Source organism: Choloepus didactylus, chromosome 10 (assembly GCF_015220235.1).
Source record: "Choloepus didactylus isolate mChoDid1 chromosome 10, mChoDid1.pri, whole genome shotgun sequence".
In the NCBI taxonomy this organism is placed as follows: Eukaryota; Metazoa; Chordata; class Mammalia; order Pilosa; family Megalonychidae; genus Choloepus; species Choloepus didactylus.
In genome coordinates this window covers 26,034,806-26,323,163 of record NC_051316.1, presented here as the reverse complement: position 1 = coordinate 26,323,163, position 288,358 = coordinate 26,034,806, and the positions used below count along the sequence as shown (strand labels likewise).

Here is a 288,358-nt window from a genome sequence, read left to right as displayed (position 1 = left end):
TCTAATTCCATTTGATTCCAAAACTCCTACTCTTTTTATTTCCCATACCATATGGTGTGCCCATAGCAATCTCAACTGCTCGTGTTTCTTCATGAGTTTTGTGTTTCTTTCCAGAATGAAAAGTCCATGGGTCTCTCCAACTTGGGATCCAAGAAAGCTACTGAAATTGTCTAGTTCTCCCCACATGCACTTTTTTTAGTTTGTTAACATATATATATAACACAAAAATTCCACATTTTAACCACTTTCAATTGTACAATTTAGTGGGTTAATTACATTCACAATGTTGTGCTACCATCCCCACCACCCATTACCAAAACTTTTTCATCACCCCAAACAGAATATTCCATCATTTTGACGACTGTCGTAGAACACCTGGTTCTTTTATTTTTTTTTTTTACCCCACACGCCCCCTCCCCCCTCCCCTTTTATGGCAGGGAAGAACAAATGGGGTGGGAAGGGAATAAAAGGGGAATTTTATTTTCTAATCCGAGTAATCACTGTATATTACAAAAATAAGTACTCAATTCACTTATCGTTCTCCAACTTTCCTTTGGCTTTCAGTTTTGTGACAGCTCGCTTACCACGGTTCCCAGACACCTCTGAGAGTCAGGGCCCAGCAACAGAATATGGGAGACCCTGGTCCAAGCTGTATTTTCATGTTTCCACTTGAGAATGTTTGAAGGAGGGAAATCATGTGTTTCTTCTCCAACAAGATTCTTCCCAGCTTGGGGACAGACTTGGCCTTCAGGATTTAGCCATCCCTCTGAAGGCAACCCTTTGTGGTTATTTTTGTTCAGCCTTCACATGGCCCTTAGAATTAAAGTCACTGTCATTGCATGACCCAATTATTCAAACTGAAAATAGGCTGTCTCTCCTGCTCCAGGATTCCCAAGCTTCCAGGGACAAAGTGAGCAGTTCTTGTCCAATGTCCACTGAGAACCAACAAGAAATGAGGAGTTTGAGTTGCAGGACTAAAGAGGACAAAACACGAAGCATCTCATGTCTTGGATTCTATTTCCACAAAAGTCACTTTTAATCATGTCACCCTGGGAAGTTTCCTTAAAATTCCAGGCCATATACTCCTGTAAGGATCACATAGAATATATATATGCTGACCCCATGAAAATGATGAAGCCTCATTCAAATGTAAGTTGCATGTTAGTATTGCTCAGAATGGAAATTTTCACTATCTAATGTCCTGTGTATTTGACCTATCTATTTTGTTTCTTTTCTGACCCTGCCTTTTTCCCTGTCACCTCCTATTAGAACGTTAAGTCCCATGAGGGCAGGAATTTGGGCACTTTTGTAATTACTGTATCCCCATAGCTCAATACTAGGCCTGGTGCAGATTTGGCACTCAATAAATATTTGTTGAATGAATGAACAAGTGAGTGGACCATAAGCCCCTAGAGGGATTACCAATGTAGCCTGTAAAATTTTATTCCCTGGAGAACTTTAAGAGACGGCCCAGCAGAACCCTATCAAAAGGACTTACGTGATAATACCACCTGGAGGAAAAGAGCAGAACTGAGGGGCCCCAGTGATTATTTTGTACCCTAATTCTGTGATTATGTCACACTCTGTACAGTATTGGCTCCACTGGGCCAGGCCACTCGCCATGTTCAGGTCAGGTTTCAAAGGTTCATAACCTTTCTTTTCTGGCTCAGAAAATCTGAGGTTAAAAACTTGAGACTGATTCCTTCCTCACTGGTCCTAGGGAAAATTTTGCACTTGTTGGTCATAAATTAAGCCACTGGCCACTCCAATATACATAAGGTCCCAAGTCTGCCCAGGACTTTCCTAAACAGCCTTCAGCTTAAGGCTGGCCAAGACCTTCCCGAGACCGGAGACCCGGTTAATTAGCCACCAATGGAATCCAGTGCTGCGTAGTCAGCATTCAGCGCCTACCTGCTATCTGTCCCAGCCTCCCTGCCTTCCTCCCTCCAGGAAAACATATGGTGAGAGCTGCTTGTGGGGGAGCAAACCCTTAAGGGAAAACAAACTTTTCATCTTTAAAAGAAAAAAAAAAAATCCAGTAAACCCTGGCTTACTGATTGCAAAGGAAACCACTTCAGAGCTGAATTTTGCATTTCCCACCCAAGTCATCACTTCTGTTACTGGAGAAAGTGTGACTGATGAGGAGTTTTGAGACAGCAGAGAGTGTGGGCTTGAGTACCCAAGTGTGTGTGTGTGTATGTGTGTGTGTTTGTGTGTGTGTGTGTGTATACACACGTGTGTGCATACAAACCAAATGTATTGTTAAATAAGAAACAAATCTGGACTTAGTAAGGAGAGAAGAGAGTCCTCTCAAGGAGTAGACAGAAAGTGTTTTTCTTTTATAGAGCAGAAAGAATTGAATGTAAAGAAGTGGGGTGAAAGATAATAGATTACATAATAGTGTGATCAGATAATAGATTAGAGAATATCTTCTACTGAAGCTGCCTATTTTCTCGGAGGCACCCTTAAAATTCTGGGCCCTCCAGGAAGAAGAGAAGCTTAACCAAAGTTTAATAAGCATTTTATTCCGATTGATCAGTGGGGACAAACAGATGAGCTAATCATTTATGAGGCAAAGACTGGGAACTTGGTAAACAAGGCGGCATCTGTAAACCTTTCCTAAGTCGTACGGGGAAAGGTGGTTCTTTGCAGGAAGCTGTTTTCTGAAACAAAGTGCAGAATTTCTTAACCTTCACTGACTTCCAGGAACACAGGGCTTGGGTAAAATTTAACATGGTAGTACATAGTAAACTTAATAGTCACTGAAAGCATTGCTCAAGAATAGTTCATTTGCTTCTCCAAAAATGGCAGAATCATGGACAAGCCAGCTAGGCAGCGCCGGATGAAATTTTTGGCCCTGGAAACGACAGGTGTTGATGGTTCCAGCCTTCTTTGGCTCCTCTGAATGCTAAAAGGGCTCTGTGTGTGTCTGGGAGTGGGGGGCAGAGAGTGTGCACGCAGGAGAGGAGGGGAAAGAAAGGGTTGGTTCTATGGGTCTCTGCTTCCTTTGCTTCTCCTAACAAAGGCAGGAGTCAAACGCCAAGTCACGGAGCTGGGAGCAGCCAAGCGTCAGCCCTGAAGACAGGAAAGCATTTGCAATTAGTGCAAATGTTAATTGTGCTGAAACAGAGTCGCAGGCCTCCCTTTTGTCCTGGGGTATGTGGGTCATGTCACATATGACAGCCCCGTTTTCTCTTTTCATGTGCAGCGCCAGATTTTCTTTTTCTCAAGAAATGGATGGAAGCTTAAATAACACTCTTCTCTTGTTCTCCCCCTTTCCCCGGATACCTGTGATCTCAGTCTCATTAATAGAGCTACCGCTTCAATTTTTCTAAAAGCAAAGACTTTTCTTCTTGGATCCAGGTGTGTCCAACCCTGAGAAACAGCCTGCGGTTGTCATCCCTCAGGAACTCCCTGATGGGGAGCTCAGCCCTAGTTCTCTCCCAAACTCCCGTCTATTTAGAAATGTGGCTGCTTTCTAAGTAAGGGAGAAGAACAGAGAGCTGAGCAGGTAGAATTTCTAAGGCCGTGTTTGGGGAAGTGCTATCTTTTACTGCAAAACACCAGGACTAGAGAATAAATGTCCGTGAGAAGTATCAGACAGCATGGCGCACATATGCAAACTTAATCAATAGCTACCACTTTTATTATAAGATATGAAACTTTTGGGCCTTTAGCATATTTCCCCCCATAATAAAAACGCTGCTGCTTTTCCAAATAAAAAATAGAACCAAAAAGACAGAGAGAAAGTGTGTATTGATGTGTGTGTGAGTGTGTATGTGTGGTTGTGCATTTGTGTGTGTGTATTCTCAACGTGGCTTTTGAGAAAGCCCCAAAATTCCTTCAATCGCCACTTGGTCTTTTCATCTCAGGTAACACGAGGATATAACATTTCCTCCCGTATCTCCTTATTCGGGGGTTTTTTAGGTAGTTGTCCTGGCAGGGAACTTGGGTGGATCAAATTCACAGGCATCACTACCCTGTGTAGGAACTCTCTGAGAATTAGAAAATGGGGCTCTTCGTGGGCTGACACAGCCCCTCACCAGAACCACAGCCTGGTAAGCAGAGTGCAGCTGACTCTTAGCTTCCCCTTTAGTGGGGGGCTTATGCTGTGCTTCAACTGAAAAACTGGGTACAGCAGAGTGACCGATTTTGAAGTTGAGGCTAAGGAGGGGAGAAGATAGGGCCTTTACGTCAGTTCCAGATGCTACCAGCAGGAGGTGGCCCCATTGCTGCATTTCAAAGAATTCCAGAGAACGTCTAAGGATTTCAAAGAATTCCAAAGAAATTCAAAGAATTTCAAAGCAATTCAAAGCCTTCCAATTAAACTAGTCTTTAGTTAGCACCATAGCTGTGGTCTTCTTCAGACTTTCCTGGCTCAGGAATCAGAGTCTACCTGGCTTTCTCTTTGCCTTCTACCCAAAGCTTGTAGCCAGCCCAACGGTTAAGTGGTATACAGAAAGTGCTCAATAAATGTTTGGAGTCTGCTGAATGCCTTGGCTAACCTACCTCTCAAAGGTGTGCTTTTTCCTGCAGCAAGTTCTCCCACTGTTGAGTTCACTGACCCATTTGTTTCGAAGTGTTGCAGATAGGGATGGCTCTCCAAGATGCAGCCTGGTTTTATGAATACCCTCAAATATCAATAGAAGAGGTCTTCTCTCTACCCGTTTAGCACAACCCAGACCCTCCGCATTCTCAAACAGCAGGAAAAAAATTAAAACAATTCAAGGATCAAGTCAAGCACATTTCACCCTGGCAAGTCTTCTTATGGCAGAGTTAGAAGAGAAATAAATGTCTCCTCCACCACCCGTAGCATCTGACTCAAGAGCCTTCAACACAATTATAGTAGGTTGTTTTCTGTGTGTGTGTGTGGTTAACTCTACGAAAAAAATTAAGCTCAGGTAGGAAGCTACCAAATGACAAAGATGTTTATTGGCTGCAGGGAAGTAGTTCCTTTTCTGCTTAGAGCAACTTCTCAAATCATTGGTAGAACTCACTCTAATAAAGATGACTTTTTAGACAACTAACTCTGGGGAGACAAACACTGATATTGGTACATGAGGTATATTAACCCCCAAACCTACTGCTTGTTACAGCTTTAAAGTTTAAGCCATATTGAAATCTGACTCACTGCCACACAATGTTGACATAAGAAAGTTGGGGCCACCCTAACATCATTACAAATAGAAAAGCAACAACTCTTTTCTTCCCTTGGGAAATAAAACTTATTTTCACAGCATGTTTAAGGCATTAAGTGCCAAATATGGTGATATACTTTTTTGGAAAAAAAAGTACCCATCAAGGGATGAGTACCACTTATTCCAGTACCAGTTATTCCAGTGCTCATTCCTTGATGGGTTGTGAAATGCCTCTCCATCCCTTTTCTCTCCCTCACCTCACTTTCCTTCCCTTGTAAGCATTGGCAGGTGAGGTTGTTCCCACCTATGAAGTCACCTGAGGGGTGAAGGGTGATTCCCATGGCTCTGAATAAAAGGTTCCCATAGCTCTTTTGGAATAGAACTTCTCTAGAAAAACACCACTTGGCTGATGACAGGATTATAAAGACCACGGGAAAGGGGATGAGCAGGTGCATCTGGATGTGAGAAAAGATCCAATCACAGAGCCTAGGAGAAGGGGGCAGGGCCAGGAATGATTTACATCCATGTCACTCAAGGCACGTCTCCAGGCAGAGAGGAACTTGCTGAGATGTCCAAGAGGAAGGGGAGATAGGAAAAAGCAAGAAGTAAGAAGACAAACTATCTTGAATGGGAATGTTCCACCCTCCTACCACTAGTGAGACCTTATCCAGATATTACCTTAGGAAAGCTTGAGAGAGGGAGGGAGAGAGGAAGGAGAAAGTGGTTCACCAAAGGGTAGAATCAGCCTTGACAAGTGTCTAGTGAGGGAATAAGATGGAAAGGCATAGATGAGGGGGAAAGGGGACTTCATGCCTAGGAGATGTCTAAAAGGGGCCAAGGAAACAACTGGAAGGTCAGCGTGGGATAACTTGAAGCCATGAATTCATTCCTGAGAACCTACTGGGTGCCAGATCCCGTTCTAGGTGCTGAGGATATGGTGATGAACAAAACACAAAAAGTCCCTCCCTCATTGAGCTTACATGCTAGTGGAGGGTTCAGATGACAACAAAGAAACATAAAAATATAATATAGTTTCAGGTGGTGTAAGTGCTATGAAGAAACTAAAGGAAGGTAGGGATGGAGAGGGGCAGGGATGGGGTGGTGTGAAGATCATCAAAAACCTCTACATTTTCCATAACAGCTTCTGACACTGACTGCAAAGACTGCAGTGACTCAATCAATCCACTTCTAACTCCAACTACCCAGAGTCAGGCTAGTCCCCACAGATGAAGGGTAAGTCCCCACAGGAGTCTCCTTCAGGCCTCAGTAATTGAGGGCGGGGGGCAGGCCATCCACACTTCTGACCATCTGGCTACAAATTCAGAAGTTCCCACCATCATCCCCTTGGGCTCAATAATTAACTAGAATGACTCACAGAACTCACTAATAATGCTCTACTTACAATTATAATTTTATTATAGTAAAAGGATACAAATAAGAAGCCCAAGTGCATAGGGCCAGGTCTGGGAGGGTCTCAAATGCCAGCTTCCGTGTCTTCTCCACGTGGAGTCAGAACACATCACCTTCCCAGTAAAGAGATGGATCCTATGGCCCTTGAGGGCTCCAATGTCCTGAGTTTATATGGGGGTCTCATTACGTGGGCATGATTGATAGAATCATTCTGAACTCAATCTGCAGATCCCTACCCTCCTAGAGGTTGGGAAGGTGGACTGACATGGGCTGATAAGATGAACATGGGCTCAAAGCCCCACCTGCCCTAACCACATGGTTGGTCTCTCTGCTGTGGCTGCCCGCACCTAAGACGGCAGGTGTGGCTGCCCCGCCCTGTAACTATCAGGTGTGATCCTGGGCCCACCAAGAGAAACAAAAGACACTCCTATCACAGGAACTTCCAAAGATTCAGAGGTTGCTTCCCCAAGAACTGGGGACAAAGACCAGCCAAATTTTTCATTACACTGCAGGTGGGGCTGTTGCTATTTTACCTGGGTGATCAGAGACAGCCTCTCCAACGAAGTGGCACTTAAGCAGATTCCGATGGAAGAAACTTCTCTTGACAGAGGGAAAAACGGCCAGGAGGAAGATGCATCGGAACCAGATGGAGAGGTGCATTCTCCAGCCAATGGGCCAGGGTTAAGGAGAAGAATTCAAGGGGTGAAATGTGGCTCTTTCAGGAAGGGTGAAGGGTGCCATAACAAGCTCAGGGCTGGGGAGTCTTCGGCAATCAAAAAGGTCTGGGGACACTTAGCCTTCCTTGGTCCTGAAGCCACACTCCTAAACTGTATAGGGACTGCCATTTGAAATAGGAGACCCACCTCATCCCACCCAAAACCCATATTCAGACCATTCTCATTTCTAGCAGCTCCAATAGGAGCAATTTTTTCCCCTTAATAGAACAGAAATCTACCTTCCTTCAACTCTACCCTTTCTTGCCAGATTTGTCCAATGGAACCCCAAGAATAGGTGACACCCCTCTTCCACATGAATGTCCTTTAAATATTTGAATACAGCTACTATTACCTCCAAGAGACAGAATGACTGTAAAGGTAACGTTTGCTTTGGGTTTATATCCCAGCATCACCACTTCTGAACCATATGACCAGCACTAGAATTCTTAACCTCTCTGACTCCACTATATAGGCTTGCTGTGAAAATTAAATGCAATAACTTATACTAAGTGCTTGGCCCAGTGACTGGCACACAGGAGGGGCAAATAGATGAAAGTTCCTTTCTCCTTGAGACCTCTATTCTCAAAGAGAAGTGTCACTTGCTTCTTTATTCCCCTTGTGACTTGGTTTCAAGAGCCATCATGGTCAACTGCCTTTGGATGCTCCGTTTTGACTCAGATGGACTTAACCCAAGGGCACCCTGGAGAAGGAAGTCACGAGCCAGGAGCAGGTGCATGCCCACCATGGGGCTGAGTCTGATAGGGTAAGGGCAAGCATATCAGCCAAGACAGACTAGGTTATGCTGCAGGAATATGCAACATCCTTGCAAATCTTGGTGCTTAGAACAACAAAGGTTCATTTATTACTCACACCACATATCCTTCCCAGATGGGTTCAGGGCTCTGTTTTGCATCATCATCACTCTGAGACCCAGGATGAAGGAGCAGCCGTTGTCTGGAATGTCACTGATTGCCATTGCAGAAGTAAAAGAACTCTGGAGTATCTTGCACCGGCAAGGCAAGACACTCATCACTTCCATTCACAAGTCATTGTCAACCACACAGCCTCACTCAACCACAAGGGGGCAGGAAATGGGACACTACCTTATGCTTGGAAGAGAGGAAGCCAGAAATAGTTGTCAAATAGCACTGATGACAACCGTAGTAGCCAAGCTGTCTAAGCAAATGTGTCCAAGGATAAATCAAGGCTTTCAGTCCGTCGTCCATTCCAAGTAGTCCAATGCAGGGGATAGGGCTCAACCATGACTTCCAGATGGGTGAGGATCAGTCCCAACAGAATTGTCAATACTCAATAGACCTCTTCCCCAGATGTGGGGTGGATGGCTGGAGCTATGCAGAGACCTGGGTACTGGTCAGAGGGTCTGGGGTTCTGGACAGAAAATATGGCATAGACAGAAAAACAGATGTGTGCAGAATGAAGGCAGAAGCTCACTTATTCAGCTATCAAGTAAACATTTATTGAGAGCCAATGGTGTGTTTGTAAATGGAGTCAAGATGGAAGAGATTAGGAGGTTCTTCGATCCAAAGACCATGAGCCCGCCAAAGAAACAGCAAGCATTAAATCTGGTCACAGAGAAGGCAATTTGGGGAGGGTGAAGGGTGGACAGGACCCCAGTGGGAGGCAGAATCTCTGCACCTAGGATTCTTGCAATCATACATCTTGGGGTGGCTCAGAAATGCAGACAGGACAAGTCTGCAAGTGAGAGCAAAACCATGAGGTAGACTCATCCATGAGGACCAGGGCTGACAAAGGCCAAAAAACCAAGGTTGCTAAAAACCCTGTGTCACTCTAAACATGCAGTGTTCAAAGCTGAACACATGCTCTAGGTATGGCTCGATGGTGCAGAAAAAAAGAACACTATTCTTTGGTTCTGGATCTTGTACTACACCTCACTCCAGAATATCTTCCCAGCACTCTAAACAATTTTGCTCTGATCAATCCTCTATTATACTGGGCTTAACAGTAATCTAGTCACCCTATCATACTTACTGGGTCTTTTGGACAACTGATTACAGGTCCATGGAATCATGACCTACAAAAATACTTCTAAACCATCCATTCAGTATCTGATTTAGAACTTTGCCCTGGGCTATTGGTTAGTGATTTGAAAATTTTCTTGCTCTCTCTGCCCTCCCTCTTCTCCTTCCCTCTCATCTTCCCTCCCTCCCTCCATTCCACCCCCCACCCCACCGCCTACACCACATGCACACATCAGGGCATTTGCTGAGTTCTAGCGTCTTGTCACCTATTTCCTATGATCTCACAATTATAAGTAGTCATTAAATCAACCTCATCTGAAGGTAACAAGCAAGACCCCAAACTGTGATCATCTCTTATCATCACCTCACCTACTTTGGGTTTCTATTTCCCCTCACCATGTTTTTTCTGCTCTTCCAGTATCAGACCAGGTCTAAGAAGACAAACCTGACACAGGAAATGAGTAATTCTACTTGCTCTTTCTCATGTTATCCTTATATAATCTGCTCCCAAAGTCTGATTTCTTCCTTTTCTCAACTTCTTGTTCCTAATGGAATTTTAAAAATATACCTTATTGGTGAATCTCAAATTTAAGTCCACATTGATTGATCTAAGTTCCCACCTACAAAGAGCTGGGCAAGTCCATTTCCAGGAGAAGAAGAGAAGATATCCAGCGGTACATCAAAGAAGGAAGTCAGAAAAGAGTATATACAAGAATAAGAATAATATTAATAATAAATCATTTTTGCACATGCATGGAGGCCAGAAATGCTGAGCAGAATTTTTATAGATTTCTTAGGATTTTGTAACGATCTCATTGTTTATTATTTTTGTTAATCCTTGTCCATTCCCTATAGTGGCAAGCAAGAACAAATCTTAAAACAAAGCAAAAATGGCAAAAGCTTTATGGGACTTATTTTGGAGGGAAGAAAAAATATTCCTTACCCCTCTGCTCTCCTGTAAAACTAGGAGACAGAATCCTGGGAGAAAAGCAGATGAAGACACTTCGGAAAAAGAGGCAACTCTCTAAGGCTTCTGGCAGAAAAATGAAAGAAGAAATGTGGGTTCAGCTTGGGAAGAACTGTCTCTAGGGAATTAACCTCCATAAAAGTCTCTTTCTTCCTGATATCAAGTCATAGAAACTTCCTGACACATTTTGTTAAATGCTAAGCATGCTTTGGGTTATGCAGAGCTGTGCTAAAAAATACTGTATTTTTTCCATCATATTTCAGTCCCTAAAGACACTAAAGGGTTCACTGAAGTGTCATCAATGATGACCTCATTGCACAGAACCAGAGTTAATTTCCAATGGAAAATTCTCAATGAGTTACAAATTTCTCTCACCCTCAACCAGTTGTCTATCTTTCATTTTCCACCTGTCAACATTGGCTTAATTATTCACTGTGTTTCATCCTTATTGGATAATAATAATGAGAGGAGGAGGAGAAGGAAGATGATAACAGTAGCAAAAATAATATTAGCTAACATTTATTGAGCAAATAATATATGCCAGGCATTGTTTTCTGTGCTCTAGTGTATTCTATTCATTGTATCTTGTTATATCTCCGGGAAGAAGGGGGCTACTCTTAGCCTCATTTTACAGATGAGGAAACTGAGGCTTAAAAAATCATGATAGCTGGTTAGCAGGGAACCTGGGATGTGCTTCAGGCAGTCTGGCTCCAGAGCTCCTCACGTTGTAAACTGAGAAGCACATAAGCAGTGTTCCGGTTTGCTAATGCTGCTGTTATGCAAAATACTAGAAATGGATTGGTTTTTATAAAGGAGGTTTATTTGGTTACAAATTTACAGTTTAAATGTCCATGGAAATGTCCAAATGAAGGCATCAACATGAATATATCTTCACTGAAGGAAGGCCAATGGCATCCGGAAAACCTGTTAGCTGGGAAGGCACGTGGCTAGCGTCTGTGTTCCAGCTCCTCTCTCAGCTCCTGTGCATTCTTCAAAATGTCTCTCTAGGCTGCAGCAGCACCGAGCTCCTTCTGTCTGAGCATTTATAAGGCTCCAGTAAACTAATCAAAACCCACGCTGAATGGGCGGGGCCACACCTTCATGGAAATAATCTAATTAAAGGTTTTATCCACAGTTGGGTGGGTCACATCTCCATGGAAACAACCTAATCCAAGGATTCCAACCTAGTCAACACTAATACATCTGTCTCCACACGATCGCACTAAAGAACATGGCATTTTGGGGGACATAATATCTCCAAACCAGCACAAGAAGTAAACACCCGCTATTGAATTCAGAATTCATTCTGGGTTTGCTGTTTTCCAGACCCATCCACATTTCAAAATGTTTAATCCCATGGGTTCTTTTCTTCAAATGAAACCTTGCATAGAATCCCAAAATCTACATTTAACAGAGAAGAGTAGAGGCTCCCTGCTTGAATTCGGTATTGGAGGTGCAAGGAGGGACCGTACTCCCATCAGTCCCTCCCTTATGTCTTAGAAGTTTCTGCAGAGACTTGGGGCTACCATGGAGCACAATTTGAAAACCCCTGGACCAACTTCTAGTTTCCCTCCACCAGCAAAATTGCCAGCTCCAGAATTTCTCTCCAACTTGCTTCCAAAACCGAGTTTTCCTCATGCTTCAAGGAGTATGTTTGAAATTCTGCACTGGGAATTCCAGGTTCTCCAACTTCTGTCCCTATCCCTCTGCTCAGGTTTTCCTACTCTTACTCTCATTCCCTCTAGCTGGCCTGACTTCCTTGCCATCCCCAAACTGACATCATCCTCTGGACAATGAAATGTCCTCTCCTTTCTCCTCTTCCTCTGTACCTTCTAACAGCCTTAGGAGTTTGAGTCAAATGCTGTTTCTCTGTACAGTTTTCTCTGCCTGCTCAAGACCTACTTATCTCGAGAGTTTTGGTGAATGTATTTTAATACTCATTCCTGTCTTGCCACTTTATGCATTAACTAGCATACAGAGACCAAAATAACAATGGCTTGAATAAGACCCAAATATTCTTCTCTTACGAGAATTTTTTGAGTTGTGCAGACCTGAGCTGATAGGTAACTCCATAACTTGGGGGCCCAGGGTGTCTCTAGAAGGAAACATATAGACCACCAGTTCTGAGAGCTGGAATACATGATTTTTTTAATAATAATTTTGGATTTATAGGTAAGTTGTAAAGATAATACAGAGTTTTCTCCTACCCCTCACCCAGTTTCCTCTGAAATTAGCATCTTATGTAACCATGGTACATTTGTCAAAACTAAGAAACAGACATTAGTACATCACTATTGACTCAAATGAAGACTTTATTCAGAATTCCCCAGTTTTTCCACCAATGTCCTTTCTCTAATCTGGGATGCAACCCAAGGTAGCATATTGCATTGAGCTGCCCATCATTTTTGATGGCTTCTTTATCTTCTGTCTTTACATAGTCACCAATTTCTGGTATTTCTGCTTCCTAAATCCCTTTTTTTTTTCTATTGTTGCTTTTAAAAAAATTTTTATTGTGATAACACACACACACACACACATATAACATAAAATTTGCCAGTTTAACCACTTTTAGGTGTACAATTCAGTGGCATTAATGCATTCTTTTCTTTTAAAAGCATGACTCTCCACTTCCAATCATATCTCACTGGCAAGGAGAGAATGGATGTTTGGGGAATAACTAGCAACGTCTTCCACATTTAACTATTTCAAAGAGAAAAGGCGGGGTGCATTTTCACTTGTCTATCTTGCAAACATCTGTACAAAAGTGACTCCTTTTCACACATTTGTATCCCCTTCAATATCTGACTAACCTCAACGTCTTTCTATACATATTGAATGTCCTTGATAAATAGTAAAGAATGAATATGTGAGTATAAGAATCAAATGAACAGGAAAACAGATGTATGGGCATTTTTGGAAATTGAGGGTAATGCTGGATTTCTTTATATCAGGGCTGAATTTAAAGTTTCCAATAGCTGGGCCCTAAATCTAAATGGTTTTATATACTTACTTTTAGGCAAGTTACTCCAAGAGAATATTTGAATGGATGAGACTTTCCAAACTGCCTGCCCCCTGCCTGCCCCAGAACACATACCGAGACACTCGAATACACACACAAACACACAAACACATACATGAACACACACATGAAAGCATACACAAACACACACATGCAAGTGCACACACACACATCTCCAACCTATTCGACACAGAATCTGGGAAACTGCCTCCTTTACACTCATATATCTTTCCTGAGACCACAAATACTAAGTCAATAAAAGGTTGGAAAGCTGAAACTTGTAGCAGAAAAATATAATGATAAATTTATCTTTCGGATACTGATGCATGGCGACAATATCTTAGATAATTCACTAGCTGCTTTACCAAATGATGAAAATTTTGGCAATGTTTTGGTCCAGATGGTATTACTATACTAGGGAGAATGAGCTTCTGTCTACTTTCTTTTCAAAGAGAATTTACTTTCAAATATTTATTTAAAGAACATATTTATCTTACATTTTTCAGCAATAGCTGTAAGAATGTTTTGATTGATTTATCTACATGTATTAGAGATTATAAATACTACCAAAGTTTTAGGAAGATTCTATGGTGGTTCTAATTAAGGAATGGCAACTACATGCACCCTGTACACCAGTTCCAAACTATTTTATTTCCCTGCTGTGAATAAAGCCTGAAAAATAACAATAACTATAATAATAAATAATATAATGAATTATAATAAAAGCAGCGTCTCTCTCAACATCTAGGACAGGCTGGGACCAGCCTTTTAAAGGAGCTGGACCCAGATGAGATGTAGAAAGAGGGACCTTGCTCAGAAGAGGCCCCCCACTTCCAATATGGGGGTCTCACACCATCTAAATGGTCCAGCCCTCATGAGGTTTTCTCCCATCTGCCCATCCCCTCTCCCCGTAAACATGGTTTTTGCTGCTGGAATCTGGGCCACCGGCACAAGCCTTTTTCATGAAAGCCAATCCATTTTCTCTCCAGTTATCTCTGTTGCATTCTTCCCACTGGAAGACTTGACAAAGCTAGTTTGTAATTTAAATTCAGTGCTTCTGGCAAAGCAAGGAGACCTCAGAGCCAGCCATTCACAGCTGGGGTCTGAGAGCATTCTAGATCACTTCCAATCCTTAAGTAAGGAGTGGAGATTTTTACTTTGCCCCACTGCAGAAAATAGTCTAATTCCCCTTCAAAGGACCTGGCTGGGAGAGAACTGGCTCAGAATCACACATGCATGAAAATATTCTAGGATTTTGCTCTCCCCTGATGCTAAACTTGCAGAGTAGGACCCAAGCCAGTACATCCCAAGTAGATCGAGGTGGCTTGTGTCTGCAAGGCTTTCCTTGGGAGATTGGAATCTCACACAGACCACCTTCAAAACACTGCTGTCCCACGGTGAGCACTGTTAGTAAATCTTTCTCAAGTAGCTCCCCTCCTCTCCTTCTCTCTCTCTCTCTCTCTCTCTCTCTCTCTCTCTCTCTCTCGCTTCTAGCCCTGGGTTTCTCAACCAAGGCACCAATGACATTTAGGTCAGATGATCCTTTGCTGTAGGGTCCATCCTGTGACTTGTGGGATATCTAGCAACATCCCTGGCTTCTACCCACAAGGTGCCACCCTTACCCAGAGCTGAGAAACCAAGAATGTCTCAAGACACTGCGGGGCAAAATCTCCCATTTGAGAGCACTTGCTCCAGCCCGTTGAAGCTCAATCACTTCCCAGGGGAGTTAGATGCACCTTCCCATCCCACCAGGGTCTCTAAACACATTCTGTAGATGCTAAAAAAATCTTGCATGTTTGAAAACACCTGTAACACGAGTGTCCCCAAGTTTTCTAGCTAGTCAGCATTACCCTTCCCCACTAATATTCACATTGCTATAGTCCAAACCCCATTCCTGGGGAACCACAAGAATGTCCCTTCCTTGGTATTTCTTGAGACAGCAGGGTGGGAGGAGCTTCTTTTTCACTGCCCCCAGCCCACCCCCAGCCCTCTCATACTTTGCCATGTTGTTCCAGATCTTCATCCAGTCCAACCGCAACGCCATGGGGTCTTCCCTAAGCCACAATGATGTAGAGGGTCATGTTTAACAATCTTTACTAGGGATCAAGCATGAAATCACCTGAGTGTTCCCTCCCTGCCCTGCCATTCCTCATCCCAGGATGGCTAGTAACCTCTGCAGAGACTCCCCCAGGAAAAGCCAGCATCTTCCCTTCATTAAACAGCATTCTGAACTCTCAAGTCTGGTCCCATCCGAAGCAACTACATTTGGACCCCTCCTTTGGCGGGACCCCCATAAGGATAATGAGAAGGCATGTGAAGTGCAGCTTCCTGATCAAAGAGTTTCTCTGCCCCAAAGATCAATTCTTATGAGCCTCATGAAGCAATTGTTTATTTTTAAATTTTTAAAAAAATTGCTTTACTTACCAAATAAAAAAACATTTCCAAACAAAACAAAGCAAAGCAACAGGAAAAACAAATATCCTGAAGTAACTTCATTCCTTCCAACTGTTTAAAAAAAAAAGCCACCCAAAGACTTCAGAGCTCTCTTCCTTTGTAGCACCACACCAGTTGCCGGAATCAAAGTTGACACCATCTTAAAACATGACTTCCAGTTTTCATTCTTCCAATTCTGTGCTGCTAAGAAGTCAAGAATTTTCCAGTTTTGATCTTTGGTCCCTTAGACTCATCTATGGAGTCCACTAATCATATAAGTAACAATTACTCATTACTGTTCCAGCAACATGCCTACTCTATCACTTTCAAAAAATAAAGTTAGAACGGGAGAACTGAGAGTGGTGGTTTTCAAACTTCTCTCAGCAATGGAACCCTTTCTTCCTTCGAGGCCTTCAAGGGGTGCCATGATAGTGGAAGCAGTGGGCCAGGAGCCTGTGTACCAGCCCTGGAACCCCTGGACACACCTTAAGGACTAAGGACCTTGAAGTGGGATCAGAATGAATGATGACCTCAGAGCGTGGTGCCCAGAAGTCTGGTTTCAAAGGCTAAAGCAAAATGAGTGTGTGAGCCCTTTCCTCTCCCTGCATAACTCAAGTCAGATCTTACTAACACAAATGAGGAAACTGAACGAAGTGTCTGACAGGGTAGGGGAGGAGATCTGTTAACTGGTGGAAGAGGAGGGGAGTGAGGGAGAGCCAAGGAAGAGCCTCAGCAGTTGTAGATGGTCATTGGAGCAACTCTTGAGTTATCAGGCACTGATTTTTTAGAACTAGGAGGCAGCAGGGAGTAACCCAAAGGGTTTCCCTAGAACAGGGTGTTCTAGTTTGCTAATGCTGCTGGAATGCAAAACACCAGAGACGGATTGGCTTTTATAAAAGGCGGTTTATTTGGTTACACAGTTACAGTCTTAAGGCCATGAAGCGTCCAAAGTAACACATCAGCAGTCAGATACCTTCACTGGAGGATGGCCAGTGGTGTCCGGAAAACCTCTGTTAGCTGGGAAGGCACATGGCTGGCGTCTGCTCCAAAGTTCTGGTTTCAAAATGGCTTTCTCCCAGGATGTTCCTCTCTAGCCTGCAGTTCCTCAAAAATGTCACCTTAGTTGCACTTGGGGTATTTGTCCTCTTAGCTTTTCCAGAGCAAGAATCTGCTCTCAACAGCTGTCTTCAAACTGTCTCTCATCTGCGGCTCCTCTCTTCTCAGCTCCTGTGCATTCTTCAAAGTGTCCTTCTTTGCTGTAGCAAGCTTGCTCCTTCTGTCTGATCTTATACAGTGCTCCAGTGATTTAATTCAGACCCACCCTGAATGGGTGGGCCAACACCTCCATGGAAATTATCCAACCAGAGTCATCACCGCAGTTGGGTGGGTCACATCTCCATGGAAACACTCAAAGGATTACAATCTAATCAACACTGATAGGTCTGCCCACACAAGACTACATCAAAGATAATGGTGTTTTGGGGTAGCAGCCTCTGAACCCCTGCAACAACCAAAAATGTCTCCAGACACTGCCAAATGCCCCCTGAAGAGAGAAGGAGGAGAAAGCAAAATCTCTAGGCTCAAAACCACTAGTGTATACCTACAAAGTACACTGGGCAAAAAACCATGAAAAATATAAAGAAATGTAAGACGATGGTTCCCAGCCTCCAGAAACTTCATGTTCCACCAGAGCAATGAGAGGCAAGCATGTTCAACCATGCAGTAAAGTACTTAAATGATAATCGGTCAAAATAAGAAGACATGTCACAAGACGGTATGTAATTAGCTCTGTCCTAACACTCGTTACATTTTATTTAAATTATTTATGTAATTATCTGTCTTCCTGAATTTGAAATGGAAGCACCACAAGCATAGAGACTGAATCTGTTTGGTTGACCACTGTGGACCCCCAGTGCTTAGCACCGTGTCTGACACATAGTAGGTGCTTAATCCAGGCCAGGGGGTGGCTTTGTGTTGTAATAGATGCTTCATCCAGGAGAAGGGGGCATTGAGGAAGGGCCACCCTGGGGCTTTGGGTGTTAATTGTTGGGAACCAGGTTGGCTGTGGAACCAGGGCAGTAGCCTTGTAAAAATCTGAAGGCTTCAGTGTACCTAGTCAGGGACTTTCAAAGTGTTTTGTTTGTTTCTTTTTTTTCTTTCTTTCTTTTAATTGGCAGTTGTAGTTTGTAGAAAATCGTGCAGGAAGTACAGAGTTCCCATGAACTCCCCAACAACCTACAAATACAGTCTTTCTTATTACTAACATTTTGCATTAGCATGGTACCTTGGTTATAGTCAAAGAAACTGTATTATTATAATTATATTATTACCTATAGTCCATAGTTGACATTGAGGTCACTTTTTGTATTGTACAGTTCTTTGGTGTTGTTTTAAAAATTTTTATTCTGATAGCATATGTAAAACCTAAAATTTCCCTTTTTGTCTATTTTTAAGTACTATACACGATTCAATGTGAAATGTTTTTAAATTGTTTTTTAAGTATCTCTTAACTTAGAGGCAACTTGTGTGTGTGTGTGTGTGTGTGTGTGTGTGTGTAAGTTCAGCAATAGGAAGGCAATTTGTGGTGAGGGAAAAATTTGGAGGCAATCTAGGAAGTGATATTTTCTATATCCCGCAACATTCTTTCTACATCCCTGACCTGGCCAGTCTAAGGCTCTGACTTTATTTCCCCACAAAAAAGGCAAGAGGACAGCAAAACCCAGCAGAAACCCCAGTGCTTTTTGCTGGGATGAATGGACTGCACGGGGCAGGGGCAGAGATGAGTTTGCAGGAAGGAACAAGAAGAAAATTCAAGTCTGCATTCATTCAACCTCTCACAATCATTGTTTGCACATTCCCAAAACACGTTCCACACCAGTCTTCCACATGCTGGGAACACAACAGTGAGTAGAACAGACAAAAGCCCCACTCTTGGGAGCCAAGCTCAGTGCTCCACAGACTTTGGCCTTATCAAAGAAAAAATCTGCATCTGACAATGAGAAGCAGGCAAGATGACTTTATTCAAAGTCATACGCAATAGAGAAAAGAGAGAGAGAAACCAAAAGGCTATCACAGTAGGAGAGAGGGAGTGAGGGCTCAACTCTGCTAAGGCAGAGGGCAGGAGAGTTTTTAAGGACTGGTGTGAGTTAGTGGGAATGTACCAGTAGGGAAGGTCAAGCAATAGGGTATGCTGATTATATGGTGCTGTCTCCCAAGTTCACTGATGAGGCCAGGTGGAACTTGCCCAATCTGGATTCTGTAAGGGCTGAGGTGAGGTGGGTCAGGGGCCCAGAGGAAGAAACCTGTCTAAAGTTGAGTTAAGCTAAGAAGTTCCAGGATCACAGGGTTCAGATAAAATTCAACATTGTCAACGTGCATCACAATCACCTGGTGCGCCAGTTTGGATATATTATGTCCCCCAAAATGCCATGTTCTTTAATACAATCTTGTGGGGGGCAGATGTATTAGTGTTGATTAGGTTGGAATCTTCAGATTAGGTTGTTTCCATGGAGATATGACTCACCCAGCAGTGGGTAATACTTTTGATTAGATTATTTCCATGGAAGTGTGACCCCGCCCATTCAGCATGGGTCTTGATTAATCTACCTGCGTTCTATAAGACCTCAGACAGAAGGAAGCTCGGTGCTGCAGCAAAGCCCAGAGACATTTTGGAAAGTGCCATTTTGAAATGCAACCTGGGAGCAAGGAGATGCCAGCCACGTGCCTTCCCAGCTAACAGAGGTTTACTGGATGCCAATGGCCTTTCTCCAGTGAAGATATACTTACGTTTATGCCTTAATTTGGACACTTTTATGGCTGCAGAAGTATAAATTTGTAACTTAATAAACCCCCTTTATAAAAGCCCATCCATTTCTGGTATTTTGCATAATGGCAGCATTAGCAAACCAGAACACCTGGAAAATCTATAAGAGCATGGGTTGCTGGGTCCCCTTCTCCAGAGTTGCTGAATCAGCAGGTCTGGGGAAGGGTCTCAGAATTTGCATTTCTAACAAGCATCCAGATGAGGCTGAAACTGCTGGGCCCAGGACCACGCTTTGAGCAGCACCCGTCTCAAGCTCACACGCCAAAGACACAAATTAGCCCTTGGGAGGAGGTTTGGATCAGTACGTGGGCCAAGTAGAGAACCCAGCTGAACATCTGAATAAACACGAGCACCAGGTCCAAGGAGCAAGAAACACCAGGCCTGACTTCCTCACTAGGAAAGGGGACAGAGGAGCCTGGGGAGGACAGAGAGAGAGATAATGGGGTCCAGATAAAGCTTCTCTTTTCTCCTCTGTTTACCCGGAATTTCTAGGGAAGGCCTGTGGTCAGGGCCTTTGCAGTGACGCAGACGACTGCCCAGGACAGCCAAGGGCCTGGGCAGGTTGAGGCCACGAAAAGCAGGTCGTGGTGGGTGGCAGGGCTGGCTCGGTGGCCCTCTCTGGGCTGTTTCTGTCAGTGGGCCTCTTTTCCTGATTTGGGCCAGGGTTGAGGGAGGGGAGGGGGTGAGAGGGCACCAGCATTCACAGCCAGCCCCAGCCTCCGACCAGTTTATTTATTTAAACCACAAACATCCCGCCCGCCCTCTACGGGGGTAGAAGCCGAGGGCAGTTCCTCAATGGGATGAGACTCTATGTCTTCGGCAGAAGCCCACCCACGTTGCCGGGAGGGTTTTGCAGCCCTGCCTCCAGCCGAGGAAATGACAGGCTGTGTGTTCAGAAGTGGCCCGGGCCCGTGCAAGATGCCAAGAACCAGCCTCCTTAGCAATGGCCGGAGGCACTGCTCACCTCCTCCTTGGCTCCCCTTTCTCTTTGCATTTTTAAGTCTCTTTTTATTTTGCCTTCAGAGTTTTTATTCCTCCTCTCTGCAGCTGGTGATAAAGAAAAGCAGATAAGAAAAAAAAAAAGGAAAAAAAATTTAAGCTTTCTGCCTCAGAAGGAGGAAAAAAGATTTGGATAAACAAAATGTCACTGAAAAGACAAATAAACAAGACTGTTTCTGGAAGAAACAGATGGACTTCAAAATAGCCTTTCCGATTGCAGGCTGAAAGGGCTGTGTTAGAAGCGGTGTGTGGTAAAGGGGGTGGTTTCTCCTACCCGGAAAGGAGGGGGATCTCCGACTGGGCCTGGGGTGTTTGAGTGTGTTTGACCCGTCAGTAATTTAGATCAGGATTCCAACGTCTGAAGGTTGGTCTGTGAAAATGTAGGCAATTTTGGAAACCTCAAACCTCACTGAAATGACATGAAACAAGCCCTTTATTACCTTCCTCGTTTCTTTTTATGCATGTCCTATATCATTATTTTCTTTCTGACACATTACCAATGTCTTGAATAAGGAACTGCTGACCAGGTTTTTTTTGTCGTTGTTGTTATTGCAAAGTTGATGGAGGGTTGGGTGTTTGTTTTTGTTTATCATTTTTCTGAAGCTTTCCCACATGAAAGGCCACGTGGATAGTTAAATAGGTCAGTTTGGCCTTTTTGCCTTATCTATTTTATCTGTTCTTTATCTATTAAATCAACTATGTTTTTTAGAAATGATATGTGACTTTTGTCCAAATTCCTCTAATAATTTCTCAACAGTGGGGTGATGTGTGGCACACTGATTGAAAGGGAAGACATTTCTCTTTAAACACTAGTTTGTCATTTTCTAAGGATAAATTCTATTTTTCAGAGACATTCAAGCTCAATGTATGAAGCATCTCCTATTTGACGTATATATGCCACTCATATATCAGAAGAGAAATTTCTTTCCTGTCGAGCCTTTAACTTCGAAAGGCATAAAGAAGAGCAGTACCTGCCCCAATTACTAGAAATAAGTGCTGTTGAAATTTCCCAGTAGGAAAGTCTGAAACACAAGCTGCCAACATCACTTTGGCTGGAAATACTCAAATCCAGTTCTAAATCCACGTCCCAGTCATCAGTGAAGTCCAGGCACTAAAGCCTGTTGGTTGACCAGATGTACCTGACTAAGAAGTTGGGCCTGGAACCTTTGGTGTTTCTGTTTAATGACTGACGTTTGAAATTTTACCCTTAGAACTTTATTGCATGCTGTGGACACCTTGGGATCCACCTTCCAGAGACTCCTCTGGCAGCATATTTTGACGGTGACCCCAAATGGATGAAGTAGTACCCAAGAGATCAAAGCAATGGGAGGCAGAGATGAGCCTGGCTTACCTTAGTGTAGTCTCCAGATGCAGTTCTGTTTGGACACAGATGAAAAACGGTCAAGCAAAAGATGTAACAAGGACAGATGACATAGTGTAACCTAGTGGGCACACATGGATTTGGAAGTCAAGAATTCTGTGTTCATTTCTTGGCTCCAATACCACTGCCATTTAGCAAGTGGATCTTGGGCAAGTCACTCTGTCTGTCCAAGCTTTGGTGTCCTACCTGCAAAGGGGAATTATCATGACATTGCTTGTTGAGATTTAGAAAGCTAGTGTCTATAAAGTTTCCTTTACCATAGTGTATGTTTTCTTGTAATGAATGTTTATAAAACAATCCAATCCTTTATTGTTTCTGTCCTATAAAAGAAACCAGATATGTGAGATGAATTTAAATGAATACTTGAGTTATAGAGGCATCTTACCAGATTAAAAATTTTAGATATAAAAAAAAAAAGACAGGAAGGAAGGAAGGGAAAAAAGAGAGAGAGAGATTGAGAGAGAGAGAGAAAAGAAGACAGGCAGGCAAGCCCCTCCAAAATTGGTCGCACTTTTCTGATAGCATTGAAAGAAGAATTTTTCAAGCTATGCCCTCAGGTTTTAGATGGAAGCCATACCACGAAGCATTATTTTCTAGCATCAAAACTCCTTTGTGGGCTGTAGTTAAGGAACAAAGGGAAAAGGGGAAGATTCTTCATTGAGGATCTTAAACTTGTTCACAGCATAATTATAACATTACATCACAGTTAAACAATTCCAGGATTTCCTAATATGTGGCCTAGCTTCAGAGGACATGGTGACATTTCATCAAAACATAAATTCATCATTTCCTTAATGTGGTCTCCTTTTTATTGGTTGGCAAAATTAAAGATTTTTTTTTTTTTTCCTTTTTAAGCAACAGTTTGTCAGGCATATTTCATGATCTTTACTGCACAGGGACAGAGCAACAGAAACCACACCCAGCAGTTTTGTACATTGTTCATATCCCATGCCTGGAACAGTCCTTCTCAATCTTTAGGGTTACATCAGAGTCACCTGGAGGGCTTGTTACAGCATATATGTCTGGGCGCCACTGTCAGGGTTTCTGATTCAGTCGGTCTGGGATGGAGTCCCAAGAATTTTCATTTTAACAAATGTCTGGGTGATGCTGAGCTGTTGGTCCCAAGACCACATTTGAAATCCATGAGTCTAGTATAAGCCTTGGTGCATACCAGATACTTAATAAATAAGTGTAGGTGTATGAAAAGGCAGTATCTGGGGTTGTGGTTCTGCCAGTAAAAGATGGAGAAAAGCATGTACTTTGATTGGCATTGCAGGGCTTCTGGATCTCTGAATCTTAAAGGTCATTGGTCCAAGGTAGAGTTTTGCTTAAGGCCAGTCTTTGTTAATCAAATCTACTTGATGTCTGAAAGAACAACAAAAGCATCCAAGAACTTTTCAAGTCATCCTGCCTTGCCTTTCCCCACTGCTAGTTGATCCTGAGTACTTTTCCAGAACTGTCCTAATGTGCTATTTCTACAAACGAGAACTAGTTCCATAACAAGTTCCATATGGGTCTTGGTGACCAACTTTGCCCTCCTTTCTGTTGTTGGGCAAGTTTCCTTGCCCCCTCTGTTCTAAAGATGAAGGGACTGGAGCAGTCACCTGAGGTTTTGAGATTTAACGCAAAAGCTATCCTAATGGGAGAAAAGTTCTCCCTTAGAGATACCCAGAAGCTCTAGGACCACCTACCTGCAAGATGACTCCTGCCTAGGGACTGTGTGTGTTAGGGAGGATGGGGGCCGAGTACTGAATAGTCTGGATCCAAACTCGGGTTGATCGTCCAAATCACCAGGGTTGCATCTGTTTAAAAATACGTATATATATTCCTCGCTGACATCAGATCTACTGAAGCAAAATCTCCAAGGCTGGGGATGGAGAATCTGTACTTTTTTTTAAGCTTACCAGGTAGATAGCTCTAGATGAAAGAAGACTAGACCCAAAAACGAAATGCAATGTATGAACCTTGTCAGAAATCTGGATTTTAAAAAAGTATAAAAGACATTTTAGAAACAATGAGGTAAATTTTAATATGAACTGTTCTATCAGATGATATCAAATTCTTCATTTTTTAGATATGATGATTTGAGAGATGTAGAGGAATGTCCTTATTCTTAGGTGATGCAAGCTAAAGTATTAAGAAGTAAAATGTCATGTCTACCATTTAGTTTTGTTTTTTTTTAATAGCTACATTTAAATGGTTCAAGAAAAAAGGTAAAGCAAATGAGACAAAATGTTGGGGAAGAGGGTATTCATTTTGCTTATTTCAACACTTAAGTAGGCTTGGTATTTTTTTCAAAATAAAGTCATGGAAAAAATTTAAAAAGAAAAAAAAAAGTTATCCTAAACTCTGGTGGCCCATAAGGCTGCAGAAGGATTGTCCACTCTCCATGGCCAAACGCTCTCCTAGTGGTGCTGCCCATCCAGAATACACGGGTTTGGTTCCCAGTGAATATAGTAGGCAGTTTGTTTTACTGTTGAAATGCAGGGCACCCCATTCAGGGCTGAGTGGTAGGGATCCAACCATAATCATCCTTTGGATATTAAGATAGAGGAGCCATATCTCAACCTGCTCAGGCAGGAGAAGAGATAGATTATCTAGCAGGACATGTTAATATTAAGCAGGTTGACCTCAATCACTGGGCCTGACCACTTCCAGCAAGGAAAGAATGGCAGTGATTTTCCAAGCCCTTAGAGCATCAAAGGGCACCAACAAGGGCTGAATAAAGGAGGTTTTTTTGTTGATATCTGTTGGAGTGCCCCCTTTGAACCTAAGTAGAATCAGGTCGTGCCTTTCAAGGAGCAAATCTTTGAAATGCTAAAAAGAGCCTGAGAGCCTTTCATGATAAGGAAAGGAGAGTAAGTGCAGATTCGATAGTAAGTGAAAGAAGTGATCCCACCACCAGGCCAAGGAGAAATATTTGCAAAGGCTTGGGAGGATAAGAGGAGAGGAAGGAGGTTAAAAAAAGAAAATTGTGTTAGATTAAGTCATATAAAGTTACCATATTTGTAGGTCAAAAGTGATTCAGTATTGGCAATTTTGTATGGCTCAATCTAATAGACAGAAGAAATGTTCACTTAATACACCTCAAGCTTATGCAGCCTCCCTTTTCCCCAAGAGTCTGGGTAATTTTACTTCTCATCATTTCCTGACAGCCACGTGACTGCTGTTTCCACAGTGGAATAAGAACACGAGTTATAAGGCCCAAGAAAATGAACTCACCTGAGACAGGGCATAAGTAAGAAGCAACATGTGCTAAGTCCAAGCACCTTTTGGTTTTTCTTTTCCTTTGGCCTCCTAAAAACCAACTGCTGTAAACCGAATACCTCTTTGGCTAAGCTCAAGCAACATATATTTAGCTTTCTCTCTGAAGGTAAGCCAACTCAAAACCAGTCAAGGGCTCAAATAGATCATCAAAGACTTTCATTTTTTATCACTTTGTTGCTGAGTGGGCAAATAATAAAATCAATGATTAACATGAGAAGCAAACCTTTTGTATCTGTATTTAATATCCTTTTACTGTTGGTTTATATCTGTTTTTAACATAGAATACTGATAAGGTTGGGATTTTTCTAATTCTAAGCTCTTTAACAGAAAACAGAAACCAGCTGAGAGCAGAGGGCTCTAATCTTGTCCTGGCAAAGACTGTGAAGCAAGACAGAAACAATTCCATCTCTAAATGTCAAAGGGAAGGCTGGAGACAAGAGAAGTTGTTGGATAGAGCTACACTTTCGCCTGCTTAAAAAAAATACCAAGGAGACAGAGGGATGCAGCTAATCCTGTCCATGAAAGAAAAGGAACCCTGAAAATTATTGGAATTTAGAAATTACTAATTAATTCTTTTATAGGATTAACAGAAATTAATTACAGAAAGAATATCCAAGGACATTAGAGTATCTCAAGGGAACTTGGAGAACCAAAGACCTGTGGGCTTTACAAATCCTTAGCCTTGAAAGTGAGAGAAAGAATGAAAGAGTCTTTATTTGAAATAATATAGGAAAATAAGGAAAAAGAGCAGTAACTGTCAAATTTTAATTTGAGATTTGCACCAGAGTGTTTGTATTCCTTTAAATCTTGCTTTAAAATTAAAAGGCATTTAAGCAGTCTTTTACATTCTAATATTAGTAAATGTTATGCTTTAGTTTTAATAAGAAGTTTCATTTTAAGGAAAGGAAAAGCTTAGCTAAGTAGGAAAAGGTTTGGTTTTCTATTCCCTTCAGGCAACCAGGAATATGGGAAGCCCCCTCTTCAAATTATGGAGCTTAACAGAGGAATCCCCAATATATGCATCCAGGCACACAGGAAAATAAAAGAGTTTCCCTGGAACATATCCCACCAATCTATAATGATGAGAAATGTTCCCAAAGCTGTCAAGGTGGCTTTGAAATTTCTCGTCTAAACTCTTAGTCCTCCTGGTTGAGTATGAGAGGCAATTTCTCAAGGCAGGTATAAAATTGGATTCAAATTCACATCCTCTGAGTTTCCACTTTAATAATTTACCTCATTTTTTTGGAATGCATATGCCATAAGGGGACTGGGCTGAACATGGCCGGGGACAGAAAGATGGCCCAAGCCCTAGACCTCCATCTTTAGGGAGCTTACAAGCTACCAGAGATGAAAAGTTGTGTGCACAAGTGATATCTTACATGTGAGTATGTTTCTGGAGACACAGTTCAGAAGATTGCTTGTAGATGGGAGCCTCAGACATGATACATGACCAAGCTGTCATTTAAGCTGGCTCTTGAGAAGTGGGAGGGCATTTAGGGTAAAGAGCAAGGACAGGAAACAACAGAATTTATTGCTTAAAACAGGAAATCGCAAACTGGCAACCAATGGCCAAACCCAGCCAACAGTTACATTTTGTTTTGCCTGAGCGATGTCTTTCCAAAAAATGGAATGAGTTGCCAGGATGATAAAACTGAGAGATTTCACATAAAATTCTGGATTTTGTGCCTTCTCTTGAAAAAAATCAGAAGATACTAACCCAGGTCTACGTTCCTAGATAGTAACAGTCAGCTCAGACTCTGTCTGCTTGCTTTGGAAAGGGAATGCAGTTCACCACTTGACTTGTCTCATGCTTTTGTGTGCCCTGAGTCTCCTGCAAGGGTCTGTGTTGTGACTCCTGATTTAAAATATGGGTGTGGGACAGACCAGTGGTATGCTGGCACATGTTTAACAAGTCTCTCCAAGGGAGGGGTGGGGGGAGGAGAAGCCCTGATTGTAGCATTTGCCAATCTCTGTGGTGTAAATACTCTCACCATGGCCAACTTCAAGCTCCCAAGATGGCGCCCTTGACAGAGGAGGCGGAAAGAGATGCCCACAATCAGCTCTCACAGGCCACTAAAAGCCAGCTCCTCCACACCCCTGCTGGCTCTCCTGAGGAAGTTTCTTAACTCGCCAACCTTCACGTTCTTCCTTGAGTTAACAAGGAGGAATAATTGCTTACCTCACAGTGTTATTCAAAGGTTTTAATGATTTCCCCAGGACTGTCTTCCAATTCATCTGTTCACAATGGTGAGTAGCCTCCCGCTTCGTCCTTATCCCCAGCTTCTGATGTCAATAACTGCATTTTTTTATTTATAAAATTTTTATTTTTATTTTATTTTATTTTTTTTTCTCTTTTCAGTATCCTGTTTTTGCCTAATATGGGGTCATTTCTTCTCTCAGTCTCTTTAAACTTGTTAAACACGATGCTTGGGTGTCCTGTTGTCTGTGTTCTTAGGGTATGAAATCTCTAAAATTGCACGGGCTATTTCATAGAATGTTTATTTCTACCACAAGTCTTGTTTTTTTTTTAATAGGGGATCATCTTCAGGAGGAGTTTTTCAGTAGGAGAGTTACCTCTGCTACGACATGATGAAGTTATGCAAGTCTACCCTGCTTTTTACACTAATGATTGTTGGCACAGGATTCCCACAGTGCTGGAGGAATATAGACCCCCAATTGCACAAGGGCAGTCCCAGGTTAAAGTTTTGGGGGGAGTCTCTCTGCCCACCCCAGCCCTGGATGGGGATCCTTTGTTTTTTGCTGCAGCCCTGAGCCGGGGAGCAGAGTTATTCTCCAGTGGTGGATGGGCAATCCCTAGAGACCCTGGCTTTGCACAGGGGTTCGCTTCCTGCTCCCCACTTTGCCTGGACTTAAGGCCTCACCTCCCAGGAGAGCTGTAAAGCCCTAACCCCTCCAGTACTTTCTTCGTTCCAATCTTCTCATTAGCTCTTTGGATTTAGCTCCTGCTCTCCATGCTGGCTTTGCATCAAAAACTTGAAGACTTCCCTTTTTGGCCTTTGAGTTCACTGTGAATTTTTGTGTTAACATTGTTATATTTGGGTAACACGAGGACACTGTTCACTGGAAATATGTGAGAATGAGATGAGCTAATGTAGGTTGAAGTACCATGCAGCACCTGGCCACAGCAGGTGCTCTATAAATGGGGCTTATCTGCACAGAGACAGGAAAGTGTACGGCACACTCTGGTTTGCAGGAACATGGGATCATGAAAGGAGTTATAAACGAGAGTTATAAAAGCTGGGCTTCAGCTGGATCATGGGAAATGCAGGTCACGCTCAGGAGTTCAGACGCTAGCCTTCAGATAAGAAGGCACATGGAAAACTTCTGAATAGGAGAATGGTTAGAGTTTTTGTGCCAGTTTGGATATATTTTGTCCCCCAAGAAGAAGCCATGATCTTTTAATCCAATCTCGTGGGATACTGGGATTAGGTTGTTTCCATGGAGATGTGACCCACCCAACTGTGAGTGACACCTTTGGTTAGGGTGTGACCTCTGATTGATGTTTCCATGGAGGTGTGGCCCTGCCCATTCAGCTTGGGTCTTAATTAGTTCACTAAAGTCTCATAAAAGAGCTCACAAATAGAAGGACCTCTAAGAGCTGCAGCTGAGACAGACATTTTGGACAGCGCCATTTTAAAACGCAACCTGGGAGCAAACAGATACCAGCCGTGTGCCTTCCCAGCTAATAGAGGTTTCTCAGATGCCATTGGCCTTCCTTCAGTGAAGGTATACTTGTGTTGATAACTTTATTTGGACACTTTTGTGGTCTTCAGACTGTAACTTTGTCACCAAATAAACCCCCTTTATAAAAGCCAATTCCTTTCTAGTATTTTGCATAACAGGAACATTAGCAAACCGGAACAGTTTTGATTTTAGAATTTGATTCAGACAGCAGAATCAAGAAGGCTGATAGGGAGCCTCTTGCCACAGTAAAAGGAAGACACAATGGGAATCTGATTTGAGGACTTGAAATGGAGATGAAAATAAGAGATGAAATGCAAGAAACATCTCTGGGATAAAATCAATACGTTCTGAAACTTGATTAGCTGTGGTGCGAAGAAGAAGAAATCAAAGATGACAACTTTAGACTACTAATAGGAGCACTCTAAGGTAGGAACATGCAAAAGTGCAGGAAGTAGAGGATTTATTTAATCGTATTTTGGCTGAAGTCAAGTCAATAGAAGAAAATGGCAGTCGAGACTGCTCAAGAGGCTAATACCATATTGAGCTCATTGTAGACTTATGCCAAGTAACTGGCAGGTCAGTGGGCAAGATGCTTTCCATTTGCCTCTCTAGATCTACTCTCCATCCTTCCCCACCATGTTCTGTGCCCCCTGGAGGCTGGCCTGTGATGGCACCATCAGATTTTCTCACCCTTATCATTCTTGTTGGGTTTGGGCAATGGGGAGCCCCAGCAGGAACTAGAGAGGGGGAGGAGAGTTTGGTATTTGTTCACCTCTCCTCCCTTCCCCCTGTGAGGCTACTTCAGGCTGTCTGTACCCCTCAGCAGTAGGCCCCTGTCAAGAAGGCCCCCTCCTCACCACTCTCTCTCAGTTCCTGGTACCTGATCCCCTCTTATCTAGTCCAGTTCTCTGTTACTAGGCTCAGGTACTATATTATTCCTTTTGGTTCCCCTACCATGTACCCATGTCTTGTAAATCGTCCCCTTTAGGTCTTTCAACTGGAAAGAATGACAGAAATAATTTTGACCAGCTTCTGAATTTCACTGATGAGGAAAATGGAGCCAATACGGTAACTCGCACAAAGTAGGTTGGTGGCAAAAGAGGAACTACATAAGAGTCCAGTTGTCCTGAATCTCCACCCAGTGGCCTCAGTCTTGCCCCAAAGTGCCCATATGGTCTCCATTATGGTGGCATCGTCCTTCCAAAGTTGTGGATGAGCCACTATGTGTGTACACAGACACACACACGGAGACACAGAGACACACACACACATAAATACAGAGACACACACAGATACACACAGGCACACACAGACACAAACACAACCACATAAACACAAAGACACAAACAAACATACAAAGACACAGAAACACACACATAGACACAAACACACAGACATAGAAACACATACACACACAGATACATACATACACACTATGGTATGCAGGTACAACCGGGTTAAAGAGATTATAAAAAAAGTCCTTTCTGGGAATGTAAGACCATAAGACTTAGGCACATCATGAGGAGTGACTTAGTTTCCTAGCTCTGCTGTAACAAAATACCATAAACTTGGTGGCTTGAAACAGCAGAAATTTATTGTCTCCTGGTTCAGGAGTCTAGAAGTCCAAAATCGAGATGTCGTGAGGACCCTGCTCCCTCTGAAGTCTGCAGGGGATAATCCTTCCGTGCCTCTCCATGGCTTCTGGAGGTTTCCGGCCATCCTTGGTGCTCCTTGTCTTGCAGCTGCAACACATCAGACTCCACTTCTGTGATCACCTGTCTCTCTCCCCTCTTGCATCTTTGTGCCTCTTCTCCTCTTCTAATAAGGACACCAGTCGTCTTGGATTATGGCCCGCCCTACTCCAGGGGGGGCCTCATTTTATCTAATTCCATCTGCAGAGAGCTCATTTCCAAATACAGTCACATTAGGAGGAATTAGGGGTTAGAATTTCAATATGCTTTTTTTGGGAGGCACAAATCAACCCATAGCAAGGAGTGGGTTGAAAAGCAAGTGAAAGTAATACTGGCTGCTGGCTGGGATTGGAGAGGCGTGTGGATGGGCTGCAGCCCAGCCTCAGGCCCTCACTTACACCAGCTAATCCCATCACCTCTTCCCCATCACTGCTTTCCAGTCACTGACCCTGGGAGCGCAGGGCCCAGGGGTATGGCAACCATGCTTTCCAAATCCAAAATTGGAATGCTTCAACAAGGACCTCTGGGGTGAACTCCAGACACGAAAAGTAGTATGGGTTATATGGTTGAAACACGAATATTTTGGGGTCTCTGGACATCTCAATGGTTTACAGAGAGAAGGGGATAAACATTGGCTACTGGGATCATACCCAAAAGCTCAGGACCTGTGGTTGCTAGAGGCAGAGGGTGGTTGGGAGACAGAAAGGAGGCAAGAAGGGTCATTAAGACAAGGATAGGATAGTCCTGTGTTTTTTTAATCTCGGAGATAAGTCTGTAGATAATCATGCTTTTATTAAATACCTTTCCCAGGGCTGACACTGTCCAATAAATTTTATCCTCAGAATTTCCAGCCCACCCACAGACTTTCAGGCATTCTGAAAATCCAGTGATCTCCCAGCGGCACGTGGGAAATCCTAACAGAATAAAAAGCATCCCACAGATTTTAGAGAAAATTTACTGTTGTATGTTACGAAGCATAAAAAGCGAGATTTTACACTCAATATTCACTTCTACAACCTCCTTCGCTGATACAGAATATCACTCACTTTTGTGACCTGCTCCAAGGTTTATTCACGTGACTTCTTGTTCTCCCAGAGGCAGATCTGGAGACAAGGATTCGAGTGAAGGCGGCCTATTTAGGAGGTGCAGGGGACACTGGTGGTGGAATGCAGAAGGGCTACAGGGAAGGGAAGGCAGCCAAGACAGGGTGTTGTATCAGGCCAGCTACCACCACGGGTGGACTGAAGCTTACTCCTGTGGGGCAACGCTAAAATCAGGGCAACACATACCTGAGAAGCATCCACCCAAGGACAAGGGAACCAGGGTGTTTATATGCCCATTTCCTTGAGTCATTGGCAGAGGGCTGCAAACAAGGTGCATGAGTTCCCCAGCACTTCTTGTGGGCTGCAGGTGAGCTGCATGGTTATAGTGGATTGGATTATGGACCTCAACAAACACAGGTTCTTAATTTTACACCACATCCCTGTGGCTGTGGACCCTTGTAAAAAGGACCTTTTGAAAATGTCATTTTTAGTTGAGGTTGGTGTTCCAGTTTGGTAATGTTGCCAGAATGCAAAACACCAGAAACAGATTGACTTTTATAAAAGAGGGTTTATTTGGTTACACAGTTACAGTCTAAGGCCATAAAGTGTCCAAGGTAACACATCAACAATTGGGTACCTTCACTGGAGGATGGCCAATGGTGTCCAGAAAACCTCTGTTAGCTGGGAAGGCACGGGCTTGTGTCTGCTTCGGAGTTCTGGTTTCAAAATGGCTTTCTCCCAGGACGTTCCTCTCTAGGCTTCAGCTTCTCTCCAAAATGTCACTCTCAGTTGCTCTTGGGGTGTTTGTCCTCTCTTAGCTTCTCCAGAGCAAAAGTCTGCTCTCAACGGCCATCTTCAAACTGTCTCTCATCTGAAGCTCCTCTCTCAGTTCCTGTGCTTCTTCAAAGTGTCCCTCTTGGCTGTAGCAAGCTTGTCCTTCTGTCTGAGCTTATAAAGTGCTCTAGTAAACTAATCAAGGCCCATGATGAATGGGCAGGGCCACACCTCCATGGAACTTATCCAATGGAAGATCTCGCCCACAGTTGAGTTGATCACATCTCCAAGGAAACATCCAATCAAAAATCTCCAACCCAATCAACACCAATACGTTTCCTGCCCACAAAAGACTGCATCAAAGATAATGGCATTTGGGGGACATAATACATCCAAACCAGCACAGTTGGTCCAAGTGAATCAGGGTGGGTGTTAATCCACATTACTGGAGGCCTCATAAAGAGAAGAAGCCAGAAGTCATGGAGAGCCACAAAGAGAAGTCAGTGGAAGAGGAGACCCAAGGAAAGAGAGAGTGTGCCATGAGACAGGAGGCAGAGATGACAGCCAAGGAACCCCAAGGGTTGCAGCGCCTGAGCACTACAGACTTGCCTTGCCAACACCTTGATTTTTGATTTCCAGTCTCCAAAACTGAGCCAAAATATTCTTGTTTAAGCCAACCCGTATTTGTCACAGCAGCATGGCAAACTAAGACAATGGTTTTCTATAGCTGGGAAATGGGGCTGGTGAGGAATTAGGCACGGATGCAGATCCTGGCAGTTGGAGAACAGCAAGAATATCCTAAATGTTTCTAGAGAAAAGCACTCCACACAGAGAGCATTTAGTACACAGGATACTATCAATTCCATACAACTTGCACCCAGCTTGCAAAAATGACCACTGAAAGCTGCTTTCAGACAAGTCTGAATCTTTTTCAACTTTGATCCCGAAGCTGAGTGTGGGCCACTGTACCTGGGGCTGTCAAAAGATCCTCACAGATATGTTTTCACCCTGCTGGGGACCACGAGTCTCTAAAGGGAGGAAGGAACGATGACACGAACCAAAGACACTAGACACTTCCCACCAACAGGAACCTATTGCTTTCAAGTCCTCGCTATTGAAAATGTTTCATTTCCTCTCAGGAAGTCATAGCAGAGTTCTGAAAAGAAGTCAAACAACAGAAAGCCAAACCGTTTGATTGGGTTGCAAATCACTTGAACACACACATTTCTGGTATAGATCTCAGACAATATTCCCAAGTAAAGGGTCTGACTTCAGGCAAAATTTAGACAAAATTCGAATTACAGCACTGACAAACATTTGGCTCAAAAGAGATGTCTTAACTGAGTTTTTTAAAAAATCACTTTTCTGTAGCCATCCTTATGGACAGCGAAATGAAAGCACAAATGGGGAGAAAGGAGCCTTGAGACCAAATGGGAAGAGAACTGGAGAGTGACAGAGAGACCCAGGAAAACCCACACGGAGCCCTGGGCTTACTTCCTGCCCTGATTATTTCTGGAGGGAGAGCATTGAAACACACGGGTGTTTGCAACAGCTTACAGGGAAACTATTGACTGAAGAGCTCTTTTGTGTGAAAAGCTATTGTTCAATAACATTTTATGACTTCACAGCTTTTTAACAAGAGGAATTTTAACAAGGAAAGTTTCCTTCAAGCTTTCTTTATGAAGTGGGCGAGCTGAGTTCCCTGGTTCTCCCCCAGATTAAGCTCTCTTCTAAGATGCTTTCAGATCCTTTAAAAAAAGAGAAAAGAAAAAAAAAAATAGCGTGAGGTACTTTTTTTATTCTTTGAGGACAATTTTAAAACAAGTGAGAGAGAAAAAGAGATTGTGTTTAAGGATGGGAATCTTCTCTGAGGATGTTCTTTCCCAAGGCTGATGCCGAGATAATTCTCAGTAACTCACAGTATGTTACAGGCCACTTAGCTTTTCCACAAAAATTCATCTCTTGTTGTGGGAAATAACTCTTGTTTTCTGTCAATTGGATTCTTTTTTGGGAAATGAGTCGAAAATTCTAGTTGTATTATTGTTAGAATGAAAGGGACTCAATCCCTTAAATCAGGAAATTGACGTCGCTTCTGTAGTGCCAAACAAAAAACCAGTGTCAATGAAGCGTTGCCATTTCAGGGGGACACCATTTTGGAAACGACCCATCCATCCAACATGGCCCATCCCCCAAATTCTGAATAAGAGATGATCTATTATGCTCACCTCCAGTGTAAGAAACTGGTGGCCCATCCTCTGGGTGGTTCAAAGATGCAAGTCACATATTTTAGTCAAGGATGTATGGTTTCTATGTAATCACTCTTCTCTGAGGTTCTTCAGTCGTAAAAAAGTCATGGTTCTTGGACCCTGTCACAATATGCTACAAAAATAGATAAGGAGGAAAAGCTATGAGTCAAATGCCTTACCAGATAAAGAACCATCCAGTGATACACTGCAGGCTCAAGACCGGGTCAACCGAGAAATTGTCCTGTAGAGTCAAGTCCTTTTTGCAAATCTTATTTTCGGTCACCAAGTCCATACCTTTATTGCTAGCTCCCCTATGACTTGCAGTCAAATGGTGGCAATACTATAAAACATATAAAAGGAATGAAGACATACAACTGAGACGGCAATATCTGTGGGCCAGTTTCAACATCTCCCTCAGCACCACAGTCACCCACTTGGGTGCTGAGCCTTTTTGCACTCTGAGAATCCTGACCCCTTTCTGCTTCCCTCCAACCCAAAGTCTTCATATCAAAATCTTCTTTCCACCAAAACAAACAAACAAACAAACCAAAAACAAAACCTGGTGCTCATTTGTACTAGGGTGTGAATGACTGATAGCATTCTAAAATCTGCCAAGGAGATGTAAAATTTCCCAGAGTTCAAAGCCTTTAAGGAACGAGGGTTCTAGTGTGGGATTTCAGCCATCATAATCTAATGCCGGAGAAATTTTCCAGGCCGGAGGCCTCTAATCAATACTCCACAAGTCAGGTAACATACGGCGCTCTCTAGATCAGCACCATCCAGCAGAAATGTAATGGGAGCCACAGATGTGATTTTAAATGCTCCAGTGGCCACAACAAAAAAAATTTAAAAGGTGCAAGTGACATTGATTTTAATAATATCTTTTATTAAACCCAATATATCTAACATATCATCCTTTCAACATGCAATCAGTATTAAAAGAAATATGACTGAGATGTTGCATATTCCTTTTTTCAGTCTAAGTCTTTGAAACCCAGTATGTCTGCGCTTGCAGCAAAACTCAGTCTGTGCTAGTCACATTTCAAGTCCTCATCAACCACATGTGCCACACTGGACAGCAGAGGTCTAAATTTCAGGATATTTGTTTTTCCCGTTGCTTTGCCTTGCTTTGTTTGGAAAGTTTTTTTTGTTTTTTTTTTCAGTTTTATTAAGTATAATCACATAACATACAATCATTCAAAGTGTACAATCAGTGTTTCACAGTATTGTCATATCGTTGTGCTTTCATCACCACAATCAAACTTTGAACATTTTTATTACTCCAAAAAATAAAATAAAAATTCAAATAAAAAAGAACACCCAAAACATCCCATTCCCTTCCTTGTGCCATTATTAATTTTTTAAAAAATACAGTTTAACTGAGATATATTCACACACCCTACAGTCATCCACAATGTACAATCAATTATTCACAGCACCATCATACAGTTGTACGTTCATCACCAAAATTAATTTTTGAAACTTTTCCTCACTCCAAAATAAAAATGAAAGCAAAAAACAACCCCTAACTCTTTTTATCCCCTCCATCCCGCCCTGTTCTTCATCTCATAGAAATGTTTTTTTATTTGATAAATAAAGTTTAAAAAAATAAAATGAAATATAAATAAATAAATAAATAAAAAATAAATGCACCAATACAGCACTGATAAACTGCAGAAGGAGTAGCCAATAAAATTGCTGTTTGCTTCCCCTTCTTTCTCCACATCACCCACCCTCTTGCCATTCATAGCAGTTAACATTTAATGAGTACCCACAGCACATGAACTATGTCATTTAAGCCTCATGATAACCCTACCTATCAGTGTTTTAACTTTCCCCTATTCGCTGCTGAGGGCAGGATCCTCTGTCCTAGAGCTATGGGGATGGCTGAACTCGTGGCGCACTGGACAGGTGAGGTTGCAGCAGTTTATTAGTCACCTATACTCCCAGCCCCAGGGAAGGAGGACTCGGCACACCATATAGGGTCACTTGGGGCTGCACTCAGGACTGCAGTGAACAGCCAGGGGCTGTGGGAGGCAGGCTTTGTAGTAACGAGAGGATGAGGTGACATCTGGTTCCCACAGTAGGACTGTGATTGACTTGTTCAAATAATTCTGCGGGCTGGCAGGGGACTGAAACCTGCTACTCAGGCATAAGCAAGGGTTGTGCCTGTTCCCCGGGATAAGAGGGTTGTTTGGCTAGGAGACCTTCTCTGAGGAAACAGATTGAGAGAGAAGACTTGCAGTTAGGCCATTCCGGGCCTTCCAGTTTTCACCAGATGTCAAGGCGAGACCTTACACCAAAGGTAGTACAGGTTTACAAGGAAGTTAAGAACTTGTCCATGGGTCTATAGCTTTACAGGGGTGGAGCTGGAATGAAATGCTAAGAATTGACCACAAAAGGAATAGCAGAAAACAAGTGGAGGTGACAGGCTAGCCATAGCTAGCACCATTTGAGAACGTGAAGAGAATACAAACATGTGTGTCACTTGATTGGAAGAGAGGGACCTGGACATGAAGGGTCACAAAACCGGTCTCCTCCAACCATCTGTCTGTCCTTTTATCCCAAACGAAGCCACGCAAAGTGGGAATCCCCATCACATAGCTTATGTGGCTCTGTGCAGGGAGCCCACTGGCCCTTCCAAGACAACAAATTTATATAAACTACCAAGTTTATATAAAGAGGTATAGGACAAAAAGGTATAGGACACAAGCCTGCCCTCCAGAAGCTTATAACCTTAATACATAATGAAAACATACCATATCACTCAGCCCTTGTGATTCCTATAGTTGATCAACTAAGGATGCAGAATAATCAAGGAAGTCTTCATGGAGGAGAGGGGATTGGAGCTGAGGCTTGGAAGAAGGGTGGGAAGTCAACCCTGGAGGCTGTTCCAGACAGAGGGAACTGCTTAAGCTAGAGCTTGGAGGTGGAAAAGAAGAAGGAGTGCTGAAGCCACGAGAAGCTCCCCATCAGGGTTTTGTGCAAGACGAGTTTGGAAGGACAGATATTCATGATTTCCACAGGGCCCGAGCAGCATGCAGAGTTCTGTGACAGATGTTGAGGCTCAGTGCCTCATGCTGCCTGATAGGCTCTGGTTGGTTCATCAACCACCTTCCAAACCTACCGAGTCAACACATGTCAACTCCACTCATTGATAACTCATCAAGGTTTATCTGGAAGCCAAGTTAGAGAACACGGCTTTGAAAGGGAGATTCTCAAAGAAGAAGAATTAGAATACAGACCAAGTTGGTTTCCTTAGGAACATATACCCACATGAACCCCAGGCCTCCAAACTTCGACACTTGGGTCCATATTTTAGTCCCAGTTTGCTGAGTGGTAGATATTTGGCCTCCAAGTTATTTGGCTTGTGTTTGTTGTTAAACAATGGAGAAGGTGGATTAATTGGCATCTGATTAACTGGCATTGGGAGCTGTTTGAAGAAGGACTTCTCCATAGCTTTACCACCATGTTTTTCTTTTTCCCCCATCTGCTCGGCTCTGTTCCCTCCTGGGTGTCACTTCCCCTCATGGTAGAAAAATGGCCAAAGCTGGTGACCCCCAGTCACCCTCCTGCGGAGAGGCTCTGTCCAGCATTCCTAGGTAACATCCTGAGGTTGGCCCCACTTACGTCGCTTGCCCTTTCTCCCCCACCCCACTCCCATCCCCCTGGCCAGTGGACTTCCTGCCCCAATTGTTTGGCCACATGCCCCAACCCAGGGTCAGGTGTGGTGTTGGCTTACCCAGAATCTCTTGGAGATTCAGGTGCAGATATAGCTAGAGGAGAGAATGGATAAAATGAATCAGGGGCGGCAACCATCCATGTCCACGACACCGAGCCTCTATAGGTGCACGGTTTGCCCAGATTTTAAGGAGAAAGTCTTGTGGGATTTGGTTTGGTTCCCAAAGCCGTCTGTGAGTAAGAGACTAGCACTGCCTGGATTCCTACTTCCAGGGGCAGTGCCTTGTTCACCCTCCAGTTTTCTCTTTCTAACTATTCACAACCTAGTAAACTTAACAACTAAACTTAAATGCTGCAAAATAGAAGCCTCCAGCAGGGTTTCTCAGCCTGTGCACTCTTTGCATTTGGAGAATTCTTTCTTGTGGGAAGCTGTCCGGTAAACCATGGGATGTTGACCAGCATCTCTGGCCTTATCTACTAGATGCCAGTACAAACTCCCACCCTTCCGTAGTTGTGATAACCAAAAACAACTCCAGACATTGCCAAATGAGCTTGAGGTTCAGCCAGACCTGTGCTGAAATTAGCAGCTGCTGTCACCCAGGGCACGTGGGTTCATCTGTCTCTTGTGGCACTAGAATATCACATACCTACAGGGCTTGTTGCAACCATCACATGAAATCATGTAGGTTGCTGTATTAACTATTTTCCTGGCATTGCAATAAAAACAGATACTTTTTTTAGATTGTGTGCTTAGGGAGAATTTTGCTTGCAGGCGTAGGGTAGGGAGGACGGAGAAGTGTTTGCTCCTTGCTTTTCTTTTTAAATCGAAGCCCTGCTTGGGAAGGACAACAAAGAAAACTTCTCCGCTGCTTTTCTGCGGTTAGACCTCCTTGAGCTTCCTCGCTTCAAAGACAGCCACTCCTTGTCATTTCGAAAGCAGTGGCAAGTAGAGACAGAAGTCAGACAACCTGCTGGCGAGCTGAAGGCTTCCGCGAGGCCGCCCGGCGACAGAGGAGGGCGGCGGCGGCAGATGAAGGCGGCGGCCCGGGAGCGCCCGCCCTGCTCAGGCTCCGGCGCCCACTCGGCCGGCAGCTGCCCGAGCAGGCCCCGCGCTCTCATCCTGCTGGTGATAAACACCACTTTGCTTGGCGGGCTCTCCCTGTGTGGTCCCGAGCCTGCAGGGTTCCTGGGGCTGCCCGGCCTGCAGGTTTCTCATGCAAGAGCAGGGCGTTCAAGATTGCAAGTTTGCCCGCAGTAATTAACCCTTCTTCCACGTAACGCATATGTTTGCTCCAAAATGTCAAACTTTGCCTTGCTTCCCTGCCCCCACTCCCTGTTTTTTTTTTTTTTTTTTTGGTCTGGGTTTTTTTTTTTTTTTTGTAAAATTAGGTTCTGTCAATCTTTGCAAGCCTTAACTGGGATGGTTGAAAATACCCAGTGGCCGCTGATCAGGAACTTTTGAGCTTCCCAACATGACATGGAAATCTGGGAAACTGTACTGGGGCAACCGCATTCTAATTTTATGACCCTGATTTTATTGCCAGCACAGAGGCAATAAAGAGAAATAATAAATGAAACAGCAGGCCCGAGCCCAGGAGACAGCAGGCCGGATTCAATCTGCACAGGGCGCTTAACCTTTCTGTGAAGCAGTTTCCACTTTGCGGAGAAGAGAATGCTAATGTTCCTGCAAACACAGATTCCAGGTGGATCCATAAAAAGATATATCAAATGCTCAGTTTGTGGTGAAACTGTGCCTAAGTTAACGGCACCATTCTCGAGCATCATAAATAGGAAAGCAAGTGAAAAAGGCACGGATTCTCAGAATTGTGACCTGGTACACCAAAATAGTAAAGCTGTTGAAAATGTATGCAAATTATTTGGGGTATGTGTTAACTCCCAGTACAAATGTTCTAAGTAAATTGATTGTCCGATTCATGTTTATTAGTATTTTTTAATTTGACAAGTGTATTTCACTATGATTTTACTTGAAAGAGAAAGATGTTTTATCCTCATTCAAAATCCTTCGAGAAGAATGTTTTGTGAATTAGATTCCTGTCCCTGGGTTTTCTTGAAAGTGTATGAATCGCAATAACATTAGTAGCAGTTTAAGGTCTTAGTACATAAGAACAATTAGCAATCAGCTGATACTTCTGTGTTTCAGGTCCCAGAATTATTCCTTTATTTTAATTAAGATGCCATGCCTGATTAAAACTATTTACATCTATATATCAATAGTAATAGTGTGTAATTCCATTAGGGCATGTGACAAGGAAGGAGCCAAGAAATGGAAAACCCCCATGCTATTGATTTCCAATTTTTTAAGTTCAATAAAATCCTCAAAGTACCCACACTTGTTAGTAACTATTGAATAAATAATTCCTACTTGGAATCAGTGAACAAGAGAAAATAGAGATAGATAATAATAGAAATGAAAAATTAATTTGAGACATAATCTGAAATATGGCCCCAAACAAGAAGAAATAAAGTATAACAGAGATTAAAAGCAAAAGGACCAAAGTACAGCCAATTAATTCCAGAAAGTGGAAATTCTTCATCCCCATTACTGGTTTCCCCCTGTTGGCACTGACTTTTTTTTTGTCATAGATGCTATTGAGGGTACGCAGTGACTGCAAGACTCAGAGGTCTGAGAAAGGGTGAATATCTCCCGCTGTTCCTAACCCTAGGAAGGGTAAGAACTGTGTTGACATTCCTTTCAAAACCTCTGACTTTGTCCTCAGGCTACCTTTGGAAATGAGGATGAGGTTCTGTGACCAATTTAAGAACCAATTAATGATTAAACAAATGAAATCAAAGGAACCCAGTTCACATATCCACTAGGAACATCCACATGGAATCCTCATAAGAAATTGTCCCGGAGCAAGATAGCTCTATTCTCATTACCATCTTGCCAAAAAAAAGCTTTTTTCTTTTGTTCTGGGGTTTTCTTAAGCACTTATTTGTAAACGCATTTTTGTGACACTTATTAAAGAGGCCAAACCAGCGGGTCACTATGCCAAATCAGAGGCTTGGTACCAACAAACACAGCTTTTTCTGTTCACTAAATTTCATTCTGAAAGAAAACTATGCATTTTGATTGCTTTTATTTGGAAGTACTACTCATATTTTTTTTTCTTGTCTCAGAATGGAGTCAGTTCTCCAAACCAAGACGACACAGAAGCCACAACAAATTGGGGTTTTGCAGCAGCTCTGGACTTAGCGTTCTGACCTAAATCCTCAGCCTCCAAAGATAGCTGAAGATCTTTTAAATATATTGAGCTGTGTTTTCCTAGAAAGTCCCTGAGGAAATGATCCTTAAGAAAAAAATGCATAAGGGCTTTCTTGACTAGCCATTGGCCATAGAGGATGTGGCTTCCATCCTCTGGGTCAGTGTTCATTAACCCCCATATCAGCCACAGCTAAAGAACTGGGGCTTCTGCAGACAGAATGCCTGGGACCCCAAGCTTTGAGGTATGCGGGTGCACAGTAAGGTTACTGTGTAGCCATGCTTTCTATTCCTCTGGCATCCCGAGAGGAAATACAAGCCACACGAGTCTCCTTACCTCTTAATTTGCCACTCATTCCCTACTCCTACATGTGTATTTAGGATACTTACGGGATCCAAAGATAGGTCCTACCTGGGCTTATCTAAAATATTTGCCCTCAACCCTGGATTTATCCCCAAGTTGAGATCTTCTATTTGAGGTCTCATTAGTTAACCAAACCCCACCCCCACTGCACCCTGGGTTTCCAGTTAACAGGCAGAAGATCTTGTTTCCTTGGTGTTGAGTCTAACAAAGCATCACATTTTTAAAGAACATTCTCCAGCCTCACTCCAGGAGATCTTCTCCCTCGAGGATGAGTTGATAGAAAGAAGCAAGAATCAGTAGTGATGGGACCTTGTTCCAGTTATCCATTGTTCCTTAACAAACTATCCCAAAATTTGGTGGCTTAAAGCAACAACCATTTTCATGTCTCTCATGATTTTCTGGGCCAGGAATTTGGGCAGGGCTCAGCTGGGTGATTCTGTTTCATGGGGCATCCAGAAAGGTCAATCAGTGGTGCTCAATTGGCAGACTGCTTCACTCATGTCTGGAATCTTGGTGGGCATGGTTGGAAGGGTGGGCTCAGCTGGAGTCACTGTTGACTTCAGTGCCCCCCATGGCCTCTCCAGCATGGTTGACTCAGGAAAGCTGGACTCCCTGCCTGGTGGTTCAGGTCTCCCAGAGTGCATGTTCCAGTTGTATTGCCTTTTTTTGGTTTAGATTCAGTTTTATTGAGATATATTCACATATCATACAGTCATCCATGGTGTACAATCAACTGTTCATAGTACCATCATATAGTTGTGCATTCATCACCCCAATCTATTTTTTGAACCTTTTCATTATACCAGAAAAAGTACAAATAAGAATAAAAAATAAAAGTAAAAAGAAACACCCAAATCATCCCCCCTCCCATCCTATTTTTCATTTTGTTTTTGTCCCCATTTTTCTGCTCATCCATTCATCCAGTTATATTCCTTTTGATGACCCAGCCTCAGAACTGATGTATTCTCACCCTATAAAAAACTGATGAAAGATACTTGAAAGTGGTTAAAATGGGAAATATTATGTTGTATATATGTCACCAGAATAAAAATTTTGGTGCAACACAGAAAGTGAACCCTAATGCAAGCTATGGACTGTAGTTAATAATATAATTTAAAAATATTCACTCATCAATTATAACAGAGGTACCATACTAATGCAAAAGGTTAATAACAGGGAAAGCTGGTGTGGGTGAGGTGGGGCAGGTATATGGGAACTTCCTGTACTCTCTCTATGATTTTTCTGTAAGTCCACCAAAACAACAACCAAAGTCGTCATCTGCTATTCCCAAAAGCTGCTCCCTTCGAATTCTGGTGTTTTTGGTCTCCTCAGTGACTGAAGAGTCTAGGGCTCCCTACCCTCTGGACTATCTTAGAGGGTTCCACATGGAGGTGTCCCCACCAACCCCTCCACTGTTAGCTGTATCAGCAGATATTTGCTTCCAGAGACTTGCACTGGCTCTTCTACAGAAGTAATCCATGGGAAGACAGGAAAAAGAAAAGAAACAAAAAAGAGTGAACAAATAGAAAACAAAAACTAAAATGTCAGAATTAAGCCTTAATATATTAATAATTACATTAAATATAAATCATCTAAATACACCAATTAAAAGACAGAGAGATGGGCAGAGTGGATTAAAAAAAGACCCAACTATACCTTTCTATAAAAAATTCACTTCAAATGTAATGATAAACATAGGTTAAAAGTAAAAGGATGGGGGAGGCGGGGCAAGATGGCAGACTGGTGAGCTGTAAGTTTTAGTTACTCCTCCAGGAAAGTAGGTAAAAAGCCAGGAACTACGTGGACTGGACACCACAGAGCAATCTGTCTTTGGGCATACTTCATACAACACTCATGAAAACGTGGAACTGCTGAGATCAGCGAAATCTGTAAGTTTTTGCAGCCAGGGGACCCGCGCCCCTCCCTGCCAGGCTCAGTCCCATGGGAGGAGGGGCTGCCAGCTCCGGGAAGGAGAAGGGAGAACTGCAGTGGTAGCCAATCTCGGAAACTCATTCTACTGATCCATACTGCAACCATAGATAGACTGAGACCAGACACCAGAGACTCTGAGAGCAGTCAGCCCAGCAGAGAGGAGACAGGCATAGAAAAAAAACAACACGAAAAACTCCAAAATAAAAGCAGAGGATTTTTGGAGTTCTGGTGAACACAGAAAGGGGAAGGGCGGAGCTCAGGCCTTGAGACGCATATGCAAATCCCGAAGCAAAGCTGATCTCTCTGCCCTGTGGACCTTTCCTTAATGGCCCTGGTTGCTTTGTCTATTAGCATTTCAATAACCCATTAGATCTCTGAGGAGGGCCCTTTTTTTTTTTTTTTTTTTTTAAATCCTTTTTTCTTTTTCTAAAACAATTACTCTAAGAAGCCCAATACAGAAAGCTTCAAAGAATTGCAATTTGGGCACGTCAAGTCAAGAGCAGAACTAAGAGAGCTCTGAGACAAAAGGCAATAATCCAGTGGCTGAGAAAATTCACTAAACAACACAACTTCCCAAGAAAGGGGGGGTGTCCGCTCACAGCCACCATCCGGGTGGACAGGAAACACTCCTGCCCATCGCCAGCCCCATAGCCCAGAGCTGCCCCAGACAATCCAGTGTGACGGAAGGGCTTCAAATAACAGGCACACACCACAAAACTGGGCGTGGACATTAGCCTTCCCTGCAACCTCAGCTGAATGTCCCAGAGCTGGGAAGGGGGAGCAGTGTGAATTAACAAAGCCCCATTCAGCCATCATTTGAGCAAACTGGGAGCCTCCCTACACAGCCCAGCAGCCCAGAACTGCCCTGGGGGGACGGCACTCACCTGTGACATAGCACAGTCATCCCTCAACAGAGGACCTGGGGTGCACAGCCTGGAAGAGGGGCCCACTTGCAAGTCTCAGGAGCCATACGCCAATACCAAAGACTTGTGGTTCAGTGGCAGAGACAAACTGTGGCAGGACTGAACTGAAGGATTAGACTATTGCAGCAGCTTTAAAACTCTAGGATCATCAGGGAGATTTGATTGTTAGGGCCACCCCCTCTCCCCGACTGCCCAGAAACACGCCCCACATACAGGGCAGGCAACACCAACTACACACGCAAGCTTGGTACACCAATTGGGCCCCACAAGACTCACTCCCCCACTCACCAAAAAGGCTAAGCAGGGGAGAACTGGCTTGTGGAGAACAGGTGGCTCGTGGACGCCACCTGCTGGTTAGTTAGAGAAAGTGTACTCCACGAAGCTGTAGATCTGATAAATTAGAGATAAGGACTTCAATAGGTCTACAAACCCTAAAAGAACCCTATCAAGTTCAGCAAATGCCACGAGGCCAAAAACAACAGAAAATTATAAAGCATATGAAAAAACCAGACGATATGGATAACCCAAGCCCAAGCACCCAAATCAAAAGACCAGAAGAGACACAGCACCTAGAGCAGCTACTCAAAGAACTAAAGATGAACAATGAGACCATAGTACGGGATATGAAGGAAATCAAGAAGACCCTAGAAGAGCATAAAGAAGACATTGCAAGACTAAATAAAAAAATGGATGATCTTATGGAAATTAAAGAAACTGTTGACCAAATTAAAAAGATTCTGGACACTCATAGTACAAGACTAGAGGAAGTTGAACAATGAATCAGTGACCTGGAAGATGACAGAATGGAAAATGAAAGCATAAAAGAAAGAATGGGGAAAAAAATTGAAAAACTCGAAATGGACCTCAGGGATATGATAGATAATATGAAACGTCCGAATATAAGACTCATTGGTGTCCCAGAAGGGGAAGAAAAGGGTAAAGGTCTAGGAAGAGTATTCAAAGAAATTGTTGGGGAAAACTTCCCAAATCTTCTAAACAACATAAATACACAAATCATAAATGCTCAGCGAACTCCAAATAGAATAAATCCAAAAAAACCCACTCCGAGACATATACTGATCACACTGTCAAACACAGAAGAGAAGGAGCAAGTTCTGAAAGCAGCAAGAGAAAAGCAATTCACCACATACAAAGGAAACAGCATAAGACTAAGTAGTGACTACTCAGCAGCCACCATGGAGGCAAGAAGGCAGTGGCACGATATATTTAAAATTCTGAGCGAGAGGAATTTCCAGCCAAGAATACTTTATCCAGCAAAGCTCTCCTTCAAATTTGAGGGAGAGCTTAAATTTTTCACAGACAAACAAATGCTGAGAGAATTTGCTAACAAGAGACCTGCCCTACTGGAGATACTAAAGGGAGCCCTACAGACAGAGAAACAAAGAAAGGACAGAGAGACTTGGAGAAAGGTTCAGTACTAAAGAGATTCGGTATGGGTACAATAAAGGATATTAATAGAGAGAGGGAAAAATATGGCAAACATAAACCAAAGGATAAGATGGCCGATTCAAGAAATGCCTTCACGGTTTTAACGTTGAATGTAAATGGATTAAACTCCCCAATTAAAAGATATAGATTCGCAGAATGGATCAAAAAAAATGAACCATCAATATGTTGCATACAAGAGACTCATCTTAGACACAGGGACACAAAGAAACTGAAAGTGAAAGGATGGAAAAAAATATTTCATGCAAGCTATAGCCAAAAGAAAGCAGGTGTAGCAATATTAATCTCAGATAAAATAGACTTCAAATGCAGGGATGTTTTGAGAGACAAAGAAGGCCACTACATACTAATAAAAGGGGCAATTCAGCAAGAAGAAATAACAATCGTAAATGTCTATGCACCCAATCAAGGTGCCACAAAATACATGAGAGAAACACTGGCAAAACTAAAGGAAGCAATTGATGTTTCCACAATAATTGTGGGAGACTTCAACACATCACTCTCTCCTATAGATAGATCAACCAGACAGAAGACCAATAAGGAAATTGAAAACCTAAACAATCTGATAAATGAATTAGATTTAACAGACATATACAGGACATTACATCCCAAATCACCAGGATACACATACTTTTCTAGTGCTCATGGAACTTTCTCCAGAATAGATCATATGCTGGGACATAAAACAAGCCTCAATAAATTTAAAAAGATTGAAATTATTCAAAGCACATTCTCTGACCACAATGGAATACAATTAGAAGTCAATAACCATCAGAGACTTAGAAAATTCACAAATACCTGGAGGTTAAACAACACACTCCTAAACAATCAGTGGGTTAAAGAAGAAGTAGCAAGAGAAATTGCTAAATATATAGAGACGAATGAAAATGAGAACACAACATACCAAAACCTATGGGATGCAGCAAAAGCAGTGCTAAGGGGGAAATTTATAGCACTAAACGCATATATTAAAAAGGAAGAAAGAGCCAAAATCAAAGAACTAATGGATTAACTGAAGAAGCTAGAAAATGAACAGCAAACCAATCCTAAACCAAGTACAAGAAAAGAAATAACAAGGATTAAAGCAGAAATAAATGACATAGAAAACAAAAAAACTAGAGAGAGGATAAATATCACCAAAAGTTGGTTCTTTGAGAAGATCAACAAGATTGACAAGCCCCTAGCTAGACTGACAAAATCAAAAAGAGAAAAGACCCATATAAACAAAATAATGAATGAAAAAGGTGGCATAACTGCAGATCCTGAAGAAATTAAAAAAATTATAAGAGGATATTATGAACAACTGTATGGCAACAAACTGGATAATGTAGAAGAAATGGACAATTTCCTGGAAACATATGAACAACCTAGACTGACCAGAGAAGAAATAGAAGACCTCAACCAACCCATCACAAGCAAAGAGATCCAATCAGTCATCAAAAATCTTCCCACAAATAAATGCCCAGGGCCAGATGGCTTCACAGGGGAATTCTACCAAACTTTCCAGAAAGAACTGACACCAATCTTACTCAAACTCTTTCAAAACATTGAAAAAAATGGAACACTACCTAACTCATTTTATGAAGCTAACATCAATCTAATACCAAAACCAGGCAAAGATGCTACAAAAAAGGAAAACTACCGGCCAATCTCCCTAATGAATATAGATGCAAAAATCCTCAACAAAATACTTGCAAATCGAATCCAAAGACACATTAAAAAAATCATACACCATGACCAAGTGGGGTTCATTCCAGGCATGCAAGGATGGTTCAACATAAGAAAAACTATCAATGTATTACAACACATTAAAAACTCGAAAGGGAAAAATCAATTGATCATCTCAATAGATGCTGAAAAAGCATTTGACAAAATCCAACATCCCTTTTTGATAAAAACACTTCAAAAGGTAGGAATTGAAGGAAACTTCCTCAACATGATAAAGAGCATATATGAAAAACCCACAGCCAGCATAGTCCTCAATGGTGAGAGACTGAAAGCCTTCCCTCTAAGATCAGGAACAAGACAAGGATGCCCGCTGTCACCACTGTTATTTAACATTGTGCTGGAAGTGCTAGCCAGGGCAATCCGGCAAGACAAAGAAATAAAAGGCATCCAAATTGGAAAAGAAGAAGTAAAACTGTCATTGTTTGCAGATGATATGATCTTATATCTAGAAAACCCTGAGAAATCAACGATACACCTACTAGAGCTAATAAACAAATTTAGCAAAGTAGCGGGATACAAGATTAATTCACATAAGTCAGTAATGTTTCTATATGCTAGAAATGAACAAACTGAAGAGACACTCAAGAAAAAGATACCATTTTCAATAGCAACTAAAAAAATCAAGTACCTAGTAATAAACTTAACCAAAGATGTAAAAGACCTATACAAAGAAAACTACATAACTCTACTAAAAGAAATAGAAGGGGACCTTAAAAGATGGAAAAATATTCCATGTTCATGGATAGGAAGGCTAAATGTCATTAAGATGTCAATTCTACCCAAACTCATCTACAGATTCAATGCAATCCCAATCAAAATTCCAACAACCTACTTTGCAGATTTGGAAAAGCTAGTTATCAAATTTATTTGGAAAGGGAAGATGCCTCGAATTGCTAAAGACACTCTAAAAAAGAAAAACGAAGTGGGAGGACTTACACTCCCTGACCTTGAAGCTTATTATAAAGCCACAGTTGCCAAAACAGCATGGTACTGGCACAAAGATAGACATATAGATCAATGGAATCGAATTGAGAATTCAGAGATAGACCCTCAGATCTATGGCCGACTGATCTTTGATAAGGCCCCCAAAGTCACCGAACTGAGCCATAATGGTCTTTTCAACAAATGGGGCTGGGAGAGTTGGATATCCATATCCAAAAGAATGAAAGAGGACCCCTACCTCACCCCCTACACAAAAATTAACTCAAAATGGACCAAAGATCTCAATATAAAAGAAAGTACCATAAAACTCCTAGAAGATAATGTAGGAAAACATCTTCAAGACCTTGTATTAGGAGGCCACTTCCTAGACTTTACACCCAAAGCACAAGCAACAAAAGAGAAAATAGATAAATGGGAACTCCTCAAGCTTAGAAGTTTCTGCACCTCAAAGGAATTTCTCAAAAAGGTAAAGAGGCAGCCAACTCAATGGGAAAAAATTTTTGGAAACCATGTATCTGACAAAAGACTGATATCTTGCATATACAATGAAATCCTACAACTCAATGACAATAGTACAGACAGCCCAATTATAAAATGGGCAAAAGATATGAAAAGACAGTTCTCTGAAGAGGAAATACAAATGGCCAAGAAACACATGAAAAAATGTTCAGCTTCACTAGCTATTAGAGAGATGCAAATTAAGACCACAATGAGATACCATCTAACACCGGTTAGAATGGCTGCCATTAAAGAAACAGGAAACTACAAATGCTGGAGGGCATGTGGAGAAATTGGAACTCTTATTCATTGTTGGTGGAACTGTATAATGGTTCAGCCACTCTGGAAGTCAGTCTGGCGGTTCCTTAGAAAACTAGATATAGAGCTACTATTCGATCCAGCGATTGCACTTCTCGGTATATACCCGGAAGATCGGAAAGCAGTGACACGAATAGATATCTGCACGCCAATGTTCATAGCAGCATTATTCACAATTGCCAAGAGATGGAAACAACCCAAATGTCCTTCAACAGATGAGTGGATAAATAAAATGTGGTATATACACACGATGGAATACTACGCGGCAGTAAGAAGGAACGATCTGGTGAAACATATGACAACATGGATGAACCTTGAAGACATAATGCTGAGCGAAATAAGCCAGGCACAAAAAGAGAAATATTATATGCTACCACTAATGTGAACTTTGAAAAATGTAAAACAAATGGTTTATAATGTAGAATGTAGGGGAACTAGCAGTAGAGAGCAATTAAGGAAGGGGGAACAATAATCCAAGAAGAACAGATAAGCTATTTAATGTTCTGGGGATGCCCAGAAATGACTATGGTCTGTTAATTTCTGATGGATGTAGTAGGAACAAGTTCACTGAAATGTTGCTATATTAGGTAACTTTCTTGGGGTATAGTAGGAACATGTTGGAAGTTAAGCAGTTGTCTTAGGTTAGTTGTCTTTTTCTTACTCCCTTGTTATGGTCTCTTTGAAATGTTCTTTTATTGTATGTTTGTTTTCTTTTTAACTTTTTTTTTCATACAGTTGATTTAAAAAAGAAGGGAAAGTTAAAAAAAAAAAAAGAAGAAAGAAAAAAGACAAACAAGGAAAAAAAAAAAAAAAGATGTAGTGCCCCCTTGAGGAGCCTGTGGAGAATGCAGGGTTATTCGCCTACCCCACCTCCATGGTTGCTAACATGACCACAGACATAGGGGACTGGTGGTTTGATGGGTTGAGCCCTCTACCATAAGTTTTACCCTTGGGAAGATGGTTGCTGCAAAGGGGAGGCTAGGCCTCCCTGTATTTGTGCCTAAGAGTCTCCTCCTGAATGCCTCTTTGTTGCTCAGATGTGGCCCTCTCTCTCTGGCTAAGCCAACTTGAAAGGTGAAATCACTGTCCTCCCCCCTACGTGGGATCAGACTCCCAGGGAAGTGAATCTCCCTGGCAACGTGGAATATGACTCCCGGGGAGGAATGTAGACCCGGCATCGTGGGATGGAGAACATCTTCTTGACCAAAAGGGGGATGTGAAAGGAAATGAAATAAGCTTCAGTGGCAGAGAGATTCCAAAACGAGCCGAGAGATCACTCTGGTGGGCACTCTTACGCACACTTTAGACAACCTTTTTTAGGTTCTAAAGAATTGGGGTAGCTGGTGGTGGATATCTGAAACTATCAAACTACAACCCAGAACCCATGAATCTCGAAGACAGTTGTATAAAAATGTAGCTTATGAGGGGTGACAATGGGATTGGGAATGCCATAAGGACGAAACTCCACTTTGTCTAGTTTATGGATGGATGTGTAGAAAAGTAGGGGAAGGAAGCAAACAGACAAAGGTACCCAGTGTTCTTTTTTACTTCAATTGCTCTTTTTCACTCTAATTATTATTCTTGTTATTTTTGTGTGTGTGCTAATGAAGGTGTCAGGGATTGATTTAGGTGATGAATGTACAACTATGTAATGGTACTGTAAACAATCGAAAGTACAATTTGTTTTGTATGACTGCGTGGTATGTGAATATATCTCAATAAAATGATGATTAAAAAAAAAAAAAAAAAGTAAAAGGATGGGGAGAAACTAAGATGGCGGCTAGGTGAGACAAGGCAAAAAAACATCTCCATGAAAAACACTAGATAAAAACCAGAAAGTGACCCAGAATACCAGTTACAGCAATGCGCCAGGTGGATGAGGTCTGCTAGTATCACAGGGGCTGTATACTTGGTGAAACCGGGAGTCTGCATTCTGAAACGAGTGAGTGAGCTGGCTGGAAGACCCACAGCCACGCGGCGTTCTGGGAAAGCCAGGGTTCAGCGTTTGGAGACCAATGGGCTCTTTTAAAAAAAAAAAAAAGGGAAAAACCCACGAGCAGCTGCAGTTGCGGGATTGGGAACCACACAGTAAAACACAGCAAGAGGGGGCTGGGCCAGCCTCTCGGTGTCTGGCCTGGAGGATAGTTCGCTGAAGAGACCCTCAGGGCTGGGGGAGCGGAGGGGAGAGCCAGAAGCTGAAAGAAACCCCGCAGCTCACAGCTGGTTCCCTGGAGGGATGGATAAACTCCTGCCTGGGGCCATGCCCACAGCCCAGAGTCCCGCCAGTTGTCCCGGAGCTGGGAAGGAGGAAGTGTGCAAGGAGGGCGGGGTTGAGATGCCCTGTTCGGCCATCTTTGCATCAGGCTGAGAGCGCCGCTGCACGGCCCGGTGGTCCAGGGCTTCCCTTGAGGGACGGCATGCACTGGTGACATAGCACGGCATTCCCTCGGCAGAGCTCCTGGAGGATCACGGCTGGGCGGGGGGACCCGCTCGGAGAACCCAGGGACACTACGCCAATTCCAGTGGTTTGTGGGACAGCGAGAGAGAGGGTCTGGGGCTGAAATGAAATGAAGGCTTAGACTCTTGCGGTGGCCTTGAATCTCCAGGAACCTGGGGGATTTGAATATTAAAGCTGCCCTTCCACCCTGGCCACCCATACACACCCCCCACATTCAGGGCAGACAGCTCCAGCAACACACCCAATCTGAGTTCTCCAACTGAACCCCACAAGAATCATTTCCCCACACACTGTGGGAACAAGGTTGAGAACTGACTTGAGGGGTATAGGCAACTCACAGACACCATCTGCTGGTTAGAGAAAGTGTACGTCACCAAGCTGTGTTTCTGAAAAATTAGATTGGTATCTTCTTTTTTACAACTTGAAAGAACTCTATCAAGCAAAGCAAATGCCAAGAGGCCAAAAACAACATAAAATCTTAATGCATATGATAAAACCAGACGATATGGAGAATCAACTCCAAACACCCAAATCAAAATATCAGAAGAGACACAGTACTTGGCAGAATTAATCAAAGAACTACAATAGAGGAATGAAAACATGGCAAAGGATTTAAAGGACATCAAGAAGACCATGGCCCAGGATATAAGTGACATAAAGAAGACCCTAGAAGAGCACAAAGAAGACATTGCAAGAGTAAATAAAAAAAATAGAAGATCTTATGGAAATAAAAGAAACTGTTGGCCAAATTAAAAAGACTCTGGATAGTCACAGTACAAGACTAGAGGAAGCTGAACAACGTCTCAGTGTCCTAGAAGTCCACAGAACAGAAAATGAAAGAACAAAAGAAAGAATGGAGAAAAAAATCGAAAAAATCAAAATGGATCTCAGGGATACAACAGATAAAATAAACCATCCAAACTTAAGACTCATTGGTGTCCCAAAAGGGGAAGAGAAGCGTAAAGGTCTAGAAAGAGTATTCAAAGAAATTGTTGGGGAAAACTTCCCCAACCTTCTACACAATATAAATACACAAAGCATAAAGCCCCAGCAAACTCCAAATAGAATAAATCCAAATAAAGCCACTCCAAGACATACTCTGATCAGACTCTCAAATATTGAAGAGAAGGAGCAAGTTCTGAAAGCATCAAGAGAAAAGCAATTCACCACATACAAAGGAAACAACATAAGACTAAGTTGTGACTACTCAGCAGCCACCATGGAGGTGAGAAGGCAGTGGCATGACATATTTAAAATTCTGAGAGAGAAAAATTTCCAACCAAGAATACTTTATCCAGCAAAACTCTCCTTCAAATTTGAGGAAGAGCTTAAATTTTTCACAAACAAATGCTGAGAGATTTTGCTAATAAAAGACCTGCCCTACTTCAGATTCTAAAGGGAGCCCTACCAACAGAGAAACAAAGAAAGGAGAAAGAGATACAGAGAATTTTAAGAGACATATATAGTATCTTACATCCCAAATCACCAGGACACTCATTTTTCTCTAGTGATCATGGATCTTTCTCCAGAAGGGACCATAAGCTGGGACATAAAACAAGCCTCAAGAAATTTAAAAAAAAATTGAATATACTCAAAGCACATTCTCCAACCACAATGGAATACAAATAGAAGTCATTAATTTTTTAACTGTAACTCCACTATTTACTTCCTACATGATATAAAATACACAAACTCTAATGACAAATCAGTGGTTTTGAACTCAACATAAAATATGTAATTTTAGACAACTATATAAAGGTAGGGGAATGGAGGAGTATAGGAACATAGTTTATGTGTCCTATTGAAATGAAGGTGGTATCAAAGAAAAACAAGACTGTTATGGATTTAAGAGGTTAATTTTAAGCCCCACAGTAAACACAAAGAAATTATCAGAGAATATAACCTTAGAGATGAAAAGTGGAGTATGGGTTAAGAGAAATGGGGGAAGGGGAAATGGGGAGTTAAAAAATGAGTGTAGGGTTGCTGTTTGAGATGAAGGGAAATTTCTAGTAATGGATAGTGGGAAAGAGCATTACAACATTCTAAAGGTGATTAATCCCACTAATGGAAGGCTAGGGAGGGGGTGGATAGGAAGATTTAGGCTGTATATATGTTTCCACAACTGAAAAAAAAAAAGACAGTCTAAATAGATGACAATTGAATGCCAAGGATGAGCCTGGATGGGATTGGAGGATGGAGGACAGGAGGCTCAAAGGGACACAGTTGAGACGTAAGGAAAAGGAAATATAGAATGGAAGCTTTGTATAATTGTTGAATCTCTTGTACTTCTTAGCTGCGCTTAATGGGATTGCATAAAAGACTGTTCTTATTCATGGGAAGTGTATATGTGAATTATAGTGTTTATTCAAGGGTGCGTGCAGCCAGCTCTCATATGTTCAGAAGACAGAGCAATAGATGATGGATGATAGATAAGGAGAGAGGGAGGGAGGGAGGGAGGGAAAGAGAAATGGCGGTGTGACAGCATGTTAAAGTTGGTGGATTGGGCTATCGGGGGAGGGGGGTCAGGGTATGATGGAATTCTGTGTATGGGGTTAATATTGTGTTTGCAACTGTTCCTATGATTTTGAATTTATTTCAAAATAAAAAACAAAAACAAAAACAAAGTAAAAGGATGGAAAAATATACACAAAGGAAAGCAAGATTGGCTATATTAATATCAGGTAAAGTAGACACCAAAAACCTATCCAAATCCAAAATATGCTTGCCCCAGACAACAGAGTTGCAAAATATGTGAAGCACAAACTGATAGAAGTGAAAGGAGAATTTGACAAATCCACCTTTATAGTTAGAGACTTCAACAACCTTCTGTCAACAATTAATAGAACTATTGGACAGAACATCAGTAAAAATATAGAATAACTCAGCAACCCCATCAAGCATCAGGATGTAATCAACATTTATACAATACTATACCCAACAATAGTAGAACACACATTCTTTTCTTAGTACCCTTAGAACCAAGATAGACCATACCCTGGGCCACAGAACAAACTTCAATACATTTAAAAGATTTGAAACTGTACAAAATATTTGTTTTCCCCTTCTACAGTATCACTATTCTGACTCCATTGTCTTCTCTTGGTATCTGACCTTTAAATAATCTCTTTTGCTTCCCATACTACTGTGATTTAACAAGTATTTCCACACCATTCTATTGCTTTTGTTATTGTTGGAGCAAGACTTAAATGATGCCTTTCACTTTATGCCCATTTGAATTTGAATTTTCTTCCCTGGAAAGAGCACCCTTCTTTAGCTGTGAAAGAATTGCCAACCTGAAACAGCTATTTTGTTAATTAAATGTTTGTCCTCCCTGCAAGTATTTCCTACTCCCAGTTAGATTTAGTCTTAAGGCTTGCTCATCTCTGCTCTTTCCTTCTCAGACTTCATTGTTAAATCTTTTGATGTTATTTAGGCCAGGGTGATCACCTAAGCAATACATCTCCCTCAAATCGCAGACTTTTTTTCTATGCATTCTTAATTCTTGAAATTTAAATATGATTTTATATGGCCAGAGACTCAGTGGCTCAAGCTGGTGTGCACACAGGCCTGATGATGATAAGAGGGCAAGTGATAGCCATATTAGGCAAGTAGTGATATTTTCTCAATGTAAGCCAGTCCCACAGTCTTATAAGACCCCATTCACGTAGTTGAAAGGAACAGCCTTAAACAATAGACACAACTGCAAAAACATTTATAATTGCAACCTGGGTTTTAGGATCTGTCCTGTCCACTTTGGGGAGATAAATGCCAGGTCTCACCTTCCGATTTCTCTGGCTGAGTCATCTATTTTACCAAATCTGAAATTTATGCCCATTGATGTTTGTGGAGTTTGGATGTTATTTTAAGCATGATTGGAACCATTGGAGGGTTTTATTAAATCTGATTTATGTTTCTAAAATATTCTCCTTTTAGAGTATAGTGGATAATGGGAAAGGGAGCAAGAGTAGAAGCCAGAAGGATTGGCAGTAAACCAGGTAAGAGACAAGGGTGGCTTGGATAAGGATGATTGTGGTATAAACAGTGAGAGAGTATCAGATTAGAAATGCATTTTTATCATAGAGCCAGAAGGACTTGCAATTGGATTGGACGTGGGGTATAAGAGAAAATGAGAAATCAAGTGTGACTCCACGGTTTCTAGTCAGAACAGCTGGGTGAATCATGAGACTGCTAACCAAGATAGCAAAGGCCAAGGAAGGAGTAAGTTTGGAGGTGAGGAAGTTGTGTTTTAGACATGTTAACTCTGAGATGCTTAGCAGACATCCATACTTCACAGAGAAAGTAAATACCATCAATTGGGGTTCCCTCATCTTCCCACCACCTAATCAAGAATCCAGAAGCATCTGTGCTGTACCTTCTCCCTGTTCCTTCTTAATGACATGGAGAAAATTCCAGATGTCAAAGGCCAATTCCTCCATGTCCAGTCTCTACCTCATCTCCTTTCATCTTCTCAAGAACATGACTTCTTGAAGTCTTCTGCTCTCTCAGCTTTTGGAATACTACAGTCTGGTTTTTTTTTTTTTTTTTACTCTTATCTCCCTAGCCCTCCTTCTCAGCCCATCTTGTTGAGTTTTCCTTATCTACCAGATCTCTAATCCTTGGAGAGCTCCACAGCTAGTCCTTGGCTCTTTTCTCTTCCTCCATTCACACTCCAGCCTGGTGATATCATCCAGTTTCTTGATTTTGAATATCATGTAAACCCTGGTAACTCACAACATTTTATCTCTATCCCCAATCTTTCCCTGAACGACAGACTTATATACCCAGCTGCCTATTTCACATCTCTCCTCAGAGGACCTGGGGAAGAAGGAGGGAGTGGAGGAGATTTGAGACAAGAGGAAAATGAAATAGTCAGATGATGATGGAAGGAGCAAGCTCAGCTTGGGAAGCATATTAGGCTTGTCAGGCATGGTGTCCCTTTAATGTTTAAAGTGAAGCCAGTTATCTCCATTTCACAATTATCCTCAACAATATCCAACTGCTCAGGGATAGAAACACAGAAGGCAGATGATTGGATTCAACCATGATTGGAGTTTTCAAGTGTATATTCCTGTTACAATTGCTGCCTGACAAACCTCCCCCAAACCTAGTGGCTTAAAAGAACGAGGGCTTTAATATACCTGAAAGGTCTGAAATTCAGACAGGGCTCAGTTGGGTGATTCTTCTGCTCCTCATGGCATTGACTAAAGTCACTTAGTAAGACTCAGCAGGCAAATAGGCTGGTCTGGGGCATCTAAGACAGCTTCCCTCACAGGTCAGGCACCTTGGCAGGGATGGCTGGAGGGCTTGGTCAACTGGTCCTGCTGAGCAAGAGCTTACACGTAGTCTTTCCAGCATGGAAGTTACAGTGTAGTGGGACTTTTTACTTGGTTAGCTGGCTTCCCTAGAGTGAGTATCCCAAAAGAAACAAGTAGAAGCTGCATGGACACTGCTAACCTAATTATTGGAATTCCCTCAGTGTTTCTTCCACTACCTTCTTTTAGTCACAATCAAGTCATAAGACCAGTCCAGATTCAAGCAGAGGAAAACAGATCCTATTTCTTGATGGGGAAAAACAAGATCACATGATGGAAAAGTATGTAGAAGGGGAGATACTGCTGTGGACATCTTTGGAAAATACAATCTGCCACACAGAATATTATGGAGGGAGAGCAAGGACAGGCATTGAGATTATTTGCAGGGGAATGATTACATGCATGACCAAAATCTAATTGGGTAAGGAGTTCAGTGAAGTCTATGAGGGAGCTTACTGATAGGCAGAAAGTGCAGGCTTGTTGAATTAGAGGTCTTAATGAGTCTAGAACAACAGGAAATGCTTGTCAGAGAAAATGAGATTTGGTTAAAATAAATTCCATGAACGACAAGATCCAGGGGGTGTGACCACAAGACTGGGTGGTTGAAGTGGAGTGGGGAAAAGGGTCATTAGCAGTGAAATGTCAAGAACAAGTAGGCCAAGGCATTAGGTGGGTCGTTTACTTGGAAATTGGAATGCTTGCGTTTAAGGGCATGAGCTGAAGCAGAGAGGAAGATCATACGTGCTAACGTTTGCATGCAGGACGTCTTAACATCACTGTGAGGAGGAGTGGGGAATGGGGCATAGCAGGAAAAGGTATAGAAATAGCCTAGATGAGGAAATGGGGAAGAAGGAGGCCATGAACTTTACCTCCCAGACCTGAGGGACTGAGTTATGTAAGAGAATAAGCCTCCCCCACGACAGCAAAGCAGAGGAGTCTGTATCAGTGGCAAATCAGGCCCCCATAAAGACCAGAAGGGACAAGAATGCTCTGAGGGGACCAAGGATACAGGGAGATTGGCGCCGCCCAGCCCATGAGCTTCCCCAGGCTTGGTGGTTGGAAAGCTGAGGCGAGAAGGCAGGGGAGCCATGGGGGCTTGAGTGAGATGAGGAGGCCAATGCTCCTGAAGTAAACAAGGACACGAGGTGTGACAGGATTTGCACTGCCAGGGTCTGGGAAGAAAATGAGAAAATCCAACCTTTAGCTTGTGGCTCTGAAGACTTTCCTCTGAGGACTTCTGCTCGGGGGGAAGGCTTTTCCCAAGGTGACACCGGGAGTGGTGAGTACAATGAGGCAGAGTCACCCCCTCAGGCCCCACTCCAGGAAAGAGGCAGTGGTGTCAGCCTGCTCCCTTCCCCATTTCTCTCCTCTTCCCCAAGAAGAACCCCTCTTGCCCCCTCCTTCATATGAGGGAGGCCTGTCCTTTGGGCTCTGCGGCCTCTGCTGGGTCTCAGGGGCTTTCCTCTCCATCCCTTTCGAAGGATTCTGTAGAGGCCAGCAGGGGGGCTCTGGGCTTGTCTGCTCCACAGCTCAGCTGCAGAGTGAGGGAAGGGGAGGGAGCTTAGTGGAGTGGCAAGCGGCTTCCATTCAGCTGTGTCTGCCTTTTCCTGAGAACATTCCAGAACAAGCATAACAGGCCAAAGCGAGGATTAATTTCATGCCGAAGATGCTCCTTTCTTGTCCATATGAAAAATAAGGATCACCCATGCCCTTCCTGTGCTGGATTATATCACAAACTGCCCTCATAGTAACTGTCATTCATTCATTCACTCATTCACTCACTCATTCATTTATTCATTCATTCAACAGGTACTTTGTGAGCACCTACTATGTGCCAGCCCCTGTTCTAAGCACTGAGAATAACACTGCAGTGAACAAAATGAAGGTAAAAAAGACAGACTAAAATCTCTACCTTGGTAGAGTTTATATTCTAATGAGGGAAGATAGTGCTAAAATAATAATAATAATGATGATGAAAATATCATGCTAGTAGATGGTAAGTGCTGAGGAGAAAACCAGTGCAGGGCAGGTTCCAGTAATGGTGGGAGTAGGGCAGTCGGTGGCGCCTTCTCTAGGAGGAAACTTTGAGCAAAGTCGGGAAGGACATGCTCCATAAAGCCCAAGCAGTCTCTGTTGGGCACCTCAGCTTGTCTCCTGGACACAGGCTGGGAGAGGAAGAAGTTTCCATCTTTGCAGCACCTTTGCCTTCTGGATCAGGACCTGGATGTAGCAGCCGTGCAGCTGCCCTGTTTTGTATATTGAAGATTCTCCATCTCAGGCATCTCCCCCTGCTCAAGGGCCCTGCCCCCTTTCTAAGGACCAGCCCTGCTCCAACGGGCCACACTGCTCCCAAGCCCTGAGTCCAGGAAGGCAGCACTGGGCACTGACTCCAGGTCCGAACCAGAGTCTAAAGCAAGGACAGAAAGAGGAAGGAAATCCTTCCTTCTTAAAGCTTTAATGGTGCACCGAGTTGTCTCCATCTGCAGTCATCTCCCTCTGGCTGCCAGACCTTCCTGAAGAAGGTTCTTTCTGTTATTAACGTCCATTTTCATATTCTCATCTTCACTTAGCATCTTGTCTTCCCTCCTTTTTTCTCCCATGACTATTTTGCTTCTCTCTTCTCCCAGTCTCTCTCGCTCTCTACCCCTTCTTGTAGGCAACTGATCATCATTGGCATAAGGGGAACAGGATCATTTCAAGTTCTGCTTTTGCTAATTGCTGCCTCCCTTTTTGCCATGCTGGGTAAGTCCCCCAGACCTCCTCCTGTTTCCCTCAGCTGGAAAGCTGGTGGGTGGGCAGCGCTTCCCTACAAACCGGAAATAGGGTCTCCAGGCAGAACCCTCCTGGATTAACGTCTCTTGCCAAAGAGAAAGCCCTTCAATTGCCCAAAAACAACTCCACATCTTGTGTCAATCATGGCCTTGAAGGGGCTGCCTCATGCAAAGCCTGACTCATTCTTCAGGGAGAAGAAAAAAACTCCAGAAAGAAATGAGAATGTGTCAGAGGGAGAGCGAATGGTTTTTAGGAGGCCAAATTGAAAGAGCAAGCCAGAGAGAAAGAAGAGGAAGAAGCAAAATAAGTCATGAGAGGGAAAAAGAAAGGAAGATAAGAGACACTGAATAAACATGAGAAAATGGGCATTAATAACAGAAGGAAGCTGAAGAGAAAAGCTAAAGGAGAATTGGGGAATAAATGCAAAACAGTTCTTCTGCTTCTGCCATTGTAATATGTAACATATGACACAAACCAGGCTCCTATTAATGCTACTAGCGGTGGAGTTTACAGAAGAGAATTGCCTAATTGGGCTAATTTGTTTAATAGCTCAGTTTGGATCACAAGGAAATGTGTTGAGGTAAACAATGAAAGGTGCAGAGCAGCAGATGCAGAATGCATCCATTTATGTTCTTTAACATATGTATTGACAAGCGTATTAATACACAGATACACACACACACACCACACACATACTCACCCCTTATAGGAGAGAAAAGCAACTGATAGCAGAGGGTGCTAAAGGGACAGAAGCAGGTTAACTTACTGTTCATTGTGTGCCCTTTTAAATATTGTACATAATTTTTGAATATTGTTCATATTCTTTTAAAATAGAGATAGAAGAAAAATAGATTAAATGTTTAAGCCCTTGAAAAAAAACCCACAGGTATTTTATGAATTTCATAAAAGGTTAAACATCGGAGGAAAAATCTGCAAAGCAAATCTCATTCAAAACCCTACGTACCCCATATATTACCTCCAAACCTCAACAGAACAAGCCACAAGATGAGAAAATGAGATACCACAGATGGTTCAATTCCAGCTTCCTTCCCTTTCATCCTCTTGGGGGCAAAGTTTGGTGCGTAAACATACTGTATCAAATAAAATGATTCACTCAAAATGTGAATTTGCTCAGGGGCTGTACGTGTGTGTCATATGGAATAATAAATCACTCGCTGTCAACAAGAAGTGTCTGTACAGCAAAGTACAACTGGGCCTCTTTTTCTCAAAGTATCTAATTGTGGTTTTTTTCATGTCTTGAGCATCATAAAAGTTAAAATGTCCTAAACCCCACATATCTATAACCATTTTAAGTGGATTGTGACTCAAATGGAAGCAAGGACTCTTTGCTTCCCTTAGTCCATCCCTACATCTTTATTTCATGCTAGAGAGCTCAGCTATATTTCTCAAATCTAGCATTCTCTTTTAATTCTCCACCAAATGTGGCTTTCCATGTCTAATAGGAATGGAAGAATTATAAAGTAGTTGAACCTTGCCCACAGTAGATAAACTCAAGTTAGGACAGAAAATAGACAAAGACTTTTGCCTCTGCACAGATCTGAAGTTGTTTGTTACTAACCAAGAACAAACTAAAAACACAAAAGACAGGAAATGCACTGAGTTGAGAAGACAAGCCATTAAGATGAGGTAAATCACTAAATGCAAAATGGTGTAAGTAGACGATGTAAAAACAGACTTTATATTTCAGAAGAAAGTATGTGGAGGGCTGGTTTTTGCCTTGGGTTTTCTTCCCACCGTTACCATTTTTTGTAAGCAATAATTCACACCGTTTTCTGGAAGGCTTTTCACTTGGCTGCAGTGTCTGACAGATGGCCCCAGGATGTTCCCGCCAAAAGTACCCCCCGGGAGCTCAGGATCCCTGAGTGGGGTGCCCCAAACAATGTTCCTGGGAATCTTGCAGCTCTTCCTGGGGGAACTTGGCCATTTTCCACCCTTGAAGATCCTTTTTTTTTTTTTTCCAAGCACATTTGCAAGACACCCGAGTTGCTTAACTTAAGCAATGGCAATTTTCCTCAAAGCCCAGGCAAGGAAAGCCACGCAGCCAGCAAGAACCACAGATGTAAAGTGTTCCCTTGCAGTCTTCTAGACTAGATATGCCAGCCCCTGGGAAAGAGCATCCAAAGCAAGTGAGGAGTTCAGAAAAGAAAAGTAATATTGCACTAGTTTTCCTTCAGCTTCACGTGAAGGTTCTTGGTTGATAATATCACAATTACTGATGGACTAGTTTCTGTCACCTACCTAATATTGGTTTCTTGTTACTTTGTTCTATTTAGGCCACCTCCCCTGTTTGGGCCTCTCACTTGGCTTCTTCTGTCACCTTTCTGCCTAGTCCAATTGCCTGAAGCATCTCTGCATTCTAACAAGCCCCACTAATGTCTTATGGTACAGTTTCAACCAGTACTCACAGTTTTTACAGTCCCGCTATAATTTCCCATTGCCAACTCCCCTGCCTGGCATTTAGCCTCCAATCAACCCTTCCAGAGTCACCTCCACTTCTTCCTCAAGCTCCAAACTTTGGAACTGAGACCTAAATGACTAAAGGAATCAAATGCACAGCTGAGCCAGAGCAGCCTGGCAGTGGGGAAAGCCCATGCAAAGTCCCTGAGGCAAGCAAGAGTTTGGTCAAGATCATGGAACTTAAAGAGGCCAATGTTGGTGGGAGTAAGTGGCCAATGTGGGGTAGGAAGGAGAGCTGAAGACCAGCTCGTGCATGCCAAAGAGAAGAGTTTGACTCTTTCATCATTGAAGGGCTTCAAGCCTAATACTGAAATGATCTAGTTAATGTTGGAAGACCACCACGTCTGCTGCATGGGGAATGGATTAGGAAAGGATGGGGGAGTGGAAGTGGGGACTATTATAATGGTCCAGGAGTGAAATGATGGAGGCTTGTGTAGGACTGGTGACCAGGAAGGCAAAGAAAAGCAAACAGAGCCAAGATATACGTTGGAGGCACATTAGAAAGAATGTGCCCATGGATCTGATGGGTGATTGAAAAGAGAAAGAGGAAACAAAGGCCCCTGATGTGAACAACTGGGAGATAGTGACAACTTTTATTGAGACTGTGGAAACTAGTGGAGAAACAAGCTTCCTAGTAAAAATCAGGAGTTCAGTTTTATATGTAGGAAGTTTGAAGTGCTCATGAGATATCCACTTGGAGACGTCCAAAGCAGTTGGCCATCTGAGAATGGTGGCAGAGCTCTAGGGAAAGGTCTGAGCTGGAAGGAAATCTGGAAGTTCTCAGCATATAGGTGGTCTCTCAAGCCATGGCAATGAATGAGAACAGTTTTGGCTTGGATACCCAGATCCTAACCAGATGCCCTGCCTGTAACTGAGCTTGCCGCTTAAATGCCCTGCGTGCCTGTGCCTCCACTTACCAAATGTGTGCACGAAAACTCCTCTCTCTTACCGATCATTGAGAAATTTCCAAAATGCTCTAAGCTTCTTGATGGGATATGAGAAAAGATTGATTTTGAAAACCAAAGTATAAGAAAAACCTCATTCTTATGGGAGAGGTCCAATCTTACAGACCCAAAATGGTTCCCAGTTGCTGGAGCGATTTCCAGGCCCTTCTGCCCACACAGGAGATGCTCTACTAGCCAATCAGCAGAGGGCCAGCCAGTCTGGTCAAGGGGGAAAACAGCTCGTCCACCCAACAGCATCTGATATCTGCACCTGAACTCTCTGCCCCCTCCTCCGGAAAATCTCTCCACACACCCCCCAGCCCTCAGAAAGAGACTCTGTATTACAATCACGAGCTGACGCAAGGAAGGGGCCTTGGCTGAAAGGATGTGCTGAAAGCCTGCGGAGAGAGATTGATGTGTGGAGCTGGGCTGCCCCAGGCATGTGCTCGCCATCTGTCAGGCGGAGGGAGCTCTGCCAGCCCTACATGGTTATTCAGTATTAAAAGAATATTATTTTGTTTGACTGACATCCTGGGAAGCCTCGGCCAAGACAGTTGGGCTCTGGGATCCATATGGGATGGAGGGGCCTCTGCTTTCCTGAGGGAGCTGCCTCCGGAGGCCTGGGCCACCCAGGGAAGGCAGGGGGGGTCTCCCAGGGCCTGGGAGGAGAGTGTGGCTTAGCTCAGGGTGGGCAGGCCTAGGCCTGAGCTGGGACTATTTTTGTGTGTGGCTGTGCTTCAAAGAGAAGGGCGGGACTGAAAGAAAATGTTCTTCACACATTATCCCTGCTCTATACAATCCTTGAGAGACCAGTAATACCAGGCTTGCAAATTGTCGTCCCTCAATGGAATGATCAACTTTAGGGCTTTCCTGAAAACTTGTAAATGTAGATAAGTCTCATTCATTAATTTCAGACCAGAGACAAAGAATAGACAGGAAGGCCCCTATCCAGTGCTAGCCCTGCTGATTCCGCCAAATTAGCTGATCTCCTTTCCTAGGAAGCAATGCTCCCTCCCTTGGAAAGACTTCCATTGAACTCAAGAATGGCCAAGTGACTTGCGTGGTCAATGAAATGCAGGCAGAAGTGAAATGTGTCCTTTCCAGGCACAAGCATTCAAAGCCAGTATGTACTTTGCCATGTCGTTTTTGCCTCTGTCATACCAGCAAGCTCTAGAGAAAGCATGCTTGGATGCCAGAACTGTAGCCAACTTGTAATGAACCTATGATGTGAGTGAGAAATAACCCTTTCTTTTTAAAACACTGAGATTTGGGGTTTGATTGTCACTGCAGCAAAACCTAGTTTATCCTGACCAATACACTTACCAACTTACAACACTGTATGCAGTCTTCCCAGACTCTGAGCAGTTTCAGAAGTTTCAATTGGCAGTTGGGCAAATTCCTTTGCAGCAACAAAATTTAAAAGGAAAACCAGAGAAGGGGATTTGATTAAAGTCAATTGCCACAGTGCGTTTTCACAACTAAGAAAAGCACTAGGCTGGAACAACAAGAAGGAAGCATAAGAAGCACTGTGTGTGTGTGTAACAACAAATAAAGAAAAGCGGGAGATCCAGAAAAGAGTCTCAAAACCTGTCCCACTAGGTTCTATGATTCTATGGTGTAAGGGTGTAAGAGTTGGTGATTCAAACATTAGGACTGGTGTTGATTTGATGGCTCTCTATCATGGGACTTGCCCTTATGAAGCTGGTTACTGCAAAGGAGAGGCTAAAACTTGCATATAATTGTGCCTAAGAGTCTCCCTGAATACTTCTTGTTGCTCAGATGTGGCCCTCTCTCTCTCTCTAACTGAGCCACCTCGGCAGGTGAACTCACTGCCCCCACCCCCCATGTGGGACCCAACTCCCAGGAGTGTAAATCTCCCTGGCAACACAGGATATGACCTGGGGATGAATCTGGACCCAGCATCATGGGATTGAGAATATCTTCTTGACCAAAAGGGGGATGCAAAATGAGACGAAATAGTTTCAGTGGCTGAGAGATTTCAAGAGGAGTCAAGAGGTCACTCTGGTGGACATTCTTATGCACTACATAGATAACACCTCTTAGGTTTAATGTATTAGAATAGCTAAAGTAAATGCCTGAAACTACCAAACTCCAACCCAGTAGTCTGGACTCCTGAAGACAAACATATAACAATGTAGATTACAAGGGGGTGACAGTGTGATTGTGAAAACTTGTGGATCACACTCCTTTATCCAGTGTATGGATGGATGAGTATAAAAATGGGGAAAAAACTAAATGAAAATAGGGTGGGATTGGGGAGGGGATGATTTGGGTGTTCTTTTTTACTTTTATTTTTATTCTTATTCTGATTCTTTCTGATGTAAGGGAAATGTTCAGAAATAGATTGTGGTGATGAATGCATAACTGTATGACGGTACTGTGAGCAGTTCATTGTATACCATGGTTGATTGTACGGTATGTGAATATATTTCAGTAAAACCAAATTTAATTTTTAAAAGAAAGAGTTGGTGATTTAGGGCAAGATGAGATAGTTGGGGGAATATATTTGGTGTTATTTAAACATCTCCTGACTCTGTACACAAGTGGGCTCTTTTTGTTATCAGACTATATCTTTAACTCTGTCATAGTGGTATTGATCTTATCTCTCTGGAGGTGGATTTGCAGAAATCAACTGTTAACAGCAGTGCCAATTTCTGGTTAATGAAGAAAAAAACCAATTCAGCTCCTTTGAATCCATTCCAAACTTACCTTGAGAGCTTTCAGGTGTGAGAACTCAGAGCCTTGCTGAGAACACTGGGGTGCGCAATGAGATTGCCTGGGGCAGGAGTGTCCCATGGGGCTAAAAGGACACTCCCAGTTCAGCTGCCTAAAAGCCAAACATCTTTCTTGTGAGTTGCTCCCCTGAGACACCCAAGTTGGCTCTCAGGACTAAATTTCACATTTTCCATTCTGTTGTCAGTTACCCGAAGAGTGGCCGTACCCCCATCTGAAAGAGGCTTTGAGAGATCTGCATCTGATTTAGTGTTCAGCTAACAACTCGGCACCCCTGACAGGTTGAAGTAATATGAATTGGGGGCACACATGCTGTTTACATGCACACACATGGCCACGTGTGTCGAATGGCAAGCGTTGATTCTGCCACAAGCAGAGAGAGGTTCCAGTGTTTTCTCAGGTGCCAGCCTAAGACCCACCAACCCACCTCACGATGAGAACATTCTGTGGCTGCAGAGGGGACAGCCTGTAGGAAAGACAAGTGGCTCTGGGATAAGGCAATGTTTGTTTCACCCCGAAACTATCGTCAAGCAGCATAACTTTTAAAAATTATTTCATTGTTGTTATTCCAGTCCTCTCCTCTCTCCATCTCCCCATTCTTTTGAGTTTCCCCCGAGGTTTCCCATAACTTGCCACCATGTGCCTTTGAGGAAATTTTAATGTGCTGTATTCCGTAGATGTTATTTACAAAGCATTTTGTGCTTTTTCAAAGGAAGATGCTATATTTTGTGAAACGGTTCTTAATTCTGATTTCAAAACCTTAACTGGCTTCTCCCATCTCCCACTTTGCCTGTGAAGGCCAGTGACAGATGGACCTTGCTTTTAGTCAAGCCTAGCAGTCACCATGAAATGTGGAAAAGCTGTTACGTAAGGCAGGATTTTCATCCTGATTTGTGCACCCCTTGGCAACTCATCTCCACTGTCTAACTTCGACTTCCCATCTGTAAAAGGTGGGGGGTTCCTTCCTTCTTGGAAAAGCATAACTTTTTTTTATTTTTTGCTTTCTTTCACCTCCCTTCTCAGTATTCGGGTCTGAGGCCATTTGTGTCCTCTCCACTCCCACCTTCACACTGGACACACACTCACGCACATACCTCCTGTCCCCTCAGCTTGGAACCGCTCCTCATGTTCTGGCCTTTTTTCTCATGAATAAAGCAAAATTTCTTGGCAACAATGACCAAAAAGAAAAGGAGCTGGTATCGAAGTCTAGTGCTGTCTTTGAAATTAGCAATAGCAATATAATAAGGAGCATATTGTAGAGAGAACATGTTTGTTGTCACCGTCCTTAAAATATCATAGACTGAGGCATAAATAAACGAAAAGATAGAAAAAGAAGTCACTTAGGAAATATTGTGGCCATGCGCGGTAACAGCCTACAGACAGCTTCTGAAAACTTAAAGTCTCCTGCAGGGCTCTCTGTATCTCAAATTAGGATGCCTTTATTATAGTTTTTATCGAAAAGGGGTCTTGGGCCATAATTCTTCCCTCTATATCCTTGGTAGTTAACGTAGTGAGGCTTCGTGAGTTTAAGGGAGGGGGTCATTCATTTCTACTCCTAAACCCCTTCCTTTCGAGCCCTCAGTTGCTTTGCTGAGGCGAGGGCCACCATATGTGAGAGCCAGCGGAAGGTACCCCTGTGAATGGACTTGGTGTGGGGGGCTGGGCAGTCACCTGTGGGTTGTACCTTGAAGCAATGTAAAGAAATCTTCTCTTAAAAATCTGCTAGACCTACTGGTCTCATGTTTCATCATGAAGTAGAATCATTCCTTTGGGGCTTCTGGTTTTTATTATGCACTTAGCTCTGGAAACAGGAAAACTTGCTATGGATCAAAGACAAAAATCAAAAACCACTGGATCACACAGCCTAGGCGTGGTTGTAGAGCCCCATGGTTAGAACAGAGATCCTGAAAACACTGGATCTGACTGTGTGAGCTCAGGGAAGTTACTTAGCTTTTCCTTTTTCTCTTCTGTTAGAGGGAAACCCACCTCTTAGACTTGGCAGACTAAGAAATAAAATAATGTATGTTGCATGCTTATCACAAACACCTGGCCCCTAGTGAAGGTTTCAGTAAGTTTGCTCTTTTTATTCTTAGAGGTGGAGTCTTTAGTGGGAGAATGCAAATTAACCCATGGAGGAAACTTCCACACTTTCTTCTCCTGTGGCTGGTGGTGTCCAGTGGGGCCTGGTCAGACCAGCTGCCCAAAGCACCCTCACTGACAGAAGGAGGGAAAGAAGGAGGGAAGGAAGGAAGGAAGGAAGAAGGAAGGAAGGAGGGAGAGAAGAGGGAGGGAGGAAGGAAGGAAGGAAGGAAAGAAGAAAGGAAGAAAGGAGAAAGAGGGAGGGAGGGAGGAAGGAAGGAACGAACGAAGAGGGGAGAGAAGGGGAGGGAGGGAGAGAAGGAAGGAAAGAAGGAAGGAAGGAGACAGAAAGAGGGAAGAAGGAGGGGAGGGGGGGAGGAAGGAAGGAAGGGGGGAGGGAGGGAGGGAGGGAGGAGGGAATTAAGGGTGGATTGAGCTATGTCCCCCCAAAAGACATGATAAATCTTAACCCCTATCCCTTGAATGTGATCCTATTTGGAAATAGGATCATTGAAGAAGTTATTATTTAAGATGAGGCCAAACAGATCTAGGCAGGGCCCTCATCCAACATACTGGTGTCCTTATAAAGAAAGGAAATTTGGGTACAGACAGACAGAGTGAGAAGACTTTCATGTGACAGAGACAGAGACTGATTTAAGCACAAATCAAAGAACTCCATGGATGGTCAGCAAGCCACCACCAGAACCCTACAGACTGCAGAGTCTTCAGCATGGCCCTGCCAACACCTTGATTCAGACCTCTAGCTTCCGGAACTGCGAGACAATAAATTTTTGTTACTTTAAGCCACCCGGTGTGTGATCCTTTGTTACAGCAGCCCTGGGAAACTTAGACAGAAGGACTAGCTGTGTAGGGCAAGTCAACTCCAGGCAGCAGGGAAGGAATAAGGGGAAAGAGCCTTGACACAGGTTATGATTCTGGCTCTCTGTTTCCTTGCTTATCTTGGAACATTATTTTAACCTTCTGCACCTCAGTTTCCTCCCTCTGGAAATGCTCATCAGGGTTGATGTGAGAATTAAATGAGATAATGGGGAGAAAGCAGTTAAAACCATGCTGGGCAACTGTAAAGGCGCAACTATGGTTATCTATTAATATTTTTGTAAGGTAATAAGCTCCTCAGGGACTGAGTCAGTCTACATTTGAAGTTCATGACCCAGAAGCTTCACACAAACCCTGTGTTGGTTTGAATCTGTTATGTATCCCAGGAAAGCCAAGTTCTTTTGATCCAATCTTGTGGGGGCAGAACTATTGAGGGTGGGACCTTCTGAGTGGGTTGTTTCCATGGAGGTATGACTCCACCCATTCAAGGTGGGTCTTGGTTCCCTTGCTGGAGTTCTTTATGAGAGGATAAAAGGCAAAGAAGTTTTGGAGAGAGCTCAGAGAAGTTAAGATATGTAATCCAGAGTTTGCCTGGAGAAACTGGAGAAACAAAGAGAGTAGCTAAGACAGAGAACTAAGACAAAAGCCCAGACACATTTTGGAGAAAGCCACAGAAATGAGAAGATAACCCCAGGAGAGGCCCAGCAGATGCCAGCCGTGTGCCTTCCCATGTGACAGAGCAACCCCAGATTCCATCAGCCTTTCTTCAGAGAAGGTATCATCCTGTTGATGAAAATGGGACATTTTCATAGCCTTGCAGCTATAAATTTGCGAACTAACAAACCCCCATTGTAAAAGCCAATCCATTTCTGGTATATTGCATTCTGGCAGCTTTAGCAAACAGGAACATTCCCCATCAGCCAAGACCCATGGTTTTTGCTTTTCTCTACCTTGGGGTCTACTCTGGAGCTCCCTACCCACAGAGCAGTGTTGCTTCTCCTTCACCCTTCTATATCATTATCTCTGGCAACCCAGAATTGGAATACTCAGTCTCAACATTATAGTCTCCATTTTCTTTAGGAGACAGGATCCTTTTGCAAAAGGGCCTTGGGAGGTCTTGCCCAATATCCCTGCAGCTAGGTGGTGGACATGCTACTTTGGTTCTCTATCAGATATTGCCTTAGCCTGGACCAAGCTTTAGGCATGACTTGGTAGTGGGATAAAGGGCTGAAGTAGGAGCCAGAGGGTGGCGAAAGACTCAGGGTCACTGCATTATTGTGAGACCCAGGCTTGCCTGTGAGGTTCCCCCAAGAGAAGAGAAGGGCATTGTCCTAGTTTGCTAATGCTGCAGAATGCAAAACACCAGAGATGGATTGGCTTTTGTAAAAAGGGGGTTTATTTGGCCACACAGTTACAGTCTTAAGGCCATAAAGTGTCCAAGGTAACACATCAGTAATCGGGTACCTTCACTGGAGGATGGCCAGTGGTGTCCGGAAAACCTCTGTTAGCTGGGAAGGCATGTGGCTGGCGTCTGCTCCAAAGTTCTGGTTTCAAAATGGCTTTCTCCCAGGATGTTCCTCTCTAGCAAGCTTGCTCCTCTTCAAAACGTCACTCACAGCTGCACCCCGTTTCCTCTCCTTGAGCCAGCTCATTTATATGGCTCCACTGATCAAGGCCCACCCCAAATGGGTGGGGCCATGCCTCCAGGGAAATATCCCATCAGTTATTGTCCACAGTTGGGTGGGACACATCTCCATGCAAACAACCTAATTCAAACATTCCAACTTAATCTCCACTATTATGTCTGCCCCACAAGATTGCACCAAAGAATATGGCTTTTTCTGGGGGACATAATATATTCAAACAGGCACAGACATGATCCTTGTTGAGATCTTCCATCCACACAACCAGGCCAAACTGATGGAGAGCCTCACCATGGGGATGGACCAGGGAACAGAGATGCAGAGTCAGGCAAGGACCAGGGAAATTAAGAAGGGTGTTACCAAGGGTATGTGAGGAGCCAAGGATGGTTTTCAGGTTAGCTTTCAAAGTTCTTCCTTTACAGCAAGGACATAGTTAAAAAAATAGAGTCAGGAATGGAGAGACAAGAAAGAAAATAACCCATGACCCACCATTGAATCATGGATAGTTCACCTAATACTGAAAGTCTGTAAAATTGGGATCACCTTTCCTTCCACCAAGACCTATTGGTCAAAGGTATCCTCCCAGTCATCAAGTCACAAAAACAGAGAGCTCACGTTGTAGAACCAAGGTTGACCAGATATCCCATCCTTTCATATTTTTTTTTTTTACAGTAGTTCTGAGATTCATCCCTTTTTTGCAGTCCTACTGCCTACCCATTCCAGAGCCTTGTCCTCTTCACATATGAGCTACCTGCTCTGTCCTAGTGAATATAGCTCTCTAGTGTGTCTTGAAATCTGGTCATGTAAGACCTCCAACTTTGTTCTCCGTCAAAATTGTCTGTTCTATCTAGGTCTTCTGTATTTCCATATAAATTACAGACTCACTTGTCAGATTGCACCCAAATAAGCTGCTGCATTTTTATTTTGTTGCATTGAATCTAAAGATCAGTTTGAGAGGTAATGGCTTCTTGAAAATATTGAATCTTCCTTTCCAGAAACATAGACTATTTCTCCATTTGTTTAGAAGTTCTTTAATTTCTCTCATAATATTTTGTAGTTTTTAGCAGAGTGGTCTCATACATCTTTTGATAGTTTTATTCCTAGGATTTGATATATTGTGTTGTAAATGATGTTTTACAATTTCATTTTCTAAATATTTGTTGCCAGTATATAGAAAGTCAATTGATTTTCATATATAGAACTTGTCGCCAGTAACCTTGATAAATTCAAATATTAATTCTAGTATGTGTGTATTTGAGGGGATTCTCTTTTTATGCAATCATATCACCTGCAAATAAAGAAAATTTTACTTCTTCCTTTCCAAAGTTTACATCTTTACTTCTTTTTTCTTGCATTCTTGCTCTGGCTAGGACCTCCAGGCAATGTTGATTAGAATTGGTGATAGTGGACATCTTTGACCTGTTTGTAACTTCAGGAGGAACGTGTCCAATATTTCATCATTGTGTAAGCTCTTACATGAAGATCTTTCATAGATTATTAACAGATTATAGAGTTTTCTTTCTATTCCTAATTAGCTGGGAGTTTTGTTTTGTTTTGTTTTTATCATAAACAGATAATGAATTTTATCTAATGTTTTTTCAGGATCTATTTTAATGATCAGAGCATATGTTTTTTCCTTCCTTTATTTTGTTAATGGAATGACTGCATTGCATGTTAAACCAGCCTTATATTCCTACAAAGAAATCTCACTTATTCATGACATATTATCCTTTTTACATATTGTTGGATTTGATTTGCTGCATCCGTGTGAAAGAGAGATATAGACCTGTGATTTTCCCTTCTTGTAATGTCCTTGTCAGGTTTTCGTATCAATGCTATACCGGACTCATAAAATGAACTGGGAAGTGTTCCTTCTTTTTCTTTTCTCTGAAGAGTTTGTATAATATTATATGCTTCTTCCTCAAATATTTAAACTACTTGTTGACAGTGGTGGTAGTTTTCAAAGTATGTTCACAAACTCTTTTATACTCTCCCCTTCAAAAGACAGAGTTTAATTCGCCTTTCCTTGAGTGTGGGCTGGACTTAGTAACTTTCTTCTAAGGATGGAATACAGGAGGAGTGATGGCATATCACTTCCAAGATTTGGTTATAAAAAGACTGCGGCTCTCTGTCTCTCTGTCTCTCTCTCACTCTTCTCCACCCCCGTCCCCAAAACTGGTAGCAGCCCTATGGAGAAGCTCACATGACAAGGAACTGATATCTCACACCACAGCCAGTGAGGAACTGAGGCCTGCCAACAACTGTGTGACTGAGCATGGAAGCAATTTCTCCAGCCCCAATCAATCCTTGAGCTGGCTACAATCTAAACCAACATCTTGACTGCAACCTCACGAGAGACCCTGAGCCAGAACCACCCAGCAAGGCCACTTTCAGATTTCTGACCCTCAGAAACTGGGTGAGACAATGAATGTTGGCTGCTTTAAGCTACTTAGTTTTGGGGCAATTTGTGAAGCAACAATAGATAATTGATACTGTAGATAAGAAGTTAGCTTTCCCTCAGAAGCATTAAAGCTTTATATGACTGCCTCCCAGCTTCCATGATGCCACAGGGAAATTCAATGTCACAATGGTTCTCATTTATTTGTATATCGCTGCTTTTTCTTCTCTTTCTAGAAGCTTCTGGGATATTATCTTTATCCCCAGAGTTATGATATTTTACAATAAAATGTTTTAGAATGAGTGTTTTTTTTTCATTCATTGTGCTGGGTTCTTGGTAGGTGCTTTCTATATAGAGCAGCAGTTTCCAATAAAACTTTCTGATGAAAATGTTCTTTATCTGTTCTGTCCAAGATGGTAGCCGCTAGCCGCTTCTGGCGATTGAGCACCTGAAATGTGGCTACTGTGACTGAGGAATTGAAATTTTAATTTCAATTATTTTTAATTAACTTCAATTTTAATATATTAGTCACTCTGGCTAGCAGCTACCATATTGGAGATTTATCTTTAAGTTCTGATAAAATGTCCTTTTAAAAAACGTCCTCTTCTCTTTCTGGAACTCCTATTTCTCCATTTTTGGGCACTCTTTCTCTATTCTCTTAAGTTTCTTATATTTTATGTTCTACTTTCCACCACTGGCTTTTTGTTCTTCCTTCTGGTAAATTTTCTTTATTTTCCATTTCAAATTTTCTATTGCTTTTCTTATTTTTTCTATATATTTTCCTTTGTTATCATTTCTTTTTTCTTTAAGTTCTAAGAGCTCTTTTTATTGTCCGTTCATTTTTTAAAGGGTCCTATATTTGATTATGGATGTGTTTTTTCTTTATCTTTTAGAGGTTTTGTGTCTTAAGTTTTCTTGTTTTCTATGCCTTTTCTCTCTTCCTCTAAGTCCCTTTTATTCTGTCTCTATCATGTTAGGTATGTTTCTTAAATGCCTTATAATCTTTGGCCATCTCTTTATATTTAAGACCGAGGTCCTAAAAATCCAATCAAAAGCTTTGTATGGGTAGCCAGAGCTCTTCAACTGGTGGTACTCCCTTTGGAATCATCAGGTGAAAAGCCAACCTTTTTGATGGAGGTTCCTCAAATATCAGTGTTGGGAACCATTTAGTCTCTTAAGAGAAGAATCCTTCAATTTCTTGCACGTATGAGGGCAGGGCAGGGCCCATGGTGTGTGTCTGCCTTCTGCTTTTCTGACAGTAAAGTTAAGAAGAATTTCACTGTAGCCTCCTATTTTAAACTCTGTATCTGACCCCTATTTTCTGCTGTACCTGCTGTCCCCAAGCCCAGAGCTGGTCTGATTCAATTTCTCTACAAGATACACCTCCAGTAAGCTTGGGAGGGAAGATGGTAGTTGCCTGGATGAATGGGCAATTTCATCCAGAACTTTATTAGCCCCTTGGTTTTTGGTTCCACCCTCCATGATACCTTGTGCCTCTAACACCTGACAGGTTCTAGGGGACAGGTAAGCTCACTCTTTACCTGTCTCCTCCTCTGCCATCACTTAGCATATACATTTCTGGACCTGTTATGTCAGTTACTACTTCTCTGACAGTTCTCTGTCTTTCAAAATCTTCCTGAAATCTCTCCTCTACTCATGTGACCCTCATGTGAAGATTGACTGTACAAGTTTAAAAATACTATACAAAGGCAGTGTATTATTATCATTTTGGTGTCTGTGATTTCTGGAGTCTAAATTACCATTCTGAGAAGCTCTGTTGTCAAACCTCATATGGTTTGAGGATGCTAAAGGAAACATAAAGGGGCACACCCTAAGGACTTACAACATATCCAGATGAACTATGTCCTGAAATATAAGGCTGTCTCTTCTGGGAAAGGGTTAGGCATGTTTTCAGTTATAGACAGGACAGTTGTATTATATCAGGCAAAAGTATGACTATGTTATCCTTATTTGGAGATTAAGTATGGTTTAAGGAGATGTATATGAGTGTTAAGTTGATAAGGGGTGGAATGTGATGGTTAAGTTCACACACAACATGGCTAGGTGGTGGTGTCCAGTTGCTTGGTCAAGTAACTGTGGGCCTGATTTAAATGATTTAATGATTTAAATCATTAATCAGTTGATTGCTTCAATAATCAACAAAGGAGATTGTCCTCATCAATGAGGGGGTCTCCTCAATCCAATCAGTTGGAGGTCTTAAAGCCAGAACTGAGGACTCAGAACTCAGAATGAAGAATTTCTATCTCCGCTTCATCCAGCCAGCTTCTCCTGGGGCATTCAACATCAATTTGTTGGATTTTCCAACTTGCCACCTGCCCTATGGAATTCATACTTGCCAGTCCCCATTCCAATAATAAATCTCTTTGTATATATTTAATCCTGTTGGCTTTGTTTCTCTGAAGAACTCTGAGTAATACACCATCTCTCCTCATCTTTGAAGGCCATAAGCTGAAAGCAGCTGCTAACACAGGAGATGCTCAATATATGCAGATATGACATCAGTCAAGTGACAGCTACTTAGGGCTGTATAGTTTCAGCATCCTCCCTCATGCACTATCTCATTAGGTGCATACAACAACCCAGTGGGCATGTGTTATTACAGAGAATTAAAATGACTTGCTCAAGGAGAGGATAAACCTGCATATAATTTTGCCTAAGAGTCTCCCCCTGAGTACCTCTTTGTTGCTCAGATGTGGCCCTCTCTCTCTCTAACTGAGCCACCTCAGCAGGTGATCTCACTGCCCTCCCCGCTATGTGGGACCTGACTCCAAGGGATGTAAATCTCCCTGGCAACACAGGTTATGACTCCCAGGGATTGAGAACATCTTCTTGACCAAACAGGGGATGCAAAATGAAACATAATAAAGTTTTATTGGCTGAGCAATTCTAAATGGAGTCAAGAGGTCACTCTGGTGGGCATTCTTATGCACTATATAGATAACACTCTTTAGGTTTTAATTTATTGAGTAGCTAGAAGTAAACACCTGAAACTATCAAACTCCAACCCAGTAGTCTGAACTCCTGAAGACAAACATATAACAATGTAGATTACAAGGGATGACAGTGTGATTGTGAAAACCTTGTGGATCACACTCCTTTTATCTAGTGTATGGATGGATGAGTAGTAAAACGGAGACAAAAACTAAATGAAAAATATTGTGGAATGGGGGGAATGATTTGGGTGTTCTTTTTTACTTTTATTTTTCAGTCTTATTTTGATTTTTTCTGATATAAGGAAAATGTTCAGAAATAGATTGTGGTGATGAATGCATAACTATATGATGGCATTGTGAACAGTTGATTGTACACCATGGATGACTGTATGGTATATTAATATATTTCAATAAAACTGAATTTAATTAAAAAAATTTACTTGCTCAAAAATCTTGTTCAGTAAGGGGTGCTTCTGAGTCCTAGATCTTGCTCAGTGTCCACCATACTATAAAGAATTTGTCTAACAAGGGACTATGGTGATGAGCTGAATGGACAGGGAAATTCTGAGCCCCCTTTATCTGTAACACACACACACACACTATAAAGTTCCCATCATAGTCAAATAGCTCTAGGAATAATTGTGACCAGCACATAACAGTAACAAAAAGATGAAATCCTTCTTTCTGGGGATGGATCCTGTAAATTCTTTAAAGCAGGGAAATTTGGTATAAAGCCAGATTGAGAGTAAGATGTTTTATACAATCTTTGTTGAAAACCTTACAGTTCAAAATCCTTTGTTTAGAATCTGTTTAATGCCCCAAGAAAAGAACATCCTCTCTCTTGAGCTTTGTCTAAAATCCCCAGAGTGGAAGCCCCTATGCTCTTAAACAAGCAACTTGAAACTTCTCAGTGTAGGAGGTGGAAGCTAAAAGAAAGCTCTATTTTCCCACAACAACACCAACCCAAACGTCAATGTTTCATTGCTTGTCCCAACAGCTGGGCTCCCAGGAATTGCCCAGGTCATCGGTCAACCTGAGAGGCAGCAGGAGATGGAGGTGAGAAGGCTAAGTCTACGTGCACTTGACTGATAGGGTGCAGAAGCCCAGCTTATGAAAGAACCTGGGGTAAAAGGTGACCAGCCTGAAGATCTTACCACAGAGTGGCAGGTCCCATGGCAGGTGGGTGTTTAAATCAACCCTCTCCCTCAAAACAACCAAAAATGCTGATCAAAAGTTTTGATTTTTACCATTTAAAAGCATCAAAGAACTGATAATTATCAGGCCAAATATGCATGAAGTCAGAGACTCTAAAAGATAGCTGTGATGTGAAGCTCTTTTACCCCGAGGGCATTTGTTGAATTTGGCACACTTGAGCTTCAATTTTTACAGACTCCTGGAGCAATGGGGAAGGAGATGACACTGAGGGACCACCCAAGGTGGCAATTTTAATATGAAAGTGAGAACTAAGCTTGCCCCACCCCTATATCAGGGGATTGCACAGGAAAAAAAATTTGCCATGGTGCTAAGAAAGCAAGCAAAGGAAAGTCATCCCTGAAAAGTTGTATCCACAAGCCAGCCTCACAGGTGTTTGCAGCCAAATATGCAAAGCCTCAAGCTGTGAATTCAGTTAAAAGTGTTTCATATGGATAGTAGCCTCAGGTTGCAGAGTTTAAATAAAGATCCTCTCTGAAGAAGACTCTTTCATTTCCAGCCTGAAAAGAATTCCCACAACAAATTTCTAAGGAAAATTAGTGACACAGTCAAAAATAATCAAGCACAGAAGGGAAAGGTATCATGAGTGAGAACCAGTGGAAACAAAGCCAGGGTACCAGGCTTTAGTTTAAAGAATATGGGGTCTACTCTTAGAGAAGAGCCATCACTGATGGTGTCTAACTAGCCCAAGCCAAGAGAACATTTTAGCCAAAAAGAGAACAGAGCATTAGAATAAGGGATTGCCTCCAACCCCAAACATGCAGGTTCTCACTTGGCTGACCGATAGTTCAGTTCCCTGGAATTTAAAGTTCCTGGAAAATTAGAGAATGCACTTTGGTCTCTCTTCCCCTTCCCTTATTCCCTAGCTTTTTTTTATTCTCACCTAAATCAGGAGAGGGGTGAAGCTGACATCACTTCTTATAGTTCCAACTGTCAGGGCCCTTCTTCTGCTCTGTGAGTAGAAGCCCACCAAACCACATTAGGGGACCATTTAGGCCTGCTCTTCAGGGGCCCAAGATCTGCAGCGTTCCCATAACTCATCATCTCCTGAAAATTAAGAAGTCCAAAGGTCAGTCTGATACCGGACAAAAATGGGTTCTCTGCCTGTTATGCATAATAGCCAATCAATGACACTGGGTTTCAAAGACAGAAAGAGTTTATTGCTAGGTGCAAAGCAGGATGGCCTGGCCTATTGTCGTAAAGATCTGTCCAAGGAGTTCAAGGTTTTTATGGATTCAAACAAGGGGAGATGGAGTTGTTACCATTTCAATAACAAGTAAAAGCAGAAACAATTTATAAATGTAAAGGAGTGGTGCTATGCTAGAACCAAGCTAACCATTACAAGAACAAGTCAGTGGTTAGTTCTGTGCTGATTCAAGTTCCTCCATTAACATTAGGGAGGTGCCTTTGTGAGTATAAGACTCTAATGTTTAAAAAAAGTGGATAAAGGGAATACAAATGACAAGGTTTTTACAATTACAAGGGCACAAGATAGAGGCTATACAATCATTATCAGAGATAAAGGCAGCTGGATTACAGTTCAGAGATTTCAGATATTTCCATCTGTCTTCTCTAATATACCAGAGTGTAAAAAAGGAATGTCTATAGAATGATTCTGTTATCATAATCATCCCCTAAATCCTAACTTCTTGGCTACAACCCCATCGAAATTAATGAGTTTTCTGCTAATCTGATCAGCTTTGCTAAATGATCATGAACCATTTTCATCTTCTTCAAGACTTTTACACACTTTTCTGAAATAAGCATTTTCCACTTCAACCACAGTGCTCATGACCCTATGTGATCCAGTTGTTCTATGAATGGAATAACAAAGCAGGGATGACAGCATATTGCTTACAACAAAGTATACTGAATATTTTAAGCCCACTGTTGAGAACTACTGAGAAAAAAAGATTCCTTACTGCTCATTAACAATGATCCTGGTCACCCAAGAGCTCTGATGGAGATGAACAATGAGATAAATGTTGTTTTCATGCCTGCTAACACAGTATCCATTCTGCAGCTCATGGATCAAGAAATAATTTTGACTTTCAAGCCTTATTATGTAAGAAATACATCTCATAAGGCTATACCTGCCGTAGATAGTGATTTCTCTGATGGAGGATGTCATTAAGAACATTGATTCATGGGAGGAAGTCAAAATATCAACATTAACAGGAGTTTGCTTTTTGCAATTCTTTTTTTCTTACTGCTCCTCAGCCTGAATAATTTCATTGTGTTGCCTTCGAGTTCAATGATTCTTTCTTCTGCCAGTTCCAACCTGTTGTTGAACCCTCTGAGGAATTATTAATTTCAGTTATTGTGGTCTTCAACCCCAGTATTCATTTGATTCCTTTTTAAAATTCCTATCTCTTTATTGAGTTTCTCATATTCATTCCTTATTTTCCTGATATCCTTTAGCTTTTTTCTCTGTGTTTTCCATTATCTCATTGAGCATACCAAGGATCATTTTTTCTTTTAAGTCTTTGTCCAGTACGCCCAAAGTCTGCTCTTCTTTGTGATGGTTTCTGGATTTTTATCTTGTTCCTTTGGATAAGCCACCGTTTCCTTTGCTTTTATTTGTTTTGTAATCATTTGTTGTACATGGTACATTTAATATTTTAAAGTTTTAATTTGGAATTTAGTCACTGGGCTGTCTGTTCCTTTAGTTCATTAGCTGTAGTGAAATAACAGAGATTTCTCTGAGTGCCAGGAGCTAACAAAAACAAACAATCAAATGCAAAAGGAACACCTTTCACTATCTTTGCAAATTCGTTCTATGCTGGCTGATGCTCTTCTTCAGAGGTTAGCCTTCCTGTCAAGAAGTTCAGCCCAAGGTGAAAGTGAAGTGTCAGGTCCTGTCTGTCTTTTCTGAGCCTGGGCTTGTGCTTGTTCATGGCCTTAGGAATTTCCCCTTTCCAGAATATCAAATGCCCTCTGTACTCTCTAAGAAATAGACTTTCTCCCCCTCCTGAGTGCTCTATTGTAGGATTTAAAATAGATAATCTTTACCCCAGGCTGTTTTGACTTAATTGTTTCTTACACTGCTTTAGTTGTCCCCATGCTGCTTCTGCCTACAGGGCAAGTTCAGGGAGGGCGAGTCAGAGACAAGTTTCCTGGTTCATTCCTTTAGGTGCCATCTGGTTGGCAGTGATATAGAGGCACTGCAGTATGCACATAGGGGTTACTCTACTCCCGCTGGGACTCCCAGCAGGGAGGGCAGGCTGTCTTCATACCACACTAGGGAGGGGGTGGGGAAAGGACCAGCAAGGGTACCAAGAGTTTTTATGATAGCTGCATTTTCTTGATTTAGCCTGTGCTCAGTTATAGCAACCCTTTAACTATTTTCCAGAGTTCTGAGGAAGATGGCTCTTCAGTTTTTACTATTGTTCAAAGATTCCATGGGGAAATAGCATCTTGGCATGCCTTACACCTCCATCTTGGTTGACCAGAAGTCTTTACAGTTTCCTCAGTTTTAATTTGAGGAACCACTCTCCCATTGTCAATCACTGTGGTTGAGGTGGTCCTGACCCCCCTCCCCTCACCCCTGCCTCTACTGTACAGCTGGGAACATGAGTCAATTTTTCCAGAAAGAGTATAGCATTTCCTGGTTGCAGTGATTGGCTCAGGAGTGGTGGTGAGGTCCAAGACCAGCCAATAAAAGCCAAGGAGCTTCAGCCCTAGCACAATTGTTCCACTATTGGAAAGACCTAAATCAGAAACAACTGGGGAGAAATTTCTTGACAATGAAGCCTATTTGGATAAAGCTAGAATCAAGAATGGGAGAGATGAAGAGAGGATACCTGATGATATCATTGGATCTCTTGGATAGAGTTTTGACTAGACAATACCCTAGACATCTCCATTGCAAATGCAAATTAAGTCCTTGCTTTTTTCTGCTTAGGCGGGGTTGACTTGGATGTTGATTTGCAACCTGATTGATATACTCAACAATGCTGACCCTGACCGCTTCATCTTTCTCAGTTTCCCTAACATTGCACCTGCCAGCCCTGAATCACCTTTACTGTCAGTGCCTTCCCCTAGGCAAGTGAGGATGCCTAGAAAATGATGTTGACAACACCAGTAAAGCCCACTTCCTTCAGGCCAACATCAACCATGGTTTGTTCCACCATCCACTTGTTTATTATCAATCAGGTTATGAGTACAATGATCTGCTCAGTCAAACTTGTCTTTATTGAGCATCTATTATGCACCAGGTTTGGGGGTAAGCACTGGGGAATCAGGTAAATGAAGGAGTTAAGATTTCTGCTTTCATGGGGTTCTATTCCAGTGAGGGGATGGAATGGATCTGGGATGGATTAGGAATAAATAAATTAGCAAGTCAATAAGTCAATAAATAAACAAGAGTTTTTTAGAAATGTGTGTTGTGAAGAAATAAAACTCTAATGTGAGAGAGAATCCAACATTACACAGGGTAGTCAAGGAAGATCACTTTGCTAGGTTAGCTTACCTTTGAACTGAGTTAACAAGTAGCAGCCAGCCATGCTAAATAGGAGGCTGGAAGCATTTCAGGCAGAGGGATAAGCAAGTACAAAGGCCCTGAGGTGGAGACAAGCTTAGCATGTGCAGGAAACATAAGGGAGGTCAATGGCTGGCCCATGACTCAATATTGCCAGTAAGAGCATAGCATTTCCTGGCTATAGTGATTGGTTCAGGAGTGGAGGTGGCCTTGGAGGATGGTGAAGGAGGGGGGTGTTTGAGGAGATGGGGTTGTACAGGTGGGCAGAGTCTGCATCAGGCTCGAAGGCCAGGGTAAAGCATTGGGATTCCATAGAAAGCTGGTGGAGAGTTCTGAGCAAGGGAATGGCCACTCTGTAGAGAATGGATCGTAGGGGGATGAGAGTGGAAACAGAAAGGCCCATTGTGAGGTTGCTGCAGTAGGACAGTGGGACATAACAGTGACTTGGGTTAGGATAGTGGTAATGGTAGAAGTTGAACTAGAGAGAAATGAATGAATGTGGGATGTATTTTGGATGTGGAGCTCCACCAATATACACGTTATGGGAGTCCCAGAAGGAGAAGAAAGAGAGGAAGGGGCAGAAGGAAAAGAAATAATAACTGGATTTCCCAAATTTAGCAAAAGGAGTGAATATGCCCATCCAAGAAGCTCAGAGAACACTAAACAGGATAATCATGAAAAAAAATATACCCCATTATACACTGATTACACTATCAAATGCAAAAGACAAGGAGACAGTTCTGAAAGCTGCCAGAGAAAAGCAATGTATTATATACAAGGGAGTCCCGATAAGACTGAGTGCTGATTTCTCATCAGAAATCATGGAGGCAAGAATGCAGTGGATTGAAATATTTAAAATACTGAAGGAAAACAACTGTCAGTCAAGAATTTTATATCCAGTGAGACGCTTTCAAAAATGAAGGCAAGAGTAAGCCATTCTCAGATAAACCAAAGCTGAGGGAGTTCATCACCACTAGACCTGACCTACAAGCAGTGCTAAAGGGAGAAAGGACACTAGACAGTGGCTCAAAGCAGCATAAAGAAATAAAGACCTGAGGGGTAAAAGTAATTATAAATGTCAGTATTACTGTATTATATCGTACGGTATATAACTCCACTTCTTACTTCTTACAGGTGCTAAAACAAAAATACATAAAAAATAATGACAAATCTAGGTTTTTGGACATACAATGTACATTGTGGTGTACATCATAAGTGGCAACAAATACAAAAAAAGTAGTGGGGGAACAGAGGGACATAGGAAAAATATAGGTACATGCTACTGAAGCTAGTTTGGCATCAAACCTGATATGATTGTTATATATTTAGGATGTCAAATTTTTACCGCATGGTAACCGCAAGAAAAACAGATGAAAAATATATGCAGATAGAAATGAGAAGGCACTCAATATGTTAAGACATATTTGCTGTCAACAAAGTCCTAGACGCCCGTGGGAGAACAAGGAACAAAAGCAGAAAACAGCCCTCCCCTCCTGAGCTGTCAGAGTCTGGGACACAAAACTTGGCCTCTGAAGGGGCTTTACTGAAAGATAAGTGCTGATAAGGACTGCAGGTCATCTTTGTCAGCCGTGGTGGCCCCCCAGCTCGCTGACAGGCTGGACCAGAGCTCCGTCAGAGACATAAGGCAGAGCAGAGCATGCCCCTTTTAAGTCAATCCTCTGCAGCTGGTACACCTGCTCTGCGTCTGAGCAGCCTCTCAGCGGGGTGCCCGCCAAAGTGAGGGCACTGCCCCAAACCCTTGCCAGAGAGGCGGGGGAATCACAGCCACGTCTCCTTCAGATTTACAGGGATGGAAATGGAACCTTGGCATTCTGTTCAGGGAGCCAAAATAAAATCCCAGCATCATTCTTAGGAAAAAGATAAGCTGAGAAAACAAACCATTTGCCTAAGCCTGCATCTTATCCAGTCCAATGCAGAGTGGATTTGGGGGAAAAGGCCCATTTATCAGCCTTGGGGCAATGCTCTCTGGGCCTGGGTAAACTCCACAGCCAGCTAAGTAGCTTCTTAATAGTGCAAAGGACCCAAACAAAACAAAACAAAACCCTGGGAGCAAACTTTTTTTTTCCTGACCACGTTGATCATACTGACCAGTTATTCCCAGGAAATATTACTTTGGAATGCTTTCCAGTCATAGTTTGTGCCCGGCCCCCCTTTAAGCAGTGGCTGCAGCTAGGCTGCTCTGTGGGACCCTGGACAGCGTGAACTGAGCTGGTTTGATAAGAGCCAGAAAAACCATAATCACAATAGTTTCAAGAAGCTGCTTGCCCATCACTCTGCCCACTTCAATTTTTTGCCCTCATTATCCACTCACCTCCATCTTTTTGAACTACTTGAGGATGTGCCAACGAATGAAACCTATTCCAATACCACACAAGCATACTGAGAAGAGGAACTGGGTGAACTCCCAAGGCTGAGGACGTCTTTATTGCTGGAGAGAAAGTTTGCCGAGGGGAGCGCAGCTGGAAAGCCTTAGCGCGGAGGCACACTGCCCTCAGGCGGCGGTTCTGAAAAGCAAACCTCTTCTCGGAGAGGAGTTCCATTCCAGCTTGCTAAGGACCCTCATTCCCACCAGGCTGCTTGCTTAACCACCTCTGCCTCCTACAAGATGTGGAAAGTAAACTATTATTATTGCTTCCCTGTTTTGCAACTAGAGATTCGGTGTGCTGGCATCTGGTCGACCCGAGGCTGGGTAGGAGACCATTCTGAATGCGGAGTTTAAAATCTTGAGTTGAAGTTCGGGCTCTGGAACTATGGGCAGGTTGCTGAAATTCTCTGTTCTCAACTGCAAAAGGAGGAAAATAATTGGAACCTGTGTTGTTTACACCATAGGACTGATGGGAAGATGACGTGAGATAATGTACGTGGTATAGGCTCTTCCTACCCCTCCACCCCACCCTACCCCTGCACAAAAAGCAAGATAGTAACTGTCCAGTTTCAAAGGGGTTTTCATGAAAAACTGTCCTTTATAGACTAATGCTTTCCAACGCAGCCCAGTCCGGCTCCTGGGTTTCACATTTTTTTTTTTTTATCGCAAGGAACAGTGAACCACCCACACCCACCTCCCTACACATTCCCACATAGCTCAAGGATAGGGAAGGACATACTGTAATGCGACAATGGGGACCTTGCATATATTTATTGAGCATGAGCTGTGAGAACACAGAGTCCTGTTTAGGTTATAACATTGATTGGGCTCAGCTCCTGTCCATGTGGGGGACTAAGCCAAGTGCCTAAATGTGTATATTATAGAGCAGAGTGATTAGGAAAGACAGATGACATGTGTTGGGCAGCTGTCATGTGTACTAGATGCTTTACCAGCCTGCATTATCACTCAGCAACCCTGTGTGCTACATCCTCTCATCCTTATTTTGCAGATAAGAAACTAAACATCAGAAATTTAATATTAAAAAGCCTCATGTCACTAACTCTAAAACCTATATTATTTCACTGAATCATATAAAGAAAGAGGCCATCATGTAAAAAAAGAGGAGACATGGGGACAAGAACTGGATGGGGGGTGGGGTGGGATGGGGGGATAATTTGGATGTTCTTTTTTGCTTTTATTTTTTGTTCTGGTTCTGGTTCTTTCTGGTGTGGGGAGGGTGTTCCAGGGTGGAATGGTTGGGGTGATGAATGCATGGCTGTGTGGTAATGCTGTGAGCAGCTGGTTATGCATCATAGATGGATATGTGGTACACAAATGTGTTTCAATAAAACTGAATTAAAAAAACAGAGGTCAAATGAAAGAAGCTTCAGAGGGAGATGGGAGATTGAATTTGAGACAGGCCTTGATGTCAGGATTTCAATTGGCAAAGAAGTAAGGGACTTTCTAGGAGGAGAAAATAGTCGGACCTGCTTCCAAGGATCTTGGGGTAGTGCACAGCTCATGTGTGACATTTTGTCATGTTTCAGTATGAGCCAGTTCATTCCATGCCCAAGCCCTCCCCAGCCCCTGCCCAGCTGACCAGAATCCCTGAAACCATTGCCCGGATCAGTGACTGCCAAATAACAGTCTTCCGACTAGTGCAGGACTTATTGCTTCAAAATCAATGACAAAACTAGTAAAAAAAAACTTGGATCCTATAAGAATGTGAAGCAACTGGAACACTCATTCTCTGCTGGTGGAAATGTGTAACCATTTTGGATAGCAGTTTAATTTCTTAAAAATGTTAAACATACACTATCATATTACCCAGCCGTTCTTCTCCTAGATTTGTATCCAAGACATCTGAAAGTGTACGTCTACACAAAGACTTGAACATGAATGTTCATAACTGTTTCATTTGTAATAGCCAAAAAACTGAAAACAACTCAAATGTCCATCAATAGGTGACTAGATAAACAAATTGTGGTATATCCATACACTGGAATAATACTCAGCAGTAAAAAGGAATGGACTATTGTTATACGCAATAACACGGATGAATCTCAAAATAATTATGTTGAGTGAAAGAGGCAGACCAAAAAAACTGCACTCTGCATGATTCCATTTATATAAATTTATAGGAAAGGCAAATTAATCTATAATGACAGAAGGCAGACCAGTGGTTGCTGTGGTTGGGATGGGGTAGGAGAGAGGTATTACAAAGGGATACAAAGAAATTTGGGGGGTTGTGGTGGGTTGGAGCTACATACCCCAGAAAACAATGTTCTTAAACTTAATCCAGTTCTGTGGGTATGAACCCACTGTAAATAGGACTTTTCAATGAGGTTACTTCAGTTAAGGTATGGCCCAACTCAGTCGGGATGGGTCTGAATCCTATTATTGGAGTCCTTTATAAGCAGAATGAAACCCAGACACATGGAGAGAAAGCCACAGAGAGCAGCCAGAATTTGGAAGTCAACAGAACCTGGAAGAGAAAGGAGAAGCCAGGCAAGGCTGCCGTTGCATTGCCATGTGACAAAAAAGCCAAGGACAAAAAATAGCCAACAGTGGCCAGCCCCAGAATGCCACAGACTTCTGGGAGGAAGGATTGCATTGATGACACCTAAATTTTTGACTTCTCCAGGCCTCAAAACCATTAGCTGATAAATTCTCATTGTTTAAGCCAACCCATTGCATGTCATTTGCTTTAGCAGCCAGGAAACTAAAACAAGAGTAATCAATATGTGCATTACCTTGATTGCATGATGGTTTCAAAAATTATCAAATTATATACTTTTAATATATAGAAGTTTATTGTATGTCAATTTTACTTCAATAAAACCAAACACACCAAACCAATGTAAAGCATCTAGTACACATGACAGGTGCCCAACACATGTCATCTGTCTTTCCTAATCACTCTGCTCTATAATATACACATTTAGGCACTTGGCTTAGTCCCCCACATGGACAGGAGCTGAGCCCAATCAATGTTGTAACCTAAACAGGACTCTGTGTTCTCACAGCTCATGCTCAATAAATATATGCAAGGTCCCCATTGTCGCATTACAGTATGTCCTTCCCTATCCTTGAGCTATGTGGGAATGTATAGGGAGGTGGGTGTGGGTGGTTCACTGTCCCCTGCGATAAAAAAAAAATGTGAAACCCAGGAGCCGGACTGGGCTGCGTTGGAAAGCATTAGTCTATAAAGGACAGTTGTTCCATCTTGCCTGGAACTTTGTTAAATTCAGTCACTCATGGTTTGGATCATGAATTGGGCGTGCATGAGTGTTTGTGTCTGTGCCTGTGTATATTCTCAAAAGAAGAGAAGTTCAATTACACATTGCTTGTCTAAACAGGTTTGCAGTTTCAATATTTCTAAAACTGGGTCTTGGTCTTGGGATTGATATTCTCTGGTGATTGAGGAAGTTTCTATTGTTAAAAAACTGGGTTGCTTTCAGAAATTCCATGATGGGTGTTCCAGTTTGCTAATGCTGCCAGAATGCAAAACGCCATTAATGGATTGGCTGTTATAAAGAGGGTGTATTTGGTTACAAAGTTACAGTCTTAAAGCCATAAAGTGTCCAAGGTAAGGCATCAACCATCAGGTACTTTCACTGGAGGATGGCCAATGGTGTCTGGAAAACCTCAGTTAGCTGGAAGGCACGTGGCTGGCATCTGTTTGCTCCCAGGTTGTGTTTCAAAATGGTGTTCTCCAAAATGTCTGCATCAGCCTCCAACGGCTGTCTTCACAGTGTCTGTCTCAGCTCAGCTCGCTGTGAGCTCCTTCTGTCTGAGCTTATATAAAGCTCTAGTAAACCAATCAAGGCACACACTGAATGGGCAGAGCCACACCTTCATGGAAATACTGAACCAGTAGGTTCCAACTTAATTCACACTAATCCTTCTGCCCCCACAAGATTGCATCAAAGAACATGGCATTTTGGGGGACATAATACATCCAAACCAGCACAATGGGGAACAGAAAGAGGAGGCCGAGCTGGAGATTGACAAGGAGAGGAATATTTTGTTAATGCCACCTACTAGAGCATGTTTGTCTACTGATAGGAATGATCCAGGCATGAGAGAGAAACTGATGAGGAATAAAGGAGAGGAGATGATTACAGGCAAGAGGAGTGGAAACCAGAGGACCAGTGGTCTTGGATGAGAGCAGAGACACTTCATCCATATTAAAAGATGGAAAGCAGAGATTGTGGACACGGGTGTGTGTATGATCATGACATGCAGGAAGATTTTGCTGCAATGACTTGTCAATAAAAAAACAAACTATTCAATTAAAAAAATGGACAAAAGACTTGACCAGACACTTCACCAAAGAAGATGTATAGATGACCAAAAAGCCCCTAAAAATGTTTAATATTGTCTATTTGTAACTCTACACTAAGTAAAAAGTAAAAGTAATGTAGTTTCTACTAAGTTCACTGAGACACTCACGTTGGAACCTGAGATGCCGTATAAGAAGATCCCTATGCTGTGGGGAAGCCCAAGCCGCATGGAGAGGCTACATCTAAGTGCTTCAATTGACTGCTCCAACTGAGATCCTAGCCAACAGCCCACATCAACTGCCGGACGAGTGAATAAGGAGACCTCCAGATTCCTGTCCCCAGCCATTGAGTCACCCCATCCATCGAGGCTTCCCTGCTGAGGCTCTACATATCTTGGAGCAGAGACAAGTCTTTCCCACTGTACCCTTTCTGAACTCCTAACCCACAGAATCCATAAGCATAATAAAAAAGTTGCTTTCAGCTGCTAAGCTTTGGGATAATTTATTACCCAGCCATAGTAACCAGAACAAATTGGCACCCTTTCTCCCCTCTTAAAAACATACTGACTGATTTGCCCTTGCTTACTAAATATCTGCTACCAACTACAAAGCTACTTGTACTCATGTACACTTTCAGTTCCCTTCCTACCAGTTGAGTTGTGTGCTAAGAGTCACTGTGTTGTTCCCAAACCTGTTTGTGTCAGTTGTACTTCTTACTGTAGTCATACAATTGAATTTAAAACTATATAAACCAATGAAGTGCTGGCATGAAAAGAAGAGAATTGTTATTATTATTAATTATTATGAAAACTAAGTTCTAGAAAGACTTGACAAGGGCAAGTCCATGAAAATAATTCCTGCAATTATATATGGACAAAATAACTGTAAAACATTCTTGGGGAGAGGCTTTGAGTGTTTCCGCTTCCCCTTTTGTGCCTTTGTTTTCACCATGAGTTCTGACAAGCCGGCTGGCCATAGGAGGCGGATGAAAGAAATGTGGAGGGGAGCTGACCCAAATCAGCTTGAGAAACAAAACAAAGATTGTACAGAATACAACCATATCCTATCGCTTAACAATAAACATGCTTAGATTTACTTTATTTTGAAACAAAGTCTCCTCTCTAATGTGAAACTCCTTATTTAAAAAAAAAAAAGAGATTATTGGGGATATTTTGAAAATCTAAAAGGAGTCTGCATTCGGATTGCTTTGAAAATGTCTTTAAGTCCTCATTCCACTTTAAAGAAACCCAAACTACATGTTGTAGCTGATGCCTTATACGGGTGTGATTTATGTGAGAAAGACAAGCTGCAACTCCAATCAGCGGACTTATACTTAAAGGAAAGGACTTGGCCCCACATCAAAAGATTGGCAAAGGAATATACTTTTATATGTTTTAAGTTAAAAGAAAATGTTTAATACACCAAACCTTTGACCCAGTAAATCCACTCCTGGGAATAAACCTCAGAGAAATGAAAACATATGTCCACAAAAATGCTTACGCCAGGATGTTCATAGCAGCATTATTCATAGTAGCCCAAAGCAGAAAACCGAGTGATTATCGAGCAGAGAATGAATGAACAAATTGTGATATATTCCTACATGGAATAATACTCAGCAATAAAAAGGAATGGACATGAATGAACGTCACAGACAGGATGCTGAGGAACAGAAGTCAAACACGAAGCAGCACATACTGCATAATTTCATTTATATAAAATTCTAACACAGGGTAAATTAGTCTGTAGTGATGGAGCTAAGGGCAATGCTTGTCTCTAGACAGGGGGATGTGACTGGGAAGAGCTACAAGGAAACTTTCTGAGGTGATAGGAATGTTCTATATCTTGATAGAATTGTGGATCTCATGGCTGTATCCATTTGTCACAACTGTACAATTAAGACCTGAGTATTTTAATATATGGAAATTTTACCTTAAGAAAAAGAGGTGCATTTGGGATTGATGAAAAAGTTCTAAAATTGATTGTGGTGATGGTTGCACAACTCTGTATATTGAATTGGATGCTTTAAATGGGGAAATTGTATAGTATGTGAACTAATAAAGTTTATAAAATAGTGAAAACATCGACAACAGCAAGAAAAAGATGCAAGCAAAAGGATGGTCACTATGGTTATAAGTTATTTATATGATTTTAAAATTCAGAAAGCAAAGGGACAGTAAAATAAATTATATTCAGTTATATGAACAAGTATTAAACAACCATTGCAAATTATCATTTGAATACTTATAACACAAGAAAACTCATGCTGAAATTTTAAGTGAAAAGACAGAATATGAAGTCTTCATTTAGACTCACGTGCACACACATGTAGAAAAATTATTTGCTGCTTCTCTTTTTTTCTATCGTTTCTATATTTCCTACTCTAAATATATGTTTAAAATCTGGAAAAAAATTTTTTTAAAGATTGAGAAAAAACAGCTTATTTCCAAAAGTTACTTGAGATTCATAGATGAAAAGAGCAGGTTGTCAAACCTTCTAGTTCTACTGTTGAGGTAATCAGAGCCCAGAGAGATGGCCCTTCATCAGCCATCTTGTCAGAGTGAGTGAAACTGAAACATAGCTCATTTCCTCTTCTCTCCTTCTTTTCTTTTCAATTCTTTTAACACACGCGCACACACACACACAGGCAGCTCAAAAACAACTGAGGCATTTCTTTCCCGGAATTGGATTCTGTTCTAAAATTCCTAAAGGTAGAAAAGACCAACAGCCTCTCTCCCAGACCGCTAGAGGGCAGTAGCGAGTCAAGCCGGGCTGAGCCTTCAATGCAGTAGACAAGCTACAGTGAGGATACTCGTCTTTTTGGGCATCACAAGTAGACAAACATGATTAAAATCATGCTGGCCTTGGCTGACCATCTGCAGCTTTCTCTGGCCAGCATGGCTGGCTAAATGAGTCTTTTTTGGTTCCCATCCCATAAGAGCAAGAAAAAAGATGAAACCTTGGGGAACCACCCCAGCAACTCTTTTCCAAGCAACAGCCCATGATCTCCTAATTTTCCCACTCTGAGGGTCATCAGAGGGGACTCAGCCTTTGGCACCCTGGGAGGTAGCACTGATGGAAGGCCAAGTGAGTGCTTCTACCAAAATGTTCTGCTTCTGAGGCTAGTCTTTGAGATCTTGTCACCCTCCCAACAAAGATAAGTGAATCAGGTGAGAAATCAAGAGCCCAGTGCTCTTCTCCCCCTGGTATGTGAAAAATACAGAGTTAAGGGATGTAATGTTCACCCCTTGCCCTTAAGTCCAATTAAATAACCTTACCCAGACAAGTAGGGCTCTAGAGATGCTGGAAGGAGATAACTCAGCTTCAATCCCCAGCTCTGAGACTCACTGGGCAGGTGGACCTGTGCAAGTCACTTACCTTTTCTTTGCCTCTGTTTCTTCATCTATAAACAAAAGTGATAACAACAGTCTCTACTTTCTAAATTTTTAAGAAGAGTTATGTGGTCCCTGCATATCATCGTTACTCCACAAATGTTAGCTGTTGTCCAGTACTAGCGGTGGCAGGAAATAAAGATCATACTTTTATTTTCTGTCCTCCTTTCCTAGGCCAGTCCAATATCTTGGGGACTTTTTAATAATATATTTTTTAATCTATTTTTTTAGAGCAGTTGGAGGTTTACAGGGGAACTGTACTCTAAGGAACTTCTCCCTTACTTCAAAGACTCTCAAGAAGCTTATTTGGCAATCAGTCATTCAAATGAATCTAGGGTTACTATATTGGGAAAAATCCTTAAACCATACAACTAAAAATCATATCTCAATATCTGCCCCAGGTTGTGTAACTTGCAGTGCATTCCTTCTCTCACTTTTGCTCTTGGCTGGGGGAGTTCTTCCCCAAAGGCAAATTTACCGAGGTTTGATGTTTCCCAATGCCAACAATTTTGTGTGTTGGCCCACACAAACGCCAAGTTGAAATGCCAAGCAATTTATCATAATTGCAATATATGCTAGGACAAACACTTATATCAAGATTAATTAGTGTGGCACATTGTATTTTCCAAAGTTGGCCATAAAAGTATGTCCCATTATGTTTGAGACCCCTCCCATTGAGCAGTGGGGTTTGTGTTCCTCCCCATTGAATCTGGGAGGGCTTGCAAATGACTCTATGTGATGTTGGAGGCTAAGTCACAGGAGACAATACAGCTTCCTCCAGGTTTCATTTGGGATGCTCGCTCTTGGAACCCAGAAGCCATGCTGTAAGGTAGACCAAGCAGCCGCTTAGAAAGCCCATGTGGAGGTGATCCAGCCAACAGCACCCTCCTCTGGGGTCTTGGCCAACAACCAGCATCAATCACCAGATGTGTAAGTGAGTAAGCCCTCAGATGATGCTAGCTCCAGAAACTAAATCACTTCCAGTCTTTGAGTATCTTCCCAGCTGAGCCCCCAGACATCATGGAGCAAGACAAACCCTCCTCATTGTGCTCTTTCCAAACTCCTGACCCACAGAATCTGAGAACATAATAAAATGGTTATCATTCTCTGCTACTAAGTTTGGGATATTATATAGCAATAGTAACTGGAACAGCTAGCAAGCAGGGTTGTCTCACATTTAAGCAGATTAGACTTGAATGTCTTTAGTGTCTTTACAACCCCCCCCCCCTTTACTGAACCTTGCATTCTACAATGAGACTCTTACTTTCTTGACTTAAAGTTTTGTTCCTTTCAGAAGATAGAGTGGAATATAGGGAAGAATATAGGCAGAAGCCTAATGTCCCAATTCAGGAGATACCAGTGATTAGCTGTATGGCTTTGGGGAAATCATCTAGTATGTGGGTTTTATGCTGGATCTCTTCCAGATTAACTCCCCATCCCTCCCCACTCTGTACCCCAGGCCACTGGCCCTTATGAATTACATCACTGAGTTTCCAATTAGATTAGGTGTGACCAGTGGGAGCCACCAGCAGGAAAGTCAGAGAACAGCTGGAGAATGAAGTTTGGGAATTTATTCCCCTCTTCCCCTCTGTGGGGTGAACACAGCTTGGATGCTTCTTTCAACCTAGTCACAGGTTCTCTGGTTAGCCTTCTTCTCTACACATTTCTCTCTGTCTCTCTCTCTCTCTCACTCTCTCCCTCCCTCCCTTCCTCTCCCTCTCCGTCTCTTTCCTCTCTCCTCTCTCTCTCTCGCCCTTTCTCTCACAGCATTCTAGAAATTGCTCCCTTCCCAGTCTCTTTAGGCTTTAGGGTGACATCTTAATTTCCTGGCTGTAATCACAAATACCACAAAATGGGTTGGCTTTAGCAATGGGAATTTATTGGTTACAGTTTTGAGACCAGGAGGAGACCAAAATTGAGGTTTCAGCAAGGCAAGGTTTTCTCCCCAAAGACTGTTTTCTAGGGCTTGCCGCTGGTGATTCTTGGGTCTTTGGCTTTTCTGACAAGCAGTGCACATGACGGCGTCTTCTTTCTCTTCAAGGCTCTGCTGACTTCCAACTTCTCCTTCCTCCCTGTGGCTTCTTCCCTGTGGCCTTCTCTGTAAGGCCTCCAGTAATAAGATTAAGATACATCCTGATTCAGTTGGCCACACTTTAACTAAAAATAGCATCTTCAGAATTCCTATTTACCATAGGTTCACACTCACAGGAATGGGTTAAGATTGAGAACATATTTTTCTGGTGTACATGAGTCAACCTACCACCCCTCTATTGCGTGTTCTTATTATTTCCCTACATCCTTCCCACACATTTGTAAGTAATCCCTTTACTAAACACTCCTCAAATTACTCAACTTAAGTGTGCCTTCTGTTTTTGATAAGGGGATTTTGCCCCTTCATACGTAAAAATGAGCTTCCACCCATGCAACCCGCTTCCTAGATCAAGCAAGATGATAGACGTGACAGCGTAACAATCGGGTCCAGTCACCAAAAGAAAAAGTACATTGAGTATTTCAAACAAAGGGGATTTAATAGAGGGAATTGGTACCATCAAAGTGGGAAGGCTGAAAGAGCAAAAAGGGGATGCTAAGAGACCTCAGACATTAGTAACTGCAGAGCTGGGGGAACATCAGGGAATAGGTGGGACTTCCAGGAACTAGATGTTCTGAGGAGAGACCCCTCCATGGTTAATCCTCAGATCTGTAGACGGAGAATTGTGGTTGATGCTCAGACCTCTTGGTTGGTGCCAAGGCTGTCAAGAGAGCCCGAGAGTCAGGATGAAGCTGTCCTTTCTGCTGAGGGATGCTAACAAGACTGAAAACAGAAAAGAGACTCCCTAGTTCCCTCCTACCTGCTTCATTTTACTCTTCCAAACTGGCTTCCCATTGGCAGAACTTAACACAGAGTCAGCCAACCAGAGCACCTTAGGGACATGCAGTTTGAAGCCCCAGCATCCTAGATCAGAGTCTGAAAGGAGGGATTTGGGCCTGAAAGACAATAAACAGCCAAATAACCAACACCTACGGGCACCATAGAAGTATTTTTTTTTTTTTAATTATAATTGTTGTTACCCATAACTGAGAAAATATAGATGTTTATACCTTAGAATGAATAACTTTATCCAACCTTGTCTTCAGAGCAGGTTTTTTGATAAGAGCTATGATGTTGCAGTCCACACTTTCCAAGCTTACCACGGTTTTAAATATTCTGCCCTGATGTTCCCATAAAAACATCAAAATATTCCATAAAATCCAACCAAATCTCCCAGATTCCTTTTATCACTGGGGGTAGTGCACATAAATTCTTTGTTCACACCATAACAACCAAAGATGGTCTCAGAGAAGATAAGCATTACCATAAGTTGGTTACAAGCAGTAATGTCGCTGGAGAAGACAACTACTTGGCCACTGCCAGCCAAACAGGGTTGGCAGTTGGTGTGCTCCTCCTTCAACACCCTCAAGAGTTGAAGGTTAATAGTTTCCCCTCCCAAAACACCATCCCAGAGGGGCTGACAGTTAAATCTCTCAGTCCAGCACCCCAAGTTGGAGATCTGCAAAAAACTCATTTCTGCAGTTATCAGCTCCTTCATTCAGGTAATGGTTTTAAAGCTACTTTAAACAACATATCCTTTTATGTTTTTATTTTTACAAATGCAGCCTTACACAGTACCCCACATATAAATAAAATAGATAAAGCTGGTACTTTTTCAGCTGAAAAGGGGAGTCTCCCAGAAACTGGTCTGACGTAGCTATTGCCCCTAAACCTTCTCACATCTTTCCCGGGTCTCTGAGGAACCCAGTTTGAGAACCACTGAGTGCTCGAGGATAACAAGTCTTGATAAAGTTTAGAAACCTCAGACATCCTTTTTATTTTCAACTTGTGTACTTTACCATGAGAGTAGCTTGCTAGGTATAAATTGTTCTCAGTATTTAAGGAATCAGAGGCTTTCTTCTCACTACATTTATTAAGGCATTCCAGAAATTCTTCAAGTTTTACCCTTAGAGGCTATTGGGGACTGAATTGTATACCCCACAAAGGACATGTTCAAATATTAATCCACCTTCCTGTGGATGTGAACCCATTTGCAAACAGGACTTCTGAGGACGTTATTATTAGTTAAGGTGTGTGGCCAAATTGAATTAGCGTGGGTCTTAATCCATGTGACTGGTGGCCATGTAAAGAGAAGAAATTTAGATACGGTCAATGAGAGAGCACCAAAGGAAGACGCCAGGAGTCAGAAGACGCCAAAGAAGAGAGAGAAAGAGAAGGTCAAATGACGGAGGACAACGGTCACCAGAACCTGAGAGAAAGCATAGCCTTGCCAACATATTCATTTTGGACTTCTTAGCCTTCAAAATCGTGAGGCAATAAATGCTTATTGTTTAAGCCAAATCCCCATTGCGTGATATTTGACACTGCAGCCCTGGCAGACAGATCCCCACATCCGTTCACACCCACATCCCTGAAATCCCATTGCACAACGGTTTACATACCACAGCTTTCCCTAAGAATCTTCAGACTCAAGTAAAGTAGCAAAAACATTTTTATTCTAAGTATCCATGACACCGGCTTCCTGCAGTTTCAGAGGGGCGAGGAGCGCTGCCCTGGTCATCTCGTCCTCTTCAGTCAACACGGAGCTTGGTGCAGAGAGGAAAGGCTGACTTGCAGCCCTCAGCCCTCCTTGGATCACTTGTTATTCATGTTCTGCTTTAGATATCCCACGTAGTGTGTCAGGAATAACTTTTGAAACGTGCTGCTGTAGAAGGCCCACGACGGGATTAGGGTCAGGAAGATTGCCTTCACACATTAAAGGCAAAAATGTGAGTGGGAGAAAAAAAAGAGCACAGAAATCCCAACCAGAACACCCCAGTGTCTATTCATAATCTTTAAAAAATACTTTTTTTCCTGACTACTGAAGGAGACTCCTAACATCTTTCTTTTAAATAGTTGCTAAAGTCTAAAGGTCTTGGGGTACTTTATCAGCAAACAATATATTCTCAGGCACCAAACTGGTCACCTTAAACTCTTATGACATGAGGAACTGCGTGGACTGGACACCACAGAGCAATCTGTCTTTGGGCATACTTCATACAACACTCATGAAAACGTGGAACTGCTGAGATCAGCGAAATCTGTAAGTTTTTGCGGCCAGGGGACCCGCACCCCTCCCTGCCAGGCTCAGTCCCGGGGGAGGAGGGGCTGTCAGCTCCGGGAAGGAGAAGGGAGAACTGCAGTGGCTGCTCTTATCGGAAACTCATTCTACTGATTCAAACTCCAACCATAGATAGACTGAGACCAGACACCAGAGACTCTGAGAGCAGCCAGCCCAGCAGAGAGGAGACAGGCATAGAAAAAAAACAACACGAAAAACTCCAAAATAAAAGCAGAGGATTTTTGGAGTTCTGGTGAACACAGAAAGGGGAAGGGCGGAGCTCAGGCCTTGAGGCGCATATGCAAATCCCGAAGCAAAGCTGATCTCTCTGCCCTGTGGACCTTTCCTTAATGGCCCTGGTTGCTTTGTCTCTTAGCATTTCAATAACCCATTAGATCTCTGAGGAGGGCCCTTTTTTTTTTTTAAATTCTTTTTTCTTTTTCTAAAACAATTACTCTAAGAAGCCCAATACAGAAAGCTTCAAAGAATTGCAATTTGGGCACGTCAAGTCAAGAGCAGAACTAAGAGAGCTCTGAGACAAAAGGCAATAATCCAGTGGCTGAGAAAATTCACTAAACAACACAACTTCCCAAGAAAAGGGGGGTGTCCGCTCACAGCCACCATCCTGGTGGACAGGAAACACTCCTGCCCATCACCAGCCCCATAGCCCAGAGCTGCCCCAGACAACCCAGTGTGACGGAAGTGCTTCAGATAACAGGCACACACCACAAAACTGGGCGTGGACATTAGCCTTCCCTGCAACCTCAGCTGAATGTCCCAGAACTGGGAAGGTGGAGCAGTGTGAATTAACAAAGCCCCATTCAGCCATCATTTGAGCAGACTGGGAGCCTCCCTACACAGCCCAGCAGCCCAGAACTGCCCTGGGGGGACGGCACTCACCTGTGACATAGCACAGTCATCCCTCAACAGAGGACCCGGGGTGCACAGCCTGGAAGAGGGGCCCACTTGCAAGTCTCAGGAGCCATACGCCAATACCAAAGACTTGTGGGTCAGTGGCAGAGACAAACTGTGGCAGGACTGAACTGAAGGATTAGACTATTGCAGCAGCTTTAAAACTCTAGGATCATCAGGGAGATTTGATTGTTAGGGCCACCCCCCCTCCCCGACTGCCCAGAAACACGCCCCACATACAGGGCAGGCAACACCAACTACACACGCAAGCTTGGTACACAAATTGGGCCCCACAAGACTCACTCCCCCACTCACCAAAAAGGCTAAGCAGGGGAGAACTGGCTTGTGGAGAACAGGTGGCTCGTGGACGCCACCTGCTGGTTAGTTAGAGAAAGTGTACTCCACGAAGCTGTAGATCTGATAAATTAGAGATAAGGACTTCAATAGGTCTACAAACCCTAAAAGAACCCTATCAAGTTCAGCAAATGCCACGAAGCCAGAAACAACAGAAAATTATAAAGCATATGAAAAAACCAGACGATATGGATAACCCAAGCCCAAGCACCCAAATCAAAATACCAGAAGAAACACAGCACCTAGAGCAGCTACTCAAAGAACTAAAGATGAACAATGAGACCATAGTACGGGATATGAAGGAAATCAAGAAGACCCTAGAAGAGCATAAAGAAGACATTGCAAGACTAAATAAAAAAATGGATGATCTTATGGAAATTAAAGAAACTGTTGACCAAATTAAAAAGATTCTGGACACTCATAGTACAAGACTAGAGGAAGTTGAACAACGAATCAGTGACCTGGAAGATGACAGAATGGAAAATGAAAGCATAAAAGAAAGAATGGGGAAAAAAATTGAAAAACTCGAAATGGACCTCACGGATATGATAGATAATATGAAACGTCCGAATATAAGACTCATTGGTGTCCCAGAAGGGGAAGAAAAGGGTAAAGGTCTAGGAAGAGTATTCAAAGAAATTGTTGGGGAAAACTTCCCAAATCTTCTAAACAACATAAATACACAAATCATAAATGCTCAGCGAACTCCAAATAGAATAAATCCAAAAAAACCCACTCCGAGACATATACTGATCACACTGTCAAACATAGAAGAGAAGGAGCAAGTTCTGAAAGCAGCAAGAGAAAAACAATTCACCACATACAAAGGAAACAGCATAAGACTAAGTAGTGACTACTCAGCAGCCACCATGGAGGCAAGAAGGCAGTGGCACGATATATTTAAAATTCTGAGCGAGAGGAATTTCCAGCCAAGAATACTTTATCCAGCAAAGCTCTCCTTCAAATTTGAGGGAGAGCTTAAATTTTTCACAGACAAAGAAATGCTGAGAGAATTTGCTAACAAGAGACCTGCCCTGCTAGAGATACTAAAGGGAGCCCTACAGACAGAGAAACAAAGACAGGACAGAGAGACTTGGAGAAAGGTTCAGTACTAAAGAGATTCGGTATGGGTACAATAAAGGATATTAATAGAGAGAGGGAAAAATATGGCAAACATAAACCAAAGGATAAGATGGCCGATTCAAGAAATGCCTTCACAGTTTTAACGTTGAATGTAAATGGATTAAACTCCCCAATTAAAAGATATAGATTCGCAGAATGGATCAAAAAAAATGAACCATCAATATGTTGCATACAAGAGACTCATCTTAGACACAGGGACACAAAGAAACTGAAAGTGAAAGGATGGAAAAAAATATTTCATGCAAGCTACAGCCAAAAGAAAGCAGGTGTAGCAATATTAATCTCAGATAAAATAGACTTCAAATGCAGGGATGTTTTGAGAGACAAAGAAGGCCACTACATACTAATAAAAGGGGCAATTCAGCAAGAAGAAATAACAATCATAAATGTCTATGCACCCAATCAAGGTGCCACAAAATACATGAGAGAAACACTGGCAAAACTAAAGGAAGCAATTGATGTTTCCACAATAATTGTGGGAGACTTCAACACATCACTCTCTCCTATAGATAGATCAACCAGACAGAAGACCAATAAGGAAATTGAAAACCTAAACAATCTGATAAATGAATTAGATTTAACAGACATATACAGGACATTACATCCCAAATCACCAGGATACACATACTTTTCTAGTGCTCACGGAACTTTCTCCAGAATAGATCATATGCTGGGACATAAAACAAGCCTCAATAAATTTAAAAAGACTGAAACTATTCAAAACACATTCTCTGACCACAATGGAATACAATTAGAAGTCAATAACCATCAGAGACTTAGAAAATTCACAAATACCTGGAGGTTAAACAACACACTCCTAAACAATCAGTGGGTTAACGAAGAAATAGCAAGAGAAATTGCTAAATATATAGAGACGAATGAAAATGAGAACACAACATACCAAAACCTATGGGATGCAGCAAAAGCAGTGCTAAGGGGGAAATTTATAGCACTAAACGCATATATTAAAAAGGAAGAAAGAGCCAAAATCAAAGAACTAATGGATCAACTGAAGAAGCTAGAAAATGAACAGCAAACCAATCCTAAACCAAGTACAAGAAAAGAAATAACAAGGATTAAAGCAGAAATAAATGACATAGAGAACAAAAGAACAATAGAGAGGATAAATATCACCAAAAGTTGGTTCTTTGAGAAGATCAACAAGATTGACAAGCCCCTAGCTAGACTGACCAAATCAAAAAGAGAGAAGACCCATATAAACAAAATAATGAATGAAAAAGGTGACATAACTGCAGATCCTGAAGAAATTAAAAAAATTATAAGAGGATATTATGAACAACTGTATGGCAACAAACTGGATAATGTAGAAGAAATGGACAATTTCCTGGAAACATATGAACAACCTAGAGTGACCAGAGAAGAAATAGAAGACCTCAACCAACCCATCACAAGCAAAGAGATCCAATCAGTCATCAAAAATCTTCCCACAAATAAATGCCCAGGGCCAGATGGCTTCACAGGGGAATTCTACCAAACTTTCCAGAAAGAACTGACACCAATCTTACTCAAACTCTTTCAAAACATTGAAAAAAATGGAACACTACCTAACTCATTTTATGAAGCTAAAATCAATCTAATACCAAAACCAGGCAAAGATGCTACAAAAAAGGAAAACTACAGGCCAATCTCCCTAATGAATATAGATGCAAAAATCCTCAACAAAATACTTGCAAATCGAATCCAAAGACACATTAAAAAAATCATACACCATGACCAAGTGGGGTTCATTCCAGGCATGCAAGGATGGTTCAACATAAGAAAAACAATCAATGTATTGCAACACATTAAAAACTCGAAAGGGAAAAATCAATTGATCATCTCAATAGATGCTGAAAAAGCATTTGACAAAATCCAACATCCCTTTTTGATAAAAACACTTCAAAAGGTAGGAATTGAAGGAAACTTCCTCAACATGATAAAGAGCATATATGAAAAACCCACAGCCAGCATAGTACTCAATGGTGAGAGACTGAAAGCCTTCCCTCTAAGATCAGGAACAAGACAAGGATGCCCGCTGTCACCACTGTTATTCAACATTGTGCTGGAAGTGCTAGCCAGGGCAATCCGGCAAGACAAAGAAATAAAAGGCATCCAAATTGGAAAAGAAGAACTAAAACTGTCATTGTTTGCAGATGATATGATCTTATATCTAGAAAACCCTGAGAAATCAACGATACACCTACTAGAGCTAATAAACAAATTTAGCAAAGTAGCGGGATACAAGATTAATGCACATAAGTCAGTAATGTTTCTATATGCTACAAATGAACAAACTGAAGAGACACTCAAGAAAAAGATACCATTTTCAATAGCAACTAAAAAAATCAAGTACCTAGGAATAAACTTAACCAAAGATGTAAAAGACCTATACAAAGAAAACTACATAACTCTACTAAAAGAAATAGAAGGGGACCTTAAAAGATGGAAAAATATTCCATGTTCATGGATAGGAAGGCTAAATGTCATTAAGATGTCAATTCTACCCAAACTCATCTACAGATTCAATGCAATCTCAATCAAAATTCCAACAACCTACTTTGCAGACTTGGAAAAGCTAGTTATCAAATTTATTTGGAAAGGGAAGATGCCTCGAATTGCTAAAGACACTCTAAAAAAGAAAAACGAAGTGGGAGGACTTACACTCCCTGACTTTGAAGCTTATTATAAAGCCACAGTTGCCAAAACAGCATGGTACTGGCACAAAGATAGACATATAGATCAATGGAATCGAATTGAGAATTCAGAGATATACCCTCAGATCTATGGCCAACTGATCTTTGATAAGGCCCCCAAAGTCACCGAACTGAGCCATAACGGTCTTTTCAACAAATGGGGCTGGGAGAGTTGGATATCCATATCCAAAAGAATGAAAGAGGACCCCTACCTCACCCCCTACACAAAAATTAACTCAAAATGGACCAAAGATCTCAATATAAAAGAAAGTACCATAAAACTCCTAGAAGATAATGTAGGAAAACATCTTCAAGACCTTGTATTAGGAGGCCACTTCCTAGACTTTACACCCAAAGCACAAGCAACAAAAGAGAAAATAGATAAATGGGAACTCCTCAAGCTTAGAAGTTTCTGCACCTCAAAGGAATTTCTCAAAAAGGTAAAGAGGCAGCCAACTCAATGGGAAAAAATTTTTGGAAACCATGTATCTGACAAAAGACTGATATCTTGCATATACAAAGAAATCCTACAACTCAATGACAATAGTACAGACAGCCCAATTATAAAATGGGCAAAAGATATGAAAAGACAGTTCTCTGAAGAGGAAATACAAATGGCCAAGAAACACATGAAAAAATGTTCAGCTTCACTAGCTATTAGAGAGATGCAAATTAAGACCACAATGAGATACCATCTAACACCGGTTAGAATGGCTGCCATTAAACAAACAGGAAACTACAAATGCTGGAGGGGATGTGGAGAAATTGGAACTCTTATTCATTGTTGGTGGGACTGTATAATGGTTCAGCCACTCTGGAAGTCAGTCTGGCAGTTCCGTAGAAAACTAGATATAGAGCTACCATTTGATCCAGCGATTGCACTTCTCGGTATATACCCGGAAGATCGGAAAGCAGTGACACGAACAGATATCTGCACGCCAATGTTCACAGCAGCATTATTCACAATTGCCAAGAGATGGAAACAACCCAAATGTCCTTCAACAGATGAGTGGATAAATAAAATGTGGTATATACACACGATGGAATACTACGCGGCAGTAAGAAGGAACGATCTGGTGAAACATATGACAACATGGATGAACCTTGAAGACATAATGCTGAGCGAAATAAGCCAGGCACAAAAAGAGAAATATTATATGCTACCACTAATGTGAACTTTGAAAAATGTAAAACAAATGGTTTATAATGTAGAATGTAGGGGAACTAGCAGTAGAGAGCAATTAAGGAAGGGGGAACAATAATCCAAGAAGAACAGATAAGCTATTTAACATTCTGGGGATGCCCAGAAATGACAATGGTCTGTTAATTTCTGATGGATGTAGTAGGAACAAGTTCACTGAAATGTTGCTATATTATGTAACTTTCTTGGGGTAAAGTAGGAACATGTTGGAAGTTAAGCAGTTATCTTAGGTTAGTTGTCTTTTTCTTACTCCCTTGTTATGGTCTCTTTGAAATGTTCTTTTATTGTATGTTTGTTTTCTTTTTAACTTTTTTTTTCGTACAGTTGATTTAAAAAAGAAGGGAAAGTTAAAAAAAAAAAGAAAGAAAGAAAAAAGACAAACAAGGGAAAAAAAAAAAAAGATGTAGTGCCCCCTTGAGGAGCCTGTGGAGAATGCAGGGGTATTCGCCTACCCCACCTCCATGGTTGCTAACATGACCACAGACATAGGGGACTGGTGGTTTGATGGGTTGAGCCCTCTACCATAAGTTTTACCCTTGGGAAGACGGTTGCTGCAAAGGAGAGGCTAGGCCTCCCTGTATTTGTGCCTAAGAGTCTCCTCCTGAATGCCTCTTTGTTGCTCAGATGTGGCCCTCTCTCTCTGGCTAAGCCAACTTGAAAGGTGAAATCACTGCCCTCCCCCCTATGTGGGATCAGACACCCAGGGGAGTGAATCTCCCTGGCAACGTGGAATATGACTCCCGGGGAGGAATGTAGACCCGGCATCGTGGGATGGAGAACATCTTCTTGACCAAAAGGGGGATGTGAAAGGAAATGAAATAAGCTTCAGTGGCAGAGAGATTCCAAAACGAGCCGAGAGATCACTCTGGTGGGCACTCTTACGCACACTTTAGACAACCTTTTTTAGGTTCTAAAGAATTGGGGTAGCTGGTGGTGGATACCTGAAACTATTAAACTACAACCCAGAACCCATGAATCTCGAAGACAGTTGTATAAAAATGTAGCTTATGAGGGGTGACAATGGGATTGGGAATGCCATAAGGACCAAACTCCACTTTGTCTAGTTTATGGATGGATGTGTAGAAAAGTAGGGGAAGGAAACAAACAGACAAAGGTACCCAGTGTTCTTTTTTACTTCAATTGCTCTTTTTCACTCTAATTATTATTCTTGTTATTTTTGTGTGTGTGCTAATGAAGGTGTCAGGGATTGATTTAGGTGATGAATGTACAACTATGTAATGGTACTGTAAACAATCGAAAGTACAATTTGTTTTGTATGACTGCGTGGTATGTGAATATATCTCAATAAAATGATGATTAAAAAAAAAAAAAAAAACTCTTATGACATCCTGGCAAGATCAGCCCTAGGAAAATTCTAAATTAAGTGAACTCTGCCTATGGAAAGTTTCCACTCCACCCCCACCCCTGCTTCCCCATTCCTCCTTCTCTCTGTGAGCACTTTTTCTACTGGTGCTTATTCTCACAGTGTCTTCAAGGTCTCTCCACCAAGTTTCTATTAAAATAAGATTCCAGTTGTTGCTGATTTTGTCACAAACATGGAGGAGTGGTGGTTTGGTGTGCCAAGCCCTCTATCTTGGTGCTTGCCCTTATGGAACTCATTACTGCAAAGAAGAGACTAAACCTGTTTATAATTGTGCCTAAGAGTCTCCCCCTGAGTGCCTCTTTGTTGCTCAGATGTGGCCCTCTCTCTCTCTAGCTAAGCCAACTCGGCAGGTGAAATCACTGCCCTCCCCTCTATGTGGGATCTGACTCCCAGGGGTGTAAATCTCCCTGGCAACACAGGATATGACTCCCGGGGATGAATCTGGACCCGACATCATGGGATTGAGAACATCTTCCTGACCAAAAGGGGGATGTGAAATGAAACGAAACAAAGTTTCAGTGGTTGAGAGATTCCAAATGGAGTCGAGAGCTCACTCTGGTGCGCATTCTTACGAACTATATAGATAACACTTTTTAGGTTTTAATGTATTGGAATAGCTAGAAGTAAATACCTAAAACTATAAAACTGCAACCCAGTAGCCTTGACTCTTGAAGATGATTGTGTAACGATGTAAAAGCCTTGTGGGTCACACTCCCATTTTGCAGTGTATGGATGGATGAGTAGAAAAATGGGGACAAAAATTAAATGAAAAATAGGGTGGGGGGGATGATTTGGGTGTTCCTTTTTACTTTTATTTTTTATTCTTATTTTCACTTTTTCTGGTATAAGGAAAACGTTCAAAAAAATAGATTGGGGTGATGAATGCACAATTATATGATGATACTGTGAACAGTTGATTGTAAACCACAGATGATTGTATGGTATGTGAATATATCTCAATAAAACTGAGAAAAAAATAAGATTCCAGGAAAGAATCAGAAATGGTTTCCATCACCTAGCACAATGTCCAACCCACAGTGGACACTCAGCAAATATCTGACTGCAGGAATGAATGAATGAGAGAAAGTCAATCACCTTAAGGAGCAAATTGTTGACAAGGATCATTTGCTTTCAGAAAGAGGGGAAGCCTTAAGTCAAGGTACAAGTGCCTAATTAAATGCATTTCAGGTGACACAGGCCTTGGAAGATTTCTTGCCATCAACTACACCTCTGTCCTGTAAGGCAAGTCCAGGATCCCAGATTTTTGTGTTGTTCATCCTACCTCCCTCAATCTACCTCCTCTGGCAAAACAACAGAATTTTCACCAGAGGAAAATTTGAGCTTTTCAGAGAGCTGCTCATATTTATTCAAGCCCTGTTGATATTCCAAAGCAGGGGACTAAAGACAACTCTGGAAACCCAAGTAGAACTCTTGTTCCACTAGCCAAGTTAGTGAATCAACAGAACTTCTTCAAGAACTTTGTTTTCCCCAATCGGGACTTTTGTTATCTCACAGCAAAATCAAGCCCTTTCATGAGCCTTGTCTTGAACTAAATGTTTGGGCTTAGTGAAATCATCTGTCAACACAATAAAAAAAAAAAATTAAAATTCCAGTCCCCTAGACATTGTTCTAAAAAGTGCCTCTTCCTTCCACATCTTTGTCTAGTCCTTCCCAGTCTGGAAGCTGGATTGGTGGGTGACACAGGAGAAAGGAGAAAGGCTATAGAAACAGACAAAAGTGGACTTAAATCCTAGCTTCACCATTTGCCAGTGGGGTGACTCTTGGGCAAGATGATTCAGCTCTGAGCTTCAGTTTCCTCAGTTGTTAAAGGTGGACCGTATGACCTATCTCACAAGAGTACTGGAAGGGTTAAGCAAGGTAACATCTGTGAAGCCCCCGAGTATGACATGGACTCTATAAGTAGACATTCCATTCCCACCTCAGTCTCTTGCCCCCAAATTCCTTGGGTGGTGGAGGGTAGAGAACATGCTATCTTTGCCATGTCTCTTCAGAATGAAGACTTGCTTATTTACCAGTTGTACTTCATCTACTTCATCATGATTCTACTTCATTACCCATAATTTTAGATTTAATGATCTTTCTAAATCACAGCAAATTTCAAATTGATTTTAATGGTTTTAATGATGTATGTCTTTATGTATTTTCCTTTGTATTCTCTTTTGCTTTACCAGGCATAAACATCTTTTTCCTAGTCTGTTCTTGGCATCTGTTTGCCTGAAGAGATTAGAGTTCTTTACTTAAGGACCCAAAAGTGAAAGATCAAGGAAATACTCAACTTTTGACATCAATATTGTATTAGGTAGCAAGTCGAAAGCCTTGCAAGCCAGGTTATTGCCTCAAGAAAACATTTCTAGATGCCAATGGATTCCATTTAAGACATCAACATCCTGGAGGACTAAGAGCACAGAGTTCTCCTGAGAGGTAGAAGGGATGTCATACCCACCAGAGACAGCTAAACCCCTGGGAAATGGAAGAATGAGACATCCAGAAAATATACAAAAAGCCTGTATCTTTTCTGCCCTGGGGATGGTGGGAAGTGGAAGGAAAGAAAGAGGAAGAAGTGGTCAGATGTATGTCCTCTGATATGTGTGCCCTCTGGGTTTAGAATAGGGGCCAGCCTTGCTGTGGGGTTAGGGTGAAGGATTGTGAAGTGTGATACATAAATAAGGGTGGCACTGAGTGAAAAGAACAGGATTATTGCCCTGTGACAGTTTGGAGGCTTTAGGGACCCTAGAAGATCATGTTCTTAAAGCTAATCCATTACCGTGGTTGGAAGCCAATTGTAGGTGGGATCTTTTGATAAGGTTGTCTCAGTTGAGGCATGCTGCAGGTGGCTCTTAATCCCTTACTCAAGTCCTTTATAAGAGGATGAAATTCACAGAAAGAAACAGAGAGAAACACACAGAATCTGAGAGAGAAAGCTACAGAAACCGAGAGGAAGCCACTGAAGCAAGAAGCTGAAAGCAACAAAGCCGAGAAGAGACCAGCAGACACCATCATGTGCCTTGCCTATAAGTAGAATTCCATTCCAACCTCAGTCTCTTAGAAGTCCAGGCATCATCTTGGTGATGCCTAGATTTGGACATTTTTCTGGCCTCAGAACTGTGAGCTTGTAAGTTAATAAGTCCCCATTGTAAAAACCACTCCATTTTAAGGTATCTGCATTTCAGCAGCTGTAGCATCCCCACTTTTCTGGGGTGTAGGCACAGAAAATTAGTCCAGCATAGTGAGCTAGGTGTTGAGATGTGGCTTTTCCCCACGTTGTGTAGGTCCACAGATGGGAGCCAGTGGAATTCTGTGAACCAAAGCTGAAGGTGGACTGTGGGGCCTTGACTGGAGGGTGGATATGGCAGGGATTTGGGAGCTAGCAGTCATCAGTAGCTGGGGAGGCCCCAGCCAGGGAGTCTACTGGCCAAGTCAAAAGAACAAAAAGATATGTCACCTCCAGCAAGGTGAGCAGCTGCCCAGGGAGATGAAGGACACACGCTAACACATACTTAAAGACCAGCACGAGATCACAGGACTCACCTCCCCAATGCTGTCTTAGTGAGGGAAGCCAGGAGGAAGATAAAATATTTTTATCCAAATAAATTTCCTAAATGGACACCACAGATTGTGAGAGCAAACTAAGTTTAGACTTACTGGACGTTCTACTCTTTTGTCCTACCAACCAGCAAGTAGTGATCTGAAGAAAGACCAGATCTGCTCTAGCCAAAATGGTGATCTTGCATTCTTTCTGCGAGTCCAGTTTGTAGTGTGAGTTAAATAGGTAACTCTGTGCATCATTAAGGTTTGACAGTAAATAAAGCAAGTAACGATCTTAGAAAGTTAAATGTTACTTGCCAGAGTCTCAGTAAGTCCCAGGAGGTAACTGAATGCTTTGGGAAAATTAGTGCATGGAGCCAGAAATCCTTCTAGCATCCACAAGAGAGAAATTCCCATGGTAGAAAAGCCTATGAGGCAAAGGAGAAAATTGATATGAGAAGGGTAAGTGAAGACGATCCAGCTCCAATTCTTCAGTGGTGCTGGAAACAACTGCTATGATGCTGTCCTTTTCATATGTTAGTGTGCAATACTTAAGTCTACCTCTGTTTCTTTGTTGTGTTTGTTTTTGAAAGCAGCCAAGAAATGGTAAGAGTTTCTCAGGCTATGTACCACTGACTCCTCATATACCTACTGGGTTGAATCCATGGTGTTTGGGAGCCAGTTGGCTGGCTCACAAGAGCTGATAGCATCCCTCAACTCCTAAATGCACGTTCAGTGACCTCACACTGGTAAAATCAGCCATGGTGGGAGTATTTACACCATGGAAAAAATCATCAAACGTTACCAATTAAGGTGGTGTTTTTTGTTTGTTTCCTGGAGAGCCAATAGTTGAACGTTTGCCAGCACATCATTGGATAGACAACCAAGGAAGACAGGAGCCCTTGCCATGAAGCCCCAAGCACCTTGGTCTCCTCTTTCTGAGAAGTGAGGCAGCTCAGGATGAGAATTGCCAACTTTGGGATATCTATGGGCTGAGTTCCCATGCCCGCAGCGTCTCAACCCCCTTGTTACATATTCCTTTTCACTAAATTACTATTCTGTAGCATACATACCTTCTGATGTCACTACCCTTGCTGTGAGAGAGAACTGTTAAGTGTTCCAATAGCAAGGAAGAGCCAGCTAAGCCTTGCTAGGATTGTCTAGGATTGTCTGTACACTCATCCTCACTTGCTTCAAGAAAGGAAGTTAGCAATTACCAAGAATTCATGGGCAAGGCAGCCACAGGTTTCATCTCCATTCATGACATAATTTAGTGATTCTTTAACAAACTCATCGGGAGTCTTGGTTATCATGTTGGTATTGAGATAGTTTGTCATTGGGGTCGAAATAGCATATGGGGTCAACACCTACAGTGGGAAATAAAGAAAACAGGACAGGAGCAACTCATCACAGAGAAACACCCTGAGATATTAACACCCATTTTGCCATTTCCCCCCACCCCTGCCCCTCCCATTTTCCAACCCTTTTCTTCCTGTAAAAAGTTTCAGGATCCTAAATGATCACAAAGCAGTGAAAAGGCACAGAGCTAGAAATCAGAAAGTTTGGTTTCTGATTCTGACTTTGCCACCAACTCAAGATGAGGCCTTAACCACACAAAATCAGGGGGCCCAACTGTCCTCCCCAGCACACAGGATGATTGCGAGGACGTGAGCTATCTTTGAGAGTGTGGTTGCCACATTTAGCAAATAAAAATGCAGGACACCCTGTTAAATTTGAATTTCAGATTAACAAATAAATTTTTAGTATAAGTATGACCCAGGTATTATATGGGACATACTTACACTAAAAAAAATATTTGTTCAAAATAGGGACTCAATCAATAGTCAAAATAGGGACTCAGTGAATATTGGTTATTAAACTTGGATACTTACTTGTCTCTTGGATCTTCACAATAAACGTGAGAAGTAAGCAAGTATTTACATATGGGGAAACTGAGGCTCACAGAGTTTAAGCAGGCTGTCCAGGATCACTCAAATGCTAAGTGGCAGAGCTGGGATTTGAAAATCGAACCTGAGTCTACAGTATGCAGTTGCTGATTCATTTAACAAATATTTATTGAGCACTAACTACATGTGTGTTTGAAGAGGCCAAATGATTTTTGAAAGGTCACAGTGTCTTTTCACCTTCTCATACTTGCTAGGGGAGGAGCTCCGAGGCTCCTGCATCAGGGAAGGGGCAGCCAGCCCCCTTCCGCTTCGTCTCCTCCTAACTCTGCTGCCCCATGGAATCCAATAAGTTGGCAGCAGCAGCAACTCCAGCCCACAATTATCAAGATCAAGATGAAGCTAAGAGTGTCACACAGCTTCGAAGCAGGTGGCCATGGTAATAATTAGTGTTTTTCACCAAATATTTCTAGTTCTTTTTTCTTCCAGACACATGATAACATTCTACTTTCTGGACCTTTGTGGTTGGGTGGGTCCATGTGAACAGATCTAGTCAATGAATCATGGGCAGAAGTGGCAAGCATGCCAGAGCACTTGTCAAAACAAGATCCTCTAGAACTCTTGCTTTTTCTTTGGCATGTCAACTGGCAATATCCATGATGGTGGCTCCGCCATCAGCCTGGGTCTCTACATCCCCACAGTGAGCTTATCCCCTCTGCCAACTCACCAATGAACACAAAGCATGAATGAGAAATAAAACTTTGTTGTGTTAGCTACTGAGATTTGGGGGTTGTTTATTATAGCAGAAAACTTAGCCTATACAGAATAACACTGTTGCAATAGGTGTTATTCCATCTTCAGCTGGGATTTGGAGGGTGGACAGTACAGGATGGAAGGAGGGAGAGACCTCCAATGGGTGAGACTTTGATTCAGCAGGGCACAGAAAGGAGCTGTGGTATAGGGACATGACTGTCACAATCACTCACTATGTCTGGGAAGACTACATAGTTTGCAAAATTCCCACCAAAAAATCATATCTGCCTATTTAATAAGCTTTATTTCCTAGCTTGTTAGTTCATAAGAACCCTTGCCTAAGATACTCCTATCTGGGCATTTTAATTGAAAGTCAATGTGTGTGGCAATAAATTAAAAAATCTAATGTTGAGGGAGGATCTAAGATGGCAGCATAGAGAGGAGTGGAAGTGAAGTAGTCCCTCTGGAGCAACTAAAAAAACCAGAAACAACTAGTAAATAATCTGGAATAACTGCAGGGGGCAAACATGACTGTCCACTCGTCATACACCAACCTGAATTGGGAGGAATGCCCGAGATCACAGCATAAAATCTTTAAATAAAAATTGCGGATCCAAATTGGGAGACCCTTCCCCCACAGCCCAAGCTACAAAACCTCGTGGTGCCAGAGAGAAGCTTTCTCCCAGCAAGCGAATATAGCTCAGCTGAGCTCCAACTGGGGTTTTAATTAGCAAGTATGAACTGCTCACTACGAGGTACAAATCCCCAACAAGTAAACAAAGGCTTTGGGTGACAACTGACCGTGGAGAGCCGGAGGGTCACCTCAGACTAGCTCTGTTTCTTTTTCGACTCAATGGAGAAAGCCTCAGCCATTTTCAGTTCCCAGTTCTGTGATCCAGACAAGGGTATAGCACAGGCAGAGAGAGACCATTGAAATGCTAATGACCTCCCCCTAGGGCATCTATCTTCTCTAAGAGGAAAGGGGTGGGGCCCAGCTCCACTATCTGCCTTTCATTCAGAACTTGTACCAGTCAAGAATTATAGGCTAACAGGCACCACCTGCTGGGCAGAAAAGCACAGTGACCGGAGGCATCAGAGGGTGTGCCAATTTTCTAAGACACACCCTCAGGGAAACCGGATGCTGAATATTTCTTCCTTCTGGGACCTTAGCCCATTCTGGTCTGGGGAGGCCTGATTGGGATAACCAAGGAAACCATGCCTAGACAACAGAAAACTACAACCTACACCAAGAAAAATGAGGTTATGGCTCGGTCAGGGGAACAAACTTGCACTTCAACAGTGATGCAGGAATTGAAACAACTAATAAAAAGTGAATTCAAAAAGTTTAGGGAAGATATGACAAAAGAGATGAACCCTATAATGAAAACACAGGACGTACATAAGGTAGAAATTGAAAGTTCAAAAAACTAACTGGCGGAATCTATGGAAATGAAAGGCACAACACAAGAGATGAAAGACAGACTGGAAACATACAACAGCAGATCTCAAGAGGCAGAAGAAAACACCCAGGAACTGGAGAACAAGGCACCTGAAAGCCTACAGATAAAAGAACAGATAGAGAAAAGAATGGAAAAATACGAGCATCGTCTCCAGGAACTTAAAGACAAAACGGAAAGCAAGAATTTATGTGTCATTGGTGTCCCAGAAGGAGAAGAGAAGGGAAAAGGGGCAGAAGCAATAATAGAGGAAATAATCAATGAAAATTTCCCGTCTCTTATGAAAGACATAAAATTACAGATCCAAGAAGCGCAGCATACCCCAAACAGAATAGATCTGAATAGGCCTACGCCAAGACACTTAATAATCAGATTATCAAACACCAAAGATAAAGAGAGAATCCTGAAAGCAGCAAGAGAGAAACAATCTATCACATACAAAGGAAGCCTGATAAGACTGTGTGTGGATTTCTCAATAGAAACCATGGAGGCAAGAAGGAAGTGGAGTGATATATTTAAGATACTGAAAGAGAAAAACCACCAACCAAGAATCCTATATCCAGCAAAACTATCCTTCAGATATGAGGGAAAGCTTAAAATATTCTCTGACAGACAATGACCAAGTTTGTGAGCAAGAAACCTGCTCTACAGGGAACACTAAAGGAAGCACTGCAGACAGAAAGGAAAAGACAGGAGTGAGAGGTTTGGAAAACAATTTTGGGAGATAGTAGCACAGCAATGAAGTACACTGAACAAAGATGACTGTGAAAATGGTTGAAAGAGGAAGGCTGGGATCATGTGGGACACCAGAACAAAAGAAGAATGATAAAGACTGGGACTGTGTAACTCAGGGAAACCTAGCGTGCTCAACGATTGTAAAGAAAGGTACAAATATGTTTTTACATGAGGTAGAACAAATGAATGTCAACATTGCAAGATGTTAAAAATAGGGTGGGATTGGGGGGAAAATACAATCAATGCAAACTACAGGCTAGAATTAACAGAAACATTGTATTATGCTTCCTTTAATGTAACAAAAGCAATATACTGAAGCTAAATGCATATGGGGGGGGTGGGGAATAGGGGAAGAGTATGGGACTCCAGGCACTGGTGGTGGTGTCTGACTCTTTATTCTACTTGAGGTTAATGCTGTCTTTCCTTTTGTCACCTTCTAGCTATCAAGTTTTGTTTGTTTGTTTGTTTTTCTCTCTTTCTCTTGCCTTTTTCTTTTGCCTCTCTGCCTTCTTTGACTCTTCCTCCATCTTTGTGGAAGAAATGGAGATGTCCTTACATAGAGAGTGGTGATGGTGCTCAATACATAAATACGTGACTATACGTGACTAAACCGATTGTTTACTTAGGATGGAATGTACAGTGTTTGAACAAAACCATCTTAAAAGAAATGGGTTGATGAAGAAATCTTGAGGGCACTATATTGAGTGAAATAAGACAGACACATAAAGGCAAATATTGCAGGGTCTCACTGATATGAACTAATTATAATATGTAAACTCATAGACATGAAATATAAGTTACCAGGTTAAAGAATGAGGCTAAAGAATGGGGAGCAGTTGCTTATCTGAGCAGAATGTTCAATTAGGGTAAACTTAAATATTTGGAAATGGACAGGGGTGATGGTAGCATGTAATGAGAATAACTAACAGTGCTAAAAGGTGTGTGAAGGTGGTGGAAAGGGTAAGCTTAGAGTCACACATGTCACCAGAAGGAAAGCTGGAGGTTAAAAGATGGGAATGTATAAAACAGTGAATCTTGTGGTGGACAATGTCCATGATTAACTACACAAATATTAGAAACCTCTCTCACAAACTAGAACAAATGTATGTAACTATAACTAGAGCTTAATAATAGAGAGGCATATAGGGAAAAAATATATACCTATTGCAAACTATATACTACAGTTAGTAGTATTTTAACATTCTTTCATCAACAGTAACAAATGTACTACACCAAAACTATGAATCAATAATGGGGGAGGGGCATGATTAAGAGTATGGGAGGATGTGAATTTCCTCTTTTTTTTGTCTTTGTTTCTTTTCTGGAGTAGTGAAAATGTTCTAAAAATTGAAAAAAAAATAGTTGTGCTGATGGATGCACAGCTGTATGGTGGTGCTATGGGCAACTGATTGTACACTTTGGATCTTTGGGTAGTTGTATGGTATCTGAACAATCTCAATTAAAAAAATAAACAACAAAAAATCTAATGTTGAGTATTTCTGTTTGCACTTCTAATGGTATGTCATAAAACTTCTATTCCAAATAACAATAACAAAACAAAACACAACTGTAGATTGTGTATTCCAGGTTCCAGAAATCACTTAACTCTAACTCTGTTGCTGAACCAAGCACATGGAAAACACTGACACTCAAGGACATCATATTGCTTAGCCACAGATTTCAGTGACAATCTAGCTCTTTTCACAGTTAGGACAAAGTCAAATCCATGGCAGCTCTGTAGTTGTAAGTGAAAGGGGGAAACAGTGCACCTCTTCCCCTGCTGCTCATGAACCAGAGTACAGGGATCCTCATTGCCCTTCAGGATTACAGTCCCCAAAGAAAGCAACCTTCCCAATTCATAGTCCCTCCCTTCTTTCCCAGTTGACCAAGTGCCCAGTTTTCTTTTGTTCCTTCTCCACAATTCCTCCCACCTGAGCCTGTCTCCTGTACCTAAGTCAGAGGGAAAAGGATGGTTAGATAAGACCCAATTTCTGTTCCGATGCAGCATCAGGTAGAAAGAGGGATCAAAATTGTTTCTGAGAGTCGGGGTCCTGCAGAGAAGCAGAATCAGCAGGATAGATGGAGATGGAGATGGAGATGGAAATAGAGATGGAGATGGAGATGGAGATGGAGATGGAGATGGAATGAGATGGAGATGGAGATGGAAATAGAGATGGAGATGGAGATGGAGATGGAGATGGAGATGGAATGAGATGGAGATGGAGATGGAGCTGGAGATGAGATGGAGGTGGAGATGGAGACAAAGACAGAGATGAGATGGAGATGGAATGAGATAAGATGGAGATAGAGATGGAGATGAGACGAAGATGACATGGAGATGGAGCTGGAGATGAGATGGAGGTGGAGATGGAGATGGAGATGGAAATGGAATGAGATGAGATGAGATGGAGATGGAGACAGAATGAGATGAGATGGAGATGGAGATGAGATGGAGATGGAGATGGAATGAGATGAGATGGAGATGGAGATGAGATAGAGATGGAGATGAGATGGAGATGGAGATGGAGATGGAATGAGATGAGATGGAGATGGAGATGAGATGGAGATGGAACGAGATGAGATGGAGATGGAGATGAGATGGAGATGGAGATGGAGATGAGATGGAGATGGAGATGAGATGGAGATGGAGATGGAAATGGAATGAGATGAGATGAGGTGGAGACGGAGATGGAGATGGAGATGGAATGAGATGAGATGAGATGGAGATGGGGATGGAGATGGAGATGAGATGGAGATGGAATGAGATGAGATGGAGATGGAGATGAGATGGAGAAGGAGATGGAATGAGATGAGATGGAGATGAGATGGAGATGGAGATGAGATGGAGATGGAATGAGATGGAGATGGAGATGGAATGAGATGGAGATGGAGATTAGATGGAGATGGAGATGAGATGAGATGGAGATGGAGATGCGATGGAGATGGAGAAGGAATGAGATGGAGGTGGAGATGGAGATGAAATGGAGATGGAGATGGAATGAGATGGAGATGAAGATGAGATGGAGATGGAGATGGAGATGGAATGAGATGAGATGGAGATGGAGATATATATTAAAAGATTTATTTTAAGGAATTAGCTCACACAGTTGTGGAGGCTAGCAAGTCCAAAATCTGTAGGGCAGGCCAGCAGTCTGTAAATTCCAGTCAGAGTGGATGTTGATGTCTTGAGTCCAAAATCCACAGAAGAGGCCAGCAGGCTGGAAACTCAGAGGGGAGTAGGTGCTGTAGTCTTGAGGCAGATTTTTCTTCTCTGGGAAATCTTAGTTTTTACTCCAAAAGCCTTCAACTAATTGGATGAGGTCCACCCATATCGTTGAGGAAGATTTCCGTTACTTAAAGTTAACTGATAGTAGATGCTAAACACATCTGCAAAGTACCTACACAGCAACATCTAGGCCATTGTTTGACTAAACAACTGGACACCATAACCTAGCCAAGTTGACCCATGAAATTAACCATCATGTTCACTTGCTCTACACCATGTCCTCCTCCAGCAACCAGGGCACTGGTGAAGGCAGCACAACAACAGCAGCCAGAATTTCAGCGGTTGCAGCTGTTTCCATGATGGTCACAGGGACTTACATGGTGTCAGACAGACCATCTCCCTTCCTGGTGACCACACAATACCTGGCCAGATCTGCAGGAGACAGTAGCCCAGATCGACAGGGACCCAAGGGGTCCTATATTTAAGAACTCAGAACTATTGAACTCACCTGTATAATGATTCCTTTTGCTTTATATTCTGCTTGGAGTGCCTTGGAAAACATGTACACAAATGCCTGGAGCAAAAAGGAGAAAGACACCTAAGAACCAAACACCAGCTTTCACCCATCAAAGCCGACTAACGCAGACTTCAAGTGGCCTCACAGAGAACCTAGATGCTTTACCTTAAATGCAGCGGTTTGTCTTGACGGGAGTTAGTACTTCATTTTTACCAAAATGTTCCCACTGCCTTTGTCTGGGAAGAGCTCCTTCAATCAGTGGGAGCATCCATTTTGTGATAAATATATACCTAGGGTCACTGCATACAGATTAACCTACCTAGGGGACGCTCTTCCTTGTCTAGAACACTGCGTACTCCTACCTTTCCCCCTCTACCAGGTTTTGTTTTTACGATTGGGCATGGAGACACCAGCTAGGCCTCCAGGACTGGATGGAAGGAAATTACAATTTTACTTGTTGGCAGGAAGAGAACAGGGGTTCCCAGCCAAGGAAGTGGGTGGTGGCTATAATCCCACAGGAGCTGAGCTTGCCAACCTGTGGACTTCATCTGCCTGGAGTGAGCAGCTTATTCTAGTTAGCACAAAGGCACAGTGTTGGCTAGCTCCATCTTGAATGTATGAGTGTCCCCAGGTAAATCTTTCTCTAAACTTACCAGATGATCCAAAGAAAAATGCCAACTAGGAAAAATAAGAGGATATCATGGTTTACATAATATCACTCACCTTGGATGCTGAATACATCGAATACAGAGGCCAAGGAAAGAGGGCTGCTCCAGAAGACATGTTCAAGATAAGACCTCTCCGCCTAAAAGACAAACAAGGAAGGTTTCCATTGGCTTGTTGCGGGATCACACCTTGACAAAGGGGTTCATAGAAACTTTGAAAATTCCATTCTCTCTAGGCTTCCACGTGTACTAAGTGCTCAGCTTCCAACAACTGTGAGTGGAACTTTCTCCTACATCATCAATTAGGACATCTTAGCAATGATGTCACTCTTGGTGTTCATTTGCTCGGCAAGTATTTGTTACAGGAAAGAGAAGCCCTGGTATCACAAAGATCTCCCCACCAAGACACAGATAATCTCTCAGTTTGGACAAGGTTCAGGAGGAAGCCTTCCCTCTCAAATGGAAACACATGAGCTCGAGGGTGCCTTCTGACCAACCACAGGACGAATGTCACATGGTAGAATTCAGCCTCAGGGTTCTCACTTTTCCTTTTGAAGTTCAGAGCCCTTAAATTTCTCAATTAGATGGGTTCAATCCAGAAAAATAACAAAGAAACTGCTAATTAGAATATAAAGCCAAGGCCCTTTCTCCTCTAAGGAAGATAAGACCATCAACTATTTGCTTTTAATGAATACCACCTGAAGAAAACCAACTTCTGAATAGGCATTGTGATAGCGTGAGGAAGCTATAAACATGGAATAAATAGAGAAACTGATAGGCTGGCAATTTCTACCGCTAAATTGGATTATTCATTCTAACAAAAACTGAAAATCATAATCACATAGAGATGGTGTTGGTCTCAGGCCAACTTCTTAAGTTTCTTTTATGCTCAACATGAGTTGATGTTTTTTTTTTTAATTCAATGTGTGCTGAAACTACTAGTCCCTTCCTCCCTCAAGTATATGTTACATTTTGGCCTACAACTATGCTTGTCTGCTTGCAAAGCTGGCCTGGCCACGAATGTTTTGCTTTCTCCTATAATCCTCATTTTATTCCAGCCTAGTTTTTATCATCCATTAAAGCTGGAATGAACTCTATCCCTCTATCCCTGGGTCAGCTGATGGCCAGGGCAGAAAAATCACACCGCTCCACAATTTTTCACAGGAAGACCTTACCTCGATTCCATGTGTTTCAGAATTAGCTGTGTCATCTACAAGAGAAGATCAAAATTAAGCACTGACAATGGAGCTAAGTGGCAGTGAGGGGGGGAAAGGAACTGGGGGAGGCAGTTGCTGGAGGAAGCTGGGGAAAGAGCTTAATCTTCTCAGATGGCATTGAAAATCTGCTGACACTCATTGGAGATAATTCTGGCAACATTGGAGGCTGGTTAGAACCCATGAGAGGCCAGCTGAACAAATGAGAAGCCATTCCAAAATCTCTGGTTTCTTCCTCATAAAGCTAAAATCTTCCTGGAAAATGAGGGCAGAGAAAACTGTGGGAATCCACTCATGACTGTGGGATCAACTCTAAGGTGCCCATGATGCTCTTTATTCTGGGGACAGACAAAAATTGACTGGCTCTCATAAACCCCATTCATGAGTTAGAATTGAGAGACCATCAGAAAACCCAATAAGCATTTATGAGCGTCTCATGTACAGGTTATGAGATGGAGAAGGACATCTCTTCGATTTAAAAGCAGCATATAGGCAGCCTCCAGGTGGTCTACAAAGAGGCTCAGTGGACAGCACGTGTCGCTACGGCCTGCCTGTTGAAATCACAACAGCGTTGAGAAGCTTATTCCCCTTCCCACCTTACCTCTCCCTGAGAAAGTCTTCCCTGCCAGTTTTGGAGCCTAGACCATTCATTATAAGAGCTTTACACTATGCAACTACCAATAAGGCATAAATTTTAAGAATTAAGGAAGAGCAGCCATGAGTCAAATCCATGAACTGAAATGTTCTCTAAGTTATAATAAACAAGAATCAGGCCCTATCCTGGGAGCAGGTTGAGAATGAGAGGATCCAAATGAAAGGGAAGGAGGAGAGAAATAAAAGGGACTGGAAGTGAGCAGACAAACTTTGCTTACTTCTCCACATTGTCTAGGGGGCTCTGCAGTAGCTTCTCAGCAGGCTCTATCCCTGCCACTGCTCCACCTTTCATAGACCAGACCCCCTCAGCCCATCTCAGAGAGTCTTCAGATGTTTTCACTGCTATAGGGTGAAGATCTCTGCAACCCCCTAGAACTGCCTTCGGAAACACTGGATCTTTAGGGAGGTGAGAGAGAGGTGAGGGACTAGATTGTCATCACCTTTCCCTGACTCTCCCAACTTCATCAAAGTTACAGAATGTCCTCAAAGCTCTCCCAAATGAATTCAACTAGTCTTTTTGGATGAACAATCCCAATTAAAGAGACAGCAAGGGACTTTGTGGGCCCTCATCTCAAAGCTCCCAATATTTAGTCTCTTATCCCACCTCCCTCTGCCCTCAAACTCTTTCTCCCATCTGTGTTCCTGATAGAGAACTCAACCAGTCCCAGATGGCACCTTGGGAATAATTAAGAAATGCTAGTCATGCATCCAACCAGCATGGCTAATTGGGACATGACATACTTAAAAGCTAAACTTCAATTTACTTTCTTTGTTACTTAGGACGTTTAGTGTCTACCAATATATAAAATATATACATTTTTTAGCAAATCAAAGCATTTCTCTGCTAAAGGAGTCAGAGGGTTGTCAAATACATTTGGGAAAACTCTGTGATCAAACAGACCAAGACTGAAACATCAATGTGTAAAATAATGTGAAATATTTTAGTGGTAAGGCTGCAGACAAGAGTTGGACATATAAAACTTAAAACTGCATCGGCTAGAAACTTTGAAAAGCCATGATTGCTCAGCATAAAAAGAATGTTTGTACCCAATAATAACTGAGCAGGAAACTATAAAATATCGGCATGCTTACAAGAAAAACAATTGTTGTCAGCCCAACTTATCCACCTGAAAATAATTTTTGTTTCTGGTCTGCCTGGCATCCATCCCTCTTCATATGTTGATAGCAACCTTGTTTTCCTTTGGGAAATCAGTCCTCCACTGCCAGTCCATGTTGTTTGGATGAGTGAGCCTGAGCCTCCCCTGATCCCCAGCCAGGGTCTCAGCTCACAGAAGTCAGGGATCACACCTTATTCATCTCTGTAGTTCCACTGGACCTTCCAGAGTGTTCACTATGACCGCCATGGACAGTTGTGAATTTTGTGTACTGAACAACGTCCCTAGCTATAGGGGTGAGTGAGGGTTAGAATCCCAGGGTTCACTCACAAGCCATACCCCCTGGCAGAGGTAGAGGGCTCTATCCACTCAGAGGAAGGGAAAACTTTGGTTCCCACAAAAGCATCATCTACTCATCAACTCACACAGTCCCTTTTCCCAAGAGGCACCTCTTCCCTAACCTCGCAAAGGCACAGTATAGGATAGCTCTATGGTGGTCACACTATAAACACTTATGCACTGATCCTAATCAAAGAAACTGCATGCTAAATGGCACCCAAGATGTCACTTAGTCAAACCCTCTTTTAATAATAGCTGAAGAATCTGAAGTTCATGGGGGTTAAATAACTTGCCCAAAACTGTCCAACCAGCTCATAAGTAGCTGAGCTGGGATTAGAACGCAAGTGAACTTGAGCCTCATTTCAACTCTGTTGTTTACTGAACAACAAAAGTCCAGAAAGTCTAAGCCATGCCCCCTGTCATTTTTCTAAAGGGAGAGAGCTTTCCTCATTTACTAAAAAGGAAGGTATTCGGTCCAACAAAAATTGCTTTAGAATCTTGAATATGTTTCCGCACTGTCGGTCCTCCTATGTTCTGACATAATAGGATTCTGATTCTAGGGAGAATAAATCCATCACTGAATTTTCTTGACGAAAATGGACTAAGACAATTAAAAGACCATGCATGACCTTCCAATCAAGAGTAGTTCAATTTCAAAGAATTCTGCTTCTACAATGGAAGGGGCATTCTCCTGAGTTGCCAAATTCCAACAGCTACTACATTTTAATGCACTTAGCACATATATTGACCACATACCTTGACCACTGAAGTGATGTTACAGTGGATGAGGCTCTGTAATACATAATCACAACCAAGAATCAGTCCAGTCATTTGAGGGATACTCTTGGGAAGTTGTCAGTGCTAAAGAACCATGAAGTATGTGTCTGAGCAAGGCCACCACTCTCCTGGCCTGCAAATTAAATCCTTAATTGATGTTCAGTGAGTGTGTTACTAGAATTGGGTAACATCTGCCATTCACTCTATGATTCTACCAGGATGTGATCTTAAAAAGAAGTCAATACAATAGTTTCCTCAAAAATTTAGGAAGGAATATGGACAGGGTTTTTTCAAAGGGAGATGTTCATTTTCCAGCTGGAGGCAGAGGGGTTAGCATATGCAAGTCTAAAGCACAATAAATAGTGTACAGAGAATAGAAAGGCAAAGGGTTGTAGAATACAAGGTAAAGATTCTGGGCTAGAGAGACCAGATAAATAAACTAAATTTATCCAAGAAAGAGAGAAAAGGAAAGAGGAACAGACCCAGAAATAAGCCCAGACACACAGACAGACATAGTGAAAGAAAAGCAAGAACAGAACATCAATGATGTATTAATGGAGAGACACAGACTTGAGTGAGAAACTGGGAGTGCTATAAACAGGAACTCTGGGTTTGGATGTGTTGTCAAGGAGGAGTTTGGTCAGGATGTGCAGCAATATCCAAGCCATTTGGGATTATATACCAATGCAGGAGACCTGGGGCATAAGTGCAACCATAGGAATACCTGCAGGTGGTAACTTGACCAGAAATTGGGCAATAGAATCAGCGCAGTCCTTTCAGAATTGGTGTAATCCCATGACCTCAACGGTCAGGACCTGGGGAAGGGTCAACAAATAATGCCTTCAAGGACTGTCAAATATATATTTTAAAAAAAACTTAGTCATGACCAACAATGGCAGCCATGGGTTTGGTCAAGTTTGCTGAGCTTACAACACCCCAAACAACAGAGTGTTGTATCACATACTTGTCTCAAACCAAAAGCTGAACAAATCTTATTAGTTGAGAAGACAGAGGAGGATGAAGCACTGCCCTTCTCCCAGTTACAACCATAGCTCCAAATTTGTGAGACAGAATTACTCTCTTATAAAGCAGAGAGCAGAGCTCCAAACAGATGGGACAGTGAGGAGATAAGCTTGATGTGCAGAGAAGGGAGATTTTCTTATCCTGGAGATGGTCACAGAGGGTAGGACTTTTGACTGTGTATCAAGGACAAAGAAGAAAAAAAAAGGGAGTACTCATACTCCATGGAATATAGAATTTTGGCTTCCTATTATCCCCTTTCAGGCCCTAGTGAGTACACAGCCAGGGGGCCCAGAACCCGAGTGAGAGGAGACTATATACTTAAGAACACTGTCCTACCTGGATTTCACCTGGGACATTAAGGAAATGGCTCGGGAGAAGGTTTGGAAGCATTCCGACATTGTTGACTGTCAAAAAGAGGCAAAACAAAAATGCGTCAGAAGAGAACTTGGCAAATGTTTATGGAAAGCCTTAAAAATGTTCGTAGTCAACCTAGGAATTCTCTCGGGAAGTTTCCCTAAGGAAATATGTACAAATAGATTTATCCCCAAGGTTGTTAGCTATCTGTTCAATAACAGTGAGGAAACGAGGGAAAAAATTTTGTCCAATAATAGGAGGCAGACGAAATGAGTCCGGGGTTCATCTATACTACGGAATACAATGCAGTCACTAAAAATTACGGCCGTCCAACCCAACAGGTAAATTCACCACCCTCCCCACTTTGTGGGACATGATCCCCAAGGGCATGAATCTCCCTGGCAATGTGGAACGTGACTCCCAGGGATGAGCCTGGACCCTGCATCATGTGATTGAGAAAGACTTTTGGACCAAAAGGGGAGGAGAACTGAAACAAAATAAAGTTTCAGTGGCTGAGAGATTTCAAATGGAGTCAAGAGGTCATTCTGGAGGTAATTCTTATGCGTTATATAGATATCCCTTTTTAGCTTTTAGTTTATTAAAATAGTTAGAAGGAAATACCTGAAACTGTTGACTTGCAATCCAGTACCCTTGATTCTTGAAGATGATCATATAACTATATAGTCTATATGGTGTGACTGTGTGGTTGTGAAAACCTTATGGCTCACACTCCCTTTACCCAGTGTATAGACAAATGAGTAGAAAAAATGGTGGCAAAAAGTAAATGATTAATAGGGAGGAAGAGGATATGGGACGTTTTGAGTGTTCTTTTTACTTTTATTTTTATTCTTATTTTCCGTTTTTGGAGTAATGAAAATGTTCAAAAATTGACTATGGTGATGAATGCACAACTATGTGATGATGCTGTGAACAACTTTTGTATTTTAGACGATTGTATGGTATGTGAATATATTTCAGTAAAATTACATCAAAAAAATTATGGCTGCCAAGAATTTTGAAGACATGGAAAAGCATTTGTGATGTAAACTCATAAAAAGGTTGCAAAATAGTATGCAAGTTGCTTAAACATGTATGAACCTGGAAAACATGTCGAGTGGAACAAGTCAGACACAAATAAGACTTCACTTACGTAAAATAACCAGATAAGCAAATTCACAGAGACAGAACACAGATTAGAGGTTACTAGGGACTGTGGTGAGGCGGGAATGGGGAGTTATTGTTTAATGGGTAGAGAGTTTCTGTTTGGGGTGGTGGGAAAGTTTAGTAAATGGATGGTGGTGAAGCACAACATTGTAAATGTAATTAATGCCACTGAATTGTACACTTAAAATGGTTAAAATGGTAAATTTTATGTTATATGTATATAGAAATATATACAACCATAATAAAATTTAAAATTAAAAAAAAATTTAAGTATAACCTCAATTTTGAAAATAGGTGTTTATGTGATTTTGTGTGTCTAGAAGGATATGCACTAAAATGCTATCTCAGACTGTTGGAATTTTAAGAAACTTATGTTTCTTTTATGTGTTCATCTATTCTTTCAATTTTTCTGCAATGATGTTTTACATTTTTATTAGTAAAAAATGTAATTATTTTAAATATTCAGCAGGAAGTTTAGAAATCAAATCTTACTTCCTTCCACATACCATACAAATACCACTGTGTAGTTGGTTATAAAATATCTTGTCTATAAATCATCACACAAAAAAATTATATTGTTTTCTGAATAAGAAAGAGAGTCAATTCTCAAATAACCACACTTACTCCCTATTTCCCAGATCAACACAGCCATGCTTTTATGCTAAACTAATTCCTTTAGGCCAACATTTCCTGCCAAATGTCAATAATCAGTTCAGTGAAAAAAATCATTTTAACATTAGAAAACATATCAGGAAAGGCCAAAATGTGTAAGTTTGGTACAGTCCAAAGCCATGTATATATTTTTAATACACTAATAATGCCTTTTGGAAAAGTCAAGATTTAATATTCAGCTTAATGCTACAAGTTAAAATACAGACATGGATTAAGTTTAAGCTACCATGAAATAATCAAATGTCATGAATGTATTACATTGTTGCATTGTTACAACAAGCTCTCCATTCCACAATTTGCTTACCTAAAATTCCAATTTCTAAGCCTTCAAGGTTTTCTTGAATGTACTCATAAATGTCGTCTTTGGAAAAATCTGCTTGTATAATCTTCACGGCACTCCCTGTGGTTTGCTCTGCAATATAGACAACAGTTATTTTTCAACGTACAAGCGTCCAAATCCTGCCTTCCCACAGAGTTCCCAAGATGTCCCTGTCCTACTTGAGCAGACACTGAAGAAGATAAACCTGTGGCCCCAACTAGAAATAATGAATAGTCCTGTGTAAATGCTGGGAGGTGCTAGAGGATTTGTGAATGATGGTTTCCATGTGCTTCTAACAGTTACTGTGATGACAAGTGTATGCATTAAAATAGATTAATGCAGTGGTTCTCAAAGTGGGGACCCAGCCCAGCAGCAGCTGCACCATCCGGGAACTTGTTAGAAATGCACATTCTCAGGTTCCTCTCCAGCGATCTTTTTTTAACGAGCCCTCCAGGTGACTCTGATGCAGGCCCAAGTTTGAGGTCATCTGGATTAATGATGACAAAGCAACATCTGAAGGACCTCTGCTCAATAAATGCCAGGTTCCCTTTATCATAGACTAAACAATCCTCTATACAGCACTTTCGTGTTCATGAAGCATTTTCATATAGTGTCTTATTTTAATCTTTCCTGCAACCTTGCTAAGTAGGTAGGTATTATTATGCTTATTTTACAGAAAAGAAAATTAAGGCTCAGAAAAGCTAACTGACTTGCCCAAGGACATCCACACACAGGGCCTCAACCTGGTCTGCTCACCGCAAGTTTAGTGCTCTTTCTAGTTTTCTGTGTTAACTTGTCTTCTGCAGCTGTTCTCAGGCAAATATGCAGACTACAAGCAGACTTCGACAACTGCTACCTGCTTAAGTTTGGAGTTAGACCCAGTATTTCTGGGTCAGGTGATCTTGAGGCAAAGTTGGGAGGAGGGTGCTTTCAGTCCAAAGACACTACTTGCTTTTCAAGAGGAAGATAAAAAGCACCTTTTAGCATTGAAGGAGAACCCCAAAGAATTTCCTTGTCCTAGAAACCAGTGAATTCTGCCAGAACAAAGGCAGAATTCATCAGTTCAAGGGCATCGAGCTTGCACAGGGTGATGGTACAGCCCCACACCACCCACTTCCATCTTCCATCCGAAATCTCCCCAGGGAAACCAACTCCCCCAGACACCTGCCGTAGTCTTCATGTGTCTTCATAATTGAAGAGCCATTCCTTTAAGTGAAGGAGTTGAAATTTATTAAAGTTCAAATACCAAAGAAAGGGATATTATGATCGTTATTAACTAAGAACAATTCAGAGTGGATCACAATAATGAATTGTTACGATATAAACAGTTTCCCCCAGGGTTGGACAGTGTACAACCTTCACAACCATATGTGGCAGACCTGGATCAAATTTTTTTTTTTTTTTTTTTTTTTTTTTTCCCAAATCTGACAACCATCAGTGAGCAGCTTTCCTTACTCTCTTGCAAGAGGCAGAGTAGAAACTTAGGGATGTGAAGTTCCAACCACAGACCCTGCTTTGGAAGGGACTAACGAGCAGCCAGGCAGCTGGGATCTCTGGATGAGGGTGGGGGCATTGCTAGGGATGAAGACACCAGACCAAAGGAGAAAGTGGACTTCCCTGTTCCAGCCTCACCTGACCCAAAAATTGGTAGTGAACAGAAACCAACACCTGTCCTGCTCTCAGTTTAGTGAACTTGGCTGGGGTAGGGGCTCTGGCTCCAGAGAACAGGTGTAGGATTATTGACCAGCATCAGTAGGCCAAGAATAGCAGCAGATTTGACAGGCGGGTACACAAGCATCTGTGGCGTCTCTTGGGCTTACTCACCAATCTCCGTGGCAATGGCCTGCAGCTTTTCCAGTGTCCGGCTGATAAGCACAACGTTGAGTCCATGTTTGGCTAGCTGGGGTTGGGGGTGTGAGAACCAACAAAAGGCAAAGATGTTGAGCAGAGAAGGCTTGCATTTCAAAGGCAAATTGGGGCAGTACACATTTGAACTATTACAGTGGCAGGACAGTGCACTTGCTTCACCTGGATTTAAATGAGCAGAACAGGACCAAGGTTTCTGAACTATGAGCAAAAGAGCCACAAGGGACCAGGCTACCTATGACATAATATAATAACAGTAGCTAACACTTCTGTGTGTTTATTATGTGCTGGGAACTCTCCTAAGTGCTTTTCTCATATAGGTCCACACTTGAAAACCCATTTATCTGAAATGCTTGGGGTCTGATGTCTGTCAGAATGCAGAATTTTCTGGATTTTGGAAAAATAATACAGTGCTTATACCATATATTAGGGATCAGCCCCAATGGGGTCTGGGGCAACACCCCATAATTTAAAAATAAAAAACAGTATTTCAAACAACTTGTGTGTTAACTTCCTATTCACAAAGATGTTAAGTTAGTCCTGTGGGTCAACTGACTTGGGCACATCATGGACCCAGCCCTTCTCCCTGTTTTCTGACCCGCAGGATAGAAAATGGAATAGGAAGATCAAGATAAACAGAGTTAGATGCCGCCCCTCCCCCCATCAGCAAGGTAACTCTTTGAAATGGCAAATGCCTAGATTCACGGGGTGGGGGTGGTGCTGAGCAACGGTGTGGGAAAGCCTGGGCTAAATCAACAAATCAACACAGCAGTAGGAGCCATTCCACAAGGGACACACAAACTCCTACAGTGTGCTGGGACTTCCAGGTCAGGCTGAGCCTCGTCTACACCCCGCAAGGCTGCAGGTGAGAAAAAGGGAAGCCTTCCCTGAAAGACCAAAGGAAAACCCAGACTGTATTTAGACCAATTGATGGCATTTGAGTTCATGAAAAAGGTTGACTGAACTCTTTCTCTGTGGTTTTAGTTCCATGATTTATACTGTTATTTTAATAGGGAGTTATATATTATAAAAACACATAAGAAGCTGAATTAAACAGACTATAATATATGGTCCCCGATAGTCAATAATTCACTCTTCAAGCTCACAGTTCCCAAACAGGGCTGTGTTTCAAAAAGCACTGATTCCCAGGAACCCCTCCACCATTAAAATCATCCAAATAAAAATGTCTGAGGTTGAAGCCTCCATCTATATTTTTTTTCAGTTTTAATTATCAAGTTACACTAAGTGGACAAGCACATTCTCATTATAAAAGATGCAAACAAAACCAAGGAAAAAAATATTCCCGATGTCAGATACCCCCCAGGTTTCTGCTGCCTTAAGTGTTTGTTCATTTTCATGCAGGTATAAGCATTTATAGAAATAAGTGGTTTTTTTGTATGTAGGATTTCTTTCTATTTATTTCATATAAATGTCGTTATACATATTGTCTTGCAGTGCTCTTTTTTTGTTAGAGAAGTGGTAGTTTATAGAACAATCATGCATAAAATACAGGATTTCCATTTACCACCCTATTATTAACACCTTGCATTGATGTGGTACATTTGCTACAATTCATGAAAGCACATTTTTATAAATTAATCATTAATCATAACCCATGGTTTAACTTAAGGTTCACTGTTTGTGTTGTGCATTTCCATGGATTTTTTTAAAATTTTTATTCTAGTAACATATATACAATCTAAAATTTCCCCTTTCAACCACATTCAAACATATAATTCAGTGCTAATTACATTCACAATATTGTACTATCATCACCACACTCCAGTATGAAAACTTTTCCATCATCCCAAATAGAAACTCTGTAAATTTTAAGCTTTAACTCCCTATTCCCTACTCCACCCCATTCCCTGGTAACCTATATTCTAGATTCTGATTCTAAGAGTTTGCTGATTCTATTTATTTCATATCAGTGAGACCATACATTATTTGTCCTTTTGTGTCTGGCTTATTTCACTCAACATGATGTCTTCAAGCTCCATCCATATTGTTGCATGTATCAAAACTTCATTCCTTGTTTTACGGCCGTATAATATTCCATTGTATGCATATACTATATTTTGTTTATCTATTCATTGCTTGATGGACATATGGGTGGTTTCATCATTTGGCAATTGTGAATAATGCCACTATGAACATCAGAATGCAACTATCTGTAGAGTCCCTGCTTTCAATTCTTTGAAATTGAAATAGAGGTAGGGTTACCAGGTCATATGAAAATTCTGTACTTAACTTTGTGAGGAACTGTCACACTCTCACCAATATTTAATATTAGCAAACTAAAAACAAATTTCCAACCTGATGGTCAAGAAATGATATCCTCTCTTATTGTTTTAATTTGCATTTCTCCAATCTTCAGTGGGGCTGCATATCTTTTTTTGTATGTTTCTGTATGAATTAACAGTACATGCCCATTATGCATTTTTCTACTGGGTTCTTTATCATTTTCCAATAAATGAATAGAAGTTGTTTATATATTTTATATACTGATTATTTGCTTATTTATAAAGCAAGTATTTTCTCCTTTGTTTATGGTGTCCTTTATCATACATTATATATTAATTTTGTTATCAAATTTGTGAATGTTTTCCCTTCCTAACTTCAAGGATATAAATACATTTTTCTATGCTTTCATCTAACCCTTTGTAATTTGCTGATTTGTTTGTTTATTTTTTGAGAATGGTGTGAGGTTGAAATCATCCAATTTTTTTCAAAACAGGCAGCTAATATTGTCTTGACAGCATCTTTCAATCTGTCCATTCTTTCCTGAGTGCTTTGAAATGCTAAATTCATCATATGCTAAACTATCATATATACATGGGTTTGTTTATGGTTTATCTGTTCTGTTCCATTGATTTATTTGTCAAATTCGGTACCACTGCCACTTCTCATTTAATCATCATAATCTTATAATAGGTTTGATATCTGATAGGGGAAGTCCCCACCATCTATTCTCTTTCAAAATATTTTTTTATTGTATTCATTTAATCTTCCAAATAAGTGATAAAAATTGTCTCATCAACTATTAGACTGAAATTAAAGATATTTAGGGGAAAACTTTTTGCAGTAATCAGTTGTCTCATCAATAAATATGGTATCTGTTTCTTCAGATCTCATATGTCCTTCTAAAATCTTTTAAAAATTTCTTCATATGAATCTTGGACACTTCTTGTTAGATTTGTATTAGTTAGGATAACATTAGTGGCTATAACAAATAACTAAAATTCCAGTGGCTTAACACAATGGAAGTTTGCTTTTCATCTTATCTAACAGACTCTAGTCCACAGTCCTTCAGAGCCCACAGTTGAGAGAGGGTTTGCCATCCTCAACACTTGCCTTCTAAGACTTCCCTAGACATTGACATCCAGCCAGTATAAGGATTAAGTACCTTGACTCAGAAGTGGTATCCAACACTTCTGCTTAGTTTCATTGAGTGAGAGAGGGAAAACATAAGGCCATAAGTCATGGCATGCAGGCAGTTTCAATTACTGTGACGTTTTAATTCTTAAGCTGGGTGAAAAAGGAATATATACACATGCATACATATATATGTGTATATACATATATATATATACACAGCTCTCTCCCTCTCTCTCTCTCTCTCTCTCATACACACACATACACACACACACACAATCAAGGCATGCTGCAATGAACCTAGGATATCCAAAATCTGGATCAGAAATTATAGGACTGAAGCCAAGCAGCACAGGAACAAAGAAATGAATCCAGGGGAACATAAAAATAATTAAAAGTGTCTGTTTTCATTTACAACAAGATGAAAGAGAGCAAGCTTTGAGTGCAGCTGTAATAATATAGACAAGACATTAGGAAGAAGAGTTTCCTTGCTAATACTGACATAAGACACTTCCATAGATTGCCAAGTAAGTGGATAATAATGCTTAAGAATAGGACAAGACAGTTATTTTTCTTGGGTTGGTCTGAGGCGGAGCTAGCAAAGTGGTGTACATCCAAAGGCTGATTTTGTATTATGACCTGCCGCTGCCAGGAGAACTAGCTTGAGAAAGATTCTAACTGTCCTAGTCTGCACTGGGGGTGGGGAACAGGGCTTGCACCCTGGCCATTGCAGATGTTAGGTGCAGATGTGAATGAATGGAATCAGATAGCCATTAGTCATGAATTTTGGGTCTAGCATTTTCTGGGCATTAACAACCAACAATACATGGTTGCATACATCCAAGTGGCAAAAAGTAAAATTTGTAAAAACTCATGCTGACAGGTGTTTAGTGAATAAGATAGTCTCAAATCCTCTTGGGAGGGGTAAAAATTCATTCAGTCATATAGAGAAAAATTTAGCAATGGTATCAGATTTTAAGTGTGGATTCCCACTGACCCAGCAATTTCACTGTTAGAGACTAACCCTTGGATGCAAAAGTATGCCTTACAATATTATTTGTAAAAACAGGAATGGAATGTCAACCAGAAAAGCTTCCATTTTCTTTGAAGTCTTTGGATCATCGTTAGGGTTCTGTTAACAGCAACCAAGACTTGATATACAATCAGCTATTGATATCTGTATCAGTATGTGTGAGTGAAGACAGCCAGGGTTTTGCTTAATCTCTTCTGGAAGGAATCTCAAGACAGAGAGGGATAAGGTAAGGGCAGGGGTAGGAAGAGGTCTTTATTTCTTTTTTATTGTGTGTGTGCCTTTCTGCACTGTTTAGATTTTCTGATTTTATCCCTACATTTTTTCTGTCTTTAACAGTAATTATCTGAGCAATGAGATGGTGGCTTCTTTGTTGTTTTCTTCTTTATACCTCTTTGAGTTAAAAATATATGTATAAATACCATTAGCCATTAGGGAAATGCAAATTAAAACCCCCATGAAATATTACCACCCAACTCTCAGAATGGCTAAAATAAAAAATAGTAACAACACCAAATACCGGCAAGGATGTGGAGAAACTGGTTGTAGGAAGGCAAAATAGTGGAAAACAGGCAACTTCTTAAAAAAACTAAACATGCAACAACCATTGTTCTGGTTTGCTAATGCTGCTGTTTTGCAAAACTCCAGAAATGGATTGGCTCTTATAAAGGAGGTTTATTTGGTTACAAAGTTACAGTCTTAAGGCCATAAAGTGTCCAAGGTAAGGCATCAACAATAGGGTACCTTCACTAGAGAAAGGGCATTGGCATCCAAAAACCTCTGTTAGCTGGGAAGGCATGTGGCTGGCATCTGCTTGCTCTCACATTGCATTTCAAAACGGTGTTCTCCAAAATGTCAGCATCAGCTTTCAACAGCCATCTTCAAAATGTTTCCCTAAGCTGCAGCTGCAAGCTTCTTCTGTCTGAGTTCTTATAAGCCTCCAGTGATTTAATTAAGACCCACGTCAAATGGGTGGGGCCTCACCCCCATGGAAATAATCTAATCAAAGGTATTACCCACAGTTGGGTGGGTCACATCTCCATGGAAACAACCTAATCAAAAGGTCTCAACCTAATCAAAAGACTAATAAGTCTCCCCCAACAAGATCGCATTAAAGAACATGGAGTTTTGGGGGACATAAGACATCCAAACCAGCACAACCATAAAGCCCAGCAATCGCCCTCCTGGACATTTACCCTAGGGAAATGAAGACTTATGTTCACACAAAAATCTATATGCAAATATTTAAGCAGACTTATTCATAATAGTCAAAAACTGGAAACAACCCAGATGTCCTTCAGTAGGCGAATGGTTAAACAAACTGTGGTATTTCTATGTCATGGAATACTACTCACCAATCAAAAATAGTATGAACTATTGATATAGGCAACAACTTGGATGAATCTCCAAAGAATTACTCTGAGTGGAAAAATCCAGTCCCAAAAGATTACATATTGTATGACTTCATTCATATGACATTCTTAAAATGATGAAATTATAGAAATGGAGAACAGCTTAGTGGTTGCCAGATGTGAAGAAGGGGGTGGGACAGGAGGGAGGTGGGTGTGGCTATCAAAGGGCAGCACAAGGGATCCCTGTGGTGAGGGGATGTTCTGTGTCTTGACTGTATCATTGTCAATATCCCAGCTGTGATATTGTACCACAGTTTTGTAAGGTGTTTCCAGTGGGGGAAATTGGTGATTTCCAGTTATTTCTTACAACTGCTCACGGTTCTACAAATTATCTCAAAATAAAAAGTGTAACCAAAAACAAAAGCTATACAAAATAAATACATAAAAATTGGATGACAGTGCTTTTTGAAGGGCGTTGGGGGGATATGTGTGGAGCACTGCATGGGGCTTAGCCAGGGCCAAGGTGAGCCCAGCTCTGGGAGGACTGCAGGGCTGAACCCACTTGTGGCCAATTGGGCTGCTTTTCCTACAGGCCAGAAAAATGGCACATCCTCCCTTGGGGAGCTCTGCCTAAGACTGGGCAGAACTGACAGGGAAACCTAAGTGGCTGGCAATGAATTTGATGACAATTTTCCCTGACCCAAGCCCATTTGGTTGTTTGTAATTATTGGGTTTTCTCTTGTAAACTCCAGTACCTAGAGGCAGATGAGAGCCTTAGGTTTCCTTCCCCAGAACCTGACCACCAAACAGTGTTACAATATAAAGCAAGCCTCAGACCAAATTCTACCATACATAAAAAAAAATTTGTTAGTAAGTCAGAACAAAACCAGACATAAACCTGTTCTCATTAGCTTGATGAATTCCCAGCTCTCTGTCCCTTAGACACTCTACTAAGTACCATGCATGGAGGTGTATCCAGGTAGATATGATAATATTCCAGGGGCAAGATTCAGTCACCCTTCTAACTAGGTCAGGTAACAGAATCCCCCATTAAGTGGCAGGACATGGGACCAAATCATAATTCAAGGCCAAGAATACAACTCTGCTGAGCTCATTAGACTCTTACACCTTCATTCACACAAGGGCACTAGTGCCTGTACAATATTTCTAACCTATCTACATATCTTGAACTGCACTTCATCAGGAAAATTATTTATAATACCTGTTAGGTTGATGGGCAAGCCGTCTAATGAAGGTCAAGTAGCTGAAGCATAGATTCCGATGAACTCTGGTTTAGGATCTTTAAAAATTAACTAACCACCACTTTATACCCAATAGGATGGTTATTATTTAAAAATAATAATAATAATAACAAGTGATGGCAAGGATGTGGAAAAATTGGAGCACTCGTGCATTGCTGGTGGGAATGTAAAATGGTATAGACGTGGTGAAAAACTCTTTGGTGGTTCCTCAAAAAGTTAAACATAGGACTACCATATGATTTAGCAATTCCACTCTTTACATACCCCAAAGAATTGAAAGCAGTGACTCACTGAGCTGCTTGTACACAATTATTCACAGCAGCATTATTCACAATTGCCAAATGGTGGAAGCAACCCAAGTGTTCATGACAGATGAACAGATAAACAAAATGTGACATAGATAAACAACGGAATATTATTCAGCTATGAAAAGGAATGAAGTTCTGATATGTGCTATGACATAGATGAGCCTAGAAAACATGCTAAATGAAATAAGCCAGACACAAAAGGAAAAATACTGCATAATTCCACTTATATGAAATATCTAGAATAAGCAAATTCATAGACCGAAAGTGGATTACAGGTTACCAGGGGCTTGGGATAAAGGGAATGAAAAGTTATTGCTTAATGGGTACAGTGTTTCTGTTTAGGGTAATGAAAAAGTTTTAGTAATGGAAGGTGGTGATGGTAGCACAGTATTGTAAAAGTAATTAGTGACACTGAATTGTACACTTAAAAATGATTAAAATGGCAAATTTTGTTATATATGTGTTACTGCAATAAAAAAAAATTAATCACTAGATTTATCCAGGTTTCTAGCATACTCAGATAGCATGCTCAAATTGGGTAATTTGAAGAGAGATTAATAAAAGGATGATTTATAAATTCCAAGGGATCCCTGGGGCTAAGAGCAGAGCAGTTGCCACCTGTTGGGCCTGAAAGGGCTGGGAAATTAAGGTACCTGAACCTGGAGAAAGAGAACTTTGTGGAGGGCTGCCTGATAGGAGCTGCCACCTTCAGTAAAGGGGCACAGCCAGCCCTCCATGACCTTTAGGGGGCAGAGGAATGACTGAACCTCACTCTCTTTTCTCCTTGCCATCTCTTTCCCATGCTCCCCATTGGCCAAACCCAAGTGAAACTAGAAGGCAAGGAAGTCCTTACAGTGCAGATCAAACTGCTGGGGCTCAGAGCAGGCCAGAAAAGGAAAGAGCGTGGTTACAGAAGGGCAAATAGGAAAAAAACCCAACACACACCACTCCTGTGTGGTACCCAAATAAAGTACTTCAAGTGTTAACACACTGCTTGCAGAAATGGAGATTAAAATGAACCGGCCTTAAGTGTAAATTTACCGTTGACCCAGAGATTCCACTCCTTAGGGAATCTACCCAGGAGAAATGGAAACTTGCGTCCTCACAAAGACTCACACAGGAATGTTCATAGCAGCATGATTCATAAGAGCCAAAAAGTGGAAACCACCCAAACATCCATCAGTGGGTGAAAGAGTAAATAAAATGTGGTGTATCCATACAATGGAATGTTATTCCACAATAAAAATGAAAGAACTACTGATTCCTGCTCTAGCATGGATGAATCTCAAAAACATATGCTAAGTGAAAGAAGCCAGACACAGTGCCACCTATTGTATGGTACCATTAATAGGACATATCCAGAAACTATTAATGGTAGCCTGGGGTTAAAAATGGACAAGGGATTAACTGTCACCTGGCTGAGGGTGAACAAATCAGTTAATTTACTAAAAATACTAAAAATCACTGAATCATTTAAAATGAGTGGATTTTATGGTGTGTAAATTATACCTGAATAAAGCCGTTCAACATAAAGTTGACCCATGTGTATATCACACCATCTACGCTGGCATATTATTTTAGAGCAACTTATGTTCATTCTAGCAGGTGATCTTCAGCTACAACTCTGGACTGCTTAGGGCAATGCCTTATGACAACGACAAGTTCCATCCCTGGCTCGAAACTGTTCGGTGAGGTTTTACTTTATAAAAAGATAGTAAAAAATATCCAGACACACAGCAGACATAATTAGTGGTGATACTCTGCAACCATTGTTCCCTTTAAATAGTTGACTTTCTAGTATATTTAAACATGTCATACAAATAAGTCTATTTACGGACAGTTTGGCTGGAACCCAGCTATAGTTTCAAATGTAAACTAGCCCACAGAAAAATCTCTCCAAGACTTGCAAGTCAATTTGATTGACCCTAGATAACTCTCATTCTGACCAGAATAAGCAAAGGAAGGGATGGCGGGAAGTAGTTTCCCTAAAAGAAAGACATCTTCAGCTCGGCCTGTCTCACATTTTCATCTGAAAAATAATCACCACAAAAAAATGAAATCAAGGTCTGTCCCATCTCAAGGCTGACCCCTGCCAAGGCGTCTCTCTCTCTCTCCCTCTCTCTCTCTCTCTCCACAGAAAATTCCCTACCCCCACATCCAGCCCTCACTTGGAATCCATCAAAAGTAAGCACCTTTGTCTCACAATTCATTTCATCAACCTCCTGAAGGGAAGATTGTCCATTAAATGGAAAACAATTTGCATTTTCAGCACAAAGGATGCTCTCTGCCTGGTGGGCTTCCAGCCTCTCCTTCTTCTTTGTGCCATTTCTCTCAAGAGCCATAGACATTTCAAAGGTTCCATGTGAAGTGGTCTAGGCAAGGAGGGGGGCATGGCCGACACGTGATTTTCTGGGCAGCTGTTGTTCCTTTTGTCTGCTTGGGCAGGACTCAATCTTATTTCCAGAATGTTCAAGCTGACAGGCTCCATACACGGGGGTTCCCATCCCCCTTTAAGGACACTTAAGCCCACAGAAGTACTTCTTTTCCCAGAATTCACTGGCGGGCTCCAACCTAAAGAAGAATGACTGCCGTTGTTGTGAATGGCCTTGTTTATCCTTTTACTGTATGTTGGGGCCTGGGTCAAGGAAGGTGCCTGTGGCTGCTAATCTGTGATGGGTGGTGGGAACCCGAGGGAAGACAGTGCCTCCTCTGTTTGGCAGTGAATAAAAGAAAGGACTTGAATTCAGGTGCTAAAAGAGCAGAAAGGGAGTGAAAAAGAGGGTGGGGTTTAAGCAGGGGCCTCCGAGGTAGGAAGCACAGGCCCACTCTTGTCTTTCCACCCTGCACACCCCTCTCCAGAATTTTTTCCCACCTACTTTAAGGAATGATTGAAATTCCTTTATCAAGAGGCAAAGCCTCTTTGCCACTCTAATTATGAATATAGATTAGCTTTAAAATGCATTATAGAATAGACTTCTGAAAAATGGAGTAGAAATACTTTTCCCTATTCCTTCCACTAATTACAACTAAAAATCCTAGACACTATACATAAAACAAACATAAGAAAACCCCGAAAGGTGGAGAGAAGGTGGCAGATGAGCCGGTGGACTCAATACCTAAAGAATGACACCCTCAGTTTCAAAAATGTGCTAGAATGACTCACAAAACTCAGGAAGGCATTATACTTGACAGTTACAGTTTTATAATAGCAAAAATGATACAAGTAAGAAGGAGCCTGTCTTTTGTTTCCCAGCTGCTAAGACAAATGCCATACAATGTGTTGGCTTACTAGCAGGAATTTATTGGCTCATGGTTTCAGAGGCTGTCGCATTCTGGGTGGCCGGTGATCCTTGGGTTCCTTGGCTTTCCCATCACATGGCAATGAACTCTCCTTTCTCTTCCGAGTTCTGTTGACTTCCAGTTTCTGGCTCCTCCCAGCAGCTTCCTCTCTATAAAGCCTCCAGGAATAGAATTAAGACCCATCCTATTTGGTCGACCAGTCTTAACTAAAAATAACATCTTCAAAATGTCCTATTTACAATGAGTTTACACCCACAAGAGTGGGGTGAAGACTAAGCACATGTTTTTTCTGGAGTGCATAATTCAACCTTCCACAGAACCTAAAAAAGAGATGCATAGGGTGAGATCTAGGAGGGTCCCAAGCATGAAGCTGCAGTGTCTTGTCCCTGTGAAGTCAGGACATGTCACCCTTCCAGCAGCCACATTATCTATCGGGGAAGTTCACTCCAGCTTCAGTGTCCAGAGTTTTTATTGGAGTTTCATTGTGTAGGCTTGATTGATTGAATCAGTGTTCTTGTGGCTGAACTCCAGGCCTTCTCCTCTCCCTGGAGGTCAGGGTCAAAAGCCCAACCCTCTAATCACATGGTAGGCCTTGCTAGTGTGGCCAGTCCCCACCCAAAGACTGACAGTGGGGCCAGGACCCACTCTGAGTCACGTTATTAGCATAAACTACCAGGTGTGTTCTGGGGGTGCCCCAGGAATAACAAAGACATACCTATCACTAGGGAAATTCCAAGGATGAAGAAGGTACATCCCAGACCTCCTTTTGGAGCCAAAATTCCTTACTCTACACTGCCTTATCCTATTTAACACTTAGAAAATCCAAAGGGATTGACGTTGCCTCCAGTTTATTGATATGGAGATTGAGCCAGTGAGCATCCAAGGCAGGATTTGAGCACATGTAGGTCTGACTCCCAACCTGCTGCTCTTAACCATTACAGCCCACAGCCTCCCAGACCTTGAATGGCTTTCCTTGTAGCAGTCATTAGCAGGGAGAAAAGAACAGGCCCTTTGGAAGGGAGAAAAGCCTGCAGAAAGGAGAAGATGGGATCCCAGAAAATTGTTTAACACAGTCTTAGAAAAGAACAAAAAGGAAAGAAGGGAAAGATTCTACAAGGAGAAAAACCAAGCAAGAATTGGTTAACCAAGCAAATTAGGATTTTAGAACTTGAAGGCTCTTGGGCAGTATCTTGTGTGCTGTTAAAGATCCTGAAGCCCAAAAAGGACATACAATGGGTCCAAAATCTCCAGACAGTTAATGTCAGTCTGGTTCAAACTAACTGAAACCCACATCTCCTGACTCCCAGGTTATTGCTTTGCTAAAAAAAGAAAAAAAAAATTAAAGAAATGAGTAGCTAAGGAGAGCTTCCACATGGGATTTTCTCTAAATAGAAAGAAAAGTAGCTGAGATGTAAGATATCAAGGGTCAGCATGAATCTGAAGAAAGAATCTGGATAATCAGAAGGAACTTGAATCACTCAGCAATCCAGAGAACTTAGAGGTTAGGACATAGACGTTTTAGATGAGGTATTAGGTTGTTTCCTGAAACCTGGTCTAAGGTGGGAAATAAAGGATTATATGGTCTTAATGCACATAGCTAGAAAAGTTCTGATTTTTAGATATGGAAGACAAATTGCTTTGGAACTAGTTACTGAGAAAACTCCCCAACCCCAACACTCAACTATGACTACTTATCTACTGTGTTTTGATCACTATCAACTGTCAGTGAGTTGTCATGAATTAGGAAAAGAGCAAAGAACTCTGGCTTAAAAAGCAAAGTTAAAACAGAATGTCAATGCCAAAAAAAAATCATCAGAGGATTGAGGTTGGTTGGCAGACCTGAAAGACTAGTACTCAGACCTTTTTAAACTGGCATGGTTCAGGTTTGTTAACATCCAAGAAGTTTCGGTCAAGTGCCTCCTGGGTGCCTTACACTGTGTCATTTTGCATGATATGTTTTGGCAGCTATCATGATGCAGGCATTTGGAGACAAGAAAACACAGTGCGTGTTGATGTTGAATGCTTTTGTCATAAATCTTCACCAATCTTGAGATTGTTTTGGTATGATAGTACAGCTCTCTCAGAGAGTCGGTGTCAATTAATATAACCTTAATGGAAAGCACAAAAGCCTTAAATATGTTTACAACCTCTGACTCAGAAGTATTTACGTAAAATGAAAAACTACAAACAATTAAAATTTCCAATAAGAAAATGGTTAAATTATGGGCCATCCATTTCATGGAATATTATGTTGCCATTTAAAAATCATGTTTTTGATACGAGAAAATGTTCACAACCAAATTGAAAATTTCTAAAATAATGATATACATAATCTGAGATTTGAGATAAATTTGGGAAAATTACTAGTTTTTTTTACATCTTTCTTTTCAAGAATGTGGTATTTCTTTTCTTATTCAGAATATCTCATATTTCTCAATATGAGTTTTATAAGTTTTCCTAAAAAAGACCTTCAATTTTTATATTTTTATTTCTAGGATATTCATTTTTCTATTGTAAATGGAAACTTTTATCATTATATTTTTCAAGGTGTTAGTGGTTTTCTAACACCTTCTAAAACTTCTTACAATTTCAATATTCTTTCTATTTTTTCTATCCTATTTCATCTGTTCTGGAGGTGATTGCCAGAGTAATAGGCATAAAGAAGAAACAAAACGTGTAAGAATTCCAGGAAACAGTGCTTCATTAATGAAATTGTGGAATTTGTAAATATAGATCATAATAATAACAGTTTAAAATGGCATATGCCATTCATGGAATTTTTAAAAATTATAACTAGCCATTTGTCTTAGTTTGGCAGGACTATCGTAACAAATTTCCACAAACTGTACGGCTTAGCACAACAAGAAAGAAACGTATTGTCTCAAAGTTCCAGAGGCTAGATGTCCAAAATCAAGAGTCACGCTCCCCAACACCTGTAGAGAAGTGTTCCTTGCCTTTTCCGAGTTTCTAATAGCCCTGGGTTTCAAGCTCTACCTCTGCCGTTACGTGGTCTCCACTGTGTCCATCCAATTCTCCCCTTCTTATTGGGTTAAAGACTCACCCTACTTCAGAATGACCACATTTTAACTTGACTCATTCCATCCATAATGATCCTATTTCTAAGTCAGATCACATTCTGAGGTGCTGGGAATAAGTCTTCAAGATGTCTTTTGCAGGGGTTGTGGGGTGTGGGGGTGGGGGCGTGATTTACACGATTCAAACCTGAACACCATCTACCTATCTCTACATATGCAGAGGATCAAGCCTGGAAAGAAATACCCAAAGATACTAAACATATTTCAATGACTCTCAGCCCTATCAGACCTTTTTTTGTATAATATTTTGTGATACTCATTAACCTTTTGGAAATGAAAGTCAGAGATAATATGCCCTGCCTATACAAATAATTTTTTTAAAAAAATCATTATGTACCCTAACTATAATGTAAAGCACAAATAAAAGGAAAGTAACTTAAAATGTTTTTAATATTGTGTGTAAGTATATGGCACAATAACACTAGTAAATAACAATGCCCCCCCAAATTCCAAAAACAACCGCTAGGGGATCATACCATTTGAATATCACTGTATTAAAAAGTGGTGTCCAGGGAGTTGAGATTATGATTTTTTTTTATAGCGCAGAGTTTCCTTCTTAAATGGGTATATATTACTTTTAGAATAAGAAAACTGGTTTGGGGTGGGGGGTAGGTGATACAGTGTCTATGATGTGTTCAATACAAGGGCAGGACCACGTCTCCAAGAACAAAACTTACCTCAAAGGAATAAGCTTTCCCGATCCCATCTCCTGCTCCAGTAATCACTGCAAAAGCAGAAATGGTTTTAAATGCGAGGATTAATCTTTAAACGTCCCTTTCTCACTGGCAACGTTTTCTTGCAAGCACAGGGCCTAACATACTTAATATTACAAAGCAGTGCATTCACACCCCACTCTGCTGAACTGGTAGTTACCAGCTCTTGACAACCCCTGACTAAGGCTGTTTGTTTGTTTGTTTGTTTGTTTTTTGGAGGAATTGGTTAGGCCATGGCAAAGACACTCCAAAATGATACCACAGACAGGAAACATTTCATTCATACCCCATAAAGATTGAGACAGTTGCAAGTCTTAATTCCCCAAGGGTAAGCAGTGTACTTTGTTATCTCTCTCCCTGGGTACACACCTCTCCTTGTGAGGATATTTCAAGGTTTCTTCTAAAAGTCATACTATGCCTCCTTCCTGCTCCCACCCGCCATGACCCAGCAGCAATCACAGCCTATGGGAGACAGGGAAATCAGCCAAGAAGAAAACAAAGAAATGCAAAAAGAAAATACTATGAAATAAAGGAACCTGAAACATTTCTACTCAATAGATCTATCTATTGCTACACAGCAATCAAATCAGTCCCCTAGTCCTTTTGCATCCAACATTACGTACATATTTAATGGCTGAGATCTGGGATAAATGTCACTCACATGAATTTCACCATCTCAAAATTCACTACAATCCAGTATATACTAGGCTGCAATTAACCTTTGCACCAAAAACTAAAGGGTATGCTTTGAAAAACTGAACAAAAGATCCAGTTAGCTTACTTGTGAGTGCAGGTCAAGTTTTAACAAGCCTCAAGCAATGGCAGAAATATCTTTGTGTTTCTAATGATTTTTATCTATTTATTGACATATTTATAAGTTGATCCTTGCATAACACTCTTTATGGTGGAAGAGATAATATGCCCAGAGTTATCTTCCAGTTCACCTTCTTTTCCGTTTTAGGGAATCTTCCCAAGTATAACGGACAGGGCCTGTACTATAGTTAAGGTAATAATATCGATATAATAATGGGTGATCTCTACGAAGTACTTACTTTCTGCCATTCACTGTTTTAAATGTTTTAGATGCATCACGTCATTTAAAGACCAAAACAATCCTGTAACACAGAAGCCATCATTATCCTCATTTTATAGATGAGGAAGTGAAAAGAGAAAAAGTTCTTAAGTTGTTCAAGGCCTCACTGCTAAAAATGATGACAACAGGATTTGAACCCCAGACTGTCTGACTTTGGGACCCCAAGTCTGCAAAGAGATACTCATGTGGGATTATAAGTATCAGAGCTGTATTGAAGGTGAATAGGAATGAGCGGGGTTGTTTAAAGGCATATTTCCCACAGATCAGCACCACAAATATAGATAGCTGCTTGCATTATGTACTTCTAAGGTATGACACTAGTGCAGAGAGTTGTCAACAGATGGGTACATGGGAAAAATCTACACATTGCATACTAGGGACTATAATTAATAGGAATACCATACACTATAAAAGTTTTACTCACTGAGTTTATTCATCAGAAACTTAAATCCTTCAGAGTGTTCCTAAGTTCCGAAACCCAGAGGCAAAAGCCTCTTCAAGAACATCAACTAGAGGTGTCTCCTTTGCTCATAAAGTTGACACCCCTTTTCAATATGAACAAGTTGGGGTGGTCACTGCCTAGACATCACTGATGATCGGGAAACTGATTAAACTAGAGGAAGGGGTAGCAAAAGACAAGATGGAATTTAACAAAGGATTATGAATACTGAATCTTTATATAATTTTCTTTTCCTCAGTTGCTAGGGTATTAGAATACTTAGAAGGAAATAATTGAAATAGTGGAACTGTAGCCCATAACATCCTTTGAAATTTGTTCTATAGCTAGTTGTTAAATTGTAATTTGAAAGCTATACCTTTTTTTATATATGTTAGATTTCACAGTAAGGAAATGACTGAAACTATGGTACTATAACTCATAAGAACTTTGGAAATTTCCTATATATCTACTAGTTAAATCACGCTTTGGAAGATACTATCTTTTAGTATATATGTTATATTTCATAGTAAGGAATAACTGAAACTGTGGAATTATAACCTATAATATTCTTTGAAATTTGCTCTCTAACTACTTGTTAAATTGCACTTAGAAAGTTATCACTTTTCTGTATATATGGTATATTCTACAATAAAAATATGATTTACAGAAAAAAGAGATACTCATGAAATAATTAGGAAGTCAACCACACAGCTCAGAGTATTCTCTTTAGGGTGTTTACAGATTTAGACTCTAATTATTGAATTTACTTCTTGACCCCCACTCAAAATACATTCTCTCTCTGCTATCTGCTATTCCCAAAGACATTTTACTCTTGTCAGTAATAACTCTATTCAATATTGACTAAATAAAAAAAGAAAGAAAGAAAAATCCAGGTTAAGATTATGTTTGCTTTTTAATTTGAGTCAATAAATTCTCAGTCTCTGGCCCCATTTAAACTTTTTTGGAATGTGTATTCTTAAAGGCCTTTGCCCTACCTGTTGAGTAGCAGTTTTGCAAAGTTCTAAATCCACTCAGTATGTGACCATTTGAATCCATTTGGAGCAGGGTGTTTGGAGGTAGAACTCTCAAGCTATTTCACAAGTTCACTGGACATAGCTACCCTGAATTGGATAAACACACACACTACAAATGTAATAAATAGTTTAAAATCTATTTTTTTAATTCCAAACAATCTCTCATATAGTAATGCTTTAATTTCCTTTGCTAAGGCTGTAGTGCTGCCATATTTAACAAATAAAGATACAGGGGGCTTGGTTAAATTTGAATTTCAGATAAACAACCATTAATTTTAGGTATATGTGTGTCCCATGGAATATCTGGGATGTAATATCCTAAAATATGTTCATTGTTTAGCTGAAATTCAAATTTAACTTGCTGTTCTGTATTTTTTTCGGCAGCCCCGTAAAGTTGTTTACAGTCTCTCCCACTTAGCCTTGGTTGTTATTTCTAAAGCAGCTTAAATTCTTTTTTTAAAGTTGTTGGTTTTCTTGGTGCCCAACCAGAAAATGTAACCTTGCAAAGACCTTCACTTAAGAAGATGTTACAGCCACAGCTTCATCCCCTAAACCTGTAGCCCAGCCATGGGTTCTGAAATACAGTCAGGTGTTCTAGTAGATAAATTTTGTCTTTGGCAGTATTTAATGGATTTGGGGCACACACCAGACCCTGATTCCATATCTAGCTATCTTGAAAACGTAACCTCATGTAGATCTTTGCCTTAATTTTGTAACATCCTCACTTCATAGAAGGGTTTGGAGGTGGTTTTTTTTTTTTTTTTTAAGTGAATTAAAGTTATTTAGATTTGAGAATTTTAAAGCACCCTTCAACAAAATAGATGCGTTCTGAGGTTTTGTAAATTTGGAGAAGTTGCAGAAATTTCTACGTTATATACTGTTTGTAGCATCAGAGAACCATAGAAAGAGGGAAACCCAGCCCATGAGTGTTCAAGAACAAGCACACAGGTGAGATTTGAGTAGAGCTCCTGCTTAGTTACGCTCTTCATGCTCCACTTTTTGTTTTCCTGACAATTCTAATTTCACTCATACTTTCTGTTCCCCCAAATATAATCATCAAAGGGAATTACAACTTTGCTCTCAATGGGAAAAGATGCAATACATATTTTAAGACATAAATAAGAAGCCAGGAACAACAGCAAAGAAGAAATAGAAATTTTCTTTACCTGCCCACTGTCCCATTGACTGTAAGAAAGACCTTGGCAAAACTTTCCAGAAGTGCAGGAAAATAAATTTGGAGAATCTCACAAACTTCACCAGGCAGGCCAGGCACACCATCACCCCTACAAAAACGAAGAACTGTTCAGCAAACAACCCCATGACTAGACTGCTGTTTCAAGCTTAATCCTGGCCACTCTTCAAATACCTTCTAGATCATGGGTGTTCCCGAGGCCTGTCTTGAGTCATTGGCTGCATTCCATCAAGTTGGGGGTATTTAGATTAGAGTAACTTCTTTACACAATCTTCTGATTCACAGGCTTTTGAATGAAGTATTCTTTCTCATATCTCTACACACTATTTGGCTTTTGTTAGTGTAGGGGAACTGGTGAAGAAGTAAAAGGTGAAAGAAGATAAACAAAGCCAGGACCGAAAGAAAAGATGTAGCCCAGTGGTTCTCTCCTCCACAATTCGGAAACTTCAGAGAACACGAAATTGAGGCCATTAATTCATTTATTCAACAAATATTTACTGAGTACCTGCTAGGTGGTGTACACTGTTCAAGGCATTAGGAAAAATAATAGTAAACAAGATGGGGTCCATGGTATGATGGAGCTCAGATTCTAGTGGGGGAGACAGAGAATAAACAAATAAATAAGACGTAAGTGCTATGATAAAAAGTGCTATTGAGGGATCTGTTGGAGCGATTAGTCAGTAAATACTTTAGAGAGGATGTTCAGCAAAGATGCTGGGAAGGGGTGACATTTGAGCTGAGATCTGAATGAAAAGGAGCCAGCCCTGCGAAGAGAACTCCAGGTTGAGGGAACAGCTAGTACAAAAGCCCGGAGACGGGAATGAGGAATGTATTTGAAGGATAAATAGGACTGCACAGTAGAGGGTCTGGAAAGAGCAAGAAAGGGAAGGAATAAGATCAGGTCAGAGGGCTGGGAAGGAGGCAGATCCTTTTGGGAAGGAGTTTGGACTTCAAGAGCAAAAGGAAGGCGTTGAGGAGGTTAGGCAATGGAATTATATAACTGGATTATGTTTTATAAAAGATGACTCAGGATGCTGAGAAAAGATGACATTTGGGGGTGGGGGGATAGAGGGTGGGCATGACAACAGAAGTAGGGAGAGTTAGGAGACTGTGACAGGTCATCTAGGAACAGTGTCCCAGTGTTCAGTTTTCCGTCCCCTTCTCTATTCTATCTGCTCACTCCTTTATTGATATGATCCATATCTCTTGACTTTATGGATTCTGTATGCTAATTACCCCAGAATTTATAACTTCAGCTTGTCATCCAGGCTTGCATATCCAACATCCTACCTGGCATCTCCATCTGAATGCCTAATACACATCTTAAACTTAATGCATTCTAAAGTCATTTCTGGTGTTATCTCCAAAACCTGCTCCTCTTGCAACCTTCTCTGTCTCAGGAAATGGAAACTCTTATCTTCCGATTGTTCAGGCTAAAAACTTTGGAGATATCCTTGACTCCAATCTGTCTCTCACACGCCACATCCAATCTGTCTCCAGTTGATGGACATTGGGATTTGTTTTCAGTTTTAGGTTATGTTGAACAATGTTGCTATGGGTATTCTTGTGTCTGTACTTTGCCACCCTTGTACAAGTTTATCTATCTATCTATCTATCATCTATCTGATTATTACTGCCTCATACATGTACAACTTTGATTTTACTAATGCATAAGTGAGATCTTGAACACATAGCATCTTGAACACGGAATATTCAAATATTCAATGTAAAAAATTATTAACTATTTACAAGTAGCCACTAAGAGGGCATGAAAGAGGCCTCAAAAGAATATCCAAGGACTGAGAGAGAGCACCCGATGAGTGAAAAGACTTGGAAGGGAGACCTCAGACCAAGGCTAGGATTCAGAGCTGATTGGAGTAGTGTGTTTGCAGCTGACTGGATGGTGAAAAAGTTCTCTGAGTTGCCCTGGGACAGAACTAGTTCACAGTCAGGGGGCTGAGGCTGGTGAACAGGGAATCATAGGCAGGACTGGTAAACAGGACTCCCCACTGGGATGCTAACAAAACTTCCTGGGAAATTGCCAGTTGGGGCATCCCACATGCCAGCCAAGCACCACAGGAGCAAGAAAGAAGAAAACACACCAGAACCAGAAAGAGACGCCTCGTCCTCATGCATCATCCCTCCATGCCCTCCAGCTGGCAAAGGAGAAATGTTTATAGGGTCCATCTCCAGGGTCATGAGCAGGGCAATGAAAGGTGGATTTGGAGTTGAAAGGTAACAGATTGATAACTGGCACAACCAGATAATGCCAACTGTTTTCCAAAGTGGTTGAACTAACTCACAATTCCACAAGCTTTATATGAGAATCTCTATTTTTCCATATTTTCACAAATTCTTGGTATTGTCAGCTTTCTAATTTTCACCAATCTGGAGAAATGTATAGTTGTGTTTTATAGTCTTATTTTTGCATTTCTCTGATATTATGTTTGAGCACATTCTGATGTGTTTATTGGGCATTTGAACTTATTTTATGAAGAATTGGTTCTATATATTAGGAGATATTAACATCTGTGCCGGTTTATATATTTACAACCCCCAGAAAAAGCCATATTCTTTAATGCATTCTTGTAGGGGCAGACGTATTAGTGTGGATTGGGTTGGAACCTATTGGTTCAGTGTCCATGGAGATGTGACCCACCCAACTGTAGGTGATGACTCTGACTGGATAATTTCCATGGAGGCATGGCCCTGCCCATTCAGCATGGGCCTTGTTTAGTTTATTGGAGCAATATGTAAGCTCAGACAGAAGGAGCTCATAGCGAGCTGGAGCTGAGACAGACATTTTGAAGATGGCCGTTGGAAGCTGATGCAGACGTCTTGGAGAACGCCATTTTGAAACTCAACCCAGGAGCAAGCAGACGCCAGTCATGTGCCTTCCCAGCTAACAGAGGCTTTCCGGATGCCAATGGCCTTTCTCCAGTGAAGGTACCCTTTGTTAATGGACACTTTATGGCCTTAAGACTGTAACCTTGTAACCAAATAAACCCCCTTTTATAAAAGCCAATCCATTTCTGGTGTTTTGCATTCCAGCAGCATTAGCAAACTAGAACAACATCCCTATTTAACAGATGAAAATATGAGGTACATACAGGATAAGTGATTGATTTAGGATCACTCCCCTAGCACATTCTGTAAGCAGGATTTGAATCCAGGCAGTCTCAGGCTCTAGAACCCATATCCTCTAACCACTCTGCCATGCGGCTCAGTATGTATATACCCATATATTTTTAGGTCATTTCCTGTATTCGCTATTCTTTTCTATTTGTTTTCCCTTACACAAACACCACACTATCTTAATTACCGCAGTTTTATAATGTCTTGATATGTGGCAGAGTGTGCTGTCCCATTTTTTCTTCTTCAAGAGCATTTTGATTATTCATGGTTCTTTACACTTCTGTAAGTGTTAGAATCTACTTGTCAAGTTCCACCAAAATTTCTGCTGGGGGGTTGATTATAATTGCATTGAATACCCAGACATTAGTTTTAGGAAAATTAGCACTTATTTTACAATACTGATTAATTCAACCTATACATATGGCATATCTCTCCTTTTAGGTCTTGTTGTCTCTCAATGAATTTTGATAATTTTCTCACACTTAAAAAATTTTGTATTAAGAAAAATATCAAAACTATGCAAAAGTAGAAGATGGTGGAGTGAGAAGCTTTAGGGCTCCATTCCCACACAGAAGCTTTGAACAACCAGTAAGACTTGTCAGAAGCATCTTTCTCAAAGCTTTAAAAAACAGAGCCAGTGCTGAATTAAGAAAAAGGCTACTTAAAAGCAGGAGGATTTTGCAGGGCCTTGGCTGGCCCCTCCTCCATCCCCTCACCAGCTCAGCATGGAACTGACTTATTCTCCTGGTGTCAGAGGGAGCAAAGTAACCCTTGTGCACATACTAGGAGCTTGTATATCTCTCCTAATCTCTCTGGGGTGGCCTGAGAGATGCACTGTCCCAGAACTTGCCCTGCATGTGGAAAGAAGTTGCCACAGCTCTCCTACAGAATAATGTGGGAGAGCAGTTAAGTGGCTTGCTTGGGCAAGGGCTTGCTGGCTATAGGATATACAGTGCAGTGCCCAGGACCATGGGAAAATTGCATCCTAGGAAAGAGGTGATATTTGTACCCACATAAATGGGGGAATTCCTGGGGCCAAACACACAGGCCAAAGACAAGATCCACATGCAGAAAGGACCAGGCAAAGGAGAAGTTTAAAGCATTAGAAACTATCATTGAGAAAGACGAAACCTGGAACCAGACAAAGAATTTTAAAAATGGTCCTAAATATATTCAAAGAGATAAAGGAAAATGTGGACAAACAACTAAAGGAAACCAGGAAAGTGATAGATGAATGCAAAGAGAAAATAAATAGGGAGATGGAAATTATGAAAAGGCACCAGAGCTGAAGACCACGGTAATAGAAATTATAAATTCCCTAGAAGGGTTCAACAGCAGATTGGAGTTGGCAGAAGAATCAGTGAACCTGAAGATAAGTCCATTGAAATCATCCAGTCTGAGGAGCAGAAAGAAGAAAGAATGAAAAGTGAGCAGAGCCTGAAGAACCTGGGAGGACACCACCAAGGATACAGATGTATGCATTGTGGGAATCCCAGAAGGAAAAGAGAAAGGGGCAGAGAGAATATTCAAAAAATTAATGGCTGAAATCTCCCCCAATTTAATGAAAGACATAAATATACACATCCAAGATGTTCCACAAACTGCAAACAGGATAAACCCAAATAGACCCACACCATATTATGTTGGAATCAAATTGTTGAATGCCAGAGATAAAGAGAGAATTCTGAAAGATGCAAAAGAGAAGCAATGTGTCACATACAAAGGAGCCTCAAAAAGATAAAGTGCTGATTTCTCATCAGAAACCATGGAGGCAGAAGACAATGGGAAGACATTTAAAGTGATGAAAGGAAAAAGTTGCCAACCAAGAAACCTATATCTGGCAACACTGTTTTCAAAAATGAGGGAGGCAAAGCACAAGCAACAAAAGAAAAACAGATAAATGAGACCTCATCAAAATTAAAACTTTTTGTCTCTTGAAGGACTTTATCATGAAAGTAAAACCACAGCCTACACAATGGGAGAAAATATTTGGAAACTACATGTCTGATAAACATTTAATATCCAGAATATATAAATCTTTCAACTTAAAAACAAAAAAGATAAGCAACCCAACTAAAAAATTGGCAAAAGACTTGAATAGACACCACTCCAAAGAAAATATACAAATGACCAGAAAGCACATGAAAAGATGCTCAACATCATTAGCCATCAGGGAAATGCAAATCAAAACCACAGCGAGATACCATTTCACACCCATTAGAATGGCTGCTATTTAAAAAATGGAAAATGACAAGTTGGAGAGGACTTGGAGAAATAGTAACACTTATTCATTGCTGGTGGCAATGAAAAATGGTGCAGCTGCTATGGAAGACAGTTTGGTAGGGCCTCAGAAAGCTAAGTATAGAACTACCACATAACCCAGAAATCCCACTACTAGGTACATACACAAAAGAATTGAAAGCAGGGACTCATACAGTTATTTGCACACTGATGTTCATAGCAGCATTATTCACAATAGCCAAGAAATGGAAGCAACCCAAGTGTTGATCAACCAATGAATGGATAAACAAAATGTGGTATATATGTATGTTCTAGTTTGCTAATGCTGTCTTTTTGCAAAACACGAGAAGTGAGTTGGCTTTTATAAAGTGGATTTATTTGGTCACAAAGTTACAGTCAGAAGGCCATAAAACATACAAGGTAAGTCAGCAACAATCAGGTATCTTCACTGGAGGCTGGGCAATGGTGTCTGGAAAACCTCTGTTAGCTGGGAAGGCATGTGGCTGGCATCTGCTCCAGAGTTCTGGTTTCAAAATGGCTTTCTTCCAGGACTTTCCTCTCTAGGCTTCAGCTCCTCGAAAATGTCACTCTTAGTTGCTCTTGGGGCATTTTTCCTCTCTTGGCTTCTCTGGAGCAAAAGTCTGCTTTCAATGGCTGTCTTCAAACTGTCTCTCATCTGCAGCTACTCTCTCAGCTCCTCTGCATTCTTCAAAGTGTCCCTCTTGGCTGTAGCAAACTTGCTTCTTCTGTCTGAGCTTATATAGTGCTTAGTAAACTAATCAAGGTCCATACTGAATGGGCGGGGCCATGCATCTATGGAAATTATCCAATGAAAGATCTTATCCACATTTAAATGATCACATTTAAGTGAAACATCCAATCAAAAGTCTCCAACCCAATCAACACCAATATGTTTCCTGCCCACACAGGACTGCATCAAAGATAATGGCATTTTGGGGGACATAATACATTCTAACCAGTACAATGTACAATGGAATATTATTCAGCCATGAAAAGAGATGAAGTCCCAATACATTTGACAACATGGGTGAACCCTGAAGACATCACGTTGAATGACATAAACCAGGCACAAAAGGACAAATATGGTATGATCTCAATGATTTGAAATAATTAGAATCAGCAAACTCATAGAGTCAGAATCTAGAATATAGGTTACCAGGGGATGGGGTGGGGAATAGGGAATGGGAAGTTAAGGCTTCAAATGCACAGGGTTCCTGTTTTGGAGGGCTGTGGACCTCTGGCTTGTAACCCACCCCCATCCTCTCCCCCACTCCTCTGCCCAGTTCCCTCCAACAGAAGAAAAGCTGGGAAAGGATCAGCAGGAAAACAAATATTCAGCACTAGGAGCTGGATGAGTCAGGAATGGTGAGATGAATAGAACACACAAATGAAAGAGAATAGTTGAAGATGAGGATGAAAGCTGTGGTTGGCCCTTCATACCCCCACCTCCAGCCACCAGACACAGACACACAGAGCAGCTCTGTACCCTTGCCCAGAACTTGGAACCTCCCAGGAATGCTGTCTTTCTGCAGCCCTGGTTTCCCTCAGGAATTCCGAGACCTTGGTTAGGTGGTGAGCTGGCCTGTCTGCACTTTTATTCCATCCCAATGAAGTTCAGGGATAAGGCATAAGACATCCATAATAACCTCCTTGTTTAATCTGTGGCTTGACCAGTGAATAGCCTTGGAATCAGCCTTCTGGAGCACTGAGCTTCAGAGCTCAGCAAGACAGTAATTTCTGGCCCACCCTAGGAGCCTGGTGTTTTTGGACAAACAAATACATGGATGAATGGAACACATCTGTGCTCTGAAAGTTTCTGTAAACCCAAAAATAAACTGTGTTTTTCTTTCAAAAAATGTACAGTGTTCCTATTTGGAATGACAGAAATGTTTTGGTGATGGATGGTGTAGTAGCACAAGATTGTGATTGTAATTAACAGCACTGAAATATATAGCTGTATGTGATTAAAAGGGGAAATGTTAGATTGTATATATGGTAACAGAATAACTTTTTTTTTAATCCATGGAACTGCACTATACAAACAGTGAGCCCTAAGTTAAACCATGGACTATAGTTAATAGTACAAGTAAAAAAGTGTGCTGTCAATTGTAACAAATGATCCACACCAATGCAAAGTGTTAATAATAGGATAATAGTGTGGTATATTCATGCCTTAATTTCATGAATGATTGTTCTTTAAGCCCATAATTTCTCTAATAAAGAAAAAAAAATTAATGAGGGCAGGATTAAGACATACCCAGATAAACAAAGTTGAGGGAGCTTGTCACCACTAGACTGGCCCTACAAGAAATGCTATAGAAAGTTCTGCAGGTTGAGAGGAAAGGACACTAGACACTTGACAGAAGCCACATGAAGAAATAAATATATCCAGTGAGGGTAACAGCATGAGTAAATATAAATACCAGTACTATTATATTTTTGGTTTGTAATTCCACTTTTTCCTTCCTGCAAGATCTAAAAGGCAAATCCCACAAACTGCATTGATAAATCAGTGGCTTGGGACTCATAATGTATAGACATGTAATTTGTGACAAGAATTACATAAGGGTGGGGAGATGGAGGGGTATACAGACATAGTTAAGTCGCTTTGGAAGTTAAGTTAGTATCAAAGCAAACGAGACAGTTATAGATTTAGGATGTTAAATATAAGCCCCATGGTAACTGAAAAGAAAATATCAGCAAATATGCAAACTCATAGAGACAGAAAGTGGAATAAAGGTTACCAGGGTTGGAGGGCAGGGGAGATGCGGTGTTCTTGCAAAATCAGTGTAGGGTTTCTGTTTGGAGGCAAGGGAAAGTTCTAATGATGGATGGTGGTGAGGGCACTGTGACATTGTGAATGTGATTAATTGCACTGAATGGTATGCTTGGGAGGGGTTGCAATGGGAAGATTTACTTTGTATGTATGTTTCCACAATTTAAAAAGAAAGAAAAACTAAAGAGATAATGACAATTAAATGCAATACATGATAGGATGGGACCTTAAAATGGAGGAGGAAAAGCTCAAAAGGACATTATTGGCACATAAGAAAAATTGGAATATGGAGTGTAAGGTTTTTATCAACATTTAATTTCTTGAACTTGATAACTGCACTTAAGGTGATTACATAAGTGAATATACTTGGTCATAGGAAATATACATGAAAGTATTATATGTTCAAGGAGTATGATGTGTGAAACCTGCTCTCAAATCTTCAGAAGAAAGATGGATGTATGGATGGTGTTCCAGTTTGCTAATGTTGCCTTTTCACAAAATACCAGAAATGGATTGGCTTTTATAAAAGAGGGTTTATTTAGTTACACAGTTACAGTCTTAAGGCCATAAAGTGTCCAAAGTAATGCATCAACAATTGGGTACCTTCACTGGAGGATGGCCAATGGCATCTGGAAAGCCTCTGCTAGCTGGGAAGGCTCATGGCTGGTGTCTGTTCCAAAGTTCTGGTTTCAAAATGTCTTTCTCCCAGGACGTTCCTCTCTCAGCTCCTGTGCATCCTTCCAAGTGTCCCTCTTGGCTGTAGCAAGCTCGCTCCTTCTATCTGAGCTTATATAGTGCTCTAGTAAACTAATCAAGGCCCACACTGAATGGACGGGACCACACCTCCATGGAAATCATCCAGGCAGTCATCACTCACAGTTGGGTAGGAAGCATCTCCATGGAAACAACCTAATCCAAACATTCCAATTTAATCAACAGTAATATTTCTGCCCCCACAAGATTGCATCAAAGAACATGGCTTTTACTGGGGGACATAGTATATACAAACCAGTACAGTTGTGGTTGGGGGAAATGGTACAGCAAAGGTGGGAAATTGTTGGAATTGGCAGATCTATGTGTGTGAGGGAGGTGGGAGTAGGTTGGAGTTCTCTGTATGGGATTTGCATTGTTTTTCCAGCTGACCTGTAAGTTTGAAATTATTTCAAAATTTAAAAAATGTGACTCTATTTACAAAGATCTGCAGGGTCATTTCTGTAGTTACAAGTGTAGCCTTGTCATTCTGTCTGGCAATGGAGGAAAGGCTGTACAGGCTGAGTCCATCACCAGAAAGAGCCCTTCTGAATAACAGCTAATTAGGAACACCATAGCAGAAGAGATTATGGAGTAAATAATTCTTTGTTGCTCCCATCCAATTATCTTTTGGTAAAAGCAGGTTGGTTTCCCTTCAACTCACCATTGCTTCTTTTACCTGTTGTATCAAGTCTCCATTTTTTTCTGGGCTATTCACTCTTCCAAAGGAAACAACCTACAGACAAACCAAAGTCTTAACTGCTGATACTCAGCCTTTTTCCTGCCTTCGTTAGGAGGAACTCTTATACCTCCCCACCCATGGTGAGGATGGAGAAAAAAAGGAAGACGAGAACTCTCATGAGTGTTTCAAGTTTAGTTTATCTAAGAAGAAAGACCTTCATCGTTCTGGTTTGCCAATGCTGCCATTGTGCAAAATACCAGAAATGGATTGGCTTTTATAAAGGGGATTTATTAGATTACAAATTTACAGTTCTGAGGCCATAAAAGTGTCCAAACTAAAGCATCAACAAGATGATACCTTCAATGAAGAATAGCTGATGACATCCAAAACACCTCTGTCAGCTGGGAAGGCATGTGGCTGGTGTCTGCTGTTCCTTTGCTCCCAGGTTGCATTCCAAAATGGCTTTCTCCAAAATGTCTCTGGGTCTCTCTTAGCTTCTTCAGCTCCTGTGCATCTAACCATCAGGGTCCTCACTTAGCTTCTCCAGAGCAAACTCTGGGCTAGAACCTCCAAATATCTCCAAGCATCTCCAAGTGTCAGTGTCAGCTCTTAGCTTCTCTCCAAAATGTCCCTCTCAGCTGCTCTGAGCTCCTTCTCTTTGTGAGCTCTTTTATAGGACTCCAGTGATTAAATCAAGACCCATTCTGAATGGGCGGGGTCCATATCTCTGTGGAAGTAATTTAATCAAATGTTTCACCCACAGTTGATTGAGTCACATCTCCATGGAAACACTCACTCAAGGGATTCCAACCTAATCAACACTAATACTTCTGCCCCCACAAGATTGTATTAAAGAATATGGTGTTTTGGGGGACATAATACATCCAAACCAGCACATTTCACCCCCTGGACCTCAAAATGACATGATCTTTCCAAATACAAAATACATTCATCCCATTACAATATCACAAAAACTTAAATCATTTCAGTAACAATAGGTAAGTACAAGATCTTATCAAAATCAGTTGCAGACATGGTCTGTCCTAAGGCATAATTTTCCTCTAGCTGTAGACCTGTGAAACTTAGAACAAGTTATGTACTGCCAATATACAAAGCAGGGACAGTAACAGGATAAGCATTCCAACTGCCATAGGGAGAAACTGAAAGGAAAACAGGGTTCACCAGGCCAGAACAGTTCCAAAAACCTACAGGCAAATTCCATTTGATTTCAAAGTCTGAGAGTCATTCACAGAATGGTTTATCCTTGGGACTTCAGAAAGCAGGAGCCCAACCCTTTCCAAGGGTCTTTGCAGCAGCCCTTTTCTCTCCAAACACTGGGGTGAGTTCTCCAATGTATACACGCATTGGGGAGACCACCTTTTTCTTGGCCCCACCCTCCTCAAGCATCAGGGTGCCACTCGGACTCTGCCTCTCCAGAGCAAAAGCTCTCCCCTCTCTAAACAGTGGGGTGGTGGCCAGGCTCTCCCCAATCCCTGGGAAATGTGCTCCACCCTCTCTGGGGCCTGGGGTGGCAGCACTCTTCCTGAGCATTGAGGCAGAAGGCTCACCCTCTGCCTCCAGGGCAAACTCAACCTTTCCACATGCGTGGGCAGCTACGCTCTCCCTGCCCGAGACCTCTTGACTCCAGACCTCAAACTCCATGACTCTGTTTTTGAAGAAATTTTTCCTTCAATTTATTCCTTCTCCATCCCCTCCAGTCCAGACTGGCAGTACTTCTGTCTATACAGACCTTGCAAAAACTTTGTTGGTTTGGCATGAAGCATACAGGGGTCAAAAATCGTCTGACAATATGATTTTCCACAAATCCTTTCTGGATAACTCCATATCTAATCCAGGCTTGTACTGAAATTGTGGTCATTTTCCATGTTTGGTTAAATCCTCATGCGGGGCTGTAGCCACTGGAGTTTCACTTTCTGAAAGCCCAGAGTTTTCCAAACTATTGATTTCTGGTTTCTTTGTACCCAAGTGTTCAATTCTCAGTTTATCCCTCTCCTGTCGCATTTTATGATAAGCTGCAAGGAGAAGCCAGGCCACACTTTCAATATTTAGTGTCAAAATGTCTTCAACTCGGTATGCCAGCTCATCATTTTCAAATTCCAATTTTGCCAAATTCTCTGCCACTTTAAAACAAGGATCACCTTCCTTCCAGTTTGCAACAACACATTCATCATTTCTGCTCAAGACCTCATCAGAAGTATCTTTAGAGTCCATATTTCTACCAACAGTCTCTTCAAAGCAGTCTAGGCATTTTCCATCAAGCTCCTCACAATCTGTTCCAACATGTTTGGTATTTGCAAATTCAGCAGCACCCCATTTCTCTGGTACCAAAAATCTGTTCTGGTTTGCTAATGCTGCCATTGTGCAAAATACCAGAAACAGGTTCGCTTTTATAAAGGGGATTTATTAGGTTGCAAATTTACAGTTCTGAGGCCATAAAAGTGTCCAAACTAAAGCATCAACAAGATGATACCTTCACTGAAGAACAGCCGATGGCATTCGAAACACCTCTGTCATCTGGGAAGGCATGTGACTGGTGTCTGCTGTTCCTTTGCTCCTACGTTTCAAAATGACATTCTCCAAAATGTCTCTGGGTCTCTGTTAACTTCTTCAGCTCCTGTGCTTCTAACCATCAGGGTCCTCTCTTAGCTTCTCTGGTGCAAACTCCAGGCTAGAATCTCCAAACGTCTCCAAGCATCTCCAAGTGTCAGAGTCAGCTCTTAGCTTCTCTCCAAAATGTCCCTCTCAACTGCTCTGAGCTCCTTCTCTTTGTGAGCTCTTTTGTAGGACTCCAGTGATTAAATCAAGACCCATCTTGAATGGGAAGTGTCTGTATTTCCATTGAAATAATTTAATCAAATGTCTCACCCAGTCAATTGAGTCACATCTCCATGGAAACAATCACTCAAGGGATTCCAACCTAATCAACACTAATACATCTGCCCCCACAAGATTGTATTAAAGAATAGGGCTTTTTGGGGGAACATAATATATCTAAACTGGCACAATCATCTTCATGGACATTTCATGTAGGTGCCTTAAGAGAAATAGATTGAAGAAAAATAAATAAGGACATTGTATACCTTGCTCCTTGATTAGGTGGTTCATTTAGTCATTCAACAAGTGCTTTTTGAGCACCTACCATGTAATAGGCCTTCTTCTAGCCAAGATAGATTTTTAGAGATGGCTTTCTGGGTATATATTACACTTTAGGAATCACAGTTCCTTTTTGTCCCAGGGTCAAGTTGGGTGCTAAATTGCAACAAGCTTTTTTTTTGTATTGAATGCTATTACTGTTTCTCTCTCCTCTTTCCAGTCAATTCATTCTTATTCATTCTTACCTATGTTGAAAATGTTAATTAAGCTAAGGCTCACCACACAGAATACACTATGTACTTTGCTTCAGGCAGGTAACGGGAGGAAAAGAACTATATCCTCTGTTTTAGTTTGCTAATGCTGCCATTAAGCAACATACAAGAAATGGATTGGCTTTTATAAAAGGAGCTTATTTGGTTACAGAGTTACAGTCTTAAGGCCATAAAGTGTCCAAGGTTAAGTCATCAACAATTGGGTACCTTTGCTGGAGGATGGCCAATGGTGTCTGGAAAACTTTTGTTAGCTGGGAAGGCACGTGGCTGGTTTCAAAATGGCTTTCTCCCAGGACATTCTTCTCTAGGCTGTAGTTCCTCAAAGTTGTCACTCTTAGTTGCTCTTGGGGAATTTTTCCTCTCTTAGCTTCTCTGGAGCAGGAGTCTGCTTTCAATGGCCTTCTTCAAACTGTCTCTCATCTGTAGCTCCTCTTCTCAGTTCCTGTGCATTCTTCGAAGTGTCCCTCTTGGCTGTAGCAAGCTCGCTCCTTCTGTCTGAGCTTATATAGTGCTCCAGTAAACTAATCAAGGCCCACGCTGAATGGGCAGGGACACACCTCCATGGAAATTATCCAATGAAAGATCTCACCCTCAATTGAGTGATCACATCTCCATGTAAACATCCAATCAAAGAATTACAATCCAATCAACACTAATATGTCTGCCCACCCAAGACTGCATCAAAGATAATGGTGTTTAAGGAGACATAATACATTCAAATTGTCACATCCTCTTAAAGCAATTTTGGTGCTGTGCTATCCTGTACAGTAGCCACTAGCCATATGTAGCTATATAAATTTAAATGAGTAAAAATTGAGCTCCTCAGTCCTACTAGCCAGTTTCAAGTACTCAGGGGCCATATGTGACTGGTGGTCTCCAAATTGAACCACACAGATATAATACATTTCCATCAGTGAAGTTCTTTTGAACAACACTGACCCTGAGCATTGCAAGCCATTTTACATCCAGGAAATTATAGTTACCCGATCTGCTGAGACAAAATTCCCCATTATGAAAAGTGAAATATAAAATAGGAATATTAATATTTAGAACATGGCTTCTAGGACTTTATCAAGATCACTGAGTTAATGAACAGGATTTTCTTAGATACTGGGGTGGACAAAGATGATGCAGAGTATGACTGTATGTATAAGGTAACTCTTTTGTCCATTCTTCTATATTAGTTCATGATTGAAATACAGCAATATTCCTAAGTATACATAATGAGATTATTTAGACTTAGCAACATGCCTATAAAATGCTCCATTCCTTTCAGCACTTTGACTAGGTCATTCCCCTGCCTTCTGGCCTCCATTGCTTCTGAGAGAAGTCGGCTGTTAATCTTATTGGGGTTCCCTCATAAGTGTTGAGTCTTTTTTTTCTTGATGCTTTCAAGATTTTCTTTGTATTTGTCATTCAGCCTTCTTTACTATGATGTGTCTGGGTTTGGATCTTTTTGCATTTATCCTACTTGGAATTGGATTAATGCTTTTCATCAAATTTGGACAGTTTTCAACATTATTTCCTTGAATTTTTTTTTTCTGCTCCTCTCTCTTGTCCCCTTCTCATACTCCTATTATGTGTATGTTGGTGTGGTTAAAGGTGTTCCACATTTCTCTGAGGCTCTGTTAATTTTGTTTCATTCTATTTTCACTCTGTTCTTCAGATTGTATAATCTGTATTGATCTATTTTCAAGCTCATTGATTCTTTCTTTTGCCAGTTCAAATCTACTGTCAAGCCCCTCAAATAAATTTTCAATTTCAGTTATTGTACTTTTCAACTCCAGAATTTCCACTTGGTTATTTTTTATAGTTTATCTTTACTGATATTCTCTATTTCATGAGCTATTGTCTTCATGCCTTCTTTTACTTCTTTACATGTGGTTTCCTTTAGTTCTTTGAACATAAATATAATGGCTATTTTTAAGCTGAAATTTGGTCCCTCTCACAATTACTTTTGCCTGCTTTTTTCCCCCATGAATGGGCCACATTTTCCTTTTTCTTTGTATGCCATAATTTTTTTGTTGAAAACTAGACATTTTAGTTAATATAGCAACTCTGGATGCCCCCCCCTCCTGGGATTTGTTTTTGTTGTTGGTTGCTTGTTTATTTGTTTTGTGGCTTGGCTAGACTATTTTAGTGAGGTCTATTCCCCCACAGCCTTGGGTGTGTACACCACCACCCTGGGGTGACAGTGGTTTTTAGCTAGACTTTCTTTGACTGTCTCTTTGCCTGATCTCTCTTTTGAGCTGTCTGCCTATTTGGTACCAAATCCATCCTGTTAGGCTCCACTAATTACTGACTGATTGCTCTGTTGTTTTTGACAATGTCCTGGGCATAAATTGCTCAGCAGCCTGATCCAATTAAATTCTGGCAGGGGTATTTATTGAGGTCAATATTTGAGGTTTGTTTTGACCATGGGAGAGCTTTTCTTAGCTGCGTCTTTCCCTGGTTCTCTCTGATGAACCAGCTGGCATGGCTTGTTGCTCTTGGTTTCAAGAGCACTCTTATGCTTGAACTTCCCCACACTCTGTTTCAAATAGTCAGTTCTTTTGGGGAGTGCTTTGAAGATTTCTTTTCTATGGGCTGCTGCTTCCCTTGCAAAACCTCTAAGCCACTACTCTGGGCATTGGTGGTATGATAGATTCTGGTCTTCTCAGCTTGCCTCTCCCCAACAGGGTACTTCTGCCCTACAAGTGAGCTGGGGCAAAGGTGATCAGACATCCAGTATTCCCAGCCAAGCCTGCCCCATGGGGTAGAACCTTTGTCTCTTGGTGGGGCTGGGTGCAGGAAAGGAGCCCCTGACCTCTCAGATACACTCATGGGGAAGTTAGACTCTCCATCTTGGAGATGGAGAGCTCAGGAGAGGAGCCCCTTCTTCTTGGCCACAGATACCTGGAGTGGAGCTTCCATAAGCTGATTGGGGGGTGGGCGGGAGAGGAAGTGGGTCCTGGCACAAACACCACAGCCTCTCGCTGCTCTTACCAAGTTTTAGTATATTTTCTTGGATAAATATTTCCTCATTTGCTATATGTTCTTAGGACAATTGTGCCTGTTTGAATGTATTATGTCCCCCAAAACGCCATTATCTTTGATGTAATCTTATGTGGGCAGACATATCAGTGTTGATTAGATTGTAATTCTTTGAGTGTTTCCGTGGAGATGCGCCCCACCCACCTGTGGGTGATGACTCTGATTGAAAAATTTCCATGGAGGTGTTACCCCACCCATTCAGGGTGGGTCTAAATTAAATCACTGTGCGGTCGCAGTTGACTCGTCTGGGGGGGGGAGGTGGCGGCCGGTTGCCAAATTCCAGGCTCTCAGGACTGCCTGGAGGGCACCGGCGGCGGGGGCTCTTTCCCGGAGGCGAGGGCGAGGCGGGGGACTTGGCCAGGTCCCCGGCGGGGTGGCGTGCAAAGTATGGAGGGCGGCGAGAAAGGAACAGGCGGGACACGGTTCTTTTAGGGTGAAGAAGCCAAGAGAGAGAGAGTTTATTAGGGGAGAGTACAAGCTTATATCGGGCGGTTTAGAGGGCGGGGTAGCTGTAGAGGTTAAAGGCTTGGATTGGTTCTGAGAGGGCGCGGAGGTTGATTGAAAAGGGGCGAGAGTTGCTCCGGTAACGGTGTCTGGCAACAATGTATGCGCACTGGTGGTGATGGGAGTTGCACTGGCAACGGGGAGTGTCCGGGCAAGATAAGGGGGTGGGGAAAAGGCGGTTCCCTCCGGCAAGCCTCCCCTAACAGTGTTATTTTGGGTGAGGAAATGGGGCCTGCCTCCGGCCTCACTTTCCCAGGCCCGGGGGGCTGCGGAGGGCGCTGTCGCCCGTGCCCACCACCCTCCCCAGGGGCTGATCAGGTCCCCCAGCCCAGGCCCGCCAAGTTGAAGCACGTAATCAGTGTCCCGCACACTGGAGCCATATAAATGAGCTGACAAACAGAAGGAACTCAGTGCAGTTGAGAGTGACATTTTGAAGAGAAGCTACAGCCAAGAGGAACACTTTGAAGAATGCACTGAAGCTGAGAGAGTAGCTGCAGATGAAAGACAGTTTGAAGACAGCCATTGAAAGCAAACTCTTGCTCTGGAGAAGCTAAGAGAGGACAAACACCCCAAGAGCAACTAAGAGTGACATTTCTGAGGAACTGCAGCCGAGAGAGGAACGTCCTGGGAGAAAGCCATTTTGAAACCAGAACTTTGGAACACATGCCAGCCATGTGCCTTCCCAGCTAACAGAGGTTTTCTGGCCTTAAGACTGTAACTGTATAACCAAATAAACCCCCTCTTATAAAAGCCAATCCATCTCTGGTGTTTTGCATTTTGGCAGCATTAGCAAACTAAAACAATTCCCAGAGACTTGAAATGGTTGGGTTTTCAAAATAGTTTTCACCAGCTTTGCTTGTTTTGCTGAAGAGTGGTCCACAGGGTTCCTTACGCTTCCATCCTGCCTTTTTGTACACTCTTGACGTCCCACTGCAGGTGAGCAGTCACATTTGAAGAATAATAAGGTGGCTCTGTACTATGACACGATGGGGAGCCACATCTCTCTTTTGACATTTGAACAAAGAAGATATGGCAGTGAAGCCTAGCTGCCCTGGCCCATCGTCTCCCAATCTCTCCTTCTCCCTCTGTCTCACCTTCCAGCTGCAAACAGCTGGTCTCCAGGGTGGAGAATGACTTCCCCACCCCCAGATGGCAGATGTTCCTGGGTTCATCTGCACCTCTTCAGGCAGCAAACTCCCACTGGTACTAAGACAAAAAAAGAGAACAATTTCCTGAGAGAGCATATTAGTCTGGAATTTTTTTCTCTCTAGATCCTTATTTTGGGGGGTGTCGTGGACCCCTCTGGCATTCCAGTGATGGTAATGGCCTCCTTCTAAAAATAATATACTTAAATATATAAAATAAAATTCATGTAATTATAAAGTAAACTGATTACACAAAGTTCACAATATTTTTAACATATGTGATGTACTAAAGTTCTTATTTATGAGTACATTAAATAAGAACAAGATGTGGGTCTAATAATTACCAGAATAATGAATAGGGTGTAAATGATTTTTCTGCAAAAATTGCAAAGTAATATGAAAATATCTGTGGGTAACAAATGTTGGGGATTTTTTTTTTTTTTTTCCTATTTCAATTTGAAATAGTGACCTCTTGGTAACGAAGTCACAGGTACAGCTAATACAGAGGTTTGGCTTACATTCAAAATGGAAGGAAATGCTAAATTTAAGTTAGACGTTAGGAAAAACCAAGATGTATCCTTTCCCGACCGAGTTCATCAGCTCCCTAAATTCCATCCATGAACCCCAGGTTAAGAGCACCTGCTTCTCAAATCACCTGGGGACCTGGATGAAATGCAGCTTTTGATTCCAAGTGTGCATTCAAAGATTCTGCGTTTCTTACATGCAGTCAATGGCAGTGCTGCTGGTTCAGGGCCCACACAGTGGAGAAAGGCTCTGGGGCTTATCAAGATGTCGATTTTAACCTGGGGGTGGGGCAGGTGAGAGTCGGAAGGCACAGAGATGGCTTTTCCTGCCCCATCAAGTTCCCAGAAATGGGTTGGAGTTTTCTGGCTTCACCCCGAAGGAGCATGATTTCTAATTCCATGAGCTTCGGTATCTGATGACATAAAGGAAACTTGGATGGATCCTAAAAACTAAAATCCTAAAAACTACCAAGGAGGAGCAGCTACTAGGACAACTTGCTGACCCTGGGGATGTCCCAGCACTCAAAATGTACACCAAATACACAAAGCCGTTCACAGAAAATAAAATTGACTCGGAAACCCAAGTAATGAAGTTTTAAAAGTTGAAGTGACCAGGCAAAAGGAAAAAAAGCAACTAAAAACTTTTGAACTATTGACATAAACCTTCTCCATTTTGCCGAAGGGCACAGAAAATGTATTTAAAATAACTATTGCATAAATTGGATTCAATTCTTTTGACAAACTCAGCTGTCACAAAACTCCATTGCCCTTGTAGTTGAGATATACCTACTATATAGTAAAAATAGCAGAACAGCAGAAAAAAGTCCAAGTTAACAAAGTGTCTCTTTTATTTGTAGTACAATTGTTAGAAGTCTGCAAAATATCACGGAAATTAAACTACTTTTCTTTTCCCCATCCATTAGTGGCTTTTATGTTTTTACTAAGAAAAAGGAAGTCCGAGACTTGAGTCAGCACACTACACTTCTTCAGCCTCTTTGGGGCCCAAAGATCCTTTCACACCACCTGTCTGCATCCAGTATTCCCAAATAACTTTAAAAATAACTTTAATTCAGAAGTGGGTTGGCAGATCCCTTTGACCCCCACTCTGAGTGCGTGTGGGGCGGCAGGGCGGGAACAGGTACCTGATTCGCATCAGCTGGAAGGAGTTAGGCAAAAATTGCAACTTTCAAGGCAGCTATTTGGGCTACCGGCTGCTCTTAGGGTGCCCTCTGCTGGCCACACATGGACACAGGAGAAAAAGTCTTTCAGTACTTGGCCACAGGTAGAATCATTTAAGAAAAGGCTAAGAAAGGCATTTGTTATGAATGCAAAAGAAAAAAGTGCATAGGAACTCCAGACCCTCAAAGCAGCTGGGCTATGAAAATAAAAGGCTGACATTTTAAGACTTCAGAAAAACACAAAGTAATCCTCCTTTAAGAATCCAAGATTAAAACTAAAAATTAGAGAGAAAAAAAATTTTCGGAAAAAAGCAAAAGCCTGTTTTTGCTTGTTGGTTCAGTTTTGTCACTAAAAAATGAGGAAGTCATGTTTATGTTTTTCAAATCTAAGCATTTTTGGTCTCTGGGGTTTCAGAAAGGCTGTTGATGATGTGACAGAAGGCAGATACAACCATTTGGGAGCTCCTTCTGCCCCAAGGTCAATTCTAGAGGCCTTTTAAAGGTAAATTGAAAAAAATGCGTCAACACCATCAGTTGAGGTGCTGCTCAGGCCCCACATCTGACTCAGCTTCTAGAAACTTAGAAAGTGAGAGGTGGTGAGGATTTAAGGATCTAATCCAATTTCACAGGCAAAAGCAATGGAGACCAGAACAACCAAGTATCCATCAACAGATGAATGAATAAACAAAATGTGGTATTATCCACAGCATGGAAATTATTCAGCAATAAAAAGGAATGACGTTCTGACCCGTGCTAGAACATGGATGATCCTTGAAACATTAGGCTAAATGAAAGAAGCCAGATACAAAAGGGCACATGTTGTATGATTCCACTTATATGAAAAGTCCAGAATAAGCAAATCCATAGAGACAGAAAGTAGATCACAGGTGATCCAGGGTTGGGGGCTGGGGGGAGGAGAACGGGTAGTTACTGTTTGGACTGATGAAAAAGTTTCAGAAATAAACAGCAGTGGTGGTTGTACAACATTGCAAATGAAATGAATGCCACTGAACTGTACACTTAAAAATGGTTGAAATTTCAAGTTTTATGTTATGTATATACGTTTTACCACAATAAAATTGTCTAAAAATATAAATATATATAATGGAGGCCAGGATGGGCAAAATGACCTGCAAAGTCTCAGGAGGTGACCAGAAGGAAGATCGCTGACCCGATGGGCCCTTTCCCCTGTACCCCACACACCCCTGACATAAGCCCACTTCCTGATGTAGATGGTAGTCTTGCGGTACGCCCCCTCCACTGGGAAGTTAGGCCAACCTAGGGGAGGAAATGCACCTTTGGTTAAAATTCATGTGATCCGAACTTTAAAGGGCCTGGAACGGACTTGGGAGGACTTGGGAGTGGGGGTTGGGGGTGGGGAGTTGCAGTTTAAGAAGAGAAATCGAAGCTGCTACGAGGCTGACACAGCAGACCCTGAGTATTTTTTTTTTTCCATTGAGTTATTTGGTAATTTTTCTCCAAGGTCTTCCAACATGAGTCACAAGAAGGAAAATCAAATGGTCCCTTCAAGGCAGAGTATTTTTCCACATTGTATATAACTGACTCCCTGCTTTCCGCCATCTATGATATCACAGTATGAAACATAGATATAAATTATTTTTTCACTTTCCTTTGATGATTTGGTAACGATACCAGCATATAAGCTTAAATCGAAACTAATGACTTGATTGGCAGTTGATTTGCTAATTTTATTACTATAAAGACATGCCTGCTTAAACTAAAAAAAACATACATCTGGCACTTTGCTTTGGCTGAGACCTTTGAAATTAAGGCAAAGTTGCTGACAAGAAAATAATGACCCTTACATCCTCGACCCATATGAGGGTCTATGCACCTGCTCTTAAAGCACAAAGCAGCTGGAGATGCTGACAAAAAGGCAGCACAGATGCATAGATAAGTGCTTCAGAAAGTGCACTACATGTCTAGGTGACAAAGAAAACCCTGGGTCTAGAAATCGATGCAAATTCCTTTGGAAATAATCCCAGTCCCCAACAGCTTATTTTGAAAAGTTTCACTCGCAGCTGGTAAGGCTTTGCACAAACACATTTTTCAGGGTCCACAATGGTGCATCGTGAGCTGGCACGTGAGGTAGATTCTTTTTGCATTTGGCAGATGTTCTTGTCCAAGCTGGGTGCATGTCCCGTATCCAAATGTCCTGCTTCACATTTCTAGGTTCTGAATGTCTCCCCACTGCCCCAGTCTGCAAGTCAGAGAAAGCCCAGGTTCTAGCTCTTCAAATCTGGAGGGATGTTTTCTTCGTCCACAGGCTGTTTAGGCTTTAACTGGCTGCGCAATGTTAAAAAGGAATATCTCAAGCCCCCTGCCATGCTAAAAGGAGAAAAACAAAGAGTGAAAATCAATCATTCTGGGAATTCCATAAGGGGTACCATGAGCATTCCCTGACATTTTTATAAATACAGTCTGCTGAGTTTGGGGGAAATTATTCGGACCCCTGGTTTTCTCCTCAAGTGTGTGGGTTGCTTCATGAAGAATTTCTCTCCTTATTTACAAGTCTTTGGGGGTAGAAAAAGGGTGGATCAAATCTAATACAGAAGTTGGAGAGAAAATAAGCACCTGGTTTTTACTGCATGAAGGATGTTTCTTTATCCTAAAATAGCATCCCATGTATGGAGCCCCAAAGGGCCTTTCAAAAGTATCTTAGTCAATCCCACTTCAGAGAAATCAGATAACTTAGGTGACCTTTCTGTGAGGAAGCCCCCTGAATTAAATTCAGATCTCAGCCCTCTGAATTTCATGACACACAGCCCCACGACCCATATGAGGGTGTATTAGGAAAATAGACGAACTGAGTGATTCAGGTAAAATTATTTTATAAATCATAATGCCAAAACAGCTACTGGCTTAAAAATGCAACATTTCTCTTTGCTCCTTTTTCACTTATTGCATCTCAATCAGACTGTTTAAATTTCTTATTTTACAAATAATGAGTTCATTTAAAAATCCTACTCACCAAATGTTTAACCCTACAAAGTTTAACACAGAGAAAATGTAGTCTCCACCAACTAACATCCCAATGTAGGCAACAGACACATTCTGCAGAAAAAGACAGAGGATTAGTCATTTTCCAAGTAAAGGATTTAGGGGGGAAATACACAGATATGATGAAATCCAAAACTAAACATTTTGGTTACTTTGCACAGACTTGTACATAGCAAGTGTCCATGAAATGTTGAATTTAAAAATGCTATACATGGCTTTATAAGGAAATGAAATAAGCCATGGTACAATAATAAGAAAAATGCATTATTTATTCCTCCCCTTCTGGTTAATATACAGAAAAAAAGATATAGAGTTGGTCTGTAATGAGCTTGCCAGAGCCCATCCCTTTACCATCACTTATAGTGAATTTTAATCAGGTTGACTCTAAACTTGAACAGATTAGAGATGTCTAGTAAATTCCAAGCAGTACTTCATCCCAAGGAGACCTCCGGGCAAAAAAAAACAAGGCAACTGTAGAATAGAATTGGGAATATCCCCATCCCCCTATTCATTCCTAAATACACACACACACCAATATATATTCAAGTATAAGTGAAAATTCAATATATATAATATTGAAATATATTCATTCAAATACATACACATTCACATGCACAACATACCCACATACCAGGCTACATGTTCACTGACTTATAATTGGGCATATACCTAGATTGTAAAAAGTTCTTCACAAGGATTCCCTTTCTTAGTGGGCAGCTTCTCCCAGGAAATCAAACTGTAGATCACAAGGTTTCTTGGTGGTCATAGAAATGTGGATTTTTTTTTCTTCTTTTTTTTAGCTTTCCACTTCGTTTTCCCAGACCATCCCCTCCCATCCATCCCCATCTAAAAGTCATACTTTTGTCTCTCTTTTTTTAATTAGCAATTCCTCTGTTTTCTCCATTAGGAGAAGTGAGAAGCTGAAAATGTTACAGGCTCCATTCTTGCTACACTATTGACAAGAACAATAGCAACGAAATAAAACTCAGCTTCCGTTGCAAATATTGGATTCACAGTCGATTGCCCCAGGTGGGTTGTGCATTCCAAAAGGCATCCACCCATTTACCTTGATGGCTCCGACTACCGCTGTCGTCAGGGCCGAATTGTAGTAACTGCACAAGACTGTGGAGTACATTAATAGGAACCTGTGGCAAGGAAACAAAAACTGCAGTGGGAACCTTTCGGAGCTTGATGATAATAATGGATTAATAGGAGTTATTTTATTATTTATTTTAAAAACAATAATAATAAAAAGAAACACATATAAAGGTTTTATAACTCACATCTCGGAACATCGCCTTGTTAACTCTGACCTATTCCAGGATAATGGTTCAGTCATGGGTTAGCCAAACCTTCTTATTTTGTCTGTGCATTTCTCGTTTACATTTCCACGAAAAAGGAGGAAGGAGAATGAGTTTCTTTTTAATGACCTGAAATCTTTATAGTTTATCAGCTCTGCTGGAACAGTTGGTTTTAATCCTCTCTGCGCATCGGAATCAGCCAGTGCCCTTTTACAACACAATGGCGAGAGGCAGAGGGTCTCATCGAATTGGTTTGAGGTGGGGCCCTGGCCTCAAAAATGGTTCAAAAACTCCAAGGGGATTCCAATCTGCAGCCAGGGTTGGGAAGCATTGGCGTTAGAAGAGGAATCAGCTGAATAATTGCTGAGTTAGGGAAAAGGAATCAAAATTAATGGGTTCCGCATGTCAATAATACTCTGGGACCTTATTATCAAAGTTAATTTAGGCATTCAACATTGACTGGTAAGTACTGATACTCCTCAATCGAATGACTATTGAATTGTGCCCAAGAAACAGACAAGAGGAAAAGAATGACAAATCCAAGCAGAGGTAATGAATTCATTTCAATCAAGTAGCAAAGAAACTCAGCTGCAACCGAGATGGGGTGCAAAATTCCATCCACCCAAATCAGGTGGTTAAATGATGAAAGAGAAACAATCCAAACTGATCAAGAATGAGACTTGAAAGGTAGCTAGAGAGCATAAAAGGTCTTAGATTTTAAAGCTACACTCCAGTTAAAAAGCTTGGATCATCTACTGACAGAAAAAAGGGAGCCTGACTCTAAGAAGAGGTTCAGTCTACACATCTGGAGCTCAGGTAGACTGGAATTAGCATCCAACCTCAGGTCCCAGGCTCAAATCCCAGACTGTTAGTGACAGAATCCAGGTCATAAAATCTCGACCCAGTAATCTCTGTTCTCTGAAATGGGAAACCTGTCCTCCATAGATATACTTATTACCAGGAGGGTAAAGAAAAAAACTCAGAGATAAAGTACATCAAGCTTTTCATTAAGTGGAGGAATAAACTTAATTACAAGCTTAAATGTCATAATCTTCAGAATAGCATGTGTATGTATTATTAAGGTAATTAAAACAATTTGAAACGTTAGAGAAGCAAGTATCTTAGCCTCTGTTGTTTTTAGAAATTAACGGGAGAAACAGCAAAGCTTCCTGCAATCTTCTTAAATTTGAGTGCAGCCTTAAATCAAGGGCATTCAAGGACATTATTTTTTTTTAGCTTGCTTACAAATTCCAAGTCCAGGATTTTGACCATGCAACATTTTCTCCATCCTACATTTTAATGAAACCACCTCAGCCTGCAGTCAGAACTGGCAGATACAAAGCATCTAAGATCCCAGTACCCATCTACTAAAAGTGGGGGCAACTAGAACAGTCACTTACCAGTGAGGCTGAGAGAGGAGACAGTAACATTCTGAAGAGTCTGAATTAGCAGACAGACAGCGTCCAGACAGACTGTACTTCGTCCAGACAGAAAGACTGTACTTCCTAATATAACCACTAGATGTCCCCAGAGAGGGTGAATACAAAACCACTAGGATCAAAGTACAGTCTTAAAAACATTTTAAGAACCATAATCTATTTCTATATGCAAATAAGTACTTATACAGTGCTTGGGCTAAGATCAAGGGCTCCATTAACTAAATACAAAGTTACGCCACTTATTTTTTCCAGAGGTTAACCTGTTTATTTCAAAGCAACTAATAAAACAATTTCCAGAGGTTTTTTGAAAACATTGCAAATTTTAAAAGGTTTAGAACAAAGTTCTTTATATAGTTTAAAGTAACAAAACTTTCTTTGACTTGCAAACGAATCTCAAAAGGCATGGAAGGCTTTCATCTCAAAATGATAAAATCAAAGATATTATCACAGCTCTGACCTCAATGAACTCATGTATAAACAATAATCCCATTTCCCCCTAATTACTACAGGATCAAAAATGAAATGCCCTCAAACCATTAATTTTGGTTAGTATATTCATCTACTATACTGCACTTACTTGATTTTATGCATTTGGTTTGGAAACATTGATAGTTAACTAACAGTTTTAATCTACAACTGCTTTGAGACTTCTGAAATCCATAAAATAGCTCATGTTATCTGCTCTAAAAATCCTACTATTTTAAATCACCTTAACCGTTTGCATGATACAATGACACACACCTAAGGCCAACTTAAAACGAGGAACAACATACTCATTAAATGAGAACAACATAATAATGCATACATAAACTGGGCTATACAATGAATTTTCATGAAGCAGCACCCACTTCTCATAAGGCATTATAAACGAGTAATCTTTCTTATACATTAGTTTTTTTAGCAATAAATATGATCAGCTGCCAACCTTTTGAATGGTTGTGAATCTCACTTCAATTCTCTAAAAAGCCATATACATTTTCTATCTGGACGGCTAACAGGCCTTCCTTGTGCAATTGATAGACCACACAGACAGATGACTTGAAATGCCTATAAGTATGATATACTCTAATGTTAAAGAATAACTGGAATTCTTAGCAAAAGGACTTGCACATTCAAGAGTGAACTATTTTGTAAACAAAAAGCTTACCAAGAGCAAGACCATGGCTCAAAAACCACTTTTCTAAATATATTTCCCATACAAAATAATTTCAAGATATAATTATTAATTTCTTGTACGGCACTCTATTTAAACAAGAATTGATAAAATATTAAGTATGTGAAAACTGCAACACCACAAAGGTTGAGTCATTTTACTAGTGTAATCAAACATCAGAATAATCTTGGAAAAGGCAAGCAAAATATTCAGAAGGCTGAATCATGGCTGCACACCTAATTGATTTCAACTATGACTTGCACACAGATCAATAGCAGAATGGCTCTTGGTTTGTTCTTAATAGAAATAGCATAGATGCACCGGACAATTTAGAGACAGACAATGGCCTTATTTGCATGCTGAAAATCTAATTGTGTCCCTCTAGTCAACAGATCGTTCATTGTGCTATCTGTCAATGAGGACACAAATAGTGCAGGATTCATCTCAGTGGTTTCTAGCCCCTTGGTCTAACCGAAATCAATTCTTGGTTGATACTGCAATACCATGGGGTATGACTGATACAAAGGCCATCCTAACAGCAGACTTGCAAAGTTGAGCTGCTCAGACACAGAAAGTTTTCACCTCTTAGTTGCCATCTTGTCATGTAGATGAATTCCATAGTATGATCCTTCCCCATAAGTGCACCATGGCACAGCACATTCAACTCCTAAGAACTTGGAAGTTTTAGTTTTAAACTTAGAAATTTTTTAATAGTTCCCACAGTCATACGTATAAAACATTGGATGAATGTCTTCATTAAACCCTTTACTACATTGTTCCCTGACTGTCCATTATTATGTAAACAATCGAGACATACAGCAATGTGTGAGTCACTTCTGTGACAGTCTTTATCATCTTGATTTTCATCACCTTCTCATCTACTTTAGGTCTGTCAACTTCTGAAGCATCACCTTGTCCATTTTCTTGAGGCTTCTTTTTCTTCCAGAATCCAGATTCACGCTCAAGTTCTTGATCTCATACTCCAGGGACCAGCTTAAATATAGTTTCTAAGTATTATCCAACCTTAACATTTCTAACGGATTTGTCTCATGAACTTGGTTGCCGCATCTAGGACAATCATTGCTATATTCAAAGTGCTGGACAATACAGGTCTTACAGACGGTTTGACGGCATTCAGTCATCATAGTTGGCTTGATCATATACACTTTACAGATACAGCAAAATCCTTCACTAAGTGTTTCTTTTGGGTAGTCATTGGTGGTTAGATTTAGTAGTTCAGGTAAAGAGGGGTATTAAGTGGATGAAAGTCTGATCCAAGGAGCTGGTGTGCAGTTCCCAACTGGATATCCTGAGGCATACGAACTAACATCCAGATTTACCATGAGATCGCTGACCATCACTCCTTTTGATGGTTTGGCTTTTCCATATCCCGCAGACACCGCCACTCCTCCTCGCCTGCCAGCGCGCTGGCCCCCACATCCCATCTGCCCTCCCCCTCAGTTGCACCACTTTTTTTTTTATTAAATTCAGTTTTATTGAGATATATTCACATACCATACAGTCATCCATGGTGTACAATCACAGTACCATCATATAGTTGTGCATTCATCACCACAATCTATTTTTGAACATTTTCCTTACAGCAGAATTAATAAAAAATAAAAGTAAAAAAAGAAACCCAAATCATCCCCTCCACCATATTTTTCATTCAGTTTTTGTCCCCATTTTTCTACTCATCCATCCATATACTGGATAAAGGGAGTGTGATCCACAAGGTTTTCACAATCACACTGTCACCCCTTGTAATCTACATTGTTATACCGTCATCTTCAGGAGTCCGGACTACTGGGTTGGAGTTTGCTAGTTTCAGGTATTTACTTCTAGCTATTCCAATGCATTAAAACCTAAGAGGTGTTATCTATATAGTGCATAAGAATGTCCACTAGAGTGACCTCTCGACTCCATTTGAAATCTCTCAGCCACTGAAAGTTTATTTTGTTTCATTTCACATCCCCTTTTTGGTCAAGAAGATGTTCTCAATCCCATGATGCCGGGTATAGATACATCCCCGGGAGTCATATCCTGCGTTGCCAGGGAGATTTACACCCCTGGGAGTTGGGTCCCACGTAGGGGGGAGGGCAGTGAGTCCACCTGTTGAGGTGGCTCAGTTAGAGAGAGAGAGAGGGCCACATCTGAGCAACAAAGAGGTACTCAGGGGGAGACTCTTAGACAAAATTACATTCACGTCCAGCCTGTCCCTTGCAGTAACAAGCTTCATAAGGGCAAGTCCCATGCTCGAGGGCTCAGCACATCAAACCGCCAGTCCTCAACGTCTGTGACAACATCAGCATCAGTCCAGGTGAGGAAGTCCAACACTTCCACATTTTCCCCCAGATCCTCAGGGGGGCCCAGGTGCACCACTTTTAACAGCAAAATGTCAACCTCCGCGTGACAGTGGCTTCCTTTTACCATGTGTGGATTAATAAAAATGCAAAGATATTTTAAAACATTGCCAAACTCCTAGTAGCTTTTCTTCATTGCATATTTTATAAATTTTTAAATATCTCTGTACATTTGAAAAATAATAGCACATATATTTGGCACACATTTATCCAGACACCAATTGTCGGGTGCGGTGTTGGCTTATAGGACCCCCAGGGGTGGGGGCGCCCGGTGGAAATCCCTGGACCCAGGACCACTGCTCCAAGGCCTCTTCCCGTTTCTAAAAAGGGCACCAATTATAATAATAATAACCAACGTACTCAAGTTGTATGACAAGCTCATGAGTCAAAGACAGAACCCAAATGACCTAGTTCACAATTTGTTGCTGATTATCATCCCATGCTGCTGTATCTATAGAAATTCAACACAAATGTTCAAATAATAAAAGGTCACTTTTATTATATTATCCTGCTGCAATCCACAATGGTGCCCAAGCACATTATTCTCCTATAATTCCAGATTTCAAAGACTATCAAGTAATCTCACCTTCCCCTTTAAAGCTGCAGAGCTAGCTTTTAAAAAATCTAGTTTGTTGACTTAAATTCCAGACTCTATTTTACTTAAAAAAAAAAAAATTTGTTTGCCATGTTATTTTATTCAGTTTACTTTCTCTCATTAAAACTTTAAAGAAGTCTAATGAATGTCATAATATACAACTAAGTATTGGTCATTAAATAAAGCAGCCCAGTATAGCAGTAAACATGCTAAATGTAGTAAACAAGCCTTGGCATGTCTTTTCTCTCCAAAACTTGCCTTAATAATGCTCTTTCCATGAATAATTATTCTTCCTTGAAAAGTTTTCAGGTATATTTTAGCCTTTAAAAAATAATACACTAGCATAATATGTGACAAGATTTAGTCATGGTAATTTCACTGAGATTTTTATTGCCCCTGTTGGCAATATGAAAGGGATTAAAAGAAACACAATTGAACCTACAGAAATATACAGCTGATATTCACTAAAGATAATCTTGATCTCAAGAGCTTTTATGTGTGGGCACTTCTAATTTAATACATTTTACTATTGAAAAAAGCATTCCATTTTAAAATGTGCACCTGTTTTGACCTTTGGCAAACAGAAACTACCTGTGGTTCAGTCTAAAAGAAAGAACTCAGCACATAAAGTTAACCAGAATGAAGGGTGAAGCACTTATGAATTAAAGCAATTCAAGTTGTGTGTGTGCGTGAGTCTCTCTCTCACACACATACTCACACACATACACAAGCCATATGTGTAAGTGCTTTTTAGTACAAAATATTCCCTGCAACCAGACATTTACCCTCAGAGTAATCTCATCATATTAAATCAATCTTCTGTTTTCAGCCATATTAATAGTTTTAATTCTAAGACTCCATCTTAGAGTGAACAACTTTGACTTTTATGCTACATAATTATATTCAAAGATTTATGTATTTTTGTTTATAATTACACAGTAATTATAAATGCTTAGTACCAAACTGATGACAAACACTAACTTGTTGAAAAGGTCTTGAATTTAAAAGGAAAACTCTTTAAAACCCCAAGGCACTGGGCCACGAACAAATATCAGACTTTTACAAAAAACAATTTATATTGAAAAAAAAAACCTAATGGGCTCTCATTTCAAAACACTTGAATTAATCAATCAGAAAACAATATTATAACTCAAAATCTTCAAGACAGTCAACCAAACAGTACACACACACAGATACACACACTTATACATATACACTTTAAAAAATTTTTCATAATTGAAGTTCTTCTTTATATTTACAAAAATGAAGTCAGGAAATACTGAAAGCAGTAGGATTCTTCTTTTTTTCTTTCTCTTCCTTTTTTCTTAAACAACGAAACACCAGTAACTTGAATAGAGATGATCACATTTTTCTTTTGTAGGAATGTATTCTTGAATTAAAGGTATAATTGGAATATTAATATAGTATCTATGGGGATAGTCTTCTAGTCAATTTCAAAATCATGCAGGTAGAAAGTTTTAACATGTCATTGTTTCTTAAAATCATTTACATATTCTGCACAAAATGTACTGCTATTGTAACGTATATTCCTTTGGTGATTTTAACACTAGATGTTAGCATGTACCTGGATATACCAAGCAACATCTATTCTTCTTACAGACCATAGTCATCCAACATTTGAAGCTCTACATTTTTTAACGTGACTTACGGAAATAGTTATTTTAAGAAAGCAATAACCGCCTCTTTACGTGTTAGTTAAGTGAACAGAAAAATGAGCAATTTCAACATGAAAGCAATTCATGGGTCTTGTGACGAAAAAAATATATACAAGATGACATTCTGCTTTGATGTGAAAACTGAGTTAATCTAAGTGAAACAAAAATAGTAAAGAGACTAAATAATTTACAAAAATAGAAGCCAGATTGATATTTTGCACCAAAGTCATGTTTGTTTAAAAATTTTTCTTCCTGAAGTAAATATTTGGCAACCACAGTGATTAGCAATTAAAGAAATTTCAACTAACTAGGAAGTCATCAAAAATGGACTATTTGTCTGAAAGAGTAGTATCTCTATTATACAAATTTAATTTTATGGCTCATCTCAACCATTTTCAAAATTTAATTCCTACTATCATCTTATAAATTAAGGGAATTCCATTTGTGTTTCATAGGGCAGTGACCAAAAAAATAAAGAAAGAAAGAAACAAAACAAAACAAAACAAAAAAACCCTTATGCCTAAATTTAGAATATTGTATTGTGTAGCAATCTGAAATATTCAAAACAAATTAAAAAGCTTAGGTTATTTGACAGTCATATAGGCATTTTAGAATCATAAAGAAATCCAATTATGTAACACATAATATAGAAAAGAATGGAGTCTACTATAATGCAGACATTTTCTAAATAAAAGTTCCCTGTAGAAACATATATATAAACATGGGTAGGAAAAGTGCAGAATGGTTCTGTAGAACCTTTTTGAAACAGAGGGTCTGAATCACAATAAACTTTTCCGGTAGGCACCAAAGTATTCTAAAAATTTTTCATGTTGGTTATTTTCATCAGATTCTCTACTCACATCAACAACACACGTGATTTGCCAGGGCGAAAAAAAAATCCTCCAAAACCAAAACCATTCCAGATGCAGTACAATTAAAAATATCACTCTTATTGGAAGTGCTATCAGCAGACTTCACAACTAGCCCAAAGAAGTTTTTATAAATTGTTTGTGACGTTCATAAGTTTAATTCTTATGCCAAACTGTTTTCTGACAACATCTAAAGACAGCATCGTGCTTTATGTGAGAATGGAAATCTCAAAATATTATCACCATAAAGCTACAAAGTCTTATGGGAGAATAAACTACGATGGTCCACATATATAAGAGGAACTCCACAATGTTGGAATTATAAATGTTTAGAGTGGCTCAGGCTAGAAGACAGCCCAACCCACCACTAGAAGAATGAAATACAACATGGTTCAAGATGTATTCTTAAAGTTTTGTCTCAACCCTCAGCCTGAATTGTAAGATTGATTTTCCGTTCAGTCCAGCCAGCAGAAACTGACTGTGCAATTTTCTGTTGCATTTATTGTACAGACTGTGTACATTCTAGAAGGTTCCTTTCGTGCTACACTGTCGTACTTTTTGCCTCAGCAACTTGAGGGCATGCAAATTCCACAAAGTCATCAAGAAGAACAGGCCATGCTCCTTCTTCACCACAATTAGGCATATCACCTGCCATCACTGTACTGAAGTCTAAAAGAAGAGTCCAAGTAGCTTTCAGTATTGATCATTTTTGATGTTCCAACAAAAATTTATTCCATATGTGTAAGAATTTAAATCTTCCACTAAGCACTAAATTCCAGTAGGCAATGGCCATTTCTAGATCTAATCCTTTTTGTCCTGGACTCTTTGCAAAATTAAAAGTAAACTGGTGAAAATTCCTTTAACGTCTTGGTTCTTTCAATTCTAGTTCCATCTTGGGTACCTGGGCCTTTAGTTTCTGTGCTGTCACATCCTAATTCTGTCATGAACTCCTGACTGGAGAACTCACTCTGAAGTTCCATGCAGTCATCAACACATAATGTTGGCAGGATTGAGTCCTGTCATCACAGAACTGCTATACACCATTATTCCAAAGTTATTTTTATCCTGAGGATCTTTGTATCTACTGTATAGTTGTTCTAACTCCTTTCTGTCCAATGATCCTTTTATACTCTCTCATATATAAAGTCCAGGATTTTGGAAAAAAAATTGTCCAGCCACTTTGAGAGAGACAACTTACTGCTGTTTTTTTCACTAGAGTGTGTGAAGATCATAAACCGGTTAACTTTATCCTTCTGCAATGATTTCCACTTGAACATATTAGTGACCTCTAGGCCACTCTCCAACAACTCCACTTCTGCAGCGAATGGCTCTATTTTACATTATCTTGGTTCCCACAATCCAGTTTAACTTCCAGACACAATTTTACTCCATCCAATGGTTTACTTACAAACTCCTGATTCACACAGTGCCATCTCCTGAAGCTGAGTCCTTCACCATAACTCAAAAGAAATTAAAAGTCTGCCTTTTTGGCATCCAATTGGCATTCTTCACATACTTTTTTTAAACTGTTATTTTTGTCATTATATTTTCAACTTGGGATAGCGGTTTGGTGGTTGGAAAAAAAAAAAGTTTAAAGAGCAAACCTGAAACCAGTGAAAATTTCTAAAATGCTGAAAGTTCAGGTCTCTCTGAAGCCAAAGGCTGGGATGCTCATGCATTAGCCCTGAGATGCCCCTTGCACACCTGACAGAAGAAAAGGGACAGGTATAGCATCAGCCGTTCTGAAAACCAAGGATGTGCTGGTAGCTTACAATGGCTTCTATTATGGGGGAGATGCAAATGACCCAATCTTAGGGTCCTTTGGGTGAGAAACTGAGAGAAAGCAGTATCCTGAAAAATCCAATACACAAAATTTGATGTTTCCTTCCAGAGCAGTTTCAGAATTACAACTTCACCATTGAAGACTGTGCTGATCTGAATATATCCCCCCAAAATGCCATGTTCTTTAATGCAATCTTGTGGGGGCTCACATATTAGTGTTGATTAGGTTGGAATCTTTGGATTAGGCTGTTTCCATGGAGATGTGACCCACCCAACTGTAGGTAATACCTTTGATTAGATTATTTCCATGGAGATGTGGCCCCACCCATTGAGCCTGGGTCTTGATTTAATCATTGGAGTCCTATATGAGGGTTCAGATGGAAGGACCTCACTGTTGCAGCCAAGAGAGACATTTTGAAGACGGCCACTGAAAACAGACTTTTGCTGACACTTTGCTCTGGAGAAACTGAGAGACGACAAAATGCCCCAAGAGCAACATTTCAAAGAATGCACAGGAGCTGAGAGAGGAGCTGAACAACCCAGAATCAGCAGACACCAGCCATGTGCCTTTCCAGCTAACAGAAGTTTTCCAGACACCATTGGCCATCCTCCAGTGAAGGTACCCTATTGTTGATGCCTTAATTTGGACATTTTCATGGCCTTCAGACTATAAATTTGTAATCAAATAAACCCCCTTTATAAAAGCCGATCCATTTCTGGTGTTTTGCAAAACGGCAGCATTAGCAAACCGGAACAAAGGTATAAAGTATATGTAAAGAAGAAAAGTAGTTAAAGCCGTGGGCTATAGGTAAGCTGAGTCTGTTTGGGGTGAAAAAAAGGACAGTCAAGCTGAACAGGCTGACCTCAAGAAATAGAAATAATAATAATTATAATTATAATTAGCTAACACTTCTTAAACATTTTCTATGTGCCTGGCACTGTCCGAAGTATGTTTCACTATTTCTCGTTGAAATGCTTTACCCTATAAAGCAGTTACTTCAGCTCATTTTAAAATTAAGGAAACCAATGATCAGAGAGGTTATGTAACTCATACAAGGGCACAGAGCTAATCAGTGGCAAAGCCAGGATTTAAACCTAGCCACCTGATTCCAGAGTTCAGGCACTTAACTACTGGAATGGCACCACCATTTTAGTGTCCTCAAAAGATCCACTTAAAAAAACTGAGATCTACCTAGTTTTCTTCCTTAAAGCTGAGTGAAACCTGGAATGTTAATGATTGCATCATTTTTACTGATTTATTTGTAATCACGATGCCTTTAAAACATTCATTTGCCAAGTGACTACAGATAAAATAATACATGTGCCCATTTGAAACTGTTGTGGGCCCCAGAAGAGCAACTTTGCTTTTAACCCAATCTTGTTGGGTAGAACTTTTGACTGAGTGTTTCCATGGAGATGTGACTCACCCAACTGTGGGTGACACCTTTGACTGGATTATTTCCACAGAGGTGTGGCCCTGCCCATTCAGGATGGGTCTTGATTAGTTCACTGGAGCCCTTAAGAGAGCTCAAGTGCTGACACAGACACTGACACTTAGAGACGCTTGGAGATGCAGAGAGAAGGACGTTTGGAGATGCTAATCTAAGAGATGAAGCCCAGAGTTTGCCCTGGGGAAGCTAAGAGAGAACTTAGAGAGAACTGCCCTGGAAGAAGGAAGCAAGTACACACAGTAGCTGAGACAGAGGAGCAAAGACAGAAGCCCAGAGACATTTTGGAGAAAGCCATTTTGAAACACAACCCGGGAGCAAAGGATCAGCAGACGCCAGCCACATGCCTTCCCAGCTGACAGAGGTGTTCCAGACACCATCAGCCTTCCCTCAGTGAAGGTACCCTCTTACTGATGCCTTGGATTGGATACTTTTATGGCCTTAAAACTGTAAATTTGTAACTTATTAAATCCCCTTTATAAAAGCCAATACATTTCTGGTATTTTGCATAAAGGCAGCATTAGCAAACTGGAACAATATATTAAGAAGTTTTAAAAAGAGGGTATGTATTTCATATGAGACCAAGGGAATAGATATCTATTTGGTACAGGATCTAAATTTTCTAAACGGTACAACTCTACAGTCGATTTGTTCAAACACCACAATTGCATGGAACTTTGAATAGGAAGTGAGATACGGTAGGTTAGTATAGGCTGGAGTGAAATAGTGACACATCCCAGAGTAATTTGGGCAGATAATAAAAAACATATTTACAGCCTCCCCCTCCCCAGCCCCGAGGATCTGGGGGAAGGTGTGGATGTGTTGGACATCCTCACCTGGACTGGTGTTGATGTTGTCACAAACATTGGGACTGGCAGTTTGATGTGCTGAGCCCTCGAGCATGGGACTTGCCCCTATGAAGCTCATTACCACAAAGGAGAGTATAAACTTGCATGTAATGGTGCCTAAGAGTCTCCCCCTGAGTACCTCTTTGTTGCTCAGATGTGGCCCTCTCTCTCTCTAACTGAGCCATCTCAACAGGTAAACTCGCTGCCCTCCCCCCTATGTGGGACCCAACTCCCAGGGGTGTAAATCTCCCTGGCAACGCAGATTATGACTCCCGGGGATGAATGTGGACCCGGCATCGTGGGACTGAGAGTATCTTCTTGACCAAAAGGGGGATGCAAAATGAGATGAAATAGTTCCAGTGGCTGAGAGATTCCAAATGGAGTCGAGAGGTCACTCTGGTGGACATTCTTATGCACTATATAGATAACACCTCTTACGCTTTAATGTATTGGAATAGTTAGAAGTAAATACCTGAAACTACCAAACTCCAACCCAGCAGTCTGGACTCCTGAAGACAATTATATAATAATGTAGATTACAAGGGGTGACAGTGTGATTGTGAAGACCTTGTGGATCACACCCCCTTTAGCTAGTGTATGGATGAGTGGAGGAATGGGGATAAAAACTAAAGGACAAATGGGGTGGGATGGGGGGATGATTTGGGTGTTCTTTTTTCACTTTTATTTTTTATTCTTGTTCTGGTTCTTTCTGATGTAAGGAAAACGTTCAGAGATAGATTGTGGTGATGAACGCATAACTATGATATCATACTGTGGACAGTGGATTGTATACCATGGATGATTGTATGGTGTATGAATGTATTTCAATAAAACTGAATTTAATAAAAAAAAAAAAAAGAGGGTATGTATTTTCAAAGAAGCACATTATGAAATGGAAAAAAACTGTGTGGAGTTATACACAGATGGAGTCAAATCTCTGATGGACAAACTCCCAGGAGTGACAGCTCCTATCAGGCACAGCCCTCCACATCATTCACTGAGGGCAGTTGGCTTGAGAGGATTTATGTGTTGGTTTCCTTTCTGGAATGTTGAAATAGTAAAGAGCAATTAAAAAACAACAAAACGGGGGCAAGATGGCAGACTGGTGAGCTGTAAGTTTTAGTTACTCCTCCAGGAAAGTAGGTAAAAAGCCAGGAACTGCGTGGACTGGACACCACAGAGCAATCTGACTTTGGGCATACTTCATACAACACTCATGAAAATGTCGAACTGCTGAGATCAGCGAAATCTGTAAGTTTTTGCGGCCAGGGGACCCGCGCCCCTCCCTGCCAGGCTCAGTCCCGGGGGAGGAGGGGCTGTCAGCTCCGGGAAGGAGAGGGGAGAACTGCAGTGGTAGCCCTTCTCAGAAACTCATTCTACTGATTCATACTCCAACCATAGATAGACTGAGACCAGACACCAGAGAATCTGAGAGCTGCCAGCCCAGCAGAGAGGAGACAGGCATATAAAAAAAAAAAAATAACGCGAAAAACTCCAATAAAAGCAGAGGATTTTTGGAGTTCTGGTGAACACAGAAAGGGGAAGGGCGGAGCTCAGGCCTTGAGGCGCATATGCAAATCCCGAAGAAAAGCTGATCTCTCTGCCCTGTGGACCTTTCCTTAATGGCCCTGGTTGCTTTGTCTATTAGCATTTCAATAACCCATTAGATCTCTGAGGAAGGCCCTTTTTTTTTTTTTTTTTTTTTAATCCTTTTTTCTTTTTCTAAAACAATTACTCTAAGAAGCCCAATACAGAAAGCTTCAAAGAATTGCAATTTGGGCACATCAAGTCAAGAGCAGAACTAAGAGAGCTCTGAGACAAAAGGCAATAATCCAGTGGCTGAGAAAATTCACTAAACAACACAACTTCCCAAGAAAAGGGGGGTGTCTGCTCACAGCCACCATCCTGGTGGACAGGAATCACTCCTGCCCATCGCCAGCCCCATAGCCCAGAGCTGCCCCAGAAAACCCAGTGTGACGGAAGTGCTTCAAATAACAGGCACACACCACAAAACTGGGCGTGGACATTAGCCTTCCCTGCAACCTCAGCTGATTGTCCCAGAGCTGGGAAGGTGGAGCAGTGTGAATTAACAAAGCCCCATTCAGCCATCATTTGAGCAGACTGGGAGCCTCCCTACACAGCCCAGAAGCCCAGAACTGCCATGGGGGGACGGCACTCACCTGTGACATAGCACAGTCATCCCTCAACAGAGGACCCGGGGTGCACAGCCTGGAAGAGGGGCCCACTTGCAAGTCTCAGGAGCCATACGCCAATACCAAAGACTTGTGGGTCAGTGGCAGAGACAAACTGTGGCAGGACTGAACTGAAGGATTAGATTATTGCAGCAGCTTTAAAACTCTAGGATCATCAGGGAGATTTGATTGTTAGGGCCACCACCCCTCCCCGACTGCCCAGAAACACGCCCCACATACAGGGCAGGCAACACCAACTACACACGCAAGCTTGGTACACCAATTGAGCCCCACAAGACTCACTCCCCCACTCACCAAAAAGGCTAAGCAGAGGAGAACTGGCTTGTGGAGAACAGGTGGCTCGTGGACGCCACCTGCTGGTTAGATAGAGAAAGTACTCCACGAAGCTGTAGATCTGATAAATTAGAGATAAGGACTTCAATTGGTCTACAAACCCTAAAAGAACCCTATCAAGTTCAGCAAATGCCACGAGACCAAAAACAACAGAAAATTATAAAGCATATGAAAAAACCAGACGATATGGATAACCCAAGCCCAAGCATCCAAATCAAAAGACCAGAAGAGACACAGCACCTAGAGCAGCTACTCAAAGAACTAAAGATGAACAATGAGACCATACTATGGGATATGAAGGAAATCAAGAAGACTCTAGAAGAGCATAAAGAAGACATTGCAAGACTAAATAAAAAAATGGATGATCTTATGGAAATTAAAGAAACTGTTGACCAAATTAAAAAGATTCTGGACACTCATAGTACAAGACTAGAGGAAGCTGAACAACGTATCAGTGACCTGGAAGATGACAGAATGGAAAATGAAAGCATAAAAGAAAGAATGGGGAAAAAAATTGAAAAAATCGAAATGGACCTCAGGGATATGATAGATAATATGAAACGTCCAAATATAAGACTCATTGGTGTCCCAGAAGGGGAAGAAAAGGGTAAAGGTCTAGGAAGAGTATTCAAAGAAATTGTTGGGGAAAACTTCCCAAATCTTCAAAACAACATAAATACACAAATCATAAATGCTCAGCGAACCCCAAATAGAATAAATCCAAATAAACCCACTCCGAGACATATACTGATCACACTGTCAAACACAGAAGAGAAGGAGCAAGTTCTGAAAGCAGCAAGAGAAAAGCAATTCACCACATACAAAGGAAACAGCATAAGACTAAGTAGTGACTACTCAGCAGCCACCATGGAGGCGAGAAGGCAGTGGCACGATATATTTAAAATTCTGAGTGAGAAAAATTTCCAGCCAAGAATACTTTATCCAGCAAAGCTCTCCTTCAAATTTGAGGCAGAGCTTAAATTTTTCACAGACAAACAAATGCTGAGAGAATTTGCTAACAAGAGACCTGCCCTACTGGAGATACTAAAGGGAGCCCTACAGACAGAGAAACAAAGACAGGACAGAGAGACTTGGAGAAAGGTTCAGTACTAAAGACATTCGGTATGGGTACAATAAAGGATATTAATAGAGAGAGGGGAAAAATATGGCAAACATAAACCAAAGGATAAGATGGCCGATTCAAGAAATGCCTTCACGGTTTTAACGTTGAATGTAAATGGATTAAACTCCCCAATTAAAAGATATAGATTCGCAGAATGGATAAAAAAAATGAACCATCAATATGTTGCATACAAGAGACTCATCTTAGACACAGGGACACAAAGAAACTGAAAGTGAAAGGATGGAAAAAAATATTTCATGCAAGCTACAGCCAAAAGAAAGCAGGTGTAGCAATATTAATCTCAGATAAAATAGACTTCAAATGCAGGGATGTTTTGAGAGACAAAGAAGGCCACTACATACTAATAAAAGGGGCAATTCAGCAAGAAGAAATAACAATCGTAAATGTCTATGCACCCAATCAAGGTGCCACAAAATACATGAGAGAAACACTGGCAAAACTAAAGGAAGCAATTGATGTTTCCACAATAATTGTGGGAGACTTCAACACATCACTCTCTCCTATAGATAGATCAACCAGACAGAAGACCAATAAGGAAATTGAAAACCTAAACAATCTGATAAATGAATTAGATTTAACAGACATATACAGGACATTACATCCCAAATCACCAGGATACACATACTTTTCTAGTGCTCATGGAACTTTCTCCAGAATAGATCATATGCTGGGACATAAAACAAGCCTCAATAAATTTAAAAAGATTGAAATTATTCAAAGCACATTCTCTGACCACAATGGAATACAATTAGAAGTCAATAACCATCAGAGACTTAGAAAATTCACAAATACCTGGAGGTTAAACAACACACTCCTAAACAATCAGTGGGTTAAAGAAGAAATAGCAAGAGAAATTGCTAAATATATAGAGATGAATGAAAATGAGAACACAACATACCAAAACCTATGGGATGCAGCAAAAGCAGTGCTAAGGGGGAAATTTATAGCACTAAACGCATATATTAAAAAGGAAGAAAGAGCCAAAATCAAAGAACTAATGGATCAACTGAAGAAGCTAGAAAACGAACAGCAAACCAATCCTAAACCAAGTACAAGAAAAGAAATAACAAGGATTAAAGCAGAAATAAATGACATCGAGAACAAAAAAACAATAGAGAGGATAAATATCACCAAAAGTTGGTTCTTTGAGAAGATCAACAAGATTGACAAGCCCCTAGCTAGACTGACAAAATCAAAAAGAGAGAAGACCCATATAAACAAAATAATGAATGAAAAAGGTGACATAACTGCAGATCCTGAAGAAATTAAAAAAATTATAAGAGGATACTATGAACAACTGTATGGCAACAAACTGGAGAATGTAGAGGAAATGGACAATTTCCTGGAAACATATGAACAACCTAGACTGACCAGAGAAGAAATAGAAGACCTCAACCAACCCATCACAAGCAAAGAGATCCAATCAGTCATCAAAAATCTTCCCACAAATAAATGCCCAGGGCCAGATGGCTTCACAGGGGAATTCTACCAAACTTTCCAGAAAGAACTGACACCAATCTTACTCAAACTCTTTCAAAACATTGAAGAAAATGGAACACTACCTAACTCATTTTATGAAGCTAACATCAATCTCATACCAAAACCAGGCAAAGATGCTACAAAAAAGGAAAACTACCGGCCAATCTCCCTAATGAATATAGATGCAAAAATCCTCAACAAAATACTTGCAAATCGAATCCAAAGACACATTAAAAAAATCATACACCATGACCAAGTGGGATTCATTCCAGGCATGCAAGGATGGTTCAACATAAGAAAATCAATCAATGTATTACAACACATTAAAAACTCGAAAGGGAAAAATCAATTGATCATCTCAATAGATGCTGAAAAAGCATTTGACAAAATCCAACATCCGTTTTTGATAAAAACACTTCAAAAGGTAGGAATTGAAGGAAACTTCCTCAACATGATAAAGAGCATATATGAAAAACCCACAGCCAGCATAGTACTCAATGGTGAGAGACTGAAAGCCTTCCCTCTAAGATCAGGAACAAGACAAGGATGCCCGCTGTCACCACTGTTATTCAACATTGTGCTGGAAGTGCTAGCCAGGGCAATCCGGCAAGACAAAGAAATAAAAGGCATCCAAATTGGAAAAGAAGAAATAAAACTGTCATTGTTTGCAGATGATATGATCTTATATCTAGAAAACCCTGGAAAATCAACGATACACCTACTAGAGCTAATAAACAAATTTAGCAAAGTAGCGGGATACAAGATTAATGCACATAAGTCAGTAATGTTTCTATATGCTAGAAATGAACAAACTGAAGAGACACTCAAGAAAAAGATACCATTTTCAATAGCAACTAAAAAAATCAAGTACCTAGGAATAAACTTAACCAAAGATGTAAAAGACCTATACAAAGAAAACTACATAACTCTACTAAAAGAAATAGAAGGGGACCTTAAAAGATGGAAAAATATTCCATGTTCATGGATAGGAAGGCTAAATGTCATTAAGATGTCAATTCTACCCAAACTCATCTACAGATTCAATGCAATCCCAATCAAAATTCCAACAACCTACTTTGCAGACTTGGAAAAGCTAGTTATCAAATTTATTTGGAAAGGGAAGATGCCTCGAATTGCTAAAGACACTCTAAAAAAGAAAAACGAAGTGGGAGGACTTACACTCCCTGACTTTGAAGCTTATTATAAAGCCACAGTTGCCAAAACAGCATGGTACTGGCACAAAGATAGACATATAGATCAATGGAATCGAATTGAGAATTCAGAGATAGACCCTCAGATCTATGGCCGACTGATCTTTGATAAGGCCCCCAAAGTCACTGAACTGAGCCATAAAGGTCTTTTCAACAAATGGGGCTGGGAGAGTTGGATATCCATATCCAAAAGAATGAAAGAGGACCCCTACCTCACCCCCTACACAAAAATTAACTCAAAATGGACCAAAGATCTCAATATAAAAGAAAGTACCATAAAACTCCTAGAAGATAATGTAGGAAAACATCTTCAAGACCTTGTATTAGGCGGCCACTTCCTAGACTTTACACCAAAAGCACAAGCAACAAAAGAGAAAATAGATAAATGGGAACTCCTCAAGCTTAGAAGTTTCTGCACCTCAAAGGAATTTCTCAAAAAGGTAAAGAGGCAGCCAACTCAATGGGAAAAAATTTTTGGAAACCATGTATCTGACAAAAGACTGATATCTTGCATATACAAAGAAATCCTACAACTCAATGACAATAGTACAGACAGCCCAATTATAAAATGGGCAAAAGATATGAAAAGACAGTTCTCTGAAGAGGAAATACAAATGGCCAAGAAACACATGAAAAAATGTTCAGCTTCACTAGCTATTAGAGAGATGCAAATTAAGACCACAATGAGATACCATCTAACACCAGTTAGAATGGCTGCCATTAAACAAACAGGAAACTACAAATGCTGGAGGGGATGTGGAGAAATTGGAACTCTTATTCATTGTTGGTGGGACTGTATAATGGTTCAGCCACTCTGGAAGTCAGTCTGGCAGTTCCTTACAAAACTAGATATAGAGCTACCATTCGATCCAGCGATTGCACTTCTCGGTATATACCCGGAAGATCGGAAAGCAGTGACACGAACAGATATCTGCACGCCAATGTTCATAGCAGCATTATTCACAATTGCCAAGAGATGGAAACAACCCAAATGTCCTTCAACAGATGAGTGGATAAATAAAATGTGGTATATACACACGATGGAATACTACGCGGCAGTAAGAAGGAACGATCTCGTGAAACATATGACAACATGGATGAACCTTGAAGACATAATGCTGAGCGAAATAAGCCAGGCACAAAAAGAGAAATATTATATGCTACCACTAATGTGAACTTTGAAAAATGTAAAACAAATGGTTTATAATGTAGAATGTAGGGGAACTAGCAATAGAGAGCAATTAAGGAAGGGTGAACAATAATCCAAGAAGAACAGATAAGCTATTTAACGTTCTGGGGATGCCCAGAAATGACTATGGTCTGTTAATTTCTGATGGATATAGTAGGAACAAGTTCACAGATATGTTGCTATATTATGTAACTTTCTTGGGGTAAAGTAGGAACATGTTGGAAGTTAAGCAGTTATCTTAGGTTAGTTGTCTTTTTCTTACTCCCTTGTTATGGTCTCTTTGAAATGTTCTTTTATTGTATGTTTGTTTTCTTTTTAACTTTTTTTTTCATACAGTTGATTTAAAAAAGAAGGGAAAGTTAAAAAAAAAAAAAAAAAAGAAAGAAAAACAAGGAAAAAAAAAAAAGATGTAGTGCCCCCTTGAGGAGCCTGTGGAGAATGCAGGGGTATTCGCCTACCCCACCTCCATGGTTGCTAACATCACCACAGACATAGGGGACTGGTGTTTTGATGGGTTGAGCCCTCTACCATAAGTTTTACCCTTGGGAAGACGGTTGCTGCAAAGGAGAGGCTAGGCCTCCCTATATTTGTGCCTAAGAGTCTCCTCCTGAATGCCTCTTTGTTGCTCAGATGTGGCCCTCTCTCTCTGGCTAAGCCAACTTGAAAGGTGAAATCACTGCCTTCCCCCCTACGTGGGATCAGACACCCAGGGGAGTGAATCTCCCTGGCAACGTGGAATATGACTCCCGGGGAGGAATGCAGACCCGGCATCGTGGGACGGAGAACATCTTCTTGACCAAAAGGGGGATGTGAAAGGAAATGAAATAAGCTTCAGTGGCAGAGAGATTCCAAAAGGAGCCGAGAGGTCACTCTGGTGGGCACTCTTATGCACACTTTAGACAACCCTTTTTAGGTTCTAAAGAATTGGGGTAGCTGGTGGTGGATACCTGGAACTATCAAACTATAACCCAGAACCCATGAATCTCGAAGACAGTTGTATAAAAATGTAGCTTATGAGGGGTGACAATGGGATTGGGAAAGCCATAAGGACCAAACTCCACTTTGTCTAGTTTATGGATGGATGTGTAGAAAAGTAGGGGAAGGAAAACAAACAGACAAAGGTACCCAGTGTTCTTTTTTACTTCAATTGCTCTTTTTCACTCTAATTATTATTCTTGTTATTTTTGTGTGTGTGCTAATGAAGGTATCAGGGATTGATTTAGGTGATGAATGTACAACTATGTAATGGTACTGTAAACAATCGAAAGTACGATTTGTTTTGTATGTCTGCGTGGTATGTGAATATATCTCAATACAATGATGATTAAAAATAAATAAATAAATAAATAAATAAATAAATAAATAAATAAATAAATTTAAAAAAAAACAAAAAAAACACAACAAAACAATATCTCATCAAGCTTATACTGACGTGAGTAAAACCTTTGAAACTGCTTGACTCTTCATAAGTGAATATGGGCCAGGGAAAGGCACTGGTCTGAGTTTATGTGATATGGGTTGAATTATTATTATTATTTTAATCAAAGACAAAGTAAAAAGGGTATTTGTACAAAGGGTTGCTCACAAATATGACTTAGTAGATTTTTTTTTTCAAAATCAGAAGTTCTCAGTTGACAACTGGGCAAACTGCAAATATTTTACTAAACTTAGGCTTACAGTCACTGGCTGACTAAGAACTCTAAGAGACCTCCCACTGCAGAACAACCAGTGCCTGGAAAGGAAACATACTATTTTAGATGCTGTTGGTCTTGAAAGAGGCATGGAAGTTCCCCCAATATCCCTACTTTAAAAATGGGGGAGGGCCCCCCCCAAGGAGCTGGGGGAAGGTGCAGAAGTGTTGGACTTCCTCACCTGGACTGGTGTTGATGCTGTCACAAACATTGGGACTGGCAGTTTGATGTGTCGAGCCCTCTATCAAGGGACTTGCCCTTGTGGGGCTTGTTACTGCAAAGGAGAAGCTAAATTTGCATATAATTGTGCCTAAGAGTCTCCCCCTGAGTACTTCTTTGTTACTCAGATGTGGCCCTCTCTCTCTCTAACTGAGCCACCTCGGCAAGTGAACTCACTGCCCTCCCCCCTACGCAGGACCCAATTCCCTGGGGTTTAAATCTCCCTGGCAATACAGGATATGACTCCCGGGGATGAATCTGGACCCAGCATTGTGTGATTGAGAATATCTTCTTGACCAAAAGGAGGATGCAAAATGAGATGAAATACTTTCAGTGGATGAGAGATTTCAAGAGGAGTCAAGAGGTCACTCTGGTGGACATTCTTATGCACTATATAGATAATACCTCTTAGGTTTTAATGTATTGGAATAGCTAGAAGTAAATACCTGAAACTACCAAACTCCAACCCAGTAGGCTGTACTCCTGAAGACGATTGTGTAATAATGCAGATTACAAGGGGTGACAGTGTATTGTGAAGGCCTTGTGTGGATCACACTCCCTTTGTCTAGTGTGTGGATGGATGGGTAGAAAAGTGGGAACAAAAAGTAAATGACAGGGAGGCGGGGCAAGATGGCAGCATAGAGAGGAGTGGAAGCTAAGTAGTCCCCCTGGAACAACTACAAAAAACCAGAAACAACTAGTAAATAATCCAGAATAACTGCGGGGGGACAAACAAGACCATCCACTCATCATACACCAACCTGAATTGGGAGGAATGCCCAAGATCACAGCATAAAATCTGTAAGTAAAACCTGTGGATCCAAGTCGTGAGACCCCCTCCCCCATAGCCCAAGCTGCAAAGCCTCGTGGTGCCAGAGAGAAGCTCTCTCCCAGCAAGCGAATATAGCTCAGCTGAGATCCAACTGGGGTTTTAAGTAGCAAGTGTGAACTGCTCGCTACAGGTACGCATCCCCAAAAAACAGACAGAGGCTTTGGGTGACAACTGACCTTGGAGAGCCGGAGGGTCACCTTGGACTGGGTCTGAAGGGGACTATATGTTTCTTTTTCGGCTCAGTGGAGAAAGCTCCAGTCATTTTCAGTTTCCAGGGCTGTGACTCAGAGAAGGGTGGAGACAGCACAAGCAGAGAGCGAGACCACTGACATGCTAATGACCTCCACCCGGAGGGTCTGTCTTCTATAGGAGGAAAGGAGTGGGGCCCTTTCCATTCAGAACCAGACCCCAGAGCCTGGGGGAGCATGGCCATACCTCCTCACACCAGTCAAGAATTATAGGCTAACAGGCATCACCTGCTGGGCAGAAAAGCACAGTGACTTGAGGCATCAAAGGGTGGAGCAATTTTCTAAGACACACCCTCAGGGAAACCAGATACTGAATATTTCTTCCCTCTGGGACCTGAGCCTGTTCTGGTTTGGGAAAACCTGATTTGGATAACCAAGGAAATCATGCCTAGACAACAGAAAATTACAATCTACAGTAAGAAAAACAAAGTTATGGCCCAGTCAAAGGAACAAATGTACACTTCAACTGAGATACAGGAATTTAAACAACTAATGCTAAATCAATTCAAAAAGTTTAGAGAAGATACTGCAAAAGAGATAGAGGTTGTAAAGGAAACACTGGGCATATATACGGCAGAAATCAAAAGTTCAAAAAAACAACTAGTAGAATCTACGGAAATGAAGGGCACAACACAGGAGATGAAAGACACAATGGAAACATACAACAGCAGATCTCAAGAGGCAGAAGAAAACACTCAGGAACTGGAGAACAAAACACCTGAAAGCCTACATGCAAAGGAGCAGATGGAGAAAAGAATGAAAAAATATGAGCAACGTCTCCGGGAACTCAAGGATGAAACAAAGTACAATAATGTACGTATCATTGGTGCCCCAGAAGGAGAAGAGAAGGGAAAGGGGGCAGAAGCAATAATAGAGGAAATAATTAATGAAAATTTCCCATCTCTTATGAAAGACATAAAATTACAGATCCAAGAAGCGCAGCGTACTCCAAACAGAAGAGATCTGAATAGGCCTACGCAAAGACACTTAATAATCAGATTATCAAATGTCAAAGACAAAGAGAGAATCCTGAAAGTAGCAAGAGAAAAGCAATCCATTACATACAAAGGAAGCTTAATAAGACTATGTGCGGATCTCTCAGCAGAAACTATGGAGGCAAGAAGGAAGTGGTGTGATACATTTAAGATACTGAAAGAGAAAAACCGCCAACCAAGAATCCTATATCCAGCAAAGCTGTCTTTCAAATATGAGGGAGAGCTCAAAATATTTTCTGACAAACAGACAATGAGAGACTTTGTGAACAAGGCACCTGCCCTACAGGAAATACAAAAGGGAGCACTACAGGGTGATAGAAGACAGGAGTGCGTGGTTTGGAACACAATTTTGGGAGATGGTAGCACAACAAGGTAAGTACACTGAACAAAGGTAACTATGAATACGGTTGAGAGAGGAAGGTGGGGAGCATGTGAGACACCACAAGAAAGGAGGAAAGATAAAGACTGGGACTGTGTAACTTGGTGAAATCTAGAGTATTCACAATTGTGATAAAATGTACAAATATGTTCTTTTACGAGGGAGAACAAGCAAATGTCAACCTTGCAAGGTGTTAAAAATAGGGAGGCTTTGGGGAGGGATGCAATCAGCATAAACTAGAGACTATAACTAATAGAATCATTGTATTATGCTTCCTTTAATGTAACAAAGGTGAGATACCAAAGTAAATGCAGAGAAGAGGGGGGGATAGGGGAGGCATGTTAGACACTTGACATTGGTGGTATTGTCTGATTCTTTATTCTACTTTGATTTAAGGTTATTTTTCCTTTTGCTGCTTCCTAGCTGTCATTTTTTTGTTTCCTCTTTCTTTTGCCTCTCTACCTTCTTTGACTCTCCCTCCTGCCTTGTGGAAGAAATGCAGATGTCCTTATATAGATAGTGGTGAAGGTGGTGAACACATAAATGTATGACCATGCAGAGAACCATTGATCATTTACTTCGGATGGAATGTATGGTGAGTGAACAAAACCATATTAAAAAAAAATGGGTTGATGACAAAACCTCGAGGGCAATATACTGAGTGAAATAAGCCAGACACATAAAGACAATTATTGCAGGGTCTCACTGATAGGAACTAATTATAATATGTAAACTCATAGACATGAAATATAAGGTACCAAGATATAGGACGAGACTGAGGAATGGGGAGTGGTTGCTTAGCATGAGCAGAATGTTCAATTAGGATGAACTTAAATGTTTGGAAATGAACAGGGGTGTTGGTAGCAAGACGTGAGAATAACTAACAGCACTGAATGGTGTGTGAATGAGGTGGAAAGGGGAAGCTCAGAGTCATATATGTCATCAGAAGGAAAGTTGGAGGTCAAAAGATGGGAATGTATAAAACTGAATCCTATGGTGGGCAATGTCCATGATCAACTGTACAAATACTAGAAATCGCTTCCATGAACCAGAACAAATGTATGACAATACAATTAGAAGTTAATAATAGAGGGGCATATAGGGAAGAACTATATACCTATTACAAACTACTACAGTTAGTAGTATTTCAACATTTTTTCATAAATAGTAACAAATGTACTATATCAATACTACGAGTCAACAATTGAGGGGGGTTGCTTAGGGATAGGAGAGGATTAGAGTTTCCTTTTTTTCTTTTTTCATCTTTCACTTTATTTCTTGTCTGGAGTAATGAAAAGTTTCTAAAAATTGAACAAAAATTAAGTGTGATGAGGGTACCCAGGGGCAAGTGATTGTACACTTTGGATCTTTGGATAATTGTATGTTATTTGAACAATCCCAATAAAAATGAAAAAAAAAAACCAAAACTATATGACAAATAGGGTGGGATGGAGGGGATGGTTTGGGTGTTCTTTTTTTACTTTTATTTTTTATTCTTATTCTGATTCTTTCTGATGTAAGAAAAATGTTCAGAAACAGACTGTGGTGATGAATGCGTAACTATATGATTGTATTGTGAACAGTTGATTGTATACCATTGATGATTGTATGGTATGTGAATATGTTTCAATAAAACTGAATTAAAAAAAAAAAAAGCACTTAGAAAAAAAAAATGGGGGAGGGGACTGGGTCCAAAGTAATAAGTAGCTAGGGCTAAGTAAGAGTCAGAGCAGCAGAGAGTTGGAACAGGAGGAGGTTGCCTCAGGGTGAAGGCCATAGCAGACTAGCACTATCTGGAAACTGAGCCTTGAGTCAAACTCCAGGTAGGAAGGACACTGTAGGATATTAAAAGCCCAGATGCTCAGAGGGACCTGAAGAGGTCCAAGTCTATGTCAACCCCTGACTACCAGCAAAACCAAATTCTCCCCACAGTAGAGTTTCTCATAGTCTCAATTCCAGCACACGGGACTGATTAAGATCCAGCAATTTGCTCACAATCACAGATCATAGGAAAGCAAACTACTGTGACAGTCAGTCAAAACAACAAACTACATGTTTAGATTCTCAAGAACTGCAGCTATTGGAATCATCAGATACAGATTACAGAATAGCTAGCAATTACATTTTAAAAAATAAAAGTACGGTTCCAAAGATCACTGATGAGAGAATGTTAGGAACAGATAAATTTGAAACAAACAAACAAACAAAAAACTGTGGCACTTTTACCAAAAACAAAAACAAAAAATTGTTAAAATAAAAAGGTTAAACACTAAATCAGATGCAGCTAAAGAGAGAATTAGTAAAGTGGAAGATGTTCATAAATGTTTGCACTGTATGTGACTACATCACTGCAATTAAAATCAAGTTTGAGAATTGAAGAGTGGTGATAAAAGAGATAATAAGTTATCTTAGTTCATTTATACATAGTGAAAATTGTAGTGTTAGTGGTAAGAAATAAGGGGGGGGGAATCATCTTTGATTACTTTGATGAGTAATTCCCTGAGACAGTAATTGAAAGACTTTCAATCTGGCATACGACACAGATGTCTTTGCACGCACAGAGCCTAGCTCACAAACGGCACTTGAGAAACTTCAAACAGTGGTTGCCTCTGGACAGAAAAACTGCAGTGCTGGGGCGGGGGCAGCAAAGAAGGAAGGGTGCGTTATGTCCCCTCTATATTCTTTTGCACGTTCTGAATTATTTACTAGTTGCATGTATTACATATTTGTGAAAATGTATTTCAAATTTTTAGGAAACAAGAATTGAAACAAGCTATGCAGCCTCTCAAAAGGAAGATACACCTAAAGAAGTTTCCAAGAACAAAAGCCTTAAACTGTAGGAAAGTACTCCAGCTTGGATATCTCTCTTCAGAAATTTTCCTGATTATAACAGATATAGCACTACGGAAAATGGCTATCACTTGTATCCACATATTTATGTGATATGGGGATCTTGGAAAAACTGGGACATTAACAGAGACAAAACACAATACTGAACCTAATATGTCAGCTGACTTCATCTCAGACTAACTTGCAGAAGTCAAAAGGCAACATTATACATGGAGTAGAGTGTGAAATTAACACGACTTTCAAAAGTAAAAAGTGTTTTGTGCTTGCTCACAGTCTTTCAGGCTGGGTCCCTAGATGCCCTGATCAACTCCTTTACTTCAGGGGTACTTTCCAGAGAAAATCGGAGAAGCACAAACAAAGAAATTTTTACAAAGCAGACAGAACATATATTTCAATTTTTATGGTATCAAGAGATACCATAAGCCAAGGTTTCTATTTATCTGTGGTTTCTTACCCCAAAAAACAGGAAAGAAGAAACTGTATGATAAATAGAACATTCTTCCACTGGTTGAATTCTGTAGCCTATTGTTAAAAAGAAAGAAAATTATTAGATTAATGATGTTGAAGTTTAAATCCATAGGTTTTATCAAAGTGTACCTTTTAGTACAGGAACCACCTTCCCAAAGAGAAAATACAATTTAAAAAAACTCTGGGTAATACCAGTTGTGTGACCTTGGGAAAATGGCTTTTCCTCCCAGAACCTCAGTTTCATTTTACAATATGGGGACTATAAAAAGAGTCCTCAAAAGGGTTATAGGAGGATTCAGTGAAATTGTGTTTAGTACCTTGCAAAGGCAAGTACAAAATGGTGTACAAATGGTTACACAAATTTACAAATGTACAACTACAAAATATTGTACTATTATTGTGGCTATTATTGAATTTTTAACCAATGTTTAGTCACAAAACCGAGATTGGATTTATTTTATAAATATTCTTACAAGAAAGTTTTTTTTTTTTGCAGATTTTATTGAGATATAGTCACATACCATATATTCCATCCAAAGTATACAATCTCACAGTGTCATCACTTAGTTGGGCAATCATTATCACACTCAATTTTAGACCATTACCATTGCTCCAAAGGGAAAAATAGCAGACACACAAAAAGAAAACCCCAAACACCCCATACCCCTTATCCCCCTCTATTATTGACCCCTAGTAATGGTATGGTACACCAGTTATTATTGATGAAAGAATATTAAGGTATTACTGTTAACAAGAGTCTATAGCTTGTAATAGGTAATTTCACCCCATACACCACTGTTATTAACTCTTTGTACAAGTGTCATACATTTGTAGTAGTTCATGGAAGAACTTATTTATATTTGTAGTGCTAATCAGTGACATACATGACTTTAAACAACCCCTAGAAGAAAGGTTTTTTGTTTTGTTTTTTTTACCATTTTAATGTTGACAAGACTTCAAGAAAACTTTAAGTCCATAAACTGTTTTCAGGAACTTGCAAATGCTTAGGAAGGATGGCAAACAAAGTAGGTATTATTTGCTACTAAACAAAGCAATCAAGTAATTGGGGTGGAGGTGTTGGTAGACAGAAAAGAGTAAGACTCTATTTATCCGGGAAATTAATTCCTAGCTGAGAAAATAATTAACCCTCTTGAAATGACAGGGAACTATAAAAAGGAGTTATTCATTATTTGTCCCTTGCCTGCATCCAACAATAATTTTAAGATGACTCAAGACTGTACATTAAGTGTGTGTGGGATAATGTGATTAAATATAAGTTCTATTTATTTTCTATTAAGCAATACTTTGTTAGCCAAGTTTCAGTAATTGTATATATTCAAAACAACTTAAATCTTTTTAAGTTTGTAATTCAAATTTTTAAAACAATTAAAAATGGAATTCTCTACTCCAATTAGTTCAACCTTGTCACGTTTTACTGTCTATGTCTCATTAATAATACTTTATCATAAAGAGACACATTAAATGTTGATAACGTTGGAACTGATTGTTGGGTATATGGGGATTTGTTATACTATTACCTTTCTGTTTATGTTTGAAAGTTTCCAAAATAAACCTTTTTTAAATGCTTATTTGTAAAAGAAAAAAATGTAAATATAAATCTGTCTTAATTGGCAAGCCCCAAGCCAATCAAGGGAACAGAAAACACCCAAGAGAATCAATGTCAAAAAGTGCATGTCAAGGTAATCAGAGACCAAAATAAAACAAGACAGAAACTATGGGAAACAGCCAGAGTCTGACAATTTAAATAAAATTGAAAGTAAGGGAAAAAACATAAGTTCCAAACTTCAAAACAAGATTAGAAGAACATTTATGTACTCAAAGAGCTGGGAATATTTGCACAAATAGTCAATTAAAAACTACACAGTGCTGAAAGCACAGAAGTCATTGAGGGCTATTTAGTAGTTTTCATTAAAATATTTGAATTCTTCACCAACTTAAATGTTGGGAAATTTTAGTTTTTATTTTGTTTCTTTAGTAATAATGAGTCTGTACTGGTGGTGTTTTAAAAAATAAGGTGGCATATTTATTTTAAATTTTAAAAATAACTAAAGATGAATAATAATAAAGTACTGTTTTCCTTTAGACTTGCTATTCCAGTAAAGATATGTTGGACATGTAACCAAATGATTGTGAAAACTTTGTGGCTCATACTCCATTCATCCAGTGTATGGACAGAGGAGTGGAAAAATGGGGACAAAAAGTAAATGAATAATAGGGGGGAGAGGTAGGGTATGTCTTTTTTATTTTTATTTTTATTCTTATTTTTTTTGGAGTAATGAAAATGTTCAAAAATTGATTGTGGTGATGAATGCACAACTATATGATGATACTCTGAACAACTGATTGTACACTTTGGATGATTATATGGTATGTGAATATATCTCAATAAAATTGCATTAAAAATGTACAGGGTTCCTATTTGGAATGATGGAAATGTTTTGGTAATGGATGCTGGTGAGGTAATTAACAGTACTTGATTATATAACTGAATGGGATGAAAGGGAAAATATTAGATTGCATAAATGGTAACAGAATAAAATTTTTTTAAATATATGCAACTGAACTACACAAACAGTGAAACCTAATTTAAACCATGGAACATGGTTAATAGTACAATTACAAAAATGTGCTATCGTGAATTGTAGCAAATGCATAGTGTTAATAATAGAGTGGTATATGAGAATCCTGATTTTTGTGCATGATTTTTCTATAAACCAACAAGTTCTCTAAAAAAGAAAAAAATTAAGCTCAAAAAAAAAAGTATGTTGGAGCAGGAATCTTTTTCACTTTAGAAACAAACAATGCATTTATGGGGTTTTTAATTGGAAAGACATCCCATTATCTGTCCCTGTTCATCAACCGTAATATACTAAATGTACTTTGAACCTATTGCAGTGATTCCAATGACTAAAGAAGAGTCCGCCCACTGAGTATTTTCCAAGGGCCTAATTTGTGAACAAGAGGAGCTGTCATTGGAATCTCGGCATTAGATCCATTGACTCTCTAGGGTCCAAGGTCCAACAGTGAATTCCCAGCACACACACATTTCACCACAATCTCCGAACCTCTCCAGCTCTCATCCCAGTCAACCCGGAAAAATGACTCATCAAATTACTCCTTCCACCAATAAAAGGACTTAACATTTTGCCTTAATTCATCAATCAACTTTCTGTATGGTCAAGCCAAACTTGGCAAATACAAGGCAATTTTATAGTGCAGTCTAACATGCCTAATCACATAAAATCACTTCTTTATTGATTTGGTTCACCATCTAAAATGGACTTGGCCACGGTTAAAAGTGACCCATGGAAAAAAGTTTGTCTTAATTCATTGGACACAGAGCCAATGTTAGTGAAGACTTCACCATTTTTTTCTATAGCGTTGAGCCTGCAGACTTCCAAAGTCATCCAAACCCCTAAAAGGGAATGATTTTTCAACTGGTGGACCCCAGCACAGCCGTGCTCACTGTTAAATATTGCAATACTTTCATATCCGTGGGTAAATAATTCCTGCATAGAACCCCTGTGAACAGCCCCCACCCACCCCCCCACATCTGGGATCCAGCAACTACAGGGTTAATGCCAGTCCAGCCAGGGACTGGTTCTGTGAGTGGTGGCCCTGTGGGACCAGGATTGTGACCCTCATTTCTAGTTTCTCCTGTGAACCCAAGCATCTCCCTAAGACACATGTGGTTTATCTTACAAGTGGTTTTGCTGGCAACTTCTGCAAGAATACAGGGCTTGGCAGGGACCCAGCACACTTCAAGGTGGCTTCTAAGGATGTTAATGGCAGAATATTTGGGCTTCCTGCGAGCCCAGGTCCCCCTTAACCTCCCAACCCACCCACACTGAGGCTAGTATTTTATTACTAATTTTATTACTGATTTACCATGGTATTTGTCCCTCATCTAGGGTGCAGTTGATAAAGCAAACAGCAAATACTAGAAAGGGAAAAAAAAAAAAAAACCTTCTCAAATTTCAAATGTAGATCCTGGAGTATTTAGAGGAAAAATGGCTTGATGTCTGGAATTTGCTTTAAAATACTTCAGAAAAAAGGAAAAATGAGGGGGTGGATGGGGACAGATAAAACAAGAACGGCAAAAGGCAGGTATGTGTTGAAGCTGGGTGGTAGGTATGTGGGAGTTCCTTACGTTATCGTCTCCACTTTGCATAGGTTTCAAAATGTCCAAAACACGGAGGCGGGGCAAGATGGCAGACTGGTGAGCTGTATGTTTTAGTTACTCCTCCAGGAAAGTAGGTAAAAAGCCAGGAACTGCGTGGACTGGACACCACAGAGCAATCTGTCTTTGGGCATACTTCATACAACACTCATGAAAACGTGGAACTGCTGAGATCAGCGAAATCTGTAAGTTTTTGCGGCCAGGGGACCCGCGCCCCTCCCTGCCAGGCTCAGTCCCGGGGGAGGAGGGGCTGTCAGCTCCAGGAAGGAGAAGGGAGAATTGCAGTGGCTGCTCTTAACGGAAACTCATTCTACTGATTCAAACTCCAACCATAGATAGACTGAGGCCAGACACCAGAGACTCCGAGAGCAGCCAGCCCAGCAGAGAGGAGACAGGCATAGAAAAAAAACAACACGAAAAACTCCAAAATAAAAGCAGAGGATTTTTGGAGTTCTGGTGAACACAGAAAGGGGAAGGGCGGAGATCAGGCCTTGAGGCGCATATGCAAATCCCGAAGCAAGGCTGATCTCTCTGCCCTGGGCACTTTCCCTTAATGGCCCTGGTTGCTTTGTCTATTAGCATTTCAATAACCCATTAGATCTCTGAGGAGGGCCGTTTTTTTTTTTTTTTTTTTTTTTTTAAATCCTTTTTGCTTTTTCTAAAACAATTACTCTAAGAAGCTCAATACAGAAAGCTTCAAAGAATTGAAATTTGGGCACGTCAAGTCAAGAGCAGAACTAAGAGAGCTCTGAGACAAAAGGCAATAATCCAGTGGCTGAGAAAATTCACTAAACAACACAACTTCCCAAGAAAAGGGGGGTGTCCGCTCACAGCCACCATCCTGGTGGACAGGAAACACTCCTGCCCATCTCCAGCCCCATAGCCCAGAGCTGCCCCAGACAACCCAGTGTGACGGAAGTGCTTCAAATAACAGGCACACACCACAAAACTGGGCGTGGACATTAGCCTTCCCTGCAACCTCAGCTGAATGTCCCAGAGCTGGGAAGGGGGAGCAGTGTGAATTAACAGAGCCCCATTCAGCCATCATTTGAGCAGACTGGGAGCCTCCCAACACAGCCCAGCAGCCCAGAACTGCCCTGGGGGGACGGCACTCACCTGCGACATAGCACAGTCATCCCTCAACAGAGGACCCGGGGTGCACAGCCTGAAAGAGGGGCCCACTTGCAAGTCTCAGGAGCCATACGCCAATACCAAAGACTTGTGGGTCAGTGGCAGAGACAAACTGTGGCAGGACTGAACTGAAGGATTAGACTATTGCAGTAGCTTTAAAACTCTAGGATCATCAGGGAGATTTGATTGTTAGGGCCACCCCCCCTCCCCGACTGCCCAGAAACACGCCCCACATACAGGGCAGGCAACACCAACTACACACGCAAGCTTGGGACACCAATTGGGCCCCACAAGACTCACTCCCCCACTCACCAAAAAGGCTAAGCAGGGGAGATCTGGCTTGTGGAGAACAGGTGGCTCGTGGACGCCACCTGCTGGTTAGTTAGAGAAAGTGTACTCCACGAAGCTGTAGATCTGATAAATTAGAGATAAGGACTTCAACTGGTCTACAAACCCTAAAAGAACCCTATCAAGGTCAGCAAATGCCACGAGGCCAAAAACAACAGAAAATTATAAAGCATATGAAAAAACCAGACGATATGGATAACCCAAGCCCAAGCACCCAAATCAAAAGACCAGAAGAGACACACCTAGAGCAGCTACTCAAAGAACTAAAGATGAACAATGAGACCCTAGTACGGGATATGAAGGAAATCAAGAAGACCCTAGAAGAGCATAAAGAAGACATTGCAAGACTAAATAAAAAAATGGATGATCTTATGGAAATTAAAGAAACTGTTGACCAAATTAAAAAGATTCTGGACACTCATAGTACAAGACTAGAGGAAGTTGAACAACGAATCAGTGACCTGGAAGATGACAGAATGGAAAATGAAAACATAAAAGAAAGAATGGGGAAAAAAATTGAAAAAACTCGAAATGGACCTCAGGGATATGATAGATAATATGAAACGTCCGAATATAAGACTCATTGGTGTCCTAGAAGGGGAAGAAAAGGGTAAAGGTCTAGGAAGAGTATTCAAAGAAATTGTTGGGGAAAACTTCCCAAATCTTCTAAACAACATAAATACACAAATCATAAATGCTCAGCGAACTCCAAATAGAATAAATCCAAAAAAAACCCACTCCGAGACATATACTGATCACACTGTCAAACATAGAAGAGAAGGAGCAAGTTCTGAAAGCAGCAAGAGAAAAGCAATTCACCACATACAAAGGAAACAGCATAAGACTAAGTAGTGACTACTCAGCAGCCACCATGGAGGCGAGAAGGCAGTGGCACGATATATTTAAAATTCTGAGTGAGAGGAATTTCCAGCCAAGAATACTTTATCCAGCAAAGCTCTCCTTCAAATTTGAGGGAGAGCTTAAATTTTTCACAGACAAAGAAATGCTGAGAGAATTTGCTAACAAGAGACCTGCCCTACTGGAGATACTAAAGGGAGCCCTACAGACAGAGAAACAAAGACAGGACAGAGAGACTTGGAGAAAGGTTCAGTACTAAAGAGATTCGGTATGGGTACAATAAAGGATATTAATAGAGAGAGGGAAAAATATGGCAAACATAATCCAAAGGATAAGATGGCCGATTCAAGAAATGCCTTCACGGTTTTAACGTTGAATGTAAATGGATTAAACTCCCCAATTAAAAGATATAGATTCGCAGAATGGATCAAAAAAAATGAACCATCAATATGTTGCATACAAGAGACTCATCTTAGACACAGGGACACAAAGAAACTGAAAGTGAAAGGATGGAAAAAAATATTTCATGCAAGCTACAGCCAAAAGAAAGCAGGTGTAGCAATATTAATCTCAGATAAAATAGACTTCAAATGCAGGGATGTTTTGAGAGACAAAGAAGGCCACTACATACTAATAAAAGGGGCAATTCAGCAAGAAGAAATAACAATCGTAAATGTCTATGCACCCAATCAAGGTGCCACAAAATACATGAGAGAAACACTGGCAAAACTAAAGGAAGCAATTGATGTTTCCACAATAATTGTGGGAGACTTCAACACATCACTCTCTCCTATAGATAGATCAACCAGACAGAAGACCAATAAGGAAATTGAAAACCTAAACAATCTGATAAATGAATTAGATTTAACAGACATATACAGGACATTACATCCCAAATCACCAGGATACACATACTTTTCTAGTGCTCATGGAACTTTCTCCAGAATAGATCATATGCTGGGACATAAAACAAGCCTCAATAAATTTAAAAAGATTGAAATTATTCAAAGCACATTCTCTGACCACAATGGAATACAATTAGAAGTCAATAACCATCAGAGACTTAGAAAATTCACAAATACCTGGAGGTTAAACAACACACTCCTAAACAATCAGTGGGTTAAAGAAGAAATAGCAAGAGAAATTGCTAAATATATAGAGACGAATGAAAATGAGAACACAACATACCAAAACCTATGGGATGCAGCAAAAGCAGTGCTAAGGGGGAAATTTATAGCACTAAACGCATATATTAAAAAGGAAGAAAGAGCCAAAATCAAAGAACTAATGGATCAACTGAAGAAGCTAGAAAATGAACAGCAAACCAATCCTAAACCAAGTACAAGAAAAGAAATAACAAGGATTAAAGCAGAAATAAATGACATAGAGAACAAAAAAACAATAGAAAGGATAAATATCACCAAAAGTTGGTTCTTTGAGAAGATCAACAAGATTGACAAGCCCCTAGCTAGACTGACAAAATCAAAAAGAGAGAAGACCCATATAAACAAAATAATGAATGAAAAAGGTGACATAACTGCAGATCCTGAAGAAATTAAAAAAATTATAAGAGGATATTATGAACAACTGTATGGCAACGAACTGGATAATGTAGAAGAAATGGACAATTTCCTGGAAACATATGAACAACCTAGACTGACCAGAGAAGAAATAGAAGACCTCAACCAACCCATCACAAGCAAAGAGATCCAATCAGTCATCAAAAATCTTCCCACAAATAAATGCCCAGGGCCAGATGGCTTCACAGGGGAATTCTACCAAACTTTCCAGAAAGAACTGACACCAATCTTACTCAAACTCTTTCAAAACATTGAAAAAAAATGGAACACTACCTAATTCATTTTATGAAGCTAACATCAATCTAATACCAAAACCAGGCAAAGATGCTACAAAAAAGGAAAACTACCGGCCAATCTCCCTAATGAATATAGATGCAAAAATCCTCAACAAAATACTTGCAAATCGAATCCAAAGACACATTAAAAAAATCATACACCATGACCAAGTGGGGTTCATTCCAGGCATGCAAGGATGGTTCAACATAAGAAAAACAATCAATGTATTACAACACATTAAAAACTCGAAAGGGAAAAATCAATTGATCATCTCAATAGATGCTGAAAAAGCATTTGACAAAATCCAACATCCGTTTTTGATAAAAACACTTCAAAAGGTAGGAATTGAAGGAAACTTCCTCAACATGATAAAGAGCATATATGAAAAACCCACAGCCAGCATAGTACTCAATGGTGAGAGACTGAAAGCCTTCCCTCTAAGATCAGGAACAAGACAAGGATGCCCGCTGTCACCACTGTTATTCAACATTGTGCTGGAAGTGCTAGCCAGGGCAATCCGGCAAGACAAAGAAATAAAAGGCATCCAAATTGGAAAAGAAGAAGTAAAACTGTCATTGTTTGCAGATGATATGATCTTATATCTAGAAAACCCTGAGAAATCAACGATACACCTACTAGAGCTAATAAACAAATTTAGCAAAGTAGCGGGATACAAGATTAATGCACATAAGTCAGTAATGTTTCTATATGCTAGAAATGAACAAACTGAAGAGACACTCAAGAAAAAGATACCATTTTCAATAGCAACTAAAAAAATCAAGTACCTAGGAATAAACTTAACCAAAGATGTAAAAGACCTATACAAAGAAAACTACATAACTCTACTAAAAGAAATAGAAGGGGACCTTAAAAGATGGAAAAATATTCCATGTTCATGGATAGGAAGGCTAAATGTCATTAAGATGTCAATTCTACCCAAACTCATCTACAGATTCAATGCAATCCCAATCAAAATTCCAACAACCTACTTTGCAGACTTGGAAAAGCTAGTTATCAAATTTATTTGGAAAGGGAAGATGCCTCGAATTGCTAAAGACACTTTAAAAAAGAAAAACGAAGTGGGAGGACTTACACTCCCTGACTTTGAAGCTTATTATAAAGCCACAGTTGCCAAAACAGCATGGTACTGGCACAAAGATAGACATATAGATCAATGGAATCGAATTGAGAATTCAGAGATAGACCCTCAGATCTATGGCCGACTGATCTTTGATAAGGCCCCCAAAGTCACCGAACTGAGCCATAATGGTCTTTTCAACAAATGGGGCTGGGAGAGTTGGATATCCATATCCAAAAGAATGAAAGAGGACCCCTACCTCACCCCCTACACAAAAATTAACTCAAAATGGACCAAAGATCTCAATATAAAAGAAAGTACCATTAAACTCCTAGAAGATAATGTAGGAAAACATCTTCAAGACCTTGTATTAGGAGGCCACTTCCTAGACTTTACACCCAAAGCACAAGCAACAAAAGAGAAAATAGATAAATGGGAACTCCTCAAGCTTAGAAGTTTCTGCACCTCAAAGGAATTTCTCAAAAAGGTAAAGAGGCAGCCAACTCAATGGGAAAAAATTTTTGGAAACCATGTATCTGACAAAAGACTGATATCTTGCATATACAAAGAAATCCTACAACTCAATGACAATAGTACAGACAGCCCAATTATAAAATGGGCAAAAGATATGAAAAGACAGTTCTCTGAAGAGGAAATACAAATGGCCAAGAAACACATGAAAAAATGTTCAGCTTCACTAGCTATTAGAGAGATGCAAATTAAGACCACAATGAGATACCATCTAACACCGGTTAGAATGGCTGCCATTAAACAAACAGGAAACTACAAATGCTGGAGGGGATGTGGAGAAATTGGAACTCTTATTCATTGTTGGTGGGACTGTATAATGGTTCAGCCACTCTGGAAGTCAGTCTGGCAGTTCCTTAGAAAACTAGAGATAGAGCTACCATTCGATCCAGCGATTGCACTTCTCGGGATATACCCGGAAGATCGGAAAGCAGTGACACGAACAGATATCTGCACGCCAATGTTCATAGCAGCATTATTCACAATTGCCAAGAGATGGAAACAACCCAAATGTCCATCAACAGATGAGTGGATAAATAAAATGTGGTATATACACACGATGGACTACTACGCGGCAGTAAGAAGGAACGATCTGGTGAAACATATGACAACATGGATGAACCTTGAAGACATAATGCTGAGCGAAATAAGCCAGGCACAAAAAGAGAAATATTATATGCTACCACTAATGTGAACTTTGAAAAATGTAAAACAAATGGTTTATAATGTAGAATGTAGGGGAACTAGCAGTAGAGAGCAATTAAGGAAGGGGGAACAATAATCCAAGAAGAACAGATAAGCTATTTAACGTTCTGGGGATGCCCAGAAATGACTATGGTCTGTTAATTTCTGATGGATGTAGTAGGAACAAGTTCACTGAAATGTTGCTATAGTATGTAACTTTCTTGGGGTAAAGTAGGAACATGTTGGAAGTTAAGCAGTTATCTTAGGTTAGTTGTCTTTTTCTTACTCCCTTGCTATGGTCTCTTGAAATGTTCTTTTATTGTATGTTTGTTTTCTTTTTAACTTTTTTTTTCATACAGTTGATTTGAAAAAAGAAGGGAAAGTTAAAAAAAAAAAAAAGAAAAAAGACAAACAAGGAAAAAAAAAACAAAAAAAAAAAAACGATGTAGTGCCCCCTTGAGGAGCCTGTGGAGAATGCAGGGGTATTCGACTACCCCACCTCCATGGTTGCTAACATGACCACAGACATAGGGGACTGGTGGTTTGATGGGTTGAGCCCTCTACCATAAGTTTTACCCTTGGGAAGACGGTTGCTGCAAAGGAGAGGCTAGGCCTCCCTGTATTTGTGCCTAAGAGTCTCCTCCTGAATGCCTCTTTGTTGCTCAGATGTGGCCCTCTCTCTCTGGCTAAGCCAACTTGAAAGGTGAAATCACTGCCCTCCCCCCTACGTGGGATCAGACACCCAGGGAAGTGAATCTCCCTGGCAACGTGGAATATGACTCCCGGGGAGGAATGTAGACCCGGCATCGTGGGATGGAGAACATCTTCTTGACCAAAAGGGGGATGTGAAAGGAAATGAAATAAGCTTCAGTGGCAGAGAGATTCCAAAACGAGCCGAGAGATCACTCTGGTGGGCACTCTTACGCACACTTTAGACAACCTTTTTTAGGTTCTAAAGAATTGGGGTAGCTGGTGGTGGATACCTGAAACTATTAAACTACAACCCAGAACCCATGAATCTCGAAGACAGTTGTATAAAAATGTAGCTTATGAGGGGTGACAGTGGGATTGGGAATGCCATAAGGACCAAACTCCACTTTGTCTAGTTTATGGATCGATGTGTAGAAAAGTAGGGGAAGCAAACAAACAGACAAAGGTACCTAGTGTTCTTTTTTACTTCAATTGCTCTTTTTCACTCTAATTATTATTCTTGTTATTTTTGTGTGTGTGCTAATGAAGGTGTCAGGGATTGATTTAGGTGATGAATGTACAACTATGTAATGGTACTGTAAACAATCGAAAGTACAATTTGTTTTGTATGACTGCGTGGTATGTGAATATATCTCAATAAAATGATGATTAAAAAAAAAAAAAAATGTCCAAAACACAAATAAATAAGTAAAGAAAGAAAGAATCCATTTTAAAACTAGAAAAATCCCCTTCTAGGTTAAGTAGCTTTCCCAGGGTCACCCCACTGGCAGAGGGAGATACAACAGACTGAAACTGAAATTTTTATTGTCGTTTCTTCCCAAATTTCCAGTCCATCTTCTTGCTCACTCCCATGTGTCTGAGGACACATGCCAGTGAAGAGATAATCCCAAAGATATTTTCAGGGATATCAAACATGCTGCTTTCATGTATCCTCCTGGTGACCCAAGTTACCTGAATACTTTTTATGTCAATGAGTACCAACAGTTACATATTAAAATTGAAAAAGTCTGTTCAGTAAGAACTTGATGGTCATCAGCTCACCTGTTGGAGGTCTCCAGTGGAGATACTAATGGCAAGCGTTGGGATGATCATGAAACAGGCATTGTAGAAAAGCACTCCATATTTCCCTAGCTCCTGCAGAAACAAAGAAAGCCACTCTCAATTTTAGAAATAGAAAACATCAGATTTCCTAAAGCCATTTATACACTTATGATTTTATGCAGAGTTAGAATATGTATTCTGGCCACTGAGAGGCTGCCGTATTGGAATAATTTCAGCAAATTTCTGACGTAAAATACTCCATTGCAAGGGTACTATGATTTCAGAATAAACACTGGGTTTGCACTGAAACTGCAGCTAAAACAGATGGAGGTGGGTGGCCTCCAAGGTTCTGTCCATATCTATCAGCCTGATTGTGTTTTTTAAAACTCACATTATTCAACATGGAATATCTGGAACAAAATAAAGAGCATTAAAAATGTTGGTATAAACAGAACATCTTAAAAATAGCTGCTGTTGCCATTAAAGAACAGCAGGGTTAAAACACCAGGTATCTCATTTTCCAATCTTGCATATATTTGCTTTACGTTAATGTGGCTGTACCACTTCTCCACCATTTTCAATAAAGGGTGACATATTGTGATTCTCAAAAGGCAACAAACCTGTTTTTGTAAAACTGCCACCATTAAAAAACAAATGGCCGCGTAGAAGAAAGGAGTGCAGATAAAAACAGTCCATGGAAATAGCCCTGTCTGTCGAGTGGACTCTGGAACAAAGAAACATATGGCTGGCTCATCCTCCTGGGTTTCCAGGAACAGCTGGGATGAGCGCAAGGGAGATGAAAGGCAGAACCCAGTGAAGGAAAGCTCATCTGCCCGCCCAGCCCCTATAAAGGCAGCAATTCCAGGCAAAGAAAGGCTATTGCTGGGCATATAAACTTATGAATTATCCATTTCAATTATCTCCTTCTGCAGACCAGGAAACTGAGGCTCAGAGAAGTAAAGGTCCAAAGTCATACAGGGCAGGATGAGAGGCAAAACTTGAGTCTGTAACCACATCCCCAGATTCTCAAACTAGTGTTACTCTCAGATGAAATACCAGGGCCCCTGACTTCTCCTTGGTCACCCCTGACGATGGTAAAATAATAATAATAATAATAATAGCTTTTAATTTTAATTTGCTTTTCAAAATAGTGCGCTTTTTATATATTCTGACTCTGCATCTAAAATAGGGGGATCTTTTCCTTTGCTATTTAATTTTCACCCAAAACTTTGCAAGACTGGGAGTCAAAAAAACATATACAGACAAAATAATTGAAAATAATTGAAAAGAACTTAGCTACGTATAGATCATAGTGAATAAAGTACATGCCAACTGGACAGATTTGTTGACTTTTTCATGTGATTTCAGGGGTCAGATTATAAATTCTAAAAGCCGCAGAGTGAGGATTTGGTACCTTAGGATCCATTTTCTGTTTGGTATAAACTCCATTCGCTGCTGTGAAGATGTCATTCAAGAATACAAAAATATAGCCTTCCAAGTTAAAAGCCAGGTCAGAACTGGTAAAGAGAACAACAAAGAAGGGATGATTATTCAGAAACACGACCCAGTCCCAGAGCCCCGCCTGGGTTAACTTTCCCTAATCAAATCTATTTGCAGTGCTAGTTGCCACCTTTTCTATGAGTTATCTTCCCACTCCATGATGGTGAGTGACTGATTCCTCTGCTTTGCCTCCAGGCAAAAGCAAAACCAGGCAGATCAGGTGGCTTCAACTTAACCATGAATGGCCTAAAATCAGAGGGACAATAACCATCTTCCTTTCCCTGCAAAACCTTTTCTTTTGCTAACTGATAAATCGACATCATCATTGGTGAGTGCAGACTTTGCTAAGGGGGACGCTTGTCCAACCCACCCAGTGGCTTTGCTTATTATAGTAAACAGAGCCATCCCCTGGGTAAGGCCGACATGGGGACAGCTGTGAGAGTGGGCGGCTGGGAAGCGGCTGGGAGAGGAGGGGGTAATGAGGCAGTGACCCCTCCATCTGGCGTCCAAACAGCCACTCTTCAGACCCCCACCCCACCGCCTTATCCATCCAAATGGCAAGGCAGGTATCCATTCCTTCTTCTATGCAATGCCTCTAAGGCTCCCTTCTTTCCTTTCTTTTGAGACACCTTCTCTTCAATTTCCACTTTAAATTAAAAAAATATTTGGCATACACCTATGGCATGGGACGCAAGAGAGCAGTGGCTGGGCCATGAGGGGATTCGGCCACCTATACTTGATCCTTGCCGGCAGCACCAGGCCCATATCATAATACGTTCAAATGAGATTATTTCTGATCAAGAGAAAGAAATAGATATACAGACAAAAATTACATTAAAGTTCGAATGCAAGTTAAATCAGTTGCTGCTTGATGTTGCCACTGGTATGATGATCTACAAATACATTTGTGAGAAAGTAGATTAATTTTAGATTCAACACAAGTCGGAATTCTCTGGCTCAATTGCAAAAATTGATCTTCTCGAAATCAGCATCTTCCAAATCTCTTGCCAACCCACATTTGATTCAGTGTTGAGAAGACTGCCATTCCAATGAAAGGCAAAGAGTTGAATAAGTAGGAAAAGGCCAGATGTCAAGACGAATGGGAGGAAGGTGCTGCCCATTTCCTCAGAGGGCAGAGGGGAAATTCCCAGAACCCTCAAGTCTCTTACCCTGAGAGCCAGGGGTCCCCAAAAGTGGTGCTCCAACACCCTGAAGCCTTGCCCAGCTGTCAGGTGCCTTACCTTTCATTTGTTTAGGCCAGTAGTGAACGCACACACAAATCTGAGAAGAATGTATTTGTTTGGTAAATCAGAGATTCATGGTCAATACTTGTCATCAGAGCTATTCACGGCCCTTCTATTTCAACATTTTCTGGTCCCACATTGTGGACGGCACTCACCTGCCCCTTTGAACGTTAAGGCATGGCCATGTGCCTTGCTTTGGTGAATAACATGTAAGAGCAAGTGACACATATCACATCTGGGCAAATGCTTCAGGAGCCAGTGCACAATTCCTCATTCCCTTTGCCTGCCTGGGTGACTGAGATGTAATCCATTCAGTGGGTGCTGGGAGGAAGGGGAAAGTCAAGAATTGCTATCCCAAGCCAGCTCTTCAGTGGAAGTTAGATGCTTTTGGAAACATGATTGACTTTTTCAGTTCATTAGAGTATTATTGCAAAGCCAAATGTGAGCTGAATTTCTACTCATCCATCTTGGAAATGTGTCTAGGCACACATGAAGTGGGTAGCACCATTCCTCATCAAAGACTTAAAAAGTTTTTATAAACCATTTTTTTTTTAAAAAGTCTTCAACTGAATACAGGTTACCAGGGACCGGGGTGGGGGTAGGGAATGGGGAGTAAAGGTTTAAATTGTACAAAGTTTCTACTGGAGGTGATGGAAAGGCTTTGGTAATGGATGGTGGTGATAGCTGCACAACATTGTGAACATAATTAACAGCACTGAATTATATATTTGAATGTGGCTAAAAGGAGAAGTGTTAGGTTGTATATATGTTACCAGAATAAAAATTGAAAAAAAAAAAAGGGACTGTACAACACAAACAAGGAACCCTAAGGTGAACTATTTAATAGCACAATTATAAAAATGTGCCTTCATGAATTGTAACAAATGTTCCAAACTAATGCAAGGTGTTAATAATAAAGTGGTCCCTGGGAACTCTATATTTTATGCATGATTTTTCTGTAAACCTATAACTTTCCTAATAAAAAATAAAAGAAGACTTCAACTGGCTCCTTGGTTTTCAAATTGAGCTCTCCGGAACCTAGAGGAGAAAAGTTGTTCGGATGAGATCCCAGAGAACTCTGGAGCAGGAGAGTGCCTTCTACAGAGCACTCCCTTTTTTAGCTACTTTACATGTATGAGCTCGCTTGAACAAAATTCTCCACGACTAAAACACACTGAGCCCTGCTGCTTAACGTCTACACCGGCACGCTGTCAGAGGTAATAGAAAGAATGCCGAAACCAAAGGGGCCAGCTTCCCAAGGGGGCTGAACTCAGCCCGCAGCAGGAACTAGGAAGGGGGAAGGTACAGACAAAAAAAAAAAAAAAAAAATGAATAAGGAATCTTGGCCCAGGAAAGGGAGGGAATATGTTCATAATAATAATCATTGTAATTGCTATCATTTATCACCATCTAACATGCTATGTTTTTTAACCTGTTTATTTTGCTTCTGATTGTTCATCGACTATAAATCCATGAAGGCAAGGATTCCTGTCTATGTTGTTAACTGCTGGAGTCCCAGTATCTTCAATGTGCTGGAATATAGTAAATACTCAATATATTGTCAATGAACGTGACCATTCATGATTGTAAGTTCTGTGCATGCATTACTGTTTAATTCTAACGTCAACCCCACGAGGTGGATGCTATTTTCATCTCCATTTGACAGCTGAAACTCTGATGCAGAAGGAGGTTGCATAGCTTGCCCCTGGTTAGACGCCTAGTAAGTGAGGAGAAGCCTAAGATCCCAGGCTCCCTGGCTCAGAAGCCAACAACCTTACTCAGTTTGCAGTTAATGATCCATGTCCCTGGGATCTAAACGAGTCCATGAAAACCAGTTTTACTGAAATTCCTTCAACCTTTTCTTTCTTCCCTCCATTCAAGTAGGTTTTATTTTTAATCATCACCTTTACTCTGCAGAAGAGGAAAATGAAAGCACAGAGTGCCTGAGAAACTTGCCCAAAGTCACACAGCTGATAAGGGGTGGGACTAAGTTTTGAACCCAAGGAACCTGCCTCCACAAATGCTGCTAACCACCATGCCATGAACAACAGGGGGAAAAAAAGCAAGAGTGAGTACCTGATTTCAAACACACACATGGGCTTCTTATTAATGAATAGGTCAGTATTGGTTCATATCGCAAACATACCAATATATTTATTGATTTTTATTCTACCATTGGAAATATCAAGTGCTGAGGTATCATGGAATGCCAAAACAAATCAGCGTGCAAGGTTTTGTAAATCTGTTAATGTTTTCTAATAACCTTTCAAGTTAAATTTCTGTATCAAAGACCAACATTCAGTAATAAAAGTAAGCCATTCTCTCCCTTTTATAAAGAGAAGCTGCCCTAATATCTTGTAATGCTCTCCTTGTATATTCTCAGGAATGCTCCGGAAAACTGGGAATACAGTTTGACTTTCACAGGAACACATGGGGATTCCACTAACTTCAACAGATTTGTCTCTTGGCTGCTCAATTCAACGGCAGCCAGATGGAAAATGAAAAACCAAGGGTTGGGGCTGGACCTATTGTCAAAGGCACAAAGAAGTTATTGAACAGAAACAGTCCAAAGTCTTACCCAGCTGCTATGAAAGCACCAAGAACGATAGTAAAGACACTGACAATGATGTTCAGTGAATACTGTTTCCTGTTAAAAAAAAAAAAAAAAAGACAGAAAGAAAGAAAGACAAATAAATGGGGGGATAAAAAGGAATGGGGGAAGGAGAATAAAATTTAAATATGGATTATAATTTTTAAAAAACAAACTGCAAATAGACATTGTCTATCAAGTTTTACAGCGAAAATCTAACAGACAATACTTTACATATAGAAAGCACTAAAAGTGTTGTAAGTGGATTAGTAAATCACACCAAATTTACTTTATTTCTTGTTATAAGTGGATTAGTAAATCACACCAAATCTACTTTATTTCTTAAGCAGTTTTCTTAATCTAATTATAAATTATAATTAATTATAGAGATGCAGGAACAAAATACAGAAGAGTTCCTGAGGTAGGTTTAATTGATCTGCACTTATATTGAGCATCCAAAGAGTAAGATAAAATTCAAAACTAAGGCTGAAACATCGAGGCATCATTAAAATTTCATTGCTGCTAAGTAGTCTTCATAGCAAAATCAAGAATGGCCTTTCTAGATGCCAGCCTGAGTTTCCTTACAGAAAAATTATAAAAATCAATTTATTCTCATCTTACATTATAATCAATGCATCAGCATATATTTCCCTGATTTACCAAACTCTCATTTGTATAGTTGGATAATTTCTCCCACCGTATTCCAAAGTCAGTGTATATTCCATCTGGCTCAGAAAACAGATTCACATCTGGTTTTTTGTTTGTTCATTTTTGTAATTTTTCTACCACAAATGTATGATTTGTCTAATACAAAATTACAATTAAAAAATCACTCAGATTCTTAGGCAAATCACTAAAACAAGTAACTTTTTAAGTGAATAAATCATTTTGCCCCTAAGTTATTGCTACTAGCAATTCAATTCAGCTATTTGGAAAGCTGATTATCATGCAGGAAGAGGGAACATTGGAGGAACAGAAGAAAAATACAAAAATCACCCGAGTATGATGGTTTCCAGAAGTAAAGTAAGTGGGATGGTAAACTTCCTGAGTACGGTAAACATCGGCAAGCTGTAGGGAAAATAATCAAGTATAACATCAGATGCCAAGTTTGGTTTTTGCCTGTTTTGCATTTTTAATTAAGCCCACTAATTTTCTAACTTAAACATAAGGAACTACCCTTAATTCTCACAAATGCCACTGACAAACTACTTTAAATAATAAAAGAAATGCAGGTTAAATAATTTCATACTGCTTTCATTATTAGCAATTTAAAACATCATAGTACCTAAATGCTAGAAAGATTTTTTTAGAACTAGTACTCATGGGCACAATTCATGGCAATGTGAACCAATATGTTCTTTGGCAATTTAAGTTGGGATGTGTGACCAACAGTCCATTAAATGGCCATCAACTTGAACCTAATTATTCCTTGTTGGGAAACTTATCCTAAGATAATAATCCAAAAGAAAGAAAAAGCCATGTGCACAAAAGCATTCACGGCAGTAGTATCTTTGAGAAAAACATCAGAAATAACCTCAATGTCAGACAAAAAGGCAATGATTAAATAAATTATGATACAGTCACATGAGGGAACATTATAAAATAGAACTCTATAATATAAAGGCCTTACCACTCTTAGAAAATGAATATTAAATAAAACAAGGGAGATATAAAACCATGTAGACACTATGACTCTAACAAGATATGTTCTATACCTGAGGAAATACTGAAAATGAATATTTAAAACAATGTATTGGAAGATAGAATTACGGGTGACTTTTTTCCCTATACCTTTTGTAAAGAGGCTACCATGTCTATTTAAAAATTAAAACACTTAACGGAGAAATTTTAGGTTGCATGTATGTTGCTAAAATGAAAACATTAAAAATATACAAATGTAGGACTGTACAACACAGTGAATCCTATTGTTAACAATGGACTACGGTTAATACTACAACTATAAAAATGTTTTTTCATGAATTGTAACAAAAGTACCACACTTACCCAAGGTGTTAATAAGAGGGTGGTATATGGGAACCTATTTTATGCATGATTTTCCATAAACCTACAAGTTCTCTAATAAAAACAAAAGCCAACATGCCAAGAATGACAAAGCAGAAAAAAAAAAAATTAAAACACTTAAGAACCTTTCACCCACTCTTGAAACCCAGAGATTCCAGCACACAGCTCAAAGCATGGCCAACAGACTGCCAGGGCTGGAACAGCCCAACTCCACCTGCTTATAGATGTGACCAGGAAAGGACAGTAAACTAGAGAAGGGAAAACCAGGACAGCAGCCCAGGAGAGAGGGAGACCATCCCTTCCTGACCAGACTTGAGGAGGGAGCATCCCATCATCAACTGCACTACAACCAGAGAGCAGGAATGGCAAGAATTTTCAGGAACTTTATATCCACATTTAAACATGTTTGAGGAAACTGGAGTTTTCAAAGCAAGCCACAAAAAAAAAAAAAAAAAAAGCTCACTATGTTCAGTTAAGTTTAAAAAGTATTGTTAGATGATATCTTTTAAAAGCAGGTAAGGTGTACTTACTGGTGAAAAATGAACACTTTCCCCTTAATATCAGGAACAAGACAAGAATGTTGATTCTTATTACATCTAGTCAACATTATGCTGGAGATTCTAGCCAAGGCAATTAGGCCAGAAAAAAAAAAAAAGATACAGTTTGGAAAGGAAGCAATAAAACTATTTCTGTTTGCAGATGACATTGTATATATAGAAAATCAATCCACTAAAAAGTATTAGTACAATTAAGAAATCAAGTAGGTTTGCAGGATATAAAATAAATACACAAAAATCAATTATATGCCTATACACTGGAATGAACAATCTGAAAATGAAATTAATAAAACAATTCCATTTACAATAGCAGCAAAAAGAAAAAGACACTTAATAAATTTGACCAAAGAGTAAGACTTGTACACTGAAAACTACAAAACGTTGTTAAGAGAAATTAAAGACCTAAATAAATGGGAGACATATCATATTTCTGGACCAGAAAATTCAATATTGCTAGGATGGAAATATTCCCCAAAGTAATCTACAGATTCAACACAGTCCCTATCAAAATTTTAGCTGACTTTTTTTTTTTTTTGCAGAAATTAACAAGCTGATTCTAAGTTCATATGGAAATGCAAGAGACCCAGAAAGCCAAAACAAACTTGAAAGATAAGAACATGTTTGAAGGAGTTACATTTCCCAATTTCAAAGCTTACTATAAAGTTATAATAATCAAGAAAATCTAGTACTGGCATAAGAATACACATATAATATGGACTTGTGGTAGTTTGAAGGTGTTGTGTATGCCAGAAAAGGCCATGTTCTTTTAACCCATTCCTGTGAGTGCTGACCTGTTGTAGGTGGGACCTTTTAATTAGTTATTTCAACTGAGATGTGACTCAACTCATTCAAGGCTGGTTTAATCCCCTTACTGGAGTCCTTTATACGAGGATAGAGGACTCACAGAAAAGGCCTAGAGAGCCCAGAGAAGCTCCAGAGAAGCTGAGAGACAAAGACAAACCCACAGAAGCTGAGAGAGGAAGCCACTGAAGCCAGAAGCTGAAAGCAACAAAACCCGGGAGAGAAGGACCAGCAGACATCACCATGTGCCTTCCCATGTGACAGAGGAGCCCCAGATGCCAGCAGCCTGTCTTCAGAGTCCATAGCCTGTTGATGCCTTGAGTTGCACATTTTCACAGCCTAAGAACCATAAATTTGAAGTTAATAAATCTCCATTGTTAAAAGCCAACCCATTTCTGGTATTCTGCATTTTGGCAGCTTTGGCAAACCAAAACAGGAATAGAAATGAGAGTCCAGAAATGAACACTTACAGTTATGGTCACTGATCTTCAACAAGGGTGCTAAGACAATCCAATGGAGAAAGAAAAGTCTTTTCAACAAATGGTGCTGGGACAACTGGATATTTATAGGCAAAAGATTGATTTGGATCCTACCTCATACCATAAGCAAAAAAATTAACTCAAAATGGATCAAAGATCTAAAAAGAGCTTAAGCAATAAAACTCTTAGAAGAAAGAATAGGAGTAAATCTTCATGACCTTGGGTTCAACAAAACCTTCTTAGATCCAACTGCAAAAGCACAAGCAACAAAAGAAAAAACAACAGATAAATAAGGCTTATCAAAATTAAAAACTTTTGTGCATCAAAGGATAAAATCAAGAAAGTGAAAAGACAATGTATAGAATGTGAGAAAGATTTTGCAGATCATATATCTACCAAGGGATCTGAATCCAGAATATATAAAGAACACTTACAACTTAATAACAAAAAAGATAAATAACCCTGATTAAAAATAGGCAAAGAATCTGGACAAATATTTCTCCAAAGAAGATATACAAATGGCCAATAAGCATGTGAAAAAATGTTCAACATCATTAGTCACCAGGGAAATGCAAATCAAAACCACAATGAGGTGCTCTTCATACACACTAGGATGGCTATAATAAAAAGACAATAATAAGTGTTGATGAGGTGGAGAAATGTTAGTGGGAATGTAAAATGGTACAGTCACTTTGGAAAGCAGTTTAGCAGTTATTCAAAATTTTACCATATTACCTAGTAATTTTACTCCTAGGTATCTACCCAAGAGAAATAAATATATATGCCCACACAAAAACTTGTGCATGAATGTTCATAGAAGTTTTATTTATAATAACTCCAACAAGGAAACAACCCAAATGCTCATCAATTGATGGATGGATAAACAAATATAGCACATCCATACAAAAAGAATATTATTCAGCAACAAAAAGGAATGAAGTCCTGGGAGATGCTACAACATGGATGAACCTTGAAAACATTATGCTAAGTCAAAGAAGTTGGACAGAAAAAGCTACATATTTGCATGATTTCATTTATATGAAATGCCCACAGAAAGCAAATGTATAGAGACAGAAATTTGATTAATGACTGCCTAGAGCTTGGGATGGTGGGTAGGGTGAGAGAATGAGGATTGCCTGCTAATGGGTAAGGTGCTTTGGGGAATAGACGCAAAGATTCTATAATTAGATTTTGGTGATGGTTGCACACTCTGTGAATGTCTTAAAAATCACTGAATTGTACATTATAAGGCGTGAATTATATGGTATGTACACTGTATCTTAATTAAGCTATTTACAAAATGAGGTAAGTTCTAATCCTTACTGCTTTATATGCAACTATGAAGAGAACCCAATGAACTTCTTTGAAATATTGACCTATTTACACAGTATCATTCTACAAGGTCACTCAATATTTACTCTAGTGACATTCCAGGCCATCAGATGAAAATGGCCCTACTGGCCCTGGGCTGTGACCGTCTTCCACTGTCACGTTTCCCTTTCCTTCCTCTCCTCTCCCCTCCTCACCCAAGCCGATGACACATTCCCAGTTTGTTTTGCAGTCCCCTGCTGCTCACATAGCTGGGTGGCTCACTGGGCTCTCTGTGCCTGCAAAACCTTCACAAAGTCAACCTCTTCCTCCAAGATTCAGCTCAGTTAAATCATCCCCAATGAAGCCTTTCCTGATTACTTCCAAGTCCACCACTGTACTCTGCCTCCCTAAACTGACCTCCCTCTGCTCCTTCAGGCCCACAACTCAACCTGATTCTGAATTCCCTGATGGCCTGGGTAGCCCTTATGGTACTATTTGTCCATGAGTCTGCCATCGCCCGCTGAACTACAATTCCTTGAGGACATCAGGACCATAGACTTCAGGTGGGTCTTTGATGCCACCCAGAGTCCATCTCCCAATTCCTCTCTTCCATCCTCCCTTCAGCTTCCTCCAGTCTTTCACCCACACCACTCCATTGAAACCGCTCATGCCTAGGTCACCAATGATCTCCATGTTCCTAAATCCAATGGTTATTCCCAGCGCTCCTAATATTTTGACCTATCACCAGCATTTGATTGAGCCGATCACTCCTTTTTCCTTGGCTTCTGGGCATCACGGTCACTTGGGTTTTCTTTTTCCCCACTGGCCACTCCTCATTCTCAGTTGCTGATTCCTCTTCTCCCTCTAACACCGGAGTAGCCTGAGGCTCAATCCTTCTATCTCTCTTCTTTTCTACCGACTCTCCTCCAGTCTCAGAGCTTTAAATTCCCTCTGAATGCTACTGGCTCCCAAATTTATATCTCCATCCAGCACCTCTCCTGAACTGGGCTAGAATATCTACTTGCTTATTCAACATTCCATTTGGACGTTTGATAAGCCCATCAAATTTAACATATCCAAAACTGAACCCCTGACCTTCACTTCCAAACTGCTTTACCTACCGTCTTCCTCATCTCAACAAATGGCAATACCAGCCTTTCTCTTCATGAGGCCAGAAACCACGATGTCATCTCTGTCTCCTCTCTTTCACACTCCAGATCTTGTTCATCTAGATAGTGTGTTGGCCCTTCCTTCAAGATACACCCAGCACCCATATTGTGGTCTCTAAATATCATCTAACATAAAAATAAACAGGGGATCCTTGGAGAAATGGAAACAGAAGTCCAAGACAAGCCTGATGTTTTGTATCAGAAGGCAAGGAAGTGAACAAAGACTACAGGGCCTATAAGGCATAGGAGCCAACTCAAAGGGACGACCACTGGCCTGAAATGGGACAGTCTTAGCATCAAAAGAATTATTTCTACTATGAAACAAAACATATCAAGTAAATACAAATCCATGAGCTCATAATGATAGTAACAAACAAACAAAACAATCCTCAATGGTCACCCTTCGAAGTGATAGGATACTAACTTATTACTCTGAACACTTACAAATAAAGCATTTATACTTCCTTCCCTGGTGAAATGGTGAAAGTTTTTTTTTTTTTTAATTATTATTATATTATTGTCTTCTTTAAGTATCCCAGGCATCATCTTGAAAATTCAAACTTGGTCTTTGTACCATTAGAAGGAAACAAGTAAAGAACCTCCCTCCTATCAACCATTATCTTGGACTTTACCTTAATTTACTTGTGCTTGATAATCCACTTAAGTGGTTTCCAACATAGAGGAGGGGCAGAGGAAACAGCTGCAATAAAAAATGACAGATAATTTGGTTAGAATTACAATGATACATTTTCCTTCACACATAAAAATGATGACAGTCACCTCCCATCTAATGATTTGCATTCCTTTGCCTGCAATGATAAGAATTTTCCAGAGTCCCAAACATATTCACAAGTTTCTCTGTGTGATCAAAATATTTAGGTGGACAGTGATATCCATAATCATGGAAAGAAAAAAAACAAACTGGATTGAAACAGGAATCTTGACTTTGCCCATATTCATAGAGTATTTCCCTAAAGAAGTATTTGGACAAGGATCTGTCTAAAGTGGAAACCCCAGATTTGGGTTGGTGAGTAGAAGGCAGGTGTATATAGTCCAAGCTTCAGAAGGCCTGGAAAATGGTGTACAAACCTCTGCTTTCTGTGCATATATGCACTTTTCTAGACAAATGCAAAAAGTTCATATCTTTCATTGGAATGTCACAAAGTTGGTGAAACTTTCAAAAAAGTTGTATATACAAGAGCCACATTACTTTGGAGTTATCTTATTTGCTTTAAAGGCCTAGATTGATTAAATATCTACCAAGATCAAGTAATATGCATGTAGAAAAGTCCAAAAGAAACTAAAAACAAATTATGATTAATATTCCATAATTTTGCTGAATACGAAAGCAATAAAAATTATATTTCTAAGTTCCAAAATAATGTATTTTTTAAATATATGTGCCATACCAAAAAAAAAAAAATCACTATGAACTATCTCAGAATAAATCTAAGAGAAATTTAAGAACTCTATAAATAAGATGATAAAGCATTACTAAGGGTAATTAATGAAGGAGTATACCCTGTTCGTGGATTGGAAGATTCAACACTGTAAAGATACAAATTCTTCTGAAATTTATTTATAGCTTCAATGAAATCCCAATCAAAATCCCAAAAGGTTATTTTTGTGAAACTTGACAAACTGCTTTCAAAATTCATGTGGAAATGCAAAGGGCAAAGAAGAAGGAAATATTTGCTTTACCAGATATCAAGACGTTTTACAAAACTTTTTAAAGACTATAGCCATTAAGCCAATTTTTAAAAAAACTATAATTGCTATAGTTTTTTACAAAGCTTTTTTAAAAAAACTATAGCAATTAGAGGTGATTATGAACTACAAGGTGGCTTTCTTTTTTCTTAAATCTGACATCTGATTTGGACTTTGACAGTGTTACTGTTGAGTTGCAAATGCAAAAATGTCTATTAAAACATTTTATCTAACTGTTTAAGAAACCGGACAAAATAAAGAATTTTTTTCCTTTTACAGATACATGTCTAAATCTATTCTCTATGCACCCTCTCTCCCATTCAGAGAACTAGTTGCGCAAACTGTTGAGGCAAAAATTAATTCCTTTTAAAAACAAACTGGCACCAATTTACAAAACATGCAAAGGGAGAATTTTAAGTAGGTGTTACTGTAGAACTGGTTAAAAGTGAATACAGCTGGGTGACAGAATAGATCTTTACTTCTGCAAAACTAGGTCCTTCCTCCTCCTTTCTGGAAGAAATATATTTTCAGGATGTGGACTATAAAACAGCATACAAAGCAAAGGCAGAAACGAAGACGTTTACAAATTCTTTATATTTCTAGCTGTTGAGACAAATATTTTTGAAAGCTGAAGTCACCTCTAGTGGTGAAACCAGAGCCAGCTATTAAGCAGCCAGAATGCTACAGTAATTGAATACATGAACATTTCTCTTTTAGCGTGTTCTTTGTTCTCCTCTTCTAGAACTTGCAGATGTCTATTTAGCTTGATTATCTGTCATCTTAATGAAGCTGCATCTACAACAGTCATGTCATCTGAAGTTCCTTCAATTGCTGCATCTATATTTGAAATGCCATACCTGCTGTTGTCATGATGAAGATTACAAGTGGTGGCAGCAGAACCACTGCACAACACAGGTAATTTCTGACCAGTTGTCCAGTTTGGCAAACAGCATTTTCACTCCATCTTGAATCCTTGTTTCATGTCAGCATTTGGTGGTGCTACCTTTAATTTTTCTGGGACCCTCGTTCACTGATTAATACCTTCTGTGTATTCCATTTCATACTGGATTCGACTAATTTCTGCCATCTCAGCAGCAGTAGGAGAAGGAAATGTTGCCCCACTCACCAAATGTGAACCAAGTACTGCTTGCTATTTGGCATTAACTGCTTCTGTGCTTCATATTAAATCTTTAAACTGGTGTCAACATCTGTGTGATGGATTTAGAGCCACTTTTCCCCCCCAGGCCTGCTAGAGGGTCCCCAGCAAGGCTCCTACCACCTGGCTCCCGGAGCACACAGGTGGGTGCTCCGGAGGCCGTTGACCGAGTGCACGAAGGCACTCAGGCAAGCACCAGCCGGAGTACATGAATATATATTTTTAAACTCCTACATAAATCAGTAACAAAAAGACATCAACCCAACAGAAAACTGGGCAAAAGCCTTGAACAGATGCTTCACAAAACAGAATTCTGTGCCACAAATGGGCACATACACAAACACACAAATGAATAGGTGCTCAACCTCATTAGTAATCAGGAAAATGCAAATTGAAGCCAAGAAGATTTTTTTATGCATCCACCAGATTAGCAAGATTTACATTGACCGGCTCACCAACGATTGGCAAAAATGTAGAGCAACAAGAACTTTCATGCACTTCTGTCAGGAGTGTAAACTGATCTAACCACTTAGGAGAACAGTTTGACATTATCAACTAAAGTTGAAGGTTTGTATACCCTAGGAGCCAGTAGGTATATCCTTAAGACACACCCCAGAGAAACTCATCCACATGTGCACCAGGATCTACACTAAGAATATTCAGAGCAAGACTTCATATTTTCCCAGTCCAATATGGGAAACAACCCAAATTACCATGGATGAATGGATAAAAAGCAGTGGTAAAGTCATACCGTGAAAACGAAAGAACTCCAGCTACATACAACAATATGGATAAACCCTACCACAAAACATTAAGTGAAAGAAGCAAGATTCAAAAGAGTATCTAGAATCTGATTCCCTTTATATAAAGTTCAAAAACAGGCAAAACTAAACTATAAAATTAAAGAATGCTTACAAATTTAGAAAAATTTGTAAAAGAAAGCAAGAAAACTATTGTTATAAAGGTCAAAATAGTGGGTAAGGAGGATTTTGCGAACCCTTTTCATGAAAGAGATAATGGGACAAGTGTAATTATTGATTCAACTATACATTCATGTTTGATGACTTTTTCTATTTGCATAGATTATATTTCACAATTTTAAAAATGTTTAAAATGTTTTAAATTATTAAAAAATTATACCACATTTTTTGGAGTGACATCATCAACAGGTGAAGCAAATATCCCTTGAAAAAGCCTCCCCAGAGATTTAGTGAATAAAAGGATAAATTCCACTTGCTTTGAACTCTGGAATGTGATAGAGACTGGAGAATGACTCCACAAATGCTGAATTAAAGAAACAAAAAAATCTCAGGTAGGAGACATCCATCCCAGACCACTAATCAGCCTCGTTTTTCCCTCCCCTTCACTTGGTCCTGCACAGCTCCGGATCCCTCTCACTGTGGACAGAAACTGTACACTGAATCACACAACAGTGAGTTAGAATTACACACATATCCAGGCACAGAGAACTAAGCCCACAGAGACCCAAGCCTACAGAGACCCAGGGCAGAAAACAAGATGCTGAGAAGTGCTGCAAAAAAAAAGTACTTTCAGAGGGGAAAAAGAGAGAGAGACTATCAGAAGAAGGCTGACAAGAACTGTTGTAACCAATCCAGTTTCAGTCAGCTGGATCACCTGAAGCCAAAATGCACTTTTCTGAAGGGATCCACCTTTCTGGATTGACCCCATCTGGCTCTCCAGGGTGGGACACCCTAAAAGAGAAGAAACTGGAGGCAGGAAAGCCTTAAAGAGGAAAAAAAGGGGGGGGGCAGTGGAGATTAAACTGCTTTAAGATAGGATGGGTCCCAGAACTGAAAAGGGTAAGGAAAACAAGGTAGAGAATTTAAACAAATAATTGGAGCTGGAGAGAAAAGTCTGCACAAAAACAAACAGAACAGATTAAGGTTTATGAAGAAAGAACTGAGAAAAGGAAGCTCTCTCCTGAGGTGAAACAATTGCATAAAAAGTGCAATCTTAATAACTGTACCACATATCCAAGGCAAGAATCAGATGAAGAAGAGCCAAGAAAATCTGAACAGTTAAACATGGACTATTATAAAGTTCTAGAATAAGTTAGACCGAGAGTCAAAGAAGAGCCTTAACACAAAGCCAATCAACAATAAACCTCTAAACAAGAGGGAGAAACAGATCTTCAGAGTTAACCCATCCAGAGAATCAGATTTCTAGACATCAGCAAAAAATCACAAGCTATATTAAGACATAGGAAGATATGGCTCAGTCAAGGGAACAAATTAAAACTTCAGAGGAGACTCAGAGTTGGAACAACTAATCACAAATGTTTAAACAAATCTACCAAATCCATTCAAGGAGATGAAGGAAAATATGCATAAAGAGATAAAGGATATTAAGAAGACAATGTGTGAGCATAAAGAAACATGACAGAAATTATGAGGATGAAAGATACAATAGTAGAGATTAAAAATAAACTACAGGCATATAACAGCAGATTTCAACAGGCAGAAGAAAGAATCAGTGAGCTAGAAGCCAGAACAATCAAACACAACATATCAAAACCTATGGGATGAAGCTAAGGCATTGCTGAGAGGGAAATTTATAGCCCTAAATGCTTATATAAAAAAAGAAGAAAGAGTTAAACCTAACTGCACACCTGGAAGAACTAGGAAAAGAACAGCAAATTAACTTCATATCATGCAAAAGAAAAGAAATAAAGATCAGAGTAGAAATAAATGAAATTGAGAACAAAAAACCAATAGTGAGAATTAACAAAACCAAAAGTTGGTTCTTTGGAAAGATCAATAAAATTGACAAACCCTTAGCTAGACTGACAAAGAAAAAAAGAGAAGATGAAAATAAATAAAATCAGAAATGAGAGAGAGGATATTACTATTGACCCCATAGAAATAAAAGGGATCATAAGAGGATACCATGAACAACTATACACCAACAAATTAGACAACTTAGAGGAAATGGACAATTTTCTAGAAACACAGGAACAATCGACACTAACCCAAGAAGAAACAGAAGACCTCAATGGTTCAATCACAAGCAAAGAGATTGAATCAGTCATCAAAAACCTACCAACAAAGAAAATCCCAGGACCAGATGGCTTCACACATAACTTCTACCAACCATTCCAAGAAGAATTAATACCAATACTGCTCATACTCTTCCCAAAAATTGAAGAGGAGGGAACACTACCTAATTCATTCTATGAGGCCAACATCACCCTAATACCAAAGCCAGATAAAGATACTACAAGAAAAGAAAATTATAGACCAATTTCTTTTATGAATATAGATACAAAAATCCTCAACAAAATACTTGCAAATCAAATCCGATAGCTCATCAAAAGAGTTATACACCATGATCAAGTGGGTTTTACTCCAGGTATGCAAAGTTGGTTCAACATAAGAAAATCAGTTAATGTAATACATCATATTGACAAAATGCAGGGAAAAAACCATATGATCATCTCAATTGACACAGAAAAGGCATTTGACAAAAGCCAGCATCTTTTCTTAATAAAAACAGTTTGAAAGACAGGAATAGAAGGGACCTTCCTCAACATGACAAAGAGCACATATGAAAAACCCACAGCTAACATCATATTCAATGGTGAAATATGGAAAGCTTTCCCTCTAAGATCTGGAACAAGACAAGTCAAGGATGCCCACTGTCACCACTGTTATTCAACATGGTACCGGAAGTTCTAGCCAGAGCAATTAGGCAAGAAAAAGAAATAAAAGGCATTCAAATTGGAAGGGAAGAAGTAAAACTTACACTACTTGCAGATGCCATGATTATATATATACAAAGTTCCCAAAAATTGACAACAAAGCTACTAGAGCTAATTATGAATTCAGCAAAGTGTTTGGGTACAAGATCAAACAGACAAAAATCAGTAGTGTTTTTATACACTAGTAATGAGCAAGTTGAGGGAGGATATCAAGAAAAAGATTCCATTTACAATAGCAAAAAATGAATCAAATATCTAGGAATACATTTAACCAAGGATGCAAAGGACTTGTGCATGGAAAACCACAAAACGTCGTTAAAAGAATTCAAAGAGGAATCTAGACCCAGCATCAAGGGATGGAGAACTTCTTCTTGACCAAAAGGGGGGTGTGAAATGAAATGAAATAAAGTTTCAGTGGCTGAGAGATTCCAAAAGGAGCTGAGAGGTCACTCTGGTGGGCAATCTTACACACAACTAACTCTTTTTAGGTTTTAGTGAATTGGAATGGCTGGTAGTAAATATCTGAAACTATCAAACTACAACCCAGTAGCCTTGAATCTTGAAGATGATTGTATAACAATGGAGCTTACAAGAGGTGACAATGTGATTGTGAAAGCCATGTGGATCACACTCCCTTTATCCAGTGTATGGATGGATAAGTAGAAAAATGGGGGCAAAAAAAAAAAAAGCTAAAGGAAAAATGGGGCGGGGTGGGGGTACAATTTGGGTGTTCTGTTTTTACTCCTAACTTTTTATTCTTACTTTCACTTTTTCTGGTACAAGGAAAATGTTAAAAAAAAAAAAAATAGATCGGGGTGATGAATGAACAACTATATAATGGTAATATGATCAATGGATTATATACTTTGGATGATTGTATGGTATGTGAGTAAATCTTAATTAAAAAAAATCTTTTCCTGGAAAAAAAAATTCAAAGAAGACCTAAATAAATGGAAGGACATTCCATGTTCGTGGATTAGAAAACTAAATATTGTTAAGATGTCAATTCTACCCAAAATGATTTACAGATTCAACACAATCCCACTCAAAATTCCAACAGCCTACTTTGCAGAAATGGAAAATCCAACTATTAAATTTATGTGGATGGGTAAGAGGCTCTGAATAGCCAAAAACATCTGAAAAAAGAATAAAGAAGTTAGAGGACTCAGACTTCCTTAATTTAAAGAATATTACAAAGCCACAGGGATCAAAACAGTATATATATAGTACTGCCAAAGGACAGATATATCAACCAATGGAATCAAATTGTGGGTTCAGAAATAGACCCTCACATCTATGGCCAACTGATTTTTTTTTTTATTAAATTCAGTTTTATTGAAATACATTCACACACCATACAATCATCCATGATATACAATCCACTGTCCACAGTATGATAACATAGTTATGCGTTCATCACCACAATCTATCTCTGAACATTTTCCTTACATCAGAAAGAACCAGAACAAGAATAAAAAATAAAAGTGAAAAAAGAACACCCAAATCATCCCCCCATCCCACCCCATTTGTCCTTTAGTTTTTATCCCCATTCCTCCACTCATCCATACACTAGATAAAGGAGGTGTGATCCACAAGGTCTTCACAATCACACTGTCACCCCTTGTAATCTATATTATTATATAATTGTCTTCAGGAGTCCAGACTGCTGGGTTGGAGTTTGGTAGTTTCAGGTATTTACTTCTAGCTGTTCCAATACATTAAAGCCTAAGAGGTGTTATCTATATAGTGCGTAAGAATGTCCACCAGAGTGACCTCTCGACTCCATTTGGAATCTCTCAGCCACTGAAACTATTTCGTCTCATTTTGCATCCCCCTTTTGGTCAAGAAGATACTCTCAGTCCCACCATGCCGGGTCCACATTCATCCCCGGGAGTCATACTCTGCGTTGCCAGGGAGATTTACACCCCTGGGAGTCGGGTCCCACGTGGTGGGGGGGGCAGCGAGTTCACCTGCCGAGATGGCTCAGTTAGAGAGAGAGGGGGCCACATCTGAGCAACAAAGAGGTACTCAGGGGGAGACTCTTAGGCACCATTACATACAAGTTTAGACTCTCCTTTGTGGTAATGAGCTTCATAAGGGCAAGTCCCATGCTCGAGGGCTCAGCACATCAAACCGCCAGTCCCAATGTTTGTGACAACATCAACACCAGTCCAGGTGAGGATGTCCAACACATCCGCACCTTCCCCCAGATCATCGGGGCTGGGGAGGGGGAGGCTGTAAATATATTTTTTATTATCTGCCCAAATTACTCTAGGATGTGTCACTATTTCAGTCCATCCTATACTAACCTACTGTATCTCACTTCCTATTCAAAGTTCCATGCAATTGTGGTGTTTGAACAAATAGACTGTAGAGTTGTACCGTTTAGAAAATTTAGATCCTGTACCAAATAGATATCTATTCCCTTGGTCTCATATGAAAGTTGAAGTTTTAATGGCCAACTGATTTTTGACAAGGCTGCCAAGTCCACACGATTGGGAAAGAATAGCCCCTTCAACAAATGGTGCTAGGAGAACTGGATATCCATACGCAAAAGAATGAAAGAGGATCCCTATCTCACATGTTACATAAAAATTAATTCAAAATGGATCAAAGACCTTAATATAAGAGCCAGGACTATAAAACTAGAAGACAATGTAGGGAAGCATCTTCAGGATCTTGTGTTAAGCAATGGTTTTTTAGACTTTACACCCAAAGCACAAGCAATAAAAGAAAAAAATAGATAAATGGGACCTCTTCAAAATTAAAAACCTTTGTACATCAAAGGACTTTATCACAAAAGTCAAAAGAGAGCCTACTCAAAGGGAGAAAATATTTGGAAACCACATTCCAATAAGGGTTTAATATCCAGAATATATAAAGAAATCCTATAACTCAATAATAAAAAAACAAACAACCCAATTTAAAAAATGGGCAAAAGACTTGAAGAGACATTTCTCCAAAGAGGATATACAAATGGCTAAAAAGCACAAGAAAAGATGCACAACATCACTAGCTATTAGAGAAATGCAACTCAAAACCACAAAATATCATTTCACACCCACTAGAAAGGCTACAATTTTTTTAAAAAAAGTTACAAATGTTGGAGAGGATGTGGAGAAATAGGAACACCCATTCATTACCGGTAGGACTGTAAAATGGTGTAGCCGCTGTGGAAGACAGTTTGGAGGTTCCTCAGGAAGCTAAGCATAGAATTACCATATGACCTGGCAATCTTGCTACTAGTTATAGACTCAGAAGAACTGAAAGCAGGGACTCAAACATAGTTTTGCACACCAATGTTCATAGCAGCATTATTTACAATTGGCAAAAGCTGGAAGCCACCCGAGTGTCCATCAACCAAAGAATGGATAAACAAAACGTGGTATATACAATGATAGAATATTATTCAGCTGTAAGAAGGAATGAAGTCCTGACACATGAAGCAACATGGATGAACCTTGAATACGTTACACTGAGTGAAATAAGCCAGTCACAAAAGGATAAATATTGTATGATCTCACTGATAAGAACTAATTATCATAAGCAAGCTCATGGAGATAGAATCTAGAATATAAGATACCAGGGGATAGACTGGGGGTAGAGAATGGGGAGCTGATGCCTAGTTTGTACAGAATTTCTATTTAGGTTGATTGAAAAGGTTTGGGAATGAATGGTGGTGATAGCAGAACATTACTGTGGGTGTAATTAACAGCACTGAACTATGTTTGTGAATGTGGTTGAAGGGGGAAACTTTGGGTCATGTACATTACAAGAATGAAAGTTAGAAGATAAAACATGGGACTGTATAAAACAGTGAACTCTGTTGTGGATGATGGATTGAGGTTAATAGTGCAAGTATAAGAATGTTCTTTCACGAATTTTAACAAATGTATGATATTAATACAAGGTATTAATAATAGTATGGTATATGGGAAAAAATACACCTAATGCAAACTATGGACTATAGCTAATGGTACTATTTCAATATTCTTTCATCAGTTGTAACAACGGTACCACACTAATGCAAAGAAAATATTTGGAAAGCACATTCCAATAAAGATTTAATATCCAGAATATAGAAAGAAATCCTACAACTCAATAATAAAAAGACAAACAACCCAATTTTTAAAATGGTATATAGGAATGCTGCATATTTTACATGACTTTTCTGTAAACTAAATTTCTCTAATTCAAAAATAAGTGAAAGAAACCAGACACAAAGTACTACATATTGTATGATTCCATTCATATAAAATGTAAATATAAATAAATCTATAGAGAGAATTAGATTAGTGGTTTCACAGGTCTGTGGAAGGATAGAGGGATTGAGAGGTGACTGCTAAAGGGTATGGGCTTTTTCTTTTTGGAATAATGAAAATGTTCTAAAATTGATCATGGTGATGAATGTACAATTTTGTGATTATACTAAAAGTCTTTGTACACTTTGAGCAGATTGTATGGTATGTGACTATATCTCAATAACGACGCTTCAAAAAATTATATTAAATTTTAAAATGTGTTTAAGAATCCCAACAATATTCTGATTTTCCCCATGATAATTAAGTCAATATCATTCTTATAACATCAGATTCAACATTTTCTTTTTCTCTGTCAATGGATGTCCCCGATTGCTGATGCCGGTAAGTGGGGCTTAGCCTGCCTGGCAAATAATCCAGTGCTAGCTGCCAGCATTTTTTCCAGGCATTCAAGACATGGCAGTGAAGAAGCCATGAGAGGTCCTTTCCCTCAAGTAACTAACATTCTGATTTAACTTTCCTAAACCCTAATGCCACTATAACCCATTTAAAACCATCCATTGCATGAGGATGCTCTAAGAATTAAATGGAACACAGCAACTGCTCAATTAAAGCAGTTCCATTCCAAATTCCCAAGAGTAAATGTAATCCAGAAGGGATGGAAAATCTCATGTTTTCAGTTTCATCATGGAAAAAACTATGCATATCATATTGTATTCTTCAGTCCACTGATAGCTTTTTATCAATCCAAGCTAAAAATGAAAACTTAGAACAGGGGTCTGCATACTAGGATCCCTGGATCCAACTCAGCTCATTCCATTTTTTAAATAAAGCTTCATCGCAATGCACCTGTGTGTGCTATCTCTGGCTGCTTTCCTGCTACACTGGCAGGGTTGAGTAGTTGCAACATAAAGGGAGTGGCCCACAAAACTTAAATACTTACTATCTGGTCCTTTACAAGAAAGTTTGCCAATCCTGATTTAGAGCTTCCCCATTTCAGAAGACACAAAACATGTTTTCAATGTAAATTGTTACTATGTGACATAAATGGACAATGGAATGACATAAAATGTTTATTAAAAAGTTTCTACCCAGTGCAAACAGGAAGGGCAGTGTGTATACAAATGCTCTAAAGTCAATTTATAATTCTACAGTATTTGCATCGTCATTCACAGTTTCCATCATATACTTTTCATTACATACCTTTACAGGAATTTTCTTGTCAAAATCAGGGAAGTGAATTATTTTATTTAACTTGGATACATACAGTATCATTATAGTGGCTGCCATCTAAAGAAATGGAGAGAGAGAAACTTCAGCAAAATCACTGGAAATACTGCTTGAGACACAAAGATATTGTCAGAAGTTAACAGCTATATAAAAAACAAATACAGCAAAAAAAAAAAAAAATCTATTTTCCAGGTTCCAGAAAATATAACTATTTCTTGAAGTACTAAACTGTTTTCTTGTCATTGTTTGGATTCCATCAGAACTACAGGCAAAAGCATAACATCAAATAGACTCACATACACATCATCATCATCTCAAAAGGTTCAAGGAATGGTGACAGAGGAAGAAAGGAAAGGGGTCCCTAAGAGTGACCCCAAAGAAATGACTCTCAGGGGTGTAAATCTCCCTGGCAATGTGGGACACGACTCCCAGGGATGAGCCTGGACCTGGCATCATGGGATTGAGAAAATCTTCTTGACCAAAAGGAGGAAACGAATTGAAACAAAATAAAGTTTCAGTGGCTGACAGATTTCAAATGGAGTCGAGAGGTCACTCTGGAGGGCATGCTTATGCACTATATAGATATCCCTTCATAGTTTTTAGTGTATTGGAATAGCTAGAAGGAAATACCTGAAACTGTTGAACTGCAGCCCAGTAGCCTGATTCTTGAAGATGACTGTATAACTACATACCTTACATGGTGTGACTGTGTGACTGTGAAAAACTTGTGGTTCATACTCCCTTTATCCAGTGTATGGATGGATGAGTAGAAAAATGGGGACAAAAACTAAATGAAAAATAGGATGGGATAGGGGATGATTTGGTTGTTCTTTTTTACTTTTATTTTTTGTCCTTATTTTTATTTTTTTTGGAGTAATGAAAATGTTCTAATATTGATTGTGGCGATGAATGTACAACTACATGATGGTACTGTGAACAACTGATTGTACACTGCGGATGATTGTATGGTGTGTGACTATATCTCAATAAAACTGAATTTTTTAAAAAAAGAATGACCCCAATGGGTGAGACAACACATGGTAGAACTTAAGACTGTACTTCTCACGTGTTGAGCATATGGTCACACTTCTTATCAGGAACCTTCCCCATAAAGTATGGGGACAAACAATAAAAAAAGAAACTCCACACATACACACAATGTTTATAAGCCCAATATTCCCATAACACAGATGCAAAATAAAAGAACAAACAAATGTAGAGAACAACCATAAAGAGGGACTTGCATTTCTCTTCAATCTAGTTAGTACTGTAAAAAATGTCTCATTTAAATCTTATTGATCTGAATGTATGATGTGTGAATAAAACTGGAGTAAATTGGATTAAACTGGCCTCATCCTCCCAACAAATTGTAAATCAGAAAGACTTTACTTTAATTGAGTATAAACCAGTGGAGTTTGAAGAACAGTGAATTTATTAGCCTTGGTGATCACAGAAGGCACATACCACATATTCACTAATCTTTCAAAAATGCTTTCTCTATGCATCTTTACATTGAAATACAAAGATACCATATGCTTGATCTTAAGGAAATACAGTGCTTCCTTGCTAAAATTTTTTCTCTCCCTAAAATGATGTTACCAAGAGTTATTTGCCTATTAGCAAAAAAAAAAAAAAAAAAAAAAAATTTTACCAGAATAATGTTTTATTTTTAAGTAAGCTGAAAATACTCTTCTTCCAGGCATCTATGTCCTTCACACTGTCCCCGGGTTCTGTTTGCATGACCAATTAGCAAAATAATAAAAAAAGAACTAAGTATGAACTACATTATTCCCTGTGCAAATAACTTGCTGATCTCATGGCTGGATTTTAATAACCAAAGGCTACAGATTAGGCAGCCTTTTGTGATCCAGAGGGCTAAATTCAATACAATAGTAGAAAAAACTTACGTGGCAAAAAAAAAAAAAAAAATACTCTTGCACTTAGAGATTCCCTATATAAAAACCTATGGAGTATGTTAATTTTCACACTGAATCATATTTTAAATTTTTCACCTAGTTGACTACATTTACTATTTTTATATGATCCCAGAATATGACATTATTGAAAGGTCAAACCACATGACAGACTTTCTTACAACAACAATGTAAAATCATAGTCATAAAATGTCACACAAATTCCCTCTAGTGATATATTCAATGTATTCAGTAATAAGATTTTTCCCCTTCTTATTATCTCTTAAAACCAGCATCTTCAAACCATGCATCCTGCAGCAAAAAGTCATTTAAATGACAGCCTTTTCCAAATTCACAATTAAAACTTTAGTTAACAGACACAATTTTTTTAATGTAAATTAAAGCAAAAACAAAATAAAAATATCTTTGGTGCCTGTTATCACTTGATTGTTGGAAAGTCCCAGCATATAACCAAAAGAATAAACAAGTAACAAATTAATATTAATGGAAAATTTCAGAAACAGCCAAATGGGCTTGGTTTGAAAGCTTACCCAAGTACTTAAGAGGGAAAATCACAAACCTCTAGGAGGCAAACTGCAAACATGTTTTGCTTGGCCAATAGAGTTTTGTAAAACTTTGAATTGGTTGCCAGCATTTACAAATTGGGAGACTTGAAAAAAGTCAGGAGTCATGATAATAAGGGCATGGTAGGCCCCAATCTCATCTCTCCACCCCCTTTCCTATCAGCTAACAGTGGCTTAAATTAAATGTCAAGTGCATGCTTCAAGAGGGAAAGTATTTCCCCTACCCCACCCCCAGTCCATTCATTCCTTAATAAAAATGCCTTGGTTATCTCCGAGGCTTTGAGTCTGGCCCCTTGACTTAGAGCAATTAAATTCAATTAAGGAACTTAAACTTAAAATAAGTACTTGTTTTTTCTACACATAAACTGTCTCAGAATTGTAGAATGAAGTAAAATGTGTCAATATTTTATGCTGTTGCACCAAGAGCCTTATGATTTTTTGGTCCTCTGCCATCTGAACAAATTTGCAAGTCAGGGTTTTAAATAAAAGCACTTAAAATTTCATCATCTGCATTGACCATTAATTGAGAGGTTAATTTATTGTTTTTACTTACCTGTCCAATTCCGAGAACAATTGGTGATGGGAAACTACAAAAAAAAAAAAAAAAAAAAAAAAAAAAAGAACTAGTCATTTTAATAACTGATAAAAATTTGAAGACAATATATAATATATAATGAAATGAGTTATTAAGGAGTCTTGGGGGAAGGAGCGGCGGAGGCCGGCAGCCCAGCTTCCTGAAGGCACCCGGTAAGCGCCCGCTCCGCCGCCAGGACGCCCAAGAGGAAGGTCAGCTCCGCCGACCGCGCGGGGAAGGAGGAGCCCAAGAGGAGGTCGGTGACGCCGTCAGCTAAGCCTGCTCCTGCCAAAGTGGAAACGAAGCCAAAAAACGGCAGAGGGAAAGGGTAAGTCTTCAGACAAAAAAGTGCAAGCAAAAGGGAAAAGAGCAAAGGGAAAGCAAGCTGAAATGGCTAACCAAGAAACTAAAGAAGATTTACCTGCAGAAAATGGAAACACTAAAAATGAAGCCAGTCCAGCCTCTGATGAAGCAGGAGAGAAAAAGCCAAATCTGATTAATCTTGTATACCATGTCTTATCAGTGGTCCCTGTTTCTCCCTTTGTGTACAATCCAGAGGAATATTTTTATCAACTATTTTGTAAATGCAAGTTTTTTAGTAGCTCTAAAAGAAACATTTTTAAGAAGGAAATTGAAATCCCACCTCATCCCATTTTTAAGTGTAAATGCCTTTTTTAAGAGGAGAAATTATTTGCTGGTTGCTTATTTTTTGGTACAACCAGAAAATAGTGGGATATTGAATTACAGGATGCTTTGACTGTCTTGGTTGTCAACTTTAACATTCTATAGGGTGGCGGGTGGCAGTTTTTATACCCTATAATACAACGCATCCTAAATGATGATTTGGAGTCACAGTCTTGCATTTAATATGTCTTGAACATTTTGAATTACTTCTATTCCCATGTTTTTTAGTAGAATAGCATCTTAAAACTGCTCCCTGACCTTGGCTCTCCCTGTCAGAACTGTGTGTGCTCTGTAACATCCTTAGCTGTGGTCATCCAGTTTTCCTAATAACTTTGTTATATGCTGTGAAAGAGTGCAAATGCGAGTATTTAGTGTGTATGACATTAAATTGTGAATTAGTGGGACTTACGATATAACAGCTTATCAACATTTGAAGATATTGGTACTTGATATCCTCTTAGGGAAAACTTGCCTCCACATTTTAAGCTGGAAAGTCACTGTAATAACTTTAAAGCATTACAACTCTATGGCTTTTTAGATTTTCAGTACATACATTAATTGTAGACAAATTGTTCATAATGTCTGTGTGCTGATCTTCACAACAACCAATAAAATCTCAATTATGAAAGAAAAAAAAGAGTCTTGGACTTTTTTTTTCAATCATAGACCTCAGATTTGTTCATTTTTTTCATTTATTTCTTTTTAATTTTTCAAACTGATAGTTCTAAACTTAGCAATTTTCTATTACCCATTGAAGCAGACTGCAGATGACTACCTAAAAGCCATTCCCACCTCTTCTCTCTTGCTATCTCCCTCTATAGAAGCTAAGAAGCCAAATATTTTCCTTCCCAGTCTCCCTTGCAGCTATGGCTGGTCATATGACCCAGGGCAATCCCCATGAAGCAAAATGAAGTGTCTGATGGGGAGCTTTTACGATGGAAATCCAGCTTCCAGATAAAAGGGGGAAATATGAAAACAGGATTTTCCTCTTTCTCATGACTTGAGTATAGCCATGATACTGGAGCTGCCTGCTGAAATCATTTTGCTCCCATGAGACAAGCACAATGAAGAGAGGTTATCAAAAGAGCAAGAGTCCCATCCAATGTCACTGAGCAGTAACAATAAGCACATGAAAAGATGCTCAACATCATTAGCTACTAGGAAAATGCAAAAAGAAAAACAGTGAGATACCACTTCATGCCCACTAGAATGGCTATTATTTTTAAAAAGAACATAAGTGTTGGAGAGGATGTGGAGAAATAGGAACACTCGTTCATTGTTGGTGGGGATGTAAAATGGTAAAGCCGCTGTGCTAGTTTGGATGTATTATGGCCTCCAAAATGCCATGTTCTTTAATGCAATCTTGTGGGGGCAGATGCATTAGAGTTGATTAAGTAGGATTCTTTGGATTAGGATGTTTCCATGGAGATGTGACCCACCCAACTGTGGGTAATATCTTTGATTAGATTATTTCCATGGAGGTGCGGCCCTGCTCATTCTTAATTAGTTTCCTTGAGTCCTATAAGGGTTCAGACAGAAGGAGTTCAGTGCTGTTGCAGCTTAGAGAGACATTTTGGAGGCAGCCGCTGAAAACAGACTTTTTTGCTGACACTTCGGTAAAGCTACTCCAGTGTTTGTTCCAGAGAAGCTAAGAGGACAAAAAGCCCCAAAAGCAACATTTTGAAGAAAGCACAGGAGCTGAGAGAGGAGCTGGAACACAACCCGGGATCAGCAGATGCCAGTCACATGCCTTCCCAGCTAACAGAGGTTTTCTGGACTCCATTGGCCTTCCTTAGGTGAAGGTATACTTGTGAAGACGCCTTAGCTTGGACACTTTTATGGCCTTAAGACTATAACTGTGTAACCAAATAAACCCCCTTTATAAAAGCCAATCCATTTCTGGTATTTTGCATAATGGCAGCATTAGCAAACCAAAACAGCCACTGTGGAAAAGTTCCTCAAAAAGTTAAACATAGAATTATCAGATGACACAGCAATTCCACTCCTAGGTATATACCCATAACAATTGACAACAGGGAATCAAATAGATACTTGCATACCAATATTCACAATTGCCAAAAGGGGGAAGCAATCCAAGTATTCAACACAGATGAATGGATGAACAAAATGTGATATATCCAGTGTAAGAAATGGAAATGTCCTTATAGAGATAGTGCTGGGAAATGCATAACTATGTGATTATACAGGGAACCACTGATTGTTTACTTTGATGGAATCTATGGTGTGTGAATAAAGCTGTCTAAAAAATAAACAGAGGGATACATGTGCCAGAGAAAATGCGGAGAAAGGGATGTACCTAATCACCATTGGTGGGGAAGTAGAATGGTGAAGCCCAACTGGAGAGCAGTGTGGTGGTTCCACAGGAAGCTAAGCATGGGGTTGCCATGTGGTCCTGCAACTTGGTTATTGTGTATATACTTGGAAGAACTGAAAAGAGGGACATGAATGGACATTTGTACAGTTGGGCTTATGGTGGCAGTATTTACGATTTGCAGTGGATGGAGGTGGTCTAAGGGTACAATGTACCCAAGGGTACAGTGACTGATGAATGGAATGGCGAATTGTGGTGTATACATACAATGGAATATTGAGCTGCTACAAGAAGGAGTGAAGCTGTGAGGTGCATGGACATTGAGGACAGTATGTTGAGTGAAATAAACCAGAAATGAAAAAGAAACAGTATAATCCCTCACTAATTTGGACTAACTATAATGTCAAGCTCTAAGAATTGAGTCTGTGGGCATAGGTTATCAGGGGAAGGCTTACTGTAAATGTTCCTAGACTGTAAAGCTCTTACAGCAGTAGCACCTATTCCTGAGTTGTAATGGTTATATCTAAGTTCTGAGATGCTGATCTCTTCATGTATAGTCTGGTCAGTCCCTGGAACTTTGGGTATCTGTGCGACACCTGAGATTCAGAGCCAGAGTCCAGCAGCTATGAATGCCAGCATTACGCCTAACAGTAAATGGAGTCTGAAAAAAGAGATCAGACTTCAATTAGAGATATAAATGAAATGGACTTGGTTAGGACTAAGGTAAATTAGACTAAAGGGTAAAGGACGATATGGACAGTGTTTTTAAAACTTCAATTTCTGAGGGACACCAAAGTAACAGATTATTAGGTGTAAAATCTATATATTTTTTGTAACACACTATATAATTTAACTTGTAAGGTTAGTTTATTCAAACAACATAATTACATGGAATGTTGAATAGGGAGTGAAATCTGGTTGGTTTGTACAGGTTAGTGTGAAGCTCCAATACATCCCAGAGTAATTTGCGAAGTGAATAAAGAGGTATTTGCAAAGCCCCCTTGAGAGACTGGGGGAAAATGTGGAAATATTAAGTTTCCCCACCTGGGGAATCGCAAGCATTGGGGGCTACCAATTTAGAAGGCCGAGCCCTTGATCTTGGGGTTTGCCCTTTTGAAGTTTGTTACTGCAAAGGAAAGGCTAAGCCTACTTAAAATTGTGCTAAAGAGTCATCCCAGAGAACTTCTTTTGTTGCTCAGATGTGGCTTGCCTCTCTAAGCCAACTCTGCAAGCAAACTCACTGCCCTCCCCCCCCTACAGGGGACATGACTCCCAGGAGAGTGAATCTCCCTGGCCATGTGGGACATGATTTGCAGGGATGAGCTTGGCCCTGGCATCATGGGATTGAGAAAGCCTTCTTGGACCAAAAGGGAGAAGAGAAAGGAAACAAAATAAAGTTTCAGTGGCTGAGAGATCTCAAATAGAGTCAAGAGGTCATTCTGGAGTTTATTCTTATGCATTATATAGATATCCCTTTTTAGTTTTCAGTGTATTGGAATAGCTAGAAGGAAATACCAGAAACTGCTGAACTGCAACCCAGTAGCCTTTATTCTTGAAGACAATTGTATATATAGCTTACACTGTGTGACCATGTGATTGTGAAAACTTTGTGGCCCCTACTCCCTGTATACAGTGTATGGACAGATAAGTAGAAAAATGAGTACAAAAAGTAAATGAATAATAGAGAGTGATGGGGGAATGGGATGTTTTGGGTGTTCTTTTTGACTTTGACTTTTATTCTTCTTTTTTGTGTCTGGTAATGAAAATGTTCACAAATTGACTATGGTGATGAACGAACAACTATATAAAGGTACTGTGAATAACTGATTGTACACTGTGGATGACTGTATGGTTTGTGAATATATCTCAATAAAATTAGATCTTTTTTAAAAAGTGATATATCCAAAATAAAATGTGGTATTTACACACAATGGAATACTATGCAGCAGTAAGAAGGAACGATGTCGTGAAACATACGACAACATGGATGAACCTTGAAGACATAATGCTGAGTGAAATAAGCCAGGCACAAAAAGAGAAATATTATATGCTACCACTAATGTGAACTTTGAAAAATGTAAAACAAATGGTTTATAATGTAGAATGTAGGGGAACTAGTGATAGAGAACAATTAAGGAAGGGGAAACGATAATCCAATAAGAACAGATAAGCTATCGTGGGTAAATTTAACGTTCTGGGAATGCCCAGGAATGACTATGGCCTGTTAATTTCTGATGGGTATAGTAGGAACAAGTTCACAGAAATGTTGCTATATTAGGTTACTTTCTTGGGGTAGAGTAGGAACATGTTGGAAGTAAAGTAGTTATCTTAGGTTAGTTGTCTTTTTCTTACTCCCTTGTTATGGTCTGTTTGAAATGTTCTTTTATTGTATGTTTTTTTTTTTATTTTTTATTTTTTATGCAGTTGATTTTTTAAAAAAAGAGTTAATTAAAAAAAAAAAAACAAAAAAAAACAAGGAAAAAAATATGCAGAGCCCCCTTGAGGAGCTGGTGGAGAATGCAGGGGTATTGGCCTGCCCCACCTCGATGGTTGCCAATGTGCTCACAGACATAGGGGACTGGTGGTTTGATAGGCTGAGCCCTCTACCATAAGTTTTACCCTCGGGAAGACGGTTGCTGCAAAGGAGAGGCTAGGCCTCCCTGTGGTTGTGCCTAAGAGCCTCCTCCCAAATGCCTCTTTGTTGCTCAGATGTGGCCCTGTCTCTCTAGCTAAGCCAACTTGAAAGGTGAAATCACTGCCCTCCCCCCTACGTGGGATTAGACACCCAGGGGAGTGAATCTCCTTGGCAACGTGGAATATGACTCCTGGGGAGGAATGTAGACCCGGCATCATGGGATGAGAACATCTTCTTGACCAAAAGGGAGATGTGAAAGGAAATGAAATAAGCTTCAGTGGCAGAAAGATTCCAAAAGGAGCCGAGAGGTCACTCTGGTGGACACTCTTATGAACAATATAGACAACCCTTTTTAGGTTCTAATGAATTGAGGTAGCTGGCAGTAGATACCTGAAACTATCAAACTACAACCCAGAACCCATGAATCTTGAAGACGATTATATAAAAATGTAGCTTATGAGGGGTGACAATGGGATTGGGAAAGCCATAAGGACCACACTCCCCTTTGTCCAGTTTATGGATGGATGAGTAGAAAAATGGGGAAAGGAAGCAAACAAATAAACAAACAAAGGCACCCAGTGTTCTTTCTTACTTTAATTGCTCTTTTTCACTTTAATTATTATTCTTGTTATTTTTATGTTTGTGGTAATGAAGGTGTCAGGGATTGATTTTGGTGATGAATGCACAACTATGTAATGGTACTGTGAACAATCGAATGTATGATTTGTTTTTGTATGACTGCATGGTATGTGAATATATCTCAATAAAATGAATATAAAAAAGTGATATATCCATACAATGGAATATTATTCAATCATAAAACAAATGAAGTACTTAATGTACATGCTGCAACATGAACCTTGAAAACATTAGCCTAAGTGAAATAAGCCAAACACAAAAGGATCAATACTGAATGATTCCATTTAGATGAAATATCCAGAATAAGCAAATTCATAGAGGCAGAAAGTAGATTACAGGTTACCAGGAGCAGAGAGGAAGGGGATAAAGTGTTATTGCTTAATAGGTGCAGAGTTTCTGTTTGGGGAGATGGAAAAGTTTTGGTACTGGATGGTGGTTGTGCCAGTTTGGATGTATTATGTTCCCCCAAATGCCATGTTATTTAATGCAATCTTGTGGGGGCAGACATATTAGTGTTGATTAGGTTGGAACCTATTGATTGAGTGTTTCCATGGAGATGTGACTCAATCAACTGTGGGTGAGAACTTTGATTGGATAATTTCCATAGAGGTGTTACTCAACCATTCAGGGTGGGTCTGAATTAAATCACTGGAGCCATATAAAAGAGCTGACAAACAGAAGGAACTCAGAGCAGTTGAGAGGGTCACTTTGGAGAGCAGCTGCAGCTTAGAGACATTTTGGAGAACACCATTTTGAAAACACAGCCTAGGAGCAAGCAGATGCCAGCCACATGCCTTCCCAGCTAACAGAGATTTTCCAGATGCCACTGATGTTCTTCAGTGAAGGTGCCCTATTGCTGATGCCTTTGTTTGGACATTTTCATGATCATAAGACTGTAACTTTGTAACCAAATAAACCCCCTTCATAAAAGCCAATCCATTTTTGGTATTTTGCATAATGGCAGCATCAGCAAACTGGAACAGTGGTGATGGTAACACAACACTGTGAATGAAATTAATGCCACTGAATTGTACACTTAAAAATGGTTAAAATGGCAAGTTTTATGTTATATATCCCACAATAAAATTTTTAAAAGAAATTCAGTTGATAAAACAGTAAAATGAGATAAAAAGGGGACATCCAGATCTAAGGAAACCAACTGAGGACCAAAACAACCTAACTTCCATAGGACTAAATACATTTAGAAACAACAAGGAATTGAAGAGGTGCCACTAAATAATTGAATTACCAACACGTAGGGTAATCATAGTGAATGCAGAAGAAAAAGACAAACTAACCAATTAGACTCTAAAAGATAAATAAATATGAAAGGCAGATAAACAACACTATATAAAGCTAATTATGCCTGATGTGAAGAACTCAATAAAGAGACCAGGAGATAGATTCAAAGGTAAAATATAAATCCATGTCCCTTTCATGGGTAGAAAAAATAAACCAAACCTTCAGATCTAAAAGCACACTTCATTACAGGAAAATCTGTTAAAGAATGCTCAACAAGATTAATACAGCAGCCACAAATGCTTCATAAAAAAAAAAAAAAAAACTGACAATGAATGGAATCTCACCAATCAGGGATCGAGTCAAAACAAAGACTTTCAGAATGGAGAATCTGTGATAAAAGAGCTATTGCTGTCATTGTATCTGTTTAAATATAGAATGGATGCAAACAACTATGGGACTATAGTTACACAACAGTATGCTATATTATAAAATAAGATACGGACAGAAGGGGTATGGGAAGATGTATCTGAGTGTCCTTATCTTTCATAGCAGGGAGGGCACACATTCTATCAAAAATGGAAATATGGATTTAAAAAATAAAAATGACTTAAATTTTAGAGGGACTGTGTAAGAAATATTAACTCTTATAGTGTAAGAAATATTAACTCTTATAGTGAAGAAATATATATATTTGAAAGTCAAGAATTGTTTCATTTGAACTTCAATTTCTCTTTCTTCATTCAATTCAGGTAAAATTAATTTTCATAAGTACATGCAACTTGCAATCCCCACTGTGACGGTTTGAAGCTGTATGTACCCCCAGAAAGATCATGTTCAGAAAAGATCAGCTAATCTATTCCTGTGGATGTAAACCTATTGCGGGTGTGGACCCACCGTAGTAGGGTCTTTTGGTGAGTAGGATCTCAACCTCATTCAGCATGGGTCTTAATCCTTTTACTGGAGTAAAAAGAGGATAAAAGAAAGAGAAAAGACAGGAGAAGCTAAGAGAGCCTGAGAAGCTGAGAGAGGACAAACAGAAGCTGAGAGAGGAAGCCAGAAGCTGGAAGCAACAAAACCTGGGAGGGAAGGGAGAGACCAGCAGATGCCACCATGTGCCTTGCCATGTGGCAGAGGAGCCAGGATTGCCAGTCAGTAGCTGGGCTTAGGGGAGAAAGCATCACCTGATGATGCCTTGATTAGGACACTTTCATGGCTTGAGAACCATAAGCCTGTAAGTTAATAAATCCCCATTGTAAAGCAAACCCATTTCTGGTATACAGCATTTCATCAGCTTGAGCAAATGAAAACACCTACCTTAAGCAAACCTTCAAACTTGCAACTAATGGTGGGACAACCGCTGATATGATGCAACTTGAAGTTCAGGGATTAGCTATGACATAGCCTTGCCAAAAATGTTTAACTTGAATATCATTAAGCCCTTAGATTTAACTTTCAGATAGAAGATAGAGGACAATAAGTTAAGCAAGACTACAAAGAACAAATCAGACAAATCGAAAACATAGGATATTTTACAAAACACCTGCCCAGACCAGATTAAAATAAACTAAAAAGATATAACTATATGCACTGCACGAGCAGTGACTGAATCCTGATTCAAAATGTTAAAAAAAACTACAAAAATAACTTGGGGAAAATTTGGATAATTATGGATACAGTATTAGATTATTTTAAGTTTCTTAAGAGTGACAATGGCACTATATAGGAGAATGTCCCAGGAGAGATATGTTGAGGTATTTCAGAGTAGATTATTGTGATGCTTGCAATTTACTTTCATTGGCTCAGAAAAAGAAAAACAAACGCAGCAAAGTGTTAACAATTATTGCATCTCAGTGGTGTGCAAATGGGTGTCCATTGTACTATTCTTTCCACTTTTTGGTATGCTTGAACCTTTTCAGAATAAAAGGTTGGGGGGACCCTAAGTGATCCTCAAAATTTTTGAAAGAATTAAATTAAAAACCCCTTGTTTCAACTTCTTTGGATTAAAAGAAAACAATTTATAAATAAATGAATAAACAGCATCTATGTGAGAGCCCCATTTTTATAAAAAGTAATTCAATCTATGTATCAATACTTCCAGCTCTGTATCCATGTATCCATCCATCCATCCATCCATCTAAAAAGATGTCTGAAATCCTTACCTAATGTTAAGTATAGTAATTTTCAAAAATTTCATTCTAATATTTCTCTATGGTTTGAGTACTTTATGCTGTCACAATAGTACTATTTACAATAGTACTATTTTTAAATAGTCCTATTTAAAAAAGGACAAAAACAGATACTTCAAGATAATGATTCTAGGTAGTGGGAATATGGTTAATTATTTTCTTCTTTGTACATTTCTGATTTAAATAATTCCAATTTTTTTTAAATGAATTCTTGTAGGCGTGAATGTAGGGAAGTGAAGGCAGTGTGAGTACACAACTCTTTCAAGAGCCTGCCTCTGAAAGGAGCAAAGAAATGAGGATATATGAGGAAACGAGAGGGTTTTTGTTTGTTTGAGAAACATGAGCATGTTTTTAAGCTGACTGGAATGATCCAGTAGAAAGAGAGGTTGCCAATGCAGAGTAAAGGAGGATGGGAGCAGCTGAGAGGTGAGCCCCGAGAACACGAGTGGAAAACCTCATCTTCCAGAGGAAGAAAATACTCCCTTCAATTTAGCAGGAAGGAGATTGAGGGGGCCTCATTTGATGGTTTCTATTTCCTCAACAAAAAAAATCAGAAAGAAGGAGGAAGAAGGGAGTGTGAGAGGTTTCAGGACGGAGAAAGTATGAACTCATCCCAACTCTGGGTCAAGGAAAGCAAGCCCCAGAAGAAAATGCTAGGAAGGAGAGAGTACCTGTTGAGGTTTGTGACTATAAATTTAAAGTCAAGCCAGCCCAGCCAGATGTGATTTTTCTCCCATGCCATTTGGAGCTACTCAAGTGCTGCAGGAAGGATGCAGAAGGTAGAGCCAACCTTGGATTGAGGATGTGCCAGATAAATACAAGCCAGTGTGAGAGAGGGAAAGGAGCCACATGCCTTCCAAGAACGTCTGTCAGCTGAACCAGGAGGAAGTCATGCCAGGAGAAGGGGATGGCACAAGAAGCGAAGTAAGAGGAAGGCAGGTGGTGGCCTGAGAGTGGACACCCTGCAGTGGAGATCCTACAGTGACGGCGTTACTTGTGCGGACAGGGTCCTGGGAGTAAGGACGAGAAGTGGGGTGGAGGAGAGTCTGCTGCAGATAAAGTCAGGCATTAGAGACGTGAGTGTGGATGGTGCGGCTGTGTGGATCCTGAAGTCACCCAGAAGGCTGAGTCAGGATGCAGAGGAAGACAAGAACTTCAGTAAATGAGAAACCAGGAGTTCAAGAGCCAGTAACAGAGAGGACAGGAAGGGAGCACAAGCAGTGGGGAGCTGAGGGGATCCAAACATACCTCCTGACTCCAGCTTCAAGGAGGCTGCAGGGAGCAGTCTTTCCAGAGAAAACCAGAAATAATTAGGAGTTGTTTTTGTTTTTTCATATAGACTTCCAGTTCCCACCACCAGAGACTCTGATTCAGTAGTTTTTATAAAAACTTCTCTACGTGATTTAGAATACTGGGCAGGTTTGGAAACCACTATCTTAAATGATCCCAAATCCTTGGGATCCATAATGAAGTAAATATGCACAGCATGTACTGAGAAAATATCTGTTGAACTGAATACAGCTGAGTTCATTATTTTTATTGTTTTGTTAGTAGATTCTTTTACGTCATAGAGTAAGTTACTAAGGTGGGGGTGAGGGGTACTCTAGACCCCCCACACAAACTTCATGCAGAAAAGAACCACTAGCATAACCAACTGGCCACAAATTCTTAGATGAGTTTGTTTTCCCTCTCGCCCCAACAGGATCTGGCAGCTCACATCCTTCAAAGACCTCTGTGTCCAAACAGATAAATCTAGCATTACAATGAACTAAAACTAACAAAAAGCTAAGACCACCCATCAATTCTGTACCCCAACCAGAAACAATCTGCTCAAACTGGAAAGGTGAAAACATTCCCATGACCCTATTGAATTAGGTAATTATTGAAAGGTCCTTCTGTCTTACAACACAACATTCTCTCCTCAAACAGCTAATGCTCAGATCAGATTTCTATGGTTTATTGTTGTAACCAAATTACCTCAACCCTCCTTTCCTCAAAAATGTTCTTGAAAAAAAAAGAGAATGAGCAACGTTACTAGAACAGGGTTCTCCAACTGTATAATGTATTACATTACAAAACTGTGCAATGTTCACTTATAAGGATTTTGATTTCTTCTTTCAGACATGAAACTCAAAATTTTAAAGATGGAAAGGCTAGAGCAGGCACTTCACCAGCCCTTACTGGTCCCTGCTTCCAACAAGAGGATGCATGTTTGTTTTTTTTTAAATTCAGCTTTACTGAGATATATTCACATACCATACAATCATCCATGGTGTACAATCAGCAGTTCGCAGTACCATCATATAGTTGTACATTCATCACCCAAAGCTATTTTTGAACATTTTCCTTATACCAGAAAGAATTGGAATAAGAATAAAAAATAAAAAGGAACACCCAAATCATCCCCTTCATCCCACCCTATTTTTCATTTAGTTTTTGTCCCCATTTTTTTTACACATCCATCCATACTCTGGATAAAGGGAGTGCGATCCACAAGGTTTTCCCAATCACACTGTCACCCCTTGTAAGCTACATAGTTACATAATCGTCTTCAAGCGTCAAGGCTCCTGGGTTGGAGTTTGGTAGTTTCAGGTATTTACTTCTAGCCATTCCAATACATTAAAACCTAAGAGGTGTTATCTATACAGTGCATAAGAATGTTCACCAGAGTTACCTCTCGACTCCATTTGAAATCTCTCAGCCAGTGAAACTTTATTTCATTTCATTTTGCATCCTCCTTTTGGTCAAGAAGATGTTATCAATCCCATGATGCTGGGTCTAGATTCATCCCTGGGAGTCATATCCTGCATTGCCAGGGAGATTTATACCCCTGGGAGTCAAGTCCCACGTAAGGGGAGGGCAGAGAGATCACCCGCCAAGGTGGCTTAATTGGAGAGACAGAGGGCCACATCTGAGCAACAAAGAGGCACTCAGAGGAAGATTCTTAGGCACTTATAAGCGGGTTTAGCTTCTCCTTGCAACAACCAGCTTCATAGGGGCCAGCCCCAAGACAGAAGGCTCGGCACATCAAGCCGTCAGTCCCCAATGTTTGTGAGAACATCAGCAACAATCCAGGTGAGGAAATCCAACACCTCTGCATTCTCCCTCAGCTCTTCAGGGGGGCCCTGAATATGTATTTTTATTCTCCACCCAAATTATTTTAGGATGTGTTGCTCTTTCATTCTAATATATACAGACTGACTATAGCTCACTTCCTATTCAAAGTTCCATGTAATTGTAGTGTTTGAACAAACTGACTGTAGAAGTTATACTGTTTAGAAAATATAGATCCTACACCAAATAAACATCTCTTCCCTTGGGCTCACATGGAAGTTGAAGTTTGAACCCAGTCAGTTTCAACCTTTACCCTCTGGCCCAATTTGCTCTAGTCTTAACCAGATCTGCTTTATTCATATCTCTAACTGAAGTCTGGGCTCTATTGCAGCTTTTTGTATTTTTTAACAGTTGCTGTATGTGTTAATACTGATATTCATATCTGCCGAGCTCTAGCTCTGAGTTTCAGATGTAACACAGATACCCAATGTTCCAGAGACCAATCAGGTTATACACTAAGGGATCAACATCTCAGAGTTTGGAGATAGCCATTACAATTCAGGAATAGATTTGACTACTGTAAGAGCCTACAATCTAGGGACCATTACAATAATCATTTCCCTGTTAGGCTGTGCTCTAAGATTCAATCCTGAGTTTACACATTGTAGTTAGTTCATATTGGTTAGGCATTATAGTGTTTGCCTTTGTTTCTGACATACTTCACTCAACATGCTGTCTACAGGATCCATTCACCTCGTTACATATCTCACAGTTTCACTCCTCGTAGTTGCTCAATATTCCATTGCATGCATACACCACAGTTCACCATTCTGTTCCGGATGCATGTTTTTGAAGGCACTAATTTCTGTGGCCAGTCAGGAGAACTTAAGTGCAAAAGGTAGAGACTTATCTTCAACCTCCATGACATAACTCCTGGCTATTCCCAAAGGAGCTGATTCATAGGATTCTCTTGTGTTTTTTGGTTTTTTATTTTCTATAAATGTTTAAGTTTTCTTTTTCTTTCATTAGCTTGCACTGTATGTGCAAAATGAGCCAGACTTAGGGATATGTTCATTCTAGTTTCTTTGAGGCAGGGTTTGGGTTACCCACAGACACCAGCAAGAATGCAGCAAAGCTGGTAGAGGCCTTGTCAAGAGGATCAACAGCTGTAGGAATATCAAAAAATATCCCAACTCCATCCCCTTCCCGCCATATCCACTGCTACTTCCACCCCAGCCCGAACCACAGTCTTCTCTTACCTCAAATACTGTCCTCTCGCTGCTTCCAATACAATCAGTTCTCCACCCACCAAGCAAAGATATCTTTTTAATCACACAAATTATGGCATGCCAGTCTCCATTCTCAAAACATACCAAGGGGTTAAACCTTCCTTTAGACTAAAGCTAAAACTATTTACTAATCAAGGTCTCCCTGTTTCCGCTCCGGTCCCCCAATATCTACTCTCAACACAGCAGCCAGATCACATCACTCCTGGGCTTGAAAGTTGCCAGTGGCTCCAAGCTCATTCATAGCAGGTCCTCCGGTGGCCTCCAAGGCCATAAACAAGTTAGTGATTCATGACTCTTTGACCCCATCAGGTGCTATCCCCACCCATTCTCTTCACTCTTTCATGCCTGGAATGTTCTTTGCCCAGCTCCCGGCATTGCTCACTCACTCACCTCAGTCAGATCTTGGCTCAGTTGTCGCCTTGTCTATGAGGGTTCACTACTCATGCTACATTAGACTGCAAACTCTTTCCCACTCCTGCAATCTTTAACACCTGCCTTATTTTTTTTTCCAGAGCACTTAGCCACCTCTGATGTAACATAAACGTTATTAGCTTATTTACTGGTCTGCTAGGATGTCAGCTCCATGAGGTAAAGCTAGGGATGTTGATCTGTTTTGTTCCTTCTGTATCCCAAGCACCTAGCACAATGCCTGGCACATAATAAAAATTGCTGAGTGAGTGCAGGATCTTAGCCCTGCTACTTCACCTTCTCCCCTTCCTGCCCTCAATTCCAGCCATAGTGACCTCCTCTATCCCTCCAGCAAGCCAAGCTCATGCCCACTTCCTGATTGCACACACCACTCCCCTCTGCCTGGAATGCTCCAGCACTGACACACAACCTAAAGTAGCCTCCACTCCATTCCCAGGCACTCTCATGTCGTGTCTAAAATTGCCTCATATATTCAGGAACCTACTTATTGACTGTCTCCACCACTGAAATGGAATCTCCAGAGCATGGGCTCTGTCTTGTTCACAGCTGCTTCCCTGGTGCCAGGGATGAGCTTGGCACATAGTAAGGTACTCAGCAAATCTGTTGGAGATGTAACCATTGAAGCTCTTGTGGGCTTCAGTTTTCTCAAGTGTAAAATAAGAAGGCTGAAGATGTCCTCCGAGGTGTCTTTGGGCTTGAAAATTCTGATTTTACATTCAGGCAGCACAGTATAGTTTACAAAGAGCCCTCACTAGGGACAGCTCATTGACTGGCCTTAAAAACCCTGGGAGGTAATTAGCATAGTTGTCATCATGCAGCTTTTGCTTCCAAGAAAACTGCTACCTATGGGATTGGCCCCAGACCACACAGCTATTAAATGGTGGCACGGGATCTAAATCCCCAGGTCTTTCAAAGCTGCCACAAGGCCAACCACGTTGAACTGGATTTTCTAGTCTTACAAATACTTTTAAAGGCCACACATTTGCTGATTTACTTCACACTAATCCCAAAAAGTGCATCATATGAACTTCTAATTGTTTTCCCCAGTTTCCACCAAGACGCTGATAATTTGAGAATGAATCGTCAATCAGTGCGAATAAAGTGATCGGCTTCAAACTAATCTGATTGTTGAACATACAGATTTGTACAAAGAATTATTCACCTTTAGAACACACGTTTCGTTTTTTAAAGTATTTGGATGTAGCCCTAGGCGCACAGCTTCTTCAGAGCACCTTACAGGCGTAAGCAGTAGTAAGGCGTGCCCGCGTGCACTAAGAACTGAATTACTTTGTCAGGTTGTGATTTTGTTTTTCGAAAGCTGCGAAGGTTCCGGTCCCTCTGAAAACCTGGAAAACGTGCCGGGCTCCCAGCCGGTCACGCTGGCACCGACCGGAGCAGTTGAGACCTCGTTCTCTGCGCTCACTCACCCGCCCGCTGCCCCGGGCACCGAGGGCAGGGGGCAGTCCCGCCGCCTCGCGGTTCCGGGGGCGCCACCACGGGCTCGCGGGGAGGAGCGCGGCGCCTGGAGGACCCCAAGTTCCGGGACAGGTAGCGGCCATGCAGACCCCTGCCCAGACCCCTCGCCCCGCCTCACCCGTACGTGGTCAGCAGCGCCTTGTTGACCAGCACGATGAGGAAGGAGCAGGTCCCGTAGAAGAGTGCGGACAGCAACTTGGCCACCCGCGAGGACAGCCGCGCTGAGGCGGGGTCCGCGCCCGCGCCCTCGGCCTGGCCCCCGGCGGTCATGCCGAGTGGGGGACCCACCGGCCGCCAGGCTCCGCCGCAGTCTGGCCCGCCCGGGCCCGGACCCCAGTTCTGTCCCCGCCCCTCGGCCGGCCCGGGAAGAGGGCGCGGCAGAAACAGGAAGAGCAGCGGCGCGAACCCCAGATCCCGGCCCGCCTCTTGGGAGCGCCCGGCTGCCCGCGCCCGCGCCCAGAAGCTGTCCGCGCCAGGGGCAGCCAGGGCTGCCTTAGCCTTATCCTCTGGGCCTGGAGTTTATCCTCAAAAATATCCTGGATCCAAGCACCTCCTTCTGAGTCTAGGGAGAAAAGAAATGGGTTTGGAAAAGTTAGAAAAAACACCTACCTTCTTCCCGCCTGCTGTCTTGGGCAGAAACGTCTCATAAGATGTAGGTTTGTTGACTTTTTTTTTTTTCCTCCAGAATAATCATGCATACAATACGGGATTGCTATATACCACCCTTTATTAACACCTTGCATTGGTGTGGTACATTTGTTACAATTCACGAAAAAACATTTTTTATAATTGTACTATTAGCTATAGTCCATGATTTAATTTAGTTCCCTGTCTTGTGCAAATCCATGGAGTTTTATTTTTATTCTAGTACCATATAAACAACCTAGTATTCCCCTCTTTTAACCACTGTACAGATATATTTCGATGTTGTTAATTTCTTTCAGAATGTTGTGCCATGTCACCATCATCCATTACCAAAACTTTTCAATTGCTCCAAATAGGAATTCTGTACATTTTAAACCTTAGCTCACTATTCCCTATACCTACCCCACTCCTACAATAGTTTATAATTTATATATAATTTTATATGCTTTTAAATTTATATATTTATATAATTTATATAAAATGCAGATTTTAAGCGCCTTCAGGCCGATGTGCTTTTTTGTTTTTTGTTTTGTTTTGTGTTTTTTGGAAAATATTTTATTTTCATTTTAAGTAATATTTTAACATTTTATTTTAATTGCAATTAAACAAAAATGAAATTTTTCTGCATATAGTTTTAACAGTCACAAGTGTTTTACTTTTAAAATCTATGAACTGGTTGACAATCTTTTAATAATTTGGTATATTAAACTTCAAAGTTTAACATTTAGCAAAATTTGGCTTCACAAATTAACTTTTTTAGAATGACAGGAAATAGGCACAACCTAGAATCCATGTTTAGACAGATGTCCTTTTCCCTTCCTCAAAATAGAAGTTTTAAAAAGTGTAGTATAAAAATTTTAGATATGAAGGTACTGCATAACTTTATATCATATGGCTATTGTCTTGCTTAGCAGCAAGAGTAAAATATTCTACTTAATTTAATGGAGCATGAGAAATTTTTTGAGGAAGGGCCTAGTTCTCACCAAAAATAAAGAAACTTTTGACCCATCTAGTTAATGGATTTGTCTCCAAGACTGTGCTTTAAAAATTTACCTGGAAAAGCTATCTAGAGTATATCAACCGCAAATATGCCTAACCTTATTCCACATGAATGTCAGGGGATGTGGAGAAGAGTACTACAGGTGTGAAAAAATACATATTTCCAAAAAAGTAACTTATCTATGATGTTAAAGCTAAAGATACTTCCAAATCCACTGTTTTTATATAAATGCAGCCAACAACAGATCATCTTTCAAAACAATTTTTCAAAAGTTAAGTTCATAAACTCTTTACTGAAAAGGAGAGGGTGAACTTGCATACAATTGTGCCTAAGAATCTCCCCGAGTACCTCTTTTTTGCTCAGATGTGGCCCTCTCTCTCTCTAACTGAACCACTTTGGCAGGTGAACTCACTGCCCTCCCCGCTACGTGGGACCCGACTCCCAGGGGTGTAAATCTCCCTGGCAACGCAGGATATGACTCCCGGGGATGAATCTGGACCCAACATCGTGGGATTGAGAATAGCTTCTTGACCAAAAGGGGGATGCAAAATGAGACAAAATAGTTTCAGTGGCTGAGAGATTTCAAATGGAGTCGCGAGGTCATGCGGGTGGACATTCTTATGCACTGTATAGATAACACCTCTTGGGTTTTAATGTATTGGAATAGCTAGAAATAAATACCTTAAACTACCAAACTCCAACCCAGTAGTCTGGACTCCTGAAGACAATTATATAACAATGTAGCTTACAAAGGGTGACAGTGTGATTGTGAAAACCTTGTGGCTCACACTCCCTTTATCTAGTGTATAGATGGATGAGTAGAAAAATGGGGACAAAAACTAAATGACAAACAGGGTGGGATGGGGGGATGGTCTGGGTGTTCTTTTTTTACTTTTATTTTTTATTCTTATTCTGATTCTTTCTGATGTAAGGAAAATGTTCAGAAATAGATCGTGGTGATGAATGCATAACTATATGATCGTATTGTGAACAGTTGATTGTATACCATGGATGATTGTATGGTATGTGAATATATTTCAATAAAACTGAATTAAAAAAAAAGTTCATAGTATTTTTGTAAATCTAATGTGCAGCTCTGAGCTATTATAATCTCCTATCCTTAAATTTAGGGAATTGTATTTGTTTTTGACATGTTCAGTTCAGTGCTCTGATATCCTAAGCTCTGTTATAAAAACAAAAACCATAGCCAGAGGAGGACCTTATAAGCAGTTAACCACATTTGTTATCATCTTAGGCACTAAACCAAAAGCTGCCCAACATGACATGAACTGCAATAGTTGCCATAGAGGCTTCAGGGTAGCCTGGAAAATCAGATCCTGAAGTTCTTGGTAGCATATAGTTGATTTCATATGTTCCCTTTTAAGGACACATGAAAAAAGAATGAAAATTTGTCCCTTAAAGGAAACCACACTGTATGTTTTCACAGAAAGAAACATTTTAGTTGAAGTGAACTTTATTCTTTCCAGACCAGTAAAATAGTGGCCCATAAGATTACCATCCAGGAAGCTAAGACATTTCTACAAGCTGGTCTAATGAGTCATGGTTTTTTTAATAAGTATTTTAATTACATTATAGGGGACAATATATATGCTTTAATCATATTAGTTTCAGAACAAATAAAATAACACATTAGAGAAAAAAATACTTAAAAATAGTTGTATTATATTCCACAACTTGCTCAAATACTGATTTTCTTATCAACTTAACAGGATGTTTTTAAAACAAATTCTTCACATTGTGTCTTGACTATGTACTTACGGAATTTCAGGGAAATAGTTCTGTGTGTTTTTATAGCTTAATTTGTACTAAAGGGATGGCAGGTGGTCACATGCAGTCCATGTGGGATTCTAACATGACATTTAGTGAGTTTTCTGACATGGACCATCCCTTTGATGCTGAAGGCAATGCATCTGTTGAAAGAAATGACTGTAAATTTGGATTACTGCTCTCTGCATCTTAAAGTTTTTCTGTGTTATCTTCCCAATCAATGTGGAATCTTGTGACCCTGGGATTAAATGCCAAAATATTCCTTTGAAGCTTAGAAAAATCTGGTTTTACTGGCGGATTTTCCCTTAATTCTGTCCCAGTATATTCATTATTTACATAATAGCCAATACTAATAAATTATTGACCTCGATAGGTGCAAGTAATTAGCAGAACTGTGGCACCTACTGCATCTGCATCTGGAATGAGTCCTGGATTAGGTGCATCAGACTGAAAGACAAACGTATGCCTTCCTACAGGAACAGGACCCACTAAAACAGAGTCTAAAACTTGGCCGTATTCTACACTTTCTGCAGAGCCCACATAGACAGTTTTCCATTCCAAGTCTTCAGACAGGTCCTCGATGCACTTGAAGGTGATCTCGAACTGGAAGGGGTTGTAGAAAGGAGAAGGGTTATCCAGCACCACTACATTGTTCACCTGAACCTTTGCCACATTTTGAAAAAACACAAACAATGGGAACGGGGGCTCCTTGCGGCACAATAAAGTCCAACTTGAGAAACTATTTTTTCCTCTTTTTTCAGGCCGATGCGTTTTAACAAATGCATGAAGCCACGTAATAAGCACTTCAATCAAAATATAGAACACTTCCACCACCCAACAAGGTTTCTTCTGTGCCGCTTTGAAATCAAAGTCTCCTATCTCATTCTAATTTGTCTTTTCTAGAATTTCATCTATATGGAATACTTTTCTAGGATATCATCCAAATGCCATATAAATGAGCATGTACTCCTTTAAGGCTCCTTTCCCCAAGTGTATCGTTTTTGAGATTCCTTCATGATGTTACGATTCCAGCAGTTGTTTCCTTTCACTCCTTAAGTACTTTCACCAGTTGATAGACATGTTGGTTGTTTACAGTTAGGGGATGTTATGAACAAACATCCTGCTATCAAGTTTTTGTGTGAACATGTTTTCATTTCTCCCGGGTAAAAAGCATACAATGGCTGGGTGGTAGGGTATTTGCAAAGTCTCAGGGGTTTTCTTGCCTCTAGGTGCTTTAGGGCCGGTTCTCACCTCATCTGAGGGCCCATCTTTTTTTATCCTGCTCCTGCCTGGATAGATAGCAATTAATATCCATCTTTGTGGTTCATTTTAATTGAAGAGGAGCCTCTCAGAACTACCTACTCTGGCTAGAATTTCCTGCTCTACCCTTTTTTTTTTTCCTTCAAGTGTCTCCTATTTTCTTTCTGATTAACTTTTTTTTTTTAGTTCAGTTTTATTGAAATATATTCACATACCATACAATCATCCATGGTATACAATCAACTGTTCACAATACGATCATATAGTTACGCATTCATCACCACGATCTATTTCTGAACATTTTCCTTACATCAGAATCAGAATAAGAATAAAAAATAAAAGTAAAAAAAGAACACCCAAACCATCCCCCCATCCCACCCTATTTGTCATTTAGTTTTTGTCCCCACTTTTCTACCCATCTATCCACACACTAGATAAAGGGAGTGTGAGCCACAAGGCCTTCACAATCACACTGTCACCCCTTGTAATCTACATTATTATACAACTGCCTTCAGGAGTCCAGACTACTGGGTTGGAGTTTGGTAGTTTCAGGTACTTACTTCTAGCTATTCCAATACATTAAAACCTAAGAGGTGTTATCTACATAGTGCATAAGAATGACCACCCGAGTGACCTCTCAACTCCACTTGAAATCTCTCGGCCACTGAAACTATTTCATCTCATTTTGCATCCCCCTTTTGGTCAAGAAGATATTCTCAATCCCACAATGCTGGGTCCACATTCATCCCCGGGAGTCATATTCTGCATTGCCAGGGAGATTTACACCCCTGGGAGTCGGGTCCCATGTAGGGGGGAGGGCAGTGAGTTCACCTGCCGACGTGGCTCAGTTAGAGAGAGAGAGGGCCACATCTGAGCAACAGAGAGGTACCCAGGGGGAGACTCTTAGGCACAATTATACGCAAGTTTAGCCTCTCCTTTGCAGTAACAAGCCCCACAAGGGCAAGTCCCATGATAGAGGGCTCGGCACATCAAACCACCAGTCCCAATGTTTGTGACAACATCAACACCAGTCCAGGTGAGGAAGTCCAACACTTCTGCACCTTCCCCCAACTCCTCAGGATGGGGGGGGGGCGGGAGGTTTGTAAATATATTTTCTATTCTCTGCCCAAATTACTTTGGGATGTGTCACTATTTCACTCTAACCTATACCAACCCACCATATCTCACTTCCTATTCAAAGCTCCATGCAATCATGGTGTTTGAACAAACCGACTGCAGAGTTGTACTGTTCAGAAAATATAGATCCTGCACCAAATAGACATCTCTTCCCTTGGTCTCACATGGAAGTTGAAGTTTTAAAACACAGTCAGTTTCAACGTTTACCCTTTGGCCTGGTTTGCCCTAGTCTTAACCAGATCTGCTTCATTCATATCACTAATTGAAGTCTGGGCTCTTTTTCAGCTTTTTTTTTAAACAGTTGCTGTATGCACTAATAATGACATTCATATCTGCCGAGCTCTAGCTCTGAGTTTCAGATGTCTCGGAGATACGCATTTTTCCCGAGACCAATCAGGTCATACGCTAAGGGATCAGCATCTCAAAGTTTAAAGATAGGCATTACAATTCAGGAATAGAGTTGACTGCTGTAACAGCTTACAATCTAGGGACCATTACAATAATCAAGTCCATGTTAGGCTATGTTCAGTTCTGAGTTTACATATTGTAGTTAGTCCATATTGGTGAGGCATTATAGTGCCTGCCTTTATTTCTGGTGTACTTCACTCAAATACTGTGTACAGGGTCCATTCACCTCGTTGTGTGTCTCACAGCTTCATTCCTCCTTGCAGTTGCTCGGTATTCCATTGTATGCATACACCATAGTTCACCATTCTGTTCCTCAGTATATGTACCCTTAGGTCACCTCCACCCAGTGCAAATCATGATTGCTGCCTCCATGAACACCAGTTTGCAAATGTCCGTTCATGTCCCTGCTCTCAGATCTTCAAATGACATACCTCATAATGAGGTTGCAGGACCTTATAGTCCCCACATACTTAACTTTTTGGGGAACCACCACACTGACCTTTAGAAAGGCTACACCATTCTACCTGCTCATCAACAGTAGATAGGTACATCCCTCTCACCATGTTTTCTCCAACACTTTTACTCCTATATATTTTTTTCCTACAATTTTATAGAGTTATATTCACAAACCATACATTCATCCACAATGCACAATCAGTTGTCCATGGTATCATCATAAAGTTGTACATTTATCACCACAATCAGCACTTGAACATATTGATTACTATAAGAAAACTTGGGTTTTTTTTAGCAATAATAAAAAAGATGAGAAAAAGAAAAATAACATGTCATACGATACAATATAATAGTAAGGACAGAAAATAACACCACTACCAAGTATCCCATATTTCTTCCTTATATCCCCCTCTCATATACACTTAACATTGGCATATTGCCTTTGTTACATTTAATGGAGGTATATTACAATGTTACTGTTGACCATAGACTCCAGTTTGCTTTGATTATGTTTTTCCCCAAATACCATCCCTTTTTCAACACTCTACATGGTTGACATTCATTTGCTCTCCCACATGCAAAAACATTTTTATATTTGTATATTTAGTAACAGTCATTGGCCACTCCAGTTTTTGCAAGTTATACAGTCCCAGTCTTTACCTCTGGTGCCATACATTCTCCTATCCCACCTCTTTCACCTTTACTCACAGATATCTTTGTTTGGTGTACTTACACTACTGTGCTACCATCATGCAGTATTATGCTATCTATTTCTGGATCTATGCAATCAATCCTGCTAAAGATTCTGTAGTCCTTCAGCATCAAATGCCTGATCTCTACCCTCTTTCTATCTCCTGGTCACCTGTGTTGTCAGCTTTTAACTCCCAAAGTTTGTTCATTAATGTCTGTTCATATTAGTGAGACCATACAGAATCTGTCCTTTTGTTTCTGGCTAACTTCACTCAACATAACGTCCTCAAGGTTCATCCACGTTGTTATATGATCCATGTCTTTGCTCTGTCTTACAGCTGCATAATATTCCATCATGTGTATATACCACAGTTTGTTTATCCATTCATCCATTGTTGAACATTCAGGCTGTTTCCATCTCTTGGAATAATGCTGCAATAAACGTCGGTTTACAAATGTCTGTTTGTGTCTTCAGTTTCCGTTCCTCTGAGTATATACCTAGCAATGGAATAGCTGGGTCATACAACAAATCTGTATTTAGCTTCCTGAGGAAACTCCACACTGTCTTCCAGAGTGGTTGTACCATTCTACATTCCCACCAACAATGAATAAGTGTGCCTCTTTCTCCACATCCTCTCCAGCACTTGTCATTTTCTGTTTTTTGGATAATGGCCATTCTGGTAGGTGTGAGATGATATCTCATTGTGGTTTTGATTTGCATTTCCTTAATAGCCAGTGAAGTTGAGCATTTTTTCATATGTTTTTGAGTCATTTGTATTTCCTCTTCAGAAAAATGTCTGTCCCTGTCTTTTGCCCATTTTTTAATTGGATTGTTTGTCTTTCTGTTATTGAATTGTAGGATTCCTTTACATATTTGGGATATTAAACCTTTATCTGATATGTGGTTTCCAAATATCATCTACCATTGTGTAGGCTGCCTTTTTACTTTTCTGACAAAGTCCTTTGATGTACAAAAGTGTTTAATTTTGAGGAGATCCCATTTGTCTGTTTGTTCTTTGGTTGCTCATGCCTTGGGTGTGTGGTCTAAGAAACCACCTCCTATCACAAGATCTTTAAGATATTGCTCTACATTTTCTTCTAAGAGTTTTATGGTCTTGGTGCTAACGTTTAGGTCTTTGATCCATTTCCAGTTAATTTTTGTATAAGGTGTGAGATAGGCATCCTCTTTCATTCTTTTGGAAATGGATATCCAGTTCTCCAAACACCATTTATTGAAGAGGCTGTGCTTTCCCAGTTGCTTTGGCTTGACTGCCTTATCAAAGATCAGTTGTGCATAGATGCAAGGGTCTACTTCTGAACACTCGATTCGATTCCATTGGTTGGTATATCTCTCCTTATGCCAGTACCATGCTGTTTTGAGCACTGTAGCTTTGAAATATGCTTCAAAGTCGGGCAGTGTGAGACCTCCCGCTTCGTTCCTCTTTCTCAAGATATTTTTGGCTATTCGGGGCACCTTGCCCTTCCAAATAAATTTGGTTATTTGTTTTCCTATTTCTGTAAAGTAAGTTGCTAGGATTTGAATTGGTACTGCATTGAATCTATAAATCAGTTCAGGTAAAATTGCCATCTTAACTATATTTCGTCTTCCAATCCATGAACATGGTATGTTCTTCCATTTTTTTAGGTCTTGTTCAATTTCTTTTAGCAGTTTCTTATAGTTTTCTGTGTAATGATCTTTTGTGTCCTCGGTTAAGTTTATTCCTAAATACTTGATTCTTTTGGTTGCTATTGTAAATGGGATTTTTTTCTTGATTTCCTCCTCTTGTTGCACATTACTTGTGTATAGGAACACTATAGATTTTTGCATATTGATCTTGTAGCCTGCCACTTTTCTGTATTCATTGACTAGTTCTAGTAGCTTTGCTGTAGATTCTTCTGGATTTCCTACATATAGAATCATGTCATCTGCAAATAGTCAAAGTTTTACTTCTTCCTCTCCAATTTGGATGCCTTTTATTTCTTTTTCTTGCCTAATTGCTCTAGCTAGAACTTCCAGCACAATGTTGAATAACAATGGTGATAGTGGGCATCCCTGTCTTGTTCCTGATCTTAGAGGAAAAGTTTCAGTCTATCCCCATTGAGTATGATGTTAGCTGTGGGTTTTTCATATATCACCTTTATCATATTGAAAAAGTTCCCTTCTATTCCTATCATTTGAAGTGTTTTCATCAGGAAAGGATGTTGAATTTTGTCAAATGCCTTTTCTGCATCGATCGAGATGATCATGTGGTTCTTCTGCTTTGATTTCTTGATGTGGTGTATTACATTAATTGATTTTCTTGTGTTGAACCAGCCTTACATACCTGGAATAAATTTCACCTGGTTGTGGTGTCTAATTCTTTTAATGTGTTGCTGGATTCGATTTGTGAGTATTTTGTTTAGGATTTTTGCATCTATATTCATTAAAGAAATTGGTCTATAATTTTCTTTTATTGTAGTATCTTTCTCTGATTTTGGTATTAGGGTGTTGTTGCCTTCATAGAATGAGTTAGGCAGCTTTCTTGAATGCTTGGTAGAATTCACATATGAAACCATCTGGTCTGGGCTTTTCCTGTTTGGCAGCTTTTTGATGACTGACTCAGTCTCTTTACTTGTGATTGGTTTGTTGAGGTCATCTATTTCTTCTAGAGTCAATGTTGGTTGTTTATGCTTTTCTAGGAAGTTGTCCATTTCATCTAAGTTGTCTAGTTTATTAGCATATACTTGCTTATAGTATCTTCTCATTATCTCCTTAATTTCTGCAGGGTCAGTAGTTATATTTCCTTTCTCATTTCTGATTGCATTTATTTGCATCCACTCTCTCTCTTTTTTTGTTAGCCTAGCCAGCAGTCCATCAATTTTATTGATTTTCTCAAAGAACCAACTTCTGGTTTTGTTGATTCTATTGTTTTTCTGTTCTCAATTGCATTTATTTCTGCTCTAATCTTTGTTGTTTCTTCCCTTCTGTTTGCTTTGGGGTAAGTTTGCTGTTCTTTCTGTAATTCCTCCAGGTGAACAGTTAGCTCTTCAATTTTTGCTCTCTCTTCTCTTTTAATATAGACATTTAGGGCAATAAATTTCCCTCTCAGCACCGCCTTTTCTGCATCCCATAAGTTTTGATAAGTTGTGTTTTCATTGTCATTTGCCTTGAGGTATTTACTAATTTCTCTTGTAATTTCTTCCTTTACCCACTGATTTTCTAAGAGGGTGTTGTTTAGCCTCCATATGTTTGTGAATTTTATGACCTTCTGCCTTTTATTTATTTCCAACTTCATTCCATTATGGTCTGAGAAAGTGTTTTGTATAATATCAATATTTTTAAATTTCTTGAGACTTGCTTTGTGACCCAACATGTGGTCTATCCTAGAGAATGTTCCATGAACACTTGAGAAAAAAGTGTATCCTGCTGTTGTTGGATGTAGTGTTCTATAAATGTCTGTCAAGTCTAGTTCATTTATCATACAATTCAACATCTCTGTTTCTTTAGTGATCCTCTGTCTAGATGTTCTATCCATTGATGAGAGCAGTGTATTGACGTCTCCAATTATTATTGTAGAGGTGTCTACTTCTCCTTTCAGTGATCTGTGTTTGCCTCATGAATTTTGGGGCATTCTGGCTTGGTGCATAAATATTTATGATTGTTATGTTTTCTTGATGAATTGACCCTTTTATTAATACATAGTTGTCCTTCTTTGTCTCTTTCAATTGTTTTACTTTTGAAGTCTAATATGTCTGATATTAGTATAGCTACTCCCGCTTTTTTCAGGTTGTTGTTTGAGTGAAATATCTTTTTCCAACCTTTCACTTTCAGTCTATTTTTGTCCTTGTGTCTAAAGTGAGTTTCTTGTAGACAGCATATAGGTGGGTCCTGTTTTTTAATCCATTCTGTCAGTCTGTGTCTTTTTATTGGGAGTTTAATCCATTTACATTTAGTGTTATTACTGTAAGGGCAGTACTTTCTACTACCATTTTGTCTTTTGGAATTTATAAGTCATATCTTATTTTTCCTCTCTCTCCTTTACCTTTCCTGATAATCTTCATTTCTGCACTATTCTCCAACTCTCTCTCTCCTGTCTTTTCCTATCAGCCTGTAGCACTCCCTTTAGTATTTCTTGTAGTGCTGGTCTCTCATTCACAAACTCAGTGTCTGTTTGTCTGAAAATGTTTTAATCTCTCCCTCATTTTTGAAGGAAAGTTTTGCTGGATATAGAATTCTTGGTTGGCAGTTTTTCTCTTTCTTTCTGATATATCTTAACTATATCATGCCACTGTCTTCTTGCCTCCATGGTTTCTGCAGAGAAATCTGTACATAGTCTTATTGACCCTCCCTTGTATGTGTTGGATTGCTTTTCTCTTGCTGCTTTCAGAATCCTCTCTTTGTCTTTGACATTGGACAATCTGATCAGCAAGTGTCTTGGAGTAGGTCTATTGGGATCTATTCTATTTGGGGTACGCTGTACTTCTTGAAACTCTAATTTTCTGTCTTTTATAAGAGTTGGGAAATTTTCAGTGAATATTTCTTCTATTACTCTTTCTGCCCCTTTTCCCCTCTGTTCCCCTTCTGGGATACCTATAATGTATATTTGTGTGTTTCATGTTGTCACTCAGCTCCCTAAGACCCTGCTCATATTTTTCCATTTTTTTTCACCATCTGTTCTTTTATGTGTATGAATTCAAATATCTTGTCTTCCAGTTCACTGATCCTTTCTTCTGCCTGTTCAAATCTACTGTTGTGTCCCTCCATTGTGTTTTTCATCTCCTCCATTGTGGCCTTCATTCCCATGAGTTCTGCCATTTGTTTTTTCAAGTTTATGAATTCTTCTTTATGGTCATCCAGTGTCTTCTTTATATCCTTCATCTCTTTTGGTATATCTTCCTCCAGTTCATTGAATTTATTTAGCATTAGTTGCCTCAACTCCTGTATCTCGGTTGAACTATTAGTTTGTTCCTTTGGCTGGTCCATATGTTTGTGTTTTCTGGTATGGCTTGTTATCTTAAGTTGTCTAGGCATCTGATTTTCTTGATTAGTTTATTCTGGAGCTTGTTTTCTATCTTTTACCTAGGGGTTTTCTTGTTGGTTGGCTTTGTTCTCTGGCCTCCATTATTTAGTTCAACTTATTCTAGACCACTAACTTAGGTTCTATTTAGTTGATCAGAATTTTTCCCCTCTTGCTTTTTCTTGTCTTGCCCTGCCTCTATGTAGCCTTTTCATGAGAGGGTCTCCTCAGATATGGTCGACCCCAGCCTGATTTTCCCAGTCTAGAGAGGCCCAGGTCTCACTGGGAGAGTATGGAGTTTTCCTGAAAATGAGACCTTCCAATGAGGCCTTTAGAATCAGTGCTTTTCCTCTAGTAGGTGGCGCTTGCCAGCCCGCAGGTCCCCCACCAGTGTAAGAAGGTATGGAGACTTTAGTTCTCCTGTGACTCTGATCCTGTCGGGGGCGTGGCTGACTGAAGCCAGAATCTGAATTCCAGCCCCTGGGGTCTGAGTTCCCAGAAGGAGGACTGCCAGTTGAGCTGGACATCCCTCCAGTCTCCCAATCCTAGGAACTCCAGTTGTCTCTCAGGGGCACTATTCCCTTCTCCCCTCTCTTCTTTGGGGCATCTCCAGCTAGATTCCTTGATCAGCCTGAGTTGCCAAATAAAGAAGGGGGTGGAGACCTTCTTCAGTAGTGAATCTGGAACTCAAAGACGCTGTGGGTACTCTGTCTCCCCTCAAGCCCAGTTTAGCCCCTCAACCTGGGCTTTCTGATAGAAAATAACCACATGTTACTTTTAGATTAAATAAATAGAAAAGAAAAACAAGAAAAAGAAAAAAAAGAAAGGAGTCCCTTTTAAAAGTCTTTCCTCAGCCTGGAAGTTTTGTCAGTGTCAGAATAGAGCATTTAAAGATGTTCTTTGGGCTATTGTCTGATTACTCTCCAACAGCATCAATTCCACCCCTGCCGGGGGCTATTGAAATGCAAAAAGATAAGGAATCAGTGAGAAGGCAGAAGGGACAAAATGTAGGGGGAAAAAAATGGCTTTTTTGGAGCCTGGGAATGGGTGCCAACTTCTATGTGACCCCCCTTCTCGGAGTCCAGCCCTTCTTTAGCACCCCCAGCTCCCAAAATTAGTTAATTAATTTGTTAATTAATTCTGCAGTTGAGGCTGGGTTGAGCCCCCTTTCTTGCCCTCAGCAGATTACTGTTTTTTGGGTTTTTTTTCCCCTTTCAGGGAGCCAGCAGCAAGACAGTCTGTGAGGTCTGGGTGGGGAGGGGCGCCAGACCCCTGGTCTGGGGAACTTCCAGTGTTCGCTGCTATCTTAGCTTTTCCTCCAGTTCCAAACTTGCATCCCATGTGTGACTGGTTACTGGAGACGCCGAAAACACTGTTTTATATAGTTCTTGGGTAACTGCCAGCTGCTCTAGGGGAGAGACGAAATTCTGCACCTCACCACTCCGCCATCTTGCCTCCCAGGTCTCTGATTAACTTTTAAAACCTGCAATCTTAGCTAGGAAAGCTAAAGATTTCAAGTTAAGTAGAAATTTGAGCCACATTGTGTGGATGGCTGGGACAATTGTTTTTATTTCTCAAGCACAAGCAAGATACTGAAAACTGAAATATTTTCAGCCCTGCCTAGAACTAAAGCAGAAATTATGCAGAACAGCTAGCACTGAAAAGACAAGGGAAAAGCCAAAATTACCCAAAACTTTTAAAATAGAAAATGAATTCATATTAAAGTTGGCCCCAAAAATCTACACCTGAGGTCATTTCCTGGTTAATTTCCTCAAAAAGATGAATTAAGTTTTTGGTGAGTATACAAATAATTTTGGACTGCAAAACAGTATTTTAGTCACTTTTAATGATGACCTTGGTCATTTGCATTTAATTTGCTTCTATACTTACTTCCCAAACCTTAAGAGGCTGACAAAATCCAATCCGTATCCTGTTGAAATCACAACTCACAATAGGTAGAGTTGCTTGTGAAATTCTTTTGCACAAAGCCTGGACAAGGCTACTAAAAATCTAACAATAACTGAAGAAAAAAGAAAACTCATCTGTTTGCCTCTTAGAAATGCAAACAGGGAGAAGGCTCTGAGTGGATTCTTGGGAAGTAACCCCAAGGTTCAACACATCCTGAATGTAAGTGAAATGAAATCCCAGATCCTTTTTATTCTAATTTAAGGCCCGGAGTTGGGCTATCAATGATTAAGTTACTTATCTACACAAGTGTATTTTTGACACTGTAATAATGAACCAGGTAGGGACATAATTTTAAAGTAAGAAAAAAAGCAAGTCACATTATGGCTGCAACTATGCAAAGGTTATGCCTGGGATAAGACCAGAAGGAAATATAAAACACAAAAATAATAATGTTAGAATGTAGGGCTGCAAGTGACTTTTCTATTCTTAATATTTTTTGTTTCAAGATTATATTTTTGATAGGAAAGCAAAATAAAAAGGGTTCAAGAATGACCATGTACTTTAAATTAAAATAAATTTTTATTAAAAGCATCTCTTAAAATTACAGCACGTTTGTTCTTATGCTGTTAACTCTGCCATGACATAAAAAACTTCAAAAATTTGAAAATAAACCACATTTTTAAAACAAAAAGCAGTCTTAACATATCTCAAATTTTAGATGCCAATGTATTTTATCCAAGTATATAGCTTATATCAAAAAACAACATTTTAAATGTTTCTATAGTAAATAGTTGTAATAATTTCTCAAACTGTTCCAATTATACAAATAAAATAGGTTTGCAAATATAACTATTATAGTTGAAAAAGCTGACTGGAGAAACAAACAAAAACCCTTACTTTTGAAGGCCTTATACTGTATTATCTGTGAACTGGCAAGCATTTGTATTTTTTAAAACTCTTACCGCTCTTCCTTCCTTATGTAAGTTCACTGAATTTTGAATTTCCCAAGACTGATGAGTTGCTTTTTAGTTCATTTAACTCATTTCAAAGGAAAAATTCTAGAGGAAATGTTGAAACCTAAACCAAGAAATTCAGAAGCTATAGTCTCTCTTACCATGCTTATAAGTGCTCCAAGTTAAAATTCTATATACCAGATTACAAACAAAATTCTTAGACCATTACAAATATAAATTCTGTCATTACAAAAAACAAAAAAAAAACAAAAAAAACCTCAAATTTGTAATTTACTATACAGAGGAATTACATTTTTAAAGTATGTCCTCATCATACACATCATTTGTTACTATCATATCTTCTTTCACACTTTTGCTACTTTTCTTTTCAAGACATTTACATACCTCCCCTTCCCCATGGCTACATATTTTAAACCATCTGTGTACTGCAATACATTGGGATTTTTGGATAAAGAAGCCTACAGCCTAGACAATGTTTAAACTACATCAGTAAGATATCACTTCAACTTAAAAAAGAAAATAAAAGGCATGCTGAGGAGCCCATATTTCCCTCAATTATTCTGAGGTTTACTCCAATTAAGCAATCTATAAATTATCATGCTATGCATGTTATCTAGTTTCTGCTTAAAACAAAAGCTAAAATGATCAAGGTTTATGCCTACAGAAAGAAGGTGGACTGCTCAGCTCTTGATTTTTCTGTTCATGCTTCAGTACATAAAGTGATGTTTAATAACTTCATCTACTTGGGAAAACGGTTTAAAACCAACACGAGTTAATACACTTGCAGTTAAAACTATTTCAGAAGCCTACTTATTTGAACAGCTAATATTTTCTGCAGTGTTATCTGAAAGCTAAATTTAGTGAACACAAAATAGCTTGGCATGTTATTCTGAAATAAAGCAAGGTGGCTTTATGCACTGAAAATATAAACATGGAGGCTTCCATTTGCTAACAATTCTAAACAAGCAGTACAATTAAAATTTAGTGTTTGCTAACAAAAGATCTAAAACAATTCACTACAAAACAACCCTGTAGATGTCCCTTTTACTAAAAAAATCTAAGTGCCAAATCTCATTACAGGGCCCATAATACATATATAAAAAAATCACCAGTTACCATGTTACCTAGACTTTGCAAGATTAATCACTCAATTTCAGCAAATGAGAAATATGAAATGTGCAAAAGTTCCCAAGTTAACATGTGAGGGATGACAAGTGCTTTTCAAACCTAATCATCATAGTGAGTTGTAAAATGCCAGAAAGATAGAATAAGACTGATTTTACTTCAATTTTGAAAATTCTAAACTATTATGCATCTTACCAAGATCCTCAAATATTTACTTTCTTCCAATCCATAACTTAGAACACCTCCCTAAATAGTCAGTTTCCCATTTCTCTTGCCTTACTGGGCACACTATTTTGCAATTTAAAAATATATTTCTTACACACATATCTTATACTTTCTTGCTTGCTTCAGTGTTTACAGTATTGTTAAACATACTAATATACATTGTTAAAAATGATCTTATAAATAATCTATTTCAACCTTCTTTGGCTATGTGTACCATTCTGTTTGTTCCAACAAGTGTCTTATTCAGAAAGTGCTTCCTGTGAGAACTGCTTCCAATGAATGCATTAAACTTGCAAAATCTAGCTTCCCACAATATGTAGTTTTCTTGCACTGTGCAGTTCATATTTACAAATATTTTAAATTTTACACCAAATCCATTTCCATGTAAAAAAGTGCAATTCTTCACCCCATAACCTGGGGCGATAACATTCTTCATTAATTTCTACAGAATAGCAGCCTATAATAAGCAAATAAGGTGCTTAGCTTTTGCCCAAGGATTTACTTTTTAAGGAGGCTGGGCAGGACGTTTGTACAGTGGAAGAGTCCCCGACTTCGTTACTGCCGAAGCGGCGCTCCTGTCAGGTTGGCAAGCTCTATGAGCGCCAGGGCCCCGTGCAGGCGCTCCCGCTGCTCCTGCAGGCGGCTCTTCTCCTCGTCGTCATCCTCGTCCGACTGAAGGTATTCCAGAGCGTCCTGCTGCTCCAGGTCGGCCTTCTGCACGAGCTTTCCTTTCAAGGTGGGGGCACGCTGCTCTCTCGTTTCCCAATACCTTTACCATGTAAAAATGCATTAGTTACATGGTATAATTTAAATTCTCAAATGTTTACTTTTCTTAAAAAAAAAAGTTCCTCAACACAATATTATTTTACCTGTTTCTGCTGATAAAGTTATCAAATGATTTCACCTATTGCACATAAATTACCCATTTACAGAAGCAAAAAAAAAAAAAAAGTTTAGGGACTTGCTCAGTTTCCCATAATAAAAAACTGGCAGTTCTAGGTCTGGCACTCAACTCTCAAATCACATGTTTTTGCCATTAAGCCACAGCTGCGCCTTAAAGATCACATATGAAATGGACTACAGTAAATATTAGAAATTATGGGAAAAAAATAGTCATTAGACACCCAGGGGTAAGTAGATCTCCCTGGCAACGCAGGATCTGACTCCTGGGGATTAATTTGGACCCAACATCATGGGATTGAGAACATGTCCTTGGCCAAAAGGGGGATGCGAAATGAAATAGTTTCAGTGGCTGAGAGATTTCAAATGGAGTTGAGAGGTCACTCGGGTGGGCACTCTTATGCACTATATAGATAACCCTTTTTAGGTTTTAATGCATTGGAATAGCTAGAAGTAAATACCTGAAACTATCAAACTGCAACCCAATAGCCTTGACCCTTGAAGACGATTGTATAGCAATGTAGCTTACAAGGGGTGACAGTGTGATTGTGAAAGCCTTGTGGATCCCACTCCCTTTATCCAGTGTGTGGATGGATGAGTAGAAAAATGGGGACAAAAAAACTAAATGAAAAATATGGTGGGAGGGCGGGATGATTTGGTTGTTCTTTTTTACTTTTATTTTTTATTCTTATTTTTACTTTTTCTGATACAAAGAAAATGTTGAAAAAATAGATTGGGGTGATGAATGCACAACTATATGATGGTACTGTGAACAACTGATTGTACACTTTGGATGATTGTATGGTATGTGAATACATCTCAATAAAATTGAATTTAAAAAAATAGTCATTAGAAATCTATCCTAAGGACAGAGGAATGGTAACTTTCTAAGGACTGAAGCATTAAAAGAAACTACTAAGGAAAAGAATGACAGTTAACTATGTATAAATATAAACCCCACAAAATAGGACAAAGGAATTAATGTCTATAACATTAATTTTTTTTTAATTTATTAAATTCAGTTTTATTGAAATACATTCACACACCATACAATCATCCATGGTATACAATCCACTGTCCACAGTATGATAACATAGTTATGCGTTCATCAGCACAATCTATCTCTGAACATTTTCCTTACATCAAAAAGAACCAGGACAAGGATAAAAAATAAAAGTGAAAAAAGAGCACCCAAATCATCCCCCCATCCCACCCCATTTGTCCTTTAGTTTTTATCCCCATTTTTCTACTCACCCATACACTAGATAAAGGGGGTGTGATCCACAAGGTCTTCACAATCACACAGTCACCCCTTGTAATCTACATTATTATATAATTGTCTTCAGGAGTCCAGACGGCTGGGTTGGAGTTTGGTAGTTTCAGGTATTTACTTCTAGCTGTTCCAATACATTAAAGCCTAAGAGGTGTTATCTATATAGTGCATAAGAATGTCCACCAGAGTGACCTCTCGACTCCATTTGAAATCTCTCAGCCACTGAAACTATTTCGTCTCATTTTGCATCCCCCTTTTGGTCAAGAAGATACTCTCAGTCCCACGATGCCGGGTCCACATTCATCCCCGGGAGTCATATTCTGCATTGCCAGGGAGATTTACAACCCTGGGAGTCGGGTCCCACGTAAGGCAGAGGGCAGCGAGTTCACCTGTCGAGATGGCTCAGTTAGAGAGAGAGAGGGCCACATCTGAGCAACAAAGAGGTACTCAGGGGGAGACTCTTAGGCACCATTACATGCAAGTTTAGACTCTCTTTTGTGGTAATGAGCTTCATAGGGGCAAGTCCCATGCTCGAGGGCTCAGCACATCAAACTGCCAGTCCCAATGTTTGTGACATCAATACCAGTCCAGGTGAGGATGTCCAACACATCCACACCTTCCCCCAGATCCTCGGGGCTGGGGAGGGGGAGGCTGTAAATATGTTTTTTATTATCTGCCCAAATTACTCTGGGATGTGTCACTATTTCACTCCAGCCTATACTAACCTACCATATCTCACTTCCTATTCAAAGTTCCATGCAATTGTGGTGTTTGAACAAATCAACTGTAGAGTTGTACTGTTTAGAAAATTTAGATCCTGTACCAAATAGATATCTCTTCCCTTGGTCTCATATGGAAGTTGAAGTTTTAAAACACAGTCAGTTTCAACCTTTACCCTTTGGCCTGGCTTGCCCTGGTCTTAACCAGGCCTGCTTCATTCATATCACTAATTGAAGTCTGGGCTCTTTATCAGTTGTTGTTTTTTTTTTTTTTTTTTGACAGTCGCTGTATGCACTAATACTGACATTCATATCTGCCGAGCTCTAGCTCTGAGTTTCAGGTGTCTCAGAGATATGCATTGTTCCAGAGACCAATCAGGTTATAAGCTAGGGGATCAGCATCTCAAAGTTTAGAGACAGGCATTACAATTCAGGGATAGAGTTAACTGCTGTAAGAGCTTACAATCTAGGGACTATTACAATAATTATGTCCACGTTAGGCTATGTATAACATTAATTTTTGAGCAGCTTGTTCAAAAATTTAAGAACACCATCATTATTTTATTACAGAACCTATAATAATCCACAAGAGAATGTGCAGACTTCAACCCTTTTGGTACTAAAGAAATGCAAACTTAAATGAGAGTATCCATTACATACAAAAGTGTCTGTACCAACTTGTACACAAATGTTCATAATAGTTTTATTTGTAATAGCTAAAAACAACCCAAATGTCCAAAAACAGGTGAATGAATAAACAAGCTGAGGTATATCCATGCAGCTGAATACTACTCAGCAATAAAATGGAGTGTGATAAATCACAAAATTACATTGAGTAAAAGAAGCCAAACAGGAGCACATACTATATGACTCCATTTACAGTATGTACAATTTATTGTACATCAATTATATCTCAAAAAAGCTGTTAAAAATTACATACAAAAAAATAATAAATAATAAAATTACCAGAATACTCAAACTAGAAAAGTTTGGCAATACCCAAAGAGGGATTAAAAACAAAATGCAATAGTTCCATATGACTTGAAGGCTGACTAGAAAAAATAGCAATAAATAAATAAATAAATAAATTCAGCGAGGTCCACAGGGACCAGGTCATGAAGGGCTTTGAATGCCACAATAAAGGGTTTAGACTTTCTAGTGAAGATCATATTAGCATTTTAGAAAGATCCTTCCAGCAGCAGCATGGAGAATGGTTTGCAAGGGTTTAAGTGGCTGAATTTGAGAGTTATTAAGGAAGTAGAATCCATATAACTTGGTCATTGAGTAGATGGGGAGAAGGGAAGATGAAGGCAAGGATGACCAATAAGTTTCTGGCTTGGGCAACATTAGAGACAATGGAGCAGTGGGGGCCAGCCAGGAGGAAGAGGGAGGGAAGTGATGGAGATATTTAGTTTAAGGAACCCATAGGTCTCTCATCCAAGTCAAAAATATCTGTGGAAATGCTGACAAACTTTCTTTGACTTGAATAATAATTCTTATGTATTTTATCCAAATAAACCATTGAGTTTATCCATCCAAATATTTATCAAGGCCCATAAGCTGTGCTAGGCCCTGGGGATACAGCAGTAAACAACAAATATAATAATCCTTGTCCTCATGGAGCTTACAGTCTAGCAGGAAAGTTGGACACTGAACAAATGTTCAGCGTCTGATGGATGTTTTGAAAGAGAAAATACAGTGTGTTATAAAACCATTTACTAGGTGGGTCTAATCTTGCTTAGAGGGGTGATGAGCAGGAAAGGGAAGGCCTTCCTGAAGTGATGTTTAACCTGAGTGAGAACTGAAGGGTGAGCAAGGAGTGGCTAAATGAAGAGGGAAGCGAGCATTCCAGGCAGAGGGATTAGCATGCACAGTGACGGTAGAATTGAGAAACGAGAAGCCCAGTGTGGCTGGAGACAATGGTGCTACCAGGGGTAGGAAGAGCTATTGCAGCACAGCTAAGGACTCTGGATTTATCCTTAGTGCACAGAAGCCAGTGAAGGTAGGGAGTGGCATGACCAGATGTTGCTGGCTTACATACAATAGATGAATCCTTAAATCAAAATGTCCTTAGAGGAGAATCTTCTGCTACTGGCCTCCTTGTTGCCATTAAAAAAGTTCATTGGGTGCTTTTTGGATCTTCACATCAGAAAAGCTTCCAACCCCTATCCTTGTTATAATCAGCAGTTATCTGACTCTAACGTCAAAAAAATGACAAGTTTGCACTAATGACAAGTGAAAAACAATACTTCAAGCATTCTTTAAAAGTGGTGTTATTAAAAAGGTACATATTGATCAAAGGGGAAAACTCTTTGTTTTAAAATAAATTGTGGTTGAGACACTCCAACTGGTTAATATCGTATTGTAGTCTTCAATCACACATAGATCCCAAACCCACTCATAACAATTCCGTGGTTTAAAGAAATAAATGCTATTTCAAATTATTTTATAAAATGTGCATCAAAGCAACTTATGTAAAATGAGAGGATGATGAAAGTGCCTAATATAAAGCCAAGCCCCCAACAGTGATTTTTACAGTGGGCCAAATGTAGAGTGCCTTACTTTGCCAACCACTCAGCAGCAGCTTTGTTGTCCGCCGCCTGGTGTTTACTGAGTGTGTCTGTGGGCTCCTCTCTCTTCAGCCTGGCATAAGGATGCTTCGGACAGTGGCGGTTTGCATGGGTGAATCTGCTTAGGCAGCCTTCAAAACACAAGAGGGAAATACTGATCAGAATCTGTCTATCCAGCAGACATGGAAAAATGTTGTTTCACTGGTATTTAAGAAAAGTAAATTAACATGGTGAGGTTTAGCATTCTGTAATTTTGAGGGACAAAAGAAACCTAAGCCCTGTATTATCAATGCTAGCGAGGGGGATAGTAAGACGATTCTTTCACATCTGTCATAAATTACCATGTAAATATGTCAACACCACTGGGAAGTGATTTAACATGAAGAAACAAATATCCAATATCCAATCTTGGGACAATCACTGTTTATATGCTTAAGCAAATTCACCTGATGAAACAGTTTGTAAACATTTGTAACAAGAATCAAGAAAATTATAGAACAGTATAAATCTACTAAATTTCAATTGTAACTACATGAAAATGTGCATAAGAAAAGCATCTCATAAGATGTTACTAGCAGTGGCAGTGTTAAGATGCTAAAAATTTGCCCCCTTCACTAAGAATTTAAACAATAATGTGCTTACTTCAGGTTAATAGTTAAAAAGTTCAAAACCAAAGTAAACAGCTACTCTAAAGACAGTATTTACTTTTAAGAGATTTTTCTTCTGCCTATAACCGAATAGTATTTTTATTTGCCCTTTAATATTTTCATCTAAAAAGAATACTATTTTTAAAAATCAATCATTACAAAGAAATTCAGCATGGACATAATTAGCAAGAAGAAAGCTTATGATATTTTATAAAATCTATATCAAAACTCCTCCCCCCCAAAAATTCAAGTAAAAGATATTTTAACTTTTAACTCACAACTAGTTATTCCATAAATTTAACTTCTAACACCTTACCATTTTCTGAACAAACAAAAGGTTTCTCTCCAGTGTGAAGACGCTGATGTGTTTTGAGCTGCCCACTTTGAACGAAGGCTTTCCCACAGTCTGGATAATCGCAAAGATAAGGTCTTTCACCTATGTAGACAGATTTTATATATTATTTCTGAGAGGATAAGGTGAGAAGACAAAGGGAAGGGGTAAAAAGAAAATCAATCTTTATAGAGGTCAGACCACAAACAACAATAAAACATGTCACAGCCTCTACAGAACTGCAAATGGAAATACTAGCAAGAGCACTATGAAGATTTCAATGAGTTATCCACTTGGGAACACAGTATTTTCTTTACGCTTTGAGTTTTATGTACCCAGGCTCAAATCCCTGAAGTTATTATCTTTGGCTTAAACCATTTTTTTTTATCTCCCTTAATCCAAATTGCCAGCTCTTGCAGATTCTTTAAAATGTCTCCCATTCCTGCTTTTCCATTGCAACTTCCCCTGGTGAGTCGGGCAGCCCCCTCCCACCTAGCATGAACCCTCCAACAGTCTTCCAGCTGGCCTCCCGTCTTTCCCCCTGCATTCCAGAGTAGCTGGCATAGAACTGTTTTTGTCATACCAACTACCCACTAAACCACCCCCAAACTCCATTTCACTCCTTGAACAACTGAAAAATTATTATCTGACCAAAAGATCTTAGTAGACTCCTAACATCTACCTCCATGCTATCCCACCAACATTAGCTACTGGGTTGGGGGCAAGGGCAGGGAGGTACCTTTACTTCCCTCCTGGAGATACATTCCAGCTATGAGGTCATTCCTCCCATCTTATTCCACACCTTGAATATCCTGTCTTCTGTGCCCATTCAACTCTTCCCCAAACTGCAGGCTCTCAGTGGAATTCTTCCAACCTCCCCGACCTCCACATAATTGAGCCATCCCATTGCTAACTTAGTGTCCTAAGTTGTTTATGTGTCATGTCAGTCTCTTCATGCAGAGATTCATAATACCTTATCCTTTATTTAAATTTCCTATATACAGCACAATGTGAGGCTCAGAAACAGTGCTCAATAAATGTTGCTCAATCATAATGAAACTTATCTCTCTTTAATCAACAATTATACACTAGTTCACCTATTTGACTCAGAGAACAGTGCAGTGACTATTCTCCCTAAATTTCTCATCATTTAGAGATACCCTAAGGATTATAATAGTTGGATAAGAGTTAATCAAACATAGGATATAGGGGGATTATTTAAAATAGTAAGACAAAAGCTTTGTCAAAGCACATACTGTTAGAGCTTAGCTACCCTTAGGGATCTTGGGTCAGTTATGTGGTACAAGGCGCAGTAGGCCCAGGCCCCAGGATCCTGAGTGATACACTGCTCAGTGGCACACAGTGCCTCAGTGGTAGGCCCAGTACTGGGGTGCAGAGTTCTTTTTATTATACCACATGGTCTTGAGTTTTCACAACACTGGCAACAAGCCCTTGAATGTCAATGAATCAAGTATTTGAGATACTTTAAAGTGATTAGATTGGGGAAAAAAACACAAAAATTCTCAAAATCAGATATTTCATTAAATAAAAACTTTACTGAATAGTTCCCAAAGCCAAAACCTCTAGCCACTTTAGTTTATAATGATTCAAAATTAAAACTTTACCCTTTTTTTTCAGGGACTTAGCTAAGAAAACTATATTCCACCATAGCGTTAAAATGTATCTTTACAAAACCCAAAAAAGAAAGTAGAAACAGTGGATACCATAATCAGAGTAGGAAAAAATAGAGCTCTGAGGGTTAAAAACCCATGTTCTAGGCCAGTACTGTCCAACAGAAATATGAGAGCCATGTATAGTAGCCTTATTTTTAAAAGTAAAAAGAAACATTAACTTTAATAATATATTTTATTTAATCTAATATATCTAAAATATTATCACTTCAACATCTAATCAATATTAAAAATTGAGATTTTTTGCTTTTTTCTTTTCACACTAAGTGTATTTTACACTTACAGCTCATCTAATTAGGACTAGCCATATTTCAAGTGTTAAACAGCCACACATGCTAGTGACTACTGTATTGACCAGAAGAGCTCTAGGCCTAAGGGTATGAGAGATTGTAAATCAGAAGTAAGTGATATTTTGGGGCCTCAGATTCCTGATCAGTAAATTATTAGATGAACCATAAGGTTTCTTCTTCTGGGGCCATTCTCTATGGAGAGAACAAGGGCCCTCTATAAGATAATTTTTTGGCTGTCTATATGGTACTTAGAAATGCAAGCATAACTTCTATATACAAATGAAGATACATGATAATCTTCGGATGGCTGTCTACAATACATTTAATTCTGAAAAAATAGCTCACTGTGGACTTTATGGCTAGGTCAAACACTCTTGTGGCACACAGAGGATTCTATAAATTCTATTAAAAAACTTGACAATTATAGGTTTTAGTGTTTGGCCTACAAATGAGTTTTAACAATCATACAGTTAACATAAGAGCCTATCAAGTAAAATTCAGGAAGGTAGAGAGCTAGAACTAAATGTAGCAATAACATGCTTGTGACATCTGGATTACTTACCCTGATACTTTAGAAGTCACAAGGTACCAATGTTCAGAAAACCACCTCTTGCCACCCCAAAAAAGAAACTGACTACACGTTGCCTGTTTTTGAAAACTTCAAAACCCATAGTAATAATATAGGGAAACATGAGGCAACTAAAAAATTAACTTACAGGCCCAGACATCAAATCAACTCTCAGTTAAGTACTACTTCTGGCATTCTCTAAAATTTGTTTGACTTGCCTGTATGAGTCCTTTTGTGAGCCTGGAGTGATTTCTCCCGTGGAAACACCCTATTACAGATGTTACAACGGATTCTGCTGGACGAATGTTCTCCTTCATTTATTAAATCCCGGACAGTATCTGCTCTGGGTCTACCACGTCGGATTCCATCCTGTTAACAAATTTTATCAACATTAATATAATTTCTGGACTCCACTCATTAAAGCAAAATATCATAAAAAGTAATTCTTAAAAAATCTTTCTTGAGTGACCTCAGCAGAAATGGTGCAGTAGGTAGTTCCAAGGGCCCAAACCTCCAGAGACACTGAAAAATTAAGCAAAAACTGTCAGAATCTACTTTGTCAGAACTCGGGAAAACAGCAAGGTTTACAGCAACCAAGCAAATGCTAAATCAAGAAAAAGGCAACATAAAAGAAGCAGGTGTGCTTTGCAGCATTTTTATTTTGCTTTTTGCCAATCCCACCCCCCGACTTGATAGTGCATTCCAAGCATGGGACCCTATCCCTCCTTCCAAGGGAGCACAGTAGACCTTATTCTCAAAGAATTCTGTTTGTTTAGGCTTTTTTAATTTCACTGTGGTAACATATATATAAATACAATTTCCCATTTTTATCATTGTTAAGTATACCATTCAGCAGTATTAATTATATTCATGGTGTTGTGCTAACTTCACTGCCATCCATTACCAACACTTTCCCACCACCCCAAAGAGAAACTCTGTACCCATTAAGCAATAACTTCCCATTCCCTCTCCTTGGTCCCTGGTAACCTCTATGAATTTGCTTATTCTAGATATTTCACATAAGTGGAGTCATACAATATTCATCCTTTGGTGTCTGGCTTATTTCACTTAGCGTAACATTTTTGAGGTTCATCCATATTGTAACACATATTAGGACTTCATTCCTTTTTACAGATGAATAATATTCCATTGTATGAATATATTACATTTTCTCTATCCATTCATCTGTTGATGAACACTTGGGTTATTTCCACCTTTTGGCTATTGTAAATAATGCTATTATGAACACTGTTGTACAAATATCTGTTTGAGTCCTGTTTCCAACTCTTTTGGGTATATACCTAGAAGCAGAATTCTGGGATATGTGGTAATTCTATGTTTAGCTTTTTGAGGAATGTTCCGGTTTGCTAATGCTGCCGTTTGCAAAACACCAGAAATGGGTTGGCTTTTATGAAGGGGGTTTATTTGGTTACACAGTTACAGTCTTAAGGCCATAAAGTGCCCAAGGTAAGGCATTAGCAATAGGGTACCTTCACTGGAGAAAGGCCATTGGTGTCTGGAAAACCTCTGTTAGCTGGGAAGGCACGTGGCTGGCATCTGCTTCCTCCCAGGCTGCGTTTCAAAATGGCATTCTCCAAAATGTCTCTGTACCAGCCTCTTGGAGCAAACTCTGGGCCAGTACCTCCAAAGCATCAGCAAAATTCTGCTTTCAACAGCCGTCTTCAAATATCTCTGCTAGTTGCAGCAGCTAGCTCCTTCTGTCTGAGCTCTTACATAGGGCTCTAGTAAACTAATCAAGGCCCACACTGAATGGGCGGGGCCACACCTCCATGAAAATTTATCAGAGTTATCAACTACAGTTGGGTGGGTCACATCTCCATGGAAACAACCTAATCCAAAGGTTCCAACTTAATCAACACTAGTACATCTGCCCCCACAAGATTGCATCAAAGGAAATGGCTTTTTCTGGGGCACATAATATATACAAACCGGTATAAGGAACCACCAGGCTGTTTTCCATAGCAGCTGCACCATTTTAAATTCCCACCAACATTTTCTGTAGCACACTAAATAATTTAACTTGTACAGTCAGTTTATTTAAACACCATAATTACATGGAACTTTGAATAGGGAGTGAGATCTGGTTGGTTTGTACAGGTTAGTGTGAAACCGTGATACATCCCAAAGTAATTTGGGCCGAGAATAAAAATGTATTTGCAAAGTCCCCTGAGGGAGTGGGGAAAAAATGCAGAAATATTTAACTTCCACACCTGGGGAATTACTGATATTCTCACAAGCATTGTGGTCTACCAATTTAGAAGGGTGAGCTCTCAATCTTGGGGCTTGCCCTTATGAAGCTTGTAACTGCAAAGGAGGCTTAACCTACTTACAGTTGTGCCTAAGAGTCTCCTCCCAGAGAACCTCTTTTGTTGTTCAGATGTGGCCTCTCTCTCTCTCTAAGCCAACTTGGCAGGTAAACTCACTGCCCTCCCCCCTACATGGGTCATGACTCCCAGGGGTATAAATCTTCCTGGCAACATGGGACATGACTCCTGGGGATAAGCCTGGACTCAGCATTGTGGGATTGAGAAAGCCTTCCTGACCAAAAGAGGGAAGAGAAATGAAACAAAGTTTCAGTAGCGGAGAGATTTCAAATGGAGTTGAGAGGTCATTCTGGAGGTTATTCTTATGCGTTATATAGATATCCCTTTTCAGTTTTTAGTTTATTGGAATAGCTAGAAGAAAACAGCTGAACCTGTCGAACTGCAACACAGTAGCCTTGATTTTTGAAGACAATTGTATATGTATCTTACATGGTGTGACTGAGTGTGAAAACCTTGTGACTCTCACTCCTTTTATCCAGCGTATGGACAGATGAGTAGAAAACTGGGAACAAAAGTCAAATGAATAATATGGGGGATGGGAGGTTTTAGGTATTCTTCTTTACTTGTATTTTCATTCTTTTGCTTTGGAGAAATGAAAATATTCAAAAATTGATTTTGGTGATGAATGCACAACTATATGATGGTACTGAGAAACTGTATACTGTGGATGACTGTAGGGTATGTGAATATATCTCAGTAAAACTGAATTGGAAAAAAAATTCCTATCATAAAAAATTCCCACCAACAATGTATGCAGGTTACAATTTCTCAGCATATTCTCCAACTGTTATTTTCCATTTTTTAAATAATAGCCATTCTGGTGGGTGTGAAGTGGTATCTCATTCACGTTTACCTAATGACTAATGATACTGAGAACATTTTCATGTGTTTATTTTCCATTTGTATATCTTTTTGGAGAGCCATAGCAACTCTTTATATATTCTAGAATTTAAACCTTAATAGATAAATTATTTGGAACTATTTTCTCCCATTCTGTAAGCTGTCTTCTCACTTTCTTGATAAAGTCCTTTGATATGTAAGTTTTTAATTTTGATGAAGTCTAATGATCTATTTTTTCTTGTTGTCTCTTGTGCTTTTGGTGTCATATCTAAGAATCCATTGCCAAATCTAAAGTTGAGAAGATTTTTCCACTTTTCTTCCAAGTTTTATGGTTTTAGCTCTTATATTCAGGTAGTTGGATCCATTTTGTGTTTGTTTTTGTACATGGTGTGAGAAATGGGTCCACTTTCATTCTTTTGCATATGGATATCCAGTTTTCCCAGCACCATTTGTTGAAGACTGTTCTTTCCCCACTGAATGGACTTCATACCCTTGTTAAAAAATCAATTGGCTCATGATGTCTGGGTTCATTTCTGGACTCTCAGTTCTGTTTCATTGGTATTTGTCTATTTTGACCTGTCTGGGAGCTGCCTAAAGAACTAACAGGAGACTCATCTGTTTTTGTTTCTTCTAACTCAAACTCTCTCATGGCAGAAAAGTAGCTATGCAGAGGGAATCCCTTAAAAACCTTATAAGGCAAATGACAACCTGCTGCCATCTGGGGTAAAAGATTTCACTTGAGGAAAACATTAGACACACTGAAAGCTGGGGAGTTTCTTTGAGCAATCAGGGCACTAAAAAGTGCCTCTCTCTCCTGTGGGTCTCAGTTAGTCTGACTTGGCCATATAATTTACTTTAGCCAATAAAATGTGAGTGGAAGTGGCATGCGTGATTTCTGAACAAAAGCTTTAAGAGACATCACATGGTTCCACCATCTCTTTCTCTCTACCTTGAGATCTGTATTTCCCAGGGATATGATGCTATTTCAGCCTGGGTCCTAGAATGATGAGGATGAGGTGTGTACAGTGTTAATTCATCAGCAAACAAACACATCTGTACCCTAAGGGATAAATCTTGTCAAGACTGTTTTGATGATTCGCCAGAAAAAGCTGCATTAGCATGAAATTCTAAAATATCCTATTGCTATTTTGTGGCAACTGCTATAAAATAAGCTACTAGAAGGAAGCAAAATGACTAGTTGGTCAAAAAATTTCCATATATGAGTAATGTTAACTTTTAAAACAGAAATCTACCTCCAGGAGGTAGATTAGTGATTTTGAAAGTGTTTTCTTAAGTTTCTAATATCAATAATTAAAAAAGTTCTTTATTAAAATTTGGGTTATTTCTCAAGCCACTTAGAATAATGTCAAAATTTACCTAGGCTTTAGAAAAAATTATACTCAAACTTGGTATTCATGTGATGACTAAAACACCTAAGAGTTCTTGACACACTTTTATACAAGTGAAATTCAAATGAAACGCACAAAACAACCTAGAAGAAAAAGGAAAATAGGTCTCAGAGGGAGGTGTGTGTACCTTGACAAGAAAGTGAGACAATGTAATTGATCATATTTCCCATCATGCATTCTAACTTCACCCCCACCTTGACCTATTTCACAACTTTCTAAGTCTTAACTTAAATGTATCTATTGTATTGTGTGTACCTTTATAAAGCATCTCAACTGAGATATAGGTAGGCTATAAATAATGTATATTTCATAAGTCTGCTTACATCAGCTTAATATTAAAAGATAAAGACAAAGCCCTGAATTCAGTTCATACATGATATACATAGAAGCAATATGGTATCAGATTAACAACAGAGGCCCTGGAAGTTTCCAGTCAGTTTGATCAGTTCTGCCACTTACCATATGATCTTAACTAAACTTAATTTTGGGCCTCTTTTCTCTTATTCCCCCTTCATCAGGTAAGCAAGGATTAAATGAATTAAGGAATTCAGAACTCAATATGGAGCATGGCACTTTACTGCTAACATTACTAAGCGCTTACTCTGTGCCAGGTAATAAATGGTGGCTACCATATTAACATGATGTTAACATGGTAGTGATCAAAATTTACTGTGTACTAATCAGCTATATGTAAGGAGACTATGTGCAGTCCAGATGTTGCAAGTGTTCAGCAGGATAGGCAGCTGGCAGGGCTTGAAGGGTGAATAGTGTCTGAGGCTATGCAGAGAAAAACCAGACCACACAGGCCCCACAGTGGAGAAGTGCATCATGGATACAGTCCAAGTAGAGGGCACAAGGGCATAAGGTGGGGAAACTTAGGATATTCTACAGCAGAGGGAAATTAGACCTGCTCCCTTCTCTCCCAGAAAAAATCTACAACCTAGAAGACAGGGTTAATACATAATTATACCCCATTAGTGCTAAGCAATCCTGTGATAAAAGTCCCAGATAAGTTGGTAGATGATGTTCTTCCCACTGGCTGGGGAGAAAGTGTTGGGCAGGAGCAAACAAGATAGCAAAAGAAAGCCAACACTGGGTGTGCAGGATTCCCCTGGGAGCAGTGGCCATAGAGATTAAATGGACTTGAATGCTGTTCTCAAACCCACAGCAGTTAGTGCCTCAAACTGGCCACTGGAGGAAACAGTGAGCTGGGAGGACGGTCACTAGCACTGGCAATAATACAAATTTGTCTCCTGTATTTTCAAAAGGTGACCAGATTTAGTCAGTATGATTCATTCATAATGTCTGTGGAGATAAAGAACTACAAGTACTTTATTAAGCAAAACAAAGCCAAAGGGGCTGGAAGGGGTCAGTACACTGACCACAAATCCAGCTGGGTAACTTCCTTAAATAAAGGTATACTCTAGACCTTTCCCCCTCCAGGTGAGGAGGCTAAATGAAAGATTTTGAAAGCTGCATTTGAATTGCTTTCTCAATAAAAGGACAAATTAAAATCAATGCATCATTTATGAAACAGCTACAATATGAAAGACTGAGAGAACAGAAATATAAAACAACTTTTGATTTTACATGTTCTTCATAAGTTCTGAATATTTTACCTCTGAAAAGAGGTGGACAAAGTGGAAATAAAATTCAAACCCATGCATTGTGTTGGCAACTTATGTAAAAGGTTTATGTGAAGATAAGTATGGTTTAGGTCAAAAAGAACCTAACTATAAATTTCATTTATCTGTGCTTACATTAATCTTCTTGGATAATCCAAAAATAGATTGTTACAATTAAGAATAAAATCATAAATGCAAAATCTTCCAGAAGTATTTGTGCATATGCCTTTTATGTTGCTCAATTATAAAATAAAATGTGTGTTAAAAAAAAAAAAGACTAAAACATATATGCAAAACAGATAAATATTTAAGATACCCATCCATCTTACTAGGGACTACCTACGGCCAGCCAACAGCAATTGTTCCCTTCACTAACTCACTTGGCACTAGTATGAATATTTCTACTGCTTGCTCTTTCAAATTTTTACTGTGCTATAGCTTCAACTTGAAGTGTTAGGGTGTACAGTCTAAGAACATTTTAGTTCTTTAGTTAATGCCATTAGGAGCAAAAAGTGTATCGATTTCCTCAAAGCCCAGACAACACGGTTTCAACATCTTTGCTATTTGCATGTAAAATGACCTAAATTTATAAATACAATATTTGCCAATATAAATACCCTTATCCACTAGGTGATTTATATGTTATCTTTAGCAAACTGCTTATCTGTCCACTTACGGTTGTGGGAATGGAATGGAATCTGGACATTAACCTTTTATTAGCACCATTCATTTATTTCACAAATATTTACTGAGCACTTCGCACTTACAGGGTGAAAGGTATTAAAGTCAAATCGTCTATCAGACAGAAATGGTCCCGGCCTCTGGAGTTTACAGTCCAAGAGAAAGGCAGCAGAGAGACATCCCGAATACATTAAGCGGTCAGGACACACTCCCACTATCTAGTTGTGGATCTCGGGGAGAGGTCCTCACCAGTCCCTATAAGCCTCAGTTGCCTGATCTGTAAAATATAAAGTCGAAACACTTCCTTCCCAGCTCTAACAATGTGAGGCCGTGAGGAATTCGAGATTAGCCACTATAGGATCCCGTTCCACTCTGTGCTCTCGGCACCCAGTAAGTAGAAAGCCGGGTGAATGAGAGGCAGCAAGGGCCGAACTTCGATGGGGATCATGCCCCGAGTCCCTTCTTGCTCTCCAGCAGTCTCTGCACGGGAATCTTCTGGCAGGGGCCGGCGAATCTGTGGTGATGGACCAGAAACTGCGCACCGCCCTCCCCTTTCCACACTCAGAGAAAAGGGTTAAGGCCCGCAGCCCCTTCCCTCCCTCGCTGGTCAAAAAGGGCGCAGGGGTCGGCCGAGCGTCTCGCAGTGGCCGTTGACCTGGCTTCCTCTCGGTCTCCTGGCTGCGCTCCCGCCCCACTGCACCTGCCAGCGGGACGCCTCGGGTCTCTCCCGCCACCCCCGGGCTGGGGTCACGTGACCGCCGCCCCGCCTCCCCCCAGCGGGGGCTCGGTTTTTGGCGCGCGGCAGTGACGTCAGCGTCCTGTCAGCCGCCGGCCCCCGCCTCCGCCGGCGGCCGGAGCTACCTCGCGTTTTAAAGTCGGCCACGCCCCGCCCGCCCAGTCCGCGGGCGCTGCTGGCTCCTGGGCCGCGCCGTTAACGGGCCCTCGGCTGCCCCGCGGCCCCCCCGCGCCGCTCACCTTGAGGTGGCCGCTGTCCGGGCTGCTGGCTTCTTCCTCGTCCTCGCCTCCCGAGGCGGCGGGCGGGGGCGCTCCCCGTCCCCGAAGCCCCGGGTGCTCGGCGGCGGTGGCCGGCGAGGTGACCGAGGCGGCGCCTCCCGCAGCCCCGGGGCTGAGCGTCACGTTGTGCGCGTTCTCGCCCCAGCGCCACGGGTACACCATGAAGTCGCTGAAGCCCGGGCTGGTGGGGATGAGCGGCGGCGGCGGCTCCGGCTCCCCCCCGCCGCCGCACGTGGGCTTGATAGGGGTCGTCCTGATAACCGACACTAGCACCCGCTTCGGGGAGTCGTGGCAGAAGATGACAGGCTGCGGCTGCGGAGGGTTGTCCGCCATCGGCGCCTCCACGGCCCGGATCATCGCCCTGCCTGGATCCGCTGCGCCGGCCGCCCCGGGGCGGCACTTCTGGAGTCCGGATCTGCCCCTCGCTCCGCTTGCCCGCCCTGCTCCGAGTCGCCGGCTCTCAGTCCCGCCGGCTCATGGCAGGCGGACGTTTCCCGTAATTCTCCCTGCGCAGCGGCCACCAGAGTTCAGCAGAGCGGCTCGGCCGGCACCGGGCGGGCAGAGCCGGACCCCAAGTCGCGGTCAAGCCCGCAATCTGATCTTTGTACACCCCAAGGCAGGCTGCAGCGTCGGGAAGCAACAAGCGGCCTGGCCCTCGCAGTGACAGGAAAGCAGGACACGCCGCGCCGAGTCCCCGAAAATAACAACCTGCTGCCGCGGTCCCTGCTCCCGCTTTTCCCGCGTTACATTTCGCGCCTGGGCGGAACCAATCACCGCGAGGCCCCTGCCCGCTGGCCGCAGCGGCGAGTGACAGGTCGCGCGAGCCAATGGCCGGGCCTGGACCTCTTTCTAGCCTAGTGGGGCGGGGCCGGGCCAGCGCGCGGGTCCTTCCTGCCACGCTATTGGCCGCCGCTCTTACATATTTTTTCTGCCTGGGGAGCCAACTGAGTTCGAAACTTGGGGGCAGCGCGCGACGTAGGCACCGGCCCAGACACACCCGCCGGGAGCCCGGCCCCGCCCTTCCTCTGCGCGGTTTGTTAGTGTCTGAGACTCCCGGGGTGGGGGGGGGCGGGGGAAGGTGGTAAGAGCGTTGCTGACTGGAGAGTCTTGGGGAGAGGGCGGGGCTGAAGGGGCGGTCGTTGGTCGGCGGCGACGCGCGCCCAGCTGGGCCCCGCCCACCAGCGGCTGTTGGGCTGCTGTTCCCGCGCGCCCAGAATTTAAAGGGCTGAGGCGCAGCCCGCCGCCCCGCCCCGGGTTCCTGCCACCCGTGCCGCCGCCGCAAAGTCTTTCTGCTGCTCAAGTTCCTGGCCGACGCCCAGAGATGCCTAGTTGCAGAAGGGAGTTCCGTTCGCCCGGCTGCTGGACTCGCTGTGAATCGACTCTGTCAGCGCCCTCCGCCTCCCCTCGCGCTGAGGGTGGCAGTCGGCCTCGGCCCCGCCCCCGCGTCCTGGGGCCTCGAGCTCCCCACTTGTGTGAAGTGAGTCGTTAGGGAAAGTGGTCCCTGAGGTCCTCGTTTGCAGCTGGCGGCGCGCTTTCGCTCTCACACTCTGGGCTGATGCCCAAAGTCGCCTGTAGGCCCGCCCTCCCCAGTCGCCGTCCCGGAGTCCCGGGCCCGCCCTCGCCGGAGTGACCCCACATCCCGAGGGCCAGGGTGTGGGTGCCCTGAGGCGCCGTGCAGCAGAGGAGGGGGCAAAACGGAAGGGCCAGCCCTACAGTCACTGGAATGTGCAAGAAGGGACTGTGTTTTGTCCCTTGCTGTATTCCTAGGGCCTAAGCCTGACTCTTGGTAGGCGCTCAAATATTTGTTGAAGGAATTCATGAATATCTAGCAGTTAAGGGTTAGAATTGCACTAGAACACACCTGCATAATGGAGAATTCGCTGAGTGCTCTACAGCTACGCCTAAATATTTTAGCCATGATTGTTTAAAAACAAAGAAAACTGTGCACTGATATGGAGCAATCTTCAAGAGATATTTTTAAGTTAAAAAAAGCAAAACATGTTATAATGTGATTCCATCCATGTGAAAAAAAAAATAGAGAAATAATATAAACATACCTTTTTGCTTTTAGATATACAAAATATCACTGGGAAGACACAAATGAAAGTGATACATCAGTTGACTCCTAGGAGGGGAATTATGAGACTGGGGAACAGAAGAGAAAAGATTGTAAAAGATTCAACATGGAACTCTGTATCTTTTGAACTTTGAATCAAGTTAAAGTATCTTTTAAATAAATACATACATAAAATAATACAGTATATAGCTACCATATCTCTGGGGGCTTACTATAATAGTGTTTTTCTATTAGTATACATATATAATAAACCAGCTGGATGCTTCACTTAACATTCTACTCCCCTCAACAATTCTTTAAATAAGGTATTTCTCTCATTTTGCAAATGAGGAAACTTCAGGCTTGTACAAGGGCATATAGCTCAAGAAATAACATAATATAGGCTTTGCAGGGATGGCTCAGAAAACTGCCAAAGGATTATACCTGTTAGAGTCTGCTGAGCAAAAAGAAAGAGAGATTGAAAAATGGGTGCCCCACATTTCTGAGTACTGTTTTGCATATGCCAAAACTTTCAGGTTTTAGGGGCAAGTCCAATTTGATATTTTAATAAAACAATTGTAATCCAGTAAAAAAACTTGGCTGGCCTTTGTCCCTTGAATTCTCCCCTGGTTCCTGAGAGATACCCTCTAAATCTTTGGAATTTCCAGTGTTAGAAGTGTGCCTTATTCATGGTGAACCCTCCAAACCACCTGATAGTTTATGCTAAGAGATGGTGGGGGCCTGGCCGTGCTAGAAAGACCCAGCCTGTGACTGAGGCTTTGAGCCAGGTCACATCAGCCTGACCTCTCTGGACTGTTGGGAGGGCTGGAGATTTAGTTCAGCCACATGGCATTGATTCAGTGAATTATACCTACCTGTAGAAACCCCAAGAAAAACTCTGGACACTGAAGTTTGAGTAAGCTTCCCTGATGGGTAATACACACGTGTTGCCAGGAGGGTGTCACATCCTGAATCCACAGGGAGAGAACACAGATCTTTGTATTCCAGACCTTATGCATCTCTTCTTTTGACTGGTCCTAATTTGTATCC

At 40.5% G+C, this 288,358-nt stretch overlaps 3 protein-coding genes, 1 long non-coding RNA gene and 3 pseudogenes across 6 annotated transcripts; 1 reads left to right on the top strand and 6 right to left on the bottom strand.

Moving 5' to 3' along the window:
* Positions 1-96,753: 96,753 nt before the first annotated feature.
* HSD17B3 (hydroxysteroid 17-beta dehydrogenase 3) lies at positions 96,754-145,527 on the bottom strand. Its single transcript, XM_037798423.1, has 11 exons — positions 145,374-145,527; positions 141,606-141,652; positions 127,165-127,240; positions 125,326-125,433; positions 123,168-123,235; positions 121,788-121,823; positions 118,885-118,919; positions 117,768-117,849; positions 117,036-117,101; positions 109,670-109,819; positions 96,754-96,864 (listed from the first exon to the last, which is right to left on the bottom strand). The coding sequence occupies exons 1-11, from the start codon at positions 145,525-145,527 to the stop codon at positions 96,754-96,756; spliced, it is 933 nt and encodes a 310-aa protein (XP_037654351.1).
* Positions 145,528-166,462: 20,935 nt separating this feature from the next.
* Positions 166,463-252,070, bottom strand: SLC35D2 (solute carrier family 35 member D2). Of its 3 annotated transcripts, none has more exons than XM_037797626.1 (12): positions 251,855-252,070; positions 235,750-235,783; positions 232,673-232,759; positions 221,262-221,329; positions 215,287-215,358; positions 214,279-214,347; positions 210,371-210,473; positions 208,957-209,049; positions 196,507-196,574; positions 168,862-168,940; positions 167,767-167,849; positions 166,463-167,123 (listed from the first exon to the last, which is right to left on the bottom strand). In XM_037797626.1, the coding sequence occupies exons 1-12, from the start codon at positions 252,004-252,006 to the stop codon at positions 167,021-167,023; spliced, it is 1,011 nt and encodes a 336-aa protein (XP_037653554.1). In that variant the 5' UTR covers positions 252,007-252,070; the 3' UTR covers positions 166,463-167,020. The 3 variants fall into 3 exon arrangements, with proteins under 3 accessions (XP_037653554.1, XP_037653556.1, XP_037653555.1); XM_037797628.1 differs by lacking the exon at positions 251,855-252,070 and adding an exon at positions 249,802-250,078; XM_037797627.1 differs by lacking the exon at positions 196,507-196,574.
* On the bottom strand, positions 167,830-173,109 carry LOC119504981 (annotated as a pseudogene).
* Positions 176,764-178,746, bottom strand: LOC119504982 (annotated as a pseudogene).
* A 3,288-nt stretch (positions 252,071-255,358) lies between the features above and the next one.
* LOC119545142 lies at positions 255,359-265,566 on the bottom strand (annotated as a pseudogene).
* Positions 265,567-266,751: 1,185 nt separating this feature from the next.
* Positions 266,752-286,003, bottom strand: ZNF367 (zinc finger protein 367). The gene is made up of 5 exons (XM_037797647.1): positions 285,214-286,003; positions 277,557-277,707; positions 274,775-274,894; positions 273,804-273,942; positions 266,752-269,118 (listed from the first exon to the last, which is right to left on the bottom strand). The coding sequence occupies exons 1-5, from the start codon at positions 285,607-285,609 to the stop codon at positions 268,905-268,907; spliced, it is 1,020 nt and encodes a 339-aa protein (XP_037653575.1). The 5' UTR covers positions 285,610-286,003; the 3' UTR covers positions 266,752-268,904.
* Positions 286,004-286,487: 484 nt separating this feature from the next.
* On the top strand, positions 286,488-287,506 carry LOC119545489. The gene is made up of 2 exons (XR_005219092.1): positions 286,488-286,729; positions 287,324-287,506. It is a non-coding gene; the product is annotated as an uncharacterized LOC119545489 (long non-coding RNA).
* Positions 287,507-288,358: the final 852 nt, after the last annotated feature.

What these genes read in the sequence shown, in the direction of transcription:
- HSD17B3 (XM_037798423.1), bottom strand. Translation starts at nt 145,527, where the DNA reads ATGGGGTTGTTTGCTGAACAGTTCTTCGTTTTTGTAGGGGTGATGGTG. An exon ending in GGCCATTGCCACGGAGATTG is followed by an intron (nt 125,434 to 127,164) that starts GTGAGTAAGCCC and finishes TCTATATTGCAG; the next exon opens with AGCAAACCACAGGGAGTGCC. An exon ending in CAAAAGGAATCATTATACAG is followed by an intron (nt 109,820 to 117,035) that starts GTGAGTTCAATA and finishes TTCCCACTGTAG; the next exon opens with GTGTTGACCCCATATGCTAT.
- SLC35D2 (XM_037797626.1), bottom strand. Translation starts at nt 252,006, where the DNA reads ATGACCGCCGGGGGCCAGGCCGAGGGCGCGGGCGCGGACCCCGCCTCA. An exon ending in CTGGAAACCATCATACTCGG is followed by an intron (nt 214,348 to 215,286) that starts GTGATTTTTGTA and finishes TTTTTTTAACAG; the next exon opens with GAAACAGTATTCACTGAACA. An exon ending in GGTGCTTTCATAGCAGCTGG is followed by an intron (nt 210,474 to 214,278) that starts GTAAGACTTTGG and finishes TCTCTTTACCAG; the next exon opens with TTCTGACCTGGCTTTTAACT.
- ZNF367 (XM_037797647.1), bottom strand. Translation starts at nt 285,609, where the DNA reads ATGATCCGGGCCGTGGAGGCGCCGATGGCGGACAACCCTCCGCAGCCG. An exon ending in TTTTGTTTGTTCAGAAAATG is followed by an intron (nt 273,943 to 274,774) that starts GTAAGGTGTTAG and finishes TGTGTTTTGAAG; the next exon opens with GCTGCCTAAGCAGATTCACC. An exon ending in GCTGCTGAGTGGTTGGCAAA is followed by an intron (nt 269,119 to 273,803) that starts GTAAGGCACTCT and finishes TACATGGTAAAG; the next exon opens with GTATTGGGAAACGAGAGAGC.